This window comes from Cygnus atratus, chromosome 1, assembly GCF_013377495.2.
Source record: "Cygnus atratus isolate AKBS03 ecotype Queensland, Australia chromosome 1, CAtr_DNAZoo_HiC_assembly, whole genome shotgun sequence".
Taxonomy (NCBI): Eukaryota; Metazoa; Chordata; class Aves; order Anseriformes; family Anatidae; genus Cygnus; species Cygnus atratus.
In genome coordinates, this window is record NC_066362.1 from 110,742,206 (window position 1) to 111,030,563 (window position 288,358).

The 288,358-nt window shown below is 41.3% G+C and overlaps 7 protein-coding genes across 15 annotated transcripts; 1 reads left to right on the forward strand and 6 right to left on the reverse strand.

Annotated features, from left to right (window-relative positions):
• Positions 1-5,993: 5,993 nt before the first annotated feature.
• On the reverse strand, positions 5,994-9,324 carry MIS18A (MIS18 kinetochore protein A). The gene is made up of 5 exons (XM_035545796.2): positions 9,040-9,324; positions 8,883-8,949; positions 8,604-8,726; positions 7,217-7,310; positions 5,994-6,466 (listed from the first exon to the last, which is right to left on the reverse strand). The coding sequence occupies exons 1-5, from the start codon at positions 9,284-9,286 to the stop codon at positions 6,386-6,388; spliced, it is 612 nt and encodes a 203-aa protein (XP_035401689.1). The 5' UTR covers positions 9,287-9,324; the 3' UTR covers positions 5,994-6,385.
• An 18,949-nt stretch (positions 9,325-28,273) lies between these two features.
• On the reverse strand, positions 28,274-77,365 carry URB1 (URB1 ribosome biogenesis homolog). The gene is given in 40 exon segments (XM_035545797.2): positions 28,274-29,460; positions 30,087-30,677; positions 31,500-31,741; positions 32,461-32,637; positions 33,742-33,851; positions 34,592-34,735; positions 35,314-35,420; positions 37,089-37,200; positions 37,577-37,737; positions 41,736-41,838; positions 42,435-42,606; positions 44,338-44,401; positions 44,518-44,628; positions 45,846-46,039; positions 46,774-46,832; positions 48,017-48,194; positions 48,287-48,488; positions 49,206-50,061; positions 50,881-51,060; positions 51,595-51,819; positions 52,142-52,338; positions 53,358-53,528; positions 54,591-54,729; positions 55,414-55,530; positions 58,552-58,671; positions 59,888-60,000; positions 61,624-61,746; positions 64,310-64,460; positions 65,089-65,262; positions 65,634-65,771; positions 67,033-67,228; positions 68,419-68,549; positions 69,732-69,815; positions 69,817-69,858; positions 70,208-70,293; positions 71,724-71,820; positions 73,729-73,861; positions 75,277-75,428; positions 76,794-76,933; positions 77,084-77,365. Coding segments are annotated over 40 exon segments (6,840 nt in total). The 5' UTR covers positions 77,226-77,365; the 3' UTR covers positions 28,274-29,254.
• A 10,147-nt stretch (positions 77,366-87,512) lies between these two features.
• EVA1C (eva-1 homolog C) lies at positions 87,513-125,848 on the forward strand. 4 transcript variants are annotated; one of them, XM_035545798.2, is made up of 9 exons: positions 87,519-87,897; positions 90,680-90,733; positions 102,765-102,961; positions 106,442-106,565; positions 109,219-109,371; positions 119,455-119,598; positions 123,173-123,253; positions 124,133-124,222; positions 125,320-125,832. In XM_035545798.2, exons 1-9 carry the CDS (start codon positions 87,771-87,773, stop codon positions 125,703-125,705), a joined length of 1,356 nt encoding a protein of 451 aa, XP_035401691.1. In that variant the 5' UTR covers positions 87,519-87,770; the 3' UTR covers positions 125,706-125,832. The 4 variants fall into 4 exon arrangements, with proteins under 4 accessions (XP_035401692.1, XP_035401691.1, XP_050571947.1 ...); XM_035545799.2 differs by lacking the exon at positions 90,680-90,733 and having other exon boundaries at positions 87,513-87,897; positions 125,320-125,848; XM_050715990.1 differs by lacking the exon at positions 119,455-119,598 and having other exon boundaries at positions 125,320-125,838.
• Positions 125,849-135,206: 9,358 nt separating this feature from the next.
• CFAP298 (cilia and flagella associated protein 298) lies at positions 135,207-144,097 on the reverse strand. The gene is made up of 7 exons (XM_035545808.2): positions 143,834-144,097; positions 142,857-143,024; positions 140,899-140,966; positions 138,554-138,712; positions 137,902-138,033; positions 135,744-135,839; positions 135,207-135,643 (listed from the first exon to the last, which is right to left on the reverse strand). The coding sequence occupies exons 1-7, from the start codon at positions 143,970-143,972 to the stop codon at positions 135,533-135,535; spliced, it is 873 nt and encodes a 290-aa protein (XP_035401701.1). The 5' UTR covers positions 143,973-144,097; the 3' UTR covers positions 135,207-135,532.
• A 174-nt stretch (positions 144,098-144,271) lies between these two features.
• SYNJ1 (synaptojanin 1) lies at positions 144,272-209,175 on the reverse strand. 6 transcript variants are annotated; one of them, XM_050715993.1, is made up of 31 exons: positions 209,070-209,175; positions 207,877-208,022; positions 196,958-197,044; positions 196,292-196,559; positions 193,828-194,053; positions 192,504-192,587; positions 191,682-191,743; positions 190,989-191,085; positions 189,545-189,714; positions 186,935-187,016; positions 184,875-185,027; positions 181,559-181,724; positions 175,410-175,601; positions 175,187-175,271; positions 173,833-173,973; positions 173,214-173,406; positions 171,680-171,838; positions 169,511-169,667; positions 169,056-169,173; positions 168,725-168,940; positions 167,875-167,953; positions 166,708-166,870; positions 163,299-163,505; positions 162,721-162,849; positions 162,061-162,099; positions 156,462-156,509; positions 154,782-154,820; positions 154,617-154,687; positions 152,973-153,081; positions 151,848-152,068; positions 144,272-147,379 (listed from the first exon to the last, which is right to left on the reverse strand). In XM_050715993.1, the coding sequence occupies exons 2-31, from the start codon at positions 207,998-208,000 to the stop codon at positions 146,525-146,527; spliced, it is 4,740 nt and encodes a 1,579-aa protein (XP_050571950.1). In that variant the 5' UTR covers positions 208,001-208,022; positions 209,070-209,175; the 3' UTR covers positions 144,272-146,524. The 6 variants fall into 6 exon arrangements, with proteins under 6 accessions (XP_050571950.1, XP_035401695.1, XP_050571953.1 ...); XM_035545802.2 differs by lacking the exon at positions 162,061-162,099; XM_050715996.1 differs by lacking the exons at positions 156,462-156,509; positions 162,061-162,099.
• Positions 209,176-213,878: 4,703 nt separating this feature from the next.
• Positions 213,879-242,064, reverse strand: PAXBP1 (PAX3 and PAX7 binding protein 1). The gene is made up of 18 exons (XM_035545809.2): positions 241,486-242,064; positions 240,062-240,190; positions 238,273-238,449; positions 236,174-236,395; positions 235,464-235,567; positions 234,503-234,723; positions 233,348-233,537; positions 228,798-228,921; positions 226,405-226,504; positions 225,844-225,959; positions 223,338-223,537; positions 221,198-221,342; positions 220,901-221,022; positions 220,034-220,110; positions 219,702-219,768; positions 217,974-218,120; positions 217,515-217,669; positions 213,879-215,401 (listed from the first exon to the last, which is right to left on the reverse strand). Exons 1-18 carry the CDS (start codon positions 242,039-242,041, stop codon positions 215,284-215,286), a joined length of 2,970 nt encoding a protein of 989 aa, XP_035401702.2. The 5' UTR covers positions 242,042-242,064; the 3' UTR covers positions 213,879-215,283.
• Positions 242,065-250,964: 8,900 nt separating this feature from the next.
• Positions 250,965-251,642, reverse strand: C1H21orf62 (chromosome 1 C21orf62 homolog). The gene has a single exon (XM_035545810.1). The coding sequence runs from the start codon at positions 251,640-251,642 to the stop codon at positions 250,965-250,967; it is 678 nt and encodes a 225-aa protein (XP_035401703.1).
• Between the last annotated feature and the right edge of the window lie 36,716 nt (positions 251,643-288,358).

Sequence of the window (288,358 nt, forward strand, 5' to 3'; positions counted from 1 at the left end):
CAGAGGACCTGAATGGTTCTGAAATGTTTAAAATGCTGAGGCTCTACTAATGGAGTAGATTCATGTGATGTTGTGTAGTAATATAATGTCATTTTGACAGTTTGGCATACAAAAAAAAGTCAGAAAAGCCAAATGCATTTCTTGTTTTTAATCCCTTACTGTTTGAACATTCTACTTGCTGTGCTGAGGTATTTGGGAAGTTTTCTCTCAGCTTACAGAAAATTTGAAACAAATCTTCTGTCATCGTAGTATAAGAACTAGCCCTTGGGGCTTAAGGGGGAAATGTAGCTTTTACACCATCAGAGAGGGAAAACAAGCAGATCTTTCCTGATTTATGGCCTCAGCAGTTTCATCATAGCAGTAAACATAAAGCCTTGTACTATAAAATTACATAGGTTTGGTCTCCTGGGTAACTTGGCTGAGCTTGGAGTTTTTAGTTTAAAAGAAAATATGATTGTGTTTCTGTGCTCGTTTTCAAGCTGATGATGATACTCTGTTCCTCTTGCCACACAGTATGAAGCCAATGGGAGACATATGGAAAGAATCGCCTGGATGGTGTCATGCTATGTAGAAATGAGCCCTCTATTGTAGTCCTGTAGCACAGTAAATACAGCATCTCCATTAGCAGGCCATCATCCTTCTATTCTCATGGCAACAAAAGGCCTAAGGGTTTGAGAAACATTGTTGGCAGTTGTCTGGTCTTGAACTTATTTAGCTTGCTTGTAGCTGTAACAGCACATCGCCAGTAGTCAGTTTACTAGAGTCTAATTTGGTTTAGCTATACTGGTGAAACTGTCTAATAAACAGCTAATTAATGTCTAATTTGTTTTTAATTTTAGATTAGTTTTGTGTAACTAGCTATTACACCAAAGCATTATACTATATATGATCACTAATTTTGCTAGCTTGTTATCATTATATAATTAAATTGTTGACCAGCCAGGAAGATGTTGACAACCAGCTGCCTGGAAAAGTTCAGGAATCAACCTGTCCCAAAAAAAAACACACTATATACACACCAGCACATCACCTGGTGAAGAACCTGGCACTGGCAAACAGCTGCAACATCCCAGCTAAGGAAAAAAGACCCTCCATATATAGAAAGTCTATATATAACAGTTTCACTAGTTTATTAGTAGGAATTAGAAATAACTGGAAAATTTTAACAGCAAGCTCTGTTATTTTAACTGGACTGGTAATAGCTGCTTGCTACTATTTTGCATAGATTGTTAAAGCGCTAATTACAGTAACAATACATTCCAATTTTTGGCTCCATTTAAAAGGAGCCAAGTGTTCATTCTAGGCATAACATTATCAGTTCTTGTTCATCAGACCATATGGATATTGAGTAAAAACCTACTAGGACTTAGCTCATTTTGCTGCTTTCTTTGTTATTCTTTTTTCCACTGAAAATTTTCATTGAATGATTTTCTTTGACTTCCTCTTTTCTTTTCAGTTATGGAATGTACTTTCTGCAACCCTTTCTTGCCCTGAAGACTTGTGAGAAGGGTTTTCAAAGGACTTGCTGCTTTTTATACAGAGAACTTGACACGTACCTACACTTCAGTGCCTGCTCTGGTGTTGTTCCCCATTCAACTGCATTTTGTGAGAATAAGTATTTTATTTCAGAAACAATCTGCTATGTCAGTTTAGTCTCTGTTAACTGTGTCAGACAGTTTGCCCATGTACACAGGACCTAAAGGAATGTGATGTTCAAATCTCTCTGGAACTAAACTGATTCAGGTGCTTTGCTCCTTTTGGAATCCACGCGTCTATTTTTGTCCTGCTCACTCCCACAGTATCAAGCTTTCCTGTCAGGATATTATGTGCCAGTTTTCTCTTTACCTTCTGTTCCTTCTGCTCTGGCACATTTTCTCCAGTTCAGGCTCTCTTTCCAGCTTTTTCTATCTTATCAGTGTTGAAAAGGAAGAGTCACTAAATGGAGGTGGTTTTCCAGCTAGCAGATTCTCAAATTCTAAACATGGATAAACATCGTGCATTAGGGGATTATCGAGGAGTGAATGTTTCCCACTTCACATATTTACATCAGGTCTCTAAACAAGGATACTGCATTAGTCATGAAAGGAGCCCCTTTCCCTGCCTGTGGAGGACAAACTATCCCTAACATCTCAAACCTCAGTCAAGAGGTGCTCTCCTTTTTCCATGAGCATTCAGGGTGCAGCCCCAAAATGCCTACATCTATTTCTTGGTTCCTCTGCCTGCATCAGCCACATTAATTCCCCTCTCCCAAGTGAAATCTCCCCCGGCCTTGAGTAGCATTTTTGTTTTGAACTTGCACTTCACTTTCCTTGTGCCTTTTCAGCTATCTTTCTTGCTGTCTTAGTCTCTTTCCAAAAAGCCCCGGCTGTTTCTGTGGTTCTTTAAGCTTAACAGCAGCAATTATCATTTTCAGCCCACAGCTCGTGCTATCTGCTGGACCTCTGCTCTACTGCATCTCACCATACACTGTGTACCTACCTGTTCGCTACACTTTCTCCCCAAAGCCTGCAAAAGTCACGTCCAAAAGAAGAACATTATTTTCTGCTCATTTCCTATTCATCATCTCTATTGTTTTTGTTACTGAAACAAAAGTTATTCAATAGCCAGAAGAGTTTTTAGACTGTCACCTTTTATGCCTCTCCCAAAACCAAGAGCTACAGCTACCATATGGAATAGCCACAAGCTACCGGAGGCAGTAGAGAACATCTTTGTTGGCCACTCCATTTTCTTGTCAATAAAGGAGTTGCTGTCCTCACATTTGGTCCCTCACGTTTCCTAGGCCTCTACTGACAAATATGGCTGTGCTGCTAAATGCCTTCCAACCCCTTCAACCTTCAACAGTAATTTTACATGGCTAATGACTACCACATTAATGACTGCATTCACCCCAGACTTGAGACAATTAAGGGCCACGGTAGGCTAGATGTCACCCACACAGAAAGTGGAAGCATAGCATATATTTTTCCTCACAGCACATGCAATTCACAGGGCTATTGCCAAAGCTGACAAGTGCTGCTACTTTTCGAGGAACTTATCACCAGTGGAAACTTTGGGCAGTATCCTTTCATATCATAAAAGTGTTTATCTCAAAAATCAGCATACATAAAAAGGAGACAAATCATTGCTTTTTCAACCAGAAATAAATCCCCTTTTTTTCTGCAGCAGTAGCTAGAATGTCTGGAGGTGCTGGATTGGAGAATTCCTATCAGCATTACCTTGGGCTAAAGAAACAGATGGTTACTTTGTTGTTTTAAAATTTGTTTTATTTATTTTTAAGCTAAGTAGTTAGATATAATAGGTACTTCAGGCATTGACAATCTAGCAAAAAGTACTCAACAGGCATAAACAGAATGATAGGACAAGCAAAAGTCTGAGTTATGCTTATTAAAAACTGAAATGAGGCACTCTGAGAGCATTAAGATGAGAAACAATTCAAGACCTGCTCTTCATCTTGAACATAACCTATTCACTAAAATAGAGTTCACCTGTCTATTCCCCCCCCTTCAAATACAGTTTATAGAAGCTCCAATCTCCCATAGAAGCCAATTCCCATTTTCATCTTTCTTAAGCATGTGAAGATCTTTTAGCATACCTGTATCAGCTTTCATGTTTTTGTCATTTTTCTTCAATTGACAATTCCATGATGCATTTACTAATGAGCTGGAAAGAACATATGTAACGTGATCCATTCATAAATATTCATTCTTTATGTACTGGATGTAACATCTTCCCCACTCTCGATCCTTTCCTCCTGGTGGATTCTGTACATGCAAAGTTTTGCTTGTTGTTCTTATCAGCGCTTTGGAAATTGTTTTGAAGTTACAGAAAAATGTTTTAAAGTTTGAATATATCAAAACCTCAATTTTTAATTTTCAGAACACACATTATATCACTTCCCTCTCTAAAGAGCATACAGAGTAAGCTATAAAGTACTGTTGTATTTGAAACAAATCCTGCCGTATTAGCTGCATACAGAGTTCAAGAACTGAAGAAATGAGGTGGTATGTTTTTCCCCTCGCATTGCATTAATGCATAAAGTGCCTGGGACTGGTATCAGGAAGCCTACCATAGAGCATGCAGAACCCCAGCTAAACTTCCTATTTATCCTGTATTCAAGGGTAGAAACTGGGCATAGAAGGAACCACCAACCAGTAATAAATACTGCTTATTAGGCAAGGAGTGATACCTTTTACATGACTGTACACTGTCCATCATGCTGGCTCACTAAAATTTCATTACTAGCTTGAGTTGTTTAAGAAACTACAGCTTTCATTAGTGTTTAAGAATGGTTCACTGGCGGGATTATATTTTTGGGGTTCCTCCATCAGCAGGTATTTTTCCCATTGTAGCTGGAAAAGATAGATAGTTATGAAATGTACATGCAAACAAGCAACTATTTCTTCTTTTGAATGCTTGCTTACATGTATACATTTTACTTTCATTATACATAGTAGATTATTAGCATGTCACCTATATATTACTATCTAAACAAGTCACAGAAGGAACTCAGGTGACAAATCTGTTTGGGAAATAGCTCTCAATCACAGTTAGAGGCCCTCCACATGCTTAATGGAGAAACATGTTTAAACTACAGGTGCTGCGTGAGGATCAGCAAACTTGGCTCTTTCCATCAAGGGTAGAACTAAAATGCGTATATGTATGTATGCTCAATGTCATTTAATATAAGAACACACTTGGAAACCACGCCAAGGTTGGCAACCATTAGTTTATTCAGTCTCTCACCTCTAGCATAGCAGTAATTTGGACATCAAATAATCAGAAAAATATTAAGTTCATCTTTGTCTCTTGCTGCTTCTTGGTTGGAGGACATTAAAAAAAAAGACAGCATACTTCTTTCTCCCAGTCTTTGGCCAAAATCTTGAACGTGTTCATGTCTGAAAAAAGGAAAGTTCCACGGAGATCCTTATGAGCTTAACTTGCATCCCTGCTCTCATAGTACATAGGAACATAGTACATTTGTACTCCCATAGTACAAAGGAAATCCACATATTAGAAAATGGGTTATGTCTGAAAAGTGGGTTATGTCTGAAAAGGCAGGCATATCAAGCCATCAAACACTAGCTCTCCTGACAAAGATGTACTCACTATACAATGAAAAACATCTTTAATTAAAGGGCAGAACAGTTTGTGGTTCTCTTCAGCCATCCAGAAAGAAGTCTGCAAAGTAACTGATCAGCAAAATCATGCTTCAGAAGAAGCTGCCTCAGAATGGACACTAGAGTAATTTGATTGGAAAGATTAGTGCTATTAGTGCTTGTGACTTAACACCTGTCATGAAATTGTTATAGAGTGGTTTAGTTACTTGAACATGAATGGCTAAGACAGATGATCAGAACAGGACAAATAGAATGCTACTTCAAAACAAAACAGAAGAAAGGAGAAGATAGAGGGTGGGGTGTTAGAAAATGAAAAAGCTTTTAGAAGAAACAATACTTACCAGTGGGAAGAAGAATGGGAAATTCACTCTAGGCTTAAATTAACAGTAATAAGATTAGTGTTGGGTAATGGGGAAAAGAAAAACATTCTTCTCTTAGACTATTTCACATGCTTTTCTTTTGTTTTATTGGTGAAAAAAAATCACTGAGAACACAAACACCATATCAGAAACCCTAATGGTTAAATACACAGAAGAACAAAGTAAAAGCCAAAATATCTACACTGAAACAAAGTAATGACAATCATTCTTAATTAACATTGAATTCACTGCTCAAACATACATCAGGCTTTGCTTAAAGGTGTGCTGCTACCAGCCTTGTTTGTTTCCCTTCCCTTGAAGCTGTCACACACGACCTTCAATATTGCACGGAAAGCCATTTAATCAAATGCTTTTAAAGTCTTCTTTACAGTTATTTCATTTTAGCCTTGAGCTAGCAAAATGTTACTGGACCATTTTTGTCTCTGAGCACAGGTCAAGCAAAGGCTTGAGAGACAAGAAAGTGACCTATATTGCTACTTCAACTACAGTCACAGAGTTTTATTTTTTTTATTTTTAATTAGTTTAGGAAGGATACAAACCCAGTTCAGCAGATATAGGTTTGCAGCGAAATTAGGAGATAAATGCTTTGCTTTCAGAGGTAAAAATTTAAATAAATATTTACATATGAAACAAAAGTCTATAGTAACACCATTTAAAAATTCTTCTTGGGGTATTCTCTTTAGAGGAAACTCCTCATCTGTGGTGAAGAACTGTAGCCAGTATTGTTCTACTGCAACATGAGCCACTTTTGTCTTTCATTTCTTTGCTCAGCTTTCACAGTGTTCCCACAGATTCCAAAGTATTAAAAGGACAAGTTTCACACGTATCCTTCTCCAGCAGTTAGTTTAGATGCAGGAAGTTTTCTTTCAAAGATTATTGTGAAGAGAATCAGACATTATTGTGAAGAGAATCAATACTCGATTCAACAGCAGTCAGTCTTGCCTCCAGAGCCTTTAGTATGGTGTCTGCCTGTAATGAAAACATGGAAAGATGATTGGTTAGAAACAAATCAACAATACAAAGAACATGCGTAGATGTCAGCAAGAGCTCAAATTTGATGATGCATCACCAATTCTACTTGATTCTATTCCTGCTACACCCATAGTTTGAAAGTTTACTCAACTTTAACGTTAACTCTCTACGTACTCAAAACTATAGTTCTCTTCAGCCTTCCTTAGCGTCAACTTCACACATTCACCTCTTGCTAGAGGCCTCTCTGCTTTCAGAGCCGATTTGATGATGCTGTGCTCCCAGCTACCCCCAGCTGCAGTCAGGTCTGCTTTGTGGAGCAAAATACCACTCCTTACACAGTATTTCAATACAAAGTAAGAGCAAAAGCACAAAGTCAGTTTAAATGCAAGACAATCCTATAAAAGAGACACGATTCAAGGCTGAATGAAAACGTGAAGGTTGGGCCTGATGATCTTTCAAGGACCTTTCCAACCCAGGCCGATCTACGAACTGCCAAGTCAAGCTGTCTTTCTAATTACGGACAGACAGGAATCTAAAGCTGTATTTGATAAATAGAAAATGCTAATTAATGTGAAAGTTAGAAAGGAAGTTACTGAAAGCCTTAGATAATCAAATAACACGAAGTGATAGCATATGTTAAAACCCACAGAGTTGATCTGTTACAGGTTGCTCTGCAGGAACAATTTAAGGATATTAGTATTTCATAGTGGTGACATACACAAAGAATGATGCGAGATTAAGTCTTACCCTTTCTAGTGCTTCTTCCAAGGCAGCTCGACTTTCGAGAGTTAAAGGTTCTTCATCAGTAACAGCCTGCTTTTCTGAAGATCCTAAAACGTAACTGATATGCTACAGTTTAGATCATGCATTTTTCACTCTGAAGGCAGAAGAATGAGCGTAAGAGTGTAAGATTCATCCACCCTTCTCGATGATTATAAGATTACGATTAATACACTAGCACAGTAGAAGAATGATTCCAGCAACAACAACAACAAAAATGTAGTCATCTTGAAAAGAAACTGTCTGGTGGAATGAAAACAGTTTTAAGTTCAAAACTACCACGACATCATCACTTGGAGAAGCCAGAACTCCAAAAGTTAGGCCGTGCTACAGGACACCATTAAAAGTTACGAAGAAAACAATGAGAACAATGTAGCACTAGCTGTGAGAACTAGCCATTATCATTACTCTCCAAGAAAATGTCACTTTGCAGCCACGTTACAGTCCTCCAGAGACTTTTACTGCCATGGAAAAAGCAAAGTATCATAGTTGTGGAAAGAGGAGAAAATAGTATTCGGAGTAGAAAGCAGAACAGCCACAGAGGTTCAGCAGAACAGTCTGGAACTTAGTAAAAAGCAAACATACCAAAACAAGCCCACACAGGAGAAACAGTAGCTTATTAGTGTTACTATATTAATGCTCTGATAAAAGATAAGAGTGTGGGGACTGAATTCTGGATGTAGTTATGGAGGAACAATTTAAGACCAGTTTCAAGCGCTACAAATCAGATAAAACCAATATAATGGCAGACCTTCATTTTCTAGACGGTTTTTGACTGTAAAACAGTTACATAGGAGTACACATTCGGTCTTAAGATTTGTTTTTACCTGCCTTCTCAAGAAAAGAGAACACCAGCCAACACACCTCAGACCTCTGCCTAAGTTCTGCTTAAACCCCCGTGCCTGTGTTCTCTGCTGATGACACGCACCTCCAATGGTCTGGAGCCAGGCATATTTTGTATTACCTATGACTGCAGGTAGACAGCAGACTGCAGGTATTACCTATGACTGCAAGGTCTTTTTCTGTTTTCTAGAGCAGAGCACATACGTACTCACTTCTGAGAAACTGAGAAGGAACCCTCCTGTGTTGTTCACAGGAATTTTCACAGGAGGCATGCTTTTTCTTATACAGGTGACCCTGCTACTTTCCTTTTCTAGGATTTGTCTAACGTTACACAGATGGTGCAGCTACAACTTCAGCGCCACGATGCTAGCAGCAGCAACACAGAAAACTGCTCTGGAACAAGGTGCAGAAACAGCTCTCCCTATGCGTGCTAAGAACATTAACAGCAGCATTCTTCAATATGACGCCTGCAGAGTGAGGTTTTTCTTAGCGATAAGAGTCCTGCCTTTACCTTTCAATCGAGTCAACGCTGAAACAGAATAAATCCCTCTTGTAGTCAAGATGCTTCGGGGTGCATCTGTAGATGTTGCCGAGCGTCATCGAGCAGCCAGAGCAGAACAATGTTTCAATCATGCTTTAAGGAAAGCACATAACGTTCACACAGGAAGAAAAACAAAGACAGAAAGTCCCCGGTGCCCAGCCTTATTCAAAAAAAGGGGTCACCCACTGTGACTTGGTTTTAGAGCATTCAGGGCTCCTTCGCGCCTGCCCCCCCGGCGCCGCGCCTCACCATCCGCACTCGCCGGGCCGCTTGGACAGCTTCTGCTCCTTGTCCACCGAGACGCTGGCGGAGGCACCTGCGGGGAGGCGAGGGGAGAGGTGACCGACGGCCGCCAACGGTCGCCAACGGCCGCCAACGGTCGCCAAGGGCCGCGCCCGGCACTCACTGCGCAGCAGGACGCAGCCCGTCTCCTCGTCATTGGTCACCCAGCTCAGCGTGTCGCCCACAGGCCGCTTGCAGCCGGCGCACAGGAACACCATGGGCATCAGGTCCTCCTCGTCGCCCTCCGCCTGCCCGGCAGGCGGTGGCTGCGGCTGAGGCTGCGGCCGCCTCCCCGCCGCCGCCGCCGCCGCCGCCGCGTCCCACCCGCCGCCCACCTCCAGCAGCGACAGCGACGAGTCCAGCTCCGCCATGCCGCCCGCCTTCGAACGGCCCGCGCCGGAAACGGCCGTGATGCGCTTCCGCCCGCCCGCCGGAGCCAATAGCGTCCTCGGGGGGGCGGGGACTCTGCTTGTGGATACGCCTCCTTCCCGTAACCACGCCCGCTCTGGCCCGTGACCACGCCCCCTTCGCGGCCACGCCCCATTAGAGCGTCACCAAGTTGTGGCCCCGCCCTCTGGTGCTTAGGCCCCGCCCCCTCCAGCCCCTGCCTTGAGGCAGCCCCAAAATGGCGGCCGGGGCAGGTCGCTGTGAGGTGGCTCTTGTACAGGGTGTGCCCCGTGGCGCCTGGCGCGCTGCCCTCTGTCAGGGGGACCTTAAACTTCCCCTCTAAGCACACTGTGCCCAGAAATTCCCCCAACCAACCTCTTCCCCGTAGCTCCCCAGGGCGCCTTGTTGGTTTCTCAGTCTCCACGACCCCGTTGGCATGCGTCCATCCCATCCCCAGCCCGCTTGGCTGAGCGCTCCCCATGTGCCTGCCAGCCCCAGGCGTGCTAGGAACACCCTAACAGCCCTCCGGGGAGCGAGGGTCATGCCTGAAGGCGGCTGTCCCTCCTCTGTCAGGCGTTGATATCAATTTCTGCCAAGCGCTGTCCGCCACCAAGGCAGTCCTTGAGCTGCAGGGTGATTTACACAGGCATCGCTTACGCAACCTCTTTCTGAGGGCGCTGAAGCACAATGAGGGGAAAAAAAAAAAAAAAAAAGAAGTATTTGGTTGGAGTACTGAGCTGGTTTAAAATGCACTCCCGACATGGCCAACAGAACCAACTCGTCTGAGTACTTTTGGTCCTATGAGTATTACTGGGATTACATAGACCCGATCCCAGTGGATGGAAGGAAGCTGAAGGTTAATAAATGTAAGTACTGCTGAGCGGTAGGTGCTGATCCAGCACAGGAAAAAACAGCGGGCAGAATGTTGCAGAGCTTGTCGCCCTGACTTGATTTTGCTTCTTTGTAAGAAAGAGTTACGTGTACGTGGTCTGTATGGACTGCGTGCCCAACTGCCTTACCTGCGCTGTGCCCCAACAGCACTTACTGCTAGCAGTGCAGCTCTTTGCTTTGCCTCACAGTGCTTCAAACTGTAAGGCTGCTGATATTAACTCTTATTTAGAAGGACAGATTATTTTTAACCATTTGCTAAGTGTAAACCTTACGCCATGCAAACCTGTAGTGTGGGGTGTGAGCTGCCTGCTTGCTGCTCCCAGAAAAGTTGACTGCATGAGCACAGTTTTTTGTAAGACTACCCTGTTTTGTCTTGGGACATATGGCTTACATTGCAACTGATATATATTTAAAACCTTGGTAAAGGAAGACGTTTGTGTTTCCACTAGCCAGGAACAACAAGCTGAAAATATATTCTATTGTTTTTCCTTCTGTGATTTACTGCTACTGAATTGTAAGATGAAGTAGTAATATACATTATCATCAAAACACTTGTTGCCATGAAAGCTGATTCTGCTGGATTTAGGAGTTTATTTTCAAAGTGCCTAATGTGACATAATATTCTCTGAATTCAGCTAGGGACAGCTAATTCAATTTCATACTTGGTTTTGCACAATAGCATAGCGATGTATTTTTGCTATTAAGTCAATTTTTTTCTAATGTAACTGCGTTGGTTTGGGTTTACTAAAATAAAATCAGTTGTGTCATGAGGGATTAACTTAAACAGGTATAGCTGGATGGATTGATGAAGATCGGGAAGAATATATAGGCATGTTTGAGCCGCTAAGGCTGTGGGCAATGCTGTCCTGCGATTCCTATCAAGTCTCTCCCTGTGGTTGTATCCTTGTCTGAGTGATACAGCTGTGGACTTTATTGGTCCCCATTCAGTTAACTGAAGACAACTGCAACTACATGGGTATGGTAGTCACTGCCTCTAGAAAAGCTTTTTTGTCCACTCTGATGAGCCTAGCATTTATTGCCTCCAACTTTTGGTACCAAAAGTAACATACCTTAAATAAGGTGGTGTAAATATCCACAGCCTTCTGTATATAAAATCCTGCCCTAGAATACTGTAGAGCAACATTTGGTGCTGCTGGGAACAGGCAGGTTATGAGCAGCTTTACACCACTTTTCTAATTATCTTAATTTTAAAGTTACGGCAGATAATTGCCCTCAGATTCCTCCGGGAAACCACTGAAATGCCAACTATAGCAGGCTGTAAGTCCCCTGTATGTGGCTGGCTTAGCAGAATTCGGGAATCTCAACTTTTTTTTTTCCTCATTAATAGCATCTTTTTAACATACGGAGTCCCTGATAGATAAGAGACGGGGAGTTTGTGTTGCAGCATTTCCCTCCATGGTCATTTATAGGATATTTCTCTTTACCCAGCTGCCTGTTTTCTTGAAACTTGTAGAAGTTTTGCTTCTGTGAGAAGATGCTCCCCCTCTGTTAAATTTAATTGAAATTCATTGATAGTTTCATAGAGGAAATCACCACATACCTATTTGAGTGCTTATGAGTGATGTCATAAGCCTTATTTCAATTAAAAACAAAACAACAACAACAAAACAGAGTAAACCATTCTCTTACTGATTTTTTTGTATTCGTTCTCTCACCCTGAAGACACAAGGAAGTCTGACACCTGTCAGGCCTTTTTGTATTCTGAGGAGGTGACTTATGTGACCATACTTTGTGTTTACACATCCAATCTGCTCCTTCAGCATCTTCAGCTCATTGATTGAATAACAAAGGAGTGGAGGCCTCCCAGATATAAAATTTCCTACAAGTTCCTACAGCTGATGGTTGAATAATGGAGGAAGAACATTGTGAACGAAGACCTGTACTGACCAAAAAGCTGCAGGCAGACATCGTGCCCTGTTAGGCACCAAGGAAATTGCCCTTAGGCTCAGCATTGAGAAACAAATCTGCAGGAAACCCTGCAAATCTGCAGGCTTCCGTATTTCAGCTGCCCATCTCCCAGGCAAAGAAGAAAAAGAAAGAGGAAATAGTATGGTGTGGGATATACTATTTTTCTTCTCTGCAGGCTAATGTTAAGGCAATTTGTGTCCCCTGGGGCGGATGCTTATGTAAGGTATTTCTAGGCAGCGTGCCAAAAAGGAGCTCTGCTCTGTGATTTGTGTCTTTAAAAAGCCCACGTTGGCTGTATCAATTTCTAAATTACAAATGTTGGGTTTGGTTTCCTGATAGGCAGGGAAGTTAAACTGATGGTTTGGGGGTTTTGTGCTTCCTATAAAAACAGACATTTTTCCGTGTCAGCGGTCCAGGAGGAATGGACACTGCGTCATCTTAGTACGTTTATTCTTCCTTCTCCAAATACCATTGGGACAGCAAGCTATAATAATTTTGCAGCTGGTTAGTTTCTTCCTTGCTTTGAGTAAAAGGGCTAGTCAAGCAATGAAGATACTTCGTAGGTTTTCCCGTCTTTACAAAATCTTTACGTTCATATATTTTCAAAAACTGCTGTTGGATTATTGTCTTCACGTGCTTGGAGCTCTGTATACAAACTAGATTCAGCAAATCCTTGCCCTTTGTGCTGAAGATGAAATGTGATAATTTCTCCTTAGATAGGGCCATAAACATTCCAAGTTTGGCAAAATGTGTGATATCTCTAGTATTAAAATATCCACTGGATTGACGTTCCACAGGGCCTCTGGCGATCGACTGCAATGGGACTTGAGCACTTGTTTAGGTGCATTGCAGAATCAGCCCAAATAAATTACACATTTGTCATAACCCTTGGGATGGAATGATAACTCCCTAATTCTATCTTGCCCTATATTTTTTTTTATTTAATGTAAAACAGAGTCCTGAATCTCTGCACTTTCTTTCCTCTGTTATGTGGCCTGTCCCTGAAGCATGGTGAGAACGTGTTTGTCTCATGAAAATGAGCCTAAATCCAGCTATAAAGACTTGGTCTTGCTTTCTGTTAATAGCATTGTGCACTTCTATCTATTTTGAATAAAAATAATAAAGAGCTTAATTGGCCCATGAACTAATTTGATATTTAAAACGTATACACACCCATACAAAAGGTGACTGTAAAAGTTAGCAGTCGAAGAGCTTTTTATAAATTGTTAAAATATGTTATCCCAGTTCAGAAAAATCCTAATTGCAAGGCTTTAAAAAAAGTCAGGAAGTTTCTGTTTATCCCTCGTGAGTTCAAATTTCCCCTGAGATCTGAAACAAATTCAATTAGCTTCAGTGAATTCCATGGATCATACTAAAACTGCTCTTAAAAGATGAAAATAAAATAGCTTTGGTATGGAGTGCTATAGATTCCAACTCTTCACTTCTGTCCACTTGGCTTTGAGCACTTAAATACTGAGCTTTTCAAAATATTCCTGGATCATGAGCTTTTTGGTTTTGGTTTAGTTTTTTTAAACGGAAGTCAACAATTCTCCCTTGAGGAGCTGGGACTGGCCAGTAGCACCCAGTCACTGCCTCCCCTAATTTTTGGAAGAGTAGGACAGAATATTTGCCCTCACATCCTAACTTACCTTCCTCTGAATTAAAGCTCAGTAAAACTTTGTTTAAAAGAGGAAGCATAAAATAAGCTGATGCTCCAGAAGTCATTTTGCACGTTCTCATTTCTCAGTAGCCCAGCCAAAATTCAGCTCTCTGATAAGACTTCCACTGGGTCAGCTCTAGTTTAAGGTTTAAAGGATCTAGAATAACTCCCCCTAATCTCTTGGTGGCTCTGATGACAACACGTTCTGAACTTTTTCACAAAGAAACACCTAATCAAACATACTGGACCTGTTTCAAAGAACATGAATGTTTTTTGTCCTTAGAGATAGAAGATTTATTTTATCCTGGTCAATATTTGTCTGTGGAGTCAATGACCCTTCTTTTTCACCTCAGTCTAAGTGGGTAGCCAGTGATGAATTCAGGGCATTTCTCGGCTTGTGCCCTGCCCAACACCCAACCTTTCCAAGGCTTTAACTGGGAAGTTCACCACTGCACTGATCCCAGGAAGGAGCATTTTGAACCAGTGACCAAATGTGCTACTGGGGCAGGAACAGATTCATCCCATCTAATAGCAAGCCCATAACTGAGGCAGTAAATTCAGCATTTCCTTAATTCCCTAATCCATTAAATTCATTCATTTCCTTAATTCATTAAGGACCAGCTCCCAAAACTGTGTCTGAGCCCCATTTGCACTATTTTTTTTCTTTCACTAATTTAAAAAACAAACAAAACCCAGTTTTCATCTGAATTGGAGATAACAGCAGCGGCAGGACCTTAGGTTGGTTTAAACCAATTCTGAACACGTACTTCAGTGCTAGGAATCCACTTACCTGTTCCTTAAAGAAATCAGTCCTGGTGAAGTAGGCTTCATTTTGAACAATTTCATGATGATGACAAGTATTACAGCTGGATAGGGGACAATGCACAGTCTCTTCCACTGGGCTGTTGTGTTAGGAGGGTCACGAGTGCTTTTCAACACGCTTTCCTGTGTGAAAGTCCAATATTTCTTAGTAGAAAATATTTTCAAAGCTAGAATTCCCTCCCTAAAAGCATCCTCTTAAGGGTCACGTGTAGTACCTTTTCACCTGAGGGCACGATATGGCTATACACTGAGCAGTAGCAGCTCAGTCTTGAGTGCAGCACTGCTGACAGCACTGTGGTTTTGTAAAAGGAACTGTATTCCCTGCAAACAGCCAGATTGGAAAAACATCCTAAGTACTCAGGATTACCTTTCAAAAATATGCATAGTCCTAGCCACCATCACACTTACTCCATTTTTTCCAGCCTTTCCCCAGCCCTGGCCATATACTCTCACAATAAATTGTTAGGAGGCTCTTAAGACTTTTAGCAAATTGGCACTCGCACTCCCCTCTCTCAGGGGCTTAATTAAGTTGAATTAGTTCCATGACACACGTTTCTTACAGATCATAAACTATATTGCTGCATTTTGCATTTGCTGTGTTACCAGTGACAGAATTACTGTGTTGTGTTCACAGATTCTATTGTCATAGCCTTTTGGGTTGGACTTGCTGCCTTTGTGATGTTTCTTTTCCTTATTTTGCTGTATATGTCCCGCTCTGGATCAAGTCGAGTAAAGTAAGTACAATCAGAAGTGAAGTAAGTATATCTAAGCGTGATAAAACTATCTGCGTGAAACATTCATTCACTGCTTCGAATGATCCAGCAATTACATTCAACGTTTATAATTGCACACCGAGATGACACTTGTTATGTTATTATTTGCTTTGAGTGTCTCTCAACCCACTGCTATTCACTGTTGGTATTAATCACCAGGATAAAAATATGAATTCGTAACTGTTGGGGTTTGCTGATGAGAGAAAGATGGGGGAACAGTAAAGCACAAGGATGGGCAGAGAAGTCCGGTCTGCGTGGTGTGCTGGCAAACAACACACATTTTACTTATGCCAGCTATCAAAGTTGTGTATTATAAAAGTAAGAGTGTCTGCTTTACACACAGAATGAGAGAGTACGCCACGTAAAGCACACCAAGGAAGGAAATGGGAATAATGATGGTAAAGTAGGTGAACATGAGCTCCCAATGCAATCCTGTAAGACTTGATTAAGTTAAGAGAAAACTTACTAGTGAGATCACAAAGGTAATAATACTATGTGTGGCATTGCTTAGACCATTCCAAGAATACTGTACGTATATTAGAATACACTCTTTAAAGGGGAGTTTAAAGAAATTGGGAAAAATTGGGGAAAAAAATTGAGATCCAGAAAATGTATCCTACAGTGAGAGAAATATGCTCAAATCAATTAGTTTCTCAAGGAGCAGCGGCTCAAGGATGCTCGTTATGAACTATCTGTTTCTATCTTTAGAACAGCTTTTAGTGTCCAAGAGCCCCATGATAACAATCAAAGGGTAAAGTATTAAAATGTAATGTCTCGAAGCTGATGCTACTCAAGCTCAGATGTACCGTGTGTTTTATCTGAGGGCAGTGACTCACTGGAACAATTTAGAGTGGTATATTAAGTTGGTTGTGATTAATTCTTTTTTACTTGATGACTTAATATCTAAAAAACACGCAGTTGTATTCATCCCAAAATTACTGTGAGGAGTCAATGGGCTAACGCTCTGTGTCCTCTTGTGCAGAAGCGTCTTTCCTGCCTGAAATAAGTGAGTGGCTCACTCCCTAAATACTTTAAAGTTATTGGAATTTAAATTAACTCTGTGAAAATACTGATGTATAACTCTCTGAAGATCTAGGCTTATTTCCTGTTCTTTTCATGTTTGGCAAATCCTGGCAATAAGTCTGGCAGTACCTTCCTTCCCAAAGGTGGCCCATGTCTGAACTGCTGTCCTTCAGCATAGTAAGCCCTGGGTAAAACTACAAACACACTTAGTCAGAGGCAATATTAATCATTTGGAAGTGTAGTTGTGAAATGACTTGAAGCACCTGCCAACCACGAGCACGTAGCATTCACAATACCAGTCAGCTTAGGAGTGAAACAGCACGGAGCACGGTCCAACTGGGTTTTCTCTTGGGCCAGAATCTCCTGGAATTAGCCTCAGGCCATTTCCCTGCAATTAATGCTTACAGGTGCCATTCTGTTACTCCTACCTTTGTAACTTAATTGAAATTTCAGTAGAAGTACTATTCACCTAATGGTGAGTTAAAACAGAGTTGGTTTTAAGCTAGTGAGTAGCCCCATAAAGCATGATGATAATTTTCAGGCTCAAAGAGTGTGTGCAGTACATGTAGCTCTGTAGAAGGACATCTAGATTTACAGGGAGATCCCAGATGGGCATGTTAGTGTCAGCCAGGCTGTTTTTTACAGCTGGGCTTGACAAAACAAGGAAATATTCACCAGTGGCAGATAGGTGGAATAGCTAACCTGTTTTAGTAGAGTATTTCTACCCGAAGCCTCCATGGCTGAAAAGAGACTGAGAAAACCCCCACTGGACAGGTGTGTCCCCAGTCCTCTAAAGGATTACAGACACTGCCCTGTAAAGAATGGGGTAGGGGCTGCACAGGTACCTGTAGGGGATGTGCCTGATGCAGACGCAGTGCCCACCGATGTGCAGCACCCACGTGCTCAGTGGGAAGGTAGTTCTAACGCCGCCTGTCAACTTGAACTTTGTCTAAGGACAGGTTTCTGTTTGCAGCTTTCTACATTTGGTTTACTTTGTTTGCTGCTGGGTTTTCTGGCAAACACGTTTTATGCAAACAGGGATGCATTTGCCCGCTGCTCCTCGTAATCTGATCAGGACACAGAAAATTCAGCTCAGCAAATTAGGCAGAGGTTCAAGATTAGGTCACAAACAAGCAGAGGGAAGCAAGAGTATAATATGGCAGTAAAAAAAAAAGGAACACTAATAGTCTAATTTATTGGCACCCTAAGGCCTCTGGCATGCTCACAAAAGGTAACAGCAACAATAAAAAAGGCAACTTGCCCAAATAAACCACAAAGCAGGAGGCAAGCTAATAATACAAGAAACACATGGAAATGGACATAAAATTACACGGTAACAGAGGCCTGTTCCCATTAATTTTCTGTTACTGAAAAAAGTGGCAGAAGTCTGTACACATGAATATCTCGGTGTGTTCAGAAGATTTTTTCTAGAAGCATCTTTTTAAAATCACTTTTATATTATGTTACTGAATTAAACGCTGGGCTAACAAATACCCATCTTCATCCCCAGTATGTTCAGTCTTGCCCATTGGAAGAGCTGTTGGAGGTTTTGTGGAAAGCCCAGGAGTCATTAATGGAAAGCAGTATTGGATGAGGTTTGCTTAGGGCTTTAAAGCATCCTGTCTTATCATTTTTCTATGCTTGAAATACACTGAAAAAAAATAATAAAAATTTAGGACTGAAAAAATTATTAAACCCTCCAAGTTTGCCTTTTTTTTGGATTGAATTCTATTTGTTTTCTAACCACCTACTCCAATTACTCTTCTCTCCATTCCAGCAGTAAAACATAGTGAAATGCCTGAAAAAAATAATTCTTCCTGTTAATTTCCACCATCCTCCCCTTTCTTCTTCTTTTTCTATAATCAATTCATTATCCTTGGTGTGAAGAATATCAACTATATTCAGTACAGATACCTCCTTACTTTTTTGCCATGATAATTGTGACACCTTCACCTAACACATGTACGTCACTGGTCAAGGCTGGGGAACTTTTACCTTCACAGTTTCTGTGCTCATCTGTCTCTCTGTCAAACCCAGGGGCATATAGGACGTTATGTTCTGTTTCAGCTTGCTCAATTGCTTGGTGAAACAAGCATGCTTTCACATCTGAACATTTATAGGAGCGTATCTTTTTGCTTTCACTTGTCCTCAGTTGACCGTCAAGCAAACCCCTACTGCCCTAGGTCAACTGTCTTTATTGTCAGCTGGATCTCTGTGGGGTCCCTGAAGATTATATTTTGGCCTTGTACGACACGCAGTGATCATTTCTCTTCTACCACTGTGTACGCCGATGTCTTAATATGTTGGCAAGGCTATGACATCTGCCACAGGATAGTCTGCTGACTTTTAGCTGCATATCCATACACAAAAGAAGTCAAAGTGTCTTCCAAAAGCCATATGCAATGACTAGATCTACTTATTCTACAGCATAATCCTTAGATGCTGAGAGGTCCCGGACCCAAAGCTGTGGTCTGATTGCACCACACTCTTCTCTGCAACACAAAATGGTTTGGTGCCAAGTCAGATGAGCAAGCTCAAGAGAGGGGCGAGGGCTGATCCTTGCAAGACAGCTGCAAGAAAGAATCCATGTCCCAGTCCCTTTTGTCACCGTTATGCCATCCCTACAGAAAGAAAGAAAAAGCGGTTTGGGACCAATTATTTCAGATTCTTTAGCATGCCAAGGCAGTTACCACACTATTGTAATCAAGAGCCAGCACTAACATTTGCATCAGCTATATTTCTTACCATCCAAAAGGTATATCCAAATGACATATATGGTTCTGTTCTTATGAATATTTAGTGATACAGAAAATAAGGTTAGTGGCTGGAGACAGCTCCCACTGGAGGCTAGAACCTGATGCAGTGAAAGAGGGCAGGGAATGCGCCTTCCTAGTCCTCTTGGGGAAAACCTGTGTTCCCATGCCTTTACTGGAGGCCATGCATCCCTGACAGCGCCTGACTGAGGCTGCTGTGGACATCCAAAGTCTTCAGACAACCACTTGCCTCCCAGACAGTATAATGTAGGGGTTAAAAAAGGGAAGATCTGCATATCTCATCCCTTATCAACATTTCTTGCTGTCATGGTAGCCTCAGAAGGGGAATCTACCAAGTGGCTCTGGACTCCTTGGCAGCATGAGCCTTGCTGACTCTTGCAATGAGAAACCTGACTCAGTGTTTAGACATTTTTCCCCCTAACTTCAACCAACTTTTATCCAATATTGCTGGGGCATACGATAACATAGTTTCAGGATCCCTCTTGCCGGACAGAGATGTGTGATTTGGCTTTAAAATGCTTGTTCTGCAGCCAGCTTTTGTCTCAGTTTGCAGGTGAGGGTTTCCTTCACGGACAGACAGATAACCACTGATTTGGTGGACAGACTGTACAATGTCCGTGTGCTCTTTCAATTTTCTGCTCCATCCAGATCAATTGCAACAGCTGCTTCATTCCTGGAACTGGGGAACTAATTTGGATATTTGACAGCTCAGGGGTTTTGATCTGTAGGATTAAAAAAAAAAAAAAATCTGTGGTAATATCCTAGATCTCACATGAGGGCAGATCATTTTTCCTTTTTTTTTTTTTTTTTTAAATATATATCTTAAAGATTGTAATACTCATTAGTGAACAACATACCCACTCTATCTCTCTTACAATAACAAAAAGTACCTATTCCTGTAAACAAAGACAGCCAACCTGATACTCAAGGTGCCAGTTTATATTCCTTCTGGTGACAGTAAGAAGTGTCATAGTTCTACTTGGCCATGGCACCTTGTCTTTGGGGAGAGGGAGTTCTTAATAATACTATAGTAAGAAGATCGTCATGAGAGGTACTTCTCTGATGTAGCAGGTCATGCTCTGCTCCCGTTCTCTGCTTTCTTCAGCCCTCTCTCTCCTATCTTTAGGACAGCTAAATCTTTAAAGCTGGCTTCCCATATGCAGTGTTCCTGGGGATCTATCCCAAATTCTCCCCAGTACAGTTTCTCAAACAGCAGATAATAAACTTTGTTTTCCTCAAGCCTCTGGTTTCAAGGGATAAAGCTGTCTTTCACACCTCCATCATTAGGAGAACTTTCTCTTTTCATGCTGACAGAACCAGATCCTTTTCATGTGAGGAGCTGTCAGACCCGGAGGAGCACAGGCTGTTGAAATGGTTAGTGATGAGCTGTCAAAGCTGGTTACAAGACTTCAGTCTTCAGAACTCAAATTACAGGGTCTTCACAGAACAGCATTCCCGCTCCTGCCATCAAAGGCTGACCACCTGGAGCACGCTCCGTACCTCTTGGCAGGCACCATGGCACCGGAGAGTCCCGTGACAGTCTGATGTGACACTGGTACAGTGGTGCTGATGTTGCTCAGGGGGAACTACTCTCCAAGTGAAAAATAACAGTCTGGGGTCTTGTTTAGCACCAGCCACTGTCTGCATGTGCGTGTGAACTCACAGACAGGAAGAGAGGTTGCTGACCAGTAATCGGTGTCCTTCCAAAGATCTCATGCATAATTGCTGTGGACAGACCAAACTATACTAAATATATGAAAATTTGGAATTATAGTATGGTACTCCAGGCTTTCAAAGATCAAGTCTGTCTCTAGAAGTCCATAAACACAGAATATTAATTCTACTTTGTTTTGTTTTGTTTTGTTTTTCTTAATATCTCTAGCTTTTCTATGCTGTCACAATTTGTCATTTTTAGGGAGAGCAGTTTTTGAAAAATCCGCAATTCTCAATGAAGATTATTGTTGCCAGGAATGAGGCTTTAAAATTAATTTTGTTTGAATAGGTCCATCTTACCTGGCTGCCCAGTCTGTACTATATCATCGTAGAATCATAGAATATATGACTGTTTGCTCTTCCTTGTATCGTTGTATCTTGATCTGCAGCTTTCTTTCAGAGTGATTTTACACGTACTTCCAGATCACTGGTAAAATGCCAAGCTGCATCAGGTGCCTATGGAGCCCGGCCTGAAACATCCACAGTGATCATTCTCCGGTTACTCTTTGAGCAGCCTAACTCACTTAACACCTATTTAATGGGTTTGGGGCATACTTCTTTTTAAAGAAATCAGTACAGAATATTACGTTGAATGCCTTGCTGCAGTTCAAATAGCTCACATACGTGCAACTACCTTTATCTTCCAAATGGTATTCCCCTAAAGAAATGAAATCAGACATGTTTCACTGTACTTATCTTTCTATAAAACCACACTGCTGGGAATTACTTTTTTTTTTGTCCCTTGAAATACTTGTTCAGTTGTACCTTATCTTAGTTTTAATTCAATTATTTTGCCTGGAGCTGAGGTCAGTTGCACTGGCTTGTAGTGACCTGGCTTGACCAGTTCACTCTCTTTGGGTACTGGGACACCAGGGCCCTTCCATCAAATTTCATCTCATCAGATTTCTTCACTGTTCCAAGGATGGTTAAAGATTAACAAGAGCCAGCCAGAGCTCTCCTCAGACAGTTTGCAGGTCTCTGGGATGCAAGTTCTCCCACTGATTTGAGAATATGGATAGCTAGCTGATGATGCTTAGCTGCTTAATGGACTGGAAAGAAAGCATCCCGTTTTGATAAAGAGTATTTTTGTATTGCTTCTGTCAATCAGAGGGAAGAGAGATCTCCCGAATATGCCTGCATCACATCAAAGCAAACTCCAAGTCTGCCTGCCTCCATCCCATGGCGGGCCTGTTGCTGAGGCTTTGGGGTTTTGTTCTATTTATTTTTTTAATTACTGTTAAGCGAAATCCCTGCTGCGTTAGTTTTGTCAGGCACAGATATTTTAAGCTTTTATAAGTAATTAAGATAAATTTGAAGTTACAAAGCTGATATTTTCCTTCCTCCAAATTATTCAAAATAATTATTTCCCTTTTCATCCCATTAACTTTCTTTTGCTTTTTAGATTTTGTTACATTTGTGTAACCACTGAAACAAACATAGCTTTTAGTCAAAGATCCCCTCTTTCTTGTCTGTTAATCTGTAGCACCAGGACACGGATAAGACTTTTCAAAAAATTTCCATTTTCACTGGCACTTCTGGGTTACGTTTTTCTTCTCAATGTAATTTTCCTCCCCACCTTTGAAGCCCTAAGAATATAGTAGTAGTTGGGACCATCTTGTGTTTAGCCATACAGAATGGAATTTACTGCTTTTAGTCCAAAGCTTATCTGCCATTTATTTTTTAAGGGTGAAGTTTGGGAAGCTGCTGGGAAGAGGAGACAGGGTGTGCTCTGCTGTTCTCATATCATCACCCCCTACACCCCACCACTAACTTACATTTTTGGGCAGAACCATACATCTTTGCCCTGTTATTTGCACGCTGAAGTTTTCACACTACCCTTGTCCTACCTTCTCTTTCTTGCTCAGATCCCCATCCCTCCTTAGACTGCCTTTTCCCAATCCTAGTGTCAGGGAACCTCTCCCAGATGTCACACATCCCTCTTGCTCTTGCACTTGATCTACACATCACTCCTAACCCCCTTCCTTTCCAGGACCAGCCGTGAGAGGTCCCTTCATTCTTGCTACAGAACAAGTCATAGCAAAGTTTCTGGTTTCCTCTTTAAAAATCCAGCTAAAGAACTGGGCTTAAGATCAAGGGCTTAAGGGCTGGGCTGAAGGTCCCATGTTGAGTGAGGGAGTTCACCAAATGTGGCTCACAGCTCACAATTTTGCTGTTGGTCATACTCCATTTGCAGGTAAGGACATAATTCTGATAGTGGATAAAGAGGGCCGAAGTCCAGAAGCAACTCTCATGCTGGCTTCAATGTTTTTGAGTTGGAAGAACCATCATCTATATTTTTAAAACATTAATAACGTACTTGCTTATGAAATTGCTGCTATCTATCTTCCAAGCTATGGTTGCTGATAACAGCACCTTTTATCTTTCCACGTTACAGACAGGTGATTGTAGGGAACCACGCAGAAGAAAGCAGTTCCAACAGTGAACAGCCTCATTGCGATGACCTCAGCAGCCCATACACAGACGCAGTTGCTCCTAGAACACCTAACTAATTCCCTTTCAGATGAAACTGGTATTCATGGAAGTATCTCAGCCTGAGCTAAAACTGGAACGGGTTAAACAAAAACAGCTGGACAGTCCTCCTGACTGTAGGGAAGATTAGTTCCTTAGGCTGCAGCTGAATTAGTTCAGGAAAAGAAGGAAAAAAAAAAAAGATGTCTCTCAACAAAGACCCAAACTGAAAAACCCTGGATGCTTAAAAGGAAGCACTAACCACTGTATTGGAGCAATGTTGCTGCAGTTGCCTGATTAGAACATTTTAGATTCTGATGATGCTGACTGCAAAACTTCTCTCTCTTAAGTAAAGATTCAAAATCTTCTTTCAATTACAAGGTGCAAAGGGTGTGCTGTCTGCTGAGTGATTCTCAGTAACACCCATTTGGCTGAGAGCAGATTTGCTCCTCCAGCAGAAAGTGTATAGCAGTTATGCCTCATGTCCTGCAAAGAGTCCTGCTTTGCTTGCCTGAGCGCACACGGAGCCCTCTTATCCTCAGGGGTGTCTCTGCAGAATCAGCCTTCACTTGGTTTTCTTGCTGTGAAAGAAACCACCAGCACATCGATCAGGCAACACAACAAACATTGTTTATAGACACAGTGACAGAAGTCATCTATTTCTGGCTCTGTCCTCAGCTCACAGTCTCATCAATTGCATCTTAGAGACACCTCCACTTGGCCATCCTCTGAAAAATAAGCAATAACGTCAAGTGCAACATCAACAATAAAACTTTGCTTTTGGAAAGGTTACATTTTGCTCCACCGTCTTAAAGCTCAGCAGTTCCCTCAAGGATAGAATATGCTTTGTATTTATTTTCCTATTGCAAAAATATATATGTATTTGAGTTAGTTAAAAATTATTAAAACACTGGTTAGCTATAACAGCCTTTAAAAAGCTAATGGCAGCATTCATTATCTCAAGTGACTGTGTCTTACTGAAAAAAACTCATTAGCTTTACCAATTGCCCAGAAATAGAGTTTTGCTGCTAATAGCCAGTCCCCTTTTGCTTTCTCTTGGAATGGCAGGTGACAAAGAAACTTAAGACTGAACAGTCTCGGAATGGTATCTTAGGGCTACAACAAGCACGGTGCTGCGATTGCGGAGTTGAGCTGTGGAAGGCAGCGAGGGCTGGAGTGGATAAAAGACCCCACAGAGAGCTGCTGGGCTGAGGGCCACACAAAATTCATTTGAAACTTGAGGAAAAACTTAGAAATTTCACCTTGCCAAGCAGGCAGCCAAACCTCCTCCAGTGAAGCACTGCCAGAGCGGCCGTACGCTGCGCTGGGAGCGTGGGCTGCGATGTTACCAGAGAGTGGGGGGGTTGGGCTGTGGTAAAAAAGCCTCAAACGCAAGAGACAGACCAAAACACCAGGCATTTATTTGTGTTGTGTGTTGTTTTTTTTAAATAAACTCCAGTTTTTTAAATCTCTGAGGTAAACACTTCTGCAGTTTGCTTTTTGAGCAAACCGACTACCACTTTGGTTAGGTGTGGAATCCTATCAAGGCTTCAAGTCCACCAAGTCACGGACAGGTGGAAGAAATGAGGGAAGACTGCAGGAACTGAAGACACTACATGGACAGCGATGTGTCAGAGAGCCAAAGGTTTCCATCAGTCAACTCGGATGGCCACAACAGCCTTCCCCACCTCTCAGATACGCTTACCTCTTGCTGCTTCCCACAGGACACACAAATAACATTGGTGGTGAAAGCCAGACTACCTTCTGTTTAGCAACAAAGCTCCCACTGACTTAAAGGAGGGGAGAATTTCTCCCTGGTCAGCACCAGATGTCCCACTGCAAGTTGAAGTCCCTTAGCCCTGCTGGAATCACACCAGGAGCTTAAGAAGACCTCACCATCTCAACCCATTTTCCTCCTCAGGGTTGCCTCAGCCCTGATCTAGAAATCCTCTTCAGCAGCAGGACTGCACGGCCTCGTGGTGCCATCGGCTCCACCCTCCTCCTCGCTGGCTCTTGACAGGCCCCACACCTGCCTCTCAAGAACCTCATTTCCGCAGATGGCTTCCAAGGGGATTTCTGAAGCGTGCTGATGCTCCCATTCATAACGAGGAGCGTGCTTGCAGTAGGTGCACTGGAATATGTATGTGGTATGTAACCACAGAAAAGGGTGTTATTTTTTTTTTCCTATAAAATTATCTGGAAATGTTCACAATGGCTTGGGAATTAAAAGAGATTACGATTACTGCTTTTATTTTATAAATACAAGATAACTTACAGGTGAAACAGATCAGCCATGGAAGGCATGTAGTATAAGGTATATAAATAGTAATAAACAATAAGCAAAATGCAAGCCTCTCTTACAACGTCTAACTTGGGAGGAGGGGAGAGAAATGCATTTCTTGCTGTGACATTTCCATGTACACCCATTTCAAGGCCCTTTCAGTGCTCTGCTGTTCCCAGAAAGTACTTTTGTTTCCCCTTCCCCCAGACTCCTCAGTTAACAGGGGCCTTCCCTCTCTAGCCTTCAGCATCCTCACCCTGTTGAAATGCTGCACCCATCAGCCAACAAGTCATGACCCAAATCATCTCATGCTGCAGGTTCAAATAGTTGATGACCATAAAAATCCTACCCCAAAATGCACTGTGTCCCCCCAAGACATGATATGAGCAACTGAGCCCAGCTGCTCACAGTACGTGAAGTCCTTCCAGCGCATCAGACATATCCTCACCTGCACACCAGCACCGTGGGGCTGAGATCCACTTAAACCCTGAGCCCCACCTACACTCAAACCTGCAGGTACCTTCTGTACACCCCATACCTCAGGAAGCAACATGTCTTTGGGGTTGTTGCCTTCACCAACTTCTTGTTAATTTTGAGAAAAAGGCTTAAAAGGCCTGTCCTTGTGATGACTTCAGTGAGGGCAGACCGCTGGGCCCACTGCAGCGCGCACTCAGCTTTCACCTGCATGGTTCTCATCACAAGGACATCGAAGCAAATAACTTGCACTAAGCTGTATGAACTCCTTGTTTTAAAACACACGCCCATATATGGGGCAAGTTTTCCACTTTTGAATCCTCTCTGCAATTTATTTTATTCAAGCTTAATTCTTTAATATAATGACTCACCGTGTAATTTATTAAAATGAATTTTGAGTATGTTGGCAGTAATTCACACACAAATAATTCAACTGCTACCCATCTGTTTTTTTAAAGATATTTGACCATTATTTCCTGAAGGACTCCATAATAGTCTTTTAATTGCTACATTACTACAATGAAGCTCACAGAAGCCGTGAGAGATTAAGCCATTTCTAAAAGTTCCCACATGCAGAGCTACATTGTCCTTACTGATAAGCAGATATGAGCTATATATTTTTTACATGAGAGGCTGGCAGCTTTAAATTGTCCGCTTATTTACATTATTTTTGCTTCCAAAACAACCATAAAAAAAAAGTGTATGAACAATACTCTTCTCCAACCTTGAATATTTTGATAATAGCAATATTGGAGATACTAACAAAACACTAAAAGCCAGGGAGAAAGTAATCAATCAATACTGTTCTTTCTGAACATTTAAGGCTATCAGAAGACCATCATTTAAATATGCAGCCTTATGGCAGACTCAAATGTAATTACTCTGCATTTACATGCACTACTGTAAAGAAAACATACTGACACGTCTGGCCCTAGGTGCAATCGCGGTCTCCTCATGCTACTTTACACTTCTGTAGTACCTCGCATCTTGTCAGCTAACGCCAAATATAACCCTGACAGTTATCCTTCTTACTTTAGCAGTGACGAAACTGCGTGCAGACCTCACTATGTCCATTCACAGAGGGAAATATTACCGTGTGCAAGTAGCTGTTTAACCAGAAGTAATTCAGCGTGCCTGTTTGCATGTGATGCACCTATTTCCAGAAACAGATCTGAACTCACAAATTACTCTTCCACATGGTTGAGCTTCAACAAATGAATTCTGCTCCTGCCAGTAACACAGTTGCATAATTTTTTGTAAAGCAAACAGGGCGTGGGAAAGGGTAGTACAAAGCACAGAGGTCCACCCTCCAAAACAGGCTGGGCTTGCAACTCATTGAAGACTGTAACAAATGGGTTGTTGCATTTAGGGTTTAGGTTTTGTTCACTTACAAAGTGTTTGGAAGGGTCTCCAAGTACCTCTACAGCTGCTCTGCAATACATTAGATATTGTGATGGCTTGACCTTGGACTACAGGCAGCTCTGACCCAGCTACTCTCTCGCTCCCCCACCTCAAGAGGACAGGGGAGAAAATGAGATGAAAAAGCTCGGGTCAAAATTAAGAAAAGGGAGATTGCTTAACAGTTACCATCAGGGGCAAAACAGACTTGACATTATATTCATTATATTTAGTGCCAATAGATTTGGGCAGTGACTGAATTTCTCTAGTCCCATGTGAAAATACATTTCTGCATTGCAGTCTTTACATTGTTCGAATGGTTCTACCTCATTTCCTAAATTCTCTCAAACAAGTCATACTGTAAACCATTGCTAGGTGCGATCAGTCCCTCCAGACAGCTGAAAAACTCTTTCCCTGCGTGTCATGAGTACCTTCTTTTCCAGTCAGATGAGATGGCAAGACATCTTTCCATTTAGCTCCAGCTCTAGCCACTTATTTCATATTCTGGCACTTGCAAGTCCTTTGGTTTCATTCATCTCTTTGTTTTTTTCAATTAAGTAGAATACATCTTTTCATTGCAGAGAGAATTTCTTGATGTCACACTCTAGGGATTCTGTATCAATATTATGTCACACTTTAGCCTCTAATGGGCTTGCAGCTTTTTCAAGATGTATTTTTCTATTTTTAAACCAAGCCTTCAAAAAGATATTATGGCTTATTTAAGAGAAAATATTTACATGCAGAAGCAATCCTCATTATTTGCATCTCATGTTCTTTTATTCTTAAAAAAAAGCACATTATATAAACATCACAAGGAGTGTGCATTTCTGAATTTTTCTCTCGAGTACAGAATTTGTACAAAGCACCTAGGCACAGCACATATTCGTGAGTCAATTTAATAAATCCTGTTTTACACTTCAAAGGCTCAACTTCAGACTCTATATGTTTACATACCTGGAATGGTTTATTATCTGCCCTCAAGACCACGTTCAAGAAATAGTTATCAGATTTCACAGACAATTTCCAATAAAAAACATATATTATCAATCAGCAGCAAGTCATTGGAGCTTTAGTTCTCTCTCTCCTCTTTTCAGAGTGGAGAGAAGATAGGTCTTTATTGCAAGTTCCAGCAGTGGTGACGGTCAGGACTTTTTTTTTAAATTAAAAAAAAAAAGTATATATTAAAAAAAGGAGAGAATCAAGACAAAAACTGCTTTCAAAAGGAATTTAAAAATTAGAAGAATCCTACACCATCGTGATGTCAGTGTTCAGCATCTTGTCTTTGTACTGTTTTTCTTATCTTGTATCATGAAGGAAGCTGGGTTCTTCAAAAAATAGTCAGTCATCATGGCTAAACTTCTGAATACCTGTTTGCACTTATACTAGACTATGGTGAAGTACTGCAGTCCTTTTCCCCATCTTACATTGGAGAGAGGATGGAGACTGAAATACAGTCGAGAGGCAACACATTCATCAGCGTTTTTTGGTTCTTCAGAAAGTTAAAAATGGTATAAATGACATTCAGTATCCCATACTGTTGAAGAAAAGGAAAATTATGGCTTTACTGTTCCACTGAGAGATGATGAATACAAGTCTTACCCCCTGAGTTTGCGCACAGTAATAAAATATTGATCTTATGACAAAATAAGTTAGATTCGTATGAGGAACAGTTCAGGAGGGTTTCATGGCTCACAGCAATGATGACAGAGCATGTAACATTAAAGACTAAGTGTCAGTTCACTGAATTAATGCCCCAATGTAGCCGAGTAAAGGGTTTTGCAAAGAGGCGTAATAGTTTCTTCTCCTTGTTTATCAGTTTCCATGTCATCATCACTTAATTCATCATCTGTATTACTGCAGATCAATTTGACATGGGTTATTAACATATCTGGCTCCTGTGCTCCAAGCCATATGTCCCCAATGTAAACAGAAGTCAGGAATACACAAACAGCTGTGGAAGAAAAATTAGAGAAAAATCAGAACAGATATGCTTATATTTCCACATAGCAATAACAAAATAACCCGCTTTACCTCCAGAACTACTTTTTACAATAGTTTCCTAACCTAGATGGAAAACGTGTGGGTTTTTTGCTCATACAAAGCCAGTGATCCTTCTCACAGTGAGGAAAGAAAGTGGTTTCTTGTTAGCACACCCTTCTGACAGCTTTAAATAAAAAGCTTTGAAATCTGACCTGTGTCTTTCGCTATCAAATAGGAACACTGAACAGTACATGGATCAGAACCCTCATGGACTTATTTGTTGCAGACTATTTTGTCCCTTGGAGCTGCATATTATACACCTCACCGAACTCCATTATAATCCTAGAAAGGAAAGTTTCTTTCAGGAAGTATGACTATTGTACTATCAGAAATCCCTACAGCACAGCCACATTCTGTGCTACCGACCCACACGGCCACACCACCAGAGATAAAATCTTTGCTTTGTTGAGTGATGAGCACCAACAGACACAAGGCAAACTTCAGTTCTGATGAATAAAAAAACCCCACAGAACTACCAATTTTCTACTATTAGCCCCTCTGCCTTGTAATGCGAGCGAAAAAGAAAAGACAAGGTACCTTTCTTGTTCACATCCTCTTCCGTCATCGCTGACAGGCACAACGTTTTCACGAGCTCATGAAAGCTGTTGTTAGTCAGGCCCTGAGCATCCATGAGGTGAAGCATGATTGAACTGAACAAACAGAGCTCTTCCAAGTGTCCAGCTGTCCCACTGCTGGCCTCACAGATCCGGGTGTAAAACTTGAAGATGTTGTTTCGCAGCACCTCGTCCCCGAGCACCTCCTGCACTACCCCTGGGTGTGGCAGGACGCAGTTCTGTAGCCACCGCAGTGTTAGCAAAACGTTTTGCGTATTGAGACTGTGCTCAACCATGGACTTCACGAGCCATTTAGTTACTATATAAGTGGTCGCACAGTTAAGATTGACTGTTTCATCTGCAAGGTCACCAGATTTGAGGGGCTCCTCTGGATGTTTGGTAGGCATTGCTGGGAAAGCAGGCTCCCAGTGGGCAAATATGGCATTCAGATCATCTCTGCATTTCTCCAGCTCAGAGACTTCTAGCTCTTCAGCAGTGTCATCTTCTCTGTTTGCCTCTTTCTTTTTCCGAGTGTGATGATGTCCGTGAGACAAGGCTTGGGATTTGTTCTTTTCTTTAATATTTTATGTAAGAAGAAAAACAACATCAAAACAGACATCAGGTCCTCCAGCGGACTTTGTACAAAATTATTCGGTACAGATGACATCATGTGTTGTTTCAGTTGCTAAAAGGGTAAGTAGTAGCCTCATTAGCAGCCTAACTGAGCCTGTGCAATTCGGAGCAAATGGGCTACAGGCAGCTCCCACTGACTCCCAGGCTGAAACACCTTTCTGAACTGGATTCCCTAACTTGGACATGGACAATAATGAGGCCCTGGCCCAAAGCAAAGCCATGGCAGTATTTCAGAGCTCCACGCGATGCAGTTTTTCCAGCAAGGCTACATTATTTATACCAGGTCATGAGAAATTCTCAAACAGCTGTTCTTTGTGCTAGCAGTCACAGCACATGCCAGCGCACAGAAGGTGATAGCAGCAGTTACACTGCTTTTTAATAACACAAGCTGAAGGAGCAAAGCCTGCTCTCCTCCAACACAGCTGCATCCCGGCTGAGTGTGGCTGATAAAGCACTGTCAACCACGGGCGTGTAAATTTTTCCCATCCCAAATGTGCTGAATCTGCAACTAAGTTTTATTTTAAAGCTCCTTCCCTTTTTAAAACTGAATTGCTTTAGGGCTTCCAGAATTGTGTTAAAGTTAGAAATCACTAGAATAAAGACCTGAAAATTGGCTTTCCATTCCCATCATTCCTCCTCCCCCGAGCTGTAACTGATTGACAAAAGTTATTAACACTTCTTTCTGTGAAGTATGCCTAACTTTCATGGTTAGCATATAGCAACCCCAACAACATTGCTGTTCTTAAATATTTTTAGTACTTACTAAGCAATTCTTTGATTTGGTATTTCTGAGCGAGAGCCTGCACATCATCCTGGAGTTGCAGGTCTTTCTCAATGACACTCCACTTATGCAACAGCAGCAAAATCTCTTTGTTTGAGAGAACGCTGTCATTCACAGTGAAGCGACTCATCGCTTTGAAGGCCTCAACAATTGTAGCACGATATCGCAGCACGGAACTGAATGTAGTCAAAAACTGAGCCAGTTTGGATAGATCTAAATTAGTCCTATAAAAATAAAAACAAACAAAATTGCCATGTAGTTTTCTGCATGCTAATTAATAAAATGCAATAAGTACGGGTTTTTCTTCCTCACAGTCTCTTCCTACAGTTTTCTCCTGCAGTTCTCCACACACATACTTTTGTTTCTCAGGATGTCAGTAATAATTAATTTCATTCCCACAGAATCTCCACTAGTGTCTGGCACACAAGACTGTGCAACATACCCTTTGCTCTCCTACTTGTAAAAACTAAAGGCATGTGGCACACAAGAAAGAGGCCAGAGGTCTTGGAGCTTCACCTACACTTCTTTATTTTGCACATATTTTCTAAATTTTGAGGAAATAAAAACAAACGTAGATTTCCTAGGCTATGGGAATACTTGTCTGCATGAAGAGCTGCAGGTGTTATTACGAACGCAAACAGAACTGGTCATCTATCCATTTCCTTACAACTCTCCCTGCTGCAGCTGCTGTGCTTTGGCAGCTAAGTTCACTAAATCTGGAGAGAAAAGACTGACCCCTTCTTAACATTGTTGTGTGGAACTTTGCACGATTTCTCCTTGTACAATTTGCAGGCACAGTTCAGAAACTGAAGGGGAGAAAAAGCATTCAACTATCCGGAGATCAAGAAGTTCTTCTAGCCTTAATGAATTTCAAACTGCACAGGGGATGACAAGCAAATTGATTGAAAAACAGAAACAAAACAAAGCAAACAAAAAAACTCACCTAATGTGTTTGACTACTGTTATCAAAACGTACAGAAATTCATTTACAAGCTGAATAGGAAGAAACTTGCTCTTCTCCTGGGATTTTCTCTTGCTTTCCCTATTGCCTCCTACATTTGTGAGCCACAGAGTATGGATTAAGGAAATGATTTTATTTAGCGGCTTGTTTTCCAGAAACCTGAAACGAAGAAAAAAACAAACATCCATTAGGAAGACAGATCCTAACCAGGAACCAGTCCATCTCCTGAAGGGGGCCATGTCCTGGTGCACACGTGGAGCTGTGAATGGCAGTAGCTGCCTCACAGCCAGGACCCCATCAGGGCAGAGAGTGCACCCCTCTGAAGCCCCAGGCAGTTGAAGGCCCAGGTTACTGCCCCTCCTCAGACATGGAAAGCCCCCAGCCCCTCCTCCTGCCACACTGCACATAGGGAAACACAGCCGTATATCACAGCCCCTGCACAAGACTGGTGATTTCTTACTTGCATCTGTCATTACCTAGTTCTGCCAAGCAATCATTAACTTGCAGCCATTGCCACCATTTCTTTAAAGAAATTACTGTTCAAGACAACTCTAAGTAATAACAGCAATGCTTATTGCACAGTACCAGGAGCCACATTTATTAAGGAGGAAAAATAGAAAAAAAGTGATCACATTTTTGTACAGAGGATGCAAGAAGAATACTCTTCCGAAGTACAACCACAAATTAAGCAGTGGGTTCCAAAGAGGCCCCAAATCCAGACTTTTTCACTTCCAAATGTACCAAATTGTACCAAAGAGAGGTGCAAAACAGCAGGACAGGACTCGTCCCCAGCACCAGCTCCTGGGAACTGTATGCACTGTGCTGTTACCGTTGTGGGGTGCTCACTCAGGACTTGGTCAGGCTGATCACAACGCAGATGATCCTGACACCTCGCGTGAACCTGCCAGGAAAATCTATGCAAAAAAAGACCATGTGTGCATGCATGCACATGTGTGCATGTATGTGAGGGAGAGGCAAGTGGAGGAGGAATGTTATAGCAAGCTCAAATTCCCTGTCATGCCAAGTACTTTGTCGGAGGTCCTGCAACAGGACATGAAGTGTGGGTATTAGAAATGAAAGATTCATGTAAACAAAAAATATTTTTTTTCCTAATTTTTTATATAGCCCTAAGTGCCAAATATCACAACCACCATCAGGCCATTTTTGTACCTGTCACCCCTTGCTTTTATACTCAGTTGCATAATTATTTCCTGCGTGTAAACAATGGAATTGTTCTCACTTCACCAATATTTCCCTAGTTACCTTTTCTCTAAGATATGCAGTATCCAGGTTAGGAGGCTGTGGTCTTGTATGAGCTCATAAGCAGCTTTGGTGACATGGGCAGCATTTTGTAGTATCTCCAGAATATGATTCTGAAACAGAAAATATAATTTGTTCTTTTACGAAATCAGAATATAGTCAAGATCTAATTATTATCAATCTCTGAGAAGTATACAATTAGCAATCTGGCTGGTATCCGGGATCTAATCAACTTAAAGTTAAAATGTATTTCCAAAACATCACGTGTTCTTAGCGACCTCAGGGAATAAAAGACATTCTCTTTTTAAGGCTTCATGCCCACAGACATTACTCTTAAAAAAAGGAAGTCTTTAGGAGCAAGACAGCCTTCTCTCTGTCCAAGATTCTCATACCTACCCGAGATACTCTTAACAGACTGGATTTCTCAGGGTGGATGTCTTTGAACATTAGAGCTGCTTTCTTGTGAACTTTCTTCCAGCTAAAGCTAGATAACATGCTAGTTAGGGAATAAGCAGACCTAAATAAGCAAAGACCCTGACCATATGAGCAAAACTGAAGCCGCTGCAGTATTTTTTTTTTTTAATGAAGAAATAGAAGTAAGACTGTACAGCCAATCCATCAGCTGATGAAGGTGACTGAAGTTCCATGATGGCAGGGACCTGTTCTAATTTCAGGGGCCAAGGATGTGACTGATTTAGACAAAAGTAGGCTTTTCCCTCCCCAGCACATACAAAATCAACAAGGAACAGATTTTCAAGAGGGAAAGGGAAGAGTCAGCTGCTCCTTTCTGCTTCGCATTTGGTTAAGACATCTTAACGGTGCAAATTATTTTTTTTAAAATATACATTCTTACCTGGGAGCCTTCATCACACAAGGGACTGTTGAAAAAGGAAAGAATGACATGGAAAATCCTCTGGTAGTCATAAAGCTGGTAGCAATGCTTATCACGCAGCCCTTCTCCAAGAAGTCTGAGAACCCATTCACGTTCTATTTTGTGCTGGAAGCCATAATAAAAATAGTACCATCAGACACTTAAAATATCTGCTCAGAAAGCACAACAAACTGGTCCCCTGGGAATGCCAGCACAGTCTTCACAGCTTCTTATGGACTTCTCAACCTTTATCCCTATCAAATTTAATCAATAACACCATCCATCAACAGCAGTTACTCTACAGCCCAAATTATGTACTGACAGTAGAACTTGAAAAGTTCCTAAAAAGTTCCTAAACTAAAACTGAAAAGTTTCTAAAATACCTCCATTGAATTCAACTATAATAATCTGAACTCAAACATGAATTAAGTTAGCTAGGATAGAACATTCTGCTTGTTCTGCTATACAGTACGCAGCACAATTCATGATTTCATTATCTGCTGTTATTAAAAAACAAAACAAAACAAAAAAACCCAAAGAAACAGAAATAATACTTATTCAAATATAAAACAAAACTAAGAACTCAACAATTACCTTCCTTTAATTAACTGATTATGGAAGAATAAAATTTGTTTGCATTTTTATAGCTTTTTTCTATTATTTTCAGAAGAATTAGTGGACACCCACAATGGGATTTGTATTACCTCAAAATCAAAACTGTAGAAAAGCTGAAAAAACCCTGGTACTTTCCTCAGGTCCAAATACTGGTGTGACAGAAGGAATCTGTTTATCTTTGTATACATGTGCTCCTCTGTGAAGAGAAACAATGGTTACTGAGGAGGAGGACAATGTTCCCAATACACAACCACGCATAAAAATAAATGGAACCTGTATTTGCCAGTTTTTCAGCTAGCTGTCAGAACAGCACGCTAATTACAGCGAGGAGGCCTTGTGCTCTAAGGCTGATTTTATTGTTGGCCATCCTACTTCTTCTCTTCCCCCAAACCTAAGTTCATTCAGAATGTGCACAAAGCAGGTTCTAAGACAAACAGTCAACACAGCTCGGTTTTCAGCAAATCCAGTGTTACTTCAATGACAAAACAGAAGCCTGCTGCAAAGTTAGAGGCAAAGCTCTCCATGTTTCAAGCTTAGGATTTCACATCGGGCAATCACCTTTTTCAATCTACATAAACACACCGGTACAAAAATCCCACACCTTTCTCGTGAAATACCAGAATCCCTCCAACTTCACATATTTGACACAAAGCACTGTCAAGGGCAGGTGGGAGCAACTAGCACTACACTTCTCCCTAGTAAACATCCATCCAAGCAGTGGATAGCAGAAGTGCTTTCTCCTGTGCCGGCCACAAGGTCCCACGAGGGAGCGAGGCATCTGCTCAGCCCAGACCTGGGATGCTGCACTGTGTAGGTTTGGCTCCACGTGCAGACCCCTAGGGCACAACTTGAGCTGGGCAGAGTACTTGGAGGGGAAATTCAAACACAGAACCATTTTTTTCAGAGCTGCTAAGGTTTGGCCATTCCACAGGGCAAAACAGGCACCCCAGCAGAGACTGCCTTATGGGCACGTTCAATCCAGTCTCATTCACAGTCACCTCCCAACTGTGGTATCAGCTCTACTCATGAAATATGAAAATACCATAAGGAAAGTGTTACTGCACAAGTGAGAGTTATAAACACGTGCCACAGCAATGCTTCATAGACAAATGGTGTTTAAAGGCCAGAATTTTAGGTGTGGTTACCCATACAAACCACCCAGAGAGCTTGTTATGTGGCGTATAAGACAAAGCAGGAGGATGAGAAACAATGGCCATATGTTAAAACAAGACAGTTTCAGCCTAGACATCAGGAAAACCTTTTTCCCACGTAAGGACAGAAAGACAGTGGAACAGGTTGCCCAGACGGGCGGTGCAGTCTCCCTCTCACCCTTGCAGGCTGCCTACAATCTGTCTGGAGGACTGGATGTTTTCTAGGATAAAGCCCTGAGCTAAAAGGTCTGTCCTCGAAGTCAGCACTGCTCTTGGCAGTGTCTAGATAAAGACCTTGCAAGGTGCCTTGCAACCCTGATGCTGTGATTCTCCTTTGCAACAGTGGCTTGCACAGTTCCGTGTCTATGGACAGAAGGATACTCGGGCCAGCCTACTCTGATCTGCTGAACTGGGCCCACAGAGTTTCACTCATCTATTCCTCCAACCACCCCCACCCCAAAATTACAAGGAGGTAGAGGCGTCATCCCTAATGGATCAGCCTGCTTCTGTGCACAACAAAACGGCACTTCCCATTTCTCCAGTTAGGCAGTCTACACAAGCACTGAAAGTTTTTCTTTGAAATACAGGAAAGCATACTTTATGGCTGCTGCGACTCTCACAACTACCTCAGTCTCCAGGACGTTATTCCATGCACATCCACTCTCTCCTCTTTAACATGCCCCAAGTTCAACATGCACAGTAGAGTACAGTACCTGGCTTCAGCATCTGCTGTGCCACACGAGCAACGTAGAGGGTTAAAGAGAAGGTAAATCTCAGGTTCTGCTGCCGGATTCCATTTTGCACAGCATCCATGAGATACAGCAACTGCAGCACAAGAACCCAGGGGAGAAAAGCTTGAACCATCATCCAAACAAATACAACAGGTGAGTGTGAATACATAAATAAGCTTCTGGGATATTTCATAGGCCACATTCAAATATCAATTCCATTGGGATTCCCATTCCTACAAGTAAAAGCCATAAGAATTTCTAAGACATTTTTCCCCTTTTTTTTCACCCACTGACTGCAGAAGGAGCAAACACAAAGTGAAAGATGATAAACAGCGAGATAAAGGATAAAATGCTTCTTTTGGCTCTTTTATCATGTGCAGGTAGACAGATGAGCAAGGCAGCACCTCTCCTGTAAGCGGCCATGACATAAAATGTTCAACTGACAAACAATCAACTGAGTTCAGACTCACCTGCCTCTGTTCTCGGAAGCGAGCCCCTTCCAGATGAGAACGAAAAGAAGCCAAAACAAAATATGCTGCTGCTCTCATGTTCGCATCATAGCTGCTAAGTGCAGCCACTGTTAGACCCAGGGCATTGACTTCGACAAACTTGTGACATGCCACTACACACTCTGTGGGAGAAGAGGGGAAAAAAGAGAAACATCCAGCACATCATGCTTACATGTCACAGAGCATATAACAGTACTATGATCCTTAACAAGACTTCTACTCATAAATGCCAATTTCTAGATCTATCCTTACAAACTATTACTTCACCACAGCTGCAGAAGCTGAAGGCACCTTCAGCTAACAAAGGCATTCTGCAAATCACTCAGTAAGATTTCTTTATCCAAGCTGAAATTAAGGTGGTTACTCTCATTTATCTGAGACAGATACAAGTCTGCCTGGAAAAGTTAGGAGTAAATTCTGTGAACACATCACACATCTCACTGTTTCAGGAAAGCTAAGTGCAAGAAAGAACAAGGAAAATTCTCTTCTTCAGCCATTTTCTGGGCATTTGATAAGTCTGTGCCTGAAAGACAGACCAGCACAGTCAATGGAAAACCTACCCGCATTAAAGAGCTTCTGTAATGGAATGGGCAGAAGAATAATACCTAAATAAGCCATTAGCCACAATAAAATTAAGGAACTGTGATCATGCAAGCATGAGCAATTCTGCTGGCAAGGCAGGTTCCTACTAAGGTACTAAGTGGTACCCCTATGTCCTTCTGAGACAGGAAAAATCCAGCAATGAACAGTAAGCAGCCAAACAGAAAACACACCCTTGAATCTAAAATTTATCTTCCATAGAGCTTTCTCATCAGGATACAGAGTTTCTTATTTAAAGGCTGTGTGTTTTGAGGAGCCCGTGCCGCTTCTGCTCACTGATGGCTAGAAATGACTTGGTGTAAAACCTCCAGATTATCTCCTACTACTAGCACTACTAGCTAGCACATGCCATTCACCGGTAATGGAACAGAATGGCACCTCACTTGTATTTTGCCAGCTCAAGTGAAAACATATTGAGGTTCTGAGTTTGTCAATAATATTCATGCATTTTCTTGCAATTCACACTGAAGACCAAGAGGAAGTTTTGGAGAAATAAACATTCCTATTTAAGAGGCTCTAGCCTTACAGACAAGTGACTATATTTGGTCCTCTGATTTCCTTCCGGATCACTACACACGTATGCCTAATACATTTAAAAAATATATATTAAAAATAAAATAAATTAAATTACAGATTATTTATGCCCCCGCACCAGCAGCTGGGCTGTTTCTCTCATCCTTTCCTCTGCTGCCAGAACTCCTACTTCTCCCTCTGCCTGGCAGTTTCACACCCAGCTCCACTAGTTACGGGACAGGTCTCCGCCTCCCTGCACTGCCTCCCACCACCCAGCCCACTTCTACACGGCCAATGCAAAAGCATCACTGAATTGCAGTACCAGATCTTTTCAGTAAGTGGTTTTAACAGTTATTTCAGTACTAGGAATTACTGTTCACTTCCCTACGCCACTCCTCACCATAGCACATCAACTTGAACTGGCGTAGTTCGAAGCACCTCGGCCATTCTCCTAGTGAGCAAAAAGATCCCTGGTTTGTTAGGATGGCACGCTTCTCATCTCACCAGAGCTTGTACAGATAAAGCTCCACCTCCCTCTGCTTTCAGGAACTGGGCAAGGACACCACCTGACCGCCAAAAGGAGTGTGTAACAACATGTAGATGGAAAACGTGAATAATTTTATGCGGTGATATCACAGAGAAATCCAAGGTCCTTACTACAGCAGTAAAGTTCAAGCTGGTCACAGACAGATTTATTTAGAAAAGTTTCTTCCACTGCAAACATGCAGTGGAAATATTTTCCATCCAGCTGACCTTGGAGAGTGTGTTCAAAAACTAACTAAGCTAAAATAACAAGCTATTATTTAAAAAAAAAAAAAGAAGCTAATTCTATGTCTGTTTAAAGTACCTTGAGAATCATGATGGAAAAGCTTTCCACAAGATGCTTATCAGAGCTAAAGTTAGACAGAACTTGCTATCTGCCCAACTCCAGACTTAGTTTTTACTCAGTGAGCATTAAACACTGTGCAGTAAGTCTGTGTTTATAAGTTCAGCAGTTATATAACATCTGTGCAGGACACTGTGCAGCCAGTACAAAGAGCAAATAAATAAAGAATTGGGAATTCCAAAAGCAGCTGACATGGTTTAGGAGCGCCACGGGACTCCAGCTCATAAATCATTTGTGCCCTCTAAAAATGCCCCTCTTAGGGCACAGACTCTCACTGGGCGTGGAGTGATTTAGAGAAATGTTTTTCCCCACCCCAGTCTACCACCCAGCCTACACTGAGGGCTACGGCTAAGGGCTCCACCTGCACGAGCTCCCTCAGCCCTGCCGCTGCTGCTTTGTGGCCGTCCTCGCCGGGTGACTGTACCACCGACAGGTCACCTCATCCCTGCCACCAGTTAGGGTGGTGGCCTCCAGAGGGTGGGTGACAGCGTCATGTGCATTTTCAGCTATTACACCTAGGTCCAAGACAGAGTGGCTTGCTCACGCTCTTCATCACTAACAATCCCAAATCCAGTATTAACTGGATTGCCTAAGATCCACCCTACTGCAAAATACCTCATAGCTTTGGTATTTTTTCCTCACTAAATTAGGACACGAAATTATAAAGAGCAGATTGCAACTATACCTGAGTAAAGGCTAAGAACACACAAAACAGGTACCATGCTATAAGGGTTTAGGTGAACAAAGTAAGACTCAGTGTGATTTTACTGAAAGACGGTTATCAGCCTGCTAATTGCTTGTGATGTTATTGTTGTGGAAAGCAAAATCCAGTTTAACTACACGGTGGTTAACCACAATCAACACAGGGAGGGAGCTGGTTAGGAAATTCCTTATAGTTGCCTCACTTTGATCTTTAAATGCCCTCCAAACAGGCAGCTGCATGTGAACAACAGCAGGGATATCCATATGCACAGCAGTCATGTCAAACAAGGAAAGTGAGGGTAAGCAAGCGGTTTTCAAGCACCATGTAGATTCTATCAGACTTTTTAAAGATAATGAGCACAGGCATATTCATGATACACAGTGGCCCCACACATCTGCCTGACGGAAAATGAATTGGCTGAAGTTTCCCTGTAATATAAGCACAGCTTGTATCAGGTCACATCTCCAGTCATTTCTGTCAGTATCCCTCACAGAAACTGACTCCCTTGCAGAAAGTCTCCCTGGTTAAGGAACAACCTCACCCTTCCTCAGTAAGGGCAGCTTCCACCTTATGCCCAGAGCGCTTCTCTGAATGCTGCAGGGCGTGTTTTCCAACCTGTCTTGTCTCTGCCCAATTCCCATTGAGAAAACAGCTGAAAGTAGGTGATTATTGCTCCTGACAATTCAACCACAAGGCAGCCCCAGATCGGAGCAGTCTTACCAACTGCAGGTGGGGCACCGTGTGTACCTGCAGAAGGTACCAACCCTCCAATGCCTTTTTTGTTCACCGTGTTTCTGTGACACCATAGCTGATGCAGGAAACAGCTCTACACAAGCACCAGAAAATATACAACCTTCCAGAAGAGAATATTCTCTACCAGTCCCTTTTTATGCTATTTTATAATTGTACTGTGCTGTTCTCTGTGCTACACTGAATGATAAGAGAATATAAATCTTTGTCTATTTTTTAACTCTCCTAAGCTGTTTTTAGTTCCAGTTTAAAAATCTCTCATCATATTAAGCAGATCACTCCCTCTGCACAGGGTTAGCCAACTACATTTGAAAGAGTTATGAAGGAACACCTAGTCTTCTGGACAGGGACAGCTTGCTAGGTATGCTGTACCTACCTAAGTCCCACTAGAAAGATAACACTATTTAGAAAGCTGCTTTAAAACAAAAACAAACAAAAGACTTTAACAGTAATTATGTCTAGTTACTTTTTAAGCCATTCTGAAAATCACAATGCAATTCAGTAGGTGGTTAAAGGATGTATATATTTCGTGTCTCCAAATAAAGGCACATGATTTCTTTGAAGTATTATCCCTTAGACTTTGAATAACAGGGCTACAGATGGAACCATACAGCTCCCACAGAGTAAAAATAATTAAATAAAACGTCAAACAGGAGATTTCACTTTACCTGGTCGGGTCAATTCACTGAAGAGCTGAAGTAGAAAACAAGGATCATAGAAGTCATCGAGATTCTTGACACTTTCATCTCTATACAGTGACTCTTCCACCTCCTGCAACCAAATCCAAACCAAGATTGTGTAAGGAATGACACTGATTTCCAGTGCTTGATTTCAAACTGCCCCAAGCACTTCATCCCGTTATACAGCAGCAGATACTAAACCTGGTAAAATCTAATGCAACACAGACCAAGATACACTTCAGTTTATACTTGGCTTTCACCATCAGGGTTCCAAAACCGACAGAAAAGATATAGAAAGGTGTTATCAAACTATGTGAAAGACTAAAAAGACCACTATCAGCAAATCCTTGCACAGTCAAATTTAATGACTGTTTAGAAGTCAAATTCTGATTTCATTTATACACTGCAATCTTTGCAATGCTGCACAATCACACCTACAGACAAGATGTGGCCCATTTACTTATTTTTCAAATGAGTTGCAATATGTGTTTCATTTCAGACAAAAAAAAAAACCACATTCGGCAAAGTGATCCTAACTAATTAATGCCAGCCCTCTTATTAATTTAAACGCCACTCCTGATGCAAACAAATTGCAGTATATTAAATGAATGCAAAAAAGAAAGGACTAACTTAAAGGTTCATTTTCTACAACAAAAGGAGGTAATTCAGCAGACTGAACCACAGCACCTCTGATGGCAGAAGATGGCGATGCTGAGGGAAAGACAGAACTGTCTTCATCATCTTTTCTCGATCGAGCAGACACAGAATCTCCTCCATGGTTGGCTGCTGCCATAGTGACTTTCCCAGACTCTTGCAAGTCTTGTGATGCTCCACAGCGGCTGGACCCCATAGCAGGTTTCTTAAACATTGGTAAAAGTAAAGGCATTAGTCAACAGACTGATAGCAGTGAGCAAAAAGCAATTACAGAGGCTATAAATTAGTATTTAAATTTTCCCTTCACTTGTACTCATTAACATGTGGGAACTTGAAACCAGAACCAGTTTCCCTGGCAACACCTTTTTCATCCATCTCAAAGCTTTTCAAATTCAGTCTGAGGGTGTCTCATTAACTATTTCCTAACCTATTAATCCAAGTCAGAACTTACGTTCTCACAAAAAAGGCTTTTTTACTTACCTGCATTTATAGCTTAAAAATGATAGCAGCTGCATGAAAATACAGTGAAGAAGATCTGGTCAGGGAAGGTTGTCTCAAACACAACTTACATTTCAAACCAGCATGACAGTGCTTCAATCAAACAAAACTCTTTACTCTCCTCCTCTGAATTGCCCCTTAAATCCCACTTATTTCGCTATTGTGATTAAAGTGCTATTGACATTGTCATTTATTACACGGGTACTGCCAACAGCATGCTTCTCTGTCAGCAAGGAAACCAGAGTGATGGATGTTAGGCTTCTTATCACCCAGAACCTGAAGGCTCCCATCTGTAACACAAGTTGGGCTCTGCTGGGTATTCACTTTTCCTGAATGTGCTCTATATTCAAACACTTCAGTGCTGGGATCGGGTCTAGCCAAGTGTCTGGCTACCAATTCACTTCAGGGTACAAGTACAAAATTGCTTCTCCTTTAAAAAGGCTAGAAAAGTTTTGGGCCCTTATTACCTCTGAAAATAGTCTCCTCCTATCTTAACACCCTCCCAGTTGCAAACACTTTCAGTGAAGATTTATGCAGCACGCAGCTATTGCCAAAGTCCTTCTGGAAGCCACGTCAATTCCCTCCTAACGAGAACCTTAATGTACTCATATGCTGCAAGGATCATCTACATTCTCAGCCAAAGCTAAGGAAGGAAATTATGTTTCTAATTCAGAGTCCAGTCCTGCTCCAGCTGCCAGAGTTTGTAGGAGCTCTGCAGCAAAGCAGAGCAAAAACACCAGCATCTGTAAGAACTACCTGCAACTGACTTCCCTGTAGACTGATCATACAGAGGGCCTGAATAGTTTTTTTATACAAGATGTGATCCTCCCTTATGAAACACAAAGGTGTATTCCAAGACTGCACACTAATGAGAGCTACAGTCCAGACTAGTGTTAGACAAGGCATTCATACCATGCTGGTAGCCCAAATCTAACTACAGATGTTAATGTAAGAGCTTACACATCACTCCTCCACTGGCATATTCCTCCCCTCTCCAGCAAAGCACCATAACAGAATGCTGTGCACACAAGAGCAAGAGCATCAAAAAGGGCAATGGTTGTGCTGAGTAGCAAACCCTGTATCCCAAGAGAACAGGGAAGGAGTTCTACATTAACAGCTTCTATTTTGACCTTTGCTTGTGATGAAATCTCCACAGTAGACTCTTGCTATGGTGACAGGGGCACTACTGAAATTCAAATCCCATCACTGGCCCTGCAGACACCCACACACTGATCCCTTTGTCCAGAAGTCTGGGCAACGTAGGTTTTACGTTTTATCTGTCTGTAGGAAAAATGTTGCCAAAAGCAATGTTCACCTCCAGGTGAATTCACCTTGCTCACTGTTTATCTCAGTTAAAAGTAAGACCCTGGAAAAATGCCAATTCTGAGGCTGCTCGTTTGCATATAATTAGTCAAACAAAGGAAGGTGGTCAACTCACCCAGACTTTATGAGACTTTGATTATTCTTCTCATATAACTGAAGCAGTAGCAGTATCTTCTGATCTAAAAAAAAATAATAACAAAATAACAACAAAAAACCAAAAACGATATCCAAAGTCAGTCCCCTATGAAGATGAAAAACAGATTTGGTAGGAAATACCTTTCCCAGGCTGACATACCTACAGTACTCAGCGTAGCCCCGTAGGCACCCAACAACACGGCAAGGTGACTGCTCTCACAGACAGAAGGGCTCAGTTTCACAACTGTCAGCAGTATATCCACCAAGGCCTCTGAAATAAACACACACAGGCTTAGGTTTGTTGCTCCCTCAGTTAGGTGGTTTGCATATAAATACACACACACACATACGCTCTCTAAATATATGTGCACACACAATTATGCATTTCAGATAAAGATCTAGCTCTATAAACAGCAAAAAAAAAAAATCATTTCCATGACTACACCAGAGGATGATTAGGAGGCATTTAATCCAAGGCAAAAAACATATTTTGAAAAAGTTAAAACAGTATTTCCAAGACGAACAAACAAATGCTATTTCCCCCAGTATCTACAGGAACATAAAATAATCAAAACAAAATAGATCATAAAGACAAAGGCCTAAACGAACATGCTCTTGACACCAAGTTTCTTAATCACTGAAGTTAGCCTCAAATAATCCACCTCGTCACTCTACATAAATGCATTCAGATTGTAAAACACATACAGCACGCAGCAAAATCTATTAATTACTTTTAATTTCAACTATATTTGTCACTTCACAAGAGCTTTTTGCTCTCTTCAGGTGATTTAGAACTTTAAAGTTGTTTACCCGTTGCTCGCTGATATACACAAAATTTATCAAGATGCTGCCGTGAGAATTGCCTACCCTTATACAGATCCTTCAATCACTGAATCACAAAGTGCTGTACAGTGGAAGAAACTGAGGTGTATGTAGGTTAAATGCCTGGTCCAAGGTCAGGCAGTACTTCAGTTGGTAGAGACAAAGAAACAAAGCCAATTCTATGCAGGGACTAGGACCCAATTTACATTGCTCGTGGAAAGACAGTGCAAACTTTCATGTGGAACATAAAATATACATGGATTAAATTGACATTTTAGATGTAACTTGCAAAATGAACTTAAAACTTTGTGTTAACCTATTTTAAAATGAGGTCTTCTGTCACACGTTTCTAACGGAACCTGTAAGCACTTTAGTAATCTTACACTAACAGCTTGACAGAAACCAAAAGAATCAATTCAAGATTTCAACAGGATAAAAAAAAACACCTTAGCAGTAGTTTTATAAAATGTAAGTGTTGTACATGTTTAAAACTGGCAGCTACAAAATAGAGGTAGGATTTAAAACTAAACGCTAATATTCTGCAATTGTTTAATAGCTCTGCAAATATATGTAGGTGGATAGGTTACTGGATGGGTAGAATATAATGTGAGAAAGACAAGATTACTAAATATAGTTAAAGGGAAGGAAGAAATAAAAAAAAGATACCTCTTGTCTGGATGTTCGTGCCATCTTCTTCTCTTGACCTTAGCATGGCTGACAAAAATAGAGAGTGCTGCGTGACCATCATGTGAAGTTTGGAGAGCTTGACTAATCTCTGACTAAGTGAGGATTCTTTCTTGTATAATAACTGAATAGCAACGTTCAAGACTTTCAAAAATGCTTCATCTCTGTAGCGGTACCTTTAGAAGCAAAGATCACAGAACAGTCATACCCCAACCAAAAGGAAAGCTGCTTGAAAAAAAAAAGTTTAAGAACTGGTAACTTTGCAAAGAAAGCAAACTTACTAAAACCAAACCAAATTTTTAAAAAATGAAAATATGTACATCTTCCCCTTAGCCATTTTGAATGAATTCTTTTGATGCAACATTGGTATCTTATTTATCAAAAAGAAACAGGATCAGGACACAGTCACACTTGTAGCTGCAATGTAGCTTAACAAGGAATGAAAATTTTTCAGACTAACCCTTCAGACAGCAACCCTTCATATTAACACTTCTACCTACACAGAAGTTAAGATTATCCTTAACTACCCACTTCCTTCTTTTATTTAAATGGTTCACATTTAAAGTGAAAGATCGGATTCTGTTTTCATATGAATTCAATTCAAGAAATACCTCAAACAAAAAGGAGTTATATAGACATAAAGCTTCTTCATGCCAGATGAAAAGAAACCGGTCCAACTATCCAGTTAGCCATGTCAGTTACACAAACCAGAGCACAAAACACAAATCTGCCTGCAGCTGTGCAGGTTCAGGCTCCCACCAGGACAGTGGATGTGGCATAAAAGCTCATCCTGAGAAGCAAGGAGCATCAAATTTGGGTGAATTCAAGGGAGACAGGACGTTTCCAATATAATGCAGGACAAGGCCAAGTGAACAGAACAGCATCTTTGGTGCCTCTCAAAACTACTTACTTGAGTCCCGTCTTCACAAGGTTGTACCAGTCATCTGGGTCCACTTCTTCAACAAAGCGCTGTGCGTGCAGTATGCAAAAAGACGTTTACATTTAGCATACAAAATTTCTACAGAACATCGAGACCAGCAATTTCTGTTCCACAAACACACTAAAAACAGGCAAGCCAAACACTTAGGTGGGACAATCGGAAGGGAAGAAAACCCTTGGACATAACAATCCTACCTCCTGGTTCAAATGAAACTGCAAGTCTTATTTTGTTGGGCCTGGGAGAAAGTAAGCATACTGGCTGTATGTAATTAAAAAGCAAGCTGGTCTCTAGGTACCAAAAACCAAACCACCGGTCTTGAAACTCTTCACACTCTGGAAGTGTGAAAGGAATCAAACATTGTTAAGTCAAAGCAAGAGTCTGCTACTCACACACTAGAAGATTTTCATGTACCTACAGTGTGCTTAACCTACCCAACATCTGCATGTGGCAAACAGATATAATAGCTGGATGAGCTGGGTCTACAATTTGTTCTTTAATAAAATTTGTCTTCCCTAAAATGCTATAGACCACAATAAACAACAATCAGTTTTCAAAAGGCTGACAGCTGCACATGCCAGCAGTCCTGGTAATGCTAAGCGTTAACCTTAGCAGGCCTGCCAACACAATCAAAATTAACACTACAAAACGGCCCCTCAGGTCCTTCAAGACTCCAGTCCTGCATGATCAGGTCCTAAAAGAAAGAGAGTCTCACCAGAAGCCAGAAAGAGGTCAAAGGCTGCCTGGAGAGACCTTCAATTTTTATGTCCTACAAGGATTTGCTTACCCTACCCAATTAAAAAAAAATACAGTAGTACAGAGGGAATGATTTTATGATCAAAGTCAGCTGCATTTCTGCCATTGAGTTCAGAAGGCATGGCAGGTGGATCTTGTCAGAAGCACACCTATCTTGTCACTCTTCATGCTTTTCTTTAAAACATCCATTAGCAACCTTTGGTTTTTAACTCTACAACACCTTGAGCACTGATTTTTCAAGAGCACTGTTAGCAGAAAGCTATCATCCAGCACAATTCAAAACTGGTTCTCATAAAGGTCTGGCAGGACAAAATTAACTCTGTACAAGCTATTAAAAGCCCATAGAAGCCATAATCTCTAAAACAAAAAATAAAACCCAAGACACAAACACAAAAGCACTGTAACATATATCCACACAGTCACAGTTTTGGATGCTGGCAATGGACATAAGAAGCCTCACCAGCAATTCTTCTAGCCTCAGCAGCATTGACCTTTCCACTTCTTGCTTGCTTTCGTCTTTACTGTTGTTGTACACGGCAATTAATCCCTTCATGCAGGCTGCCAACAGGCTTCTCCTCCAGGAATTCAGCTCTTCAGAGTTTTCAAGCACTCTAGATATGGCATCTGCCACTGTCCAACTGTGGAAATACATATCTGCATTCATACATATCTACCACAAAGCTTTATGACACAAATTTAATCATGGAACAGAGCAACCGAATTTGCTTACCTCTCCTTATTTCCTGCTTTCTCCAGAGCAGCAGGAAGCTGGTCCATAAGCTTTCGCAGCCCTTTGCTTTCTGCAGATGGCAACAACTTGGAAAGAACTTGCAATTTCAGAGTGACCTCGTGTGATGTTTCTGTGTCTTGAAATACACTGGAGAGCTCTTTCCACAGAGCTTTTCTCAGGACAGGTATAACAGCTGAGACAACTGGAGGGGACACATTTCACAGAGCGTGTTAAGCAACAACAGACTTATAATTACAAACATTCCAAATCGATTCTCTAATCAAGCCCCGGATTACTTAGTTTCTAACCGTTATACTACAGTATCTGCTAAAGTGCTACAGAGAAGTGCACTCTGTAATAGCATCATTAGAAAGCATTTAGTATATACAGCAGATAACCGCTTGCTACACAGCTGATATAATTAAACATGGGAAAATTACACAGACATTCAAAAGGGGGACAACGTCACAACAAAAAGCCTTGTCCTTGCTTATCAGGAAGGATGAAATCCTTACCAGCTCTCTGACTGTGGACTTGTAGGAATTTTTATCTCACGTCAACAGACAGCTAACAAGTACCTTATAAATCAACTCAGTTTGCTAGCGGTTTCCCATACTTCCTATACTAAACCACGTAGGAAAGCACGAGGAGAGATTTTCACATGTGCTAAGAATTAAGGGTTTCAGAAGAGAAAACCAGGCAACAGCGACCATAATAGCACCTTGCTTCAATCTAACATCCAAGCTTCACTACAGTCCTTTACCTTTTATATTGGGAAAGTGCTTAAAAAAAAAGAATAATTAGAAGTTAATTACTTAACTTCTATGAGCTCTACTTGTTGTGCAGAGGATCCAAGACTTTAAGGCCTACACTGAGAATATGGCCTTCTGAATAAAACAGGGATGAGTTGTGGCTTTACCTGAGGAAGGTCGGGTGAAATCATACTGGTCCCTGCATTGCAAATACACATTAATGAGTGGAAGAAAGCTCTCCATGTTCTTCCTCAGGTACTTTTCAGTGTCACAGCTTAGACACCACAGCTCAAACTGCAGCAGGTGAGTTCTACGGTGTTTTATCAGCGTGCCCACAATGGCAAGGCAGGTTTCTGACCCCTGGTTAAGGCAGTGAACAAGCACCTCTACGCTGACCATGTGTGCAAATACTGGCTCGCTTTGGAGAGCATGAAGGAAAACTTCCTCCAGATCTTTACTGGCTGATGCTGACATCAATATCCCCAAAGCTTTAATGTGCTCTGTGGATAGCAGCAGTTCTCCTCGTTGGGGTTGCCTTTGGTAGCTCTCTGTGAGGAGCTGCACCAAAATTTGTCCATACAAACTCAACTGTTTTCCTTTTTTAGGGGATTTTTCAGATTTCTGAGTAGTCAAGCTCATCTCAGGAAGCCGCAGCATGGTTAAAGTGATCTCTTTCAGCTGAGCTGCAGACATGTATACATGCAATTCCTGAAGAGCCTCCAGCTGGTGAGACCTCTTGGGAGAGACCTGTTTTCCTTCTTTCCCCACAGCCTGTAGCTCTTTCAAGACACTTTTCCTGATTGCTTCAAAATATTTCGATAACACATGTATGTGATCCATGCTCTGCAACATCAGGGCACCTGTCTTCAACAGCTGGAGCACACCAGAATTTACATGAGCTGACAGGAGCTTCACAGTGACAGGGTTTAAACTGTGCTGAGGAAGAGAATGTTGTTCTAAAGCCAGGAACCAACTCTCCAGCGTAGGATGCTTGAAAATCAGCATGAGCATATCTTCTAGGGTCTGTAACAAATGATTGTAACAATATTACTGAATGGATGATTACAGATACAGAAAAAGAAAATTGTATTATCTGCCTATCTTCCAGAACATGTTTAATACAGTAACTGGACATGAAATTGTCTATTAACTGGTCAGAAGATAAAAATATTAATGAAATACAAGCATATTATTACGATTCTTCCAACATCTGTGATGTGGGAGGTATGCCTTCACTGAGCATTTTCCCCATCTAAACACCTTTCCAAGGGAAAACTGTTTATTCTGGGGTTCCTTGATACAATCCCATCCTAATCTCTAAAAATCCATAGAACATATGAAAGGAGAGAAAAATTCACTTTTCCCTACGTCCTTCCCCCAGACCTTAACAGCATCTCTCTGCATTAACCTCTTTCCATTCAATACACCTCTGTGAAATAAAGTGTATGATGTCCTGTTCATTCCCTGCCCTTCTGAAGGCCTGGCAAAAGCTGTAGTAAGCTTCCACAAAGCAGCAAAATCCTATTCAAGCCCTTATACAGAGATCATGTAACAGACACACTTTAATCCTAGCTGAAATCCCAGAAATCCTCATGACTTATCAAGTCACAATGCTCACAAAGCCTGATCCGGACTAGTTTCCCCGTTCTCTGTCACAATTAGTCAATTTTATGCTTTGGTGATTGGTGACAACATATCAACAAAATCTGTGGTAAAAAATCGTTCAAATCTCAGACGATTTGCTTTAATAAACAGTTAAGCAAAACTTACAGATATTTCCCTGGAGAATAAATCAAATCAAAGTTTACTATCAGGTAAGCTTATGGCCCATATATTCTGTACCTTGTCATTTGAAGACTCCTCTGTAATCAGAGATTCCTCATCCATAAAGAGATCTGATGCATTCTGATGCTCTTTTTGTTTCTGCCGATTACCCAGCTCTATCTGATTTCCCCGGCACAACAAGCTGCTCAGCAGGTCCAAAAAGAAGTCAACAAGGCTGGGACCAGAAGTTTTACTAAGCTGTGAAAACACAGACATCTTAGAACTTGAGAAAAGAGGAAGATGGAGACAAAGATAACTATCTAACAAGTAACAGAATAAATTAAGAACTTCCCAGATGACAACCTTTCTGGGGGACGGAATTCCCCATTGTAAAAACTTGATCCTAAGAAAATTCTCGGGGTACCAAACAAATACAGATTTTCATCTACAGTGTGACTTCCAATATAGTACAGGCCAATGAATTTAATCTCCAGAAAGGCTTCTTATGGAGACCCAAGAGCCAGCTTGAAATCCTAAGTTTATTTGCATTACATGCAAATCACCAAAGTAACCCATGCGAAAGAAATCAAAGAGTCCTCAACAATTAAAAGGTTAGATATTTGTAAACAAATTAGGTGCAGGTTTGTCTGATGCTCTACAGCCTCAGTGAGAGCTGAGTATGTGAAAGAGCTGCAGAACTGGATCCTAAAGTTTCAACAGCCAAGTCACTTGTACTTGCTGCATTAAAATAAACCAAACAAACCTGCAATGCCATCACAACATCACTCTTACATTGCCAAAGTCCTCCACCGTGGATTTCAGGTACAGCAACACATGCTTTACTCCTAACAAAAGCTGTTCAGATGGGAGCTGAGAAGCCAAGTCTCTCAATTTTGTCTGGATCTCATCTTCCAGTAAGGTACTGCTTCCTCTTACATAGGCCTTCTTTAGCACAGTTGCAAACACAGAATCTGGGGCCAGAGCAGGTTCTTTGCATGCCTCTTTGCATTTTTTAAACTGTTTAAAATGGAAAAAAAAAAAACATAAGAGAAAATTAAAGGTGAATATTACCTAAAGTTTCTTTAGCTACCTGTTTTGTATCCTGGACTGACAATCCAGGGTAGGACCCTTGTGCTCTGGCTTCACTTCCCAACCACAGCAAAGACCTCTCCTGTTGTTAGAGAAATACCCTTAAGTGCATTTGTGTCCCCTAACGGGATCAAGAAGACAGGATTAGTTGAATGTTAATGCACTTTCCGAAGAAAAGGTAACCTTTATACACTGTGGGCTTTTTTGTAATACTGGCTCAAGCATTCAAGTAACTGCAGGTATTCCATACCACAGGTTCCCGAGCTTGCTGGGGTATCCAGAGATTATAGTACTGGTTAAATTGGTAGAGCTGAGGATATTTAGAAACTTTCAGGGACTGCAGATCTTTATCATACAGCTGGAACATCAAGCAGAGGGCGAGGGCATCTCTCTGAGAGTGCAGAAGGTCAGTGAAAACAGCAACAAGATACTCTACGATGTGTGCTCCTGGAAAGGCAAAACAAAAAAAATAACACCTCTGAAGTAATCTGTGTAAACACACACGCTAAGGCAACCCTCTTTCCTTACGACTTGGGTAACAAGCCTTAAAGCATTATTTTAAAAAGTACCGAATAGGACTAAAAGGTGTTTTTGACAAGCCAGACAAGTGTTCCAACCTCCCTGAGGTATCTGAAAAAATCCTCCATACAGTAGCAGTCCTTGGCAAAGTAAATTATCACCCTACTTCAAAATACATGCTCAGATTGGCCTGTTTCCTTCCAACTTTGCCCTTCCTGCGTTGTGCTAAACTTGCCTGCATTTTGATGAGTAATGACTCCAGCCCAGCACTACGTAAGAGCAGAACTGATTTGTACTGGAGTGAATACACTCAGGTTAAAGCACGCTAGTTAAATTTGGAGGATTTTATTTCAGAACTGTCAAAGTTCCACTTCAGGTGGATTGGACTCAATGAGGAAGGCTAGCAAAGCCTGCTCTCAAGCCAACAGCTCCCCCTGTGACTTCACCAAATCCTTTCTGCCTACAGCCATTGAAACCACCTTCCTGTCAGGATCCACATATCCCATTTTTAAACACTCTGTTACTGAAGCACAACTGTCTAAGGCCAAGATTATCCATGCAGGGACATTCTGCACTGCTCCTCAGTCCCCTCTGTAAAGGGGTTTCTTGTCTGGCCTGAGGTCATTCGATTCCTCCACTTCCCTGCACTTCACTTGGGAAAGTTCAGCTCTCTTGCTCTCACCTAGACAGTTTGCTCTCCCACAGTAAGAGTCCCCTACATTTGAATGGTAGTTTATAAAGTGCCAACATTTCCACCTCTTTTCCTACTCCAGAAACCAAGAGAGAGCTTATCTAGGGTCAGGAGAGAAGGACAGAAGCATCTCATAAGCCTCTCCCGAGCAAGGAAAACCATGAATCTGTACCTCTTTCTGCTGGCAATGGTAATAATAAAAAGTCTTGTGGAGCCCACTCCCATGAATGATACAGAGAAACAAAAAAGTTTGTACCTGTTTCATTTTCAGTCTGAAGCAGCAGTTTATTCCTGGCTTCTAACGCAGCAGGGACAACAGCACTGAATGGAAATGTTTGGATAATGGTATCTTCGTTTAAAGTGAAGCCAATTTCTTCATCTAGGCCATCACTATCCTCAACTAGGACATCCACCATATCAAGGACATCTATTGTGTGCAGAAAAAGTATAAGCTGAGGATTCAGACTAACTAGGTACCAATGGAAGCAGAATCCAACACTTCAGGAATATGAGGCTGCTTCTGAATACCCAAAGCAGAAAAGGGATAAAAGACAGGATAAGAGACATTTGTCTAACAAAAATCACTCTTACGGTGCTCAGTTTCAGGGTTTGCCATTCAACACTGCTGTTCAGCTGACAGAAATGAGGGAAGAGAAGAGGTGCATCGGCTGCTGCTACCATGATTGCATGAGATAACATGGCTTAGATCATCATGGTGACAGGAAACAAGTATGGGAAAGTAGAAAGGGAGCAGCTACTTCCCCATAAAAAGAACAGCCTGGGCAGGCCTTGAAGAGCTTTTCAGCTTGGTATAGACAGAGAACCAAATCTTGGTCATCAAAGAGTTAACCAGAGATTTAACATATGAAGAACAGTGTTACCATGTATTCTGTGGCTGGCAACAGAGCCAACTTAAGGCATCTGATCCATCTGGGACTGAGTGTTAAGGTACCTCAATTATCTTAAATTTATGTACTGCAAAAACCTACGCATGGGCAGTTACAGCAGAATAGCTAGCACATGGTAAGCTGTCTAAGTGTCCACATCTGCAGAATTCTGATTTTGCCTGCAGTAGGACTGTGACTGCTCCCTGACAGCATGGGCAGCAAAATTCCAGCCATGGTAGTTAGAAGGTTCCTTGTGCACCCCAACCCTCTACTTCATGGATGAATGGAGATGAGCAGTCCCAGGGGAGAAAATGTAATAGCTTTCATTTTAGTTAGAAAATGCTGCTGCAGGACCCTAAAGAGAGATTTAAAATACTGCTAAAAAAGCGTAACTGCATCAGAAATTACATTTTGGGGCAAAGAGGTAACTTTGCAATTCAGACTTCTACTTTTGATACTAAATACAGCCAGAAGCCTAATTCCCACAAATCTATACTTAAGCAAGAATTAGATGGTTATCACTCTTTAGTTTGCTTGATTACGGCCAGAAGATTTAGCACAAAGTCCCAAAGCACTCTGTTGTTGAGGGAATCACCACATACCATCAATGTGAGAGATGGGGATGCTGACATTATCAGAGTCTTGCTTAAACATATTAACTTGGAGCATACTGGCCTCCTGGACAAGGTCTGCCGCTTTATCTGTATATGGATAGGGGTTTGTCACAAGTTTCAACAGGATCTGTTAACACAGGTTGAGAGATAAATGTAAATGCATAGGCTATTAAGTGCACAGAAACCATGACTTGTTAAAAAAGACTACGGGCTAAAAGCGCTTGGAAGCTAGGAAGGCTTTAGGAGGACAATTCCCATATGCCTCTGCAGGAATCTGCCTGTGGTTACCACTGTACGTGGAACCTGTGCCTGACGGAAAACGAAAGGTCCACTGCAATTTTGCAACCGAAGTGCTACCACAGACTGAGTCCCTGGGGAAACTGTGATGAAAAGGAAGCACTGGGCATTTAACATCCTGCAAAGTAAACAGGAAACATCAACTTTTCTTGTAAAAGACTACAAGTTTCTTAGGTCTGACAATTTTGGCAGGTATTACTGGGTAAAGAAAAGAGGAGATAAAAGCTATCCCCCCACCCCAAACACTCTACTCTTACATCAACAATGCTGTAATAACGACTTATCATTCTAGATTTAGTTTTCCTCCAAATCACTTCACCCTCCTCCCACCCAAGACAAAGCTGTCAGCTCTGTGTAAAGAATTTTTTCTTTACACAGTAAAGAGAAAGCACTGCCTTTCTCAGAATTCATTCACTGATCTCTGAGAGGTTTCTCAACAAAAGCAACAAGATAATTAGTTTCCATTAATGCTATTCCTGGCATTGTTTATCCAGCTAACTTGAACAGTTGTTACCCTTTCCAAAAATTGAATCACTGCTTCCTTCTTGTCTTCTTTTGTATTATCCAAGTGTTCCAGCCAAATTGAAAGTTCCTTCCACGTGTACTCAAACACTCCGCTGTCATGTAAAACCTGTCCAGAAAAACAGAAGGGTGTAAAAAAATAAATAAAAATATAGATCCTTTTGTATAGCAAATTCATGTTTTCTTCTTGGAAAGAAACGAACAGCAGGTAGATGAAAAGCAGTATCTGTCATTCTCACGCCCCCAGTTCAAGAGGCCTTATTCCCACTTATTAGGGCCACTCTAACTCCGTAACAGTCTCAAAATGAATGCATTTTTTCAAATGAAAGCAAACCTCCCAAGACTTTATCATCTGGCCTCAGTGTAACTACGACCAGGGCCTAGTGTCTTCATCACTGCCGTTTTGCTTACTGCTCTCCCAGCAAGAGCTGAGAGGTGAGGCAAGAGTGGGTTACAGCTGATGAATGAAACCTGCTAAGCTCTGCCAGACACACACAGGCTCCGTAGGAAGTGAGCAAGAAGGAGTCCTAGCAGCCATGGGGCAGAGAATGGAGGTCTTTAAGAATGACCAAAGAGGCAAAACACAGCTTACTCACTACTGGAAAAATCTGCTAACAGCAGCTTCTTTCCGCTCCTGTCTTCTCAGAGCCTGTCATCCTCTCACTTGCTGTGTGCAGCACAAATCCCGCACTACTTCACCTTGTTCCTGTCCTCACACAGATCACGCGTATGGGATGGATCCCGTACGCACAGTATTCAAGTCTGCTGCCAACAGCTGTCCACCTGACAGACAGCAAGCATGTGATGATTTCACTATGAGCTTTCCTTCCTATACGTTTGGAATGCAAGGCTTCGACAAGCACTCAGGACACAGGAACCTACCGCAGCACCACCTTACACTGGAAAGGAGGATCTCCCAAAGGCATAACGAAAGCTAAGAGCCAGAAGGACTTCTGGGTCAACACAGCAAAGTCCTTCTGTTGTCAGCAGTCAGTCAGCACAAACACCACTAAGGTCAAGGTTAACAACACAGAGCATTCATTCCTTTCACCTCAGCAAACCTTACTCTTGCTATGTCAGGGGGGCCAGCTGTGCTGCTTTAAGTGGGTTGTACTTCTTTGTGACCCCAGAGTGTCGTTATGGTAAGACAAAAAAAAAAAGAAAAAAAAGGCCAGAACCATTAAAACAGCCCGTTGAGAGGCTACTGAAAACTACTGATGGACTACAAGAGAAAAAATCATTGCTATTTTAAATCAAAATCAGGCTATTTGTGCAGAAAAGAGTTGGGTGAATGGGTAAACAGAAAGTAAATGAACTGTAGGCCATGACCACTGCTCAGAGAGAAGTCTGGGCATACTTGTAGGTGGCTTGGGTGGGGAGGTAGACAGTTTTACCAGAGTCAAGTCACAAGTGTTAACATACTTAGAAAATTTTGCCCACTTTCATCCGATCTAAATTCAGGCTCTTTTCTGAGACACCCAAATGAGGAACTTGGCGAACCTATGCTCCCTCTGTGAGAGAAAGGAGTGAGTAGGAAGAAGAGGAGGAGGAATGGCTGTCTGAAGGACAATCCAGATGGCAGGCAATTTGAACTACACAATGGTGTATCTGCCTGTCCCTCACTCCCAACAACAGATGAAACCTTGACCAGCTTCCAAACTCCGGCACCTACGCTGAATGCCTGAAATTATGCGGGATGAATCCATGCCTTTGTTTCCCCCCATACCCAAAATACAAAGAAAGCCATCACAGCTCATTTGCTCAATATTTACTCTGTGTACACCCCAGCAGCTATAAAAATAACACTGCTGCTTACAAGAATCTGACAGGATAATTCATTTAATGAGAAAAAAAAAAAAAATAAAAAAAGATCCATTTTTAAATAACTCACTATTTTTGGCAGAGTCTCAAAATAGAAATACACTTGTAGCTCTCATGAAAACAGGCAGGAACAGAATGTGAAATCCAAAAACATGCTTTCCGATTATACGGCACAGTGTTGAAAAATAAGCAAAACACACTCATTAGCACCTATTCTTAGCAGCCTTTCTGCTGACATAACTGCCCTAACTTCACTGCTTCTGTCTTTTCTAAGAGAAAATGAAATGGACTGAAAGTAAAAGAGGAAACAAGAATGAGTCAGGCAGCCCACATCTCCACTCAGCAAAAGAATCCAAATACACGAGAAAAACTGCACTGGGTAGCTTTTGATTGAGATATTCTTCATTACTGCAAGACAAAGTTAACCTGCCTCTAATCCCCTGCAGTGACCAAGGGAACTAAAACCTAATTAAACCACTCTAGCTTTGGTTTAGTGGACTGGACATTACAACTGGACCCTGTAATTGAAGCTAAATGCAGAAATTAAGTGCAAGAAACATAAACTTGTATGCAACTATAGTTACAGGACATTACGGTCAGGGCTCAGAACACCTTTTTAGGTTTGTTCTTAGGGAGAAAGAAAGCTTGTTTGGTTGGGTTTGTTTTTAACGTAGGACTATCCCTACTAAGATAACTAAAAGATGCCCAGTCTTCTTGAGACTTGCAGTTGATGAGCACTTCTGAAAGTCAGATCTTTCCTACTTAAATGCACGGAAGTGGATTTTATTTCATTTTAAGACAAAAGCATTCCTTAAATCATAGCTTGATTCAGACTAACAAAGACGACTTTACAAGGGCAGAATGAACATGGTATGCATAAGACTTCAGCAAGGCAAGAGTGAAAAAGTGCAGATTAAATACATCAAGATAAAAAAAACAAAGAAAAAGAAAGATCAAAATCAATCTTTACTTGATCAAATGTCTAGGCCATTGCAGGCACAAACTACATCAGTTTATTACATCATAACATTTAATTCAGCCTAGGGGATGGACAAACACTGAAGATGTTTTTCTTACTGCTTCATCAACTGTTGCAGCAAATTCAGTTGACAGCATTTGCTTTCATAGAGTACTTGGCTAATAGGTTACAGCAATTTCCCAGAACAGTGACAGTCAATGGAAAGACGACTCCGTTGGCCACACAAGCATGCAGTAAATGTATCTACTTTAAGAAAAAGTTTTTAGAGTCTTGAAATTTCAGACCAATGGAATATTGTGAATATCCTGATATTTCAGATCAAACGCTTACCTTGATAATCAGCTTTTTGGTTGAAATTTTCAGATGAGAGTGGTTACTTGTAACAAACATTTTCATAAGTAAATAAAATACTGATTTTTCACCAGCTATCTTTTCTGTCTCAGAGACATCCTAAAAGACAAATGTAATAAAATTCCTTTGGTACAGCAGCACTGTACAGGATTATTTTGCACTAAAGCAGATATGTAATAAGTATATGATTTTATAGACATGCCCAAAAGTACCAAAGCCAGCACTTAATGGGATGATTGCATTCTGTGAACCAGGAAGATAAGTATAATATGCTTTTTTGGAAAATGGGAGAAGAGAGGAGTAGCAGAAACACCAGCTAATACAAGAGTCCCAGATAAAGCCACCTTCCTCCACAACCATCCATTCTATTTATATTTCTGTTATCCCCAGGAATTCAGATTTCCTACAAGTACTGTCTGAATAAGACAGTACTGTAATCATTTAAGAGATTGAATTTGATCCTCAAAGAAAGGAAAACAGTACAAGTCACAGGGATGCTGAACGCTATCCGAATATCAAATGACGATCCTCCAGCCATTTCCCCTGCTTTTCTCACTGACTTGTATTTGATGTCTACTATTTTGTAACCCTCTGTAATGTTGCCAGATTTGGCTTTTATCTTTTCTGTTAAAACCTCTAGCTTTGCCCTTCTAGTATACAGAAGAAAATACATTAGCTTCTTTGCCCATTTCTTGGATTTTCCTTTGTTTTTCACTCTCCTCACTTCTCCTTTAAGACCAACTGCATAATGACATAAAATCTATAACACAGAATCACAGTCAAACACCCATGGGTCCCTCTGCTTCCCCTCAAAGCTGGGCCCACTCTTTCTCCAGACATCTACAGAAGACTGTCTACACCTCCGTAATTTTACAAGCCTGCGGTAAAGAAGAGAGCAGGGACCCTGAAATTTTCCAGTAATTACAGAGAAGAGGGACAGCCTCATTAAACATCAGAATCTTCACCGGGAATGGGTGGAATGTGAATGAACCTCACTGGTTCATCTCCTTGATCTGAAATCTAAGGCTTTCTAGACAAGTAGAAAACAGAAAATTCTTACTCTTGCAGTTCTCCAAGGACAACAAGAGCTGAAGGAACCTTGTCAGCCCTCTTCAGATAGACAAAAATTTCTGTCCTTGCTTAAAAACTTTTCAGCTCAGAAAGAATTCTTTACTAATGTTAAGTCCGTAATTCCTACTGGTGATACAAAAGGGTTACCCTCTAAAAGAACTAGACTGGGACTAGTTTAAAAGCAGGCAGTTCTGGATTTGAGGACTATGGGCTAAAGAAGCATAAACCTGCCTTGAAGTCTTACCTGTACTCTGAACCAGGCAAATTTATTTGCAGGAAGTTCCAGTGCCACTTTCAGTATATGGTACTGCAGAACAGCGGGGACCTCCTCCCGGAGGCCCTGTTCAGTGACAATACCTGAGGTTTGAAAGCAATAAATAATCAACGTTACTTTGGAATATCTTACTGAGATCATCAGGAACGCTAATAATCATTTAGGGTTTCAAAACACCACTCTGAGATAAACTGGCAATTCGTAAGCTTCCAGACCATAAGACCTACACGCACACAGACAAACCTATTACTGTTGGCTGATCTAAGGCTGGAACCCAGCAGGGAGAGTCTCACACCTGCCCCTGGCACAAGCTATTGCTGAGGAATGGGAATACAAAACCCCTTTCATCGGTCTCAGCCACCCTCAACATCATAACCATTCACCCTACAGGCCATAAAGTTGTGCAGAGACCCTCGAAGTAAGCTCTAAAAATTGACTTCCCCACACTTCGACTGCAGTCTGAGATCAGCTGTATAAAGCTTTGATGGCAGTGTACTCTTCATAGTCTGTATAGTACCTTTGTGGTCCGCATTAGAGAGAGAACAGTAAACTTTAGAAAGACAGCATCACATCAAAAGCCTAATCAACTGCAAGACCAAATAAAGTAGTACCAGCTGTTTAAAGCACATGCTGATAGAAGGCAGAAAAACATGCTGCCTTTGGAGAGTATGTTTCAATCAGGGCAAGGGGAAGGAACAACACAACTCTCGAGCTGGAATCCAAAGGAGGGAAGTTTCATGATTAATTTACCCCACATCTTTGTCTACCTTATCCTCTTTCATCAAAACAAATATCCAAGCTCCCTTCTGAGAATGACACTTTATTTTCCAACTTAATTATTTTATTGTGTAACAAAACATGCCATCAAAGAGATTTCTGCCTCATGAAAAGGTGTCCTGCCTTTTGTCCATTTTGAAAAAAAGCAGACCGGTATACGAAATAATGGGACAAACAGGATGTGCGATTTGGATTTATGTGATAAGACAGCTGATTTGGGGGAAGGAGGCGGGGGTTGTTGTTTGTTTAAATCCCCTTTCTCCCCTGACAGGCTTTAAGCATGGCTTTCACATAACTCTCATTCTTATAAATCCCAGACCTGCCTAGGACTTGGACAATTGTTCTAATTTGGTAGCCTATGAGCTCTGCTGGCCCACAGACAGCAATAATGCCCAAATAACATTTTACTCTCTCCTCCAAATGGAGAGAGTAATGGCTGTCTTTATTGTACCACAAGCAGTACTGGAAGATCTTACCCACAGCCCATGATTAGTGGGTCATCATCCTTGCTGCATTAAGCAGGTACAGAACATCTGTTGACTCCTGCTGTGTGAAGAGGCATACCCCCCAGTGAACACGACACCACAGACAAAAACACAACAATATTGCTAATATGCTTCCTCATATGGATTTTTCACAGCAGGTAATGCCATACAGAATACTGCTCTTCTCCCCATACACTGCATAGCTATAATAAAATCAAAACAATTAACACCACAGCACATGGAAAAAATATATGTATTTGAATGCTAAGATTTTCCAGAGGAGACTGGCGAATTGGTACATGATTCTCCTTCACCCCAAACTTTATATGAACTACTCTTTTAACACTAAATCTGTATCATTGTGGTTAAGAAGAGTGAGGAAATAACTTACTTTGCAAATAGCCAGTGAAAGCAATAAAGGTAAAAGAAATACGCATCACGTACCTTTTAAGAGCTTGCTAAAATCAAAGTTGCTCCGTGCTACCAAGTGGGGCACAACCTTCTGATAAAGGCATATGACCTGAAGCAAGGCAGCTTTCAGAAACAGTGTCTCAGCATCATCTGAACCTAAATCAAGTGTTAGCATAATTAGTTTCTCCTTCCTTCACATCAACAAAAAACAGTGTAGCACCTACATTACCAATCATGAGAATCACTAATAATATTTTCAGTAGAGCTGCCTATGAACTGATCAGTCACCTTCCTCACTAACAACAGGATAAAAAAAACAACACATAATGGAATCCCCAATTCCCTTTTTCCAGTATTCCTGTTTTAATTTTACAAATATTCTGTCAACGTATTCAGTGTTTAAAGTGACAACTGCCATTTTTAATTTGATTCTGAAGTGCTCACAGAGATAAAGATAACCTCAACATTTTAACAACCTCTAGAAGAATCCAGCCAATCCCACTGCTGTTCAATTTAAGGCTGAAACACAGAAAAAAAGTGAAGAAAGAAATGATAGCCAGGCCGCTATTTTTTGGGGATACTATTTTAACCAAATGCCAGGTAGGTTTGACTGGGGAAGGGCATAAGCCAACACACTAATTTATTAGTTCAGTTAAAGGTTTCTTTCTTTCCCTTATTTCTTTTTCCAAGATGTCCTCTTGACAAGAGGATGACAACATGTATCTGTAAGAGAGAAATGCCAACCCCGGCTAAGGCAGCCATCTACTTACGAGAAGCCATTTCAGCAGCTAAATATTCTTTCGGTTTATAACATAAGGATGCATAAAAGCTACTTGTTATCCAGTTACTAATGAGAGGAAGCAAAATAAATGAAAGGCAGCCAGAACTTTTTTTTTAACACTTATCTTCTTCCTGCTAACTAGCTCTCCCTCAGGGAGCCATGAAGAACTGGAGGGATGCCATACACAAATGTTGTCACTGTTTGCCCGAGTCTCAACTTCCATTAGAAGAGAATTTTCTGGTTGCCACAGTGCAAATAAAGCTGCAAAAGGTGAACTAAGAGTAACTAATAGAATATTATCATTCTAGCATGAAGAGAAACTAAAGCTACAGTTCTTTAAAAAAAAAAAATAGCTGCTCCATTGGTTTTAGCAGGCACTCTACCAGTAAATAGCCTTGGAGGGTCAGCACTGAGAACTAATCCGCCGCCTGAAGTCACACACAGAAGGACATTCTCTGAAGAACTCTCTGCTCCAGAAAGTCTCAATGTGGAACACGCCCTGTCAAGGGCATGAAGCTGTCTGTAGATTTATCTTCAGTCTATAAGCAAACCATTGCAGGCTGCTAGCCAAGCTACAGAGGAGTGCTAAAAATTCCAGCTCCCTGCAATGGGATGATGAAAGCAAGTCCTTCAGTAAAGACATCGTTTTTGTGAGAATAAAACTGAAGCCTTTGACAACAACCCTCTGTCCCTCTTCCAGAATTTGCACGTTTCCACTCCTGTGCTTACAGCAACACAAGCATTTGTATAGCCAGAGTAACTAGCTGCTTCACAAAAAATGATCTCATGGTAAAATAACATGACAGACTAAAATCACCCAAAGCTATTTTCCAGCTCCCCTGCCTGTGTTATTGTGTCACAGCAAAATACTTGTACTAGCACAGGAGGATCAAGGACAGAAGGGTTCAGTTTAACACAGGGCAGTACAAAGTCCTGCATCTGGGGAGGAACAACCCCCGGCACCAGTACATCCTGGGGGCAACCTAGCTGGAAAGAACTTCGCAGAAAAGGATCTGGGGATGCTGATGGACACCAAGCTGAACATGAGCCAGCAATGTGCCCTTGCAGCAAAGAAGGCAGATGGTGTCCTGGGCTGCATTATGCAAAGTGTTTGCCATTATGCAAAGGTTATGGAAGGAGATCCTTCCTGTCTATTCAGCACTGGTGAGGCCACAGTTAGAATGCTGTGTCCAGTTCTGGGCTCCCCAGTGCAAGAGAGATATGGAGCTACTGGAGATAGTCCAGGGAAGGGTCACAAAGGTGACTGGGGGACTGGGACATCTCTCTCATGAGAACACGCTGCGAGCGCTGGGAGTGTTTAGCCCAGTGAAAAGGCTCAGGGGTGTTCTCATCAGTGTCTATAAATAAATGAGGGCAGGGTGAAAAACAGATGGAGTCAGGCTCTTTTCTGTGGTGCTCAGTGCCAGGACAAGAGGCACAAGGCACAAACTGAAACACAGCAGGCTCCATCTGAACCTCAGGAAACACTTTTTTTTTTTTTTTTTTTTGAAGGTGACGGAGCACTGGCACAGGTTGCCCAGAGAGGTTGTGGAGTCTCCCTCCATGGAGATCTTCAAAACCCAACTGGACAAAGTTCTGGGCAAGCTGTTTAGGTGGCCCTGTTTGACCAGGGGGGTTGGACCAGGTCGTCACCAGAGGTACCTACCAAACTCAAATATTCTGTGATGCTGCAACAGCTGAAAGTCACACTGCTTAACCTCCCAGTAGCAATGCCAGCCTTTATGTCAAACTGTGTTTTAGGCAATTCTGACAACAGTCAGAATTAAACTGCCTGAAGAAGTGAACAAAGCAAAGCTGAGTAGTAAATGCATGGCTGGTATCTGGACTCTGCTGGTTAACTGCCTTACACGGGGAGAGGATTTTACAACACCCATTTACACACATGTAAGATGTGATGACTTCACCTGCTTTGCCTACCATGTTGTTCTGCAGCTTCTGCTGTCTCAGTCATTTCTTCCACAGTGGAAATAGCAGTTTCCCTTTTTTCCTCTTGCCCATCAGGATGTTCTTTCCCTTGCTTCAGAAGGGACTGCCAAACAGCTACTATATTGTTCATGTCTGGTAAAAGCTAGAAGAAAAAAGAGAAAAATTGTATTAACTCTCCTGTGTGAGACAAAGCCACTCCAATGCAAATATTTACAACCAGCCAACATGAGGAGCTGCTGCTCTTCACAAAGTTTGTAACTGATCTTCTATTGACTCTGAAGAAGATCTGAAATCAAGTAGTTTACCTTCAATTCTGCATAACATAAATACATGAAAGAACATTTTATTGAAAAAGACTCCTGTAAAAAGTTTAGGTTTGTTTTTTTCATCTTAATGGCATACTATCAACTCTAAGGATACCTCGTCTAGTAACTTCTAACTGAATGAACTCTGCTGAGTTCAATTTACTTGAACCAGGGAAATTTGCTTCTGACCCTGCTCTTGAAACTCATTTGCAGCACAATAGCTGCCAACGTTACGAATTTGTCTGACAACAAAGTTTTATTCATAATTTCCATCAGCCAGATTTGTTAGAAAACTAGTCTACTACCACACCAGTTATTAACACCTTTTAAACCACAGCTTCCCCCTGCCAAAGGACACTATTTCCTTGCTCCCAGGCCACAACCACTTAGGGAGAAAGTGCAGAGGAGCAGGTACTTGCCACGTAATGACTCATGTGAGACCTCAACTGCCTTTTTACTTTGTACCTTGCTGATGGCTTCTCTGTACAGCTGTACAAATTCCTGCATCGTTGACAGTGAGTAGATTTCTGACTTTTGCCAAGTTTCTTCATTCAAGCAGTACTCAATATTCTTCAAGGCTCTTTTCAGAATCATTGACACAAGTGACAGTATGCTGTGCTTCACTACTTTGCTGGGCAACTGAAAGAGGGAAATTGAATTCATATTTCAGTAACTCTTCTTACTGCTTTGAACATTCTCTGTACTCTGAATGTATGTTAACATTTGCTAATGAATTAATTACTTTCTAAGCTTAGGAGAGAATCTGTAGGTTTTCAGATTCCCAGCCCAAACTGCTAAGGAGCATTGGCAGCATTGGTGCTTGAGAATACCTGCTGGAAGCAGTACCAATAGGTTTTAGCTCATGTTCCAGGGCTTCCCCATGCCAGCTTTATGCTGCAATTGACCATATAAAACTTATAACCAACTTAAACTTCTTGGATGATCCCACACTTAAGTCAAACAGTATTAATTAGGACATAAAAATTGACTGAAATATAAACTGCTCTTACATTTAGTCCTTGGGTGAACATTATTTTATTGCACACTGCAGGGACTGTCGTTACCATCACCATAGAAAGCAGCCTGGGAAGAGGAATAAACTCTGAAGTCTTAAAAGAGTTGGAAATGTCTGGTTGAACCTCATAGATCTGAAATAAAAACAGATTAATCAAAATTAACATAGTCACAGAGATAACAGCTTCTTCTGAGGAATGATTTACAAAAGAGCTTTGACTTTTCAAACACAATGACAGCACTAAATATCAACTTTTACACAGGAATGCTAAAGAGCATCTCCCCAGGCTGTTCCATGAAATGAAACATCTGCATCCAACCTGCACCCCTCCTAAAAGCCAACACCTTTCAACAGATTACAGGTCGCATTTGCTCACTTCAAGCTAAAGCAAAGAGGCAGAGGAAGACTCAGAAAGGACAGAAGTTTTTTCTAGCTGGGCTTCTATGTTGCCACATCTCTAAAACGGTACCAGCAACATGAGGTTTCCCGCTATTTCTTATGCCCATCTCTTCCTTCCTGGTTTAATTTAATGTTTATACAGCCTCCTGCTCTAAACGTGGCTCTTTAGCAAGTGACCTTCCAGCTCACTCTGTCTACACTTTTTAAAGCAACTGTGGCTCTGAGCCACAGCTCATTTTCCTTAGCACCCACAGAAAACAGGATGCCATTTCCCCCCCCTCCATTTACTAACTTTGACATTTAACAGCATCCTGCTGCTTTGTTCCTGACATGTCCACAGTAATTGATGGTGTTATTTCAGAGCCATTAAGTCCTTCCCTTTTAACTCACTTAAAACTCCATCACCTAACTTCCTCACTGCTGGTTTATTTTAAAACCATTATTTATGAAATTCTGTGCCTGTCTGCCTTTTTAGTGATTTCAATAAGCTCTCTTAAAATACTGTTCACTTACAGCTGTGAACACAATATATCTTCAAACCTGAGCTTCTTCCAAAACAGAACAGCCGTTTCTAACACGAAAATAAAAAACTCCACTCCCTGATCTTCGACTTATTTCATTTCAATGAAACTCTTCGCTAGGAGGACCTCGTCTAAGTTAAAAACAATTCTGTTAGTTTATACCTAACATGGCCACACCACAGGCTGACTGGGTCCTGAATGACAACAGTATCCAAACTATAATAATTTTTACACAGCAATGGCAGCACTTGTAATGCATTATAATATCTGTCTGTAAGAACTGCAAAGGCAGGCTTCCTAACCAAAGGTCCTTTGCTGGGTAACTTTTTTTTTTTTTACCATCTTTCCTATTATGATTTTGGATAATTCTGCAGTATTGCTTAGCCAACACTATTCCGGTTTTCGGAGGAAAAGAAAGAGTATTGGAATTGCATATTTCTATGTAGAAGTGGTATGCATCATTCATACTCTTACCTTTTTGAGTAACTTCATATTGTCCATCCAAGCTGACTTCACTCTAGGAACAAAGGAATACTGGGTCTCCTTAAAGTACCTATTCAATAGGTCTGGACATACTTTTAGAATATTCACCACGAGATCAGCAACCATTTCATCTTCTGTTGCAGTTTTTAAACCAAGCAGAAAGCGCAGGAGCACCACATTTCCTCCCCTATTGAAGATAATAAATACTTTAAGAAAGAAATCCCCACTTCGATACTACATGCAATTCTAACTCTTCAACTCCAAGCTAATACTGTAATGCAAAAAGCTGAATTTCCTCTGTCACTATGACAAATCCAAGGCAAGATCTCTCAAACTGTTCACATAATCTCTGAGTTTATATTGAGAAAAGTAAGAACTAAATTTACCTCCAATTTTTTTCATGACAAACAGTAATTACTTTTAACTAAAACCACAATGTTTCAGAAACACTCTAACCAAACTTCACAAAGCTGAAAATGTACTATTACAGCTTTAATATTAAACTTGAAAGCATTCCATGTTCTTTCAGTTCTCCTCCCCTCCCCTCTTTTTTTCTTCTGTATGTCCCTAAACAAAGAGAATATCAGACTAATATTTTTTGTTTTCTTCTGTATGTCCCTAAACAAAGAGAATATCAGATTAATACCAGCTAAAATCTTGCTCTAGCACCACTCAGTATTAGTGCCTGCTACTACAATCTACTACCTTCATTGCCTAGATAACATGAGGAAGCAGAGGCATCCTATGGTAGTCCCTCCATAGAATTACAAGAGTCTAAACTGTTTTCCCCATTAATCACAGTATCAGTGTACATATATTTTAACCAGTTACCCAATGGAAACAGTACAGTAAACCAGTATTTCCAGGTTACGTGTTGCAGACCAAACTCTGGCGTTACTGAAATCAACAGTGTCATTTTGCCAAGTTCTAGAATAAACCACATCTGGTTTTACAATATGTAAATTAGACTAGATATTTTACCACCATCTGGTTTACACTGCAGCTTTGGTATTTTATTTTCACGCCACAAACCTGTGGTCCAAAATCACATCTTATAGTAACAGACTTGGTATCTACTCATTCATTGAAATGGCTCAGAGAAACACAACCATTGCCTCCAAAACCCTGTGAATATAGCTGAGCACTCTCTACTCCAGTAGGCAGACGTATAAGGAGATACGGTAGTTTCATCTTGGGAAGTTAAAAACAAAAGCAAAACAAAAACCAGCAATATATTTCTTTCTTCTGCCACAAGTTGCTGAGATAGAAGTAATATTAAGCAAAGTTAACTTGCAAAGGGCAGACAAGAAAACTACTGAGGTCTTTCCTGTTCCTAGCACAAAGCACACATACAATCTCAGCTCACTGGTGACTTACCTTCCAGAAGTTCCAAGACTTGGATCATAGAAGGTTATGCCATGTTTCAGAGAGCAGCAGAGGTCCATCAAAAAATTATGAACAAGTTCTCGTACCATCCTCTTTCCCACGTCTTCAGAACCTTTAGTTACCTATAAAAATCAAAAAGAAGTAAAAAAAGACATGATTTTCAGTATCACAGAAGAAAATCTTGCCTCAATTTCTCTCTTCTGTAAGTCTTATGGAGCTCCTTTTATACAGAAATGCTAAAAGAAATTTCAATTTAGGTTCAGATTAACAAGCTAAGTTTCAGTATTAAACACATTAAATATTACAGTATTTGTTGTTTCACGGAAAGCAAACCTCACGCTTAGGTAAATATGTGCTATCTGCAGGGCATTACTGACCTAGGACTTCTGTTAAGAAGACAGACGAGACAGAGAAAAGGGAAGCTACAGAAAAGTAGTGATATATAACTTATGTAAATTCGGGAAAGGCCACACTGGGATTTTGAAGACTCAGATGTAAAATTACAAACTTACAACCTTACAGGCAGGTTCAGTATGACAAAGTTCAGAAATACAAAAAAAAAGTCACTGAAGCCTTCAGTGTAAAGCAGTGTAGGCCAATTTGGCAGAAGATGGAACAACTTTAATATAGGACAAGAAAGATGGATAGCTAACAATGCACTGAATTTGCCAGTGTTTCAGGGAAAGAAGGTAGGGCATGAATGCCTTTACAGTCACTGTACAAAAATGGAAGAAGTAACCAAATACCCATACCTATAAAAAAGCAGAAAAAAAAACCTGAACCCAGATTCCATTAATCTCTTACATTACTTTAGGAATGTGATTTTGTGGACTAGCAGAATCAACTACAGCTCAACCCTTAGAAACCCTGCCAGCCTCTCAAACTGTGCAAGCTGAAAAGGCTGGCAACCATCTTGGAAGTTTACCTCTCATATCAGATCGGTCTGTAGGATGGAAATGAGGCACATCGTAAGAACACTGCTTCTAGCATATTATCCTATAGAGACATCGACGTGTCCAGGCAATGAAATACAATATTCATACCGAAAAGCCCCATTTCACCCTGGTCAACAGATCTGCATGGCAGTTCCGGCAATCAGGGAGGGGAAACAAACCCTCCTCCTTGAGCAGTGAGAAACAGCAGAAAATCAGGGTTTCTTTTTCAGTAGCCCCAGCAGATCTCTCCTCTTGAACTCCCAGTTACCTAAACACAGTTAGCTATTTGAAAAAACATGGCTTAAACAAAGAAGAAGAAGAAAAAAGCAAGATAAGGAATACAACTGACAAAGAAACAAGCTACCAGACCTTGAAATCCCCAGAGCTGACATCAGTAATCCCATTCCATCGGTAAAGTGAAGCTATGTGATTCAACACTTCTGCAGTAAAAAAAACGCACCTTCTGTGTTTTGGTGATATTTTTATTTTGAACCACCTGAAAAGAATTAGAAAAAAAAAAGAACTTTGTTATAAGTTATCGCAAAATAATGGCAAATTAGCTACACACTTCACAAAATCCTTAACTAGCTGCGCAATGACTCACTTTCAAAGAGGACATCAGAAAGACATAACAAGCTTCAGTCCTCAAACAGTATTATGGCCAAGCTATCAACCTCCAACAAGTAGCATCAGCAATGGACACAGACAAACTTTCAGCAGTTTGCAGCAGCATGGTGCAAACATAGTGAAGAGCTGTGTATTTTACAAGAAATTACTGCAAATTGTTTCCAGCAGCAAAGAAAACAGAAAACAAAAAGCAAAGATGTTTCAAGTACATATCATACCTTAGTTTTCAGTGTGGAGAGTAGAAGATTGACAGTAGAAACTTTGTCTTCCTTTATTCCAGAACGAAGAATATCTGGAATGAAATCTAAGACGACATTTCAAACGTTAAGTGAAGATGTGAAAGCTATTTTCATACAAAAATGCTTCAGGGAATTCATACCCATTTCTCTTCAATGTCATACTATTTACTTTGCCGTTATTTTAAGAATGAAAACCAAAAGGCTGCAGTAAGAGTTCAGAATGATGATGCACCTATAACTACAGTGACAAATGTGTAATGCTGCCCAACCTACTTTCAGCGTAACTAGCTAATTTCCCAACTCAGTTATTAATGCCTTTCGCAACAGCACCTGCCAACTTCAAATATATTTCAGGTCCCAATCTGCTGTGCAGTATTTAAACTTGAGTTAATGATGGGCTTCCTTTCCACTGATGGGCTCACAATTGTTTCACTGGGTGAGTCTCAAAGGTTTGCAGGTTACATCTAGAACTACATCAACTTCCAGCTCACCTGTGCGTTCCAAGTTTAGAGAACTTGAATGTCCCAGACAGGGTAATGAAAGCCAGATGGGCTGACTGGGTCAGCACACTGTAAACTGCCATCCCCTAATCTCAAAGAACTGAACGACTGCAAGCAACTGAAGGAAATCAGCAGCTCACAGCGTAGCATGCACAATAAAAGTCAATAATTATGACCTGGTTTTACTCCCTCACCATGGAAGAAATGAATTCCAGCTAACAGATTTTTTTTTATTTATATACATGTATTCTTAAGTATTTCCAGGTCCTGTTTGAATTCCTTCATAACCACACCAAAGGCAGCAATTTAGTGCTTGAGAAACTTCAGCAGTAGTTTTCAAACCACTGAAGTCAACATAAGTTTTACATTCAACTTCAGCACATAAGGGATCAAGTTTTCATTAAGTGTATGTAGGATTTGACTTTCTGGATCCTTGTCAGGTCAGTTTGGCCCTCTTCTCCAAGAGGCATGGACTGGGCTCCCATGTAATGCTTCCATAAAGGATGCAAAGGATGTTACAAAGGTCTCATGAAACACTGAGAAAAAACAGTCTAAGAGTACGCAAGTGTTGGCCTGCATGAGGGCAGAAAGGAAACTAAAGTACGTGCAGACTTCATCTTTAATGCTTTTCAAAAAAAAGTTAATAATAAAACACATCCAGTATTACTGTGTTATGAGCAAGTCTAGAGGCCATGTAGCTTTTTTCTGCTTGTTGACTCTCTGGCCTCAAAAGTTGTATTACATTTACTTTTTTTAGATGCGTCATCAAGGGCTTTCTATTTTTGCACTGCTTTTTCAGATACAAAATGTTATTCTCAAGTAAAAGAGGCACTTACTAAATACTGAAGAAGTTTGAAGTTTTTCAGATAACAAAAATAAAAATGTTTTGTATCTTATTAGTGCTGTTTAACCGGTTCACATTTTGAATTAGCTCATATTTATTATAATTTTTAAAAGACTCTACCTTAAAATAAATGCAAGCAATTGTGAAATACCTTTTAATTCCAGCACTTGTATCAAGATTGCATTGTCACCAGCAATTAAAAACGAGAGCGCAAACTGAATGTAGGCCATACGGACATCAGGTCTTCCCTTAAAGGAAGAAAAAAGGTACTGTTGGTATGCAGTATTAATTTTGCAGTTGTGTACAATCTGTAACAATTGATTATCGTAAGTACTATAAAAAGATAAATTAAACAACTTTCACAGATAGGTTATGTACAGCCATGCAGTATTTTTTGAACACAAAAATACTCAAGAATGGTAATCACAGCAGTACTGCTCCATTTTTTTTACTATATAAGCTTCCAAAGCAGTGCTAATCTTGGGGGACTCATGCCACCCACTGCCATCTTTGGGAGGTAGAGCATTACACATGCTTCCCAGCTATCACAGTTGCTAGCTCGGTCATGCAACTGAGACAGACTGAAAAAAAAAAAAAACACAAAACAACCAACCTACAAATTCAGGCACACTGGAACTAATGAAAGCTTTTCCTGGAATATGAGCATATTACTTGATTTTATACAGAAAGTTCCAAAAAATCTAAGTTGCATGTAAAAAATGCCTGAAACAAGATACTGGCCAGGTTAAACACAAGGCAGAAGTGACTCAAGAAAGGGTTGAAAGAAGAAATAAAGAGAAAGAAATTATATTTTGCTGTAAGTTTTGGGCCTGGTATTTTTGTATTAAAAATTCAGCTCTGATAGTCAGTTGTGATGTAGTCATTTCAATGAAAGTTGTGCAAGAATAAAATCTTCAATTTTGAAATTTTTTTCCTTGTATCTTACTCATGTATCTAACAAGGACATGGTCAAAAGACTATATCCATGCATTTCAATTTAAGGGGTGGTGATACACCCAAAGCCAACTTCTGCAGTAAGGTCAAAAGCCATGAAATCTGCCATTCCCAAATTGTTTATATGTAAAGCAATCAAGTAGAAGACCAACTCCCTCATCTCCTCCCCCCCAAAAGAAAACAAACCACCCCCCCCTTTCTCCCAGAAGCCACCTTTACCTCCTTTGTCACCAGACTGCACAAACCAAACACAAACATATACATTTATTCTGCAAGGGATCTTTAAAAACTAGAAACAAGGTATCAGTGCTGAAAATAAAACTGGATTTAACACAGACATATTTGGAATGAAATATAAATGTTTTTGTTCTAAAGCACTGGTTCAGGTCAACCTGTCTATTTTTAGCAAAACAGAGAGGAAACAAAAAATAAAGTTCCTTTTGGAAAAAGAGGAGTGACTGCTTCTACTCACTCGTGTATCCTCCTTTGGGATTTCAACCAACAGACTGTTTTAAACTCCTGGTTATATTTTGAAATGCAATTACTCTGACAGTAGAAGTGCTGGGCAAAATCCTCTCCCCATTAAAACAACTGGAGACCTCCATTTATTTCAGTGGGACCAAACTGCAATCCTTGCATTGAAAAAAAGACTTAACTCTTCACATAAACCAATCACTGAATAGTTTTCAGAAGTTTACCATTACTTTCACTCTATTTTAGCCATGAAAAGGGTAGCCCACAGAAACGATACCTTTTATATTTCATCAGAGCTTACTAGAGACAGACAAGGCAATTTGATGTTAAGCAGTAAACACTACAAAGCAGTGTTAAGAAGGTTATCCTGAAGAGCTCTGCACCCTGACAAGATGAAAACGATCAGCACGGGATGAAAAATGAAGGAAGCTATACCTTGGGGTGCAAGCCAGCTCTCCCACAACTGCAAAGACTCAGAAACATGCCCTGGGTTTTTCCTACAAAAGCAGATGGGAAGCTTCTGCCCCATAGATTAGTTCTGCTGCCAATTAGAAACAATCAAGAAGCATTTCAGCCTGACACAGGACAGGAAGGAAGAGGCATGTTCTTGCAGATGAAAATATGGCAAAAGAGTCTTTGGCAACAGTTTAGTTTTAAATACTTGGTAGAAGAAAACTAACGGAGCCAAGGCATAGCATGGCACACCCACAGGCAGATGCTTAATTTACCTTCTTATCTCTTTTCTTCACTAATCCAGGCAGAAATTTGTTATTGAAATCAAAGTGGCTGTACACGTCCCTTGCTGAATCCGGCCCCTGAGCCACCATTGCTGACAACAGGGTAAGGCACACTCGGCTCATCCTAAAACGAAACAGAGGACAACCTGCAAGTTATTTCCAGGATGACAGTTATGCAAACCACCAATCCAAGATATTAAAATGTAAAAAAAGATGATTTTGAATCAAAATAAATTATCCCATTCCTCCTCTGACATCCACCCAAGCCTTCAGAAGTTTCAAGCATGAAGCAGGCATGAAGACTGAGACCTCTGTCCAAAAATGCTTATGTGCTTTACTGCTACAAACAGGTCCACAGGAGCTACAACTGATACTAAAGATAATGACATGTATTGCATAGGCCAAAGAAAGACTATAGGTTTTTTTTTCTGTTCTTGTGCTAGTTAAATGATGGCAGTTTTCTTGCACTTAAGTATGCAGCACAGGAGCCATGTTCTTGACATTGATCTAACTCCCAAGATTTACTCTCAGTTTGGATTCTTGCTCACTGACCACTGGGAAAATTTGCCTGACAAATTAGAAGGGAAGTTAAAATAATCAAAACCATTGTTTAGGCCGTGATAATAGCAACTGGAAAGGAGGGGAGAGGGAAGAAGGGAAAAATGAATGCCTATTTATATTCCTCCCAAAAATTAAGCTGTAGTGAGAGGACATTCATCTCATAAAGTAAGATAAAAGGAAGGAAGTGCCAAAAATTAAGGACTCCCAGATTCCGTGGGAATCTGCAATTTATCTCAATGGGAACATTGACACGGTCATCAATACAAGCGTGTAGACCTCCATCACCTGAATAGCCAATACCCAGTAAGAGTTTTGGAGTCTGTCCATATTTTTCGCTCATGGCCTATCTGTAAGAAAACAACATGATGAAAGCAGAGATCCTATCTAGACATATTACCAGTATAAAAACCCCTTTGCACATCCACGAGGTAGCACAGAAAAAGCAGAGCATATTCTTTTACGGTGCTCATATTCCAAGTAATTTTATGGTGAAGAACATTATGAAAAAGCAACTGACACAACATCAAAAACTTTTCGGTATGGGCAGTTTTGTTACTGAAAAAAGGATACCATCACAAATCTGCAGTCTCCGCTTTGCAGGTTCTAGACAGATTTCTCCAGAATTTGTAATCTTTAATTTATTAATAAGTGCAAATCTTGCACAGTTTCAAAATCTATTTTACAATATACCTATCCACAAGCATTTGGAATTGTATGTGCAGTTAAGTTGTTGCAGTGAGATCAGCTCAGTGGTCTAGGAAGTATGGTCATGTCCATGAACTGGAAACCTTGCAAAGACTTCCATGTGCAATAATTTTACAAAATGTGGAACAGAATCATTAAATAACGGTGGATCATTAGCAATAAGTCAGGCTGAGTTTTGCAGTTTCTTGTATTTATGTGCAAGACCCGGATAGCCCTTTGGGATCAATACAGAGCAACTGAGAGATTCTCCTCAACAATATGGAGAAGACTTACCTGTGATTTTCAGAATACAATGCAGCATAGATCAATCTCATGTAGGTATGAATCAACTTTTTGACTATGTTCATTCCCACAACAGAAAAATGGGAGAGGTCACTGGCTGTCCTCAGCAAAATGGCTTCCAGAGCTTGAAAGATTAATATCATCTGTAAAATACATAAATATAATAATACCTGTCAATATCAGATAGGGCTTGAAACTGTTAGCTGAGCAAACAGCAAAAAATGCCTTTAAAAAGAAGAGCAATCCTACCACAAGAGGAAAACTTCCAAATATGAAGGTGAAGTTAACTTCTGAGTTCTCTCCCAAACGCTTCCTTTTCTAAAGGATCAATTCTGAGAGTGCGTATCTTCAAGGAAGCCCATTTACAGGCACTATATGAAAGACTAGAGAGTAACAGAGGGGCAGACAACTCCTCTTATTTTTACAGCTGCTAAACTAATGAAATTCAAAGGACAACCTCAGTTGGAAGGCCATGCCATATATGCTGACTGAAGGCCTGGACAACGCTGGACAAACAAACTGAATGCAAAAAAAAGGGTCCTTCCTCACATACAAATGGAGACCTATGTGCACATGCATGATTTATCTGTATGCACAACAGCAGCTTCTGGGAAGGCAAAAGCTGACTGCAGCGTAAATCTTAGCACGGGCTGGATGGATCTATTTAAGCTGGAGGCCAAGACCTAGGGCTGATGAACCTAAGCTGTAAGAGGAAACTGTTACTAAGTGCACAATAAAATCTGCTGGAGGAAACCATGTGAACTGCTCTAGCCTCGCAATCAACTCCTGGCTGAAACTAGAGCCCACTCTGCACGGGGAACGTATTCATTACAAGTATTAGCCTCCATTAGTAAAAGGATCTTGAAGAAAGCATTTAATTGGCAATGGTTCTCATTACACAAATTGTCATTACACAGACAGAAATGACAAACTAATGCAAAGACCGACGCGTGGAGATTAAAGTGAAGAGCATCAAATTTTATGTTGTAAGCAGTCTTAAGTTAATAATGCTGCCACAGTACTCACTGCGAAAAGAGCTTTTTAATTCTTTAGTTTATTCATCATATTCTGAGGAAGAAAACCTGTGTCAAACTCAGATGAGAAAAATGATGTCAAATTTATCAGCGGCTTCTTGGACATATTGGTGTGTCAGGGAAATGTCTAGTTATGGTAACAACTGTTTATCAGACAATTTTTAATTATTGAGTAATTGTTTCTGTTAACCCCCTAATTTTATTTATGGTCTCTTGCTGACGTTTAAAGAACTGTAAGAGGTTAATTTTGGCTGGACTACTGGCTGTGCTGCACATTAAATACAGGGATGTCTTTGCACTGGAAAGGCCATCTCCCACTTGACCAATGCTTCTGCCACTGTGACTTCCAGTGAAAAAATACAGGAACCACACACCTAAGTGTTATCAGGGTTATTCATGCTGCAGAGCATTTCTTCAGCAGTTCTGCTCCCAGTTTGGTCAGTCATTAGCACACAAACCCCACGGCCGACTTACTTCGCTTTCCGGCTTCCTCTCCCCATCCAGCAGCTTGAAAATTTCGGCGCATTCCACGGAAATCTTGACGTACCCCTCCACCACATCGTAGTGCTGGGCAGCCGGCAGCTCCTTCGCCACGGACACGAAGGTTTCCAGGCCTGCAAGAGAGCGGCGAGCTCCGCATGAGGGGCGCCCCCCGCGGCTTCCAGCCAGTCGCAGCCGGGGACGGCGGCTCCATCCAGCCCCCGCCTGCACCTCGCGGTCCCCCCCCCGGCCCCACAGCGGGGTCCCCCCGGCCGGCCCCTCACCCTTCCCGGCGGTGCTGGGGTCCCGCAGCAGCGCCTTGAAGCGGACACCGGTGAACTCGCCCTCCTCGCCCCGGGCTCGCTTGGCCGCCGGCGGGCCGGCCCCGGCCCCGGCCCCGGGCACGCCGCGCCGCTTGGCCGCCATGTCGCTGCCTCCGCCCCGGATGCGCCCCGGCAGGAAGAAGCGGCCTCCTCCGGCCGGAGCAGGGCTCCAGGGCTGAGGGGAGAGGGTTAGCCCGGGCTGCTCGATGTCTGAAATGGCTTTTTTGGGGTGTGCTGCGCTGATGGGGTGAATGGAGGTTTTGCCCTCACTGGGATGTGCCCGGAGAAGCGGGGTGGCGGTGAGAAAATCCTTGCTCCCCGAACTGCTGGGTGCGCAGTGCCATCAGGTGGAACGGCAACGGCACCTAAAACACATTGCTACATCACTGAGACAAAATGAACACCAAGTTAGGATGCTGTCCAGAATAACCCCCTGCTCCTACTGACAACTAACGAATAAAAGCAACGTGACTTACTTAATGCTGTCCGTGAGATCAGGTTTTTTTGGTCAAAACTGCTTTTTAACTGCTTTCCGTGTGGAAAAGAAGTGGTCCAGAAGAGGGCAACATTAACAGCCGTTCTAGCATTTAGCATTGGGCAAACGCTTTAATGTGAATCGAAGGTGCTGCAGTATTTTGAGAACAGACAGTAGAGTAAAATAAGAGATAGCAAGCAAAGTTAGAAAGCACAAAGTGATAAAAGGAATCCTTATATTAGATATAATATGGGACTCAAAAAAAAAGGGATGGGGGGCATAAAAGAAAATGTGAGTTGCTAGATACTAGTTACAGGGGCTTTTTTAGAATGACTGAGTAAAACAAGGCTGAGAAGCATCTTAGTGCTGCTAGTTATGGCATGCCCCATTCAAATTATGTTAATCATTTACAATATTTCCAGAACTATTGAAATATTAACTCAAAAGATTTCAACTATTTCTCTGCTTGTTTTGATAGTAATTTCATTTGGAATTCACTGCAGTATAGCAAATCATGCATTCGATTAATCCTTAAAATATCATCAATGGGTTGTTCTGAATGGTGGGAATCCTTTATTTCACCTTACATTTTTCTTGAAAATCATAGAATCAGAATGGTTTGGGTTGGAAGGGACCTGAAAGACCATCCAGTTCCAACCCCACTGCCATGGACAGGGACACCTCCCACTAGACCAGGTTGCCCAAAGCCCCATCCAGCCTGGCCTTGAACGCTTCCAGGGATGGGGCATCCACAGCTTCTCTGGGCAACCTGGTCCAGTGCCTCACCACCCTCATGGTAAATAATTTCCTCCATATATCTAATATAAGGTCTCCCCAGAGCCTTTTCTTCTCCAGGCTGAACAACCCCAACTCCCTCAGCCTGTCTTCACAGGAGAGGTGCTCCAGCCCTTTGATCATCCTTGTGGTCCTCCTCTGGACTTGTTCTAACAGGTCCACGTCCTTCTTGTGCTGGGGGCCCCAGAGCTGAAGGCAGTGCTCCAGGTGGGATCTCACGAGAACAGAGCGGAGGGGACAATCACCTCCCTCGCCCTGCTGGCAATGCTGCTTTTGATGCAGCCCAGAATATGGTTGGCTTTCTGGGCTGCAAATGCACACTGCTGGCCCATGTCGACCTTCTCATCAACCAACACCCCCAGGTCCTTCTCAGGGCTGCTCTCAATCCATTCTTCACCCAGCCTGTATTTTTACTTGGGATTGCTCTGACCCAGGTGCAAGACCTTGCACTTGGCCTTGTTGAACCTCATGAGGTTCACACGGGCCAACCTCTCATGCCTGCCCAAGTCCCTCTGGATGGCATCTCTTCCCTCCAGCTTGTTGATTGCACTTCCCAGCCTGGTGGCATCGGCAAACTTGCTAAGGGTGCACTCGATCCCACTGTCCATGTCACCAACAAAGATGTTAAACAGCTCTGGTCCCAACACTACTCATTACTGATCTCAGCCTGGACATTGAGCCGTTGACTGCAACCCTTTGAGTGCAACCATCCAGCCAATTCCTTACCTACCCAGTGGTCCATCTGTCAAATCCATGTCTCTCCAATTTAAAGACAAGGATATAACGGAGGACAGTGTCAAATGCTTTGTACAAGTGTAGGTGGATGATGTCAGTTGCTCTTCCTCTACTCATCAATGCTGGAGCTGAAGGTATGCAGATATAAAAATACATTTGAAATTCCAGAAATTGGAGGGGGTACATATAATGTGGGAAATAAATAACATTGTCAAGAGGGGTTTGCTTTGTTTTTGAGGGGTTGGAAGCAAAGGCTAGAACTAATATGACCAAAGGAAAAAAAAAAAAAAAAGATTTAACATGGTTTTTAAAGGGTTCAAAGCACCCACACTGCTAATAGCTTCCAAGTAACTCATAGTTTTTGGACTTTCAAGTCTGATCATTATAATCACACCATATTTCATAGAACATTAGTACAAAAATACTACCACAAAATACTAGCAAAAATTATTTTAATTTCAACTTTATATTCAATCATTCTCTCCCCTCACTGCCAGAGTAGCCATGAGCTATTTTACGGTTTTAATGAGGATGGTGAGGAAGACTGTTAGTTTCACTTCAAACCAGATTACTTCCATGATGTTGTTGTTGTGTACTTTGAGCCTGCGCCCCCTCCTTTCTCTGTCATATTTATGACAATTTTCCTCCCTGGAGTCTGTTTTTTGGCAAACACCATTCAAGGAGGCCTGCTCATAGAATGAGACATCAAGCTCAGACAACGTTGCTCTGCCCTGTTGTGCCTGCATGCCTGCATGTTTAACAGATGTAAGCAGCGAATGACTCAAGTATTAATTTCTGAGCTGCCCAATTTTCAGTAAATTGAAATGTACTCCTGTGATTCTTGCCAGATGAAGAAGTAATCATATCCAAGATACACATTGCCCCTTTGGCATTTGCTTGTCTGAAAAATAATTCCCAATGCCTCACAAGAACGTTAGCTTTAGCCCAAGTTCACTGAACAGTTCCAGGTACAGAATTTATCAAGCCAAGTAACCCTTTCCTGCATCAGCCCTAATCCAGCTTCTGAAGCCTGTGCTGGCTTGAACAGCATCTCATGTAACAAGCCCTAGCCCTACAGTCCTGCCTAATTTGCCTTTGCTTCCCAAGTTGAACTTTATTCCTAACTCTAGGAACTGCATTCTGGCAATTTTGAAGACCAAATTCATTTTGTTAGGTTCTCACCACTAGCTTCATGATGGTCTATCATCTGGTTTCAGCACTAACTCTCCTGTCCTGCTCACCCACCCATCATCTGTAGCCTTTAGTCATAGCTCAGCAATATGCCAGACCTCAAGCTTAAGTTTGTTGTTTTGAACTTACATCATTTCTTAACTGCGCCCTGGTGGACCTTCACTAAACTTAGCCTGATCTCCTGGCCTTCAGCCACACACTACAAATGAGTGACTATCTCTATGGATAGAGCAGGACTGCCGATAGACCCATACCTAAATAGAGCTATATAGCCCATGCTAATCCCAGACCAGATTTTACCTTTAAAGCCACTGATGTCCTGCTTAGCAGAGCCAGGAACTGCCCCTGCCAGTTACAGTACCACTGCACCACTACTGCTCTCAGTGCAGGTATCACTTAATGACCTGATCCACTACTCCACACTAACTTTGGTACAGATCGTGTAGGAAATGCAGCAGTTTCTTAACATGATTTTTCCAATAAACAGACTTCAGCTGACACGCAAATTAATCATAGAAATAACTCTGAGGAACTGAATCTCAGCAAATACCACATATTTAAAACTGCTATTCTCAATGTTCTTTCATGGCTTACAGAATTATTTCATAGAAATGTTTCTTTCTTTTATTTTTTTCTCCCCAAAATTCATGTTCCTGCAAACTTGACATGTGAGGTACAGCTGTTTATCAGATCTCCTTGCTTTCCAGCTTGTGAGATCTGAGATGTTGGTTCACAGAGGGAGAGATGATGGATGCTGACAGGAGGTTGGGTGTCAGGACCCTTTCCTCAATGCAGCCTCTCAAGAAGGGAACATTCCCAGCACAGTCCAACACCGTCACTTCTTCCCCATCTCACGCCCAAATGCACTGTGCCCCACACTCCCACCACCCTCGCGCCGATCAGCTCAGGGCCAGCTCATGATCTTGGAGACAGAGAGGTTGCAGAGCTGGAATTACAGAAGTTTAGAAACAAGGGGTCTGAGTGGTGCACCACAATCTGGTACGGACTCAGGAGCCACATGGATAGGCTGGGCTGAGGTAATAACTCTCGTGAAACCGCTTTGCAATGCCAATGCCTCTCTGGCATAAGTAGTTACAGCAATTTAGTAAAACCACAACTTCTTCTGCTCTTGAAGAAGAAAACTGCTCTTGAAAAACAAAACGACCCCTCCTTCTCCGGTCTCTTAGTTATTTCAACCACAGCAGCACTTTTCTGAATAGCTTAATGAGTGCATTTTAAAACCTGACTAATGACAGTTTATCTTCCCTGCCATTACACTAGAGCCCCATCAATATCAAAGGACCCAACTCGCCTGCGGCGTCAGCAGCACGAACATGCATTAGCACCAGACTTTTGAGCCAGGGCACGGGATGAGTTGGGAATCAGGCTGCTTGCCCAGATGCTGAGGATAGATGGAAAGACTGGGCAAGAAAGGACAGAAGAGGGGGAAGGACAGTGGGCAGGATGGGATTAGCTAGTGGAGGTATAGGCTGAAAGCAGCTGCAGGTATCTACTGGTGATGAAGTGAATAAAGCCTTTAGTTCAAGGTACAGAACAGGACCTTGGCTCTACAGGACAGCTACATCCAGAGCCACAAAAAGGATAGCTTCCATGAATACTGAAACCTCTACCACCTTCTACTCATGGAATAATATTCAACTACCAGTAGCCTGAGTTAGTTTAACCACAGACACTGAGCATCTCTTCAGAATTTACCATTGAACCCTTATGGTTCTGTGAGGAAAAGCAAGTACTCATGCAATGCTATTTTCAAATTTCTGTTATGTGCTTCTAATTTTTGTGTGTTCAGTTTGAATTGCTGTGAGGTCTGGATCTCAAAATTATTAACCCTCACTGATTAGATATTGATAAGGGCTTGTATTTTCTGAAACGCTCCCAATTTAGCATGCCTTGGCATACCTAACTTGAGAGACCTTGAGAACAGATTTTCCAAGGCTTTTGGAAAACCCACCAATTTTTCAGTGCTTTGACATTGATTTTGTGGCTGTAAAAAGCTGCTGTCTTGAATTTCAAGCGCACAAAATCATTAGTCATTTTGGAAAATCTTAGCCTAAATACATATTAAAGGAAAAACAGTGACAACAACCAGCTGAAAGGCAGGCTCATAAACCCATAATAAGGCACTTTCGCAAGTAAACAGGCTGATTTCCAAGAATATGGTCCACCCAGCAGCTCTGTCCTAATGTCCTTCCTAAACTGAGAGGCAAGGCATGCAGCGTCCTCCAGTCCACCTTTTAGGGTCCTTTTCGGGATGTGACCAAGGATGACTTATGTGCTTTAAGACGGCATGGAAAGCAAAGCCAGAACCTTTTCCTTGGTGTACTTACTCCTCCTCCAGCTTAGGTATTTTTTTGTTGTTTCCAGCAGTAAGCTTTGTGGGATGGGACAAGCCTCTTATTTCTTGTCTGTACAAGTGCCCAGCATGCTGGGTGTACTGCTAGAAAAAATAATCTGTGTACAGGAGAGGTGCCAACAAGACTGGCAGCATGAAGGAGGATGAGGAGCAGTGACCTTTCTGCTGTGTGCGGTAAGGAAGTTGAGATGGAGTTCAGATGGAATGAAACACGAGAAGATTGGTTTTACAAACTTCGTGTGTTTCATCTTACTGCTCTTCTGTGAAGTGGCCAGGGTCTCTATGGTGCTGTGAAAAGTCAGGCCAAGAGCTGACTACGTAGGATGCAGCTTATGACCACAAAACTCATAACTTGTTAGTTCATAACTCCAAGGTGACTCAAAAGAAGAAGAAGAAAAAAAAAAGTCAGAAAATAGCAAATACTTCCCATACTTTGAAATCTGCTGGGTGAAATACTGTACTCTGTGTTCATTCAGATTTCTATTTGCATCCATGAAAAAGTTTTTTAACTGCAACACGCAGAACTGATCCTCTCAAGATCAAATTACTGCACACTTGGAGATCTTGTTAGAACTCAAAATCTGTGGCACCCTGTGAGAACTTACGGCATCCGAAACACGCTTACGGTTGAACTATACAAAAAGCTTCTCCATCACTATTTTCATTCTTGTATCCATAGAAATAGAGGTTGAATCAGGAAAAATGTGCTATATTATTTTAAATAATCACCATATAGTGATTACAGTAAAGCATGTGCTTTGTTTTAACGGGTCGGACATTCATTTCCATAGAAACAGAGAGAGGAGAGCAGCCCACTTGTTTGAACTGTCTTGTAGATTTCATCTCTGTCAGAATGCAAGAATATAAAGCATTTAAAAATGTGGGAAAATCCTGGGGTTTTGTACTTAGATTTTTTCCCCCCCCAAAAAAAAGCCAAAGAGAACATAAGTGAACTTTTTTGGAAACTTTATTCAGGGAGGAAAAAAAAATCAGCTCCCAATAGGTTTACTGGGGAGGAAAGAGGAAGAAAAAGGGGTAGAAAGTATGGTGGGGAAAGGTTATATATGTGAATTTTTTTCCTGAGTTAAAAGCATTTCCAACCCAACAAGTGCTATAATTTTGGTATTGTTCTATAAATCTGTGATTTTTTATTTTTTATTTTAATTATCTTTTGCTAAAAGGAAATTTTAGGCCATATAACTCAACTTTCTTCTATTATTTCACATTGAAGTTTATTTGCTAAGCCATGATACAAGTTTCAAATTGACAGTTTGGCTGAAGTTCAGAGAAAAATGAATACTATGGAGAAAAATGAAGAGCTTAGATTTTTGTTTTGCTCTTGCAAAACTTCCCTGCAACAACAAGGTTCCTGCATTTTTGATGCTGTAGAATGATTTCTTTTCTCCCTGAGTTCAAAAGAGAGAAACTGTTTGAAGCAAGCATGCTATCTAGCCTGGATATAACTTATAATCTTTCATTTTGTCTTTTGGGAAAAAATGGATCTCACTCCAGTTTTTCACAAGGAAAGGCCAAGGCTGGGAGATTCTGTAGTTCTATGTGCTGAACGTGTCTGGATTAGTTATATTGTCTTCCGACTACTGAGCATTGCCAGCTTGCAAAAAGTGCTTTCATGGCTATGGCATAGAAACACATTCCGCACATCAGGATAAATAACACCTCCTGCCTCCCTACCTTAGTGTTTCACGCTGTTGTCTCTAACCTGACCAGTTAAGTACTACCCATAGAATGGAAAAGTGAGGATTGCAAGAAACGCTACAGATGAAAGAGAAGGGAGGAAGGAAGAAAGGAAGGGAGGGAGGGAGGGAAGGAGGGAGGGAAAGAGAAAGAGAAAGAGAAAGAGAAAGAGAAAGAGAAAGAGAAAGAGAAAGAGAAAGAGAAAGAGAAAGAGAAAGAGAAAGAAAGAGAGAAAGAGAAAGAGAAAGAGAAAGAGAAAGAGAAAGAGAAAGAGAAAGAGAAAGAGAAAGAGAAAGAGAAAGAGAAAGAGAAAGAGAAAGAGAAAGAGAAAGAAAAAAAAGAAAGAAAGAGAGAGAGAAAGACAATGCCATTTTACTGGCAGCACACCTTCAATTCCTGTTTGCTGCAATGTCTGTAAGGTGCTTTCCCCCATAAGAAGGCTTCCCTAAAAGGCAGGCATCTACACGAAGGAGCACCTGGCTGCATCTTTCATTGTTATTCAGCCCTCACTGCTTCACCTCCCTGGAGGTTACCTACAACATTCTGAGCCTCTCCCAGCTCAGTCATTCCACATGAACACTGACTTTGTGTTTGGGTTATACCTGCACAGTGCCAAAGCATACCAGGCTCATTCCTGCACCACTAGATGGTCTTTTTCTTACAGCACCACAGGGCTGGAAAAGGCAATATTATCTCATTGGAAAGAGAAGATTCATTGGCAAACAACCCTGCAGGATCTTTACTCAGGCAGATAATGATAGGATAAAGGGGACTGATTTTAAACTAAAAAGGGGGAGATTTAGATTAGCTATAAGGAAGAAGTTATTTACTCAGAGGGTGGTGAGGCACTGGCACAGGCTGCCCAGAGAAGCTGTGGATGCCCCATTGCTGGAGGTGTTCAAGGCCAGGTTGGATGGGGCTTTGGGCAGCCTGGTCTGGTGGGAGGTGTCCCTGCCCATGGCAGGGGGCGTGGAACTGGATGGGCTTTAAGGTCCCTTTCAACCCAACCCATTCTGTGATTCTATGATCTTATGATTCAAAGCCTTTCAAGCATGAGTACAGGATGACATTTCTCAGTGATTTTTGATGTTTTATATATTTTTCTGCATTGGTTGTGCTTGTCACAGATCCTCTGTCTACTCAGAGACACGCACAGCAGATTGAGTTGTCGTTATTGACAGCTACGTCCCATAAATTAGTGAGCAATTCAGAGAAAGGGAGGTAAAACACTTCTGATAGAGCTGTAGCAGGTGGCCCGAATATGAGGTATCTGTATCTCTGTGTTGACTGTATAAGGAGTGAGGGTCTGGCATCCTACAGCCATAGGTCATCTAACTTCACTGGGTTGAAGTTATAGGAGATATGTAGCTATGGTAGACATGGCAGAGGCAAGGTTAGGGTAGATAAGTCCACCACAGTCATCTAGGCAGCTTTTTAGAAGATCTGAGCATGGTCCCCAAGTACTTTCTTTTATAGAGGGGTAAAAATAGATGCTATTTTTGACATTTCCCTGGCATTCACTTCTGCCTTCAGTGGAACTGACCTGTGGTAGAAGGTGCAAGAAGCATCAGATTAAATGCCCTGGTATAGCACAATCAAGGAAAAATAAACTGAGAGAAGTAGACAGGAGACTCCTGCAGTTTTCTTTCTGATATCATGATTAGAAGGCACAGGGTAGCTTGTTCAGTTCAGAGGCAAACACAGTCCTCACCTGAAGCAGCTGGAAGGAAGAGCATCACAATCCTGATGAAGCTAATGTCCTCTCTTCCATCTGCGTTTGCAGTTGCAGATGTTTCAGAGCCATTCCATTTTGTCCTGGTTTTCAGCATCTTCTATGCCACTTATTTGAGTTTAGTAAAACGTGAAGGAATGTCCCTGACCCCGGGCAGGTTTGTCTGAAACCTGGTTTGCTCTTATCTGACTAAGACTACAGAAGGGTGAATATACTGTGCATGTAATCCAGTTGTTTTTCTGTGTGTGAAGAGGGGGAGGTTGAAGAAAATGAATTCAGATGCAAACATGAAGTTCCACTTGGTCAAAGTTCAGTGCAACTTCTAGGAAGAGGTGCCAAAGTTAAGAAATTGAAATCTGGATGTGATCCAACTTCAGTTGGAGCAGGAGGAGAGGAATGGTTTTAACAGCATCCCTTTGGTCCCATCATCTCTTACCTCCTCACTCGTGTCATTTCTGGAGAAAGCAAATGAGTGTGAATGTGCGTGCCAGGCTGACAGCAGCTAGGTGTTCCTGCCTACCCACTTTACACCCGAGCACAACCCCAGGGTAGAAAATGTTTTCATGCCCGTTTCCAGTGTTGCTTCTAGGGTCTCTTGCCCTTTAGCCTCCCATACCTTAATAGGAGCTGCAAATTACGTTTGAACGTGGCTTAGCAGGTCGTAAAGAGAGTGTTTGAACTTCCCGCTGGTTTACTTTCCAGTCTTACAAAACAGATTCCAGGGAACAACCTGAACCTTCTCAAAGTAACTTCAAGATGTTTTCTCCCTTTGCAATGAAAGCCTTAAGCAATACTACGCACTTCAAACTCACCTGCACTGAACTACGTGGGTCTTAAGGGCTTGGGTAAGGTGTTCTCAGACCGTGAGGAGAGGACACAGAGAAGGGGAGAGGACACAGAGAAGGGGAAAGTTTATTTTACAACATGCAAGTTTATTTTACAACATGCAAGAGTCGGGGCCGTTTCTTAACACTGCTGTTTGCCCACTGAAATCCCTCGTCCAGGCAGTTTATTCTGCCAGCTGGGTTTCCCCCAGAGACTTGCGAGCCGACATAAGGCCAGCAGCCCAGCAGGGGCTGGCATGCGGGCCGAGGTGGTCTGAGGGAGGGAAGGTCGCGCTGTGGGGATCAGGGAGCGGTGGGGAGCACCTTGCGGCCACCTGGGGAAGAAAGCTGGGAACGTGGACAGCGGGGGACTGTTGGCACAAGAGTCAGTCCTGCAGCCGCTGCCAAGCAGAAACGAGAGGATAAAACCGAGTTAAAAGCGAAGCGCACGGGGCGTGAAGGCGGAACGCCGCCCGTCAGCCAAGAGGGTGGCGCCGGGCCCGAGAACTGCCCGGAGAGGGGTGGGGAGAGCCGGGGGAGGGCGGGCGAGGTGCCGCCGGCCCTGAGTCAGCCCGGCCCGCGCGATGCGCGTTGAGGGCAGTGCCGGGCGCGGCGCCGCCGAGGAGCCTTTCCCCTTCCCTCCCTTCCCTTCCCCGCCGCCCTCGGGGGCTCTCCCGCGGCGGGGGGGCGGCTGCGTGGCCGGGCAGGGCTGCTCCGCCCTCCTCCTCCTCCTGATCCTGCTCCCGCTCCCGGGGGCAGCCCCAGGTGGTGGCCGCGCCGGCTCCACCATGTGAGGCGGCGGGGCTGCCGCCGCGCCTCCCGCTGCCATGAGGGGAGGGGACGCGGGGCTGCGCCCACGCCGCCCACAGGTACGGCCCGGCCGGCTGCTGCGCTTGCTCTGCTGCGCCGCCCTCCTGTGCGGCGCCGGGGTGGCGGCGCTCGGAGACTTCGCAGGTAACGGGGCGGGACCCGCCGGCACCGCGGCGGGAGGGAGGGAGGGAGGGAGAGGCGGGAAGGTGGGGCGGGAGCGCCCAACGGTCGCCCACCCCCGGCTAACGGTCGCCCACCCCCGGCTAACGGTCGCCCACCCCCCGCTAACGGTCCCCTACCCCCCCGCTAACGGTCGCCCACCCCCGGCTAACGGTCCCCTACCCCCCGCTAACGGTCCCCTACCCCCCGCTAACGGTCCCCTGAGGGGGACAAAAGGGGTTAAGGGATCCCCGAGGGGTGGGGCGGGAGGGTTTTCGCTGCTCGCCGCCGTCGGTGTCCTCGCTGCGCGGTGAGGAGGGCGTGAGGGAGTCGGCGAGTATCCGGCTGGCAGTGCGTGGAAGTCCCTGGAAGGCTTCCCACTTTCTTCTGCTGGAGGCTTGGAGCCGGGCCCCGAGTGCCCAGTGGTTGGTGCTGGTTGTAGTGCATCTCTGGGCTGTGGCACAGAGGTGGTGGTCCTCGCTCCAAAAGCATCTGTGTCAGATAACAGCAGGGTGCCGTGTTAGTGCAAAGCGAATAACCGTGGAAACTGGAAGGCAGAAAGTCTCCTTGGTACCGGCAGGAGGGAGAAACAACCTCTGTTCTGTGCTCCTGTCACTTTCCTCGTGTTCCATGACATCTCGCTGCTGGGACACAGTTATTTATAGGAGCGGTTCCTTTCCTTTCTGTACCCCACAGTAAGCACGGCGTATTCCTGGCAAGCTTAAGGAACTGCCTCCAGGGCAAAAAGCTATCCTCGCCCTTAATGAACAGAGCAGAACTTTCCGAAAGCCAGCCGAGTGCACCGGAACAAAGTTAGTATGGGATTAATAATCCAAATGTGCTATTACACATGTTAATGGAGTTCATGTTCCTGCAGTTCAAAAGGCCAGTGATGGTTCTGCAGAAACTAGATGTATTTTCTCAGCAGTAGGAAAATACAGCCTGTGATTTTGTTACTGTGTCAAGCTACGTAAGTCTGAACATTCCTAAGAAAGCAATCACCAAATGTAAAAACCAGAATTACATGCTGAGATAAACTACATTCTCCTGTTAGATTCCTTTCACAAATAAAAGCCTTTTAGGTCTTTTAAATGCTTGCTTTATTTTATTTTCCCCTACCTGCTGGGTTTTAGATGTTAGTTTTGGAGTTGCATATAGTTCTCAAAACAAAAGTTCAGATTTTCTCTTCCAGATAGCCACGGAGTTAAAAAATGTCCCTCTAGTTTATCTAGGAAAGTTCCTCTCACAAAAGTCCATTCACATTGAAAATGAAGTTATTCAGATAAGGTTATCCAAGATACATTTCAGAAGTACAGCTGTATTCAGTATTTCATTGTGCACTGAACTTTCCCAATAAGTAGAATGACCAAAGATAATTCTCCAACTCACCCTAGACATCAGCATTAAAAATGTCATGCAGACAATTCGGTAAATAAAATGTAGAAAAGATTAGATTCCAAAATGCTTGCCAATCCAGACTGGGGACACTTCCAGGCCTGAACAAACGCCTCTCACATTTGCTTTTTACTTTTAACAGAGATGTAATCCAGAATGACAGAAAACACAGAAACGGTGCTGGACACTTTTTTTTTTAAAAAAAAAAAGGCATCCAGAACACACGAGGAAGTTTTTAGCTACTTCAAAAGCAGGGAAACGCGCAGCAGGTGCTGCAGGCCGGGAGCTGTCAGATGTAAGATGACACCCTGCAATGCCATCCCGAGGCTGCTTAATACCTGTTAAAGGATTGCAGCAAGCTCTGCAACAGCAGCTTCGAGTCAAGCCTCTGAAGTTGCTGAATTTCCTTATTTGTTCCCCCCACCGTTCCCCCCCCCCCCCCGTAGCAGGAACAGCGACTTGATTTTCATAAGCTCTGCTGAACGTGCGGGAAAACAAATCTGCCCCGTTTAAAGGGACAGCACCTCCTCGGGGATTGTCCCGAGGGGTGACAAGAGGGACCTGGTCTCCCTAGCTTTACCATAGTCCCACATGGTCACAGTGCTGGGAGGGGGCAGGTCTAACCCCCTGCTTTACACTTTCTGAAGGTAAAGCTCCCAGGTGGCAGCCTGCACGTTTCCACGTCAGGATCGTGTCGTGGCAAAAGCAACAGAGATCAGGACCGTGAATGTGTTCGGCACCTTTTGATCTCTTACGGGGAATTTAGGAGTGTGCAGAGAACTGGAGGGAAGGTCACTTAAACTCTTCCTTCTCTTCACAGATTTCAGGCTTTTATACTCAGATTATCAGGTGCACACTTTCTTGGGTCATTGCCTTTTCTGCTCTGTGTGTTTCCAGCATCAGATCTCTACCTCTACAGCCCAAACTCTGTTTCTTTCTCCTTCTCTTTCTCTTCCCCTCACTCTTTCTCCTCATTCTCTCACTCTGGCAGCTTTCTGTAATCCTTCCCAGCCTGCTGTCAGATTGCAGCAACTGTACATGTAATCCTTGTTGTTCTCTTTATGTATGCATTAAATTACACTGGCAATTCTAACCTGCCCAGAGTCCATCTGTTAATCGCAAGACCTACCTGCTGCTGGTAACAACTCAAAGATGACCCCTCTTTGGATTTGTCTGATGTTTTGGAAAGCAAGAGCAGGGAATAGTGTATGTGGATAGTGAAGGGTTATTATGAGGTTGTTTTTTTTTTTTTTTTCCGTATGTGACTTGTATTTATTTCCCCATTTAGTAAACTGTCGACATTTTTTATGGATCACTTCACAGAACAGAAGCAGTCAAACTTTTACAGTATTTGTCCCTCTCTTTTCATAAGAGACAGGCTGGGAGTGCTGGCTGGGAGTAGAATCTCTTCATTTGGCTGTTGCAGGTCAGTTGCTGTGATGGTCTTGTTATTGCACTTGCTCTCCTAGGACATGGAGCTGGGGGTTCTTGTATGTTTGTCAGTCTAGCTTTTAACTATGGAAAGGTGTTTTGTTTTGTTTTGTTTTGTTTTCTTGGCAACATTTCTCCACTGTGTGGTAATGTTTTATGAATTGGTATGTGAATTGGTATTTCCTAGGGAGAAAAATGTTCTGAAACAGGACTCCAGCAACAGAGTTCTCAATCTAACTGTGTGAGGAGGACTCTGTGAGTAAGCAAAGTTAGTTTCTCCTTGGTAACAGGAGGTATCTGAGGTAAACTAATGTTGGTAGACACAGAACTTAAAGATCCACGTAATCCATTCTTCTCTAGCAACATGGTGGCAACAAAGGATGTATGGATATTGTATTAGTTGTTGAAAGTGGAGGTTTGCCCTCAGGTGAGCAGTCCTCTAAACGATTCATTTTTTAAAGCACGTATGCCAAAGTTTGTAACTGGTAGCTAAAGGTTTGGAGGGGGAGGAAAGGTTGGGGGGTGGAGAGAGGGAGAAATCCCAATTCTTTCCTCAGACCTTCATGCACACTGATTTGAGCTGCAGAATTTTCTGCCTCTCATGACTCCTCTTCAAAGGACATCTAAAATCATTTTTCACCGAAATATTTAGTCATGTCCACAGTTTCGTTCCTCATTGACAAATCTCTGTCCTCTCATTGCTTTTCTCAGTGATCACTTGCACCTTTCACAGCTCAGATCAGGTCCCAGACCGGGAGATGGCAGACTGCTGTGAATTTCGCTAATTCTCCAGTCTCAGCGAGACAAAATCCCGAATAGTCTGGACTCCAGGAGCCCGACAGAAGTGAATAGGGGCAAATACCTCTGCCGGCTCCACAGTAAGCCCAACTGCCCCCTCCAAGTGCTGCTGTGGGAGGGCGGGTATGCAGAGGTGGTGGCAGTGGTTGAGGGGTGCAGGACTCATCGCTCCCTCACCTCCATCCCTGCCCTCGCTGCCAGCCGCAAGAAGGCACTGGGCTCTGCCCTGGGCTCTCTGCCCTTCCTCTGCTCCTTCTCCTACCTGCTCCATGTCTGTGGCAAAAGCAAACCGGCCTCTTACCCTTCCAGGAACAAATTCCTTCTCTCCAGCAACACTGAGGAACAAGTATATGTGGAAAAGCAGGTGAACAGCTGTTTTACCTCCTTGCCTTCTCCTCTGCCTCTTCTCTCCATGCTACCTTGGGCTTAGGCCTTCTGCTTGAACTGCCCTCCTTCGCTCGGATCACCACTCAGTCTCCCCTTCTGTACCTCAGTCCCAGCCAGGTTTTCTGGGCAGCTTTCAAGAAACGTGTCTGTAACCGAAGATCAGAAATGAAGTAACCGTGTGATTGCGCGGCTGGGCTGAAGAATGACTTTTGGGAGGTGAACAGAAAAAGTGGCCCGCTGTTTAGGTAGAACCTTTTAACCTCTGTGCACCGGTGTCAACTTTTCTTTCATTTTCCAGAAAGTTCAGACAGAACTAGGCATTACTTTAACTTCATAGACTTGATCTTCTGACCCAATAATAGAGAACAAATGGATCTAATGAAAAAGCAAACCAGTTCACCCAAGAAACATAATCTGGTCTTGTGGCCTTTCTGCATTAAAAGTTTCCATTAAGTTCCGTGGCATTTACCCATCACAGATTCCCCCAGGCAAAAGGAAAGCAAACAAATGCTTTGAGCAAATGCTTTGTTTGTAATAACGTGGCAGGATCAATCAAGACCAACCACAATGATGCAGAGAGGTTTTTTTGTTGGTTTTGTGTTGGTCAGATAAAGTCCTGTACAAATTTTCTGGAGTCAGTTCTGTTGACTCATTGTGGCAAGTGGAACTCCTCTTTCCACCAGGATATTTAATGAGGTGCTAAAAGGAGCGATGTCGATGATGCATCTTCTTGATACCGGCTTGTAAGTGCCAAACGCAAATTTTGGTTGCTTTTTTTTAACGGGAGTATTTCGTTTTAGAAACACGTTTCATCTCAGTAACGTGGGAGTTAAATCTCTAAGTCTGGTTTAAGGTTTCTCAGCGTGGAGTGGATTTGGATCTGTGAAACAGGTCTGTGTCAGAAATGAGAACCAAGGTTTTGTTCTAGGCTCATCTCTGCAGTTCTAGATGCTTTCCTGAGGAAGTGTAGCTTATGAAATCCTATTTTATATGTGGCCTAGTGTTTAGTTTTTGTTGAGTCCGCTGGTTTTGATCATCCTTGTTGAAGCTTTGGCCCTGTTAAATTCCTACACAGTATGTGAGTGTAAGCAGCTGGGCCCTGCTGGCTTCCCCAAGAAAGGATGCTGCTCCAAAAGCTCTCTGATAGTGAGTTAAAGCTTAGTTTGATGCTCTCCGCCTCCCTCACCACCGCTCCCAACAGACTTTGGGAAATCCAGGTATGAGACATAAACCTATAGGAAACCTGACTTCCTGAGCTCCACTGCTCAGAGATGGACATGTTGGAGTCTGTCTTTCAGATTCTTTCAGCTCTGGGGCAGGAACTGTCTTCATTCATCACTGTGCAGATTTCTGGCGCTTGACACATCATGTGTTCTTTTATTCAAAATAAATAGCAGGGATTAGCTCCTCCTGACTTCCTATTCTATCTGCTACTGATACCCTTCTCAGCAGGACAGAGCTTCCAGGCAATCTCGGCTTTATTAGAGAAAGTGGTTACAGACCTATTCCAAACAAATGCTCTTATTTTGATGGAAGTGTCCCCAGACAGAGAAGTCACTGTCTGACCAGTCACCAGTTATCAGAAGTTTGCTGTCTTCCAACTATACTCTGCAACTAAAACTGAAATATTTTGGTATATAACCAAACACAGAGAAAATAGTGTCTTAAAGGGAGCCGAAGAGCAGAAGGAAGTGTGGTTGTGCCTTATTTGTTCAGCATTGGTGAGTCATTTCATCTGAATTTCTGTGCATTTTAAGAGTTTTGTTTCAAAGGTCTATTGTGTGGCTTCTGGCAGCAAATTAAATACCAGTACTGTTTGGGTCTTAATTTAGAATTAATTTAAAAACATCACTCATAATATAAGACCTGACTGAAAGCCTATGGAGGTCACTGGAAGGATTCCCAAGAATTTCACTGGGCTTTGGATGAGGGTCGTAACCCACAAATATCTGTTTATTTTTCCTCATTGTATTTATTCTTGGATGGGAAGACAAGCATTCATTTTTCAGAATCATGGTACAGTTTTGGACTTTTCATTTTTTTAGGCTAAAACTGGGTTGGGGAAAAAGAAATGTTGTAAAGAAAATCACCAAGCTATGAGGATAGAGGGTTGTAGGGTTTTGTGTTTTTTTTTTTGTTTTCATTTCTGTTTTTTGATTTTTCTGGCTTGGATCTGATAAACTATAAGCTTTCCTAACACTGAAGATGCAAGCTGCCAGAGGATGGACTTAGTGATTCAATACACAAATTCCCTGGTCTCTAATTTATCCTATCCCTTGTAATCTGATTTTTCGAGTGTCAAATATAAATGGGAATGCATTAAATGGGAGTTTGACTCAGGGTTCAGTTTGCAAAATGAAACTTTTTTTTTTTTTTTTTTTATGAGGGGCTGGCAATGAACAAACTCGCCCACCTCCCAGGTTTGCATGGAAATTCACGTTCATAAATTCAAGTTTTCAAAGGCATATTTTCCCCTAGTCCCTAGGGTACTTTTACTTCTAGTCTTTGGGATCATAACTTTTCTGTCTCGTGAGCATGGGGATTGACTCATTCTGTCTCCAGGATAAAGTTGCCACCTGCTGAGCCTTTCTCTTGTTACTTCTTGTTAATGGCACTAGAAGAAGCTACTCTGTCTCCAATGAAAAGGAGTTTTTTTTGTTGGTGGAGTTGGTGAGTTTTGTTGTTGTTCCTTCCTTCCTTCCTTCTTTCCTTCTTTCCTTCTTTCTTCAGAAAAGAACCTCACAGTCTCCCTTAGAAGTCTTTTATCTCTTGTCAGCATCACTGGATGGGAGGGAGAAAATCTTCCCTTTCTACTGTAATAGTTCCATACTAAGTCACAGGACAAGTATTTGTCCCTGTGGCTTTGTGGAATAGCTGGGAGAAGTACAGCTGACTATAGCATGCAGTTTAATACAGACCCAAATCTTCAGAGACTGGTAACAGTTTACCCCTTCCTGGCACCTACCTTGCTTGCTAAGGAACTCCTGGACACTTTTACCGAGGCCTGCCAAGTGTTTTATGCTGCCCTTAGTATTCATTTGGCGTACAGCCATAGGAGTGTGTATGAATGTAAGGAGAGAGAAGGAGGGGAAGAAACTAGGGAAAAAAAAAGAGCTAGTGGGGGGGGAAGGAAATGAGTAGGAATCTCTGATTTCCTCAGAGAGCCATTTGGATATAAAGAAAGTAAGCATCACTCCTAGATGACAACACAAGGGAATATGAAATTGTCCATCTGAAGGAAACAGAGAACAGCTGTGGGAGGACATGAGAGAGAGAACAGTCAGCTGGCTTGTGAGTGCAAGAGTCATGGATTTTCCCACTCTGCAAAAATTTCTTACACGTAATTGCAAGTCCAAGCTGAGTGGCCTGGATACAAAGAGGTTATGGGGGGCCTGCAGAAACAATGCCCATTTGGCGTAACCAAAATGTTGCAGGAGGTCTGTGCTTCCTTCATGATATCTTGGTTTTGGTTTTGTAAAAAGAGCTCATGGCTTAGATTTTTATGTGTGCTGTTACTCACTGAATAAACCCTGTTCACATACGTGAGTTTAAATGAGTTCTTAGGCAGAATTGCCTTCTTGTTACCTGAATCCCTTCTTTGGCCTAAGTGGAACCAAACCCTTGCTTAATTTGACCCTCAGATTTAGCAGACAGAGGGAGTTATGATCAATAAGATGGTTTATGATCCATGAGTTCTGATTACGGGGGAGAAAAATTAAACAAAATAATTTCCTTAGTAAAGCACACACATGTTTTTGAAACAGTTCATGGAAAACATGACCGAGCTCTCCATCACTAATGCCTGCTTTGATTGCCATGCTATCCCAAAAGCATTTTCACTTTTAACTGAAGGCTTTTCTTACTGAAGTCTTAATCCCCCATCTGTCATTAAGGCCAGTGAAAACAAGTTGCCCCATTAGCAGCAGGCTGATTAGCTCTCCAGTATGCTTGCGCTGTCTCTTCAGCAGCCAGTTTACTTTTAGCATGAGTAAGGGATTGAATTGAAAGTGAGAGCTCTTACTTTGGCCTGTTAGCTCAGGCTTCAATTTTCATGAAACTTGTGGCAACTTTATTTCTGTGATTCCTCTACCTCCCTAGGTTTGAATCTGGCCACTGAGCTCAACAGTTGTTAAGGGAATGGCAGATGGACAGAGCAAGATCTCCTAAGTTTTATCTCCTGGGGAATGGTTAATCGAAAACTCCCAGGGTCTGATTCTAAGAAAAGAAAGAGCTTTGGAAGCTCTGAAACCAAACTAGACATTTGGAAATGGAAAGCTTTTTAATAGTCACTAGCTTATCACAGAAATGAGATTACCACTAGTTTTTCCAAGTGAGCATCTGTCCCCCACATCAAAAAGGTTTCAATAACATCAAAAATAAAATTATGGAAGAATGATTTTTCTAGCCTGGCAGACCAGTTTCTCATGTCATCGCCCACGGTGCAAGCAAAAGGATGAAGATTTTGGGATAGCAGTCACTGACAAGGAATGTGAGTGTCGAGAGGAGGAGTGGAAAAAGGCTCACTGAAAAAAACAAGTGAGGGAAATTGAGTCAAATAGTGACTCTGCAAGAAAGCATGCATTAAGCAAGTGTGGATTTTTATGTGTATCTCTTGAGTGAAGCTGTTATGCTCATTTCAGAACAGTAAGTAGAATAATCAATACTTCTGCCCGAGGATATTTCTAATTGATAAAAGACTGTAAGACCACACCTTTCTGGAGTGACTCTAAACAGTACGCTTACATGGCACCTGATGTATAAAAAAGAATAAAGTGATGTGGCAAGAAACACAGTGGTTTAATTTTAGAAATAGTGTCTTTCCTGCATAACATTTTGCATTCTGTCATGACTGCTAGCTCCCAAGTAGAGCTACCGCAGAAAGAACTTGCAGACAGCCAAGGTAAGAGTCGAAAGGGAATTACAAGAAGCAGATCGCTGCCCTGCTTCTGTGAACAGAGCCAGCCAGGCACTGTCAGATCCACACACAGAGCAGGGCTCTGAAAGCAGTGATTATGCAGTAACCCTGAAGAGCATTGTCTGTGGTGTAGTTAGTTGCCTCTAAAGACCAACAGAGAATGTGGCAGAGGGGAGGGGGCTTTAGGGGGTTAATTTTCCTTCAACACTTCCTTCACAGACCAATGGAGAACATACTTCTGGAGAAATACTGCAGCTGGATCATAAATACCAATAAATGTCAGATTGATGCTTCTGATGGGGTTTGTAGTAGAGTTTATCAGCAATTCTGTTATCGCTGCATGAAATCTCTTCCCTCAAACTCGTTAGTCTTGCTTGTGTATTTTTTATGCCTGTTGGCACAATTCTTCAGAAAGCGGCGGGAGATGATGTAGATGTGCTGAATGGATTAGCCTTCTGGGACTCCCACAGCAATGTGTGTGCTGTTTCAATCTATTTTGATCCAAAATGGACTTAAATGTCTTTAAAACAAGCTAGCAAATCATTGTGCTAATTAAGCTAGATAGCACTGTGCACAGTAACCAATATTTCTTACTCTGTATGTAAAGGCCTGATTCTGAGAATCCTTGTAGGCTGTGTGATACCCAGCTTCAGCCTCCAAAAATATTACAAAGCAAAGCTGCTCTCTTGCCAAAAAGACATTACATCAGTCAACGCTGAGATTGCATTTAATATACTCTAAGCAATAAGACTCGTAGCTCAAAACGTTGTTGTTCTTGATGCTTCACGTGGTGAGATTCATGCCGGTACAAGGGGGCTGGGCAGAATAAACACATTGATATAGCCGAATGCTGAAAAAGGGCCTTAAGGACTTGTGTTAATGACCCCCACCATACGGGATGAATTCCATATAACAGTACCCCATGCTGTTTGGTGCCACTCACTGGAGACATAAAGCATCTCTTGGCTGGCCATTTGCAGGCTTTTTGGTAGTCATAGTTCCTTCAACTGAGATGTTTTAAGTTTCCATTTTTACAATGGTCTGAGGTGGAGGGAAAAAATCTTTCTGGGTTTTCTTACCTTCAGGTTCATGATAGTTACTACCATTACTGTTATTATCCAAAGCAAGAAGAGCAGGAGCAAATGTTGAATATAAAACTACAACATTTCAAGAGCTGAGTTTTACACAAAGAGGTATCTATTTACGACGTTAACTCTCCCAGGCCAGTTAATTTTGTCTGTCAGTGTCATTACAGTTTATCAGTTCTCCTTTGCAACCAGAAGTCATCAATAAGGCTTAAAGCTTTGTTCAGCTGCTCAGTCTCAGTGTTTTGTGTGTTTTCCTTGGGCTATGTTTTTTAGTTGAAGTTCTTTGTCAACACAGTTGCTGCTGTGACTAATTTGGCTAATTCTGCAAGAAAGGATTACGCTTGGATCTTGCATTGGTATTTTGAGTCTCAGTAAGAAGTTACAATGAATGAGGAGTCTGGGTTAGGCAGACGGTTGAGTGGGATGATACCTTTTGGCCTTCAAATCAATAGGACGTATGATTCAGGCTTAACTTCTGAGCCAGTCTGTAATGTCTTTGAGATGATTTTGTATGCAGAGCACCCCGTACAACGCTTATGAATGTGCCTTGGGTAAATGGGAAAGCTCCTAGCGAGGCTTTCACACAGAGGCATAGAGATGCTATTGGGACACTGCTGCATTGCCAAGTTATTCTAATTTAGCCAAATCTCACAACAGCTGACATTTTCTCAGAAGTATCATATTGTTTTAAAGAAGTCACATTTATTATGTTTTGAAAAACAAAAACAAAACAAAGAAAAGAGGAAATCTGTAGTCTTCCTTGCTGCAGAATGAAGTTTGAAAAAGTGATTCCAATAGCTACCTCCCAGCCCCCATATTACCCAGTAAGCAAAGAGAAAGGACCCAGCAGTATGTTTAAAACCTTGAGTCATGTAAGGATTTTATAAGGTCTCTTTAAGATTCTGTATGCTCAGGGTAAGAAACCCCGTAACTCTCAAGTCTTCTGCCTTCCCAGTCCCAGTGCACGCCCAGCGGTGACCTGACTGCACTGGGGTGAGTCGTGGTTGTGCTTCAGCCCCCTCTGTGCCCAGCTGCCCACAAGAAGGGGAAAAATGTTTTCCTTAGAATCCACAACTAACAGATTTTGATTAATTAAATACAACATGGGAGATTCTGAACAAGAAATAGTGCCCTGAAGTGTCTGCAGCTCAGACAATGTGCTGGGCTGGTGCCTGAAAGTGACACAGACCTGCTGTCGGGTTTGGACAGTGACAGAACCCTGCTGTCTATTTTGGATGACCTGATTTGATTGCACCAGCTGAAAGAAATGCAGGGAAGGAAGCATGCTGCAGAGTGACAGACCCATTTGATGGTTACAATGCCCTCTCTCCTGATAATCACAGCTGTTATTAATTGTAGAGATAAGAACATATTTTTCCGCTAACCTTACATTGTCGCTCGGCTAACTTCGCTACCTTGAGGGAAGCGAGTTTCTGTCCAGCATTTGGTAAACAATATAGGGATACTTGTGGTCCCAAGAAGATGAAGCTTTGTGCTGGGGTGACTTCGAGGCCACACTGCCCAGCAGAGTGTGGGAAAGCGACTGGCAACTCCTTTCAGCCCAGGCAGCCGCCTCCGAGAGAGCATCGTTCACTCGCCTAGCCCAGTCCTCCAGGTGGGCTCAGGGCAGGCAGGGCCCCGGGACGCGGGAGAGGGCCGGCCGGCATCAGGAGAGGAAAAAGGCTGGGGGTGTTCAGGGAAGAAGCAAGAGGAAGCTGTGATTTGGGTCAGAGCCCTTGCCCTGCGTGGGCTGCCTGGTCTGCACTACTCTTCACAGAGGGCTAACTGCTCAACCTGTGCCTATGCAGTCTGTGTGTATAGTAATAAAAAATGCAGGTTTACACGGTCTGCCGTGTGAGACAAGCAGTTCAGATACTAGTACGTCACCACTTCTCTTATCAGAGGTTAGCAGCCAATTTCCACTACTATTTTTATCTTTTATTGTGTGCAAATACGTAAGGATTTTAGTATCAGCTTTAAATGCATCACTTTAAATGCCACTCGGAAGGCCAGGGAGCACGATGTCTTATTTTCACCAGTCCATCTAACACTACTTTTACAAGTGAACCATATTGCTTATCCAGAATCAGAGCAAGTTTTTTAGGACGGCTTTTTTTTTTTTTTTTTTTTTTTAAGAATTGAATAGTTGCAATTGTTGGAGAAAGGTGCTTAGATGCTTAGATACTGCGTTAGGAATTTGCAGGATCAAAGTAGCAGTTAAGATGCCAGGGAACTCATCCAAATCACAACATAGCTGATATTCTTTAGGGAATACTGGGCTGTTTTGTATACAGCGCTCTTGGTTCCACGTAACTTAAAACCCGAAGAATTGAAATGATTACAAGTATCAGGGTAAATCTTTCAAGGTGTTGAGTGCCCACAACTCGCGTTGGGCTGAACACTCTTTTACACTGTGGCTCTTTATGCCATGAAGGTAATGCAAAAAGCACTCAGTGGCAGCAAATGCCACTGGAAGCCCCCGTTCAGCATCAGACCTAAGCAAAGGAGCTTGGGTGCAATCGGGCATTTGGCCCATTCTCCCGGCAATAGGTAGCACCTCTCAGGAGCCGGCTGGCAGAGGAGTGGCTCTGGCAGGAAAGCTTAGTGAGCTGTGAGCTCAGTTACACAAAAAATGTAGGGGGTGGATTCTGCTTTTTTCTTTTTTCTTTCCTTTTTTTTTTTTAACCTGTGAGAAGCTGCAGGGATATCTGCAGGGCTTGAGATATGAGCTGCAAGTACAGGGTATGAAATTCTCTCCATCCTGCAGGCAGTGCCAGCGCTCAGATCGAATTCAGTGAGGTGAGGAACTCACCCACGTCCTTGCTGCACTGGCAGATGCATCCAGTGACTCCTGTCCTCTCTTTGGCTAGAGGTGAGGAACGTCAGACTCAGTAGTGGCGCAGGCTTATCCTTTCCCCAAACTTCACAACTGGTAGTGAGCTGAATTTTCCTATCCAGCTGCTGCAATTGGAAAAAATACCAGAGAACTAGATTATTTTATTTTTAAATCATTTACATGGAATTCTTAGATTTCTATTCAAAGCATTTTTTAATTGTCTTCTTTTTTGAAGGCTTAAAAAGGGCAACAAGTGTGAAAATGAAATGGCATGAACAAACTCCTATTTTCTCTTAGAAAACTAATTTTTTAGGTACAAAATATATTATATTCTGTTCTATGTCATTCTATTTATGATTCAGCCACAAAAAAAAGGGGGTTATTTTTTTCCTACTTAATAGTAATAATATTGTCACAACAGTGGAATATGCCAGGCTTCTGAGGAGATGATACTTGTTTTGCCTTTAAGTAGACCAATTACATGTTTGGAAAAGAGGTGAAGATAGGGAAAACATTATTCATAATTTTGAAAATTAAGAAGGTCCTTATGTAATCAGTTGCCTCAGTTTTAAAACTTCTACAAATCTTTCTTTTATAACAAATAAATCAACAGATGCTTTTAGTACTTTTTCATTACTTAATAGTTTGGGTTTGGGTGATTCTGTTTGTTGGTTGGTTTGTGTTTTTTTTGTTTGTTGTTTTTTTTTTCTTCCCCTGAATCTGGGTGAACTTGGTGTTATAGAAGTTGGCTATTGATTTTAGACAGAATTATACAGAATTTAAAGCATGTATAAGAATAAAGAAACCATTCTACTATAGTTATTATCTGCATGTTAATGAAAGGTTTGGCTAATAGTGAAAGAGTTAGATAAAAGATTTGCTTTGATTGTAGTGTATTGGGTTTGGGTCTAATTTCCTTGTGTTTATGGATGAAGGATGGGGAAGGATGATGCTTCATTTGTAGACTGGTATTTTGTGTCCTGTCCCTCACTGCTCCTCTTCCCCTTCAGCCACAAACATTCTCTGCTTAAAGACAGTTTTCAATCAAGTGTGACTGAGTGGTAAAAATATCAAAGCTTCAAAGTATAGGTGAGGAAAGCCTTTGAATTAAATTTCCCCTAGTAGTTTCACATCACAATGGCTAATTTGTAATGGTCAGAGGTAGAAGCCTGCATGTTTCCCTGGAAGTTTTCTGTGGGAGAACAGAGAAAAGGGCAGCAGGACATGAATTTTATAAATATTTCTGGTGATAATAGAAATCTTGGCTTAAGAGGCAGTACACGATGAAATACAAATCAGAAACCCAGCTTTCATTAGCTGTTTCATTAGCTGCTGCTGATACTACTTATTAGAAGATGCAAACGGATGGTACAGGTGGACAGCTGCATACAGGCTCTCCTTCTCCTGTTAATACTGACAGACTCACTAGTAAATACAAAATTCTGCATACGGTACTGTCGCGTGTCTGTCCAGCAGCTCCACATCCAGCATTTATGGACCACCTTTCCTCTCAGTTGCCCTGGCACCTGATTCAGTAGCCCGTGCAGTGTCACTTCCATTGCCACTTGTGCACAACACAACTGCCGGGGAGCACAGAAATGTGAAATGTCAGTTTAAGCCAAGATGTAAGGAGAACCTTAGCTTGCTCAAATGAAGAGTCTAGGCCGCAAAACCAAGCCATAGTCCTTCCTCCTTCTGCAAACACACCCTGAGATTGTTAGTAACCACGACTGCCAAGGGCCTGAGCCCATTTCTTGTCTGTGAAGTGGCATCTCTAACACCGTGCGGCTCTGGGTCACTGCCACCTGACCTGCTGTACTCCAGACCAGAGCATTACTGGCACTTAAAGGCTGAACCATTCACAGCCCCGTGTGCTGTGGCAGTGGGCCATACATTTAACCTTGACTACAATGCCCTTTCCAGAGACTGATCGTGGTTTTCTTATTATCTAATGAGTTTGTCATTTCCTGTGCTAGTTGTAACACAGCTGAATATTTTCTAGGTTACCTAACCAAACTTCTGCAAAATCATACCGCCTATGCCTGCGACGGGGAACATTTGAGTCTGCACTGTCCTCGGCATTCAACAATAAGCATTCAGTCAGCATTTTACGGGCAAGACTACCAAATGTGTGGCACACAGCAGCCTGAAGCCAGGATGACAGAACCTATAAACTGTGTGGCACCCACCTCCCTGCAGGTATCTTGTAAAGGTTCCTCGTGCGCAGCACACTTGTAGGCTTCCATGCGGTGGGCTACGTGTATGAAAACTGCAAGTGTTCACCATGTTGAATGAAATGGCATCGCGTTTGTGGCAGTGTGTCATGAAAAGTGTTGCAAGGATTCATCTGGTCAGCAGCATATCACCATGGGATTGTGACAGCTGTGTAGATTTCCTTCTAAGCCTTGGTTTGAAAGTCCCATTCTCAATGTTCCCTAAAATAACCAATTCCCTTCTAGTCAAGGACTTGTCATGACTCAGCAGGCCAGCCTTAATCCATCACACAGGCCCTCCTTTTCCCCAGCAGAGGATACAAACATTTCACACATCGGGGTTACAAACCCACTGAATGAGATAGGCATGGAACAAGCCAAACTCCTACCATGAGGCTACCTTCACTTACTGAAAAGGCCCCATGACAGTTAAGCAGCAGGTCCTAAGCACTTCTACGGCTATCTACATTTCCATAAATACATAATTTGTATCAGGAATACCCTATAGCTTGTTTCCTGAGCCCACTTAAGTATAAATGTAAAAAGTATAAAATGACTTAGGTTTCATAAATTATTACTTTCTGCCATGGAGACTTTTTAAACAATGCTTAGAAGGCCTGGCTTCCACTGCTGTCAAAGGCTTGTTTCATCACAGTGAAAATTACAGTGTTAGGCCCAATTCAGTAAGTCATTGGAAAATGGGTTGTCAGTGGAATCTAAATATGTTCTGTCAGTGAAGCTGTTGTAAATGCTTTACAGAAGCTTTGATGAAGCTGGCAACATTAGTGCTTGTAGCTGACACATGGCTTTTTGTCAACAGGGAATGTCTGTTTCCCCCACTAGTGAGCTGAAGAGTTTTACAGAGTGGTTTGGCAGTAATATCCTCTCTCTAGAAACAATATTAGGCCACAATTTTTAAGTGTGACTTGCCCATGCTGTACTGCAACTTCTAAAGACATTCCAGCCATGACCTATAGGCCATGTGAAAGTACAGCTCTCCACTAAAATCAGTAGACCAGATGCATCCTTGAGGTCATTTTACTGACTATAGTGAAGAGATACCAAGGATTATTCGGGGTTTGTGAGTCTTGAGCGCCTTTGTGAGGTCTCCTTGGGCAGTTTTTTTTTCCCTTGAGTATAATAAACAGCATGGAATAACAGTTGTATAAACCATCATCATCATTCAGGCACTGTCACTGATCAAAGACACGAAAGCAATTTGACAAGACCACAAACGTGAGAGATACAAATGCTCTGCATCTCAGGGAGTTCCGGCTCTGTCAAGGAGAAGAGACACATCCTGTAAACTGATTTCTTAGAAAAGAGTACCAGTGATCTCATCCTTCCTCCCCTTCCCTCTGGAAACACATCTGCAGTCTGCATCATCAGGCATGATGCTGCCCTGCAGCCAAGAGGAAGCATAACAGGCGTTTTATACAGTGACCTCCTATTAAAAGGATCACTGCAAAGTTTGATCTGTCCTAAGATATTAATAGCCCCAGGCTGTCTCGTTACAAGTATCATTGTTTGCTTTCATGGTTGTGTGTTTTTGCACAGCAACGTGATAGAAAATATGACTGCTCTTTGCATTAAGAGAAAACACAAACAGATGCACAGGAGATGATTCAGCTCAGGTGCAAACAGAAGGTGACTCAGTAGGGGACATCCATCTCCACTTACTGGAGTTGTAACTCTATTTCATGGGCCTGTTCTAGAGCATTCCCAATTAAGGATGAGTTATTTGCATGACTTGCAACTTTTTAAAAGAAGAATTGAGTAATAAAATTGTCCACTGTGCTTTTCCTTTCCTTTTAAACTTTTTAGTGTGCACTTAATGCTCAAAAAGTGTTGGATGAAAGTCTTCTTCTTCTACCCAGGGGAACAAAAAGACAAGAGTGTTATGGGATCACTGCGATGTGCTGCCAATGTGTATCATTTCTGCTTGGGAAGGATGGCTTCCAGGGATGACAGGAGAGATTCAGCCACTGCCAACTATCTGAGCCTGGAAACAAGAGTGCAGCTTGTGCTAATCGCAGTGGTAAATTTGTGATTAGGCCTCTTGATATGACTCAGACCCCTTCCAATGAGAAACAAGACAAAAAATTCCATAGATTTTATGGAAGTACCTAAAACTATCAGAGAATAATATATTGCAGTTAACACCTGCTAAGAGCTGTGTGACCTAGAGATGATGCCCTCCTTATTGCAATCCGCTGGGATTTTAAACATCAAGAATCATGGGTACAACAACCCAGGCTGTACAAAAACAGTATATAGACAGCCTGCTCTGAACGAGGCTCTGAAGGTGGATAAGAATTTCTTAAATACACTGATGAATTTAAAGTGTTTTTCTCGATGCTTTGCTGTGTGACTGGGTTAAAGCTGGACATAGGGTCATTTGGGGCAATGTCTTCATATTTTCTAACTATCACAATCGTTGCTACAGCTCCAAAAGCACTGGTGAAGTGGGAACATTAATGCAAGCATTAGGAGTACTCTGTATTTTAGCTGGACTTGGAGAAGGTCCACGTGACCCTGTGTGTGTAATGCTGGTGACCTTCCTATTGTCCTTCGGCTGCTACTCCCAGTAAAGCAGAACAGTAAGAACCATGGTATATTTCTGGGAAAAAAATAAATAAATGTGGTGTAGGTATGGCCTTAAAACAGCATTAAAAAAACAAACAAACAAAAAAACACCACACACAGAAAACACACACACATACAAAAAAACCCCACCAACTAACAGGTTTAGGATAGACAGGTGTATCTGTCCTATTCTTCCAAATCAATTCTGAAATTGAATCAAGAGGCAAGTCACGTAAATAGGCAATCGTGTGTGTAACTGAAAGCAAGAGAAATCCTCTGGTAGGTGCCCCTTAAGCAGGAGGTCCTACATATGGCTTAAAGCTAGGGGCATGCCTGAGTATCACTAAGCCACTCGTTTGACCTCTTTCAAATAAAGGTACTGCAGAGCATGCTCAGGTAAACTTAAGGAGATTGAGATGAAATGGTTAAAAAGGCATCTTTTTGAGTTACTGTGCTTTGGTTGGACATCACATTCCCATAAATGCTATCGGGAAGATGTGTCGAAATGCTGGAGGCTGAGCACATGCTCAGGCCTCTGTGCGGGGTCCCAGGCATTGCTGAGGCCATGGTGGCATGCAGCAAGGTCTGGCTGACTGGCAGGGGGCAGAGGAAAAAGTAACAAGTGACAGTGAATCGGTAACATCCTAAATAGCCACAGACATCGCTGCTATGAGTGTGTTACCAAAAACTTGGCCGTGGCTCAAAGGCCAGCAGAGAGGCGGCCTAAATCCAGTGATCCAGATGTTTTATGTGTTTATGGCCAGAAAGTTGTGAAGGGATGGTTTGTCTCCTGTATAGAACAAAGTACAGCTAAGTGTTGTCGTTGCTTTGTAGCTTCATATCTTGTTTTCAAGACTATCCTTTTTGCCCGTTGTTCTAGAAAGTACTGGATGAATGCCAAAACCTGAGATCCTGCCAACTCCTTGTCAATAGTCGGGTTTTCGGACCTGATCTATGTCCAGGGACCACTAAATTCCTCCTTGTCTCCTTTAAATGCAAACCTAGTAAGTAATCCACACCAGGAAAACATGTTTTTGTGTGTTTCATTGTTTGTTTTGCTTAGAATGCCACTGCACAAGGCTTTGCATAAATCCATGTTAAGTTTTAAGTCTCTTAGATTAATAACAAGTTGTTTTTTCTACTTTACTTTAGCCTTCCATTGTGCTTACAACTTCACTGTGCTTTCTGCCAATGTAATGACCAGTATAATTTGTCAGAATCAGATGTCACACACCAGGCTCAAAAGGAAAAATGTCTTGGAAATTATTTTTAAAGCCATGTCTTATTAGAAATACAGAGCTGAAAAGCAATAACAGATGTTTGGGTTAAGGATCCAAATGATGAAGAAGATATCATAACAAGTAGTATTAAAAATGCTTCAGAAGTAGGACCAAGGCTTTCAAAGATCCTTGGTTTACTACCTACCATTTATAAACTAATGACTGGAGGATACACTTGCATGGTTAATTTTATAGCAGAATTACCTGTGTCCTAAACAGGTAATTGACATTTGTATGGAAAAGAGACAAATCCTGCCTCAAAGAGAATGACCTTTGCAAACATGATATCAGAAAAATTAAGACAGTCACAATGAGGTTTCATTTATTTTATTCTTTTTTCAATTGTTTTTCTTGTTGCTATTATGTATGAGAAAAAGCCCCAGCTGCCCAGGGGCTCAGCTTTTGCTGGCAGTTCATCTCCAGTCTGGCTGAAATGGGTCCCAAAGAAAATACTTGAAAGAATCTTAGTGTTTACATTTTTAGTATATTACAATACTGCATTATTCACAGTAGATAGATTTGAATATTGTAGCTGTACCTGTTCTCATTAGAAACTTCCTTTTACTAATTGAAAATGGACTGGGTTCCTCTTTGCTACTTTTAAAATATTTTTTCCACTGGAAGTGAGGTAAAATGAATGCATAATATTCTCTGTGACCCAAATATTACAAAAGCTAGTCAAAAGTGTATTTAACAGTGAGTGCTGCCTTCAGAATTGAGGAAGAGTCCAGGTCCAGTGTAAATTGCATGATTTATTTGACAGAAAATTTATCTTTGTAGGTAAGATACCAATATTGTTACACTTGGCTATGGGAAGCATCCTCACTCAGGAAATCACTTGAGTATAATTTTAAGCTTATGATACAATCTGCTTGCCTTCAGGTGTGCACCTAAGTAATTGCCCAAATCCCTCAGTTTTTCATCTATTGAAAAATGTTGCATTTCCCTCTGTTGCTGAGGTCTCTGTTGTGTTCCTGCCCTTGCTGTGTCCTGTGCCACTCGCAGGTTTGTTCTGTAGCCTCCCCAGCAAGCCCGAAGCACAGCTGAACAGAGGCAGAGCCCAGCTTTAGGCTGTCAGCCCTTGGGTCAGAGCTCTTGTATTCTTGGCCTGATCCCCATGGGTGTACACTATGGCAGGTGTTTCTGCAGAAGTAACAACCTGCAGCAGGTTTAGTATTCTTAAAAAATACTCTTTTTTGACTTAAATTTGTGAGTGATTAAGAGTTCAAATGGAATAAACTGGATTATTACCAAGAAAATTAACCCTTTTTCAAAAATCTGTTCTGTTCTAAACAAAACAATGTTTCCTTTGTTGAATAGATAGGAGTTTTTCCCTGCCTGGTTCCCCTAGCACTGACACTCACACTCTGCTCCAGCAACACCTCTCAGTAACAATAAGATTTCCCTTTGCTCCTGCTTAGCTCAGGAACCTCCTTTCCTGTTTTCACATTTCTGAAAGACAACAAAATGGAGCAGAACCAACCCTTCTCCCCGGCCTCATCAGCACGAAAAGATGGTTGGCCATGACCGTACCCAGGCCAGGGAGACCTGAGTGGTGAAATGCCACAAGCAGAGTGGCTGCTCGGGCCAGCAGGGGACCTCTTGGGCCAGATGGCAGACTCCAACCAGATCCCAAGGTGGGATCAGCTGCGCTGCCCAAAAGGCCATCTCACTGGCTTCCTTACTGCAGGAACATGTGGGGAGCGCCACCAGCCTGCCTGTGCCCCCTGAGAAAGGGAGGGGGTTGTTTTTTTCAGGCTCCTGGTCCATGCTGCTTTGTCAGCCAGGCTTTCAAAGCAGCCCTTGCCAGGTCGGGGAAACCCACCAACTATGGTGGAGCGATGAAAATGCAGCCGAGGCCTGGCTTGGCACACACAGGCCGTGCCCCATTCTTCAGTGCTCGCCCAGGGGCTGTGCTGTGGCACCAGGTGATGCCAGCCATCCCCATGACTGGTGAGTAGCCTGAGGCCCTCAGCACTCCAGCAGGCATTGGGGTAGGCACAGAAAGTGACATTGTCCTTCAGGGGCATGAAAGGAAGGGATGAGGTTTCTCCTACTGAACAGTAGTGGAAAGCAGGCCAGGAAATCAGGCAGGAATGGGGGTGGCTGTTCCACTGGGAGAGGAGGTTGGCAAAAGTTAATATTTTCATTCATTTTTAAAAGGAGCTGGAGGCTTTAGATACTCATAAGGGAACAATTTAGTTGGAGGAAACACTCTGCTTTGCTATTGGCTTTGCCTCTGGTTGTAATCGTGCCACATATCACTGAGAGCACAACTTGCAGAAAAGCTGTTTTCTGTCATGCTGCTATTTGCTGCAAACAGTCTGGCTGAGAAAGTTGCCTCACGCTACCATATTGTTATTTGCTTCTATTTTAGCTGAATACAAAACCAAATCAGCCTGTGAAAACCAGGAACTGAAGCTCCACTGTCAGGAGTCCAAGTTCCTCATGATCTACTCTGCCACCTACGGCAGGCGGGCACACGAAGAGAGCATCTGCTCGACCGAGGCGGAGCGCGTCCCCCCGTTCGGTATGTTATTATGCTCTTAACAGACCCTCCAAGAGGCTGCACAGGGAAGTGGGGGCACGGGTGGGGAGAAAACTGCAGGCACAAGAGCATTGGCATCTTGGAAGTGCCTGTGACTGAAACATGAGAGATTATTTCTGGAACTCAAACAAATTGCCTAGCACAAGGGAGAAATGAGTAAGAAATGTAAGCAAAGTAATAACCCTTGATGTAGTTAATCAGTTCTTAATATGATTAACATCAAAAATTATTTCTGTTGGCTCTCTTGAACTTAAGTGACTGTATTAAATACCAGCTGCTGGCCTCTCATCTTCCTCCAACTTCTGATAATGATCAGGCAACCCGAGTGGCCCAACACCTTATCTCACAGCTACCTTCCACTTTGGTCTCTGCTTCCACTGTCTTTACTTTCCCTTAAATGCAGCCGGTCAGGAGGAGGTCCATAGATCAGGGACCATTGCTTTAGATGCTGTTGTTTGACCAGACTCCAGGACTGTAGTAGCGTGCTAATAAATCAGATGTGCCTGGGACTTCTCTCTGGCACCAAGTCCAGCAGGCAGGAAATGTCCTGTGTATGTAGCACTGAGCTCTTATCCCCCCAAGCAGGACGAATGCATGCAGGCTGCCTCCTGGGGCTGCTCTCTGCCCAGAATTGTGATGTGGAGCTGGTGAAAGGATGCTGTTGAACAGGCCATAAAAGTGCAGGTCTCATACATACCACCGCAGAGCGCTGCATTACAGTGTCAGAAATGTTCCCTGCCACTGCTGATTTGCTAGTACAGGTGCATCCCAAAGAAGAGAATATTAATGTTGCTCTATTAATAATTAATGTATAGCCAATATAGTAATGTTGATATAATTTTAATATCACTTTGGTCATGGTCTATGAACACTGTCAGACTCACACCGTTCCCTTTCAAAAATGTAAAAGAACCCAAAACATCACAAGTAGTTTATGGTCATCATCAGTAACCAGTCATCGACTTCAATGTGTAGTCTCAACTGGTGTATGACTAAAGACTCAATTTTTATCATTAAGTATCTAAATTTATAGTAACACATGGTTGTGAGGGTGCTTAAATAATGAATATATGAATAATGCATTCAGTGGTTGACACCGAAAGCGTGAAGGTAAATTTGCACTCTGTGGAGAAGGCCAGCACAAGATTTGTGTGTTGTTCACATCCCTTCATACCACACAAGGAAGGGCTTACATGACTGACACCAGCCCTGTCTGTGCAAAACCTGAACTTTACTTACTTCTGAGAACATGCTACAAGTGAAATCTATAAGAAGCATTTCTGAACATCAAGAAGAGATCAATAATTAGTCTTAAAAGCCATTTGTCTGCAAGCCAATGTTTCAATTTAGTTTTATAGGTATTAAAAATGTATTGGCTGAAAATTGTATTCTGTTCTTTTACAAGAATTTACTTAAAATTGCCAAATCTGTTTCACACTGGCTACCCTGTCTGATCCTTCACTGGGGCCTTAGCTCTGGATATCTGTTCTACAAAGGAAATATTTTAGCAGGCTTCTGAAAGACCCATACATCCTCCATGATGATGGCCTTAGTGTATGACTCAAAGCAGAGAAGAGAGAGCTCAGTGGATTGAGAAAGGCTGCTACCATACTTATTTCTTGCACTTCATTCACCTCTGGGAATTGTTCCCTTGTGTATAGTGTCAGTCCTTACAGTTCACAGATCATAATACTACAAATCCTTTCTATATAAAGTTTCCCCATGTAAGTAGATCAAGAATTTGCAACAATGACAAATTCTGTGCTGTGGCTGCCTGCATATAAGCAACTCCTGTTGCTGTTCTTGTGCTACGCAAAGAAACCTATAACTGTGATAACAGGAAAGAGCATAAAAGCTGAGACAAACACAGGGTAGATCTGTAGAAGGTAGATCCTTATGTGGGTTTCCCATTACTTAATGAAAGTAGCTGGCCTCTTTCTCTATGCTGCCAGTAACCCCTTGCAGTGAGCATAATTTTCAAAAGCACTTATGTGGCTTGGGGAGATACATTCAGTTATCACAAGGGACTGAGCAATTAGGAGCCAAATCCAATTGACTCCAGTTCTCTCCATCTGGAGCTTAAATCTTATTTATGTGGTATTTGAAGCACGATACAGATGTCAGTGGGTGCATAATAAGACTTTTTAAGTGCCTGGATACCCTTCTCTCAGAGAAAGCAATAATAATATGAGTGTCAGCATGATTTTAATGATTTGAGACAATTTAGAAAACTTAGTTCTATTGCTCTTCATTCCAGAGTCAGTGCCCATGTACGTGTATATGTTTGCACCAAACACCAAATCTGCTCCATCTCACATCCATGTTGTTTCTACCCATGTTTGTTCGTCTTGGCCTAAAGACTGTGCTCAATCCTTTCCATTTCTTCTGTTGCATCACAGGGAAGCTGTGAGGCTCTTTTTTTTTTTTTAATACTGTCCAGAATAGAAGTTGTTTGTAGGTTCTAATGACATGTATAGGAAGTCTCTACTGAGTTCAGTTTTGCATCTACACGTACTGGATGTGGTCCTGCTAGGAGGACTGGATATCAAATTAATTAGATACTCACATGCAATATAGCTGATAAACAATTACTGACAAGCAGCAGCTTTGAACTGAGACAGATGTATTTTGAATTATCACTTTTCTTTGAACAATATATCAAACCAGCTGACAGATCTCCAGAGCTATGCTTCAAAGGCAACACAGGAAGATGTAAAATGTCTTTAGCATAAAGGCATTTCTCCATGTAGTAAATAGAGTATATAAATCCGTCACTGTTATTGATGACATCTGTGTAGCCTCAGAGCAGTTGTGGGACTGTGAGCCTCAGCTCAGCATTCAGCATGACTGCCTCCCCCTGGGACACGTTTTCTGAGCTAGTTCAATAATCTAACTTAGGTGCCAGTGTTGGTACAGAGGAGGAAGACAAGCAATGGGGACACAGTGCCTCCCCTGCTAGGTAAAGCCCTGGCAGTAGAGTTTTCCTCTGGTCAGTTTGGGTTTTGCTTACCCTAGACAGTGCAACAGCTTTAGCATGAGACTATGCCAACAGAAAAACCTACACAGGATGGGATGTGGGAGACAGACACAAGTCCCTGTTCTCATTCAGACAAAGAGAGCACTTGAAATACTGAGTACAAGAAACTCTCTAACGTGCACTGCAGCCAATACAACAGCACCACTTCAGTCCCAGGACTGATACCTAATTACATGTGTAACTTCCACCTTTTGTTTCCAAATGTCTTTTACTTTTGTTAAAAATGTCCAGAAACAAAAAGCTTCACTTAGAATGACTCATCTTGCTCCATGCAGGTTTGTGGAGGGGGAGATTTGTCAAAAAACGTGGTATTTCCATGTAGGATCAGTAAAAAACGTTTTTCCTGTTTTATCTTCTTCACCATCAAACTGGAGGAGGACTTTTTTACATATTTTACATGTTCTCCAACTTGTCATCAGGACCATTCATTCCTATGAGTGGACACAGTTGCCCCCTTCAAAGGACAGCACATAAAGTCTGGTCTCCAAGCACTGTAGTTTTTTTTGCCTTCAGGAAAAGTTTCTTCTGCAAAGTAAGCTCTTGCCAAAAGTGGGAGATTTCATTGAAGCACGGGCGTTTATTTCCATTATAAGCTCTCTGGATCTTTGCAGGAAAATCAAGAACTTCAAGCAGTGTTCTGCTTCTGCAGCTGTTCAGTGACTGGCACTGTTAGGACTCCACAGGATTTAGAGAAAGTAACTTCCGCGTTATGCTAAGATTATCAAAAAGCTCACAAGAAAACTAAGATTTGTTTTGGTTACAGTTCTGCTTAGCAGGATCTATTGTGCTCAGCAGGTCTCCAGCAAAGTAGGAGCCTGTAGCAGTTGGTTCCTCTTCTGATATTCTCTCTTTTACATTTGTGCTAACATGTGTATGAGGAAAGAGAAAATTTATTGGCCAAATGAAGCTAAAGAGTTGTGCCAAAACAGGTTGCCATAGAGAATATGAAGAAGGTTCAGGCCAACAAACAATTCCCAAATCATAAATTACTCTTGTTAATACACGAAAGTACTTGAAAGGAGGCTTGGTAGTAGGTAACCTCCAGCTGCAACTTGCAAGCTAGAACACCAAAACGTAATTCCCAGAAATTTTACCTGGATCTGCATTGGCTGGTCAGATATGTGCTTCCACAAGTGGTAATGACCAGCAGAGCCCAAGACTGCCCCTCTGCATTGCTGGAAGGTAGGGTCCTTTCCAGCACAACCCTCTCTTTAGCCCGTTTCCATTCTAGGGAGATTGAAGAGGTGCGTGTGACTGCGTGTGTGTGTGTGTGTGTGAAGAATTCAGGCACTCCCATCACAGCTGTCACCATGGCACGACTTACCCTGGGGCTGGATTTTGTCTAATCCTCTCTTCCCGCTGAAATGATATTCAGGTAATAAGAAAGAGAGACTTCCAAATTCCTGTAGATGCCTTCCAGCCCAGCATGGTATCACAAATTCATTATATAACAATGTTTTGTGATATTGTGATTCCTTTTTTTATTTTTATTTTATTTTTTGTATCAATGTTTTAGACAATTCAGTGGGACTGCATCTGTTATTCACCAACAGTGATTGAAAAGCTTTTGGCTCCATCTCATACCAGGAGATGTATATTCCTCCCAGTGTGAGCCAGTCCCTCGTGTAAGTCTCTTGAGAGCAGCTGTAAGTGAAGTAAGGGTACAGACAACTGTAGTCAGATCTGGAAGCACTTATGCACTGATGGTGTGGGTGGGGTAGATGCAGAGGCATGATTCTGTAGCAATGCCAGGGCTCAGGGACATGGAGAAGGTTTACATCTTCCCTTGCAGCTTCTGCCACTGCTGCCTCGTCACTTTGGGTGTGGGAGACAACAGCCGGCTGAACCTTATGGGTGCAAAAGTGGGGACAAAATTGCTCGATTTTGCTTCCACCACAAAATGCCTTCTGTCTGTGTGCAGACATCAGATATGAGAAGATCCTTGTTGTCCTGGTTTCAGGTAGGACAGAGTTAATCTTCCTCCTAGTAGCTGGTAGGGTGCTATGTTTTGGATTAGGATGAGAAGAGCGCTGATAACATGCTGATGTTTTAATTGTTGTAGAGCAATGCTTACACCAAGCCAAGGACTTTTCAGCTTCTCGCTCTGTCCTGCCAGCGGGCAGGCTGGGGGTGCAGCAGGAGCTGGGAGGGGACAGACCCAGGACAGCTGACCCAAACTGGCCAAAGGGGTATTCCATACCATCTGACGTCATGCTGAACAATATATAGGGGTGGCTAGCCGGGGTGGAGGGGGGGCCGGCTGCTCGGGGATAGGCTGGGCATCGGTCAACGGGTGGTGAGCAATTGCATTGTGCATCACTTTGTACACATTATTACTATTATTATTATTATTATTATTATTGTTATTATTTTCCCTGTCTTAATAAACTGTCCTTATCTCAACTCACAGGCTTCACTTTCCCGTTTCTCTCCCCCATCCCGGAGAGGGAGGGGGGAGGGTGAGCGAACGGCTGTGTGGTGTTTGGCTGCCAGCCGGGCTAAACCACAACACTTGTCCTTGTCAACCTTAGTAAACTGGGCAACTTAGTAAACTGTCAACCTTAAACTGATCAACCTTAGTAAACTGGGCAACTGGGCAGTGTTTTGGCCCCCAGAGGAGCCATTCCTCCCCTTGACCCCAAAAATCTCGTCAAGACAAAGCTCCCTTAGAAAGAAACCCTGTTCAAAGCAGAGGCAGGAGAAGAAACAATAGTTGGAGTGAAGAAAAAAAAGCAGTCACCATTTTTAGACTCCAGGTAACTTTCTGCTGAGGTGAATGGGGAAGGTCACATTTTGCTGAGCAGCTGTTTGGAGGCGTTTAAAGCATGCTCAGACACACATCACTTCATCCATTAATGTTTTCCTTACTAGCAGTTGAGGGGTTTTCTTGCGTATAGGTTTTTCTAGCTTAGATTTTTGAGCTGTTGGGAAAAGTATACTTGGCATTCAAGTTCAGAATAAGATAAGGAGGTGAATTGCACATAACCAGACCTATGAGCTTTTGAGCAGTAGGAGTTTGGTTCCTGCTGCCACCCAAGGAGTGTGGAGCTCCACTTGTGCCTTCTCCTCAGTATTTGTGCTGGCAGATAGATCCCTCGCTCCGAGCCTACGCGTGTGTGATGAGGAGAGGACGACTGTGGGGTTTTTGCACCAAATGCTCACAGACTGAATTCCAAACTCCAAGCCACTCATAAGGAAATGCAGGAGCATCACAGAAGGCACAGGAGCTGGTGCTGTGAAGTACAGGAGAGAGAGGGTACAGCTGTGCAGAAAGCCCTGGAGTGGTACTCACTGGTAAGGAATGGCCTGTTCTGACAATAAGTGGTATTTTTAGCATATCGTACCGCCTTGGTTACTGGCAGGACTTGGACCTGGAATATAAAGGTATCAGCAACACTTTTCATAAGTGTTTTTGCTAGAATCGGCAGTGCAAATGGCCCTTTTCTGATGCACAGGCAGGACCCTGTACGCCATGCTCTTGCATAAATTACCATGTTATTATGGTAACTTTCTTTAGGAGTTTGCAGCCATAGCTTGCTCCGGAACTCCATAGTTTCCCCTTGTCAGTTCTTATCCCCGGAGCTGATATTTGGGCTCCACAAAGCACAAGCCATGCTGATGTAGTAGTGTGAAATCTTTGCTTTCAATTGATTTTAAAAGCAAGCTCCTTATTCTTTTGCGGGTAGGCGTAGCCCAGAAAACATAAAGCCCTGTAGGCCAGCAGTTTGGGATGAAAGCAACAAGCAGCTGCGCTCTAGTATCGAAGTGAAAAACTGTGTTGGGGCTCCTCTTTTGGGTTCCCCAGCCCTTCAGCAGCACATTACTTTGTATGTAATGTGGATCTACGTTTGAGACACATCCCTCACCCACAGGGTCTTGTGCTCTGGGAATGGTGATGTGGGAGAAGACGGCCGTCAGTAGTGTTTGGAGCGGGTGTGCCAGGATGTCGCTGCCAGCGCTTGGCACAAAACGCTCGGGCCAGCCCTGGCTATTCCATCACCTGCAGCTCTTGTGTGGCAGGATGCAAAGAAAGGGAGGGAAAGCTCTTACGGTCTGAATTGAGAGAAGCTTTAAGGAACCAGAAGACAAATTGCTACTCATTAAAGCCTGCGTGATTTATGGCATGTCATTTGCATGCCAAAACTTTCCTAAACAAAGCTAATTAGGGAGCTGAAAGAGCCTTTCCTCTGGAAACAAGGCTTTCTGCTCCAACTGTTAAATAGCTGCAGTCAGATTTGATAGTGTACTACTGTGTAAAGACCCTCTTCTTGATGCCCGCATCTCCATGCCATCCATATAAGCATGCATTTCAAAGGATCCACCAACAGTGGTGGTATGTAACGGGCAGCTCCAGCGGCAAGGCATGAAGAATTGAGTGTTTTCCCAGCCATCCATTGCTGCTTTTTCTGTCACTGCTGGTGGATGTCACCAGCCTTCTAGCATGCTGGGAAAGTGCTTTTCAAGAGTCAGTTTATTTTAAACATATGGTACCAATTTAGCAAGGCCCATAAATGTAAGCTTAGTTCAAACATTTCTTAGATGTTCAGGAAGAAGACAGAAGACATGTTTATGTTCATCTCCTGATTTGTGATTTCTTCAGGACTGCTCAGTAGGGCTGCTCACTCATGTACTCAAAATTAAGCATGGAGTGAATCTCCTCCTCTCTCAGACACTGCAGTAAGGTGTTTGACCAGAAGGAGGGTAAGTTATCCCCAGCATGAGCTCCGTGTTTCTGCAGCTGCATTGTTACTAGACTAGCAGGGAGGTAGCAAGGGCACACACAAATCAGACAGAAAGAAACTGAACAATTTTTGACCGCATCACTAAAGGCCCAAATCTTCCTGGACCACAGATAGCTGTTAAATAATGTTACAATTTTAAATTGTTGTTGTTGTTATGGTTCTTTCCAGTTAATATTTGTGCTGTTCTATAGAAGCAAGCCAGCCTCGGTCTCCATTCACACACCTGTGACTCCAGCCAAGCCTTGGAAAGTTCTCCAAAACCTGGCCTGCCAGGGGCCTGTAGGCACATGACGGCTGGCTCCTCAGGTGGAGGAGCCAAATCCAACATGAATATAGGTGATAAGGAGCTATTAACTCCCAGAGCAACAAGAGCAAACATCTACCAAAGGCAAAATGAAACATGTACTCACTGTATCACTGAATTTGTAGAAAACCATCAGCATAACAGCTGGCTGTGAGTAGCTCGAAGGGCAGCGAAGTTTGTAGAAAACATAATTCAGCTTGCCAGACTGCTGTTGTGCTTCCAATCCGTTCAACAGTTGGACTTGGTGATCCTGAGGCTCTTTTCTAACCTGGATGACTCTATGATTTATGAATCATCTGATAGTTCCTCCTGATATTCTTTGGTTGTTTTTGTACTTGCCAAAATACGCTACTTAGCTGTCTAAAATGTCCACCTGAATATATCCTTAGTTAGCTGAGATCTCCAGAGAGACTAAAACAGCAGTTATTTAAGCAGAGATATCCAGTGTTTTAAATCAGACTTCCCCACCTGCCCAGCAGCCTCCCAGGACACACAGGCCTTAGGTTTTTAGGTCTCTGGAAAGAGAAAGCTGCTCTCCCCAAAATCTGTCTTGAAAGGTAACCCCTGGGCCCTTCACCAAACATACAAATCAGTCCAGCATATCCCAGAGGCTCCACTCAAGGACGTGCCACTCAGTGCTGTTGTCAGGGGATTAACTCTAAAAATCACAAATTTACCCTATTTTCACCTGTTGGAGGTGAATCTTCTTTGCCAAGAACTCCAGTCTCAGATCTCTTCTTTCTTTTCAAACAAGAGTGATTTGGGAAAGCTCTGTGAACACCGTTTTCTTCTTCCTCTGCAGAGGCACATATGAGATTAAGCTGTTGGAAGGAGAAGGTGCCATCCTTGTCTGAGGTTTATTATAGGAAAGACAGCTTTAATGAGCAGAGAAAGAGATGTTTTCACACCTCTAGAATGTCCCTGCCTAGGAAGACTTAGAAGGAGAAATACCTACCATCCATAGAGGTTGACCAGATGGGTGAGGTAACGCTGACTGGAAGCGGACAGCTTCAGAAAATTATTACTTACCCCAGGCCTGTGATTTCTGCACACTTTCTGTTTTGAAACTGAAACTAACAGGTATTTTTGCTTGGTGTATTGGGGTCTAACACATGTGGATACTGAGAATTCAGTCGCATTTATAGACATTCTTTTTCTTTAAAGCAAATTTTTAAAACTTTGCCCCGTCCACGGCTCTCCATCCGCAGGGAGAAGTGGGGCAGCCGGGGCCCTCTGCGCGCACACAACGTGTCATTAGGCACGAGTACCGTGCGGCGGAGGTGCCTTTGAAGTTGATTTAGGCATGCAGACTTGGCTTGTGGTAGCAGCCTGACTGGAACAGCGTGGCGTTTGGTATGGCAGGAAGAAGTCAGGTGTCTGCCCAGTTAAACGTTGAGCCTAGCCTGACCTCTTGGCCGTGGCGGAATGGCTCCCAGCAGCACCAGGCTGAGCAGACCGTAAGCTACCTTTAATACACTGAACTTCGCTGTAGCCCTAGCTGTTGTGGTGCACAAAAATTGATCTCACTTAGCTTGAATTGAAACTGGGCATCTGGTCAAACCATCGTGATAACCCAGGGAGACGGAGAGAGAGACCTGCAAACAGTATTGCATCTGCCTTTATTTCCAAGCTCTTCTTAAGATGAACAAGGTGGAGGTGCTTGGTTCTTCCAGGCCATCATGAAGGGAACACAGATGACGTCCAACGCAGCATCTCATTTGTCGGTTGACATGGATCTTACTGCAACCTTAGCATGCACCTGGAAGTCAGCATGAGGGAGTTAGCTTGCTGCAAGTTCACATTTTCTTTGCGTGCTGAATTCATTGCATTCACAAATCCTGATACCTAATTCTGAAATCCTGTTTAGGCAAACATAGCTTTCTGAAACTGAGAGCAGATTTGTGTGTCTTGTTGTGCACGTAGCAGCTATTATTTCTGATAACACTGCTGTTGTGTATTTATTCCATGTATTTTTCTTTCAGACTGTTTGTCTTACACAGCGTTAGAAGTTTTATCGAAAAGGTGTTACGGGAAACAGAGATGCAAAATTATTGTCACTAGCCAGGATTTTGGAAGTCCGTGCCTACCTGGAGTGACAAAATACCTTAACGTCAGCTATGCATGTGGTAAGAGCACAATCATTTTAAAGCCCTTATTCTGCTTGCAAAGCAAAACAATGCCAAACAATGCGCACATATGGAGACACACACACACAGAGAGGTTTCCGAAATCTACCCCTCCTTAACATGGGAATTTTGTGACATGGCTATACCCAAAATATGTGAACAATCCCATGGGTAGAGCTGCACCCAATGTATACCTTGACATTAAGTTGTTTGTTGTTTTTTTTTTCCCCTGTAAAAATGCATTTTATAATAAAATATTAAGTATGTATTATTCTATCTCAAGAAATACTATCAAAATAAGATTCTGTTCTGCAGAATTCACCTGCAACAGAGCTAGGAAAAATAATCTGCTCTTGCCTGCCATGGGTCCAGGTACAGCAGTGCTGCATAATTGTGGCACTGTGTACAGAGCCTCGTCCTGAAACCAGAGTCACACGAGCACACCTACAGACTCCAGCCTTGCAGAGGGATTTCCTTTCTCATGGGCAAGGTCTCACTAAAATAAAGGTTTGAGGTTATAGATCCCTTGCAGGACTGAAGCCTACTTCAGCTCAGACAAGAAGGAAGAGTTTTTCATTTTCTTTATTGTAGGCTGATATATTTACATCACGTAGAAGCAGAGTTCCCTATAGTTCTTTTGCTTAAAACCAAAGGCCATGGGACAGCGAAGTGTAATACGAATGAAAGTGAGAAAAAAAGACTGCAGGACTTCAGTGCAGTGCCTTATGTAGGTGTTGCATACTTTTAGGAATGTCTTTCTTTAACTGAGGACTTGAACAGATTTCCTCAGACTCTGCCTTCTGCTGCCAGCTAGTCGTGAGTCGAATTGTGACCCTCAGTGGTGGCTGTCTCTCACATGCCCCTGCACTAACTGAGGGAAGTGCAAAATCTTTTTCACTGAGTTATTGCTCTGCTTCTGGGACGTGCTTTTTGGAACAGCAGCACAGGACTGATTGCCAGATCGCTGTGTACCTGAGGATCAGAGGAAAGGGAGCCCCAGCCATTTCCTTGCTGGCATGAGAGAACTTCTTTTGTGGTCTCCTAATGTAGCTGTGAGGTGAGGGTCATCACAGTGACTCTCCTCTTTATGTTGTTGAGGAGAGCTGGAGACCTGCCTTCGTGCTAGCACGTAACATTGTTGTGCAGTTGTCTTCGTGCTGTAGTAACTTTATGAATGAGTTAATGGGATCCTCTTTAATTAAAGATAGTTGTAACAGATTGTTCTCTCTTACGCATCCGTATGCTGGAAGACAAGTGTATGTTTGTTTGCAGTGAGGATATGCGCTCTGGTTTTTAGTGAGGTGGTTTTGCAATAACACATGGATAACAAATAGCGCTCGTGTGTGTTGCTGGCACATGTCGAAGACTTTTTCTTCTGCCAGATCCTACGGAGCTGTGCAGTCTGAAGCATTAGCCAATGGTTTGCAGGTCTAATTGTTTATAGATCATCTAGGCAACATGGGAAGAGGCTGGCTGTAGTCCAGAATGACATTTTACACTTTCCCCTCACTAGAAGATCCCTGCTAACCTGGTGCTTCCCAAGCTGAGATAAATGGGCTTTCCTCTGAAGCGACAGGGACACAGCTGAGCAGAGCACATTTTCTGAGGGCTGTACCACACTTGAAAGTATCGCCAGCATGGTCAGGAATGTGAAAAAATCTCACTCCCTACCTCAGAGGTCAGCAGCCGTTCAGGGCTAGCGTGTCTGCCTGCATTTCTATTTTCACAGTTAACTCCCACTGGTAAAAGGAGAGGCTAGTCTCTCACAGTCCTGGTGCCTCAGTGACCCCCCCAGCATCGCCTCCTGTCTGCACGGGGCAGCATCTGACAACAGCTCCTGCCGAGGCTGGCATTTGGGAGCCTGCCTCAGGAAATGCAGCTGCTGACTCCGGCACCATGCCCGTGTGTCCTGGATGCTGCTCTCACCCCTCCATGGGCCGCCCTCGGCAGCTTGCGGCAGCTTACTGGGCCTGCCCTGCCTGCTGGCACAGCACCAGGATTGGCTGTGGTTATCCTGATAAAGAATTCCTTCGGCTGGTGTCACATAGTCTGTCCAGCGACCTGGTGCAGGTCTTAAAGCCCTTCTGTGTAGTGTGTGTCTGAAATGAAACCCCAGCTAAAATTAATGGTGCGAGAGCTGTTGTTGCCCATGATGTCTTGAATTAAACGCCCCCCCCCCCCCCCCCCCCCAAATATTCGGATGCCATATCGAACATCCATCCAAACCCAGTGGGAAAGGGTTCAGCCCTGCCACAAACGATGTGTTGGGAAGGAGGGGAGCAGGAGGAACATCAGCTCAGGTGGAGGAGGCCCGGCCCAGGCACCAGGCCACGCAGCAGGAGCAGGGGGGCGTGCTGGGGACAGCATGGCCTCCCGGGAGGGATGTGTGAGGACAGGGGAGGGAGGCACTCGCCCAGCATCGGCCACGTGGAGGCTAAGAGAAAGAGGCTACAGCGTGGGGATGCCACAAAGTGTAGGCAGGGGATGCCTACATCTCGTTTACTGCCTTCCAGTTACTTCCAGGTCAAACTCTGCTCCTAACAGCCAGGCCTGCGAACGCAGCGCGCAGGCTGAAAGAAAGCAAACCAACCTCATCCACTGACAAAAATACTCTGCTGTTGGAAAACAGTTACAAATTACGATGGTATACAAGCCAAAATAGAAATTAGCTCATTCTCCCCTATCTCTGTTGGCTTTCTGTTGCAAACAGGAGCAAAGAGTCCCAAAAAATTCCCTCATCAGGAAAGGAAACAGATATGACTTGGAGCCCACACACAGAAGAGTACTGCTCAGAAAGAAGTGCTATTTTTAGTTGTTTTTGCAAATGAAAACTATGCTAAGCCCCAAGCCTCGGTCTCCTCTGTTCCATTTAACTCTCTTTAACACTGTTTATTGGCAAATCTTTGTGTATAGGATAGAGGTGAGCTTCATACTTGAAATTTCTTTCTATTTTTTTTCTCCTTCACATAAGTCTGCAAATCAGTCATTCTGCCTTCATACAATACAGGGAGCATGTGCCAAGATCTGGGTACCTGAAGGGCCCATTCATCTCACACACAATACATGAACTCTCAACGTCTACACGGTGTGCCTTCTTTTAGCAATTTTACTTAAATAAGAATGTGAAAACTTCTCAAGGGAAAAAAAATAAATGCCATGAGAAATGCCATACCCAGAGCCTGCCAGCCCATCCTGAGCACCTTCCTTCTCTGGGACCACTTTGCAGAGTACTTCACACGAGACTTTAAACAGGCAGAACCTGAGGTGCCGCCAACAGAAAACAAATTAATATGTTCAACATAAACACTCCTTCCTGAGCAGGTGACCGAGCGCTGGCACAGGCTGCCCAGAGAGGTTGTGGAGTCTTCATCCTTACGGGTCTTCAAAAGCCACCTGGGCATGGTCCTGGGCATCCTGCTGTAGAAGGCCCTGCTTGAGCAGGGGTTGGACCAGGTGACCTCCAGAGGTCCCTTCCACTCCCAGCCATGCTGTGATGCTGTGATGGGGATTAGTAATTAACTGGAGATCTGTTTTCCAAAACTGACAGTGCACCATTTGCCTTTCTTCTTTCCAGTTCCTAAATTTATCCTCACAGCTGTCAACCCCCTGGTCACTGACAACAAGTCTTCCGTGAAGCTGAACGACGGTGAGCATGGTAATTAAAAAACAATAATTTACTCCTCTCCTTTGTCTTTGACTGCAGTAGGACGTTTCAGCACAGCAGAGGCGGGTGTGAGGGGGGGACAGGGGGAGCGCTGCTGGGACAGCATCTGCCCTCCTGGCTGGGACAGGATGGGGCCAGCACGGCCACGGCTCGGCTGTCACAGCAATACAGAAGGAATGCTCTGCTGTCCCCTGTATGTTTCTTACACTATTTCCAAGGAACTGTGAAACTTTGCTTAAGTCAGCCTATGTGTCATGCCAAACAGGGGCTGAGACATGCTGAATTTTGACTGACAGGGACATGAATACCCGGCAGGCCATAACCAGTGCACTATGTTCTAACTTTGACTGAAAGATGGGAAGAGTAAAAGTGAAAGTGTAGTTGGTTCATGGTGAAGGGTCTTTCAAAAATTACACCAACACCTGCTTCTCCTAAATGCAAATGAAATGAACCATGTGACTAGTGTATATTCGCTACCATCACTAACTGCAGTGCCCTGCAGCAATTGGGCTAGGAAGTCCACTGGATAGGTGTGAAGCTTAATGAAGTAAATTGTTTCAGAAAGCTTAATGGGAACAGGCAAGGGGTTTTACTTGGTAATAGTTGTTTTTTTTTTAATAATTTTGCCATTTTCTGTATACTCAATATTTTCAATACCTGAATTATTTGCTGTTTATATTTGATTTCAATATTTATTTTATTTAATCTACCATCATTTGGTCTAACGTTCTGCAAGGTTCCTTTGGCACAATGCTGTTCTGCCTATGTTTTAGTCAGACTCATTGGTTCAAAAGCCGTAAGAAGAAGATCACCTTAGCAGCTTCGTCATTTACGATGTGACTGAGTTTGCTTTACCTCCTCTTGTTGCAGGTATCGACATTGACCCAAAGGAATCAAGACTTCCAAAGAAAGATGGCACTATTGTTAGCAACTCCTTGGCTACATTTGCATACATTAGAGGTAGGAAAATGAGGCAGGTTGGTTCATTAGATTGTGGCATTTTGGAAGGAGTAGGGAAGGGGAGGATCACCTCAGAAGGTCGCTGCTGGAAATCCCATATTTATAGTAACAGTATTATTACAATGTACTTGCAGTCTTGTGGATGGGACAATCACAGTGCAATCGACATTTATAGAATATTTTCCATCTTGAAGGATCCAAACTCTTTTAGGGACTGCAGCCAAGATTGTTTTTTAATGAACATTTTCAATGGGGGCTGTTGGTTGTTCAGTATTTTTGAAAACCTGGTCCCCGATCTGGGAGCAGCGCTGGAGACATCCATTTTTGGAAATGTTGGTTTACATACATATAAGGATCATTGAGGAGCAACAAATAAATAAATAAATCGGCCCAGCCATCGCCATTATGAGCCATGACAGGTTTTGTGACTTTGCAACACTAAGGGAAATTGTGTTGAGGCCAATAGATCTGCGATCACCAGATCTCTAACACCACAGGAAAAGTCTCATGAATTTTGGAAGTGAGCAAGGGGCTGGCATTAAGAAGCAACTTTAAGACTTCGGCTAAGGTTTCGGCTCTTCTAGAAAACAGCAGGAGCCATGCAGCGGTCGAGTTGCTGCCTCCCTTGTTGCTATACTGGGACGTGATCTCAGCATGTACCGGGAATCACAATGCTCCCTACCAGCCCGGGCTGGAGATGCTGCTGTGGCTCCTCGGAGCAGGGAGTTGCTCTTCCCATGCCCCCTGTTAGTGAGAGTAAGACCCATTTTGGCAGGATGGATGGAAAAAAATGGTATGCTTCTGGTAGGTGGTTAAGACTGCTAATAAAGCAGTAGGATAATGTTGTTATTTTATGTTTTTAAGAGTCTGGGATTTTTGCATAGTAATCTGAAGAAGCAGAGACAGCACCATTCAGTTCCCAAGTGCAGGGCGTTTTGGGTGCAGGGCACAGCAAGCCCCCTCCCACCCCCTGCCCACAAACACCCCCTACCACCGTGGCCACGTAATGCAGGATTTTGGAAATGACAGCTGGCTTTTTTGTAGATAGACTTTGGCAGAGTTTGTGAAGTGTTTAAGCACTGGATTTCTAATTTCAGATCACCCAGAAAGAGCTGCTCTACTGTTTGTGTCCAGTGTTTGTGTGGGATTAATCCTCACGCTATGTGCCTTGGTGATCCGCGTGTCCTGCTCTAAAGACTTCAAGAAATTGCAAGGAAAGAGGGAGCACCTAGTGCCAGAAAGTGATGGAGCAGATGAGAACAGTGAGAACGAGGAGGAGGAAGACTCCTCCGAGTCAGAGGTTCAGGATGAACTGGCAGAACTTTACAGACCTCCTTACTCAGGTTATAATTCAGCAGAAGCAGCAGACCTGGCTGAACGGATCGAGCGCAGGGAACAGATCATGCAGGAAATTTGGATGAACAGTGGTTTGGATATGACACCACCTAGGAATATGAATACGTTTTATATTAATGAACAATAAATGGCTTATTTCGGATGACACCCTAGCCTTTTTTTTTTTTTTTTTGAAAAAGAAATGTACCTTCTGTGAAGGAACATTTGTATCAGTACATATAATTATTTGTAAAGTAAGAAGAAATATATGCAATAAAAAGAGAGCTTCAAACCCTTGACTGTCTATAAATCATTCTGTGGAAAAACACTTTTATAAAGTCTCATAGTTTTGAATTATATTATAGATTGCTTTTCACTGTATATTTGGGCTCAATTGCCATATGCGGGTTATGGAATATTAAAAAAGGAGAACAATATTTGAGAAGCATAAGATGGAGAAAAGCCGTCTGCTTTAGGACATAGCACTTGTACCCAGTTAGTGTGTTGCAGCCCATAAATTACATGAGGATGTGTTCTGTTGATGAGAAATGTATTATTAACGGAGGGAGCAGGATGGAGCAAAATTAAACACAGATGCTTGAAGCTTGAACCAGCAGATTCATTATAACATACGGGCGGGGGGGGGATAAGCATACCCTCCCCAACATCTGTTCAATCACCCTAATGATCTCCCATACCCAACACATTTTCTTCTCAAGTAAAATTTTGGTGAAACCAAAACAGTACCACGAAATGCTGCAACTGTGGTAGGTGCATGTGCTTGAATGACCATCCACTGATGGTTTTTTCTCACCTCATTGGTCTCTACAGGGTCCGAGAAATAGTTTAGTTAGTAGCAGTCCTCTAGATGGTAATGCAACAGTGCCTGCCTCAGGCACACTCCAGCGTACCCAGAGATTTCACAATGCCTCTCAGTCTACAGCTGCTTTTTGTAAAGCATAGAGCCACCAGGTGAGCCCAACCCTATCAGTAAAAGAACTGCTGAAGAAGGGGCGTAAGGGGAACATCAATCTGCATTCAAGGCCCTCGGGACCCTGCTGCTAAGGAGAAGTTCACCATCCAACCATCAGAAGAGACTTGCCTGAGATGTAATCTCTTCTCACATCTGCTGTTACCAGTGCTGGCAAATTGGTGAAGCACAGGCAATGAGTGCTTCATTGGAAAAAAAAAAAAAAAAAAGGTTGGCATATATTAAGGCCATACTTTGTAAGTGGAACACTGAGTTAATAGTGCTAATATTAAGGCATGTTTTATAACCTTGATTTAAGATTATATTCACAGGATTTTTTTTTTTAAGCTCACTTGCAAGTCATTCAGACTGATCAGGTTTGGTTTAGTGCAGTCAGACAGAAAATAAAATCAGAAATTTATCTAAGTTGAAAGCATAACCTTCCTGCCTTTAAATAAAATGTCTCCAATATTTTAACTGCACTCCATAGGGAATTTCGTGAACAATAGAAGGAAAAATGTCACTTCCTATTGGTAATACTTCATGAGTTCATTGTGCTTTCCCGCTCAGACACTGTGCTTCTGGGTAGCGCGAGGTAGCATGAAACGCTTGGAAAGAAAGAAGTGACAGGGCTTGTCATTTCCTACTGATACCAAGTCACATCTAAGCATGGGAAAACTTAAAAAGGAGGAAGGGACCTACTCAGATGAGTAAGGCACAGTTGTGTGCTCAACTGGAAAAATCTCAACACCGACTGGCATCCTATTAGCGGAAGGAAGAGGGATTGAAGAGAGACACGAAGAGCTGAGCTCATCTGCGGGGCTGGGACACTTCCCCTCATGCTTACGGGGCTGCATGAAAGGCTGCGCTCCCACGGGGGCTTGGCTCTCCCCCTCACAGATAGAGAGGTGTTGCCGTCCACGTCCCTGCGCAACGGTCCTGAATAGATTTGAGTCTGAAAAGAATTGGCTTTTGTCCTATGGGTGGAGGAACCGGGGTTTTACTTCTGGTCGGCCCCGTGAGTAGGTGTGAGACAGCTCCACCAGGAGGTGACGCCGTCCTCCCAACCCATGAGGCAGGTTGGTTGCCTGTTCAGGTTGGTTGTTAGGAAAATTTCTTCACTGGAGGAGCTGTGAGGCATTGGAGCAGGCTGCCCAGGGAAGTGGCTGAGTCACCATCCCTGGAGGTCTTCAAAAGACATGTAGATGTGCTTATGGACATGGTCTCGTGGTAGACTTGGCAGCGCTAGGTTACTGGTTGGTCCCCGCTGTCCCATTCTCGTCACCCAGACACATCCTCCAAGTGATGGTGCTGCTGTGGGGGTCCCTGCAGCCCAGCTGAAAGCAGAGGCGACCCTTCCTGGTGATGAACAGTTCAGGTGGCAGCAGGTTGGTAGAAGCCAGTCTCTAGCTTAAAGCCTGGTCCCTTACTTGGGGCAAAGCTGCAAAACGCCTTGCTTTTCCAAGCTCCCAGTTCTCTGACCTCCTTTCACAACCCTGGAGGAAATAGGTTCATTATATTAAACTAAGATAAGTCACTTATTTTTTCTGTTACCTTTGTGCATTTGCCTGTTAATGACAGTGAGCCATGCAGGAGCATCCTCCACCATCCTGGATGTGCCCTGACCAGAGTGAAGCTGAGCCAAGTGTCCTCACTGGCCATGTCACACCCTGTCCTTCCCTGCCCACTGCCCCAGCCTCTACCAAGCACCCTCTGGTATCTCCCCTGGCTTCCAGACCACCTCCACCAAAGGCTCCCTGCTCCTGCCACCTTCCCACCAGCCGCCTGCATCCCATGTGTGTCATGTCCCACACCTCCCACCATGGCACCTCAGGAGCCCCAAAACCCGGAGAGCATTCTCCATGCAAGGCCATGACTCAGAGGCCTAGGGTGGTTAGCTGGCTCCTCTTGAAGTGGCCATGGGGCAGCAAGGCAGGGCTGGGGCTGCACCACCCTGCTCCCCACTGTGGAAATAAGGAAAAGAGCCAGGGAAGAGGCTGCTTCTCAGTGTAGAGCCCATCACAGCTGCTGGAGATCTGTGGGGAGGAAAAAAATGTGCTTAGCAATGTGTGCCTGCTTGGATGTATTCCTGTCGTACCACATCTTCAAGCCTGGTGACAAAGTCCTGTCGTGGGAGAGCACCAGGAGCACCTCGGCAGGGCCAGGGAAGCAGCTTTTGCTCCAGCGCAGTAGGGTGAGATTCACTCAGGGTTCGTTCCCTTGACTAAATTGTTTATACTCTGAGCCCGGGTTGCTGTTTCATTCTTTCTGTGGAAAACTTTCCAAGTCTAATTGAGGAAAGCTATCAATTAGTGCTTCATCTCGTTCCCAAATGTTCACTGCTCACAGCGGTATGGAAGTCAGAGTGAAAACAAACATGAACAAAACTCAGGAACAGGCACTAAATTATTTCAATCTCTCTGAAACGACACCTTCTGCAGAAAAAAACATCCAGCATGGAAAACAGAGAACTAAAGGGCAACCTATTTACCTGACCTGACCACACAAATTTTATTTTATGGGAAAGCACGGGGTATGCCAATTAAAGACAAGCAGTGCATACAGTGATCCATGTTGTTTTCAGTGCTGGGTCTGTTTTACTGCAGTGGCATCAGTGGTAAGAAGCAATTGGATTTTGCCAGCTATTAGTGGGATGCACAAATGGGAAGGAAAAAAAAAAAAAAAAAAAAAAAGCAGCAGAAATACCATAGCCAGCATCTATTTCATTTCCAGGCTAAGGATAGAAATATAACTGAACGAGGTGCCACAGGTCAGCAACAACACCTTGGGGAGGGCATTTCACAGCTAGCAAAAAGATGACCTCTCAGCCACAAAATCCTTGTGAGTGCCCAGAAAAGCAGCCTAGGGATATTACAGGGGAGATTTTGCAGGCTGTGTGGCTGGCTCGGCATGAAAGTAGCTATTAGACTTAGGCTACAGACATGGCTGTGGGAATGACGTGCATTCGAAAATGATATGAGCCAGCATCAGCACCGAATAACCCAGGCAAGGGATCTCACATCGCTTCTGAAATCATCCACGGTGGGGTTCCTCAGGTTCACAGAGGAAACCTGTCCATCCAGACCTTGCTGAAGTAAGCACAAGTCCTGCCAGTGAGTGCTGGAGACAGCCCTGCAGAGAGCCACTGGGGCAACAGCGGTGTTCTCCTCAGAGAGCTGAACTCCAGCTGGGAGCAGAAGAGCAACGTGAAGACCCTGCCAAGGTACGTGGCACAATCCTGTTGTACTGCTTGGGTCTGTGCTCACAACTTCCCCTGTGGTGCACATCCCCCTGCGGTCTCTGCGGTGCTGGGGATGGGTTTGTGAGCACCCAGGAGCAATTCCTCAGCAGGATCACCCACACTCCTGTAAGGGGGAGCCCTGCCCCAGCCTTATAAAACTCCCCATCCATTTCTGCACCCGGCATTTCCCCTTGTTAAGGAGGCAGCGCTCCTAAGGAAGGGGCCCTGATGACATGAGGGTGATACCCGGTTGCTCTGTTCCTGGGGGAGCGAGAGGTCTGGAAGGCCTCAGTCAGAGCTCAGGCCTTCAATATGCAGACAGGTCAATCAGCCATGAGAACCTTCGTTAGGCTCAGAGACAACAGAGCTGCCTGGTTTGGGTTTGTTTTTAAATTCTTGAAACATCTGGACACAGCAACATGGTCGGGTTTCGGAGCTGGGCCTTGTTCAGAGCCGGGCCCTTCTCCAGGTAGGTGGTGGGACCAGCAGGCCTCAGGAGGTCCTCCCAGCCTACATTATTTTGTGAGCCACTGACCAGCTCTAACCCCAACATTTGGAGTCGCGATGACAGCAGTGTCAAGTCTTTTGGTTGTCTGGCTTGTCCACTACTGTTCCTGTCCACCCTAAGCAAAAATTTAAAATGGAATAGCTAAAAATATCCCTCGTCAGGAAAGAGGCAAAATGTCCTTTTCTGAACGAGCCCGCAGGGTGCTGTTGAGGGAGAGGCAGGAAGAAGCAGAGCTCCAAAACTGTGACCAGCCTCTGCACTGTGGAAAATTATGGGTTGGAGCCTAAATCTGCACAAACTGTTGCTTTGGTATGAAAAAAAGAGGTGGCGGTATGAAGCAGCACACCATGTGCACAGCCGTGCCCACAGCCCCCTGAGTGGCAATGTGAGTCGCAGCTGTGTGCTGGTTCCTGGAAAAAATATCCCTACACAAGAGTTTTTAACCACAGCATTATAAATATTTAATCTTGCTTGGCTGCATTACTCAGCCTTTATTAAGAGCTGCTCTCACAGCCATAATCTTTGGAATAAAATAATAATTCCTTTTTTTTTTTCTTTTTCTTCCTTAAGGAAGTGCCAAATTTCCTATTTTTGCTATAAACTTCCTCGTTCAGAAGGCAGCCCTGCCACGGCCGCTGCACAGGACGTACTCCCTGAGGCACAATGTGGGACGGGCGCCGTCCTTGACACCGTGGGCAGGTGGCTTTGGCGTGGGGCCTGCTGTCCTGATGGCCTGACGGGGCTGTCCCCATCACGTGGCGTGCCCAGAGCATGGTGAGGGGGGGCGAGGACGGAGGACAGGTTGTACTGAGTAGGAGCTGTGGGGTGCAGGAGGGGGAATATGGAGGGAAAACAGATCAATTTCAAAATGCACCATGTGTGTGAGGCTCACCCTGCTCTAAGGCTTTCCAGTGCAGCAGCCAAACCCCTGCTCCCTGGTGATTTTCGTCCATGACCCTCCTGCAGTAAAACGAAGCAAGGAAGACGTGCTTGCAGGAGTCCCAGCATCCCGCTGGAGGAGTGAAAAATGGATGACTGTGAGGACCTGCCGCGTCTTCCGAGGCACAGAGGGCTCTGCAGAGCAGCACCCACCCCACGCCCAGGGGCTGACCATGCATGGGGAAGCCGTGGAAGAGCAATGCCCCTGCCCCGAGGCAGATAAATGCTTTCACAAACTTGCAAACCTAAGTGCAACTTTCACATCTCATAATTCTCAAATTCCTAAGAGCAGATATTTAAATATCTATAGTCCTGTGCTTTGTTCTAGCACGCTTTCAGCTTTTTCCAGTAACTTTATTCTATTTCAGTCATAACGAATGAGTCCAGCAGCTCTGTGGATGCTAGCACGAGTTCTCAGAAGAGCATTGATCCTATGGACTTTCTTCTCAGCTGAAGAAGGGAGCAGTGCCAACTACAACAGCGTTGTGCAAGAGCACTAACAAGGGAGAACAGTCATCAAAGGTATTTAGAATAAAATGTAGTTTCTTCCATGTTAATTATTTCCTGTGCCTAGTTTTTCCTCTCCTAGGAAGGAAGTGACAACATTGTAAGCGACATGATCAAAGGTCCTGTTCAAATGTCACCCCTCAGAGATCAGATTCTCCATCTAATGGCAGCTGAAAAGGGTCTTTTTCACTGAAACAATGACTCGCAACAAGTCTTGGAAATATAACAAGAGTCCTCAGGCTCCTTTGATACGTATGCCAGTCGCACAGAGAGCTCTGCTGGGAGGAAGGCGCTGGCAACGTCCTGTAACTTTGCCATGGACAACCACTTACTTGCAGTTGTGGATGTGCACTGTGGTTTAACAAGTGAAATCCATGGAATATAGATACTTAACTATGTTTCTTTCATGTTGCCTCCTCTGCTATTGAACACTTTCCTGGTATCAAGGGCATTGAAATGCCCTTGGTGGCCAACAGCCAGCAGTGACTTCAGTTATTTACAGGACTGGGAGCGCGCAGAACAAGCTCCTCAGAATAATACTAATCTAAGATGAAAGCTCTGTTTGCAAGAGGGATTCGGTTGGGTATTTTCAACTGATTATAACTGATCCAAAACATCTGGGAAGCTTCCTGCCAAGGACACTAATCTCAGCACAGTTAGGACAAAGTAACTAAAAAAAGCTGTTTTTTAACGAGGAGGAGCAGGAAAGTAAAGAGTGCTGGGGTGTGTAGACACCGATAAATAATTGCCACCAGGTACGGTCACGTCACAAGCCCAGATCCCAGGCAGCCACTGCAGCAATCTGTCCGTCTTACGGAAATCTACCCTTCAGGTCGGCACTGCAGCACCCTGCAGCAGGGCCTTGGCACGGCACCGCTGGCTCTGCTCAGCCTGCTTATTAAGCAGAAAAGATTAGATTTTGGGGAAGTGTTGTCACAAGCTGCGCAAGAAACAAAGTGATCCTTAGAGGAATGAAGACTGGGAGCCTCCAGACTGTAACTCTACTGGATGCAACGTGTGCCAGGCCACTAACCAACTTGCTTTAAAAAGTTATAAAAAGGGCTACTTTTTATATTTGCAACAACTCGGAGTCATTAGCCTATAAATAGCCATTTGTTTATTTTAAGCATATATAAAAAACTGCCCAAACAAAATAATCACTTTCAAGGCAAAACCTGCTTTCCTCGGACAACATTCACACAGCTCTGCGTGAAACCCACGAAGGACAGCATTGCAGGAGAGAGGGGAGAAGAGGGAGAGGGTTTGTGTCTGTGTAAGCTCCCTTAGAAGTCACAGTGGTCCCACTGGCCACCAGGACCTCCTGCAACCAGTAGGAGTGATCAGGAGTTGGAGCTAGGTGCCTATCAACTTTTGTAATAAATCAATCATTTTCATAATTTTATAAGGACGTCACTGAGTGCTGCCAATCCTAGTTATGGATCAAGAACACTCATCATACCACTGTGGGTTGCAATGCCTATGATATTAATAAATGAAGTATTTTCAGGTTTTCTTCACTCGACCCTTTGATAACAGCAAAGGAGCACATTAGGAAGAAAGCCTTGAGCTGTGTGAGTAGTTAAACGCCTCCAAAGAATTGCACAGGACTCTGATTTTCATCTGAGGAAGCGGTAGAAACAGGGATTCTTTTAAAACCTGCTCTATTTCCTTGCCACATGGAAATGAATTCCAAGTAGCTTTAAAACGCAAAGATAAAATATTGACATACTGACTTTTTTCTTGAAAACATGTTACTGCAAAACTGATTCTCAAGAAAAACCACCAGACAGCAACTTTCTTAAAATAATCAGATTGAAGAAAAAAAATCAAGTTTATTAAGTGACATTATTTATCTTTTCTATATTCAATCTTCCAGCTACAAGTTCAACTAAGCGCTTCAATTTAGCTTGATCGATCTCTCTTCAACCATACCAATACGTAAAGAAAATTACGATTGCTTTGCAGTAATGGAAAAACAGTTAGCAACACACCTTCTCTTTGTTGTTCTACAATGACTCAAACAAGCAGAGAGACAAGCCAGCAGCACTGAGATTTGAAAGTCTGGAGAGCCACATGCAGGCATTTTTACTGGACAGACAGCGACCACAGAATTTATTTCCATCTTGTTGCCCTGGCAGGTTTGGCACAGCCGGAAGTTTCTAGTTAATATCTCAGACATTTGTGTTTTCCAGTGTATCTATGACTAAGCCCTTGTGACAAGAGGATTAGGGCATGAATAAGACTTAAAATATATATATATATATATAAAATCTACCAGTGAAAAATGTCAAATGCAGGTGTAAGTTCAGACAGCAAATAACCAGATTGTTAGAGCTGCTGAGTCACCCTAGCACTACACTACCAAAACGTGGCACCTGCATAAAGATGTTTCACATTAAAATTTAATGTAAATTATGTGCCAATGAGCAACTGCCTGTTCTTGAGACTGGGGTAGTTTGTGAACATGATCTCGTTTGGCTGAGGTGGAGAGCAATGTGCAGGGGCAACTTGTTACCTGGAGCGTGCTGCAAACTACACTACCAACTTGCTTCCTTCATTGGCTTGCCTTTCGGCACTGCAGAATGGAAAAGGAGAACTGCTTTGGGGTGTGAATGCAGACATCGTTCTAGTTGCTGGCTGTGAGTGACCACAGCGAAGTATGAGTCCACCTCCCTTTAAAAGACCAAGTCGATCCTCATGCAGAATTTTCACAGCCCGGCTCTGCACTGCGCAACTGACCAGGAGACATACCCACCTCTGTAGGAAAGGATCTCCTCTGAGCACACAGAAGCCTACACACATAAAACTTGAGCAATGTTTTTTTAGAGACTTCTTATTCACTTGGATAATTCTAGAGATTTAATTTTCCATTAGTAGCACAGAATCCCAACTCAAAATCCTCCCTTCAAACACAAACACAACATTCAAGTCTACTGTATTTCCTTTGTTAGTCCTGAACCCAGAACTGAAACACTCTCCAATAAATTTCATTTCTCATTTTAAAATGTTGATGTTATAAACAAAATACTTCTAAAGTCATAATCTTAAAGTTATTTCTGTGGTAAAGATCTTACCCTATCAAGCTTGTTTTTATTGTATCCAATCCATCTGCAAGTGATGCTTATTTCAGTAAATAGATTTCTGTCAGTCTCTGTCTGAAAGCATGACAACTAACAGCTTGTTACACTGAGTGAGCTCAGTCGAGTGCCTTCCAATGCCAAAGAAAAATAAAAGATGAAAATCTTTCTAGAATGCTTCATTTTCAATGTTATTGGTGTTTATACAAAAAAAAATAACTTCCTTAAATAATTTTTAAGAGGTCAATTCCTTTAAAAATAAGCTTAAGATCAGCTATGTCAAAATGCAAACAGGCATATAGAGATCACTGAACTTTTACTGGATTAGCCTGGGAAATTTTATTTATTTTTATAAAAAATTAACTTATACAGACTGTACTAGCTAAAAGAAGTGCAGGAATCAAGAATTATAAAGAGCACTCAAACAAAATCCAAGTGCACATTTATTAGATATATTCTCTCTGAAATAGGTTAATATTTCAATATTCAAATTACAAGTTTCTAATAGAACAATCAACACGAACAGGATTGATTCCAATCTTCGCAGAGACAAGTGCTGCTACCGTTGCATAGAAATGTAAACATTTATCAAAAACCTAAGGCTGAAAGAGGCATCTGCTATGGAAGAGACAACTTCAGCTTTTCTCAGAAGAATCTAACACGCAACACCCCTCTTAGCAAACAAGTGTATCAACCAAACAGCAGAAAGAGGCAAAAAGGTGTTTGTAGAGCTTCATCTTGGCCCCCACTTGATGTCTTTTACACCATGGAATTGCCTTTTCAAAGCATGGCTGTCTGCCCACTCAGCATTTAGAAATGAGTCGTCGTCGTCCTCTTCTAGTTTCTGTGAAGAGAACGGAGAGGTGAAGGCAGCAGCAGTGAATGCAACCCGCGCTCGGTGTCTACTGCAGCGTAGCTCACGCAGAGCTAAAAGACACCGCTACCTTAAGCTCCTCCTGCTTTTTGTAGTAATACAGCATCATCTGTTTTTGCTCTTCATGACTAATCAGAGGTTCACGCCCTGGAGCTCCTTGTCCTTTCTGAAAGGGAAACCACAAATTTTGTTCACAATGGCATTTGTGATACAAAAAAGAACAGGAGAAACTGCTATGCAAAGATAGCAGAATCTTTCTTCAGACAGTAAGATTTCTCATGTTCAACAAGGTCCTCAGGGCCGGAAAATAAACATTGAGGAACTCCTGCTGCGTTCAGGTGAGACTTATTCTTTCATCTTGGCATCTTAATCACACTGTCAATTTTATGAACATCAATGGAAGCTGCAAACAAGATTACTGAGTCTGTTTTACTTAAACTTCTGCCCTAAAAAACATGAGAAATCTCTCAGCTTTCAGGCCATTCCAAATGTCTCAGGAGGGGCCCATCCACCTTTAGTTTCCCTGCTAACACAGACTCAAGATGGCTTATGACTTGGTAAAGCAGGGAAGGAAGATACTTACAAAACACTACAAATAAAATAAATTCTACTTGTTACTACAAATATTTTTTTCCAGGCAACTGTCCTCATGGAAGAAGTGATGCACGCAGCAGAAAATAGCTGATGACAGCTATCGTCAACAATAGCAAACAGAAGAGTTTAAATGGAGATGGCGAATCCTTACTGGAACAAAAAGGGTCTGGCATGGTTTAAATTAGCTCTCCAACCCAAGAATGCGGGCATCCACTGTCAGATAAGAAAACCACCGTACTACTTTGCATTCTCTGAAGAGGTCCAGCAACTAATTAAACAGTAAGACAACTTTCCCAGGAGCCTGTCCTTCAATGGCTGTTGAGTCGTCGCACCGTTTTTCAGCCACCCTGACAGAAAAGAGAAAGCAGTTCTGGGCTTCTAAATTACAAACATGTAAGTCACTTATCTTCGAAGAGTTCTATTACAGACACCTGCAGACGATAAGATCTGCCGTAGCCATTTTGCTTTTCAAGGCAGAGAAGCTCTGACTGCCAGGGAAGTGAAAAGCAGCACCAGAATCATTCTGACCTATGGATTAGTACCCTCTCCGAGGCATTTGACATTCACAAATGCATCCTCTGAATGTGGTGCTATACACACAAACAGGCTGAGCATGCTCTGACAAAGTTCTGAAAGTGCACTGAAAGCACAAACGTTCTTCCCTTAAGTATGGCCTTCTCACCTGAGGCGAACAGAACTGCACAGGTAGTTGGTCACTTTGTCCAGAAAATAACGACCAGCCCCAATAACTCGGTACTTAATTCTCACACTGTAAGAACAGTGCAACAGATGCCAGTACACACTTAACCACGGGCTTTTACTAAAGCATCAGGTCTATAAACTGCGGAGCAGCAGGAGACCTTTGCCTCTTTTTTGCTCACTGCTCCAGAGCAGAGCTATGTTCACAAGCCTCATGTGCTTTCGCCACACCTGACCGGAAAGTCTCATTTCTTTTAAGAAGTTCAGCCGCGAGCTTTAGGTGAGCTGCAGCTGACAGCACAGCTGGGTGGTGCAGGCACAACAGCTCGTCTTTCCTTCTAGCACTCAGCAAGTTGAAATTGAAGACTTCAGGAGAGCTCAAATTTGGGCTCTTTCACAACCTGCGTCCTCAAAAGAGACATAAGTCCACATTCCCAAGGCAACTGAGGCAGTTTGAAGACCTGCCATCAAGAAACTGAGGGCCCCCAGAGTCAGGAAGTTACGGAGTTGCAGAAACCTTCTTTCAAAGAAAGACTTAGAAGGCGATGAGGGGTATCCACACCACATATAACTGTGTGTACTGAATGAATGGGTCTGCCCAGTGCTCCACACAGAGATGGAACTGAGAGCGAGTTGGTTTTCTGTGTGTGATTTCCAGCTTTTCAGGTTACGTTTAATCTAGTTTTAAGTAGCTCTTTGGTGTATTCTTATAAAGCAGGTAATAGCAACTACAGTAATTCCTTTGCCTATCAGCTAAATACTAAGAAGTACTTAGGATAAAATAAACTAAAAGCTCAAAATAGATTGAGTAGTTTTAAGACACTTAAACTGGACCTAATCTAATCCATTTTATATGCCTAATACCATTTATCTTCGACAAAGAATTAGACTGCCAAGGATAAACAACATGTAAAAAATCTTCCCGTGAGACTTACTTTCTGTATCTTTACAATGATGGTTGTTTTCTCATTTTTGCCTACATAGTCAGAAAGCAACTTGGTTTCTTTCAACTCTTTTCCTGCCCACCATAATTGTGCTTCAGATTCTTCTATAACTTCAAGTCCAGCCTGTGACAAATAAACAAACAAGGTGAAGAGCATGTGGGAGAATTTACTGGGGTGCTGTTTTTATTTTTTTGCCCTTTTTTTTTTTTTTTTTTTTTTGTCAAAAATGAATTATTTTTTCCCCCCCGGAAAATCTTTTTGGAATTAAGTGCAATTCAGCTGATTTTACACTACACACCTGTTTCACTGCTCTCTTCACAGTAATGTGCAGCATCTTGGTCTATATTCCATTCAGTTTTGATCTAACAGCAACACTTTCGGCATTAAATTCTCAATACTGACCACAAGCTATTTAAATTGGGTCTCACACTTACCTGAACTCAGCTTTGTACGTAACATTTTAAATATACTTCATTCATTTTATTTCTAGGTAAGCTATTGGTGTGCTTTTTGTAAAGTGTCAGACAAAAATATTAAACAAAATATCTCAGGTACATGAAAACAAGCAACCTTCACTGATAAAATGGAAACCAGCACAATTTAGCCCAGACACTACATATAATACAAAAACATTACTGCATACGTGAGTCCCCGCCAAGTCTTCTTTATCTTCCAGCTCCATCCTCACTGGATCATGTGGAGGCAATCCCATTGGATATACAATCATCACAGCCCCTCGGAGCTGGTCCAGTGCATCTTTCACCATCTCCATATTAACACACACGTTGGCCTGAACTTGTTTCTGAAATGCAGGCAGGGATCATTAATAAGTTACATTCTATAGAGAACTGTAAAATAGCTACATATATATATATATATATATATATGGAGATTTTACGTATACATGTGTGTGTGTGCATGAAAAATACTTTGTTTTGTAGTCACTTTAAAGGTTCATTGCTGGGATGTTTGAGCAAACCTAACCGTCTGCACAAAAATAAGAGGAGTGCAAGTTTTCTCATTGGAGTATTGATTTCCATGCGCATCCCTAGCACCCTCTCTGCTTACCTTGCTTACAATGGCAAAAAATAAGAGATCTCAAACATCCACTGAACTGTGCAGGAGGCATTTAGTAACAAACGTCTGTGGAATATAGGCATTCAGATAATACATATCACTGCAGAAACTCGATGTGAAGGCTAAGCACTTGTGATTCACCAACAAGATTAAAACAGTAGAATTAAAGCGTGGGCTAGAGAAAGGGTCTAAAACCTGAGGCTTGAGTAAAAAACAGAGCACAGGAGCAAAGGAGTAAAGTTTGGCATGGTTCAGGCAGAGATCTGTAAGATCAAATACCTGAGATCATTCCAAACCCAACTGCAACAGACAGAGGGAAAAACAAACAGAAAACAAAATAAGATGCATCTGGAAGAGAAGAACTGAATTTTTTGCTTAAGGATTTAAATGTTCCAGGTTTATTAAAAAAATAGAGTAAGAGAATGCTGCCTCCTTGTGGATATTATTAAACTAGTTAACTGGCAAGTACAATTGGTTTCTCAGCCTCAGATTATTAACTTTTTCTCCTTTTTTGTTTTTTGAATATACAAACATATTTATTTTCATCACTATGAAGTGATGAACCTGCCAAAATACTTCACAAACTATCTTTTAACTTAATTCACCAGTGAATGACAGTAATTCCTGGAGTAAGAAAGTATTCAGTGCAGTAATTTTGCAATTTCTTATTGTAAATGATGACAAGGTAGATAGTTGGAAGTTCCACCCAGGAAGAATTGCAGAGTGGAGATGAGATCTGCAGATTTTTTTTTCCTCTCAAGACGTAAAGCCAAATATTATTGGTTTCCTAGACATTTGAAAATAGAGCTGATCAGTTGTAATCCAAGAGAAAGTGTCCACCCAGAGGAAATCTTTAAAGTAAAGCAAAGGCTTTAACTTAAACATCTCTCATTTCGTATGGATTTTGTTATGACTTGAAACAGTTTGGCTGAAACCCTCCCTAAATTCAGGACAGGTTTGCTGCAACTCAGCACACTAGAGGCACTGTCAAGCAACACAGTAGCTCCTCTGCTTGCCTCCAACAGATCCACGAGGCCGTTGGGAACACTGAGCTGCTCACTCCAGGTGACTGATATGACACCATTATCAGCAGCGGGACTGTCAAGAAGGCCAATTTAAGTGCACAGGCAACGTTAAAGAATTATTAACTTTATCTATATGTGTAACTGGTTTAAAGCTGTTTTCAAGTGCCACACCTGCTAATTCCCAGATTATGGGGGTGGGGAGAAGAAAATGGCCTGCAAACATTCACAAAAAACAATCTGATAATAAATATGATTTAATTAGTGCTTCAAAGTCATATGAAAGCTCAGACACTATACAGAATATCTCAGTATTTGGTAAAGGGAAGGTGAATAACTGAGTCTGTAGTCCCATCGGGGCATACCCTCTCGCTTATCTTTACGCACACAAACTCATTGAGACCTAGCTTGCATCCAAGTACTTGTAAAACCAGGGCCTAATCTAAGAGATTAAAACATATTTTTCAATTAATTATATGTAGAGCCAAATGACTACGTTAATGAGCAAAAGGTATTTTATTCCAGAAACATCACAGAATGAAGTTAATTTTTCACCAGAAAACATGACAAGCATCCACCTAAAGAATGCATCAATAGCAAATTAAGAGCATGTGGATAAAATTAAATGCAATTTAATCATTCATGTGGTCTAGGCTGCCAGCATTCACTTGGTGTTTAATATCTGATTCCTTAACTTGTTGAACCAGCTTGCCAAAAGCCATTAGGAAAATCATTAACAGAAATGTCCGTTTCTGTCAGATTATTCACATCACCGCAGGATATTATTCAAAAATCGTTAGCCCTTGCACTGAAAAAGGCCCATTTTTAATTAAGCCGTGCAACAACACAGCACCTATTAAGACAGTTCACCCTACTTCAGAAAACTTACCTTAGAGATTAATGCCTTGGCTTCCTCTATTGTCTTTTTTATTACTTGCTGCATTTTTTCATTTGGAGCTAAAAATAAGAGATACGTACTTAATAATTTATATTTACCATATACAACCAAACTGAACGAGCAAAACAAGAAACACAACCAACCACCACCACCAACAGCCCACAACAAGAAAAGGACCTGCCCTAGTTATTTTCTACTGTAAGCAAATGAGACATTGTTAAAGCACAAAGCAAGATATATATATATACACTACTAAATTGTAGTCTATTTACCACGTAGATAGGTCATTGTCACACTTCTTAGTAACTTGAAAAACAAACCAGCATCTCTCACGGGAGAGTCAAACTTACATTTCCATAACGACATTTGGCTGGTACAGGAAACTTCACTTGAGACAAAAATACTGAGTAAAAAGCAACAGCCATAATCTCATACTCACCCCAACCTAAAGCATGACTCTTTCCCATGCTGTACCTATAACTGTTGTGGGCTCTACAAGCAGATGTGCTTTAATCAGCAACAACAGCTTGGAGTTTTCTGATTTTTTTTTTTTTCTAATTAAAACTTCATCCTAATAGTAAATGCAGTTTTGCAAATACAATGTATGTTTCATACCATAATTATGTATTTTAACTGTTACAAAACCCCTCTCCTCAAAGCAAAACACAATTAAATCATGCTCATTTCCAGCTGAGTATAAATGCATCATTTAGTTGTATCTAATTTGGCCCACATTTGCACACTGTTCAGTATTATAGCTTTGTTCATATAAAAAAGCTGTCTACCTGCTAACACATAAATGCCCAACTATGACTACAAGTAAGAGCGGTACTACCCTTATGCTAAATTTGCTTGTAAATTTTTAGTATAAGGCCTGACACTGCTCACAACCATGCCAAACTCTGAAGCAAAATGCCCCAAGGTGTGCAAGAGAGACTTGACCACTTGTGAGAACACAGGCAGGAGGGAAAACATTTAGGTATATTGTAAGCTCTTAATGAAGCTCAGCACGAGCTTAAGCTTGATTGGACAGTGTGTTGCATTAGAAGAATTATTTTCCCCAAAACAAAACATTTAGAATAAGCTGCTTGTGTATGCCACGTTAAGGCTAAATTATTCCAAGATTCCTCCGTAATTGAACTGCCTGTAATCAGCATCTAAAGGGCTGCCGGCCTGGCAGGGGCTGTTGTGGCGTCGGGGTAACAATAAAGCAGCCAGCTCGAAGATGGTCACAGCCAGCCATCGTGCCCCTGGCCCTGAGGTGGCAAGAGAGCAGTGCTCGATGCTTGTACCAGGTGCGAAGGCAACAGCACAATTTGCAGAAAGAAAAAGAGATGAGTGAGTTCAGTAAGCCTGAGTCGCAGTGAATACGAGAACTGAGAGATACTAGAAGAACAACCTAACCTATTAACTCAAAGCACCTTGGAGACTCTGGAGAAAAACAATACACAAGTATGCATTTATAAACAGGGAGAATAAATTGAAACAAAATAGTTACTCCCCGTTCTGGCAACTACTTGCTTATTTTTGGAGTTTAACTTTGCAACTGTAATGCTTGGAAGTAAATAGCACCTGTGCCAAAGAGATACAACACCATTTAGGCTTTTAAATCAACGTTACACTAGGTCCTAATCCAGGATTTATGTAAGTAACTGATCGTGTAGCTGATTTATTGTGAAAAAAGGCTCTAAATAGCTACTTACATAACAAATCTACAACTGCCTTTAATATAGTCTGTTCATAGGATGATCATTGTAATTAGCAAAGAAACATTAGATGGCTAACAGGCTGCCTGATATCAAATGCATACTAAGTATTGACTTAGTTTTCTCTTCTTCCAGGACAGTGAGGTGAAAATTAAGCTCAGAATCATGTTTTTCATGTTCTTCATGATATCACAGATTATTTATGCTTACAGGGAAAGAAGCAAACATCTGGGCTCTATTTACCATGTCCATTTCTTCGTCCAATTTCATCCTTCTTGAAGACACTCCCACCACTTGGTATGCACTTTTCTGCCCACTCATCCTTTAACTTCAGTTCTTCAATTTGCTCTTCCGTCAGTCCTTGCATATTAAGCGGCAAGTAAACACCATGCTCTGCCAGCTCCTCCATCTCTTTAAAGCATTTAGAGCACAAGGTTAGAAATGTGTGTTACTGAGAATACAGCATTTAGAAACACCCTTTTGGATTATGTACATGCAGAAAACCTTACTGCTAGGCTTCAGTTTTTAAAGAACTAAGTATACGAAAATAATAATACGTATATATTTATATAAATACATTGTATATATATATAAATACGTGTTAAATATAGATATATATTATAAATATGTATACACACACAGTAATTACATTAAAATTCACGTTCTTCACATATACATGAAACAGTAACAAGTGAAACAAGGCTAGGTATGCAAACCTAGATGATACCAGATGATCTTGAAGGTCTTTTCCAACCTTAATGATTCTGTGATTCTCTACTTGCTGGCCATGAACTTTTTCTTACAGGTATTTCACGAGTCAGCCTTAGCTGACTGCATATTCCTTTTTCCAAATACTTTTGGGAAAGCAACTTCTTTCAGAAGGGGAAAACGTTTTACTGTTACACAGCAGTGAATCTCTTCACACTTGGGAAAATAAGCCGCCTCTGTCTTTGGTACTGGACCAGAACCATGGGGTCTGACTGTCTCCCGGTGTGAACCAAGAAACAAACACAAGTCTCTGCAATCGTTTCTGCCCGATCTAGAGACGCCAGCTCGCAGCAGGCCAAGGTGTTTACCCAGCGGGGTAACCACTGGTTACCGCCGCCTCCTAGCTGCAGCTCCCTCACCTTCCGCCCTGCCCTCCCCTGCGGCCCCCGACCCGCAGCCGACAGCCGCCGCTCCCCCTCACGGCGGCAGGAAGGCGGGATAGCGGCCGGTACCTGAGCACAGCCGCTGCACCTTCAGCCTCCCGTTGTAGATGCGGGCGACGAGGGGCGCCAGCTCGGCCAGGCGGGCGCCGCAGGCCGCCTCCAGCAGGAACTGGCTCTCGTCGCCGCGCTTAACGTGCAGCCGCACCATGGCGGCACCCGGCGGCCCCTCACGGCCGCGGCCCCTCACGGCCGGACCGGCGGCGGCCCCTCACGGAGACGGCCCCGGCGCCGCTCTGCGCATGGCCGTCGCCGTTGGCTGTGGCCGTTATGGCGGTCGGGGCGGGGGGAGACAAAATGGCGCCGCCCCCGAGCCGCCTCCTCAGCCGCGTTTCCCCTCAGCCTGGTCCCCGCCGCCCTCCCAAGGAGGGCGAGGGCGATCCCCGCCTCAGGGCAGGGGCTGCACCTGTAAGTGGCTATGTTACAAAGAGAGAGAAGGGTAAGTTGGTAAGGGCAGGTATGTTTATTTCGTTAATGCAACACCGCCTTCCACAGGGTATATACGGCATGGTGTACGCCACTGAGTTTCAATACTGCGGTTCTGTAAAGTATACAGCCATAAATATCGTGTGTCACAAGCAAGAAAACTGTTACATTTAACAGAGCAATTTACCACAGGGAACACAGGAGTCATGAGAAGGTGTTGAGCATCTCTATGCTGAACCCTTAGTCGTCTCACATCTTCTGCTAGTAATTCGTTTCGTTAATACACGTTACGGTGGTTAGCTATATTTACACACACACTCTAGTTTTGGAGCAGTTCTTGTGATCTCTGCAGTATGTTGCTGTCAGTCTCCGTAATCCTGTATAGTGCAGAGGTGCTGTATACCAGGTACAGTTTAGTTTTTAATCACTGTAATTAAATATTCAACAAAGAACATATTTATCACGTAACTCCCACTAGGAAAAAGTTTCCCCCCAAAGTTGTTTTGCTAATGTAAGAATATACCAAAACACCAATCACACAGATGTTTATAGCAACAGTGTAAAACAAGGTAATCCACATACTGAAGCACAAAGATTAGAGTACCACGGCTGTTTAAAATGTGCAAGTACTGTTTAATGAGCTGAACAGAAAAAAGCACAATATAAAACTCACGATAGTCACTTCTCTACCCAGCTGCAGCTCATGGCCAACCAGACAGTGTGAAAAGGAAGAGTGGATTATTTTATAAATAATGTTTTGATAGCGTTTGAGAATTTTAAAAAAGTATTGTCGTTCTGTATTTTACTACTATAACGCTAGTATGTTGAGTTTCAGTCAGTGGTTCTGCAGAACCAGTACAGTTTGTTTGCAAGTAAGCCAATGAGCGTAGGCAGGCAGTTGCAGTCCCCCAAGAGATGACAACATCGTGACACGTTCAGCTTTTGGTGAAAGCACACATCTGCATATGGAAGTTATGTCCCAGGACACTGCAAATTGTAAGGAAATCAGTAATTTTAAATTTCCTCAAGATAATAAAATACTACATTTTATGTAATTTCATGTGAGCTTTAGAAAACATAAAAGCACGGAGTTGTATTTTTATAGAATAATATGTAAAACTGCCTTTTGCTAGCCTCAAAGCAGCACCACACACAGGATGGTCACCGTCTCTGGGGAACAAAGGGTCACATATTTAGTATAACTGCAAAAGCGACTGTATGATAACATTCATCTCAGAGAACTGCTGTTCTCTTTTCTTTGAAGGCGAGATTTTTGACAAATGCAGCAGTAAGTATAGTAGACAGGAAGGATGGTGGGAGGACAGCCCAAACATGTAAGGTGACTTTCTCCTCTGATGTTGCACTATGACCGCTGACTCTTTCACCCGGGGCCTTCTATAGGACAAGAAAGCCCTTCCAACATGTGAAAGAAGACGGTGGGACAAGCTAATGGTAATATGTTGTCTGTAACTGGTAAAAGACTGCTTTATATATATCAAGATTCAAGGGGATTTTTTTCCAGAGGTTGAGGGAAAACTTATGTCAATTGTTTCCAATTTGTGGGGGGGGAAAAAAGTATATTTAAAATAGTAATGAATAAGTGGATGATATGGAACAATTACTCTGAACTAATGCTAGTCAATATATGTGACAATAATATTTAACAGCTGAAATGTACTGACACAGAAAATTGAAGTCAAGTAGTGAATATATTAATACACAAAACATTGTTTGTATTTTGAAATTAAACTATTTCTGTTGTGCCTCAAATTCAAATATAAGCCTTACAAATCTCCATAGCCTCTGTTATAAATTAAACAACTTCTAAACAATACTTGTCAACATTCAAATCTCAATAAACTTTGGCAGCTCTTTGGTAAATACTTATAAATATCAATTAACAAAACAGTAAAAAGGGAGTGGGAAGGCTACCAGCAGGGAGCCTCTTTTGAAATTCCACAAAGGGGAACAGAAATGAGAGCTCCCTAAGCAAAAACTATTTCCAAGGTTGGTATATTTTATTGAGATTAGTAGCTCATCCTTCTTTTTCTGTCTATTCAAATACTATTACATTGGGATTTTAATAAGTTTCAGACAATTTTTTGTGCTCTACCATATATACATATTCAAAATTTATACACAAATAATAGTGGCTGCTTATGAGTAAAGTTTCAGTGCATTTGACAATTAATTATTGCACACAGAATAATCTCAAATGCCCAATTATTCTACTGGATAAATCTAGCAACAAATATATCCTCTTATATTTTTGAACACCTATCTTTCTGTAAAATCTTGCGTTGGTGACACCTTAGGTGCCGAAGAAGAAGTGAAAGGATCTGCAGGGGATCTGTTGCTGGTTATTCTTGATGGTATAGGAGGTGCAGGTGGTCTTCTTGCTGGCATTGTATAGAAGCAATCAGTAGAACTTTTATTCCAGTCAATATCAAAGTTAAAGTCTGAACCAATAAAAGTATTTTGTTCAGTGCCCAGCAAATCTGGAGATCCAGCTGACTTCCTGGAACCGATTCGCTTAAAATCTGGAACACTTTTAGATGGCTTTAGCTTTACACTGAAATTCTCCTCCTCCTCAAACGTTACCCATCCTTTTGGCTGTACATTTTTTACCATGAGAGAGTTACTTCGCAAGCAAAAACTGTTTTCAGATGCATCAACAGAAAATACAGGCTTGCTCGTATTACGACTGGGGGGATTTAGGGAAGGGAAAGGATTGCAAGCAGCACGTCCTTCCAGTAAATGTGAAGTTAATTCAGATTCTTGGGTTTCTGTTCTAAATGGGTTTCCAGCATTAACGGTTCTTTCAGTGAATGGATTTGTGCAGTTCAGTCCAGTAACAAATGGATTTGGAGAGCTGCGCATATGTTCCTGGGATGCGTTAAAGGTTGGAGTAGGAGGCATTGCTGGCATGCAATTTACAGTATTCAAAATATCATAATTTCTTTGTGTTGCAGAAGGTAACTGCATCAACTCCTTTTGGTTTGAAGTTGGAACAGCTGATGTTCGAACAGATGTCTGCATCTTTGATACAAGCAGCTTAAATGACAGATCTTCAAAAGGGTCACTATTTAACTGTGTTTCGAGTTGAGTGCCGTAGGTTCCATTTGTTTTAATCTGGAAAGAAAACAAAGTGCTTAGTAAGTCACGTGGCTGTCTGTTTTTAATATTACTAACTCCTCATTTCTCAGTTCTATTAGAACAAAAGAAGCTCTTGGTATTAAATGAAAACTTCAATACAATTTGGTTACAGTTATTTTACAACAAGTCCATCATGCAAGTTGCTTCTTTTCTGGAAGACAATAACCCTCAGCCCCTTCTCTGAAGTAAAGCTTACTGGCTGTTAAACACAAGTCCCCTCTCGTCCCCGCCCCACCCATGCCATCAGTTCATGCAACTCAGAATCCTGGCCAAAAGCACTAAAACACAAAAGGCATTGTATCAGAAAATCTTTGAGAAGCTTGGGCAATTACGCTATATTCTAAACAAGTGATAACCCAGCACAGACGTGAAATGAAAAGCTCTAGGTCTCACTGTTGGAAAGGTTCTAACACTGATGTTACAAGCAATATTTAAGCATCACAATGAAAGGGAAAATTAGTGTTATTAGTATATGCACATTAGGCATTTCTGTAGGCTTCTCTGGTGTTTCTTGATATGTGAACCTAAAATCAACAGCTTTGTAGGGAGGAGGAAGGACTTTCTTTTAAAAGACACATTATTTTAGAAAGGCAAGTTATCATCATTTAGAATAAGACTAAATGGAAAAGCCAGTTTTGTCCGTGCAACTTCTTAAAACCAAAATATTCCTGGTTTTATAAATTTCTTCAAACAACAATGTAACTTTTATACCTTGTTACAACTGTCCAGAAAAGGTAGAATATTATCTACAGTTTGTTCAAGTCATGACACTGACAGAACAAAGTTTGGAGTTCCACCTTACTAAGCAAAAGCAAAGCAATTAAGCTTCTGAGAATTCAAATTTCACAAACAACTTTGTCATTTTAACACATTGTTTTAAAATACTCAAACATTTATACCTTTAGCATGAAAATTGCTAACTAATGTTTTGTTGAAGTAGGATGCTAGCTAAAATTATCAACTAAAATACAATATTATAATAGCCTAACCTCAGCCTTGCTGTTTTTATTGCATTTATTGTCCATACTCTGAAGCATGTCTCCACACATCCACTTACCAAGGAGCTATGTGAAAATAGCATACTTTAGAGACTCTCAGGACTAATAAAAATATTATAAGTTTTTTCCAATATATCCACCACAGCATTTTTATTTTGTTGTTCAAATTGCAGTTGCATCTTTAATTGGTTGACAGGAGAAACGAAGTACTCTGGCGACACTGCATTTGCTCTGGTGTTTTTATCAGAACAATGCTAGTTACATGCACCCTGATACTCCTAAGTCAGGGTTGCTAAAATAGATGAAGCCTATCATTACCAAACCATAAATAGAATAGTTCATCTTCTAAGTATATAGTAAGTGTTTCAGAAACACTTCGGAAATACTATTAAAACAAAGATATCAAGGAACCAAGGGGAGAAATGTAAATATTTGAACTGTAGACTGAACGTAAAACAAATGCAGCTTGGCACAAGTTGATTAAGTCCTATGCTTATTAACCAAGTAATCAAAAAGTACAAAATCCCAAAGAAACTACGAATCCCAATTGCTCTTTATCGTAAGCAAATTTTGGTCTGAATAATTCTGGAAACAAGTGCTTTTAAATTGTCCAAAATATGATGACTTTTTAATTGTAACAAACAGTATATTTTACTTTGGGTAATAGTTCTCTGCTCTTTGAGAAATGTAAAATGTGTTTTATTTTGAAAAAAACGTCAAGACTGCAATTGCATCAGGATTCATTTGTATTAAAGAGGAATGCTAAGTCCAACACCTACTTGTTTTTTCCAAGCAGACTGAGACCAGCAGATTCAGTGGTGACTAAACAATATACATAAGGTTTCTAATTGTTCCATAAACGATGGTAAAGCAAAATATTTGCTATGGCACTAGTAAATACAGTTAACACTATCAATTTTTATTGCATTATGAAAGGGAAAAGCAAACTATGGTATGACAATCAATCCATTAACATGGGCAGGTGATTTTAATGTGGATGAGACTGTAGATGTATGAAAACAAGATTCATACATCTTTTCTGCTTGAATAGATGGAGACCACATACAAGATCGGTAAATAGATACCTGTTACCCTGATGGTTGCTCCTGCTTGTGAAAGAGAAACAGACATCAAAGGAAAGAAAATTAGGAAGAAAATCCAAGTAACAAACCAACCTTATGTTAAAAATACTTTGTTTTTAACAAAAAAAAAACATTTTTGGAGATACAAACATGAAATAAAAATATTTATTACACAACACTATAGTAAGTTTTAAATTCCTGTTGTATTTTGTTGTAAAATTTATAAGCTTTATCGTTAAGAGTCAAAAAACACAACTCTAGCCAGTTCTAATGTTATATTCATTGTGCATCCGACTTGTGCTTGTTTGTGAAAACTGTTTGTAAGTATTTGCCTATGGGTGGTCTAACTATCCTTTAATATTCCATCTGGGAACTGTGTTGATATGATCTCACCCATCTATAATAATAGTTTAACCTGAAAAATTATGACTTTCCATTCTATCAAAAGCCAAAAACTCTTTAATTTGCGATGAATAAATTCTATTTATAATAACTACTTTGCTTTTTTAATATGTTGTGTGGTAATCTATGAAGTCCCAAATATTCACTCTATAAAAATAATTGCTTGTATACAAAGAGAAACTTATGTTCTTAAATATCACAGTCAAGCTTTGAATCAAAGGATGGGAATGGAATCCCACTACCTCTCGAAAGCCTTTGTGTTTAAATTCCTTTTCTCAGAAAACTTCGTATTTACAAATGGTAATCAAGAAATGAAAGAAACATCATTTAACTAAACTCTTAAAAAATGTGAAAAAGAAAATTTTAAAAAATAAGCTGGAGACAATAAATTAAACGCAAGGTGGGCCCTCCTTATGATCGCACAGCCAGTGTTAATCAAAGAAATGTGATTGCAGAGAAAATTACAGCTACTTGAACTAGTTTTAAACTATCTGCTTTCACTGTAACAACAGTATAGCCACAGCATTAGCCAGCTCAAAAACCCGTTTATAGTGTTTCTGAGCATACTTTTGATTGCTGTGTATACACACAGATAAATATAATTTTCATAATAATTTTGACAGAACAGCTTGCTTTCACAAAGCCATCAGTGGTAGAACTACATTTAGAAGGTGTGAGGGCTTTCAAAAGCAACAAAATGCAATCCATTTCTATTCAGAAAATCGGCACGTTCTTAAGTACCTTCTGCCTAGATATATATTTTCTATTGGCAAAACTTTATACTTTCTAACAAACTCTAAAGTCTTGATATTCCACCTGTATATTCAACAATATCCTCCTTTTTTTTTTGGTTGAAGTTTCCAAAATGAAAAGAGTTAACAGGCAGAGAGAGGTTTAGCAGAAAAAAAAGTATTTAAAAATTTCCCATTAGAATTCAAAATCATCAACTCACTGAGGCTGCTTCACTGTTGTACAAAAGAGATATTACCTACCAGCTTTTTGAAAGTGAACTTCAGATACAGTGATAAGGTAAAATCTAAGATACTGGTGTAAATAAAGCTTACATAGTCATCAATGTCCACAGCTGAGTATGTTAAAAAACAAACAACAACAACACACCACCAAAGAAAACAACAAGTTCACTCTTGGAATTAAGAAAGCACAAATCTATCCACTTCAAGGAATATGCACCTTTATTCATGTAGTGAATAATATGGGCTAGCACCTGGGACTGTAGAGATTAACGCCACTGGCCTCTAGTGAAGAAGTTTAGCCTTATGCATATGTAATCAACACTGGAAAACCTACTTCTGCATTTTTTAATTTTATTTTTAAAGTGGTAAGAAACCATGACTCTTCTTAGAAAAAGGTTTTGGTTTTTGAAAGTAACGCTCTCAATGGTCCTACAGAACACAATACCAAAGTTACTGTACTGAATTTTCAAATTATTTTGGTATTTTAATTGAGAATGGGGAACGGGGAAGATAAGTGTATTCTATTATCTATCAATATCATCATCCTGCAATGAATTATCATCTACATAAAGCACCATATCATGAGATCAATAAAGCTTACACTTTAATAAACAGGAAACAGCATTATGCATGTGTCCTTATAAACTTACATTTTAGATTGTGTATTTTTCCATATAAAACTGCTAAATGACAACATAACTGTAAGGACAAGTTGTTCATACATCTGTCATAAGAAATCTTAAGTTAAATGTTTAGTATGCAAGATATTAGTTATTCACAGACAATACAAAATCAGTTAAGAATATCCAATCAGAACTTGATGATCTTTGGATCCGATCTTTTGACCTTTATTTTTGTTTGCTTGTTTGCTTTAGGAGTTTCTCACAAATCTACAACATGCAGCACAAGCTGTGTTAATATACATAATGAAAGACATATATACAAGGTTGTTGATTTTTTTTTTGGCTGTGTTTTGTTTTAAACTTACTTGCTGCTGTGAAGGAGCAGATTCAGAAGGCAAACTGTGAGATGATCGGCTACGAGGAGGCGGTTGTGGGGGTGGTTCCAGACTTTGTGGGGCACTTGTCTGAGATGGGTGTGATGCCACTGGTATCAGCGGCCCCTGCATCCTTAGCACAGGCGGTGGCTGAGGGACGGGCTGGGCAGGAGCAGCCTGAGGCTTGAGTGGTTCAGGAAGCAACGGTGAGCCTGCAAGTAGATTTGCAGCATTGTTCACTGTTAAGAATTATTTTAGAAATCTTAAGAATGGCATGAATGAGAATGCAGGGATGTGAAAGCACCAGAGAGAACTGCAGAAGAGCTGCAAGAGCAAGCGTTCATGGCAAGTAGACTGGAAGTCATCAAGAACCCAGCATATCTCCAGTAAAAAAAAATATTACTATAGATAGAAAACAGAGCCAGAAACCACACCATTCTTAAACATACTTCAGTTGAATTTAGATATACTTTTGGATATCACCATTATAAAATTAATATTTTGATGTTAATACATAGGGAAAAAAAACTTTATATTTCAATTTAGGAAATGGCTTTTTAGAGTCAAATATAAATCCTATTCCAAATAATAAGATTATGGAGCAATCACTGCAGAGAATGATCCAGTGATCAACACATCTAATGGAAGAGACTGATAAGCCTAGACCAGAACACAGCAATCTGATAAAAGAGTTTCTCTTAATGGAATTAAATCTGTGGGCCTACATTTCCTCTGACTGCTGCCTATTATCTGTAAGGGTTTACAGTAGTGGTTGACCATCAGCACTAACAGAAGCTGTCGGATGTTATTATGCCTGAGAATCTTCATTTGTAGTGAAAAATGAAGACATATGCTGTTAATAGCAATGCATTTGAACCAGAGACAGTACCACAATAGTGACACTTGGATTTAGCTTTTTTAATATATATGTGTGTGTATAAATATATATATATATAATAAATATATATATATAATATATATATATATATATTATATATATATATATATATATATATATTTATATATATATTATATATATAAATATATATATATATATATATATATATAAAGTACATAGTACATATATAAACGTACTACAGAAGAAATAAAACTTACCCCTTGGTGGTTCAGCTGGTTTGGTTTGAGGTTCAGGTGCTGGTCTTCCACCAGAGGGACGGACATGGCTTTGTGGTACACTAATAACTCCAGCTCGAGGTGGAACAGTCTGACGTGATAATGGGTAGAAAGAAATTATTTTAAATTCTATTTCAGATTTGTAGTCATCTACTGCTAATTGACTCAGGATAATTATGACTCTGAAAAGTAACTTCTATGATAATAGTTGTAGAGCAAATTTTTTATGCATATATACAAGCAAAGAATATATTCTCAAAATACTATGAGTGCTCAAGTCAAAGCAAAGGATTTTTACAACAATATTCCTCTTTACACAACATTTACCAGTGCAACAACATTTACAATATTTACTATTTTGCCAGAATTAGTAACTCAACTTTATTTAAGTCTGTAAAATGTTTTAAGCAACAAAACAAAAGTATTTTATTTTGGGACCTAATAAGTATATACTGATAACCCACTGTCAACGCAGACCATAGATACTGTCTACTTTCTGGGCTATAATTGGCAGCCTGCCATTTGCAAACAGAAGCTACAGCCAATTTTATATACCAAAAGTATGTAAAGGTGCATAAGAGACTATGGTTAGATCTTTAATCTGAAACTGTTTGCTAATTGTAAAGAAGGTACTTCTGCTCCCCAGCAAACAGGATTACTGAAACATACATTCTGCACCAACTCAAGGCTGGAGTCTTCCCAAACTTTTTGGAATATGGGCTTATATGCTGGGAATTGAATTGCTCTCTTAAAACAAAAGGACCTTCATCAGTATTTAAAGAGAAATCAGAAACTAATGCAGATTATAATTGACACTGAATGAATTATGAACACTTGAAATCTGAGTGTAAAGTGTTACAATAAAACCCACTAGATTTCAGAAAAAAATTATCATGAGACAAAATAACTTAAGATTTGTTTCCTCTAGAATTGTGCACATGGTATATTCCCACAAAAAGCAGATAACAATGCATGTTCTTGAAATGGTTTTCAGAGCAAATCTCATCAGACAATTCTCTATGTAAATATGATTTTAAAATATGCAAACAAACTTCACCTCTTAAAAACAAATATCATCCTTGTTGTTACTTTTATTAGATGTACGTACAGTACTTGGAAGGCTTTGTATAATATCTGATTCATTATGCTTGGCTGAATCCATTTAACAACTATCTCATGTTTTAAACCACATAACCTCTGAAATATCTGACTTCCCTTTCATTGCCAAGATGCATGTCACTGGGCTTTCTATGTATACTTAGAAAGTAGGCAGAAGGACTGTTGGATTAAATTCCAAAATGCAAACTAAAGATTATACATCAAAACCAAACCAACAGAAACAAAGCCTAAAATATTCCCCAGGACCACTTTGGGGGAAGCAGAGCACATGGTGGTTACTGTCCCTGGTGCTGAAAGCTAAGAAAGGAAATGCTACCCAAAAAACAACCCGAGAGAAAGAAACAATGTCGCGTCAGCTTGAAAATCCAAGAGGGTCAAGCTAAGGCTTGAAAGCATATCTTATGAGATCTTCCTCAGACCTTACATCTGTTATAACTTAAAAAAACACACCAGCATAATAAACTGTAGAAATTTAGAAGGAAAATTATTTTAAGATAGAATGCCTACCGGTCGAGTAGCAGCGTATCCAGCAGCTCCTGCACTTGAAAATCCAGTTGAAGGTGGAGGCTGGCTACGAACTGAAACAGATAGTAGAGATTGCTTACTTAGAATACGCTTCAAATTCAACTTATTTCTGTATTCTAATTAGTACAAAACACGTGTCTGTATTACCTAAGTTATCTTTTCTTTGTGTTCCAGGACTTTTTTGTGCTTTGAAGCATGGAAAAAAATAGATTATCTTTGTTAGGTAAGTTATAAACAGGTATTGTACAGTAATGGTACATTATCACTAATGGAAATGGGAGTAAGAGACATTAGTGAATTTTTTATTTTTCAAGTTGTTACAGATTAGAGTCTATTCATCAGCTAAACTGTTACACTAGTACTCTTACCCCACAGCACATGAGAAGTAATTCAACCCTTCTAATTACAATTTAAGTCAAATCACCTCCTATTTGTTGCAAGCTAAAGATGCCCACTTGCACAGGTACCCTGTGTTCTGAACCTTGCTAGAGAAAGTTGTTTCCTTTGTCGTATATTCTGTAGATGTTTTAACAGCAGTCTTTAAAACAAAGAAAATTTATGTAACATGCTGATTCAACAAATCATGCGATCAGAAGAGTACATCCATAATTATACATGACTCAGCAATCTACAGGTTCTATACCAAGTTCCTGAACTTATTCTCTTTGTTTATGAGATAAATATATTACAGCACCAACCTCAACATTTTCATGCTGATGCTCATGACAACTTTGTATGCGACATTCAAGTTTTGAAGTGCAAGATATGAAAAAGTTACCTTTACCTCAGGCAAATGCACAATTTCTAACAGGCAAAGAGGTTTAGGATTCTGGCTTGTGTTTCTGTTGCCTATTTCCCAGGAAGGTAAAATCACCATGTCAGTTACAGTAACTGGAAGGAATACTCTGTGGTACATAAGACACTTAGTTTATCAAATCAGCTTCCAGTTGGGAGACAATGCTGCTTTCTTAGAACCAGTTAGAACGGGTTTCTGGATCCAGTTCTCAGTAGATGCAACTTGTACCCAGAAGAACCTGGCTCTAGCTTACCCTACCTACTTTGAGCAGGGGATTGGACTAGATGACCACTAGAGGTCCCCTCCAACCTGAACTATGCTATACACAGAGATTTTGCCGATACAGCAAAAGGAACCAGCAACATAGCCAAAATGAATTATAGCATACAGGAGTACATTCTGATTGTGACTACATTTGGACTTTCATTGCCATACCTATTTTTGCTGCAAAGGGAAGAAAAACAAAACTCTCCTGGCAAAGCTGAAACAGGACCCATTCAGAACCATACATACATAGTCCAACTAGAATAGTGCAAGAAAGATGCTTCCCATAAATGTATGTCACATGCATTTAGGCACTAGAATCAAAATACATACTTTATGCTCTTTAAAAAGAGATAAAATATTAAATTATAGGGTAAATTATTTGAATATAAATTTCTCCCCTCAGAACATGAGTATGTAGCTTTTCATGAAAAATTAGGCTATCTAGATTCCTGATTTAGCTACAGGTATAGCATTTACTCTAGCAATCAGTCAGTTACATCTTCCTCTGAGAGTCAGCCTTGAAAGTATTCTTCTTGATTACTCCAGTCTATGTCTCTACATCATTTTTTGTAAATGAAGTATGCCTTCTATAATAATTCACACCATCAGAAAGCACCTCGCCTTTCTGAAAACTATGTTAAATAATAAAAGAAGATCCTATACAATAAATTCCTTAATGAAACTGCCTTCAGTGTCACAACGACAATATCACTCAGGTATTAACATAGAAATCTATTTCTAGAATACAAGAATTGTTATGTTACCTTCTACTTCTCTCTTAGCTACCCCAGGACTGGGAGGAGCTCCAAGACCTTTTCAGAGAAAGAAGAGAAGCTGTACATTGCATAAGAAAAGCAGTAGATTAAGAAAGCAAAAACAGAAAGGACACTGCCACAAGACAGGTCTACGTAACTTAAAAATGGCCTAGCTAGATTGTAGGTACTTATAGGAGATAACTGTTTGGAGCAGCATGGGGAAACCAGACCGACAGGAATTATAGATCAACAAGATCATGATTGGAAACATTTTGCATTACAGCTGAAAGATCATTTAATTTCTTAAGTATACACTCTCCACAAACTTTTGTAAATTCAGAATGATATTAAACGTCAGCCTTGAAATTCTTTTAAGTCAGAGCATGTACCTATACTCCAGCACTTGAAAATATACGTACATCACTTATACCCTACAACATTAGGTCTGCTTCCTGTAATTCAGGAGAATACTATATAGTATGTTTCTGACAAGAGTACATTTGAATAAGCAAGTTTATGGAATAAGTTTCTAATTTTACATAATGCATTGTATCCTACAGAATTGTATCAAGTTATCTACAAGCAGCACTCTACTTGGGAAACCTGTATCGACTGGTGCAGAGAATATCTGCAATAGATGTTACAGTTCAGACTGAGAGAAAGAAGATTTTCAATCATGCATAAGCATGCTGAATTATTTTGATTCTGTAATACGATCAAGCATATACAGGGTCCATAAACCTGTATGGTAAAAACATGGCAGGACATAGATAACACCAGATGGTATGCAAGGAGGAATCCTTAAGGCGTGCGTATAGGAGTAGGTAACAGTAACATCTGGCAACTCTGGAATGGCTTTAGTATAGGTGACGGGAAGGAGCTAGTGTTCAAGAAGCCTACCTTAAAAGCAACTTTTGCCTTAGCAATGACACAGCCCCATGCTTTCTCATCACGTGCCAATGTGTGGTATCTGCTCAGGAGCTCTCTATGATCTGGAAAGAGTGCTGTGAGTTTTGGCAGTTATGGGTGGAGGTGTTAGAGTGGGAAGAGTAGAGGCTGGTATGTGACATGTCAAATCTCTGGTTTTGCTGAACATCTGGTTTCAAGATGTTCAACAGTGGTATATGTTAGGTATTCTGGGTGAGTTCCAGGCTCTGCCAATTAACCTTAGATTTCCACTGACAGTGGAGTTCTGAGAGAAACAGCACTGAGGAGGGATGAACAGAGAACATAAGCAGGGGACACAGAAGGAGACCACTGTCAGAACATGTCATTTTCAGGTATTAGCTCTGCCCTCCTCCCATGCAACCCAGAGGAGCACTGGGGAAGAAGAAAAAGTAGTAACCCACAGGCTGTTAGAAGCCTACCTGCTAACTGGAGAAATAAAAAGGAGGTAGAGAGCATTCTCAGAGGATGCCCTTCTGAACCTAACTGTTCATCTCATTACATGGAAATGGACACAGTAAAACCTCTCTAAGAGCAGGGAACTAGCCTGTTCATTTCACAGACCTTCTGCACTTTCCCCTCCCAAAGCTCACCTCGGCCCGTACTTTGAATACATATTTTCAGGGTGATTTTTTAAAGCAAATCGTGTTTTCTGCAAGACGATTAATCAAGTCAACTCCTTTCGAGGAAGGGAATGGAGAGAGTACCTTTGACCATAAGCACATAGACATGTTCTCATGTTGATGCACCATACAAAAGAAGACTTCTGTGCATGAGGATTTTAAAAGGGTTAGCAAAATTTTAAAATATTCATTATATGGGTGAGAAAGGGTATATGGGTCAAATACTCCAAATTTCACTCACTAATAATGCTCTTCAATGGTGACAAAGCAAAGTTATCAAGTTGTGATAATGCTATCACAATTGGCATTGTAAGAAGCTTTTCATGTTAAGGACAGGGAAAAAATGTACACCTCAACCTGAAACAAATTTTTGGATATAATTTTTTACTGTTACCATAGTCTGTATATAGCTTAAAATTTCTAACTGCAGTTTGAAACAGTTTTGCAGGCACAGACACCACATACTTGTTTTACAATAATGTTTTAAGGAAAGGGGTTGGATTTACGTGGAAACAAATCTGTAACTTATGCCCTGACATCTTTTAGACAGAACTGCATGTTTTGCAAAGGTTACATTTACACATTAGCTTAATGGAAGGTAAACTCCAACCTCTCTTGAATTTAAGTGTCTGTGTGTGTGCACGTGTATATACATACATAATATGCACACAGGCCCTGTGCCTGGATCAGGGCAGTCCCAAGCACAAATACAGGCTGGGCGGAGAATGGATTCAGAGCAGCCCAGAGGAGAAAGACTTCGGGGTGCTGGTTGATGAAAAACATTGTGAGCCAGAAACTTGTGTTTGCAGCCCAGAAAGCCAATCGCACCCTGGCCTGCATCAGAAGCAGCGTGGCCAGCAGGGTGAGGGAGGTGATTGTCCCCTCTGCTCTGCTCTTCTGAGACCCCACCTGAAGCTCTGCATTCAGTTCTGGGACCCCAGCACAAGAAGGACACTGACGAACGAGAACGAGTCCAGAGGAGAACCCCAAGGATGGATCAAGGGGCTGGAGCACCTCTCCTGTGAAGACAGGCTGAGGGAGTTGGGGTTGTTCAGAAGAGAAGGCTCCAGGGCCTGCCATTACCCGAAGGGGGCCTATAGGAAAGCTGGGGAGGGACTCTTTGTCAGGGAGTGCACTGACAGGACAAGGAGTAATGGCTTTAAACTAAAAAGGGCAGATTTAGATTAGATATAAAGAAGAAGTTCCTCATGGTGAGGGTGGTGAGGCACTGGCACAGGCTGCCCAGAGAAGCTGTGGATGCCCCATCCCTGGAGGTGTTCAAGGCCAGGCTGGATGGGGCTTTGGGCAGCCTGGTCTGGTGGGAGGTGTCCCTGCCCATGGCAGGGGGTTGGAACTGGATGGTCTTTCAGGTCCCTTCTAACCCAAACCACTCTATGATTCTATATGTATGTGTGTGCATATGTATATATGAGAGAAATCTAGGCCATTTCCTAATGTTTGAACAATGCATTAACTGTTTTAGCATTAAGGCCTTTTGTTTCCTTTGTTACTGAATATTCATTCTTCAGCACAAGAGGAAGAATTGTTTCACCATATTTTTCTTTTTAAACAATAAAAATTAGCTTTTTCAAAATGACTGCCATGTTCTAATGTACTCAACTTTAATTCTGATCTAAATTTCAGTGTAACTATCAACGTACACTAACAAGTACTTGCTGCTTGGGTGCATTTATTTTCGTAGCTTGGCAACCTTGCATTTCTTTTAATATCAATTTTACTACTGCATTTTCTAGGTTTAAAATATTTATCTAGAGGATAATCACAGTGAAAATTAACACTTTACCCAAATTGTTGCATATACTGAAAATACTGTGCATTCTCTCAGTCTTAACCTCATTTTCAGAATTTAAACCAATGATAAAGACAACTATCAGCCTTTCCTACATGAAACAGGAAAAGTGTGAATACTATTGTTAAAGGGAAAAAAGCAAAACAAATTAAAAAAAAAGAAAACTTTGGGTAATTGACAATTGCCTTTATCATTTCTTAATATTCTGTAAGAATTTACTCTATGATGCAGTATAACATCTTAATTTTGAACTATAATCTGTGCTATAATAAGTGTACTGAACTATAATAAGTGTATAAGATCCTCAAAAGAAATCTTACACATTAGCAGGCAAAATATTTTGCACACCACTAAAATTAGCACATAGCCTTGTTTCCATTATTCCTTGAATTCTGAATTGATTAAATGTAAAATACCACCAATCTCTAAAAAAAACCACTTAGATGCCCAAATCTTACTCACTTATTGAAATAATATTGAGCCATGAGAAGAAATACTATGGGCACTGAAGGGAGTGAAGCTCTCAGAATAAAACGTTAGAACACATGGTTGGGGGAGAGGGAATAACATTTAAAATGTACTACATTTCAAAGATACGATCATTGTCATTTTGCTTGTACTACAGAAGTCTAAAACAAATGTTTCATATACATGCACAGTACACAGGGTTATTTTTCATAGTACTTTCATAGTACAAGAGCTGGTATTCTAGATAAGAGAAACAATGTCATTTACCCAGACATTATGACATTTACACTGCTTCGAGTCTTGTGCTAATTTGCTCAGAGCTGAGCTCAGGTACTGCTGAAAAGCAAAGCATTATGCCTTATAAGTATACTCCATAAGTGGAAAATGAAGCAAAAGCAAATGAAGTAGGATGAGCTTTAGGTCAGAATTATGAAAAAATATACTACACTTAAAAAATTGCATAAAAAACAAGTTTTATGCACGTTATATCTCTTTATTCAAAGCTATGTTGGGAAAGAGCAAAAAAGAAAGGCTAGTGTTTATACAATTGAGACTGAAACTAGGCAAACAGGATTGTGTCAATGTGCAGAAAACTATACAGGACTGAAGTAGTATAATAAATCTCACATGTCATGCATTATCTATACACTGACTATATTCTAAAGCTTAAGCATTTTAACTAATTTGAAGCATCACACCTTTGGCATAATGACCTCCTCCACTCAATTGTACCTGAGAGCTATGCACATCTCTGGCCCCACATCAGAGTAAGCTGCATTTATATACTCTGTAAAATAGATTACGTATTTTTCTGGGATTGCTGAAAAGTTTAGAATTGTTTTCTCAAATAAATGTTTCTACTGAGTGCCAATGTCTGACAAGCCATTAAGAAAGTATTCGAGACTCACTCCATCTTATGTATTAATGAGCTGATATAAGTCCAAGCAGGACAGCTCAACTGTGAATCACGTGACAAAAAGGGACAAAATTAGTTTCAAGAAGCACTTCTGAGAATGGGTGAATTGTTATAACATGCAAAACCAGATCAAGTTAGAAAAAAATAAAGCTAGCCCAAAGAGTTTAAGGCCCTCAGCATTATCAAATAAATAATAAAAAAAGAATTAGGGGAGAATTATTTAAGGATTTTGTTATTTTGTAAAGCCTTGTAGCTCTCAAGTGCCTTTAAACTAACCGCATAAATTCCTTTACTAAATTTGTGTTGCTAAATTACATTCTAGTTCCAAGAACTATAAAGCATATTTCATATCTCTAGGACGGGCTTCGGAGCACATTTCAGAGACTTGAAAATAGAAAATAAACTATCTAGATGTCAGCGCACAGCTCAGTGATTTGCAGCTTTTTGCTAACTGGTGATCATCCAGGGGAAATTAGGCCAGACTTCAGCAGTAGTTTCAACGTGAAGAATAAATGGATAATCACTCCAAGTAGCTACAATCACAATCCATTTCACAGTGCTCCGTATCATGAACAGTGAGGAAAAAAGTCTATGCTTTTCACAACTGAAAATAAGACAGCTTTCACGGAAAAGTTAGTTACAATATAGGGTATATCGTGACCAGGACAAAGTAATAAAAACCTGGAACAATCTTAATGTATAGCGTATCAACTTCTGGAGAAATATTTATTCATAAATATCAACATAATTTCTGTCTTTGGACATCATTAAATTGAGTATCATCACAAGAGACCACCACAGAATTTTTGCTACATAGTCATATCCGAAAACAATTAAAATCATTACCTCCAACTTCTTTTCTAGCAGGTGCAGGACTCCTACCGCCTTACAGTATTTAAGAAATGAATGCAGCAATAATGAAAAATATCAGTACAGTAAGAGGGAAGAAAAAGAATGAGAAAGTTAAAAATGACAAGGGTCAGTTTGTTAGCTGCTATGCTGCCCATATGCTTCTGAACATCCAGTTTCTCTTAACACTCAATTGTTTATATTTTCAGATGATCCAGATGAACTCTGCATTAAAAACCTCAGACATGATAACATGCGTATATACTAATGTCAAAACTAAAGGAATAGAAATCAATGAATGCACAAGATTATTTATCTTTTACATAAAAAATGAAGATGCTATACAAAAGCAAAAGTGTTGATAAACACTGCTGTGGGAAGCCCACATTTTTACGCTGTGAAAATAAGTTTATAAACATTATAAAACTTATTCATTAGGCAAAGAAAATAATATTTGAATGGTACTGAAAAACGATGTTATTTCAACATCATAATTTTGCTACTAAGTGGTTTCAACTAAACATTTTAGTGAAAAACTGTAGTAGGTTGCATTGAACCCCAAATCAACAATATGCAGTTTGGGTCTGGGACTTCAAAGCTTATCTCACAGAGCTGAAACAAATGTTCCTGACCTCCTGATATGTGTCACCGCATTACCTGATGGTGGAGGTGGCCTCTGCGGCGGAGCAGGACGTGCGGGAGGAGCAACAGGGCGAGGTGGTGGAGGACGCTTAGGCTCTAAGGTCTGAGAAGACTCTTTCTGCTGGGTACCAAGCTGACTTTCACCTGGAGAACATGACAAAAAACAAAGCAAAAATTAATCACTTGCACAGTCTAATCACAGTAAAGATTTTCTAATAGCAAATTATTTTCACAGACGGGCTGGGCTGGTCAGTCCCCAACACTGGAAACACGATGGTGCAGAAGTAGAATCAAGGTTTTCAGAGAAGGAGAATGAGGAATAAACTAATGGTGAAAACAAGCTGATTTTCTAAACGAAGATTTTTTTCTCATATGCTTAGAAAGTATATACTGATGAAAGAATGAGAGTTGATTTACCCAAGGCAGCCTTGGTAAAGTTCTGTGTAAAATGCATAACGACAAAAATATTTATTCCTTCTTTTATTAATCTAAAAGCACTATTAAAAATACTCTATAAGCTAGTATTCTGCCAGTGGGCCATTCCACTGCCAGGCCGTACAGTAATAGAGGAAGTCAAGCAAGGTAATACACACTGTGTGTGGAAATGGGTGGTCCTGGAGTTTTTGTAGGTGCTCGGCTTGGTCTCACTGGAAGTGCAGGTCCATCTGACAGTGTAGGGGACTGACAGGGACTGGAACGTGGTGAAGAGCTTGGGGAGGTTCCAAGACCAGAGCTTGACGTTGGCTGCAGATGCTGAGGAAGGATTTCTTCTACTTCAGCGCTATAGTCATCGATGTCACCTAGATAACAACCACCCCCGAAAAAGAAAAAGCATGTGAAATAAAGGGAGCTATAGTTATTTTAAAAAGTGTGGAAATTACAAACTGATTCTGGGTATGGGATTTTCTGCAAAAAGTCCTTAAATTCAAGGAATTTTCTCAATAACCCAAGTATGATTCTTACATCATAAATTTACACACAAGGAATGTAGATGTATTCAAATCAGCTGAAACACTCCAAATGCACAAGATTTCAGAGTCTTGTAGGATTTGAGGTCATATTTTAAAAGAATCATACTGTTTCCCACGGGATTATTAATAAAAATTTAACCAATAATACAGGCCTCTGAACCTTCAAAGTTCTACTTTCTACAGGAATTAGAAAGAGATGAAGTGTCACGTGACAATGAAAAGCAAATGTTACATTTCATATAGGTTTCCCATACCTGTACCCTTATCAAAACATACCTTCCTTTATGAAATACCCATTCAAAAAAACTTAGTCTACTCTTTCCAGTTATCCTAGAAAAAAGGAAGAGTTGCCACCTCTTTTCTTGAAACTTTTGCAGTGTGTTTGCTACTCTTAGAAGCTTGGATAGAAATCCAGAGCAAATGAGCTACTCAATCCTAAGACAACAATAGAAATCAACATGGACATAATGACTACATCTAGCAAGTACATCTGTTCAAGAAAATAATAACAGAAGAAAAACCCAGCACCCTATAAAATACAAAAGAAAATGGAATACACAGAAGAAGTGTCACCGGTTAAGGTGTGGAAGATTTGTTGTTGTTTTGGTTTATATTTGTTTTTAAGCTATTGTTAGAAAAATAGATGTTTTATTTGCTAAGGATGTAAGAAGAATACATTGTAACATAGCAAATAGAATGAATCAGACCTCCTGGAGAAATTTATTTTGTGAACACAGAGGCCAAGCCACAGGACTTGAGCAATACTCAAGAAGATTAAAAAAACCTACCCACAAATAAACAACAAAACACAAAAAGACAACGAAAATATATGCACAACTTAAGTTTTGCAGGTCTGCCTACAAATCCTCCTGCTTTCTTCCCCCAGATATTCTTGAAATGAGACACTAATGAACAAATGAAACAAAGCTGCATATAAATCCAATTCCATTACTCAAAATTCATATTCAATTGCTGTGATAAAACACATAGGCTTACTCCCACACAGTGATTTAAAAATTCTTTGGTAAACTACAGTCAGTACAATACATCAGGAGATGTCTATTGATGTTATTGATTCATGATATCTCTTCAGATCCCATGAAATGAAGGCATAACAGTACCTAGAAACCTTGCGTACATTTAAAAATTTCCCTTGACCTTGTGTCTAGAACAGTATCTCAGTCTATCAGGGTTTTTGAAGACATCCTCTTTAGTAGACTTTTAGCCATGGCAAAACATTTCTTGAAATACAAGTGTGGCATACAGCCACATGATGAATATCCGGAGAGGCTGTTCCATCAGAAGATGTTGCTGTATTTTTTCCTTAACTGTTCCACTCAAATGAAAAAAAAAATTATACTCCCAGGATGTTTGCAGATCCCTGTGATAACGAATAATTACATATCAAGGAAATAAATTCATTTTAGGACTACCTTGAGAGGCTTAGCATTTTCTTTATCTTCACTCAAGTTGAAAACTGTCTTTACTATACAACTTGATCCACTTTTCAAATATATCTGACAAGAAGCTTAAGGGCCTTCTAAGAATTAGAATTGTGTTTTCAATTGTGTTTACCAATTGTGTTTTCAATAGATGCTGGGAGTCTGCTTTCATTATTAGCTCTTATTTCTATCCTCTAGAACTACCTTTGAGCAATATTGAACAAAGTCCCTCAAGATAGGGGGTTGACTTTCTGTGATCAAGGGCCTAGTTTTGACGTAGCACAGCTGTGTGTCCTTGGCATACATTTGCTGCAAGAACTGTGACAAAGTACATAGACTAGAAACATGAAGAAAAGCAGAGGTGCAATTGCTGCAATGGTGACACTTAGCAGCTCAAGGAATCAATTAAAAAAGCAGTGACAAACACAAAACAGGAAAATGGAAAAAAAAGCAACTGAATGCTGAAGATCACCCTGTTGCAAGGAGCTACAGAGGATGAAGCCTTCTTCATCCAACTGACATTTTCCTGCCCCTCAAAGGTTCATCAGGTGTTTTTTTGGGGATAGGACTAATAAGCTTCCATGGTATTACATGTATTGGCCAAAAAAGTAACTGTTTTGTACTCCGAAACTTGTGTATAGAATCACACAATGGTTTGGGTTGGAAAAGACCTTAAAGGTCACTGAGTTCCAACCCCCCCCCCCCGCCATGGGCAGGGCACCTCCCACCAGACCAGGTTGCCCAAGGCCCCATCCAGCCTGGCTGTGAACACCTCCAGGGACGGGGCATCCACAGCTTCTCTGGGCAACCTGTGCCAGTGCCTCGCCGCCCTCTGAGTGAAGAATTTCCTCTTAATATCTAATCTTACTCTACCTTTTTTAGTTTAAAACCATTACTCCTTGTCCTATCCCTGCACTCCCTGACAAAGAGTCCCTCCCCAGTGTTCCTGCAGGCCCCCTTTAGGTACTGGAAGGCCGCTGTAAGGTCTCCCTGGAGCCTTCTCTTCTGAACAACCCCAACTCCCTCAGCCTGTCTTCACAGGAGAGGTGCTCCAGCCCTTTGGTCATCCCCGTGGCACTCCTATGGATTCATTCTAACAGGTCCATGTCCTTCTTGTGCTGGGGGTCCCAGAGCAGAACATGGTGCTCCAGCTGTGGTCTCATAAGAGCAGAGCAGAGGGGGGGAATCACCTCCCCCGATGCTTCTTTTGATGCAGCCCAGGATACTGTTGGCTTTCTGGGCTGCAGATATCCTGCTTATAGTGTCTCCATAAATAGTAAAAGCTGCCTGAACGAAGCAACCTTTGAGACATCACAGAACGAGATGAAAATGATGAGCAAATTAGTAAAACGTGCAATTAGCAAAATGTGAGCAAATTAGTAAAGCCTAGGCATACAGTGCAAACTGACAACAAAGCTGACACAGCTCAAAAAGTTGTCAAGATATTGTTGCAAATTACCAGATTTTCAATTTACCTGTTTCAGCAAGGCACATGCTTTTTAAATTGTACTATCAGTATATATATTAACTAGATTAATTAGAACTATAAGCACTTCAAAAACATCACTAACATTTTTTTTCCAACAAACCTTCCATATCATAGTCTGCAGTAACCTCAGCATCTTCACAAAGCAAAGTGGAGCTTGTTGATGAAGGCAGCCCAACATTCATCTTCTCTAGATTCATTTCATCTTCCAAACTTCTGATCCAGTCTGGATTTTTCAAGCTTATGTTTATAATCCTTCCTAGTAGCTGAACAGTCAAAAAGGGATGCACAAAAATTGTTAAAAATAGCAAAATTGTAATTCAGTATTCTAGATTAATAAAGCAAAAAATTAAAATTACTGAAAATATCACAAGTAAGGTTATTAGAATTTATGGAACCAAACAATGACAGTGACTCGTCACAGAAAATAATATGGTCACTTCATTTTGGTAATTAGGTATATTTAAGTAGTTTAAACCATTAACTGCAACTACTTTATAACTTTCTACAAAAAAACAGACGTGTCTAACAAGATTTTTCTTTCCAGTTAATAAAGTTTCTGGTTTCTTTGTTCTGACACAGATGCTACTCTTTGTAAAGGAAAACAGACTTGCCTATGAACTACATTAATAAGTCATTATTAGAAACTGATAAAACAGCAGGCCTTCATTCTGCAGGCTAACGCATGACACTGAGCCCCTATCATGCATGGACTGTCAGTGAAACTCTCAACAGGTATGAGGATCCACCTGCAAATATCACCTTACAGAATCTAAGTCTTAACAGGTCTATAGCTCAAGTAAAAAGTTGAGTATGAAAACTGATTTTTTTTTTTTAACAGATGAAATACTGGCCCTACAGAAATCAATGACAGAGTTGCAATCACTTAGAAACGTGAAAATTTCAATACGGGAATGATGAACTCTTAATAGTATCAGGCTATAAAAGTGATGAACTAGTTCATACTACAAACTCAAGTTAAAAACTATGCCATATAATTAAAATAATCCTTTATTTGATGAAGATCCCCCTCAACTTGGAATCTTCATTTCTCTTACCAGTCTCTCTCCTAAAAAGAAATTTATTTTGGTACTTCCTTCAGCTGGTTTTTGAAAGAGAACATAAAGGCTATGAGGCTATCAAAAGCAGAAAAAAAGACTAAATGCAGTCTAGTATGGAACACAGAAACCTTGTAAAAATCAAAACAAAGTATTGCTTAAAAATTTGGATCTTCCCTTGCTATTCAGAAGTTCAGTAATTTTTACATTACCTCAGTACCATTCAAATTCAGGACATTCAAAGCAGAGCTTCCTTCCAAAAAGGTTACCCACATCTTGTCTGCCACAAACCTGTAAAGTCCATTGATAAGTAGTTTGCAAATGATAATTAAAATACTTTATCCTACCTCCTATCCTTTGAAATCTTCTTATCTTAAAAGATTTTCAATGATTCGCTTGATGGAAAGGCTTTTTAAGTTCATTAGCATACATAAAAAATAGCTAATAAGCTTTAGCTGAATGCATCCTTGGGAAAAAAAAAAGGCAAAAGAACTAGGCAAACAGCACACAGAAATCACTGTCCTCTCAAAAATTTTGCAGCTACAGTTACACATTCGATATTAATTGAGTAGCTACAAGTTATATATCAGTATTAGGTGTTCCACATTAGATGTAACTATGTGCTTTGGACTACGCTCTTAGCTTTCTGAAAACAACAACAACAAAAAGCACACACCACTTTTTATTCCATTAACAGCTTTGTGAAAACACAACATTCACAGGGATCCTCTTGACTTCAGATCATTTAAAACTACTGAACTAACTTTAGAATACAAATCTGTACAAAAATCATACAACTAATAGATTTAAGTCTGATTTCTGACAAAGTATAATAATCTCTCAAAAATAAAGAAAACATGGGAAAAGTCTGAAAACTGAAACATGTAGGTATATAAAACGCATCTTCAACTGTAATTGTTCAACATTAAAATTAGACTTGAAAACAATGTTAAAAATAAAGCAGAGCAGAACTGAAACACCCACTAAAAAGTAATTTCAATTAAGAAATAGATGGGAACAATTAAGAGGAATAGAGATTAATAATAAGAAGTCTTTTTTAACCTTATAAGTATAACTTCACCGTAGCTTGCAAATTTTTGAAGAAGATCATCAATCAAGTTATCATCAAAATAGCTTTCTTCTCCTGAAGAACTTCTGATGGAGACCATTACTGTGCCATCAGGTGGTCCTTGCATTGCGATCACCGCCTTATAAACTTTCTGTCTCTCTTCTGCTTCAATTTCAAATATGTCAATGTCAATCAATGCCACCACAGGCCTTGAAAAACAAATTAAGAAAAACCTGTAAGCAAGAATATCTGAGGAACAAAATATAAAAAGCATTAATATTAAATCCTCAATGATGAGGAAGGACTGTATAAAAAAATTGAAACCTATGATCAGACGTTTTCAGCTCCGCTCTTCCGTAGTGCAACAATGTACCAGGATTCCACGTATAAGGGACCTTACTGTCATCGTGAAAACTAGCATTCAGAAGATCCAGGTCTTCAGCTACATTCAGTATCAGAGAAAACAAAATGGGAAAGACACAATGATTGTAGGAACATGTTAAAAGAAAAAATCATTTGTAAAAAGAGAAAAAAAAAAGAAAGTAAGCCAAAACCAAGCATTGTACAGAAAAGAAGGTTTCTTTTGAACTAGTGAAACGTCAGTAACTGCTGTCTGATTCTTGAACCTCCTGTTCAGTGTTGCTTCTATTTATCAAAGACTGTTATAAGCTTTCTGTCTGGGACAGAAGCTCAGAATCACTGGCACTGTGAATGTCACTAAATAGACCCCATAAGCCAGTTAAAAGAATCTTTAAAACAGCTTAAGGAAGCACTCAAACCTGATCGGTCAAAAGGCCATTTCCTTCTTCTCCAAAGAATACGATCTGTCCATGCTGGTGTGCGACATTTTTCACTGGTGTCATAATCATCCGAAAACAGATCATATTTGTACGTAGGAGCAAAATTAATTTTCCCCTCTAAAAATCCCCTAAAAATCTGTAAGAAATAAAGCAATTATATGTCATGCCAGAAGACAGAAACAGATGGGAAACAGCTTGAAACTAATCAGAACTCTCTTTTAACTGTGATAATTGTATACACATCTCCAAAAAAGAGTCATTTGATAGTATGAATCCTTTTCCAAATTTTATCTGCTGGAAGCATTCTACATTTGCCACTATGACTAAACAACAACCCAGACAGATCATCATTAAATAGAAATATGTCAACATTTATGTCTTTAAACCCAGACTCCTGAGCAACCTATTGTTCTTCCAACGTTATGCAGAACTTGAGGCCATCAAGAAGACAGATGCTGTCCACAACACTTTAATTAGTTGATTAGCTGCTCATTTGTCAGCAAAAGCTAGGAACTGAGGTTTATATTTTATGTACCTGTCTGAACACACATAGCATTCCCAGAAAGGCAAGGTGCCCCACAAGTAAATTAATAGGAGTTAAGAGGAAGAAAAATTTTTTAAAAAAAGTCCTTAAAATCAATACATTTGACATGATCTTCAAGATTAAAGAAATACTATCACTCTTTCTTCTCAAGAGGAAAGGAAAACAGAATAAAAAACGGATGTGAAATTATCTGTCAAGAGTACATAGGGAATTTAGAGCAACAGAATCAATTGCAAGTAATCGAAAACTCTGAAGCCCTGTTCGATATTTCCCAGTGTAACAGATACAGCCGGCTGACACAACGCCCTAGAAGGCCAGGAGATTTGCTCGCTCCTGATGTGTTTAAATTAAACATAAGCTAAAATCCTTTAGCTAGCTGAATCAGCTCCAGTCTATAGCTTAATCTTGCACAGGCAGTTTTACTTGGTCAGAAATCTATAAAGTACCAATCTAACTTAGATCTTATAGCCAAGTCCATATCAAACACCAGGTTAGAGTTCTTTTCCAGTTGAAAACATAAATCAAAATCCAGTCAATTTAAACATCACTGTCAAATCGCCCACAACTTCTGAGACAATTTATGAATTCCTTTGCCTTGGGTAATTATTTCACTTCCTACAGTTATTAAGAGAGGTGCTGTGTATACGCCTTTCCTGAACAACAGATACATGGTTGGGTGTGGATGTGGGTCTGTGCGGGTGTTAAGAGTCACACGCAGCAGCAGCAGCAGCACTCCTCTTGCCAGCCAGCTGCATCACCCTGCTGCCCAGCCAGCCACCTCCCAGTAATGGGGTATCAGCCTGAGAGTGCAGTAACAACCCTCCTTTTTCTCCCCAACCAGGAGATGATTTTGAGTCTTTTTCATATCCTGTTATTTTCCATAGTTCTTTCCAGCTTTATATGTGTCTTAAGTGCCCCTGCAACCTCTCCCATTTGGATCAAATGAACAGGCAATCATGCTGTCTGTCTGAACCTACGTATTTTTTTCTCTAGGAACCAGGCTATAAAAACAATTTTATCAAAGTTTTCCCTCCTCTTCTGTTGCACAGGACATGAACATGAATCGAAGAGAATTCTACTTCAGAATAACACTGCTTATGATCAAAGTGCTGGCAAGCAGACAAAACAAGCACGGGACTGCCTCTCATTTTACCATCTACAGCATTCCCACATAAAGCTTGAAAAATAGATTATATACTTTCGCACAAAATTTGACTCATTACAAATATTCCTTTAACTGCTACATACTGCCTCCCCAAGAAGCCCTAAAAATCTAAATCTGAAGCTTTCTTCAGACTTCATTATTCCACAGTCTTTTTCTTTGTAAGTAAAAAGCTATCATTTGGACTACATGTTGTAGTCAAACTACTAGTTGTCATTCCTACAACTAGTCATTGTACTGGTATCGCTACCTCTTTCAGGGCAGTTACAAGTACGTTACGAAATGTTGCTGTGACCCACCCACCCTTCCACACTACTGCCCTGACAGAAGTGATAAAACATTCTGAGGATCATAGATTTACAGAAGCACCACAGAAACTTGTTTCTCTAAAGCCAAAAAGAAAAACCAAGTATTCTTAAATGCAGTAGCACTTTTAAGATACCTGTCCAGAATTTTTCTGATTGATAAGCTGGTCTCCTGCTATAAGGGAATCCCAGTTTTGTTGTCGTATTAGTTCCTTAACCTCTTCATTAGGAATGTCTATTCGATAATTAAAGTCACCACACCAAAAGATATAGTCATGGGAAAAAAGCATCCTTCCCTGTAAAAGACAAGCACACACTGAAGTTAAAAACAATCAAACGACAGAAATTTACTAGTTACAGGTGCAGTTCAGTTTAGTTTTTTTGTTTGATTTTTTTTTTTTGGTTTGTTTTGTATTTTAATTATAAAATATTCATCATTTCTAGCTGATGAGGACAACTGAAGTATGTGTTAGTATTTAGCATTCATATGATTAGAACCACATAGCCAAGGGTATGGTATTCACACATCCACGACATGAAAGAAGAAATAACATTTATGTTGTTTGCATTTCTAAAGAAACATGAATCATCTGAACTGGATTCCAAAAATTCCTCTTCCTTCTGCACCAGTTTTAGAAGTTTGCTCCAAGACGATGACTGCTACCTGTATCACAAATAAGTTACAAAGGAGAATAACAAAACACTATCCTGTGTTTCTCTAGCACAATACCCTGACAAACTGCAAATTAAAGGCTTTATTATTCAGATTTAATTGAAGACTACAGCTACATAAAATTTTCAGTTCATTCAGTTACATAAAATTTTCAAGGCTGGGAAGAGACAGAAGGGCTCTTTTAGTTCAAAGAAAACCTAGGGTTTAAGGTGAGAACTTTTACTTTGTTTTGATTTTTCCATTGTCCTTAAGTAGATCTGCCCAGAGCAGATACACTGACAGATTAAAACAACAGCACTTAGGAAACAGTTTCTGGAAACCCTAAAAATAAAACACTTTCAAGAAAAGCTGAAACAGGACCATGGTGAAAAATTTAGAAAAAAGAAACCTTATAAAATCAGATATCCTGTACAGCGCCACAGGGCTAAGAAAGTACATTTTGACTGTGCAATTTAAGACAGCTTCAAGTCTCAAGCAAGCATTTTGTTGCAGTGTTAAGATCACCAAATATTTATTTGGTTTTTGAAAACCCCTTATGAGAATAAACTACAGAACTGTATGATCTAATTTGACGAAAATGAATTAATGAGAACTTAAGATGAGTTAACAAAAAAAAAAAAATCATTCTTATGTACTGAAAGCAGTGCTGTTTCCTATGGTTATTTTTTCCCCCTCATATTTGATTAGTATCTACAGAAGTTCTACCATTTGTCGGGAACCTAGAAAGTCTCTTTCCTATGCTAAATCCTTGATGCAAGTGAATTTATGTTTCATCTCTTCTATCAGTCACTGCAATGGAAAGGTCAGTTCTTTTTCCAGTCATCTACTTTAATAAAAATTATGGGAACTTAATTATCTCTGAGACCTCTAACCCAAGGAAATTTAATTTCTGCAGGCATCTGGAAAGGGGAGAAAAATAAATAAAACTTTTGGATGACACTGCTGGAGCTGAAAGGATTTAATCTCTCATTTTTTAAGGAATTTGAACACTTGCTTACCATCGGAAAACTGAGCTTGCGAGCTATTTCTGCAAAGTCTTCATTTCTCTCTTTAACTTGTGATTGTCCTGCAGCAAAATGGCTGCAGACAAAGCAAAGACTGGATGTATGAAACAACATCCGAATTGCTACTGCACCTTTATTACCAGTGGCTCCTCCCATACCAGTCTTTACAGTATCAACAGCGACGTCCCTAAAAGAGTTAAACAACTATTAAACCTTCAAATACATCGGCACAGAAGTCAACAGCTTTAAGTCTGCCTGAGAAGTGCTGTATCACTGAGTGCTTTGTAAAGCAACCATAGGATAACAATATGGCATTATCTTGGGAATATGACATTTTCACATTGTTCATTCAGCAGGAAGGCCACTGAACCATTTTAAAAAGATGCTAACATTTATCAAGCAGGTAACGATATAACACCTCAGCTTTTCAAGCCTTCTAGGCAACTGATACAGCATTTAAAAACTATGATAAAAGAATTTAAGCAACTAGTTCCCCAGAAGACAGAACAGCTGTTTTGGACCCAACCTCCTTCTTAGTACACTTGGATATTATTTTGCAATACCCAGTAATCTGCAGGTGACCCAGCCTGGGCACAACTGTGCATTCACTGACCTGATAAAAGGAGCGTGCTGGGGTCTGATGAACACAAACAGGCAGACGCCCACTAACTGCTCGGAAGCCAGCAGCACGTACTTGTAATCCCTTGATATAGTCTTCTGCAGTTCAGCAGCCCAGAGCTTCTGATTCGTTGTGCTAGCCGTGGGATTAAAAATGCCAGTTTTAAAACGTAAGAAATTAAGCAGGTATCGAAAAGTGTTGATCTACTTGAATAATCTTCATACAATAATCTTAACCAAACACTGGGGATGTAAGTCAAAGCCGAGCTACGAATGACGTACTTCCAAGGCTAAAATAGAGGAGCAAAACCGAAGAAATTTTCTCAGGAGTTACCTCCTGGCCTAGAGCTCAGATAATTTCGGAAAACAGATGTTTGTGGTCTTAGATCAAGAAGAAACTTCCTTGAAGACATAATAGAGTATGGTTTTCAGAACTAGCATTGGATATACATGAAAAATAACAGATCTAGAAGCAGTGCTAACTAGACAGTGTGAAATTAGGGGATGACACAAACTGCCACTTTATCCTCACGACAAAAGCCTGTGCAAAGGCTAAGAGTACAAAAGGCTTTAGATGCTTTTTCCAGTGAGTTAAAGCTTGAGAAACGCCACAAAACATGCAGAACAGGCAGATAAAACAACCGACAAAGTGAATACAATCCCAGGATTACGCACAGACTTCATCATTGGTATTACCCAGCACTGGTAAAAGTGTATTTTCATACCCCACAGAGGGGAAAAAAAATAATATATTACCACTCCGTGGTAATATATACATGTAATGTATGGAATGATTGAGCTAAATACAAACTAAAAATAGATCAAATTATGATCAAATTTTACTTCTGCTCTTAATGACAGTGAAAACTGATGGTATGGAAGGATATACTTGTTTTATAAAGATCAGAATCTGATGGAAGACATTACATAAAGGCACACTGACAAAACATGCTTTTGGAAGGAATTTCACAGGACTCACTGTTCTCAGCAGTAGGAAGGCTCAGAGACTGCAGAACACTACCATCAGAGAGAAATTCCTTCCAAGTGTTAAGTGAGTGAAAAAGTTGAGGAGCTACTGAAGGTGCAATCCAAAACATAGCCAAGTACTGACTGTTTGGATGCTGGAGATTACATTATAAGTAATGTGAGTGGTCACAGCTTTGCTATGGAAAGCTGAGAAAATGTCTGCAGTCCTGGCAGAGAAACTGGCAGAGAGAACTGGAATACAGTCAAAAAATAATATAGAATAATCCCAACAATTACAATTAAAGAGAGAACAAATAAATAACATTTCACTCAAAAAATGTGGTTACCAGCGGAACTAATTTTGTAGCAATTTTATCACCTACCTTGCATTCACAATGTTTCCTGCATTTAACTCCACCATTTCTTCAAATCCAATGGCAAATATGTCTACAGGCTTGCTTCTTCGATCTGCATTTAAATATTGAAAAAGCTATTTGTTGTTTACAATTAACTTCAGAACCAAGACCTCGTATATATTTTAATGTTCATGACCTAATTAAGAAAATCAAAGTTTTCAAGAAAAAAATGACAGAATACAAATCCTACCTTGGAATTCGTGAATACCAGCTATGTTTGGTGCGTCTAGAAGCCAGTCAGTGAGGGTCTGATTTTTAAAGGCAATACTTCGAAACTGCTTCCCCCCGTTGACGTTCCATGTCCCAACGCAGACTCTAACTTTTTTCGGTTTTGCATACTTATAAAAGTTTTCACACATACTCTTTAGCACTTTTACAGATGCTGCAAAAACATTTGAAGATATGTTATTTTTTTTTATAGGATTCTTTTTTTTTTCCAGAAAATCTGGCAATGACATCTTCCCTTAAAAAAAAAGGCAATAAATCCATGCATAGACATACAGAAAGTTAAACTGTGAAAGCAAGATGGATGCAGCATTTTGCCAGGGAAAGTACGGTTGCAGATGTATTATTTGCCTAAGTAGGATATTGACTGAATGAAAGATGGTAGTAATTTGTTCAAAATATATATATATTTACACACAGTAATATAAATATAGTAATATATATTTTATATATAGTAATATATATAGATATACACATATAAAATTAAAACAAACAGTTTCTGTTTTATAAATATCTACCATTCTCTCACATATCTGTGATTCTCTATGGAGACTGTTATTTTTAATATACGCCAGCACAGATTTCTATCTCATTTTCACAGATTGCATTTATGAAATTCAATCTCCATTAAAAAAGCATAACAATTTACAGATATTTTAATTTTTAGAAATGTAAAAAAGACTGTAGTAAATACAGTAAATGTAGTAAATGTAGTAAATACATTTACTAAAATAGATAAGGTAAATTACCATATCAGAGTATGTTCTTTTTAAACCACAAATCTGATTTTTTTTTTTTAACTCAGTTGAATTCCTGAAGCTCTACACTAATGAAGGAAGTAAGCTAGGATTCAAACCAATTAAACTAATTTCTGTTACACCGGCCTTTCTGTGCCTTGTTTTTATCTGCCAGATGGGAAAAAGGATAATGACCTATCTGTAAATATCTGGGCATTATGAGAAGGAGAAAAAAAAAAGATTATTCAATGCTCAGACACTAGAGTTACAAAGATTTTTAAAGACCCTTCACAGATCAGCTGCATAATATTGATATTGGATATTGATATTTCCTCAAGCAAAGAGATCTGAACTTTAATTACACTTTTTTCTTTCATCTCAGTGGGAAAAAAAATCAATCAGGTGTAAACACTATCATTTGCATTGTCCTTTATCCAGGTAATAGCAATTTACCTACTTTTAAGTCTCCCATGGTTATAATTCTATTAGAATCAGGGAAACTCTATTAGATGTAATTCTTCCCTCCACTGCATGGTGCCTTGCAAATGATTGCAAAATGATTTTCATTCAAATCCCCAAAATAGGATAATTATGAATCTGGGTTTTCATCATCTTCTTAGTTATTCTTTTTATATTTACCACCTTTAAACTTGCTCCAGAATCTTGGCTACCCAAATAAAACAAAAATCAGGTATTCTCTAGCCCTAATGGTTTTAAAACAAACTAGAACCAATCGAAGAAAATACAGTGTATTTGTTGTTTGTGAACAATTTCTCTGGTGAACTAATCGTACACCTGTATACCTATATGTGGCAACTGCATATAAAAGCCAATGAATTGACTGGTGTCTTCTTGGGGTACCAAGAAGAATGCTTGGATCACTCCATTAATTTTGTTATCATAATCCAGGCAAATGAAGTCAACAGAGCAGTAAGGATCCAACAGAATACCTTATGCCTGAAGAAGAGAGCCACATACTGAGTATACTACTGGATGTATCTACACACTAAGCAACAGTCAAGTCAACAAGGCTATAAAATGCCAGAAAAAACCTCCAAGAGTCAAAGACAGAAACCACCCCAGCACCTGACCACTGAAGAGAAGCCAATCCAAGAAATGTAGCCAGGATGCATGCAAGTACCCAAATCATCCAAAGGATGAGCCGAACCTGAGGAATCCACAATACTATCACAGGCATATTTTAAAGACCTGCACAGATTAGTCTTTGCAGTACTCTCAGGAAATTTAAAAGCAGAGTATTGTACTTTGATTCTGTTCACTTCAGCCCCTCCTCCTTCTGGTAGTAACCTTCAGCTTAAATAGTTGCTCCTAATAATTCATATTTCCTTTCAAGAAGGAATGAATTATTGCTTACTTAACTTCTGTCACTGTAATGAGCCCCTAATGTGAAAAATCTTACCAGAATAGAATCTAACTTCATAAATGACTGGACAACATGCTAATTACAAACATTAAGTTGATACCTTGAAACTACAAAGATTTTCCGAAAACACTCATTTTCCAAAATACTGATTGAGCCAATAGTTTTTAAGAGCTCTTGAACTTCCCACATACGTTATTTTACTACACACTTCTACCAATTCATCTATTTGACAAAAAATTGTCTCACTCTACAACATTACAACCCCAATCAATTGAATTTTGTGTTATTTTGAAACAAATATATTTTAACTGCTGTTCATACTAGGCAGGCAGATATTTGAAAATCATTTCTACAAAGGGAGGTTTAATTTAAAATTCTTGGTGGGAAATTCTATAACACTGAACTTGACTGAACTCTGGCTACAAAATCCAAAATACTGTAGGTAATTTTCAGCATATACAATCTGTATCTGGATGAAGTCCAATGTGAAACGTTACCTCAGTAAGTTAAAAAAAAAAAAAAAAGACGTTTGTGACTTAATGAGTTATAAACTAGGTTGATACAGTCTAGATGGTAACACCAAAAATAACAATGTCACTATGTATTTCAACGATCAGCTTTTCATACTGACAAAATGCAAATGAATCAGTTAATTTCAGGTGTTACCTGTGACTTTGATTTCATTATTTAATTACTCAATAGAAGTAGATATAAAAAAAGAGAGAGAAAGAGCAAAGCTGAGATAAATCTAAAGGGAATAAACATTTAATGTTCAAAAATACAGATTGCAGCTGAGTTGGTTCTACCAGAAAAAAAAAAGCTTCAAACACTTCAGATGTATCTGAACAAAAATCTAGTCAACAACAAATCTTAAGAGTTTCTTCCAAGGATCCTCCCCAATCAATCTGCAGTATCTGAGCATACAAGTACAGGGGATACTGTGCAGAACCCCACAATTCCCTTAAAATGGGAGAACAGTCTGAACAACTATTAATAGCTTCCTTTTTTCTTTTTCTCCTCCTCTCCCTTTACGTTCCCAGATATTACGTATGTAGTTAAGTATGTAGTTTTTTCCCCTCACCTAGAAACTAAGCATCTGATCTGGTTTCACTAAAACTACTTCTAAAATGCAGTAAAAATGAACCCTATTAAGACGATAGCTCAGAAACCTCTGTTTAAATTTTCTCAACACATAGTAAAATCTGAACATACAAGCATCAGGTATATTTTGTTTTAACTAATAGTTTCTGGGAGCAAGGAGATGAAGTGCTGAACGCTGACAAGTACTCACAGTCTTCCCTAAAAACGTGTAATATGTACAAATCTCCTCAAATAGAGCAACTTCATGTAAACAGCTTAAGTTGCAACAAAAAGGAGAACTTCCACTAAGAATCAGAAACTTCTGAAAACAAAGTTCAAAGGCATAGCATGAGCTAGGAGTCTTCAAACGCTTTTTAAGATGCATAGATCTTTCACGTCATTTTCCTCTATATCTAACTCATCCCTGTGCATTCTTATCATCACTTCTTCATGGTTATGGTATTGCTGAATACCAGCGTCTCATTTTAAGCCCAACGTCTGTCTCATTTTGAGCCCATCAAACAGCAGTCAAGACATAACCACGTCTCAAAAGATTATAGTTCCCTTCTCCAGGCCCCCTCTTCAGTGAGAATTTTACCTAAATGGATGCTCTAGTACTTCCACGTTGCATGCAGAAGTAACTGTATCTTTGTAGTTTTGACTGTACTTTTGCTCCACCAGAAAACAAGTGTCAGCATATTATTTTATATCATTCCTGTAAAATTATTACAAAATCAGCCAGTCTCATGCAAGAACAAACGTAAAGCCTTCTAATGGCCAAGTCAATGAAGTTACAAATTGTACTAAAGAAATTTCACCTGATATCCTAAATTAAACATTTTGACGGAACAAAAATACAGAAGCTCCCAAACCAGATTAAAAAAGCAAATTCCTCTACAGCGAGAATAAAGCATTTGCAAAAATAAAAACAAAAACTACAAGAAAGAAAACACAAAGTATTGGCTGTCTCTTCATAATTCACCAAGCATAACTGCAATCTTTTTCACTTGTATTTTCACTTCTCTTGTATTAAAGAACCTGTCTCAGATTAAGGAATTTTGTGGCAGATGAATGCCAGGCCCAAACAGTAACAGGAAAATGCAAGCCTGCAACCAAATATTATGCAAATAGGCACAAGAAAAAAGACAGAGAAGAAGAGCTACTCAGATATTTACAGCTTAATTTTCTATACTATACCTGATTGTAATGATTGCTCTGAAACTACGGATGCAGTAAGAAGGAAACAAGGAAAAGATTAGTCAAATAAGCAATTAAAAAAAAAATCTGAGAGAACATGCTACAATATACAATTTACTACACGTAACTGTTCAGATCAGTTAAAACACATCATCTATGCTGCAAAATCTAAACAGTTTCACAACAGTGTTAACAAAGTCCCCTTTCCTGCTCAACTAGTAGTAGATTTAGGTGTGTTGAAGTATTTCTCTGGTTAGTTCCCACCTAGTAGACAACACAAAGACACTACATTCAGTGAAGAGAAACTCATGGTCCTCAGCTGACAAGTGCTGCAAATATGGAAAGGATAGCTTGCGTTCACAGAGAAAGTGAGAATAAACAAGAATGACTTTCAACTAGTTTTGAGGCAAGGTGGATTTAACAGGTTTCAGATACAGGAATAGTTACAATAACACGAAACCTTGTGGTAAAGTGAGAGGAAAACAATCTTCCTGACTCCATGTAGTAATAAATTCATTCCCGCAAGATGAATGCTACAATTGGGCAAGATCTTTTTCTCCTTATGCCACAGATTTGCACTGAAGCTCTAACACATTTTTACCACTCCAGGTTACAAAGTGTCTAGGAAAAAGGTTAAAAAACTGGAAAAGTCAAGAATGTTATTCATCCCTAAAAACTGCAATAACCCAGCGCTTTGGACATTCTTACCTGGGATCCTGGGAGGAAGATTCAAGCTTAAGCTTCTTCCTTGCTCAAGAACTAGCTCCTTTCTCTCTTACACCCCAGGAGAATAGTCTAAACACAGCCCTACACTTGGATTAGTTGCTGCTTTCCTGCCTGTCACAGCTCCAGAAGGATGAGACACAACTAGGCACTCCTGGGGACTGTGTAGGCTACATCTCTGTTTGGAAACACAGGTTTCTGTGGCTCACTGCCCCATTCTGATCAGGTGCGCTAGACCGAGGTAGTCAGACCCTCCAAATCCCACAAGACTGTGCCTAAGCAGAACTCCATATTGAAACCTCTCTCCAATTTAGATGCAGAATTTCACCCACAGCCTGACAAACTTTGGTGGTGCACACATTCCTGGGAAAGGCTTCTTACACAAAAATTAATTTTGTGATGGAAACTCATTTACCAGGAATTTTCTCATAGCTCCTGTTATCTGAAATTTTCTTCCATTAGCTCCTTGGTAGAAGAAACCAGAATGATGACAAACACTAGCCCTCTTGAGCTTGTGAAAAGAATAAATGCTTTGCATCTAGTTTAACACCACAATGAGAAGTTCTTCACTGACATAACAGATCAAGTTAAGGAAAACCTTTATCAAAAAAGACATTTTTAAAATAAACCAGGATATTTTTCCCCCAAAATTCAGCACGTAATTGTTGTGGTTAACACTTGCTATAAACAGATTTGAAGAACTGAACAAACCATAGCTCACATGCATCTAACATAAAGTTCAGACAAATACGCTCCACAAATATTTACCTATTACACCACCAGGTATGAACAAAATACAAACAGTAAAGAAATGACTTGCAGCATGTTAGTTTGGTAGTATTAGTAAAGCAGAAGTATCTTTTTATCTTTTAATAAGCCAACAGAATATAAAATAGCATTTACACTTTCCAATACTGCTTTGAAAACAGACTCCATACAGCTTTCTTATATTAAATAGTTATGAGACAGATTAAAATCCTGAAAGACACATACCGCGTAAACTGCTGGTGGTTAAGAGAGCCCGTGCTTTATCTGCTAAATCACTATTTAGGGTATTTCCCAATAACAAAACATCAATGGCCTCCTGCTTGGAGCTATCAAAAAAGTTATTTTGAATCGTTCTGGTCACAGAACGAGCACCATCCTTCAGCTTTCCAGCCTGTTAGGGAGGAATACGTATAAAATATTTTATGTTGGACATTGCTCACAGAAACATTGGCAATATTCATTAACATTTTTGTAAACTGCAATAATGATTTTAATATCTAAGGCAATTTCCTTCCTTTGGTGTTAAATAAGTCTCCTGAGCTTACTGTACTACATCTGCTTTTTTTCTCAAATGCTAAACAACATGCTAATACCTTCAAGACATATCTAAGAACCAGATTGTTCCAGTTTAAATTATTTAAATTAAACAAAATACTGCAGGAAGGGGAATAACAGTTTTTCCTAAACCCTTAGTCTTCAAAAATTAAATTGATATAATGCCATGTTTAGACCATGATACAGGATTTTGGGCATTTCCCCAAATAGTGAGATGAAGAAGCACTTGAGTCCAAACGTCATGGTACATGAATATGTAGGCATATATGCACATACGAGCATATTAGTTCAGAATTCACGTTCTGAAATACCCGTGTTACAAAAGGGACAGCTTCAATTTATTAAGACTCCTTAACTTTTTAAAATAACATGCAAGTCTCATGCAGTATCCCAGAAGGAACATATTCACTAATCTATAGCTACATATGTACCAAGGCACTGTCATTGCACACACTGCACACCAGCGGCACAACAGAACAGTGCTCTGAAAGAGCAGTGTCTTACAACAGTAGCTCAGCAAGAATCTCCAAGAGATGCCCTGGTACTACAGATAGTCTTGTGGGTCAGACAGCTAGAGAATAACGTAATCAACATGCCATGCAGTCTCCTAACTGATTCAAAAACCTGCAGCGTTAACCTGTGTACAGAGCACTGACAATGACTTCCCAGGCACAAAGACATTTTCTTGATTACATGGCTTAGTGTGTCTTATGCACACAAGGGTATTTTGCCTGCAAAGCATACATAAACACATGCTATGGCATGTGCATGAAATGCAGACCATAATCTATCAGGGATGCTGCATGGTATTATATTATTATTAAAAATGCTCTAAGTTTACAGCTTGCATCGTTCATGAAGGTCTCTTAAATGCACATAGGAAAAAAGACAAGCTTAAAAAAACTACAAACCCAAGCCAATTAATTGTACTATATAACAAGAAGAGAAACTACTCTTTTGTCAAGGATAAGTAGTAGCAAATTTGCAGCATGATTTTGTAAGATAATGTGAATGAAGCGTTGGGGAGCATACTATTGCAATAGAATTTTAATAGGATGCTGCTCGCTTTCTGTCAGACAATTTATAACTTAAGACATGATCCAAAAACACACTCACCATTCACATATCAGGCAATTAATTGAAAGGAACCCAGAGAAAGCAAAAGAAAGAGTAGGTAAGCAGTTAGATGTAATTAGTATAATAATTCTTAAAGGACTGTTTTTCAGTATAGAAACGTACATTAACACATTTAAGGTTAAAATATTTTTTCTCCTCTCCTAAATTTCCATATTTTTACTTCTAAGTACTCTTGGACTTTAAAGAATCAAACTGACAAGCAAGAAATGGAAGAACTTCAAACATCAAACTTTGTATTTGAGAAATGAGAATAACAACTTAAAAACCACATTTTAAAATATATTAGGAGAATGCTCTTGAAGATACGAACTAGTGACCTGGTCAAGTTGCACTGGAAGAATACAAGTAATGTATGGCTTTGCAAGTATTAAAGATCCTTTTTGGACACAAAGACTTTTATCAGGGACACTGTGTTTGCATTATGAGATTTGGTACTCATTAACAGTTGTACCAGGGCAAGGATCCCTAGCACAGCAATTGACTATTCTGCATTATTATAAAAACAGCAGAGTAAATATACTCTGCATTTTACACATTAAAAATTTAAGTGTAAATACAATAAATGCAATTTATAAAGTAACAATTTAAAGTAGTCTAATGAATGTCAGGAACGTATTAATTCAGGAGAAGAAACAAGTGAGGTTGAATGAGAAAGTCAGGAGAAGAGGAAACACCCCAAAAAATACTTACTGTAGTTTTCTTGAGGGTCTGGGTGACATTTTTGTAAGAAAATAAAACTAAACACTTTTAACTAAATTCCACTCTATACTAAAATAGAAGCAATTACTAAGTGAGAAGGTCTTGTATGCACCAAGTAAGGGCAGAATCAGCAACAAGCTTATTTACTTGTTTTCTTTTTAATGTAGCTTACTGTGATGCCTTGTACTTAGGCAGAGAAGGACCCTGATATGGTTTGAATGAACAAGTGATGAGAAAAAAAAATAGTCAACTATGAGTACATAGTATATATACAAATGAAACAGAGATCATGGAATGAGCATTGTATTCTTGAATACAAACAACTGTATGAAAAAAATTCTTGAAGGAACTAAGGGCAAAAATTACTATGGCTCAACATTTGTTTGTCTTGACAGGTATAACCTGATGAGAGAGAGTTATGGAAACAAGAAAAGGGACACTGTTAAAAAGGAAAGTAAGAGGCAGCATTAGGAAATCTGAACCACTCAAGCATCAACATAGACAAAACAAATTGATGAGAAACAGAGCATTACATTTGCAGTATAGTACAGAATTGTTATTGTAATATTAAAAAGGAAGGTAGAAACAGAATTTGGTTGTTTTTCCTCAGCAATTGCAGAACTAAAAAGAAATAGCTGAATGAGCATGCAAAGGAAAAACACCTAACTATAAGTTGTTAAATTTTAGCACTATTAATAAACACTAGAAGCATGATCAACAATGTCCAGGGGAATACATTTTAAAAGAATGGAGATATACTGAATGAAACCAAAACAACAGAAGGCAGAAAAATGAAACTTTTCAAAGAAACTAAAGCTGATTTGAATATACTTTTTTTTTTTTAAAAAAAATATATAGATATGATCTAAAGAAATAAAAGCTTTGAGCCTCATCATTTCCTGCAGAATAGTATTATCTGGGAAGCATTAGTCTGACTAATAAAGGATGTACTGAAACAAGATCTGGTTATCAACATAATCAAACTTTTCTCATTAAACGTTTGTTTTTTTCCCATTAGTTTGTTTTTTATTACAACAAAAGCACACACACAAAAAAAGAAAATCTCATCCCTCTTAAATTCATGACAGAATTAAAAAATAACACGCACACATTGAATATTGCTCAAGTTCTAAAATAAAATGTACTCTACCTTAGCTTTTCCTTCAAGGGCTCCAGTTCCAGCATAAATTTTACTGACAGAATCACCATTGACAGACCACATGGATCGGAAAACTTCCTGAAAGCGAGTAACCAGTTGAGGCTTCTCTGCTAATCCTAATACCTCCAGCTGTTTTGTTAGCATCTGCAATAATTGAAAGCAACATTTGCAAGAAGATCTTCGAAATCTTTAAATACTTATTCAAAGATATATCATATCTTTTCAGCGTATACACACCCCCCCAAAAATCTTTGTTTTATATATATAATTCTGAACAAACTGATACCTTGTCATGTTTATAGAGCTGAATTGTACCTGTAACCTTAGCTTCAGCATTTCATTTTCTTTTAAAGATAAGTAGCAGTATAGGAGAAGAATTATGTAGTTGACTTGTAAATATTTTCTTCTAAAAAATCACTAGTTATAAAATGAGCTGGTTTTGGTTCTCAAGTCTTTCGACTTAAATAATTTAGAACTAGAACATTTCTTGTTCCCCCCCCCAAAAAAGAGTAATAGAGGTCAACGTGTTTGTTATTATCAAAACACATCAGGAATGGAGCTCAGTGATGAGTGAAATCGCAACGGCTGCTGTCATTCATTCTGTTTTCGTGCATAAGTTTTTCTCACAAACCGCAGTCTTCACACTTGCGGTCAATATACCTGAATTAATTTTCCACTATCTGTTCTACATTAAATACATTTATATATAGAAACACGTTATTCGACATTTAAGTTGCATTATTTAAATACAGTATTACTTTCAGGGACGTAGAAATAGGATATTGTACCTTTCTTGAAATCCTGGTTTATGGAATCAAGTTTACTTGCAAAAAAAAAATCAGGTCAGTCTATTGTTTATGGCTACCACCGTTAATACTGAAAATAAATACCAAAGACTAAAGCTAATAAAATAAGCTATTTTCAAGAGCTTTTAAAAATCTTTAAAACCTTGAGGTATCCTCTGGCAAGGAGGAGGAGTCTAAAATGATGAAGGATAAGATTTTGCATAGATAGTTTTCTGAAGGTTGGGGAGAAATCAACAAAAGTTACAAAAGGAATCTTGTAGAGAAAATTAAGTAGAAATAAGTGAGAAAAACTTCAGAAATTGCGTACTTCATCTTGTAATTTTAGCTGGTGATCCACAGCTCAGTAATTTATAAATGAAGAGAATAGTGTTTAAAAAAAATTTAGGTTGTAGAATTTTAAAATTAAGTAAGCAGCTGGTAAGGACTTACAGTTTTCCTTCTTATTAATTAGATTTTACAATTTTAGCTCATATATTTTAGCTGAAATTATAATTTAGCCCTAAAAAAGGAAAAGTTAGACACATCTGGCCTAAAAAGAAAAATCACTCTCAGTCCTTAAAAGGCATAACAAAGCAAGATTTAGAGATGTGAATCTATGTTTGCCACACAAGCATTATACTATACTTTCTGTTAAGCCATAAAAACTACTCTAATATCATTAAAATACAAGAGGTAATGTTTCACAATGTTTCGAGAGCAAGACAACTTGCTGAAGCACAGCCCTGCAAGAGGACTGAATCCTACGGTTCATGTCCAACTCCACATTGACCTGCGTGTGGCCAAAGCCTCAACCACAACTTTCTCCCATGAAAAATTCACTGCACAGTGCTGTGAAAATAAGATGACACAGCACTGGCAGATGCTAACCGTAATCTTACATGCTGAAGAACTTCACCTAACAGAGTAATTGGGAATGTTTTTGTGTACAACACTACCACCAATTCTGGAACTGCATGCCGGAACCTTAAAAGCCAAACAGATACCTAAAAAAAAAAGAGTGAAACATTTTTCATAATGCTGCATGACTGCTGTGTAATTACCACTACTACACAACCACGGCTTCTGCAAACTACTAAGAGCTGGCTGCCCACAGAATAAGAAGAGTATCATGCTATAAATTGAACGGCAACCGATGTTACGTTTTAATTCAGCTATCATACAGAACACACAGCTACTTTTACAATCTGATTCCCACAGAAGCGCCGGGAGCAACTCTATCTCGAAATCCATGTTATTTTTTCCTACCTCTAAGCCAAAGAAAGCCTGCACGCTGTTTGTTCTATCCAGACAGTCCAAGCAGTTTGTTCTGACAGTACCACTTTGAGATCTGTGCCAAGGACAACGAGAGACAGAGAGAAAACAACTGAAATAACTCATTTAACACACATATCATCAGCAAAAGACAGGGACATCAAGATCTGAACCAGAATAGTAAATCAGGGTATTGTCGCTGCATTGTTACTGTCATCTCAAGTACGTTTATAAATGCATCAGCAATAGAGGGTTAGCTAAAATAACAACAGGGAATTTTGCAACGGTGTTCATTACGCAAAAGTAATTTATTTTCTGCAAATAAAATAAGACTGACTTTATTTTTTCTGCCTTTCTCCTTGCTTTCTTGGTTAAGGTATTATGCAAGATGAAGTTCTATTTTCAAAGAATCTAACTAACACATTTCACAAGAATTTCAGAGGAAAAAGATAATAAATATGAAAACAAAACTAAGAACGTATTAGGACAATTGCTTGATTTCCTTAATTAAACTGAGAGTAACAGGAATTTCAACCTCTCTTTACTTTCTCTTTCCTCCCCAAATAAACACGAAAAAATAAACCTCTTCCCTTCAGCTCAACAGATGCTTGAGGCCTTCAGGGTCCCTGAAGTGCTGTCTTTCTTTGAAAGAAGCCCATCAATCCATGTTAAAAAGCTCTCAGAAGGATCACAATAGGCAATGTCCATGTTCTTCTTGGCTGGCTATGAGGACGAACTTCTGATGGTTCTCCCAGTGATTTACACTTTTTGTCTTTCAACATTCCCACTACATGCTTTGTCCAATTAAGTGAGTAAAGCTTCATCACACTTTACTTGGACACCTACTTTTTTTTTTTAAACTCTACTTGAACATCTAATCAGAAAAGTGTTGAAAATTTTGAAAAACCTTCTACAAGATTATTTCATTTCATTACTATCTGTTCGATTTGAAATAGAAACCAGCTTAAGACCAGTATTAGAAGAAAAACTTACATTCTCCAAAGGTCCATGAACTCCATGCAATTCTTAAAGTTATTGTAAGTCACAGCCTATTCTGCTTTCATTTTGTTATCGGATGATATCAGTTGACACTCCAGCAAGACCAAGTAGTACACTCCACAAAGGGATGGGAGTATACCATTTTTATGGTATAAAAAAAAGTTTATAACGCTTTTGGAGAAGCGTTTTGAGGTGGCTATGGGACCTAACTGCCCTCCCACTAAATCTAATCTCACACAGGTCTACTAAACACTGCCCCTGGGGTTTTTAATCCCACAGCCAGGTCAGAACAGAGTGGCATTGTAACCCTCTTCTCCCCTCCCACAGCACTAGAAGATGGAAGCCAGGACACTGCAGCATCCCCTTGCTCAACAATTCTCCTTTCATGGAAAACCCTGCACAGCAGCTCTGCTCTGGTGTTAATTAAAAGGAGGAAGGGTGTGAAACGGAGAAGAACAGGAATGTTGCCTATTTCTAACCCTGCCTCTCTTTTCCTGCTGAGATAAGCACAGCCTTTGCTCGAGGAAAAGGGATAGGGAAATAAGGACAGAAGTACACGTACAGCAGGACTGGGCAGCACAGAGCAGGGGATAAAATGTACATCCCTGCTACCACAGAGGTACAGACCCCCAGAGCTCTGCTAACAACTACAATTACAGTTACTGCCATGGTAACAGTTTACATTGCAATCCTCAACACTTCCACAAGTACTACAAAGAATTTCTCTATCAGAAGTTAGAGCTAAAAAGAATTTGGTAAAATTGGAAATGCGTGACTTAAAGCAAACATAAGCTGCTAAAAATGTCTCTCTAGACTACCTTTGACTCCTCTTCCTCAACTAGCTGTATTAGAATAAGTTGTTACTTTGATGATGTATTTTTATATGAACTGCAAAAAGCACAGGCTGCTGATCAAAATTAAGTAATACATCTTGTCTTCAAGGTTACTGAACAGCTGCTTGTACATTTTTAAACAAGGACGTTTCAATGTATATTTTTTGCACACACCTTGATAAGATACTTTTGTAATTATAATTCTCCCAAGTGGCAAAAACTTTATTTTAAAGCCTCTATAAAGATCTTACAATAAGAAGGTATTATGACTCATTACATTTTAAACTTCTGTGGCTATTGTGAGTTACTCATTTTGTGGAAAATTGAATCTGTCAATAGGTAAAATCCAGACAAACAAATTTTGAGGAAGACTGTACTGAACATCAACATTCACAACAAACAGAAAGCGGTATGCTCTGTTGCTGAAGAAATTATGAATAACGTTATACAGGGAAAAACATTCATTCTTTAATCCTCTATGGGTACACCCAAGAAAAGGGACAATTCCCCATTCTCACCAAAATGATGAAAATTAAGTCGTACACCATCAATGTCTCATTTTCCATCAAGACTTTCAGAGCATATTCAGAACGAGACAAAATTTGAATAAAATAAGCAATTCATACTTTAGCTGTTGAACATCATCTTGTATACAATAAAAATACAACAACATAAATAACTAGAAATATTTTTCCTCTTATCCTCTTGCTATAGGGTAACAAGTACCCTAAAAACATAATTTAATTTGAGTAAAGTTACAAAAAACACAAACCTTTTAACTTCTTTTCCATCAAAATAAAAAAATCCACACTCTAAGAATTTCTGGACTTGAGGTTTAAGCACACTGTGTAGTTTTTCTGCTTTCCCACCTTTAACCATTTGATGATAGTCAAAGTTCACCATATTGATATCAGCTGAATGTTCAGATGCTTTCAAGTGGCTCTGATATTTTAAACAGAAGAAAAACATAAATATACCAATAAATGAACATAGAACAGCTTAAGCTAAATATGAGGTTAACTAATAGAACTGCCTTAAAAATGTTTATCTATTACATGCTTTCTGTAATGAAAAGAAGAAAACATTATTATTATTATAGTTCAATAAGTCCCTCAGAATTGATTAATATTTTGCCTGTGTTTTTTCTTGCCACAATCAAAGTCAGGTTTTTTGCTTACAATACTAGGGGTCACCAAGACATTATGCATATGAAAGCTGTTTCTTCTGCTAAAATGCTTCAGCTTGCAAAGAGCTGTTTCAGTTGAAGCCCTTTTAGACATGGCTGCCAGCAATGATGACTGACTAAATACTCCATAAACTACAGGGAAAAAAAAAAAAATCAGATTGCTGTGGAGGGTGGTTTGAGCAAAACTTCCCCAATTATTCCCTGAAAAATCCTAAAAGTGCTCACAAAATCTTTGTTGGTAGAGCTATAAGCAGTTTTAGGCATTGATACACATATGGGAGCAATAATGTCTCCTGCCAGGATAGCTTGGATACATAAAAGGTGCTAGTAAATTACCTAAAATATTCACCGATTGTAATACAAAGAGAAAAGGAAAAAGGGGAAGGGAAACAACACATGGCTGCTGACATGTTCTCTGGCTTCAAACAGAGCTTCTCAAATTGTCAGCATTTGCAGACTACAGCGTGACAGTTATTTTTAACATACCTAGCAGGAATTCATAGAAGTAGCCAGTTACAGTCAATACCCTCTGAACAAATACTCCTATTTAATCAAAAAGCAGCTTTTAAGTTCAAATTGCAAAACTAATTAGTGATTTTTTTTTTAAATATTAAAGAAATATACCCAGAAATGCCGAGATTTTAAAAAGAAATGCCACAGTATGAAATGCCATGAAGTATCAATTGCCAGCATTACTGTGCAAAAAAGATTTCCTTTATAAATAGGCCACTTATAAGCATAAAATATGAAAATAATTGAACATCTTTCAATGTTGTCTGTTTCTGTTACAATTTTTCAGTAACAAATCTGAAGAGAATCAAAAAATAACTGTAAATCTAGCTTTTAAAAAAAATCATTTCATGTTACTTATATTAAGCGGTACTTTTATGATAAATGCAATTTTAATTCCAAGCAGTAGATGCTGCTGGTGATAGCACACCTATTTCATTTTTTCAAAGGTTATATAAAAGCTTCATAACAAGCACGCAAATTTTAAGGATATGCACAGTGCGAGAATGGTAGTACTTACCTGAAAAGCTTTGCTGAGCATGTGCTCCCCTTCTTTTGCCCCAAGTAAATTTACAATAATTTGCTTGCCATATAAATTTTTAAGAGTTCGGAAATGCCTGTTAACAGAAGAAAAATTCCACATATTTTTTGGCATGCTGAAAATTAACATGAACAGGTGGAACCCTGACTGAGACACTACACAAATGTACTGGCTACTCTAATAATTCCTGCAGGCCTTTTATTACATCATGGCCGAACAAGCCAATATCACTGAATGATAGCATCTATCAACTGACTGATGTTTAATTAGGATAACAGCACCAAAAATGTTGTTTAACAAAATACATTTAGTTCAAACCATAAGGTTGTGAAACAGAACTATCATGACGGGAATAAAATTGAAATACAGATTTCACTTTTATAAAGCAGCTGACAAATATAGATTATTCAATGTAAGCCTATTACAATTTTTGTTCTCAATTTAATAAAGTATTCATACACTTAAATTTTCTTCAAACTTTTCAACAAAGCACTCAGAGGTGCAAACAAACCTGTAGCAGTTTGAAAAAGCTACCCAGGCAGTTCACTGCTTTGCTGAATCACAGTATTGTATAAGCAAAGCCTCCTGTTTGAAATAATATATCCATCACACTGATGCATCACTTAGTAATAGCTTGTAGAACATTAACAAAAAGCCAAGACATCACTTTACCTGTCAAAAGCTGGTGCATTCGCCTCAAAACCCCTTGACATTCTGACACGATGGGATCCCACCTATGACATGAAGATTACATTAAATTATTTGTCTTTACACATTTGACTAACTCTTCAAAGACCTCTTAATCCTAAATGTGACCTAAAAATTCATTTCACTACCTAAATTAAATCCCCCAAATTTATTCTACATGCTACACTGTGCATTCTTTTTATTGATTTTTAAGTTCCTCTTATTTTTCTAAAAATAACTTTTTTGATTGAATATATTTAGTCACATCATCTAATTACTTCTTGTTCTGAATAAAAGGTATGTACATATTTTAGTGGTTCTACTTACCATATGTCTAGCTCAAGGAACCTACAGTAACTATGAAGAATGAACTTTTCAGAATCTTCCCTATAAAAATATATCACAACAGTAGTTGCTGATACAATCCCTCTTTCAAGAAAACTGGGATGTAATTATATTGCAGTTACTCTTGATCCATATGACTTCTTGAAAAGGCTCATACTCGAGAACAATTCAAAAGAAACGAGTCTCTTTGTATGCCCTTAGATAACCTATTTTGAAACAGCAATTTAGATTAAAATAGAAAAACTCAATTTCAGAAACAAAACATCTCAAAGCACTGGATGTTTGTTACATCCAACGGATGCAAAACAGCATTCAAAGACCTGAGAGTAGCAGGCTTCGTGTATTAAACAATAGCACCTACTTGCTCCCAAAGGACAACCTCATCCTGATCAGAAGAGCCTAAACACTACTCTAAGATGCCTAAAAAGACATGAATAATAATTAGAGCCATCTCCTGCTTACCTGCAGGCCTGGCTGCTCCCAAAATAATGGAACAGATCCTCGAATCTGTATGAAAGACGACACAGAATCATCTAAAAATATCACCTGTTGAGAAAAAAAATCATAGTATTAATAGGCATTAGGGAGTATAAGAAAGTTTTAGTTTTCTTAGCCTTAGCTACACACACAGAAAATATATTTACACATTTGCCTATTCCACGGTGTAAGCTAAAATACCAGTTGTCTTCCCCACACTTTTTCCTCTCCCCACTCTGAACAATTCATATAGGAAGTTCTGGCAATTCTATACTTCCTGCCAAACCATGATTCAGAAAGTCTAAGCAAATACGTCAAGATTTTATTAATATCGCCTGAATGACTTTTGTACTATGACATTTAAAAAACTGGTAAGAATTTCCTGTATGTTTTCTGCTTCTTACATCACAAGACCCATAACAGTTGGGATGTAAACCTATGCATAGAAAATAACAATGCACCCTACTCAGAACACCTGCACAGATTTCGTGCATTAGAATCCAAAATACAGCGGTGTGTTGTGTGTAAAGGAAAGAAAACTAAGTAGGATGATATGCCACAGTCATCTAGTGACATTATCTGCCAGGAAACTTGGATGTAGAAACTGTAACGACAGCGTTCTGACAGCTCCTAAAATCGGATGTGTATGGACAGAGCCCTATCTAGATAAAATCCTGCTGAAGTCACCCAGGCTTTGCAGGAGTCAGTCAGTCAAAGATACCTACTCACATGAATACAGTTGCAGGAACAACACCTTGATAACTAGGTTATCATAAGAAATAAGCAAAGAAAGTCCAGCAAAGAATGATTCAATAGCTTTGTATATTTCTCTATAATAAGGGCAATCAAATGCAGTGGAATTACAGTGGCTTTAAAGACTACCTTTAGCTGAGCCATATTATGTAACCATAGGAATGCTTTTATCTTTGCCCAACCACCATATAACACGAATTTGCCCAAATCTCTTTTGCTGATGTTTACAATTAGCTCAAGCTAAAAGTAGTACACGCTCACTCACAGCTCAGGTTAAGAGCAAATATGGCCACCTACAGCAGTTCAGCTGATGTGTAGCAACTTCTTAGGCTACTAAAACTCAGACCCATGCATGCCCTGACCTCAAGCTACACTAAAAACCAAGATCATCGAATTATGTAAGCTACTTAGTTTCCTTATTCAGCAGCAAAGGAGCTATTCCTGTATCTTTGGTTATAGATGACTCACAATCTGTTGAGTTAGGGCAAAAAACTATCCACATGCTTGTTTATATTGAGCTCATCAGGCAAGTGAATGTGCACTGTAACTAACATACCTGCTCTGTTTCAACAAAATTTGCAACGTGACCATCATCATTAGTTCCCCGAACATTAAACCTGGTCCCAGCTCGTTCACAGCTTAGTCGTGAAATGAGACAAGCCTTTGCCTGCTTGTGAGCTGCATAAATTGTCCTTATCTCCACTCCTCCACACATGAGCCGTAACAACCAGTCATCACAATTCACACCATAGTGCTTCAGATGTAGATGAAGTGATTGGTTCCTATCAGGAAAAAAAAAAAATGGGAAGGAAATAAAACACAGCTCAATTTGTTAAGCCAGCTGCTAACTTCTTAGATTTTATGCCCACTACTACAGATAAGAGAAGAACATCATGTATGACAATTTCATGATATAATTATTATTTAAATATACTTGAAATAGCAAAGGTCCCAAGAGAATTGCTTTGATCACGGCACTGGAAGAGTATGGGGTGTAGCCATGAATTGTAATGATCTCAAAAAAAAAACAAAAACCAACACTTACAGCCTCTGCTCTTCACCTAGCAAAAAAACCACAACAGTTCAAGGTTTGTTTTGTTTTTTTTTTTTTTTTTTTTTTTATATTCCCAAGAATACATTCATAACCAATTGATTCTCAAATTTCTGAAAATACCAGTTTCAGGGTTAAGTGCTGGTACATTATGTATTACATATACCCAACTCTAATACCAATTACTGCCCAAATGAAAGAAAGATCCACAATCTGGATATACCTGCACATTAAGTAGTGACACTGAAGAAAATAAATAAGACTGAAGGTTGGGTTTTGTGAGGGTTTTTGTTTGTTTGTTTAACCTCACTGTACTGGGACTTGGCTTTTGATCTTCTTCAATTGTATAAAAAGGAAGTAAAGTTTTCTGTATAGCAAAGAAAAGCAAACTCTAGTAAGGGAATTGTTTCATCACTGCCCAGAAAATTCTATCATAATTTCAAATAACGTTTGGCTTAATAGTTGAAGCTATTTACTTTAATGTTAGCCTTTTTGTTCTAAGTTTCTAATTAAAAAATATATATACTTGCAATTCATCAAACACCTTGGCTGCTTTAAAAATACTCATTAATGAAGATTCAAATCAGATGAATGCATTCATTTCACAGAACGGTACGCAAATGCATTACAATAGAAGACTGAGAAAGTAAACAACATTCTTCCCTAGAAAATGTGAGACTGGAACTTTTGAATAGAAGAAGTCCAAGACAGCTTACTGAAATGCATAAGCAGAACACTGTCTATTATTCACTTTTAGTGTTTACATTTCTAGATCTTGGAATCTGGGACACTACATCTTCCTCCTGTTGAGGCCAATTCTTACTGAAAAAAAGGCCAGGTAACTTAAGAAGTTTTGCAACAGGGGACAAAATGCAAGGCCAATCTGATTTGGATAGGATCAGCAGGTATCGTCACTTCAAGCCTTGAAATACTGACCTATTAAGATGGAGCTCAGTCTTCTTCCAGACATAAATAACTAGGTTCCCATAATTCCTGTATATCTACATTAAGATATAAGTCTCTGAAAACTACAGCTTATTTTCTGTCCTAATACACATATTTGGTCTTACGTAGTAATCAGATCATACTCCTCTATCTGACCAAAACAGTGGCAATGGTGTGCCAGAGGTGTTTTGGTGTCCTGCATAATGAACAAAAGAGGGGGAAGAGGTAGCTTTTCACCTGTTCAACCTACTGCTGAAACTTCAGGACCTTTCCAATGGTTATGGAAACATATTCCATTCTTAACAAAGGCTGAAAATAAGGGATTAGAATTTGTTCTCCTTCCCTAAATGTCAGAATGCATCTCTGGTGTTATTTAAGATACTTATTGGCAGAAACAGGAGTATTCTTTTCCTCAAGAATTTTGTGTCAAAAACTTGGCTTTATTGAAAGATATTCTGTAAAAAGATAGTAAGTTCAGCAGCCAAGCAACGTGCACTGTAGCGTAATGTACCTACTCTGTTTCAACAAAATTAGCGACAACGCTATTATCCGTGTAATAAAATTTTTAAATCCTTTCGATTTGTGGAAACCCATTTGGGAACTACATATAAACTGCACACCATTTTAGAAGCCAGAATACTCAAAAGACGAAAAATTTCTTTAAAGTTCCATGCCCACACTCACTTAAAGAAACTGACAGATTTGATGAAGAATTAAGAGACACCGAAGCTGAAATGTAACACATCACGACCAACTGTTCAGATCAAAGTATAGTATCACAAGCAGTAAAAAGTCTGTCTCTTCCAATTAAGAAATTCCAGGTGGCCATGGAAACATTGCATCATTAAGATAAAAGTTATGTCCTTACAATTAAAATAATGCTGTTCTAGCTCATCAACATTTGTGAGACAAGGGCATACATTTAAGAGCTGATAAAGACAAGGTTAAAAAACTTGGCACAGGTTAGTCTGAACAGGCATGTGTTATTTTACATAATGTCTGATAAAACACACTATGAACTCACCAGAAAAACCTGTTGTCAGTGGTGTGCTCTTGCATGCTGCGGTGAGCATTAAGACTAAGATCTAAACTGACACCAGTTGCAGACCATGCAAAATAAAAGTTTCCTGAATTCAAAACTTTGCGCACTTCTGAAATACGATCTTCATCTGATGAATCAATTCGTAATGATACAAATTCAGTGGAAGTAACTCGAAAGACTTCAGAATCTTGAATCTTTCCCACAGACATGCATCCTGTTACTAGAACCAAATAATGTAGCAACGTGTCTCCTGTGAAACCAGAAAAGGCAAAGGTAAGAGAATGAATCTTAGTAGACTGTGATGCTGACGTATTTATATTCTTAAATGCGCATAATCTTAACCTGATTTGGCTGAAAAAAATGAAAGCATAACCAACATCAAGAAGCCATTTTCAAGTTCAACAGAATAAAAGGAAACACAAACAGGAGAAACAATGCTGAAAATAACAAGGATTGCAAAAACGGAAGTTATTTTTGTCTACTCCCTCATTTCTGGGAATGCTCCAAACTTGCAAGTTACTCTACAAAGTCGAAAAATAAAAAAAAAGCACAGTTCCTGTTCTGGAGATCCTGTGCCGTGCAGTTTTACAGAAGCAGCACAATTTTCTTTCCCAAACGAAAAATTAAGGTTCTAGATAGTTTACTCACCAAGGTTTAATCTTAAAACGCCTAGAAGCCCATATGCATCCATTACCTTGGAGTAAGTATTCTTGATTGTATCTTTTTCTGCAGATGCTGAAGAGAGAAAACACAAGATGTTATGATGGTAAAGACTGTATACAATGATAGGGAGAATGAGTCCACTCTGAACTGAAAATCCAGGAGTACAGCTATAGCGCTTACATGAACTTGCCAGAAAGAAATCAGAACGTACAAGCATATGGCTTTTTATAATGGAAAATGAGTATTTGATTTTATTACAGCGTATGGTCACGCTATGTTTTTAGGCAACAAAAAAGGGAAAATCTTGCAAAATCTCCAAGTGATAATAAAGGAGAATGCTTACACTTTTAATATCACCTCCTAATATGAAAAGCATCTAAAACATGTGAATTATTTCCATGAGAGTGCTGTTCTGTAATTAGTTAAAATTAGAGTAGTGCTAAATGATCTCTAAATAAATAAATTTGTCTCCAAGGATAAAACCATGAAGTGACAGTATTATTTTCAGATAACTAAACTACAGTATCACAAGTGCAGTTTATCTAGTTATAGCTATATTCCAGGGCAATCTAAACTCTTGCAGGGCCACATAACAGTATTTAAAATTCACGTCATACATTAGGAAAACAATTTTTAATAGAAATTTGTGAAAGAATATCAGTTTGTATTATTTTAGAAGAAATTAAAGTATATCTACCACTGTTTACCAGGGAGTTAATTTTAGTGTACACTTTAGAACTCTGATTTGGTCTTGAAAAACCAGGCAAACAAGCTTGATGGCAGATCCAGGTGACAGCAATGCCACAGAGCAGAAAGAGGATCCTGTCAGTCCTGAGCTTCTGCTCTTGACTGAGATTGTACCTGAAGCACAGGGACCAACAATTCCAGCTGTGCCACTGGTCCATGAAGATAGAGATTTCTGGGTCAACAATGATTAGTGCTTTTTCCCTCCTCAGAAATAGTTGATTTTCACTTTGATGCTGGACTAACAGTTTGACATATACTGTAAATCAAAACACCTACTGCTTTGGCACTCTGCAGCGTTCTGCATCACATTAGCTATACTTCCTTCAGAATGGCTATTGTAAGTCTTTCTAGTGAGAATTCCCTAAGCTTAGCCCAGTGCTGTCCATGTACAAGTCTATCCCTTCTGTTCAAACGTCTGCCAGGTCTATTCTTAAAGTGGACCAGATCTCCAATATAGATGAAACCATTACTTAACACCAGCCTGAAATCTAAGCTCACTCAAGATGTTATTAAATGCACTTAAAAAAACCAACAAACTTAAAAAATATATATTTATCTGATACGCTGTATTCCTGTAATCTCAAACCTAAGAAAGAGAGAATTATAACAGCATAATTCTTTCCAAAGTCATCATTCATAACAAGTGTTAAAACTCCCAGCTAATCTAAACACATTGCTTACATATAGCGATTTTGTCAGCATCACCAAAATGTATTTTGCTTAACTAGATAACCAACAGGGTGGAAAGAACACCTTCTAAACCTCAAAGTGTGGTTCTTCCAATCTGTTTTTCCAATACACATTTAATGATATTAATACACTCATCTAAACTCAACTTTTGGTAAGCAGAAAACTGCCGTGTTGCTCTTCCACATTTTGAATTATTAATGAAAGATGAGGTTTTGTTTCCATCTAATAGCTTTTTGCAGGGTTTTTCTTGAGGGTGCCCGACAACATTTAATGACATCTTAAAACAACAGCTTTTCTGTCTTCTGCGGATTTATTCTGCTTTTCCCATTGCACACAACACCTTTATCCTTCCTAAGCCTTAGTAAATAAATGCCTGAAGTGAATTAAGTAATGTGGGCTTTGCAAATTCAGATCTACAAAGAAAAAAAAAAAAAGGCCACTAATAAAGCAGAATAACATGGCAAAACCAAACAGAAAACAGAAATAGAAAAACTTACTGTAGCCAGTCAATTATTACTCTTTCAACCAAGCTCCCAAGCACCAACCAAAAGCATCTAGGTTTCATTTCATGGTTTTCAGATACAGTATGTATAACACAGTGTGAACCTTCCCACAGTCTGAGCATCCATGAAATCTGAAATAATTTTGAATTGGGGATGACTGATACTAGCCAACAGAGCAAACCAACAAATGGTTTTTAAGTAAGTCTCCTTTCCTGAAGAAATTGAGCTAAAAAGAAGGCAGCCATAAGAAGTACTGACAGCAGAAAAGGGAACAATTAACACTCGTTCAGGGTTAGCTCCACAGCACTGCATCACTTCCCCACCACAGAAGCACCAGGCCCAGGCTACGCAGGGATGTTTTGGATTAGCACTTGCATTTTGCAAAAGCCAAGATGAAATCAGGAAGAAGACACAGCTAAGCCATGCTCCCTCCTGTTTTCTTCCACTCGAGCTGCAGGACCAGCAGCATCCTGGTGGCCGGAAGCCAGCCCCAGGCTCCTGGTGGGACAGGCCATGATGTCAGGCTGCTGCAAGGAGTCAGGATCGGGCCTGGTGAGAGCAACTGTGGTCAGACACAGCTCCGGGATGTCCAGGGACACGGGGACAGGGATTTGGCAAGGTTGGGCTGGGACATCAGTCTGTCTTGGTGGGCCCAGGGCCGGGCAGGGCTGTGGGGAGCTGGAGCCTGGCCCTGCTGAGGCTGATGTGAGGGCCTGGGCCTGTGGGGAGGCCCCAGGGGTGGGCAGGGACAGGCAGGGCCGGTGGGGGCACGAACAAGCTGCAATGTTAACAGAAAAGTGTTTGTACTGGTGGTTTAGACCAGAAATCCACTCAGCCTCCAAACATTTACAGGAAATGTATTTCCCAAACCAGCCTCTCCATCAGTACTAGCCACAGGGATGCCTTTCATTCACGGATGTAAGTAGAAACTCCCAGGCCAGAGCAGATCCAGACAGGAATTATTATTGACTGCCATTGCACGTGGCATTTCCCATTTCTGATAATACCAAAGAAATTTGTGGATTTTCCTATCACTCAGCACCAACAGGGTGAGGAACAACGTAAGTGCTCTGGAACCATTCGGATTCTCCCCGTATCTATTATATTTAATGGATCCTTCCTTGCCAGAGCAGGAAGTTTCATCAAGATCTGCCACCTCTCACTTCATTCAGGATGCACACGGCGTCTTCAGATAAAGGTGGATATGCAAAAGCAGCTGAAATTACAAAAACATGTGGCTAAGACCTCATCTCTATAATACCTTATACCTAGCACACGCAAAGCCAACTTTCAGTTTCCTCCGTGAACAGCTGAAATTACCAGCTGGGTGAACTGCAGCTTAGAAGTTAAACCACAGCAAGGCTAAGGTAATCCTGACAGGAGGAGAGGGCATTTCCAAGAGCATTTCCTCATTTCCTCTGTAACATTCTTTACGAATGTGAACATCTCTTCATGGAATGGTGGGCTGGCCTGCAGACGGGAGAGCCCTTTTGATTTATGAGCTCTATACCTTGAAAAAAAGCACGGCTATTATAAATATCCATTCAAAAAAGCATAAACTCATACAAATTAATGAACCTACTTCTCCTTCAAAATTTGACTTTTCTATTTATTTATTTTTAAATAATTGGAGGCAAGCAAATACAATTGAGGCTATTTGAAAAAAAAAAAAGCTAAACATTTGCTATGAAGTAGGAGTTAAAACACACAACTTGTAAAGACAGAAATTAGCAACTAGAATGACAACTTTCATCCATAACACCGGAGTTAACAGATTGAAATTACAATGTATCGGGCACTAAACAGGAGACTTAATGCAAGCATACACGTGTCTATGTATAAAGATGGACAGAAAATATTATGAGGCCACAATCCTCCATTACTTTGCATGAGTTCAGACAGTAAGTAGAAAAGAAATGAAAAGCACCTTCAACTTAATCCATTACGTTAATTAGATTCAAGTTGATTCATTTCTAAAACAAAGATAACGATTTGCTATTTGGCAGTCCAAATAATAAAAATAAATAAATAAAACACCAACACATTTTTAATGTGCTTTTCAGGTCAAGTTGTAATGTGTTCCGGTTGAAAGCCAGCAAGCCTCATGTGCAGTGTCCAGCAAAAAAGAATAAAATAATTTTAAGTCAACGTTGATTAAAAATTAATAGGCCATAGTATTTTTAAATGGTAATGTTGCACTTGTTCCAAGTTAAATCACAAGCGTGTATCTGTAATATCACACCTTATCAGTCACTGACTCACTTAAGAAAGGTGACTGATTAAATTATTTTAGAGGGATTATGTCAGCCCTCTTACTGTTATACAAAGGGAACCCCATTAAAAATCCTGTCTTCGCAACAGCTTGGTTCAAAATGTAATCTGTTTAATTCCCAGCTAAAAACGAGTGTTACAATTTTTACATGAATTATAAAGCTATAATCACATTAGAAGTTATCATTTTGGCTTTCTACAGTTGTTTTCTTCTTGGTGGGTTCACAAGGTGGCATCATGACTCAGTACGAGCTGGTAGCAATTCCCAGGTAGAACACGGGACACATCCCAAAATTATGTATAGCTCCTTCAGAGACAAGACTACTCTCATCTAAGTTAGAAGAGAGAAAAAATCATGCTACTGCCACTTCCAAATGTTTAAAATCTGAAAAGTTTTTTGTTTTGTTGTGTTTTACAATTTCTTGAGCTTTTAAGATTGAGGTTTTGAACCTTTTTCTCAAATTAGAACAGTTAAAATTTCGGTATTTAAATGAAAGCTAACACTTGAATATCGCCACATAGGAGAGACAGTAAAGTCAGAGCAAACACTTTCATTTATAAGTTAACCAACTGAAGAACCATTTTGTTACTTTCGATACTTCGTTGACATAAAATAGATGCAAAGAAAACTGGAAGAACTCTGATATTTAAAGCTGCCATACTTCATACAATTATTGTTTGGAATTAGTAGGATTTTTTTTTTCATTTTATTGGCTAGTTCAAATTATTAAGTATATTTATTCACTTCAAATACATGTTTAAACGTTACTGTAATCTACACATATCTTAAGACTGAGGGGAGGAACCACCAAATAACAATTCACCTCTACTCGGCAATAAGAAAAAAAAAGACATTTCTAGATGTTAGCAACCCTACTTTAAATACAACACACCAAATTAAACACTGTTTGGAACAAAACAAAAAAGTAAAAGATGAGCAGGTAAAATGAATGGTTGCTTTAAAAATCTGTCTCAACACTATGCAAACATACTATTGGTTACTTCAGAAAACATATCTTTTTAACTAACAATACTGATGAGGGGAAAAAACAAAAACAAATTAAAGCTGCCCTACATAACAGCCTACAAGCACATTTTTATTGCTTTCTGACCCAAGTACACGTTTTTCACTGAAAACAAAAATCTACAGTATTAATAATATACAAAGTTTTTTTCCTAATACCATTTTAAGTTATTTTACCATATGAATTATGAGTACCAACTTTTTGCCTGTACAAGTTCTATGCAGATTAATTTGTAATATAATTTACAATCACAAAAATTTCAATTTAAATACATGCTAGCATACAGAAAGGCTACCAAATTATCTCATATATAGAGATGTTAATTGGTTTTTCTAAACAATGTCTGAGTAATTCCAGTATGCAAACTAACCTTCTTAACAGACATTTAATTAGCAAGAGCTATGATTCAATGGGTGCCTAGTAGGGAAAACGCCAAGCCTTTTACTATCACTCCTGTGCTAACATAAAAATGAAAATCTACTGAACTGAGAAGGGAATATTCAGACAGATAGTTATTTGTTCACAGTAAAATCCCTTCGTAAAATCATGCACAGGGCTGTGGTACAGCTACAGAATGGTCTTCACAATTGCCGTAAAGCTAGCCTACCTGAAAAGCAAAGAGCTTTCAGACTCTATTGCAAGCAACCTTCTTCCTAATATTTCCAGAGCTGTGGACCAAATTTTCATAGCTCCATTATGCCATTCAAACAGGTCATAGTCCTCTCAGGCAAAAGTTACTGCCTCCAAAAATCTCCCAGGAAAATTCTTACGGTAACGGCTTCTTGAACTTTTCACAGGGTGCTAGGCTAACACATGTTGTCTTTGTTAAATGACGTGATTTTGCTGGAAATGCCTGGAAAGCAACGAGCTGAGCACCTTCCCAGCAGGTTTGAAAGGACAGTAAATTCAGAAGGAATTCCGTAAATGGCAGCTGATGACAGGAGGACAGATGACAACCTCCTCCACCAGCATAGTTACACTCGGCATCCACCGTAGCTGGTGCTTCCCTGAGGCTTCCAAAATGTTTTAAGATACTGTTTAATGGGTAGGTGTAGCCCAGAAGATGACACCTAGTCAAAATAGTAATGACCACGGTAGGGTGAATTCACTATTTGCTCTATTCATCCAAGCCCCTTTACATTGGTATATAAGACTGGCTTCATACGAACACAATATTGTATCACAGCACGTTCAAAAACTGTTCCTACCACAGCCCGTATTTAACCTTTTTCTGTAATACAGACGCTCCTTTCAGAGGATAAATTACTGCTTGAAGAATTTTAATTCTTATTATTACTATATATATATATATATATATATATACACACACACATACATTTATGTGTACACTAATATAAAACAGGGAAATATCAATATTTTGCTTATTTTGTAGGATCCCGTTATGAAAAACGGCATGTAGAAATTTCTTTTGAAATATTCTCCTTCCCTAATTAAAGGGATGTGAGTCCACTCAAAATGCTGCATACACATTATTTTGGGAAAAAAAAATAAAAGAGGAGAAAAATAGCACAGTAGCAGGTTGTGAGTATACAGAATGTTACCCTCCTTCAAGATTATGCACATATATGTGGTGCTCATATGCTTGTTTTCTGGGTGTCTAAGTTTGCTAAAGCACCGTATCGGCTCCAAGCCTCTTGCAAAATGATTATATGCTATATCTGTCCACACTAGCAGATGGGGTATCTGTTATTTCCTCCACCCCAGCGATGCAGTATCAAGATTTTCTTTTTAAAAGAATGTATTTACTTAGAAATGGAGCGTGAATGGGTGATGGCGTTGCTAAACAAGACTATGAATACTGGGATGTCTGCTGCACACGTAGGTTATTACAGCTCTTAATTTATCCAGCTCTACAGAAAGCTCAGGGTGGGCACAGTGCCTCTTCCTGTTCACACCTGCTCTCTTGTCAGCTTTGCATATGGCTGAAGTCCAAGGATGCGCACGAAGCTCCAGCTCTGTCTCCACTCGGGGCGCAGTATTTTCCCAAATGACAGAACATTCTCCTTTACTCATCACAGGCGACAGGAGTAAAAACAGCTTCCCACTCGTTTCGTTATGACTCACCAGAGAGGCACAGGGAGAGAGAACATCTTCCCGCTCGGTCAATGAAATCTTTGAAGGTAAGATAGCTCAGTAAAGGCCCCTATTTCAGAGAATAAATATACCGCCTATTTCATATGTCAAATAATAATAATAAAAAAAATCCATGACATCCTCCAACTAAATTCTAAACAAAGAAGCAGTCAAGCTGCTGACATTTAAAACCAAATGTCTTACGAGGCCTTGAGAAGCAAGTTGGCAGGATCCCTTCAGACTTCAATACCCTGTGCTAACCCAATACTCGGAACGAGCTGATAAAAGAGGGATTTCATAATTTTATGTAAGGCAAGTGAAGCATTTCTCAGATGTTTTGGTCACAGTAACACTAACTAATCCATGTCACAAGCAGTGCACAGAACACTTCCAGCAGAAGCACGGCTTGGACAGCTTCCACGTTAAGACCGAATGATTACGCAACAACAACCCCCTGCGAACCGCCCTTTCCACACTCTTCTTTCTTCCGTCCTACTCTGTTGACTTGAATAACACATTCAGCACAAATAAAACACGCACTGAAAAAACACAAAACATACGAATTGTACAGCATTTCATACAGGAGCCTAATGAAACCCTCTGAATTATCTTGCAATGCTTCACTGAATGTAGAGAGGACGAAGGTTAATACCATTATCCTTTCCTCAGCAAAATGACAGATGGACTTCCTTTAAGATGACATTTAAAGGATCAGTAAGCTTTTGTTCCTTTCTCTCAGTCCAGTTCAAACACAGACCCTCTCTGTGAGTGCATACTGCACAAGATGTGGTTCACCAAGCCTCTCAGAAGCGAGCCGCATGATTCACCTCCAGTTCTAATGTATTTCACTAGGTTGTACGTACGTCACATGTTCTACATACAGACAGGAACTATGATCAGGCATAAGGCTAAACAACATATCTTTAATATTTATTAAAATCTTTTGAAAAATGTCTAACAGCTTAAGATTGGTCTCATTAGTTTTTAGACCTTAAGAACTTACCACCACCAACAAAAAGTTTTTAACAGTTTGCAGTGATGCTGCTCTGCATTTACACATACTTGATCTGACCATTTTTCTACCTATTTATGCAGAATGCAAAAAACATCTTGGGGAACTTCCCAAAGGACCAGTCTTTCATTAACTTTGGCTTTGAAATTAGGTTTCACAGAATCATTAGAAACATTAAGGGTGGAAAAGACCTCCAAGATCATCTGGCCAACCATCCCCCTACCACCATGTTTGTACCAACACCCAGAAGTTTGTGGGGCTACAGACTAGGTTCTTCTGACTAGATTCGGTGGCATGACTAAAGCAATGGAGTAGTACTTTACAAACCATAACCAAGCACCAATAATTGTATTCCTTGAAATATGTACTGAAAAGAATACGTACCAAAAAGAATACGTACCATAAGCAAACAGCAAGCAAAATAAAAAGGGGAAAAAAAAATCTCAAAAATGAAATTCTAGCCCCTTTCTGCTATCTAGCACACAATTGTGACCTTTCAACCATTAGAAAAAATCATTATTCAGTAAAGAGTTTAAGTGAAAAAAAAAAAAAAAGGAACTAAAACTACCACAGTATTGGAAAAATAAGCCCATTTACCAGATAGAAAGAGTAAGCAGTTTACACGCTGAGGTTACTGAAAACAGTATTCAGAGCAACTACTTATAGCTAGGCATAAATAATTACCATGTTGCAACCTACCAATCAGAATACCAAGGACAAACCAGAACCCAAGAGGAGAGAGGCTTTTGAAATTCCTTTGGGTTTTAATTTCTCCATCCGATAACAATGCAAGGCACAGGAGAGGGCAGGAACTTCAGTATGGTTACAGATTTTGAAATTTTAGAGAGGAAAGTCTACCCACCTACCTGCAGTGTCTCACAGCACAAGAAATGATTAACTCTCTATACTTTTTGAGCATAACTTTCATGAATAAATTTTTAATACATTCCTCCTTAGGTAGCTTAAACATGTGCAGTGATTACTAAATATGTGCTAAAATAAACGTTTTCCACAAATCTTCAAAAACATTTTTCCCTTGTTTTACTGACTTCACTAAACCTGTTCACTAGCTTTGTGATTGGACACTTATTTCCAACCCAATCCACACCACGAAGTGCCATTCAAATACTGCTGCCAAATCCAAATTCAATACTAAGAAGGAACCGTATCAGACAAAAACAGTTCTCACAAGATGGGAGAAAAGCACGTACTGTTTTTCACCTGGATAATACAAGTTAATTTCAGCTGTAACGTCCACCACCCTAGCACATCCCGTTGCTAGGGCTCTAACAGTTAGTGGCAGCTTGTTCAAATCACACAGTAACTAAGATGCTGATGAAGACGCATGCCTGAGAGCACTTGCTCGTTCGGCCTGTCCAGCACAGATGACTATGGCCCGACTTCTAAGCACCTAACAGGACACAGGGACAGTCAGGTGCCTCAGAGAGAGACAATGCCACAGACAAGGAGCACACACAGTTACAGGAGTACCAATTGCAGAAACCAAAGAAAAGAAACACATCTCAAACCCCACTCATCTTTGGGGCTCTCACTTCTAACCTTGAGTCTTGTTGCAGTAGGGAACGTGCCCCTCTCAGCCCACTCCATCCTCTCGGAGACAGAGCACCCTCCTGAGCAGCACCGCTCTTTGAGCCCTCTCATGCTGCAGGCAACAAATCAAGGCTCCCATTTTCTGCCAAGCGGCTGCTCAGAATAGCTAGGTTACAAAACCATAAGCAGGCATCAGGGTTAACTCATCAAAAACTTATTGATTCAAAAGAAGTACATCCACAGTATGCAAGCTTTCTGTAAAAATCAAAAACAAGCCTAGAAACCCTCTGCAACCAGGTGCTCAGATTTACGTACTGAAGAATACAAACCGAACTACATTTTTAAGCCATATCTATAGACTTCAAGGATCTCTCCTGCACTTCTCGTTTTAGTGTCCTTGCTGAACTATGACTTTAAAACAAAAAGGATTTAATAGAAACATTCTATATATCACTGAAAATATGTAAAAATGACTTTGCAAGACACCTTGCTCCCACTATTTACTTATTTTATTACAAGATCAACTAACACGCAGTATGGCGATAGGTTGAAAATACAAGGACAAAATAAAGCTAAAAGTCAAAAAGCCATCAAAAAGTCATGACACAAACTGAGATAAACAAATTAAGATGATGTATCACTTAAGAATATAGAACTTTTTATTATGAAATAAAACATATAGATTTAGCTTCTTAATGAGTCATCGTGTATTCAAAAGCAGAAGATTGCTCAGAACCGAAGGTAAGCAGATGTTGTTGAACGTTATTAGAAGAAAATTTAGAATACATGAGAATACATATTCACAATGAAACCTTTTTAAACTTGTAAAATTCCCTCTCAGCAGTTAAAGATATGAAGCGTTTTTTTCATTTACATCAGAAGATTCTCCATCAGCAAATAAAAACAGAATAACTGTTTCTTCTGTATATTTCATAAATAAAAGCAAAGAGCTTACACAACGTAAAGTCTGCCAACTTTTTACATTGTAGTTATCAAAACATATCGACTTACAGAGGACAGCCACAGCTCCAGATTCAAACATGAGACATTCTTCTCTGTTTCTGGCTTCCACTATCACACTGAATGGAAGGGGATCCAGCTTGTGATAGACACGATATCCTTTACTGAAAGCCATTTTGCCTTTATCGGTGGCGGTCCTGTCCAACACAAGATGATGTTAGTGAAAGCTTCTTGTGCTTCCAGATACCTTCTGCAAAGCAGGTCTGACTTCCATGCTTTCCTAAGACTTCTACAGGTTTAACAAAAGGGGGAGGGGGGGGGAAGAGAGAGAAAAAAAGACATGCTCACTCTTTCTATGTCATGAGACTTATTTTATCTCTTGTTTCAAAACAAATATAGGGACTATCTAAAGATAACATACAGATGCTTCAAAAATGTAATTACCAAGAGCAGCACAAAGGATTTATTTAAGATCTATTCCATGACAACCAGAATTTGTTTCACAGTACTTAAACAAATGAGATTTCTTCTTAGGAAAACTGAAAATAAGGTTCACCTTTAGTCACCACAAACATGTAAGAGCAGCAGCTACCTTAATCAGAAACCAATGCCAAATGCAGAGGACGAGAAGCCTGGGCCAGCTTCAATTTATGGATGTATTTTAGTAATTTTGACATTATATGAAAAGATAGGACGTTTTAAACGGTAGAAGTGTTAAGAGGTTTTAGTATGTCATAGAAAAACGTTAACCTACTAGGGGAGAGGGCTGTTTTTATAAACGAAAGCAGGGTTTTGTCTGGACCGAAGCCCTCCCCTGCAGCAGCTGACGACTGAAACCTTGCAGCCCTGTCCTAGCGAAACCACCGACAGGCCACAAAGGTAAGGTCCTCCTTTAGAGCAACGCGAAATCAAGCACCGAGAGACCAGCGAGGGCTTCAGCTAAGGAAACACACGGCGGCGTGAGAAGCTGCTGGGAAGCCTGCCCCATCCCTTCCCTCCAGCTCCCCGCCGGTAACCTCCCGGGCTGAGGGCGACACGGACCCCCCCTGCCTTCCATCCCATCCCACCCCCTCCGGGGCAGGGGCAGGAGCCGCAGCCCGGCACCCGCGGCGCCCACAGCGCCTCCATCTTGTGTGCCGCCCGCCGCCCTCAGCAGCCCCGCGCCGCCGGGCGCGGGCTCCCCGCTGCCGCCGCCCGCCCAGCCCGGCCCGGCCCCGAGCCGCCGCCACCGGCGCCCCCCTCACCGGCCCTGCCGCCGCCTCCGGCCGCCCTTCCCGGCTCGGCTCGGCTCCCCGGCAGCCGCCGGGACCTCCCTTCCGCCACGGCCCCGCCGTCCCTTCCGCACTGCGCCTCCCGCCGCCGGAAACCGGTGTGTGTGAGTGTGTGAGTGTGTGAGTGTGTGTGTGTGTGTGTGCGTGTGTGTGTGTGAATGTGAATAGCGAGGCGCCCAGGCAGAGCTCACGGCACGGCGTGGGGCACTGGTGCGTGGCCGCAGCCTGCCTCGTCCTCACGGGCCGCCAGAGTTTTAGCCGCAGACCCCAGGCTTCTCCGTGGAAATTTCCACGCAGCCTGTGCGGGCTGCGAGCGGAGGAGGAGCAGCGCTGCTCGGCAGGGGCTTTGCTGTGCCGTGCTGCTGGTGCATGGCAAGCTGCAGGGACTACGGACGGCTCGAGAACTGCGTGATAAAATCAAGAGAGACGTGGCATTCACCAAGTCCTTAATTTCCTTTTATGACAAGGTCACCCGTCTAGCTGACCAGGGAAGCCAGTATATGTGATCTCTTCAGATTTCTGCAGAGCTTTCCATGCTGCTTCTCACAGTATCCTCCTGGACAAAATGTCCAGCCTGCAGCTAGATAAATACATAATACAGTGGGTGAGCAGTTGACAGACTGTTTGAGCTCAAAGTGTTACATTAGGGTTCAGGCTGGTGGCCAGTCACTAGTGAGGTTCCCCAGGGCTCCGTTTTAGGGCCAGTTCTTTTCAATGTTTTCATAAACGACCTGGATGTGCACAGGTCACCTTGAAGGTGTACTGAGTACGTTTGCAGATGACACTAAATTGGGAGGAGCTGTTGACTCCCTCGAGGGCAGAGTCCTTGCAGAGAGATCTTGACAAATCGGGGGTTCTGGTCGATGGCAATTTGAGCATGAGTCAGCAGTGTGCCCTGGCAGCCAGGAGGGCCGCCTGTATCCTGGGGGGCATCAGGCACGGCACTGCCAGCTGGGCGAGGGGAGGGATTGTCCTGCTCTGTGCTGCTGTGGCCTCACCTGGAACACTGTGTGCAGTTCGGGGCACCACAGTATATGAAGGACATAAAACTATCAGTGTGTCCAAAGGAGGGCTACAAAGATGGTGAAGGGTCTGGAGGGCAAGATGTATGAAGAGCAGCTGAGGTCCCTCGGTTTGCTCAGCCCAGAGCAGAGCAGGCTGAGGGGAGGCCTCATGGCAGCCTGCAGCTCCCTCACGAGGGGAGCGGAGGGGCAGGCGCTGAGCTCTGCTCTCTGGGGACAGCGACAGGACCCGAGGGCACGGCATGGAGCTGGGACAGGGGAGGGTCAGGCTGGGTGTCAGGGAAAGGTTCTGCACCCAGAGGGTGGTCGGGCACTGGGACAGGCTCCCCAGGGCAGTGGGCACAGCACTGAGCCTGAAGGAGTTCAAGAAGCATTTGGGCAATGCTCTCAGACACGGTCTGATTTTGAGGTGGTCCTGCAGGCAGCCAGGAGTTGGACCTGACAATCCTTGTGGGTCCCTTACAAGTTAGGATATTGTATGATTACATCTTTTACAAGAGATAAAAGAAATTCAAATGAAGTGTTTTTGTTTTCTTTTCCTTCCTTCCTTCCTTCCTTCCTTCCTTCCTTCCTTCCTTCCTTCCTTCCTTTCCTTCCTTCTTTCTCTTACGGACACATGTTTTGCTTCAGGGTAATATATGTATATTTTTTTTTTCTGATAGCTGAACAGTAAGGCACAGTTGAAAATGTAATACTCCGCTATTTGCTGAAAGACTTCAAAACATCAAAGAGCATCAGTTGAAAATGCAATCCAGCTGAGAATGTAAAAAAAAAAAAAAAAAAAAAAAGTATTATCCACTAGTGGGAATTTTGATAGAGCTATCAATTTCCAAAACTACCACTTACAATTTATGGAAAATGAGAATGAATATTTGATTCTAATTGCCAATATATTTTGTAACATAGCAAAGCATCTTACAAACAAAGTTTAATTTATTCCTAACTTTTGAATAATAAAAGGTTTTGGTAGTTTTTCTTCACCTGCCAACTGAATTTCAGAATCTCACAAACCTTTAATACATGGAAATAGTGAGGCATGCCTCTGTGATTTGGTATTAAATGTGCTCTAAAAATTTCCTCATCTCACATCCTTCTTTCTCCCAATTGCAATGTCTTCATGCCACATCTCCTCAACAATTAAGCTGAACAGGTGTAATAGAAAAAGTTTTCAAAGAGACCACGGGACCAGGGTGTAAAGAGAATTTCACAGATATGGAATGTACTGAATGTGCTCCTTGTTACTTTAGCATGCTGTGTTTTATAGCTTTCTAGCAACTTTTAGCTGTTTCATGCTGTAGGCAAGAGAGAATGTGTCTTTCCTTTGCGTCATTTACAGTTAACCTGATAGACTAATTTCTTTTACTGTAAGGGCTAGTAAATGTTATAAATTATATGTAACTGGATTATTATCTATACTTTAAGCAAAGAAGGAAACAAATCAAACTGAGATAAGGAATTAGAGAGCCATGAAAATGCCCTTGTGCTGGTCTTTCACTTTATGCACACAGAACAGCAAGGAGACTGTATAAGAATACCACAACAAATCTTGGAGATACGTCAGTGCTTTACTCCAGGTCTCTGTGCTACGAAAACATTCAAATATGCACATAAAGCACAAAAGTAATGTAAGTGGAGTCAATGGGACCATTCACATATACGAACAAAAGTATATGCTTAAGTCATTGTCTGGAGAAGAGCCATAAATTGTAGGCCCTTGTATTACTAAGTAAGTTTGTCTCCATTTAATATTTTTTTTATCCCTCTTCATTTATTTTCTGAATATTTAGGTCAAGAGCTTTAGTTACATACAAAAATTAAGTATTCTTGGGCAAAAAAATTGTACATTATTTCATGGTTCAGACAGACTAACCCAACTAATAATTGCATTCCAAGCCTATCAAAAATTTTGTCTGGAGCACCACATGCAGGGTAAAATCACTCGACTTTGCTCCATTCTGATGGCTGAGTACGAGTTTCTCAGAAAACCACATCCATCCTCCTTTCAGCAATCATTTCTGAAGCCTCTCTCTCTCAGAGCTCTGTTTTCTGTACGTACCACATGAACTCCTGCAGGAATGGTTTCCTTGTGACTTTACAGGGAAAGCCTAATGGTCAGATCACAGGCTATTTAATTTTTACTGTGGCAACTTACAAACGTAAGTTACAAACGTACACCACATAAAAATTGCAGGTGCATATCCCTTCCCCCAGCATATATACTATATATACATATAAATATATATTTAGAATTCATTCTAAAAAGCGTGGGGTTTGTACACTAACCTAGGGAGAACTGAAAGCAGAACCACAGACAACAAACTTTTGCAGAAAATGTAGCTGAAAGGAGGAGAAAGAGGAATCACATGGCTCCATATATCTGCACAAATCTTCCTCGAACTTCTCCATTTCAAATTTTAGCTTTCATTTTTTCTTCCGTTATAGCAAAGGACAAGGTTTTTCCTTTGCTACCGATGAGCTTTAGGGTAATTTTGTAATACCTGCGATTGTAGAAAAAACACACCTGTATAACAAAATAGTTATTAATAAAGTAACTATAACCATTCTGTAACATATTATGCTGTTCATTAAAATTTCCAGTGACCAACAATTTTACATGCAGTGTTTTCATGTAGTGTTATACATCTTTCCTGTTTCTAGACAATGCCAGAAATTACTAGCTGCTAAAGAAGTTACTAGACCTTCTCAACAGTCCCTGTAGAGTTCTGAGCAGAAAAGATTGCCATGTCACATAACTAATTAGTTACTAATATATTAGTAACTTCTCCTGTGGGATTTCATCATCATCTAGGACATCAGCCTCTTACTATATTTGTTAATTTTGATACTGAACAATAAGATACACATGGTCAACCATGGGAGAAATCATTTTAAAGCACCTGTTCTTGCATCATACTCTAACCAAGCAGCAGTTGTGTAACACTGTTTAAAGATTATTGCATAAAGTGGAACTGCTTTGGTACTCACATTTAATTTGGGTCAATAAATGAGATTATGAGTGAAGTGTAGAAGTGGTTGTTTGTAAATAAAATTGGGTAAAAGTATTTGCATAAAGCCTTGAAGTACCAATACAATTCTAACCATTTATACATAGGAAAGGTTGCTCGAAATGAGAAGCTACTTTGCTTATCACTCATAAGTAAACTTTGCAAGATTCTGTGTGTTGTTCTCCAAATGTGACATATTGTGTAAGGATAAGAAGGAGAAATTCCTCTAACATGCAACACCAGCCACAGGGCATGATTCTATGAGAGGGAGGATGGGCTAAGTATAATATAACTGGTCTTCCAGGCAGTTAATTAAGAAAATGACTATAAACTACCTTGAAAAATATTTCTCTGCAGCTATAATTTATAATGAGGTTAGAAGGAAGATATTCTCTTTACCCCTTCCTTAGTGTCCTAGTCATAACCCAAATGAGAGCAAAATGCCTGTTTTTAATAACAGTAGTTACAAAGTTGTCTCGAACATTGGAGCTCCATTAGTAGTGCACTCTGTTTAATACATTTGGTCACTGAAAATCCAAACACTGACAGCTCCTGGTTAAATACTTTCCTAATCTTCAAGATCTGAATTCCAGCGTGTAATCTTTGTCTCATTGCTTTTTCAAAGTGAAGATGCTTTGGCTCACTCCAAATATCTGCTGTCCATGGACTGTTCTCTTCCAGATATATTGGAACAGTCAGCCAGCTTGCATATTCTTTTCTTTACAAGTTTCCCAAAGGAATAAAGCTACAACAGCTCCTTGACAGACAAGTTTATTGAAACATTTTTTAAAAGCAGATACTCTGAATGTACTCCATCAATCCCAACAGTTCAGAAAAACAATTGTTCAGTGTCCAAATGAAGTGTGCATGTTACAAATTGTACGTTTTTAATATACTCATTTATACCACATGACATAAGCTTAAAATACAGTGATTCTTACGTTGTTCAGGATGCCAATTTATTGCTACAATTCCCCCAAAAGGTAGGGCACACTGGGAAATAGCTCCTAATCCAAGGCTAGTACAGCTCTTAGCATGCCTTGGACCCCAACATCAAATCACTGGTGTTCCAACGTAGATCATCATATATTTAAGGGGTTTTATTTTTAATTTACAGCTCAATTAAATGCTTTGTTTTCCAGGACTGTATTCTTAGAGGGTATTTAGCAGGAAATGAAACATTTGACTATTTATTACAATACAAACACTTCAAATCCTCAGATATAAATTTTTCTTCACTTTCATTTAGCTTTACATCTTTAGCCATACCAATCAGAAGAAAGAGGTTCCCAGTATGAAGTTATTAAAAAAAAAGAATGCAAACAGTGAACTTAACCACCTTGCACAAGGAATGAGGGTCCAGAGTTCACAAGGGAACTAGTTTTCTTAGAAAATATAAGGTGTTTGGGGATTAGGAAACACTGTCACGTAAACTTGCACCATAATCTCGAGTTTACATTGTTTGTTTGAATTAAGGAAATAGTTAAGCATTGATTTGGGTTTTCATTTCTACTTTGTTTCTAAGAACAGTCTTTAGAGTTCCATATTTGAATGCAAATACTTTTTTGTTATTCCAATCTGAGTGAACCACAGTGGCTTTTTAAGGGTCAGGTTCCATCTGAAAGTCTTTCTACTATTTAGGCCGAGTGACTTTCACATATTTTAATATTTTGCCAGACCTTTTGACCAATAATACGATTGTTTTATTTTCAAAACAAGTGATTTTTAGCAAATGAAAAACTTTTTTCAACAGTAAAAGATCTCCATATCCAGTGTGAAGGTAAGATGGTGGTATAAATATATGTATAATATTGCATTACACTTAATATATTATACACATTCCAGTTAGCCATGGAACAATTAACGGAGGAGTAGATGACTACTAATCATGGGTATAAAGTGTTTTTTGTAAACAAGATTTTGAGAAACTTTAAGCAAAGTCTGATTTCTGGAAGAATCACAATCTTGGGATTTCATTTTTGCTTCTAAAGAAGTCAACTTTAGAATTACTTTTTTTTTTTTTTTTAAGGATGCTGTATATAAGAATGCACTTTGTATTAAAACAAAGATCAATACTTTACAGTTTAAGAAACTTTACATATGTACATAAATTACACATCAGGAATGGTTTTAAAGCTCATAACGAGATGTCGGAAAAGTCTATTTTCCTTCTATTAAAATTTTTAACTCTTTTACATTGTGATCATTTGCAACTGTCATAGCATGATCCAGCGCTCGTATACTTGCCAGAAGCTTTATGATCTGCTTTATTTGCTCCCTAAAAAAAAAAAGCAGAAGAGGAAGGGGAAGTCAATGCAGGAATGGAATGATCACGTTAGAAGCGTTAATATTTCAACAGACAACCATGTTATAACTCTGTACAGCAAATCAGTTTCAGATGGCTTCACGTCATCTCCACTTGCTTAGTCTGATAAAAAATAGGTTGGTTATCAACCTTGTAGTAAAATTGAAAATCTTGTGTTGGATTAGAGAGGAAGAGAGAGTAGGAATTAGTCATATATATGGTTTAATACTAGATGCAGTATTTCTCAAGAAAAACTCTTGGATTACTTATGGTACTGTGCAGTGAGTCACAGCTCTCTTGACGAAAAATGTTTGAGCAGAAAAAAACCAGTATGTTTTAATGCATGCCTTAAAAAATATGAAGCTTGCCACCAACAAATTGCACAATAGATTGATCCCAGTCCTGAGAAAACTGTACTTCTTCAGCTGTCAAAAGCAATCCTAGCATCATGCAAGGAACACGGACATGAAGTTTAAGCAAGTCCCACAGAAAACACAAGATGTCCAAAATTCATCTTAAAAATTAAAGCATCTGGTTGGCAAAAAAGCACCCAACATCTGGCAAACTACCATTGACAGACATAGATAAAAGATACACTTTGCTCCCAGGAGAAATTAATGATTTTTTCTTTCTAACAGTTGTACTAGGTTTTACATGAACAGACATCACATCCTTAGGTTACAGAAAGTAACCTATCTGCAACAGACTTATTTTATGTGCTTAACAGAGAAAATGTGAACAGTTTTAGAAGTTGAAAAAAAGCAGAATTCCAGACAAAAATTAAATTAGAATTTACTATGGGGAAAAAAAAAAAAGGATTAGTTAGGTGTTTCTCTTCCAATGTTCCAATACAAATTTTTACCAAATTATTTCAGCTGGTAAAAAAAAAAAAAAAAGTTGTTTCAAATTTAAACTCTCTTTCGCTAGCCTGTTTCTAATCTCTACTGGATTCTCTATCAACTCTTTTGTTTCATTTACAATATCATGCTAGGCTAGACATTTTCATTTCAGTAAATTTCATTGAGTAAAGAGTTTGTTTTGAATCTGAATCACGAGAAAATTTAAATTGGTACGTGTCATTGCTATCATACTTCAGACACAAAGCTCTAAGGCATCATTTGGGAGAGGATAAGGAGTAGATTAAGTACAACCCAGTGTGGCACAAAGCTCAGTGTTCTCTGAAAATGAGATGATTCATATGTCACAGACAGAAGCAAATCTGAAGACAGAAAAGTGGCAATAACCAATATGGCAATTGGAAAAAAAAAAAAAAGCCAACACACGAAAAAGCTCCTAACCAGAATTCGTGTTCTACACTTAAAGGGAAATTCCTACATTTCAGTGCCATGCGTAAATTATATAAAAAAAAAAGTAACTTGAGCAATGGCTCAGGCAATTCCAGGTATCAAGAATGACTAATGAAGGTAGCAGCAAGGATTCCAAGTTTCAGTTTAAGCAGGTTTCCTGGAACAACTGAACTATTGACCCTGCAACCTCTCCCCATGCAACAGCACACGAATAAATACTCTTCCAGTCTTGTTATGTTCCTGTTTATCAGTGCAACAACTTGATTTTTAAATTTATCATTAAAACAACCCACCCAATACGTGGGTTACTTGGCTAGCAGTAGCATTCATGCATCTAATCCAAACTTTTAATTATGCTGGTTATCAGATACAAGTAAAGTGACTCTTTGATCAAGGCGAAAACAGGTTCATCCAGTTGGTTGTGTAAACCAGAACTTTTGCAACATATAGAAAAGCAGGATTTGTAATTTAGAAGCCATTATGTAGGAATCTGCAACAGGTTTACGAGGTGGAGCCCTCCAAATCTAGTAACTACAAAATCTGCCAGAGTGAAGGACACGAAGGAGCAGTGCGAAACATTTTGAGTGTTTAACTGAAACAGCAGCTGCTGTTTTCAACCACCTTTAAAATCTCCTCATTTACTATCCCACTACAAAAAAAAAGTTTGAATTCAAAGAAGTTTCGTGAGACTTTTCAGGAGAATCGAGATATTTACCTACATTTGCAAGCAAATAACACAAAGCACAAGAATTGCAACTGATTAACTCAAAATAAGTTACCTTGCATTTCTTTTCTCTACATCAGAGCAACCAATGCTGTTTCTATAAATTGTATCAGCCAGATGAACAAGGTATCTACAGAAGTTTTCTAGCTGAGAAATAGTCTTTTCTCCTTTTAGATTAGCAAACCACTGTTTAGGAAAGCAAGCAATTACCTAAATAAAACAGGAAAAAGAAAGTTAAAAAACAAAGCAACAAAAATGTAAAAGTTATCCAACATGAGTTATTAAGTCTGCCAGGTAAGACTGCAGTTACAAGACTCAACTGAGTCAAACAGCAAGAAACCTACAAAAAAAAAATCCAAAAGCACGGAAACCTACACTATACCTGAACTATCTACAGGCATAAGCCAGAGAATGTTCTTTCTTTGGTTCACTGACATTATGACATGAAGATATCAAAGTCAAGATTTCATAGGTAACCTCAAGTTCATTTATTTATTTTTTGGATATTACTCACACTTTGAGCCTTCTTTATGCTGTCATCTCCATACTCAGAGTTTTGAAAAGCCATAAGAATATATCTATTTAGCAGACCATCTATTGACAGCTCCTGGAGAGTTTTGTTTGAAAGAATTCCATACCACTGGAGAAAGTTTCCTAATAACTGAAAACACAATATAGGCAAGGTAGTTATTTAAAGTGACACGAAACTGAAAAGTTAGTCAAATACTCTAAAGACTCTTCAAATGCAGCAATATAGCTGAGGTAAAGCAAGGGAAATATGCCTTCTGATTGCTCCAAAAGTATCCAGAATCCATTAAAACATTAGCTTAGGTGTTGCAAATTCCCATACAACAACAATCATCATCTCTGTTTGCTTTTGTTTTCCCAGAGGGATCAGTGAAAAAAATAAGTTTCAAGACACCTTGTTCTCAAAATTTGATGTCGATGTCAAGTGAGGTCTAGCATACGCCATATAGGGGCAAATTCACAGCCTCTTCTCAATGAAATCTGCAGGCATGCTATCAGCATACCCTTATTTCCAAGGCATGCTGAAACAAAAGACGCAGAAAATGCTTGATGGGAAGTGCTGGCTAAGCCAACTGTACAGCTGTTATTCCCCGTGGCATATGGCCTGTGGAGAACTGCTGCCAGCCTTGTACAAATGAATGCAGCCAGCAGTTTACTGTTGAGGCAGATCATCAAGAAATAGTAAATGAGCACTTGCCTCCCAGCTTCTATTTCTGCTCTTCTGTGATGCTATAACTGCCTTGCTAGTGCAAGAGAGCTGTATTTTTATTGCTTCTCTAAAACAGAGCAGTGATAAGAGCATGCATAGTTCTAAACTGCCCAGGCTCCAACAAATATTGCCAGAAGCAAGCAACTTCAGTCGTATGAGACACAAGCCGTAAGTGAATTTTCAGTGTCGCTCTTAAGAACTGCATTTTAATAAATGAGCTTTATGTACTTTTTGCTCTAGACAGCATTTAAGAAGTTGACTTTACTTCAAAGTGAAAGAATTCAGTGTCAAATACTTTAAGTAAACGATGCAATTGCAAACCCATTCAGAATAAGGCCTCCCTCACTGCTACAATTTATACCAAAAACTCCAGACAAAAGATCTGTTTGCATGACCACAGAACACAACAGTTCAATCACCATGTCTCATACTTTCCTCTTTAGCTGGGAGTTAATATTTCTAATAAAAGGATGCGAAGAAAAAACCTACAACAGCTACAGCTTCTTGCAGACCTCTGAAAACACTGTATTGCACATTCCACATAGACATTCCTTTCACATTCTTTATCATTGCAAGTAAACTAAGTTTACAATAGTTCTCATATTTTACAAATAGCAGCAGGTTTTCCAAAAGGGGTTAGAAAACTGTTTATCCAAGTTATTTTCATGAAAATTCTGACGCTACAAAAAAAGAGACAAACCAAACGCTCTCATTACCACATAAGTAAAATAAAATAATCATATGGTTTGACAAACAAAAAGGCATTAAAAAACACACAGTTGTTGAGCATGCCAAGTAAACCCACAATGCATAAGTAAAAACGCTTTCACACTTGGCAATCTTTTGAAGAGGGCAGTGTACTATCAAAGGCTAAGATTACTACTCTAGAGTTCTTTCAACTAAAGAAAAGGCAATTTTATATCTACCATTTTCCACAAAAATGAAGGGGATTTCATTGCTACATTGACTACAGCAAAGATTTATCAGATGTATTTACTGACTTACCTTAACAGAGGACCAAAACTGACGTTGGAAAAACAAATATGGACCAGAGTTCTTGTTTTCTAAGATGCTGGAAAGTAAGAGATTTCTTTAATGAGTAACCAAGACCACCTCTATCTGGAGTTTGCTGACTTCCTCCTTCCCACACACAGTTCATTTCTATAAATATTCTTTTATTCCAATTCTGCTTTGTTTTTGACAATTCCTCACAGCATAGTAATTCGTTTGCTCTTGTATCTAGCCAGTGAACCATACAGAGGTATAAACCCTATCAACCACAGACAGAAGACACTGACTTGCCAACAGAGAGGTCTAATAGTTGAAAGCAAACTTACTTTTTTGGATATAAGGGCATGAATACATCGTCATCTAGTGTTCTCCTCATTCTTAGCAACAATGCCTTTAAAAGCATCTGAAACAGATTAATTTTTCTTAGCAAGTTGTCAAAGCACTGCTTATTCATTAACCACTCAGAAATTGATTTTAAGAACAACAAAGACCACATGTGACCCTAACAGTAAAAGGCACGCACACTTAAGCACTCATGCAGAGTCTTAGAGAGTCTATAATAAAGGTTAGAGGTAAAACTTGACGTTTTCAAAAAAAAAAAACAAAATTGAAAGCAATGGAATTCCTTTATTGTTAAGCTTCACTATACAATGAGCTACAGTGAAGCCTGGGCTTTTGTCAATTTTAACCTTCTGCTGTCTTCCCTATACATGCGCACTTTGGCTGATCTCCCGCCATTCTAAAGGCAGCATGGACACTGCATTACACGTGGAATCTGTACTCCTGACATTAGTTCTCACATCATAGAGGGCAAGCAAAACAATGAAACTATGAAGCAATACATTTGGAAAGGTTACAAAAGTCTAAATAAAGAAAAGTAACTATTTTTAGCTGATCCTTAAATCAAAAACTGCAGACCAAGTATGTCTGTGTCACAGTACATTTGGTATCTCTTTTTGTCTCTACCATTAATTTTGGGGAGACTTCATCGAATTCCTTCTCCTCATTTATTATCATACTTGACTCTCCCTAACTAGCTAGCAGAGCATCAAAGAATTGAAAAAAATCTTCTTGTTTCTCATTAAACATGCTGTGGTTTCCAATATAGTGTATTAAAAATATAACCTTATATAATAACCTTATAAAATATAATTCCTTAACCCATCCCAGATACTTATGAATAAACAACTTACTTGTGTATTTTTGTTTTCTGCATTCACCACTGAAGGATATCCATCTACTAGTTTTTGTACAATCGCTACCATTCTAGATGTTTGTGTTGTAGAAAAAGGATCCCATATATTTTCAGAAATCACTGTAAGAGATAAAAGAATTACTCCACTTTGCAAATACTCAAATACAGGTACTAAGACACTCAGACACATAGGACACATTTACAAAACAGTAACATCTAAAAGCCCGAACAACTACCAGCTAGCTGCTCCACCCCCATCCATGCTCCCCCTCCTTCATTTTTTCTAAGACTATACCTGTTAATTTCGGAAGAACAACTCTCTCTACAATGGTAGGTAATAGTGAAATATCAGCATCATCTTTTTCTTGCTCCTGTTCTTCACAGCCATAAAACAGCAATGATTCAAACCACAACATAGTCTCAAAATCACGACACTTGCCCTAATAAAATGAAAAGAGAAGAGGTCAGATTCCTAAACAGAGATCTGCAGTCAACACATTATAAAAAAAAATACATCTGCAAGTATAATACACGTGAAAACTATAACAAAATTGCTTTAAAATAGGTTACTAAGTTTTCTAAGCAAGCAGGGTAAGCAGCATTTGAGCATAGTAAAAACATGAAAATGTAGTCCTTTTTTCCTCTACATGTCGGGTACCCCTCTCTACTGGAAGAAAAAAATATATATATGGTGCCTCATGACCAAGTAGTAACTTGATTTGGCGTAAGGACAGGCAAATTATTTCACCTCCTGCTTCGGCTAACCTACTCCTGAAGCAGTGATACTAGTTCCTTCAGAAACAAAGGCAAACCTGATTCCCGAGAAGTGAAGAAAACTTTCTTCCTCTTTGCCTGGACACCACTAATCATGGCATTACGAGACAAATTAGTGTATATGGATAACCCAACCCAACCAAAACCTGAAAGAGGATGGAGAGCATGGTCAGTTTACCATAAATCAGCCAAATGAACTAATCCATTGTACAACCACACAATCACTAGATCAAATGAAAGTGAAAATGGTGGAAGAAAGACTGCTTTTTTTGGGCAGCAGCTGCCCTACAGATTAAAAATTTCTAATTACACCTGAGGAGTGAAAAAAAAAACAAACAGCAAATGTGAGAAGTATAGTTCATTTGTGCTGCTTTACAAAATGATGTTTTCTGGATTAAGAAAATCTCTTTTCATGAATGCCTTGTAATTTTTCAAACTTAGCAAGATGCCTAATATAACAGGAACAGTAAGGCATAATAGTAAAAATGAAGAGATTTGAGAATTCTACACCTTGTCTCCAACTAACTTAAGCTTCATTTTGCCAGCCTGGGAACTCACACAAAACTAGCATAGAGGAAGGGAGAATTCACAAAAACAATTTTAAATTTAATGAAGGCAGCTTTCATAGATTCTCCCACTTATTCAAAGTAAATACTCTGAATGCTCTCAGAAGAAGAATCTCTCTGCAATCAGAGCAGAGGAGACAGAAGATCACCTTCTGCAAATATCCTCTTAGTAGTTAAAAAAAAAAATTTTCTGAAGAAAGGAGAGATGCAGTCATTTGAGGGAGAGGCTGACATCTGCAGAAGGTGCTGTAGATGAACTACATTTTGAAAGATGAGAGGATGATTTTCTTTCTTAGCCTAGTTTCCTAACAAAACAAGCTTATGCAATTGCATTGTGTGCCTTGACTCGCCTCCCATTCCCCAGTAAAAGCCAACATGGCAGAAAAGAGCAAGCTCCTACCAGTACTGTGAAAACAAGCACTTGACTGCTGCAGAAATACCTTACAAGAGCTTTCACTGCCAGGAAGAACAATGGGAGTCGAAAGTTACCTGAACTGTTTGTCCTGATGGCTACTTGTGTCAGCACACACACACACAGCCTGGACAATGAATGTGTGCCAGGGCCACTACGCTGCAATTGTGCTGTCCTGCTTTTCCCATGCTCCCTACCTAATTACTGTGCAATGAGTACTATGTGGAAGACAATTGCCAGCCAGAGTTCTATGGGGTATGAAGGGACAGGTGAGAGAAAGAAAGATATATAATGTAGGGACTTAGATCACAAGTCCACTGAAAAACACACTTCTTGGTTCCACTTCTCTTGAAGAATCACCTTCTCTAGAATCACAATTTTCTCTGAAATATTTTAAAACCCACATGCATTATTTAACACACTGCTTGACTTTCTGGTCCCTGAGAAGACATCGGCATGTGCTCAATTCATCTCTGACCTGCTGGGAACACAGAAGACAGTAGTCCTGGAACTTCCTAGGAAAGCACTCCACCCCAAGAGAGGTGCCCATTTTAAACTGCATGCCTAGAACACGCTTTTATGAGAAGCACACATCAAAGGTTCAATTTACTTTGTTCTACAGATGTGTGAAAGAACCACACTATACAGAAGCTTACACGGAAATTGCCTGCACAGGACCTTACCTCCAAAGGAGTCCAGATAAGCAGCTGAAGTCTGATTAAAGGGTTGAACAGCTTTGGTAAACAGAGGCCAATATAGGCATCCTTGTAAGAAGCAAAGTACTTTGAACGCCAAGCTTCAAACTGTGACTTAATACAATCAATTGAGTAAAAGCTTTCCAAAACATCTTCAAAAACTTTGCTGGATTCTTTCAGTATACGATCTGGTGGGGAGGAAAAATACAGCAGTACATTAATCACTATTCCCTGTAATACCTCTTTCAAGAGGAACTTCAGTGTTGACTGTCATAAGCCAACTCCTACCAACATAACCAAAAAAACTTAGCCTTAAAAGTTATACTACTTTTGCCTCAAATATACAAAGTTTAAAAACAAAACAAACAAACAAAAAAAACACCGTAAGCACTCTGGCATACCATCTAATCCTTACTTCAAGAATATCATACAACGATTTTCAGTCTACCAGCTACTGGACTAGCGATAATTTGAGCTGTTTTCACAAAGGTAAGAGAAGAGTGTGGACCTAACTTCAAAGCTGGCCTTGTTTTGCACCAAAGTTTGGAACAGCAGATCTCCAGGCACCTTCCAACTCAAATTATTCTACAACTTTCTTCATCCAAGCGTAAGTACAGGGCATCTCTGAAATAAGCCAACTGAATTAGCACTTCAGACAGAGTGGGACCTGGCTGACAACACAACTGCTGGATATAACATGGCTGTTGGCACTGAACAACCACTACAATCTCTCAGAACATTCCTTGTATTTTTTGCATTTACAGCACTAGTATTCTGAACAGCCCAAACCTTTTTCTCAATATATTATTTTCTTCTAATTTCTTCTAAAATGTAACTAAACCCTGGAAATAATCAGCTATTTCTGCTACAGCCACACTTTTAAATGTTTTGTTACAGTAGTTATCTGCACACAACTAATAACAAGTACATGCAGCAGGTAGAGGGAGGGCCAACAGAAAGTTAGATTATGTCATACAAATACTTTTCACACGGGGATACTGAAAAAAATGCTACAAATAAAGCTAGCAGGTCCAAAGTGCATCCTCTGTTCCATATCGCCCACTGATCATTCTGGACTATCATGAGAGTGATATGAATGAAGAAAAAGCTTTAGAAATCCTATGCATGTTCAGAAACGGATGCAACTTCTACAAAAGACTTTTGTACACTTAGGAGTGCTGAGTTACAAAAGACAATTCAACAACACTGAATTATTAATCTTGATCATTTAACTTAGTAAAGTGAATTACAGCACCTAACAACCTTTGTTCAATCAGAGCTCTCTGCCTGTATCCTCAATTTTGGTGAACTGGCCAGCAACTGAAGGTGTGGAGATTGTTTGCACTTCTGATGGACCCAACTGCTAGACAGTTTAATTGTTTTTTAAACTGTTTATACTTTGGGTCTCCACAACCACGCACGGTAACGACTTCAGCATTTTTATTACACGTTCTGTGAAAAGTGGTTTGTTTACTTTAAACCTATTCGATCACTTCATGTCCCTCTAATGACATAAAAAGTCAACGTCATTCTCCTGGCTGCTTCGTCCCTTCTCATATGCATATAAACTATTCTATGTATGTGGTCCCTACTGCTTTGTTTCTCCACATTTCTTCTATTTTGATTAAATTCTCTTTCATAAGAGTGATAATTGTACTCAGTTTCAAGGTGAGAAGGTAACAGGATTATTACAGTAATGTTCTACCTTGCTACTGGTTTCATAGTAACCTCTAGTATTCTGTTTACCTTTTAACTGCTGCTGTAAAAGCTGACTGTTCCACCAAACTCTCTCTTATTTCAAGCTTCTTACAGTTCTCCTAGTGCTTAATAGGCATTAGCTTAACTTACAACCCCATTCATTGTATGATTAGGGTTATGCATAACTGCATAATAAGATTTACTTGGAGCAAACCAATTATAAAATTACAGAGGAATTTCAAATCAGTCAGGACCATAGAAACTTTCTGTAATGTTTGCAGTCAACATTGTTCTTTGTCACCTGCAAAGTTTGCCAGGCAGTAATAAAAGCCTACAAAAGCTTTGTCCTTGTGTTTCTAGACACTTATGCAAAACTTGGGAAAATACTTCTTATCAGCAAAAGTAGTTCTGAAAGCACTGAGGTCTTCAGAATTCTACACACAAAACAAAATAATGCTTTAACATAAAATCAGTTCTCAACAGATTTTGGAGAATGATAAATCACGTTCCAGACTGGAAGGAAGGCTTAGTACTGCTCACTAACAAGACAATACCTGAATTAAATAAAAAGCATCTCTCTAAGGATGTGGCTATTTATTTAGCTGCAAACTGCAAAACCGATGGGCATAAGAGACCTTGTTGGTCATATTCATAATCTAGTAAGGAACAGTTCTCAAACTTTCTCCAAAATATGCTGAAATATATGTACAGGGCTGCATTGGTGTCAAGCTTTTTTTTTTTTTTTTGGTCAAATTTTCTATATTTGGTTGCACAAGGCTTCAGTAGCTTTTCTAACCTCGCTCCATATTGAAGTTTGTAATATCCGTTGAAGTTTCCTCATCATCACTGGAAAGGCCTTCAAGGTGATCTGCCATCTTCCCAGTTTGCTCTCTTGCTTGTCTACGACGAGCTCTGGAAAGGATCATCAGCATAATAAAGCAATTATACTTCTCCCCCTACACAATGAGCATAGTGGCCTAAGCCTGTCACAATTTTTAATGCGAGGAAATTCAGGTTGAAAAGAACTTCCACAATGTCATTACCTCAAACATCCCACTGGGTTGCTTCCTCAAGCAGTGGAAGAGAAACCAGCAGAACACACATATATATTGAACAGGCTTATACTCTCTTAGCACTTTTAAATCTACATCATCTAATGGTCACTTGTTTTGTATGCTTGCATGCTAAGTTGGGATATTTAGGAACATCTCTCCACAGCGTACTAGCTTACGTGTTTTCTTCCCTTAACAGGAAAGGAAGAAACACTGCTATTTATGTTAGTGAGTATGTCACACTGGGTAACAGTATTCTGTGAGTAGGAAATACTCCTAATGGCCAAGAAATCTCAGTACTCTACCTTCTAGCTTCTCTTTCCGCAGTCCGACGCTTTACTTGTTCTTGATAGAGCACTCTGTCTCGTCCAAAAGAATCAAGATTTGGTGCCATCAGTGCTTTATCTGTAAAATTACATTGATGAAAATTAAAACGTTTAACTATGATTATATAATGTGTTATAGGTTGTCTCACAAGAGCCCTGTGCCTACTTTAAACTACGTGTAATTTGAAGTAGAAAGTGTAAGATACACCCAGAGGTCTTGAATCCGCAAGTGTAGAGGTTAAAAGAGGAAGTAATGGAGTTCGGAAAAATCTCCACTTAAATGTCAAACAGAAGACTGTTTTCACCATACTTCACTCTTGTCCCTCTCACACAGAGCACAGCTATATAAAAGTCAATGGTTTTAACAGGTATTTCTTAAACTGAATATTCCAAGGCATACAGTTCTCCTTATATAAACATGTGACCGTGTATCTTTTGAAAGTAAAATGAACAAAACAGAAGGCAGAGAAGAGTGACCTGAGTCCAAATATATGTTACGCCAGAGTTCTAGTCAGAGTCTCTATGCATATATTCTTGACATCACCTCAAGTTTCAAATGCATCAAAATCAGCAGGAAAATAAATCCTCCCCCCCAGCTCCTTATAAGCCACAATTCATTAAAGATGTTCCCAATGATGGAAAACAGCACAGCTAAGCAGTGAAACTGATCAGCAACCAGCAGACAGATCCAAGAATGCTTCCAGATCATTCTTTTCAGATAAATCTTTAGAAATGAATTGAGTGTTAGCCAGTGCTCACCTACCCACTAAAATACAAACATTGAAATCTAAACAAAAGCCTACCCAAATTTCAGAAGTAAATTTACATATTCTAACTAAATCCATTTACTTATCCATCGTTTAAAATACCAATGATGATCTATGTCCATATTACAATTCCATACCAGAATTAAGAGCCTTAAAATACAGATGAAATCATCATTTATTCATTTTTTTGGATGTTTTTCAAATCTGAGCTATTTGTCTTTACAATGAAGTAAAACAAAACTGGGCAGACAAATTTAAGGTCACTTAAATCCCGTTAGTGTTCTGACACTGTATGAAGGAATGCAAATTGTCCACGTCCGCAACACACATCAAATCAAAGGCTGGCATCAGTTCACTGTGTCTTGAAATAGTTCAGTTCCGTCCCTCACATTATCACAGAACCCAGGGAAGATGATTCTCAAAACTCCCCGATACTAAATAAGATCTCCCTTTAAAACCCAACCTTGACAATGACCACTATTACCTGCTCACCATCTAAAACCAGTCCAAAATAGTCCATTCTAGGTTTATTTTAGGAAATTCATTTACAGTACACTAGATTTCTAGTTCTCACCACAGCACTTTTATGGTAAAACTGCAAGGCCTACATGTGATACCTGCGGCTCCAAATAAAGTCCTAAAAGGAATACAAGCACTGACTGCTCCGTAAAGACATGACCAACTCTGATGCCCTAATGCTTTATCATACTCAGTGAGTTCTAATGGTACCAACATTTCTTCTCTGGGCACGCTGTGACAGAATTGGAAGTGGCTTGTACTATAGGATTTTAGGCCAGCAATAGGACAGACAAGAAAGACATTTTAAAAAATGGGGCACTCTTCAAAGTGGAAAGATGACTACTATTAATGTATTTTAATAATCATTTAACATGCAGATTAAAACCTCCTCCAAGGAATGTGTGTTTTCATGCAGGTTAACATTTGGACCTTTGTAGAGTTTTACATGCTGAAGTGATCACCACAAGAAAACTGCTCAGTGAGGACCCCCATCTCAACACGCACACTAAACTGGTATTTTAACTGGCTAATTTTAAGCTGTAATCCACATAGAGTCATTTTGTATTAGTCTGATTTTTAACAATGGCAATAATCTCCTCCAGTTTCTTAGCTTTAGCAGTTAAGTGTCTGAATAGAAATACTTATGCCACCTACAAAATAGAGCATGATAGAAAAGTCAGCTCTAGCCCAACGCTTCATGGCTTTGTACAGAGTTAACTGTAGATGCTGCAGGAAATTTCCAGATTCAAGGATGTTTAAAAAAAAAAAAAAGTCCTGACAAAAGAGGAAAATCTGGAGTCACATGCTACCACTACTGTCACTGCCACCATGCATACATTTAAAGTGCTAGGAAAGAGAAAATACAGTTAAGAGCAACAGAAAGGAGAAATGAAGTCAGTTAGAGTGGCTTTGAGTTTAAACCAAAACAGATTAGAGAACTTTTAATCTAAATTTGCTTCTACCTATCTGAAAAGTAAGGATAAACTTCAAGACAGTTTCATACTTTTAAACATTTACATTTAAATTAGCCATAATAAGTAAACAAGGTTGTTTAATGAATAATAAAAACCTTCAAGATGGACTGACTTGAATGGCTTGAAAACTCCGAAGATTCATCTTTAATATCATCTTGTCGTCTTTGGACAAGGCGGGAAGCTCGCTGTTTGTACAGCTGGTGCATTGCAGATTCAAGTTCGTTAATCAGAGGCACCTGTAAAAATACAACACACTACGTAATATCAAATTCTTCAGGTGCTTAGTTTTCTGGGGTGCCATACTATTCCAAAGTATAATGCTGTCACTGCACTTCTAGCAGCACAAGCCACTTTCTTTTAACCATTCGTATCATTTAGACCAGTAAACATTTCAACTTGAAGAAAACACATGCATTCAACAATGTTGTCAGCTTTCAACCATAGCAAGTGTTCTGAAAGTCATTTCTGTTGACTGAATGAGACTACACAGTAAGACAGTAATTCCAGTGTGTGAAATGTTATTTACTCTTATTTTCTCTACTAAGTGCACTTGAATATTGCTACAATGCTTACAATTCACCGATCTCCCTGTTTCCACTTTATCTTTAAACAACAATGTAGTAGTATTCTATAGTTAGATGAGAACCTGACTCTACACAATGAAAGAAAAAAACAAAAAAATAACAAAGCATCAATCTAACTAAATCTCCTAAAGCCAGCAGCTACTGTTTAGCTATAACTTTCACTAGCATATATGGAAGTATCACTGAAATGCAGTAAAACTATGCTTAAACATATTACGCCAACAGGTAACTCAAATCATTAAAAATTTTATTCTAGTCTATCATTAGAATCAAAACCACACAAAGCGTGTGAGTTCTGCATTAAGTATAATCTTTGAAAGATACAGACTTAAGTTGGATCAGACCTGCCACAAAAAAAAAAAGTGGACTGAATTTCAGTAGCAACAAAAATAGATAACAGCTAGGAATTTCCTGACATTAAATAGCAGATCACTGCCTACTTCTGCGGAACTTCATTTCCTGGGACTAGTTAAAATTAGACCATCATAAATATTCAAATATAAAACAGAATTTTTAACCATCTCCTAATTTGGAAAGGCAACTCCCATGAATCAGTTGCTTTTGGTATGAACACTTATGCTGTATCCTCCTTACCTCCAAGACATATGTTTAGTCCATAGTCTTCCAGCCTTTTAGCTCAGATATTTCATTGCTGCCTACCATCCAGGATTACTTTTTTTTTTTTCAAAACAGATAAAATCAGAAATTGTTTCCTGATGTAATTTAGAATGTGACTCAGCAGCTATTAAAAAAAAACAACCTTCTCCTGTAAAATTTAGAACTATGAGATTATAGCTGCAGGGCCATTTCAGCTGAGAATGACACACACATCAGAGGACACATTACAATGAAAGAAATTTTAGCTCTTTACAACAAACTGGTCTACAGGGATCAAAATCAAAGGAACTCAACATACATATAACTCTCTTTTAGGGAAAACAAAGCAGACGGAATGAGAAGGGGAAGGAATAACCCAGTGTTGGAAGTCTAAATTCTGAATTCAAGACAGTTTTGAAAACCCACGTAATAATTTAAAAATAAAACAACAACAAAAAACTAGTTTTATTGCAGTTTGCCATTGAAAACAGAGCTTCTTGCCTTAAGTGTGTCAAGGGAATTCTAAAACTGAAAAGTTAAATGAAAGGTTTTGGAAGCATCCCTACAGGTTCTTTCTATAATTGCCTCGGGATAAAAAAAAAACAACAAACAGTTATGTATGTGTATATGTGAATCCACTCAAATTATTTCCCATTTAAAATGCAAGAAACTTAAAAGCCATTATTCCTCTATAATCAATGCTGTGGTTGATGAGTGACTGACAGATTCGCTGACTGCTACAAAGTTAGAGCTCTCATTCATTCACTGCTTCGTTTAGTCATTACCTTAAATTCAATTATTTATTTTACCATTTTCCCCCCATATTTTCACTGTGAACAGCGTGAGAAGAAAACTGGAAAGCTCTCTGAACATTCAGAAGACAAGGATAATTTTAATCTACAATCCCCCTTTTCCTGATACACACAGTGTGTTTCGATAAATTGCTTTTGCATGTAAAATAACAGCTTATCTAATCATGCTGTCACAGGTAGGCTGGTAAGAATTTGATTTTTCTGTGCCCCTTGTATTTTCTCAGGTTCAAAAAGTAAAGACACCTTCCCACTTTCTAGCCTTCTCAGTAAGCATGATTTTGACAATCAGTACTTGTGAAGGAACTACTAGTCATGCAAGCATCTTCCGTTTCACTGATTTTTATCATTTAAGGGAAAAAACATATAGGATTTGACACTTCTGTTGCTTGTTTCTAAGTTTCTCATAGAAGTTGCCTCATTGTACTCTCCATTGCACCTTACCAATCAGCAAAGCATTTCTAACATTCAGTATCTCTTCAAAACCAGAATACAGGCAAAATGGTCTTGTTTGCATGGGGGTCACGAGGGACTGAGCATGGTGTATAGGTGCAGAAATAAGGTGGTAGGAGGACGAAGGTCTACCTTATGACATTATTTTTTGTTCTCCAAAACTAAGTCAATGGACATACATAGGAATTCTAGGGCACTGGACAAGAACACTGTGCACTCATTTGTGATTGTTCAGCAACCAACTTTTTCATTCAGACAAATAACAATGTGAATTAGACTAATAACCCTGACTAGTCCTGACAGAATAAAGAGAAAGCATCAGCGCATCAGATTTGGAAGGATAGGGAGCCCTGGTTTTATACAAATTTTGGATATGTCCTTATATATATGTATATACACACACACACACGTGTGTATATATTTGTATGCATATATACAGACACACATCCACAGTATTACATATAGACACACTTACTTTGCTTTTATATGTTATAATCATAATAACTATATTCATTATATATTAAAAACACGCATACATGCACTTGTTTTAAATATGAAGTAGCCAGGGCCACAGCTCCTACAAAAAAGCTGAAGGCAATTTATCTCTACGCTCAAAAAATTGGAATCTATCTTCCTGCTGCATTTCATTATTTCACTGAAATGAAAACTGACAATAATTTTACTACTTTATTTTGTTCCCTCCTCCCACCCCTTTAAAAAAAACAATTGCAATTTGATAGTAATTTTGTCATGCTGAAAGCACTGAATTCTGAAACAGATTATTTGGCCAAAGAACAGAGAAATACATAGGACATCATAATTAATGTCATATGCCTCTGTTAAACCGACCATGTCACATCCTAATTTTGCAACTCACTGTACATACAGAAACCTCTAACTGAAAACAGAAACTGACTTAAGAAGCATGAGATGGAAAGTAACACCTTAAAAGTTCAAGGGACTGGCATGTGGGGTATTTTGGGAAAGTCGGGTGTCCAGGTGTAGAATCTTTAGAAGACCAGGAAAACAAAGATATATCATAAGAAAGCAACTTTAACAAGCCTGTTTGATAAACTATCAGCAGCTAGTTTGCTTTATCACAGCTGGAATTAATTTATTTCCTAGTATAGCTAGATAGGTCAATTCCCTTCAGACAAACTCAACTGAAATTGTTACACTATTAGTTAACAGTACACTTTCCTGGTTTTTCCTCTTCTTCAGTGAACAACACTTTACAAAACTGATCAGTTAGCTAGGTGAATTAACTGGTCCGCACTTCCCTGGGCTTGTTCATAATTGATAGTTATTCTCCAGCTTACAGGACTGAAGATGGGAATCTCTGAAGACAACTAAATGCCGAACAATTACTGTCCAACTGATTAGCAACCAGAATGCTTCTATATTCCTCTCTCACGCCTAACAAGATAGCTAAGCAGCAGCTTTAACCACTCGGGTAATAAGAAGATACCATGCTATTGTATTAAAGTCAGAAGGCAACAAAGAAATAGCCTATGCACTGCTAAGTGAATTTTACAGCTCCTGTATGTGTGCATACGCATGTATAAACACACACGTACGTATTGAGGAGCTTCTCTTAGTTTACAAAAAAAACTAAGTAAATATAGCATGAATAAAACAGGGTAAAAGAATTAAATTCTCAAGTTAGAAATATACGAGAGTATTATACTATATAAGGTTTTTTTTGGTAGTTTTTTTTTTTTTAATAAAGATTGGGTGTTTTCAGACTGCTACACTAATTTTAACTCCTTCAGACACTAGAACACTACCAAACATGTGACACTGCCTGACAGGAGGAAGTTTGTAATAGCACAAAATACAATTTTCATATTGTGTTGATAAAGCATTTAAAGAGCTAGCAATGTTGTAATTCCGTCATTATTTCTGCATGTGTTGAGTATCAGGTTAACAAAAAATGGCATCTGAGTAACCTTGAAAAGCCATAAATCTAAAAAGACAGAGAATCTAAAAATGTTTTTAGCTTATCTGAAGTCACTAATCTGTTATACTGTGAAATAATGGTCTTTGATAACCTTCGCTTTTCATCATGCTCTCTCTTCAACATTTGAATAACCAAACCTTTAGGAGAGTATGTTCTCAGGGGACTTTTTGAAAAAACAGAGATGTGTTTGGCATGTACTAAGAGTCCTTTTTTTTTTTTTTTTTTTTTTGAAAAAAGATGAATGTTTTTGCATCCTTACCTTTTCACTGAAACACTCAAGCAAGTCTTGGACATACCCTCGCATTTCTTGCAAAAACTTATACTGTTCACCAATACCCCCAGAAGACCCTTCTAATCTTTCAATTGCCTTGGTAGAGTCCTCTCGGCTTTGCTGATGTTTCTCATATTGCTGCCGATTAGCTTTGTGCAATTCTTTCATAGAGTCCAACCTGAGGGGCAACGGATAAATAACAAATTTACATCCAAAAGTCTATATATTTCAGACTGTTGTGATATTAGACAGTGCAAGTACCAAGTATATATATGGAAATATTGTAAAGAGACAACCTCTAACTTTCACTTGTCCCTTTCTCCCCTCTACATAAACAGCAAGACTAATGATCTAAATTAATTTTCTAGTCTATGCTGAGCGCATTGTACTACCAGCTCAATTGTAATTCTTACAAGGAGATGTAGCACTCAGAATACTGCAAGGCTGGCCCTACAGGAAAACTGGGAGGAAAAGGTATTTACGGAACAACAAAGAAAAAAAAAGTATACGTAGGAACTATAGTTCCTACAAGGCAGTTGCCTTCGTCTACTAACTTAATTTACTATCAGAGTTTGTAACGCTGCACTGGGCATACAAACTAATACTGTAGACGTGTAGAGTGCCAAGTTGTTCATAACTAATGATTTCTGACTGCAATTGGGTTGTTCATTCAGTAGGACATTTTGTGTACCTGACAAGCAGATCACAATGTTTAAACCAGAAAAAAATATCTATGTTTACATTAAAAATTTAAATTCTTTATCTACTGAAGGGTAAAAATTTGATTTACTGTTTAAAAGACTGCAACTTGACAAGCTAAACACCTCACTAGCCTGTCAATTCTTGACTATAAGACTGTGTAGTGTCCAGAAGATGAAACTCAGACCTGTCTTCAACAAGATCAATGGTCACATATTTAAAGCTTCACTTCCAGAGAAGCAATCCAAGGAGTTTTTCGAACAAAGTGTCAATGTCATCTTCACTTTGAGCTTTTTTTTGTTTGCCTTTTTTTTTTTAATGGATGTGCCAGTCAGTACTTTTCCAGCGATGAAACTCTGTGTTTGCTCACCAAGACTAAAAGGCGCCTGAGGAACAGAAAGCTAGGGGACAGGTCTTTAAGTCTAAAAAGATGGTCTGTCCTACCTGTCTTTAAGCTGTTTCTTTACCAAATCAATAGTAATAGGAGTCATCTCATTACTGGGTGTTTTGAAAGGAACTGTATTATCTGTTTTTTGAGACTTGGTTTCTGATGATCCATACGTAGCGTAAGTGTATGGAATGCCGTATGACGAACCATAAGACAATGTCTGGTAAGTGTTCTGGTAGTACAGATTATTCACTTCAGCAGGCTGACTTGGTTGAACCTAGAGGAAGAGGACATGATTGTACTGTGTTAAAGAAGGGAGAAACTTTGTTTCACATCTCAAAGCTTACAAAGTGCAAGATGTAGACAGAAACATACGAACGTAATTCTCAGAAACACCTTTTTAAATGGACAGTCTTAGTATCATTATTCTCCTAAATATTTATACTTACAGCAAGTTACTAAATGACACTTTTAACCAGCCTACAACAACCAAGTATTTGGGACTGCACTAATTTTGCTAAGAGCATCTATTAGAATCAGTGTTTGATTTTGATTTTGCTGAAATGTTTTTATAAAAAACACTATTATCTTCAACTGAGTGACAATTCACTATGACTGTACAGACAACATATGGCACAACCTGCTACCAATTCCAACTCCGTTTATGTCACAACAGAAGACACGTAAACAGCAATGAAGCACATACTGTTTACACAGACTAAAAAAAACACTGGTAAGTAAGAACAGAGGTCTCTTCAAAGCATCATTATTCTCGCTCTTTTTGAGGCCGCAAATAAATGCTGTTTACATGATCAGTATCTACCAAGAACAAAGAGACTAAAGAAATGGATACCACCAGATATTTGAAATCTGACCTTTCACTTCTTTTTAAAGAGTATCAGAAGTTACATACTAGTATTCTCAGACAAAACAGCCTTTCGTAAACTCCCCAAGTTTGTAATGAATTTATCCAGCATAGCAGAAACAAACCAAAAAGAGCTCAAATGAAATACATGCCTGAGGTATGTTGATTCCTTTCCGTATCTGTTCTTGCTCCCATCTACTGAGTTCTTCATCTTGTTCCCCTGCCACCAGTGCTTCATCATCACTTCCCTCAATACCTGAAGAAGAATAAAACAGACAGGTAACAAAAAGATCACGTATTCATAGTAAGGGCCATGAGTTCCAAAACCTAAAAGACCACACTTTGGTGGGAATATCTCAGTGCATTCTCCCTTTTCTTCGCAAGGAATTAAGAATGCTAATCTGTAAATCATTATGACAGAGGTTCCATTTCAAAAATCCAATGGCTAAGTTTGCAATTAACTGCTGATAAAGCCCTCTAATAATATGAACCTATTACCTTACTATTTCTCCTCCTCCTCCAGAAGATTATTTCACCTGTTTGCCAGGAAGCAGAATCCTACATTGAAGGACTAATGTTTTTCTTTTGACAACTATATACTTCCTAAGAAGTACAGGAACAACATTAATTGCTCCTTAGTTTCTACCAGATTAAATAGAGTTGTGTGCTTCCAACCAAAAGAAGATAGCCTATGCACAAAATTGTATACGCAGATTCCATTATGCAGTACTTTTTCTTAAAAGAGAAATGTAACTCCAGATTTATGCCTGTTTAAAAACACGTTGTTTAAAATTGTTAAAAGGGAGCACTTGCAGTAAAAACAGTGCAAATAATACCAGCTGTCTCTCTAAAAAGGTTTTACCTATTTCCTCAGCAATCTTTTGCCTTTGGGATTTTTCCTTCACTGTAAAAACTATCCTCCTCTTCTCGTCATCATCTTCATCATCACTGGCATCATTTTCATCTTCTCGAACAAGGCGGCCTTTACCTGGTTCACTGTCAACGGGGGTAAAGTCTCCAAGTTCACGAGCCATTTGACGTTTTTTTCTAGCGGCATGAATAAAAGCAGCATCTGGAATTTCTCCTAGAGATAGACGTTTACACTGTTAAAACAACTGCTGCAATAAAACAGGTATTGCGACTCCTTATTACTTATCTCTGCCACCCTATCAAAACATCTTTGCAAACCGCAAAAAAAGTGAGAGGAAAAAAATCCGTACTCACAGAAACATTTGCAAGAAACTTAGAAGGTCCATATGCAAACTTTATTACTCAGACCAGTAACTCTTAAAGATGGGATCTTTCCCAAAAGATCTGGCTCTGCTTCCATTAGCTAACATGCCATAAGGGCAGACGCCTCATGTCCCTCTGGGATATATTCCTAGAATCACAGAATGGTTTGGGTTGGAAAGGACCTTAAAGGCCATGTAATTCCTTCCCCACTGCCATTGGCAGGGACGCCTCCCACCAGACGAGGTTGCTCAAATCCCATCCAATCTGGCCTTAAACACTTGCTTCTCTGGGCAACCTGTTCCAGTGCCTCACCACCCTCATAGAAAATAATTTCTTCCTTATATTTAATCTAAATTTGCCCTCTTTTAGTTTAAAGCCATTACCTCTTGTCCTATCACTGCACTCCCTGACACAGAGTCCTTCCCCAGCTTTCCTGTAGGACCCTTTAGGTACTGGCAGGCCGCTGTAAGGTCTCCCTGGAGCCTTCTCTTCTCCAGGCTGAACAACCCCAGCTCCCTCAGCCTGTCTTCACAGGGGAGGTGCTCCAGCCCCTCGATCATCCTCGTGGCCCCCCTCTGGACTCATTCTAATAGGCCCATGTCCTTCTTGTGCTGGGTCCCCAGAGCTGAACGCAGTGCTCCAGATAGGATCTCAGAAGAGCAGAGCAGAGGGGGAGAATCACCTCCCTCGCCCTGCTGGCCATGCTTCTTTAGAGAAGAGGAAGCCTTTTACAAAACCTGACTGCTGCACCAGGAGGAAAATGAGGCTCCTGATTATGTCATATCTTGTCCTGATATTGCCCCTAACTCTTCGTACTTCTGGAGAACAAAAATCCTCAACCATTTCAACAGATGATGGTAGCTCTGAGATCAAAGGACATCAAATAGGAGTAACAAAGCTAGTAAGAAAAGATTGTACAACTGAAAGGAAAGAAAAAAAAACACATGTAAGAAGAAAAAAACTAACTTCACTAGCACTAAATGAATGCAACTTACTTATACATTATAAAGAATGGCCCCCACAAATCAATCTTTGTAACATCAATAACTTTTTAACATTACTTTGCCTAGTCATGCACAAAATGTTGAAGTTCAGATTCTCTTTACACTTGAAATAAGATATTTTTTTCAAGCTAGCAGTACCTTTACAGATGCAATAGTGAACATATCGTACCCTTTTGCAACTGCCCCTAAAGGAAAAGTCATTTGAGAATCAACTAGGACCCCAAGCGTGCAGATGGAGCTTCTATTTGGGGAGATGGCCACCACATTAATCAGCTACCGATTAGCAAACTGCTTTCAAAAACACTTTCTCAAATGGATTTCTTTGGCCTCAAGGCCTGATAAGACTTCATTAGACAGAAAAAGATAGGAAACCATTTGAGACACCTTGCAGACCTGTAACCAAGACATTCAGATTAAATACAGTATTTTAACTGAAATCAGTTAAAATTCATGTTGTCACCTACTCCAATCTAGATTTTTCTCATAGTTTGTCAACACTTTGAGAAATTCCTGGTTTTGACATCAAGATTAAGCATTCTGTAGTAAAACATCTTCTCCAATAGGGCTTGTAAAATTGAACATCCTTGGAAAACTGCATTCTCTTGAATCCTCAGATGCTGGATATACTGCTGAAAAACATTCCCTAATCTCTCAAATATTTTAGTCTGCTGCAAATGCTGGCTAAAGCATCTGTTAATATATCAGATGTATTACAATAACCAACCTGGGCGGAGAACATTCAGTGAAGATAGAGCACTTGAAAAAGCCCCACCGGCTTTTGGTTTTTCTTCTTCCTTCTCACTTTCAACTTCCATTTCTTCTTCACCTTGTTCACTGTTTGCAGTCCCATCTTCTTGACCTATATCCTTAATCTGTCCTGTCTTTTCTAGTTGTGGTTCGACTGTTAAGACAACAAAGCCCACATTTTACTCTTTTGTAAAGGTCACTTGGAGGCATTTTTTTAAGGTCTAACAATCTAAAATAAAAAACAAATGAAGATGCTAAATGATAATTTTACTACTTGGAATCTAGCAAAATATGCCTTTTTATTTGTGATTTAGTCACTGACATCCTCTAAAAATGAAATGTTACAAAGCAGAAACCACAACCACGTTCCACATATTGCCAAGTATTAAAAAAGTGAGGGAACTCGATAATTAAATTCATACGTACAACCTTCACACAGTCTCTTGTGTGACTAATTAGAAAGCATTGCCCTTGTTGTGCCAAATCTTTCTACAAGAATAGATTATTTCAAAAGAACTGTTTCACTTTCCTCTTGTGCTGAGGTGCAACATTAACCTGCGTTAGGTGGGCAATACACAGATACAGGCAGCATAAAAACACAAATTAAATCCAACTATCCAGTCTACACTGTATACATCTGAATTTTTAGACTTCAGCATTTGTTTAGAGAATCCAGACAGCTGATTCAGTATCAGCCCCTGCACTATAATGAAGCCAACTACAGATACAAAACAAACAGAAAATAAGCACACACTAGCCATGTGCAAAATGCAAATCTTTACAGAGCCTTAGTGACAGAAGCGAGAATGAAGATCTGGATTTTCACAGGTGACCTGAACATTAGCCACAGAAATCATAATTTCTGTTTCTGCTCACACCCCATACCATTACACAGGCAACTTGAAGATTTCAATAACAAAGAATTTGTGGGTTTTTAAAACGCAGAAAAAGTCTTTTTAAGATTTTTAAAGGACTCACTAAAAGTTAAAGAGCTTTGTGATTGGAAGAAGGGAAATTTCTCCATCGTACGACGTTCAACTCTCATAAGTTTCAGCTCTATCAATGACATTTTTTGATCATAAGCCTATCACTTCTAGACACAGGGCTGCAGGTTATTAGTCTACACAAACCAACCAGCAGAGGAAAAAGAATCAATACACTTTACCAATGAGCTTCCCAATAACCAACAGCAGACGTACAATGAAACTGAAATCCCAGGCTCTATTCCGAGCTCTGGAGGACTGTGCATTGTTAAAAGATCCTTCTGCTCCAACACTTTCATCCTATCATCCTGATCACCAACTCTGCTCTAAGGTCCAAACTGCGTGAAACACGCAGCTGTTGGATAATTTACTTAATAACAAAAAACACCACTCTGCTCACCCCATGATTTTCCTTCTTGAGAAACTGCATTACAAGGACATCTTGTCAGATAAGCACCAGATGCAGGAAGAAAATAAACTAATCTGACATAAATAGAGCTGAAATACAGAAACTACTGAGGTCTACTGACAACTGCATAAGTAGCTATCTGAGAAGCTTCATCCTTTGGCGTTCATTTCCACATGACAGAGATTCAGAGAACTCTACCAGCTTCAGACCAGCATTTGCGAGGTTCAAATGGACACAATTTAATGCATGCTCTACTTCAGTTCTAAATGCTAAATTCTCTGAAAAGACAGAGGATTCATCATGAAAACAAGCCATTTATATTTACAATTCTTAAACCTTTGCCATTACAGAGTTACTGTTAGTTTTGCAATTACCATCTGTCGGAGAATTGACCTCTGTTCTAACTTTTGATTTTTCAAGATCTTCCTTGTATTCTTTCTTCAATTGTTTTACAATCTTTTTGCTGTAACTTGATTTCTTCACTTTGAAAACTTCTTCAGTTTCTTTAAAAGAGAAGTTGGAAAACACTACGTTAGACCTGCCAAGAAGTTTACTTACTGTTAGATTTCTTAATTTTGTGCCTAGAACTTAGGTGCCACTAGAACGTAATTTCACCCAACTATACAGTTGCACTGTCGTAACACAGAGTTGCACATCCTTTCACAGGTACTTTCTTCCTTGTTTTTTGGGAGGTCATTTTCAGGTACATCCTGCTCACAGAACAATCAGAGACATGCAAGGCAGAAGTTACACAAAAGTGTACAAGCATGACCTGCATTTATCTGACCGTATTAATCTTTGGTTTTGTTTTTTATTTGTTTTTAAACAACTGATCCTTCACTGTGACCACAAATTTGGAAGAAAACAAGAAATCCCAACATTTTAGGTTATCACTCTTTTCATAGACTCACACATACGCGTGCCAATATGACTAATGGGTAAGGGAACAACTGTGTTTTGTTGTTCTACCAGTTTAAAGGCCTGCAGAACTACAACCTACCACAAGGTATGCAGCAAGCTGAAGAACTAAATTGCATCAAAAAAACCCACGCCACAGATTAACGTAGGAAATCCACAGTTTTCAGAATTTCTATCAGGATTTTTGTCACAGTCTTACAACCCAAGTTCCAGTGATCACTGGAAATTCCTTCAAAGAGGACTCAAAACGCATACTAACTGTCCTGCTGACAAAAGGTGTCACAAGAATGCTCCTATTCATCCAGAACTTCTGGGATGCAATAAACTCGGGAGTTTGAGGAGTACTTTCGATTATTTTTAACATACAATAACTACTACCCATAATCAGATCATCTGAGTGTGAACAGACCAACTCACGAGTACAATACCTGGTGGAATCTAGCAGAATTATTAGCCAAAACACTGCACAAACACAGCTAAGCTATTTTACTAAGAGCTGAAGCCCAGAAACCATTCAGCCACTTTTCTGACTATTCACGACGGTTAATCTAACAATCCTCGTGGACTCCTAGATGAAGCAACTCTGCCACAAAACCCTCACAGGGGGTTTGTCGGATCCAGCCTTTAACACCGGCCACACCGGGGGAAGATAAACCCGACAGAGAAGCTCAGCAAAGACACCCCTCCCTCAGCACCACAGGCGCGGGGCGGCAGGGGCTGATGAGGCCGGGCCTAGCTCCCGGTGCCTCGCACCCCCTGCTCCCCCTGCCTCACACGGGGTGCCGCAGCCCCCCGCCAGCCCCCACACCGGGCGGCACGGCCATGAAACAAAACGTGTCGGAGGCGCGGGGCCGGGGCGGGCAGCCCCCCGCCGCCTCACCCTCCTCCTCGTCCTGGAAGCTGAGCAGGCTGGCCCGCGGCACCTCCTTGCTCTCCCGCGGCCGCTTCTTCTCCTTGTGGCGCCCGGCGGCCGGCAGCCCGTTGCCCTGCTGAGGAGCCGCCGGCGGCGGCGGGGGCAGCGGGGAGGGCGGCGGGGGCACCCCCAGGCCCGCCCGGTCGGCCGCCATCAAGCCCAGCCCCAAGCCGAGGGCCGCGCCGTAGCCCGCGGCGCAGGCGAAGGCGGCGGGGCTGCCGGGCAGGGCGAGGGGCACGCAGCCGGGCGGCAGCGGCAGCAGACCGGGGCCGCCGGGACCGCCGCCGCCTCCTCCCCCGGCCGCCGCCGCCACGGTGGAGGCCTCGGCCGGCCCTTCCGCGGCGGGTCCCGGCGGCGGCTCGTGGGGCGGCTCCTCGTCGCGCTCCTCGTCCTCCTCCTCCGAGTCGTTGCGCTTCCTCACGTTCACCCGCCGCGCCTTGCGGAACATGCCGCCGGGCGCCGAGCCCCCCGCGCCGCGCCGCCCCGCCACCGCGCCGCGGCCCAGGCCCGGCTCGCCGAGCATGATGGCGGCCGCCGCAGCGCCACGCCGCCGCAGCGCCCCCTGCCGGCCGCCCGCCGCCACCGCCGGGGCGCCCGGGCACGGAGAGTCCGCCCGCCCGCCCCGGGGACGGCCGCCATCTTGTGCCGGGGAGCGGCGCGGGCTGTTTGAAACTGCGGGGCGGCGCGGAGAGTCCTGTCAGGCCCCGTTGTCGCCTCCGCCGGTCCCAGCGCTTCTCCAGGCTCGCCCCGGGGCTCTACACGGCCCTGAGGGTGTTTACTCCCTCCAGGCTGGGGAGGGAAGGTGCTCTGGTGGCCCTCCATGTGCTAAATGGCGGCGTGTTTTGGGGCAGGGGTCTGTCAGGGCTGTGGGCACCCTAAGGAGAAGGCAGTGCAGCTGGCAGTTGACTAAAAGAAAAAGCATAGAATCATTAGGGTTGGAAAAGGCCTTCAAGATCATCTGGTCCAACCATCACCCTACTACCAATGTCACCCACTAAATCATGTCCCTAAGCACCACGTCCAACCTTTCCTGATGAATGATGAATTTGGTGGCAAATGCTAACAGACCATTTGACCTTTTTAAAAACAGGTCTTTCAAGTACAGGTGTTGGAAATTGGAGGGGTTTCATCCTTCCCACACTATCAAGAGCATACCCAGCAACCACTCTTTGCCAAGCACTGCTGGAGTCCACGCAGGATGAGATGTGACAGGCCTGGCTGCCATCCTGCAGCCTCTCCCTGCTGTGGAAAGCGCTGTACTGCTTTTGTGCTGCTATCAGTCCGCGTTGGTTTCCTAAAGTTACACTGGAATTACTAGTTGGAAGGAAACCTACAGCCTCTATGTCAATTTTTTTTCCTGTTATGAAAAAATTGCCTCAGTTTCCATTCATTGGGATATCCAATAATTATACATCAAGACTAAAGACTGGCACATATATACAGGTTGAACCTGATATATGGAGGACAAAAGCATTGTGTATATAAATAGGAAGACAAAAGCATTGTGTATATAAATATTAGTCACTGTAGATATATGATGAAACACCACAGGTTGTTGGTTCTTGACCTAATGCTAAGTTTTAGAGGGTGGCTGAATGCAAGTATCTTATGCTGACATTTAAAAACAGATTGACTAAATCACATAATTGTTTCTGATGCGTGATACTTAATGTACTGCTGCAGGTAGTTCATGTTCAGACAAAAGAAACCACCAACTGAACTAATAAAGCACGCCGTGTATGCATTATATACTTTGTTTTGTATTTTGTGCTTTCCATTGCTCTGAGAAAATTCTGTAAGCCTCTGAATGGCAAAACCATATAAAATTTAGATTGGGAGAATCAGGTTTTTAGTATCTGTTGGAGAAGAATGGGTGAACTGCAAAGATCAGTGCAATATTTGTGCCTCAAATTTCTGCTGGTCATGTAACTGAGAGGATGTTTTTTTCCTGATTCCAGGAAAATCTCTGCAGTGGTTACTTGTGCACAAGAGTAAGATGTCTTTTACATGATCCTTACTCAGAACACTGCTGTGGCAAAATTAAATGAAACTTTAATTTGCACCTTTAGAAAGCATATGAATTTATTAATGTAGTGATTTCTTCCCAACAAGGCCAGAATACACATATCCTCAGTTACAGCTGCATGTGTGGATTTCAAAAAGTAACCTCAGCAAAGCATTGCTGTCATGGCAAAGTACTGTGTTACTGTGCTATTCAGTACATTATTTACTAGAGGGCAGCAAAGCATCAGTTAGTGAATTCACGGGAGGTGATTTAGGCTTGATTTTAACAAATTTTTAACAGAGGGTTGAGAACATTTAGAAAACAATATAATTATATGTGCCACACTTTTTTTTTTTTTATAACAATATCCTGTGCAGGATTACTGATTAGCCTTTGTGAGGGCAATGTTAGTACTCTTGCTCAGACTGTTAAAGGATGAGATTCCTGGACAGCCAGTAAGACTTACTTGTCTCTGTTTGTAATACACACCAAACATGTACATGCTCAGAATGACACCCCTGTTCCCAACATCTGTCAGTTCAGCGTCAGCTCCTAAACATGTTTTAACTTGTGACAAAATTGTGACAGGGATCACTAGAAACATTTTTGATTTGGGGAGAAGGCTTACAGTTTATTTCTAAGGTGCTGACAAATGAAAACCATCTTTACAATATCTGATTTAATAGCTCTCTGAGTTAAATCGAGTTCAGTCCCCAGCCTTCAAACATCCATGTGCTTAAATCTGTTAATTTGCAATTGCAAAAGACCAGATTACTTCACTAGTTAATACATGGTTGATTTCGATGAGCAAGCTCGCAGTAATGAAGTTATACGTGTATTTAAGTAGTCTGAAAGATTAAGTTGTGTTACCTATCAAAACCACTCCATCATTGATTACAGTTATAGGAAAGACTTAGTTTAAAGTTGCTGAAGCAAACTCATAGGTTCCTCAGAATCTTACTAACTGTTCCCCTCAGCACATGTATTTTATCCTAGGTCAAGAGAAAAAAATATTATTTAAATCCTTTGCTGGCAATGCAAGACTTAGGAGTTGCTATTCCAAATCCTTTATTATATTATATGCATTGATCCCAGCCTTAATCGTATCTCATAGAACATGAATCCTGCAGACATGGGCAAGGAGTGGTCTTCTGACTATCTATGCTGCCCTGACATTTGTTTTTCAGGGGATGGCAATCTTTCTCCCACAATGCCACTGCAAATTGTTTGCTACTTGTCTGCCTGAAGCCTTGTCTCTCTTATCAGATGAGAGTTGCAGAAGGGGTGGTTCTCCTTTTTTTTCAGAGGGGAGAGTTTACCATTACCATAAAAGATGAGGTCAAGTTCCCCGCATTTGGGGAAATTGCAGGAGCCAGCACACCCAAAGATACAGGCTTTTTTTTCTTTTCTTTATTATTATTATTTGTTTCTGGAAAAATCATCTTTGTGGTCATGGTGTCCCCCCTGTCTCTTGCCCAGCTCTTTCCTATGATGTGCAGAGGGTGAGAATACCCTGCTACGTGTACCCTCCATCACCTACTGAAAATCCAGCCCACCGTACCCCCAGCAAACACAGGTTGCTGTCCATCTCACACATGCAGCACCGGTTGTGCTCTGAGGTGGGATGCAGACTGTGTACTCCATCCCTGCTGTCGTAAGAGGCTTTGGTTAGGCACGAGTAGGTCTTGGGTGATGCGCTGGAAGCCCGGGGCGGTGCCCACTTGTGGTGATGTTGGTGACATCCTTGCCAGGTGTGGTGGTTTTACCCAGCTGGGCAGCTGAGCTCTGCCACAACTGCTCTCTCACTTCCCCTCCTCAAAGGGAAAGGGGGAGAAAATTCAATGAAAAGTGCTCAAGGGTTGAGATAAACACAGAGAGATCACTCAACAATGATAGTCATGGGCAAAACAGTCTCAGCATAGGGAGATTAATAAAATGTATTACCTATTACTAACAAGCTAGAGCAGTGAGAAAGAAACAAAGCACAAACTAAAGACACCTACCCACATACACCCTATTCCACCTCCTCCCCCTGAGTGGCATAGAGGAATGGCAATGGGGGCTGTGGTCAGTCCCTGACGCTTGTCTCCGCCTCTCCCTCACGGTCACTCTGCCCCTGCTCCACGTGGGGTCCCTCCCACGGGATGCCGTCCTTCCCGAACTGAGCCTGCGGGGGCTGCCCACAGGCAGCAGCTCTTCAAGAACTGCTCCCACATGGCTCCGTACCACGGGGTCCATCCCCCAGGAGCAAACTGCCCCAGCACGGGTCCCCCACGAGTGGCAGCTCCCCCCAGACCCCCTGCTCCTGCGTGGGCTTCTCTCCATGGGCTGCAGCTCCGGCGCGGGGCCTGCTCCTGCAGGGGCTCTCCATGGGCCGCAGCCTCTTCTCCCCTACATTTGTACAGGGTCAAATGGGAATCATCATAGAATCATAGAGTGGCTTACCTTGGAAGGGACTTTAAGGATCATCTAACCCCAACCCCCTGCCATAAGCAGGGATGTCACCCACCAGATCACGTTGGCCAAGGCCCCATCCAGCCTGGCCTTGAACACCTCCAGGGATGGGGTAATCACAACTTCTCTTGGCAACCTCTTCCAGTGCCTCACCACCCCCACAGCAAAGAATTTCCTCCTAATGTCTAGTCTAAATTTATCCTCTTTTAGTTGAAGACCATTCCCCCTTGTCTTCTCATTATCTACCTGAGTAAAGAGTCCTTCTCCGTCTTTTTTAGAAGACCCCTTTAAGTATTGAAAGGTCTCAAGGAAGTCCCCCAGAGCCTTCTCTTCTCCAGGTTGAACATCCCCAGCTCTCTGAGGCTTTCTTCACAGGAGAGGTGCTCTAGCCTCTGACCATCTCTGGAGCTTTCCACTGGACTCACTCTAACAGGTACACATCATCTTGTGCTGGGGGCCCTAAACCTGGAGGCAGTACTCCAGGTGGGGCCTCATGAAGGCAGAGTAGCAGTGGACAATCACCTCCCTCAACCTGCTGGTCACCCCTCTGTTGGTGCAGCACAGGATGCAGTTGGCCTTCTGGGCTGCAGGCGTGCACTGCTGGGTCCTGTTGAGCTTTTCATCCACCAGAACCCCCAAGTCCTTCTCTGCAGGGCTGCTCTCAATGAGTTCTTCTCCCAGTCTGTACTCCTGTCTGGGATTGCCCCGACCCAGGTGCAGCACCTTACACTTGGACTTGTTGAACCTCATGCAGTGCACATGGGCCTGCTTCTCCAGCCCATCCAGGTCCCTTTGAATGAAGAGCATTGGGTGAAGAAAGGAGGAGTGTCAGGCTGGCATGCATTAGAACTTTATTGAGGAAGACTCATGAAAAGGAAGGAGCACAAACAGAAGGGCCCTGGTCAGAGGTGCAAGCATAGTGACCATCAGCAGCTATGCATTTTGTGCAGAAGATATTCCCAGAGCACAGAGATCAGAGCATCCTCAGTCCATGAAGTGGCTTGCAGGGCATTGTTAGCTGCTGTCAAAGGTGTTGGCGTGGGTCCTTAGCAGGGGTAGCAGGCTCTTCTGCCGGAGAAGCTGCCCAGTACTCCGAAGACAGAAGTTAAAATTCAAAACACCAAAGAGGATGAGGTTACCAGCTCAACTGATTGCTCTACCAGCAAGGAAGAAGTACCCTGTCCATCAGCTGATGAGGTGACAGCGTATGTGCAGTCAGCTGCTAGCAGTGAAGAACCAGATTCCACCACAGACCCTGTTCACGTGTTGCAGACTTTATCACTAGCTGATGACAAACCTGTAGACTTGTCAACTAAAAACGAAGGTGATTCAGAGTGTTCAGAGTCAACACAAGAAAACAAAATCATCTCATTTGGTTTTGGCAATACTTCAGACTTGTCATTTGCAGATCTGGCTTCCAAAAACTCTGGAGACTTTGCTTTTGGCTCAAAAGATAAAGACTTCAAATGGGTAAATACTGGAGCAACTGTGTTTGGAGCACAGAAAACCAGTAAAGCAGATTAAGACGAAGGTAGCAGCAATGATGAAGTGGTACATAGTGATGATATCCATTTTGAGCCAACTGTGTCCTTACCAGATGTGGAGGTAAAATCTGGAGAAGAAGATGAAGAAATTCTTTTCAAAGAGAGGGCAAAACTTTACAGATGGGACAGAGATCACAGAATCACAGAATCACAGAATCATCCAGGTTGGAAGAGGCCTCCAAGATCACCAAGTCCAACCTCTGACCTAACACTAACAAGTCCTCCACTAAACCATATCACTAAGCTCTACATCTAAACGTCTCTTAAAGACCTCCAGGGATGGTGACTCAACCACTTCCCTGGGCAGCCCATTCCAATGCCTAACAACCCTTTCAGTAAAGAAGTTCTTCCTAATATCCAACCTAAACCTCCCCTGGCGCAACTTTAACCCATTCCCCCTCGTCCTGTCACCAGGCACGTGGGAGAATAGACCAACCCCCACCTCACTACAGCCTCCTTTAAGGTACCTGTAGAGAGCGATAAGGTCGCCCCTGAGCCTCCTCTTTTCCAGGCTGAACAACCCCAGCTCCCTCAGCCGCTCCTCGTAAGACTTGTTCTCCAGACCCCTCAGCAGCTTCGTTGCACTTGTCTGGACTCTCTCGAGCACCTCCATGTCCTTCTTGTAGCGAGGGGCCCAAAACCCAGTACTTGAGGTGCGGCCTCACCAGAGCCGAGTAAATGGGGACAATCACTTCCCTAGACCTGCTGGCCACACGGCTTCTTATACAAGCCAGGATGCTGTTGGCCTTCTTGGCCACCTGAGCACACTTCTGGCTCAGTGGAAGGAACGTGGTGTTGGAGAATAAAGATCCTCTTCCATACACAGAAGAAATATGATAGAGTCCTAATGAGAAGGGACCAAGTTCTTAAAGTGTGTGCAAGCCACGTTATCACCAAAGAAATTAGCTTAGTACCGTCTGATACATCAAACAATGCTTTAATTTGGACGGCCACAGATTATGCTGATGGTGAAGTAAAAGTAGAATATATTGCAGTCAGATTTAAAAGTCAAGAAACAGCTAATTCTTTCAAGAAGAGGTTTGAAGAATGCCAGCAAAGCTTGTCAGAACTGCAGAAGGGACAACAGTCTCTGCCAGCAGGACTGTCAAAGGACACCAACCCCGTTGTGTATTTTGAAGTTTCTGCTGATGACAAACCTTCAGGACATGTAACCATGGAGCTGTTTTCAAACATTGTCCCTCGAACAGCTGAAAATTTCAGGGCCCTGTGCACAGGATAGAAAGGATTTGGATTCAAGAACACCAAATTTCACAGAATAGTTACTGACTTTGTGTGTCAGGGAGGTGACATAACTGACCATAATGGAACAGGTGGACGGTCAATTTATGGAGATGCATTCGAAGATGAGAACTTTGAGGTGTTGGAGGCTTCTGTCAGGGGTGTTGGCGTGGGTCCTTAGCAGGGGTAGCAGGCTCTTCCGCCATTGAAGCAGCCCAGGCCTCCGAAGCCAAAGTCTCCAAAGCCTCCAGAGGAGATGGGCACTGTCTGGGAGCTGAGGTTGCTGCCCATGGCAGCTGATGCGGAGGATCCAACGGCGGTGTTCTGGGGGAAGGAGCTGAGGATGGGTCCTGGCAGGGTGACCACCACGTTGGGGGCTGGATGGTGACGTGGGAGTCCTTGCACTGCCTGACACAGGGCTCGTTGCAGCTGTTAGCCAGCGGGGTGGGTCTGCAGGGGCGGACATGTCGTAGCAGAACAAGTCTGTAGTGCAGAGGGTCCCTGGAAGAGAGGGTGTTGGGAAGGTGGAGGGTGTTGGGGGCGTGAGGAGCGGTGCTCGGGGAGGCCAAGGGAGTGGGGAGGCCTAGGGTGGGTCTGTGGGGAGCATGGCGATGGGGAGGCGGAAGGGCTGCTGAGGCTGGGGGCAGAGGGCGTGTGGAGAGATAGGCCTGGTGGGGCGGTTGAAGGAGGGGAGCGGCGTTCAGGCTCACCTTGTTGGGTGCAGGGGAGAAAGCGTTGGGAGGAGTGTGTAAGGGTGCGAGGCACAGGGCCGGCTTTTACACTGGTCCCCAAGTGCCCGTGGGGCAGGAGAGCCTTTGCGCATGACAGCATTTGGTGTGAGCTGCTCTTACATGCCAAAGCTGATCAAGTAATCTGGTGGGGTGTGTTGTCCCCACAATGCTCCATCTTCATTTCCTCCTGTTGAGGATGTTGGAAGTGGCAGAACATTTCAAGTGAGAGTATTAAAGACCAAGGTATAGTTCCTGAAGGTTCATTAAATGGCTGGTAGAAGATGCATCCAAAGCATGGGAGAGGTGCGTTGTCATCAGTGAGGTCATGGTTTGGCACTCATGAGGTGTAGTCAGTGGCTTTGTTGCGAGGAGGGGGCCCCCTTGTTGGCATCCCCAGCAGGTTGGTCAGGGCTTCTCAGGTATGCTGGGCGTGATGCGCTACCGCTTGCATCACGAGCACGAGCAGGGGGTTCCCAGTTCTGACCATGTAGCAGAGGGCAAGGACAACTCAGCTCTCTCAGTTTGTCTCTGAGTAGCTTGTAACCCCTTCAGATGCCTCAAACTTCACAGCATTGGGATATGTCAACAGGACAAGGCCAGTAAACGTAGGGAAGGGATTATTCCCCTTACTATACTGCATACAGAGTACTACATGCAGTTTTGTCCACCCCCTGTGCAAGAAAACTGTTGGTCGACTGGAGTGAGCCCAGTGGAGAGCCACCAAGATAGTCAGGGGCTGGAGCATGTGGCTGTGAGAAAAGTGTGAGGGAACGGGGCTTGCTCGGCCTGGAGAGGGGAAGGCTGAGGGGGCCGTAGTAGCAGCCTCTCTATGTGGAGGAAGAGCTCTCTGAGAAGATGGAGCCAGCCTCTTTGTTGAGGTACAAGCTGGGAGAACAACCAGTGGTTACAAACTGAAACAGTGGAGGTACTGACTTAAAATGTGAAAAAAAAAATCCCCGTGAGGACAGGCAGACAGAGAAGCCTTTGCCCAGAGAGGCTACGCAGGCTCCCTCCTCAGGGTTTTTCAGGACCTGCCCGGAAAAAGCCCCAAGAACCTGGTCTGGTCGCAGAGCTGGCCCTGATTTGGGCAGGTGGGCTGGCTGGAGACCTCCTGAGCTGCTGTCCAACCTGAGTGATTCTCTGGGAAGCTCAGGCTGATCTACAGCTGGAGGTATGTGGCTATGTTTTCTTCCGAGACACTACCCTAAAGTAAAATTTATCAGGAGATTTCAGTTCGTAGCTTACAACATATAAGAAGAATTAGTAGTGATGTTTTCCCATTGTTTCATGTTTTCTTCTTTAAGGAAGCATTTACTGAATTAGTCTGATGAGTCTGTATTACTTTAAATGTCTCCTTGTAGAGAACACAGTCAAAACTCTCCATCCCGTAATGGCTTCTTCTGACCAAACCAAAGAAAAGTCCCATCTCTTAGTGTTTTGCCATACCTGTGGCTACTGACTCTGTTAAAGAACTCAGTAAATGAACGTTACAACATAGCTCTTGTTGTCTGAGGTTGAGAAAACATCAGAGTACAGAAGGCTGGGAAAATACTCCGTGATACTAGAGACATTTTCCACACTGTACGACTTCAGCAAAGAGTATCCATTGAAAAGAGAGGTATCCAGAAAAGAAATGTATACTAACATTTGCCTGTCTTTGTTGTGCATTGCAAGGTAGTCCTCTTTTTCATTGTTGCTGCTACTGGAGATGGTTACGCTCTGCTCTGGAAATTGTCCCTTGACCTTGTTTTTCACCCGGAGCTTTCGCAGTCCCCAGATGGTCAAGTATTCTGTCGGGAGAGGAGCGGTGCCACAGAAGGAGAGCTTCAAATCACACACCCTTGTGAAATTGAGGAGCATCTCCAGCACGGAGGTGTCTGTGAACCAAATGGTCAGGTCACTGTTGTAGTTAGTTTTTTCCATGGTAGAAGGCAGCACCGTTCTGCAGTTGCACATCAAGTTTGCCAGGTTGTAATCACAGTCACGGATATCCGCCAAGCAGCTGCAGTTCCGAATTATGCTTTCCTTGGTGAAAATTAGCGTATGGTTCTTCTGACTTCTCACGAAACTGTCAGCAATGTGTAAGCCAAGGAAACCAGCCAAAAAGAGAGATGGCCAAAAAGAGAAAGTGGAGAAGGTTATCGGCTTCATTAGTCCTGGTGCCAAGCTGCCAAGCGTCTTCTCCCTTTACACAGTGAATTATATCACTTGTCTTTACCTACTGAGGAAAAACAATTTCTTTATTATTCTGAAGACCACTCAACAGTTAACATTACTTTTGCTTTACTTTTGTGCTTTCTTTCTCTGCTTCCCAACAGATAGGGGTGACAAACGACCCAGTTCTGCACTCACTGCGTGAGGCAGTCTGAGAAAGGCTTAAGACAGAAGCTGGAAGCAGTTTGTTTTACACCTGAATTGCTAAGCAAGGCTTGTGATAACCTCTTTAAACTGAGTGTGGGATATACTGGGCAAGGGGAAAGAAAGACAGAAAGGGTGGCTATGGGCAGAAGCACTGCTGGATGCAGCACATATCCGTCTGAGCTATGTGGTATGGTAATAACTTGTTGCCATAAAACCTGCTTTTCACTCATATGAAGCTACATCTGCTCCAGCCTTAGCCTGTATGTTCGGGGGTGCAAGGATCATCTCTCACTGTGTCTCTCCACAGTAACCAACATAGGATAGATCCTGGCTTTGCTGGATCCCCGTTCATTTAACCCAGCAAAGCAAAGTAGCACCTACAGGAATGGTCATGGACAATGGAGCAAGTTTCCATCCCAGAAACGCTCCACCTCAGATGGCTGGAGCAGGTTTGGTGGGGACTCCTGGATTCTCAGCTACCAGCTTTTCAGAGCAGGGTCAGATCTTGGGTTCTCCTGGCATGTTATTAAGTGATGGGGCAAGCAATGATGAAGAACACCATTTCTCAACAAAAATCATTAGATGTTGGAAAGTTTGTCTGATTTGACTGCAATTATTTTGAAGCACAAAGGGACATTAGAGGCACATTTTGACCACAGGCAGCAGGTCCTAGTGAAGGCAACAGTAGGGCATGTACTGGGCAGAATTTCATCCTTGGAATGTGAGAAGAAGGTTGATGGTTGATCTATGTCCAGAATGTGTGTCCAGCACCTCAGAAAACATGCCAATGCAACTACAGTTTGGCAAAACATAATGGATAAACAGGAAAACAATACTATTTATAATGAAAATGTGAATTGGTTTGGTATATTATATAATCTACCATCATTAGACAATGAAATCTTCTGCTATAAACTTAATCATAATTTAATAGAAAATTAAGGGAAAATGTATGATTTAGATCTAAATGTTTTAAGCTCAGTCCTTCCTGAAAATTCAAGTGAGAATGTTCTTTGACTAATATAAATTAAATATTAATGTATTTTCATCAAATAGTGTGTGTCCTACTTTCCCACATTTCTCACTTACAGAGGACATAGTCCTTTAGTTGACCTTTTCCTTCAATTTCAGCCTCCTGACAGTGAATCTACAGAAACAGTGATGGTTTGCAAATAGATAGAAGTTTGACATCTGTGGGAAAAGGTAGAAAAGGGAAAGTTACGTGCACATGGCGGGGGAAATAGTCACATAAGAAGTGGTGGGCTCTGGGCTGGATTCATTTCCAAGAATGAGACCTTTAGTTTATGATATACAGGTCTGTGAAGACATCAGCTCAGTGTTTAACAGCAGTGGAAAAGTAATTGAATTGTTAAGAAGTTGGATGAAATGAATGGAGAAAAGGAGGCACTGTTGCTGAGCTACTGCATAAATCCTTTGCTCATACTTGCCTGCTGTGTGCAGTTTGGATCCAACTGTCTCAGAAAGGGTATCACAGACCTAGAGTTTGGAGAAGAGCAAGAGCAATGAGATATGGAAGGGCTTCCCTTTAAGTAAAGTGGAACTAATGAGGTAGGACTCTAGACAGGAAAAGGGATGGTTGAGGGAGGATATGGTGGTGATCTGTAACAGCACAAATAGCATGGAGACAGTGTGTAAAGATCAGTTGTTCAGTGATTTTTTGAAGTACAAGAGCGAGACATCTCAAATAAACCCAGTAAGGTCACACCTGGTGTGTTAATCCTTGGCAAAGGATGCTGGTGGTACTAAAAGTTTACACAAACTCGAGGCAGGACTGGATAAGTTCAGAGAAGAGAAGACCACGGAGGTTGTCATGTACACAGACAACACACCTATCACAGATTGTGAAAGGCCCTGCATGTAAAACAGTTGGAGGCTAAGAAGTTATAGCAATAGGTATCACATGTTTTCTTCCCATTTGAAATCTCACCTGCAGGACTTCTTACAGCTGCACTTGGAGATGGCTACTTGACTAGACGGATCTTTGGTCTGACAGATTATGCCCATTCTTATACAAGGCTTCTATATTGTAAAAGTAAGCAAACTAACTCAAACATGATTTAATTTTGTATGTACTCTCTGAATTTGGCATGTTGTTTTCTTAAACAGAGGATACAGACATTTTAATGTTTAAATCAAATATTTAACCCATGTTCCACAGACTTATTGTGGAACATACCAGAAATACCAATCCAACTGTTGGATAATGTTTAACTTCAAAGGTCAGGCACACACAAGCTGTGACTGTTCTGGTATCCTTAATGCTAGATGAATTTGGTCTTTGGTATCTAAGCATTTAATCATGCATCACATTGAAAATCCTGTCTACTAGAACTTCAACAACAACATTGTGTTTATTTGCTCAGCTCTTCAGCTTTGGTTAACAGTTGTGATAAAATAAATAACAAATCTGTAATATCACCACTGTTTCACAAGTGAATTTGGATTATTATTATTTGGATTTGCCTGTTTTGGAGACAGTATTTGCAAGAATTCCTAACCAATGTTAGCAGTATGAGTATGAACTAAGTAAAAGGGATTTTAACTGAAGATTCATCAGTTTTACATTTCAAATTCCCACCTATGTCAAAAGGGGTGACGTTTTTTCCACTAAAATACGAGAATTTAACAGTGATAAAATATTAGAAATAAAATAATTTGCTGCGTCCTCATTAGTTCTAGCTCTTGATTCCTTTTAATTGTTGTTGTTGTTGTTGTTGTTGTTGCTTGTCTCCACTAACTGAAGAGTAGAGAAAATTCTTTACTGTCTTGCAGCCAACAAAAGAAAATTCTCTTAAAAGTTTAGCTGAGCTGATAGAATTTGGTCTATGTCCCTCAAAATCCAAACAAAATTCTAAATCTTGGCATTGCGGGAAATGCTATCTCCAGAAACACTTGCTATCTTCTTCTGGTCCCTCCAACACAGAAACACTCCTATCAATTCATTTTTCTGTATTTGGTTTCTGTGCGACTTTGGTGAGTGATACACAAGCAATGAAATATATGGTGCAGGTTGTCTGTCTGTGAAATTTCAAAAGCACCTGGAATGCACCTTTACCAAAGCTACAAATTATCTACAGGAAAAAAAAAGGGTGCCAAAAAAAGTGCTCTTACCCAAATTACTTTATTTTCTGAACTGGTTAAGGCTTGGGAAAGGCTTGGCTTTACTTTTTGGTGGGAGGTGGCAGCCCTTTAAGGAACTAGTATCTTAAAATATAGATGAAATTTAAATGCACTAACATGATGGTTCTAACTCTGAGTGGTTCTTATTCCGAGTAGTATCTTGTTGAACTTTCACCATTGTCACAGTGCTGCTAGGAAGGAGGGGCCACAGCTTACCAAGAGGTTCTTTTCATTGAAGGCCTGGGGGACAAGTCTATAACTTGTCTTTGTAGAGAGAGGCTCAGAAGAGCCTGAATTTCGGTAAGGAGAATGCGAAGCAAAAACCACAGACTTTTAGGAGAGGTGTGGGAGCTGAGGGACAGGAACTTGTCATGACATGATGTGGGGAAAAGAAAGAGGATCAAAGAAGAACAGGGGTAATTTTGGCAAGGCATCTCCTTCCTCCAGGTAGTCAACAGCACCTCCCAGTTCAGTATCATCAACAGACTTGCTGAGGGTGCACTCCACTTCTGCAGACCACTGATAAAAATGTTAAACAGGACTGGTCCTAGAACTGAGTCCTGGGGGACACCACTGGTGACTGTCCACCAGCCAGATGCAGCCCCATTTACTACAACCCTTTGAGCTCTACCAGTAAACCAGTTCATCATCCAGCATAGCATGAACCTGTTCAACTCACAGCTGGACAATTTGTCCAGAAGGATGATGTGAGGAACGGTATCAAAGGTCCTACTCAAATTCAGAAAGATCACATCCGCCGCCTTCCCTTTATCCAGCAAGTGGGTGACCTTATCGTAGAAGAAGATCAAATCACTAAGGCAGGAAACTTTCCCGTGATTAACCCATGTTGACTGTGTCTGATAATAGCTTTGTTCTTTAAGTACTTTTTAATATCCTCCAGGACAAGCTTCTCTATAACATTTCCAAGGACTGAGTCTAGACCTATTAGTCAAGGACTAATAGGTCTGTAGTTTCCTGGGTCTTCTCCTATGCCCTTCTAGTCAGCCAGGACCTCCTCGGACTCCCGGTAATTTGGTAAATTGTTGAGAGGTGTTGAGCTGTAACATCCACTAATTCCTTCAGCACTCTGGGGTGAATTGTTCCCCATCAACTTGTGAACATTAAGCTGATACAGCTGTTCCCTTACAATTTTGGTGACCACAGACAGAAAATTGTTGCTCCCCCAGTCATGCATGGTCCTCCAACTCTGAGGTCTGGGCAGCCCAACATCTGTTGCTACTGTTAAATACTGAGGAAAATGGCATTAAATGCCTCTGCCTTTTCCTCCTCCTTACGTGTTAGGTGACCATTCTCTCCAAGTATCAGTCCAATATTTTCCTTTGACCTCCTCTTGCTGTTGGCATACTTGAAAAAGCCTTTATTGTTTTCTGACTGCACTGGCCATTGTCAACTCAAATTGGGCTTTGTCTTTTCTTGTTTTCTCCCTGCAGATGTGAACTGCAGCTCTGTACTTTCCCTGTAAAACCAGACCTTTCTTCCAGAGTTCATATAATTTATTTTTCTGCCGTAGTTCCAGATGTAGTTCTCCATTCAGCCAGGGCAAATCTTGCCAGGTTACTAGCCAAGAAACATTTCCCCCTTCAAGACAGGTGGGTCCCATCAGGCCACAGCAGATCTCTCATCTCAAAGACTCTTCCATGATTATAAAACCCAAAATTCTGGTGGAGGCAGCAGTCTTGGAGCCAGGCACTGATGACCCAGGCTCACCTGTTTTGTTCCCTGTCTCTCCCGATTACTGGGAGGATTGGGGAAAACACTGTCTGTGCTCCTGAGTCCTTCCGTTGTCTCCCCCAGGGCCCTGAAACCCCTTTTTACAGACCTCGGGCTACCTGTAGCCATGTTGCCGGTACCCACTTGAAAGAGTAGGAGTGGGCACTAGTCCGAGGGCTGTATTATGCCCCTGATCCGAGCCCTGGGGAGGCAGCAAACTTCTCTGTGGAGAGGGCCTGGAGTGCAGATGGAGCTCTGTTCCCTGAGGAGGGAGCCACCTCTGACTTCAGCTTGCCGCCATTTCTCCACGGTGTGGGTCCTGGTGCTGTGTGTGCTACAAGGCCATGGTTCTGACCTTGGAGGCAGAACTTGCTTCCACTCCTTGGTGCCCCTCACGCTGCTGCCTTTATCCTGATGCCGATCAGGTGCCAGGCCTGCTTCAGTACTGGCCATGCCAGGTTGGCACGTGCATGCCTGAGAGGGCAGAGCATGGCCCCACTCATCCACCACCTCCATATACACAGGGTGCACAGCCTTGGGGTGCTGGGGCTCAGGGACCCCCTCAGACACCTCGTGAGCCTCATGCTCTGCTCAGCACTTGGCATCTGCTGTTGCCGATGCTGCTGCTGCCATTAAGAGTGAAGTAAAATCATGTAAGCGTTTTTTAGCTTTTCATTTTATACTAGCAGACTGCTGAACTCAAGAAAACAGAATGATATTTCAAATCTAAACTCAGCAAATGATCTGAATGCTCTTCCCTCACAAGTCAGCGAAAAAAATCTACCTGCTTTTACATGCCTGTTCTGGTGTCAAGCCTAACTCCTTTGTCTACAGAAGCTTGAGTTAAGAAGGAGCTGGGCTGCATTTTATTTACAAGTAACTGTTCAATTCAGCTGTTTTAGACAGCTGTTCTTGTCCAACCTCATACCTGATTTTCATCAGTCTTTGAAAGTGGCTGGAACAATTAAAATGGTGACACATTTTCAAATAAGAAATGATTGAACTTGTTCATTAAGCAGTTGCAGTGAGCTGACTGATAAATTCATTCTGATTAAGACAGACTGGCTCTGTAGCCTAAACATGGCATATGCTGTAGGACTTCTGTGCTACTGCTGGAGGTTTGGTTTTGACTTTCAAGTAACAGAGTCTAGAGCTCCACCGGGCTTCTAGATGACCTCCAGCAACAGCAGTACCACCATGGGTTCATCTGTTTGTCCAATGCAGCAAAAAGACAGTCTGTCCAGACTGTTGGTGTTTTATTGAACACCATCCATTTGAACAACATGGTTTATGCATGGCAGCATTAATTGTAACATCCCAAACGACCATGTTTCAAATGAGAGATAGGTGGGATGTATAGGCCTTCACCCAACTTCACAGATACTTCTTCTAAGTTAGTCTCACAGTCAGCTGACAAATAGTGTTTTGAAATGATGTGCTGTAATTGCAATGTTTCTTTTTTATCAATGACCGATCATCTTCTGTTCCAGCTGCCACCTCCAACAAATCCACCTCCTACTGAGGTGAATTGGATGAAATAAAGCCTGCTTTCCTTCCCTTCACAACTTCGCATAGTCTTGTTTTAGAAATGTATTTAGAAATAGAAAAAAACACTAGCAGGTAAATAGCTGCTGACTTATACCACCCACACTGCCTTGCAGTCTGGAGTGACACAGTGGTAAGCCTTTAGCATTTAAGAATGAAGTGAAAAATTAAATCAGCATAGAAGAATAAGCCACTGCCTCAACTAGCAATTAGAGTGCATTGCCCCAGAGGTCTTTATACCTGTTTTTTCTCTTACAGAGTCACCCAACTCTGTAGTAGGTAGAGTACCACTACGCCATGGGAATTACTGGTGGTTGGTCCAGTTCTCCTCTAAACAGCTGGCTGTTTCCCTGTGGTTATCTGCCAATCCCAGCATTAAAATATCTCAAAAAGGTTTTGAAGTGCAGATTTTGGTTTCAATGTATTGAAGAGATGCCTCAAGTTAGGTATCAGAAGAGAAAGACTCAGCAATTACAAAAAAAGTACTGGTCAAAACTTTGCCACCTCAGGTGCTTCCTGGGAAATGGAGAGGTGGAAGTAGGGTATATTCAAGATCAAGATATTCTTAATCAATCTGAAGAAGTTAATCATCAAGAAGGCTTGGTGATTGGAATCATCTTCTTGAGTTTCATCTGGTATTTGAGTTTCCTGAAGCCCACAGTCAGCTACCATACTCTGCTTTAGATAAGTCCTCCTTGACATCGAGGGGAAACTCCTTCACCAGCCCAGATTTTAGGGCTTTTTGTGATAACCAAATCTGTAGAGTTGACTACTTGGAGAACAGGGAAGAAAGCTCAGCGCTAAGTGCCAACAACTAAATAAATCCATAGAAAAACATGCCCAGGAGTACCTGGACACAGTACCTAACTCACAGAGCACAGCCAGGGAAATAACGCATGGTGCCCCGACCCCAGAGCATGGACTCAGCTGACACAGGTGGATAGCACAGCAGCCTATATGTTCAGTAATGAGTTCTTCTTTCCATGCAAAAACTGGAGGACAACTAGAGCCTGGCTGGATCCTGGCCACAGTGGGGAAGGCAGGGCTGCCCTCAAGCTGGGGTCTGTGCTCTGGGGAGGGGGTCAGAGGGGCTGCATGCTCTGCTCACAGTGTCCTGCTTAGTGGCAGCCACAGGCTGTGATGGTTTTAGGGAAGTTTCACATGCTGAAGATAGCACTAACCTGCTTCTAGAAAGAAAAAGAAAAAAAAAAAAGAAAAATAAAGCCCAATTTTTGAACAATCTAAATCCAGCTACTCATTTGTTCATTTTTACCCTGAGTGGGGGGCCTTTTAAGTGAAAATCGGATTAGACATAGATACCAGCAGAAAATGGTTCTGGTGTGACTGCTTGAGCCGTGAATATTTTACTTGTGCATCCTCTTTCCAGCATTGAAACCCCTATTTTATAGCATGTTATTCCAAAAGTTTTCTGGCAAAAGTTTCCAACCCCCCTCCTTTTTCCTCACAGGTTTTGATAGCTCAGGGAGATTTCCAATGGTTATTTAGTAATAGTGTCATTACAGGTTTCTGAATTTGCTTTGATCATTCCGGTAATTTTTTATTTTTATTTTTTTGCTAATTGCAGATCTGTGTATGAAGAAAACTGCAAAAAAGCAATAAAAAGCCTTTGACTGTTATGTGAGAATGCTACTGTCTCAAGAAAAGTTAATCCTATTCAATGGAAGTCCCGAGCCTATACAATTAATTTCTTCACAGGGTGCTTTCTTCCATTCTCTATTCAGAAAAAAAAACTAATTAAAACCCCTCATTGATCACTTGTGTTAACATGTGCCTATGTGAAAGTGCTGTATTAAGCAACTTATTTAAGAGCTTAAATCCATATAATCTTGTGCAGCTTGGGTAACGTACACAGGATGAATACCAAAACCACCCAATTTAAACCAAAATAACATGAAAGGCTGGACAAAGCCAAAAGCATTTAGAAGGAGAGCAACGAGAGCTGCCTCTTTCTTTTCCTGTGCACATGCAGGTATGGGAGAGACATGGAAAAATACATTGCACTTCACAGCAGAGGTGGTAGCAAGGAGGTGGGCAGAGCGGCGCAGATGGGATGACAGCTTCTCCAGGGAGGATGCTGCATTCACCTGCCACACAGGAGCTTTGGAGAAGACCACGGACATGATCCCATTACACTAAGGAGCAAAGTGTGCTCTGGGCTTTCGTCCGTCTTTTTCTGTGCTATTTAACACTGACCTAACCTGCAAAATGTTTTTGGAAAAAAAAGGTGGCTCTAAAGAATGCCCAGGGCTGCCATTTGATGACTGTGTTCTCCTCCTGTTGTGATGAAACACTGGGATTTTCTGAAGTGCAATTTTCACTTTGAAATAATAAATTGAACACTTCTATTATTATTATTATTATTATTATTATTATTATTATTATTATTATTAAAAGATAGTACTAGCAATTTGCTTGGCAGTCTATCAGATGTTCTGGAAATAACTTTTATTGTTAAATTGTAACTGAACAAAATCGGAGCTCTGGTTTGCAGAGAGGAAGGGTGAGGTCAGCTCGTAAAATCTACTGAATCAAGCAGGTGTTACGATAGGAGGGACATTACTGGAAAATGGAAATGACTATGCAAAATGTAAAGAGTCAGACTCCTAGTAAGTCTAGTCGGAGTCTTCACTTCTGAGAAGCCACATTATCTGACCAGAAGGCCCTAGGGAGGCTCAGGCCTTGAGGGAAACAAAATGCCTTTTGACTCAGTGGGAGTTTCAGGAGTTCCCCAAGCGTGCTGCTGGCACAGGGAGGTATTTTTTTGTTTAAACAATTACTGTATTTAGTTACGCCGCAGATAAATGTAGGAAAATAAGTTGGTGATAAAAGCTGGCATTCTACACACTTCCAGACTGCAGCATGAGCCGTGCTTGTTGCTGATAACTTGAAAATTGTTTCCTCATTTGCCCATACAGCAAAAGCCTGAGCCGTTGTCCTTAGGCTGAGCAGCCAGTGCTGCTGCAATGGTGCTGTCATGTGTAGTGGAACAAATTCCTAACCAGCAATGATAAAAATGCAAGATAAGACCAGCCATTCTACTGTACGGAATGTGAACAACACACCGACCCTTGGAAATCCTGGGCAACCAGCTCTAGGTGGCCCTGCTTGGACCAGAGGACCTCCAGAGAATTATAGAAATTTCTTTCTGTTGCTATCTAACCATGCAGCTAACTGCTTCAGTCTGTTGGCTGCCTGATACTTCTCAGCAGTGACTCCTACAGCTTTCCACTAGTCAGACTGCCAGCAGCTTGAACGCTTGTCCTGGTGCTTGTGAGAGACCCCTCTAAGAAAGAGGGGCAAGGAAACAAGACCAAGCTCTGGCTTTGCACTAAAGAGAAAGCATAGAGTAAGTGGATATATGTTACACTGTGAAAAGAGCTCACTTCTACTTTAAATCAAATATTAACATTTCCCAGCATCTTCCTGGCTCACTTCTTGGATGACCTAGTCATTTTCCTTCCAATAGGCTCATTTTAATGATTTTTATTAAAGAGAAGCCTTAACAAAAACAATTTCCTTCAGTACTGGTGCTGACTCTGAATGCACTAAATACACATAAGCTACAATGTCAGGGCTTTTGTGCTTATTGTGATCGAAAGACTGATTTTTCAAAAAGAAGTGTATACACATACTTAAAGAATAAATTTGCATGCTCATGAATGTAACTTTCATCAAACTGGTAATTTTGTAATTATAAGATATGAACCATCAAATTCCCCTTTATTCATCTGTCCACAGGAGGGGACACCTCCTGGGAAATCAGGTATCCCAGGGGTGGGCAATCAGCACTGTCTGAACACCAGAGTCGTCATCGGTGAATCAAGCTGAGTACTTCAGCACTGAAGTATACGAACATTAATTTCAAAACCACTTTTTAAAATTCTCTGGGTTTTGTGTCAAGTCAACTACTTTCTGGAGCAAAGGTGTGTGAACATTAGGAAAGAGATCTTGAGTGCAGCTTTTTGGCTGTACTATGTTCACGTGCTTTTTCTAACCTAACCTGCACAAAAGTTCAAGTTAAGCATTACACTAAATTAAAGATTTACGAAGCCCAAAAAGTTTAGCTTAATTCATTACTGGAAATGGTGAACAAAGTGTTTATTAATACTTCATTTTCTTTTGTTCAAATCTCAAACTAGAGGAAAAAAAAGATGTGAGAAAAGAAAAGCAGCATGTTAGAAAGCTTTTAAGAAATACTAATTGTCATTAAGCAGATGGAGACTGAAATCCTAGAGCAGGATTACCTGGTGCCAGGTGTCTCGGTTCCCCTTCACGCTTTTGGATAGTGCACGGTGTCACTGCCAGGAGACTCCAGAGCCATGTAGTGACAACGCGATTATTTTGCTTTGTGCTTACTGCGCTGCTGGCCTGATTTATAAATTAAATTGTAGAATAAAGCACAGATCCTAGATACTTCTTCCCTGATCCTCCTCTCTTGCTGTTTTTCTCAAGGCAGTTTTAACAGAAGGCAATGAGACAACTCTTCTCCACTGGAATAATTCACAGCAATACCTCTGCTGCCTTTAGCTGAACGACTTGCGTAAAGAAGTGTTTGCAAGACGGAGTAAAACCTTTCCACAGATCTTTCAGGTTATTATTCATAGAGCTATTAATTATTACCTTGAGCATACGGGTACAGCGTATAAACAATTGCAACACGTCCAAGACAAACTTTGCCTAATCTGTTATTTCCCTATGATTACAAAACAACAAATCTGAAACAAAATACCTGCCAGGAGGAAAGAGTCAGTGGCGAAGAAATAATTGTGTTACAAGAGAAATGGCCTCAGTCATTAATACACAAGCTATGAAGTATGCCCCTGTTGTTTACCACCCCCTTTTTAAGACAAAAGAGAGGCAGCGACTCACCCTTTCTCTGTGTGCCAGTGGAGTGTCCATCAGTGTGCTGCAGCCCTCCTGGAGGCAGCGATGCTTGGAGCTGGGGTTAATCTGCAGGGCAGGCGGGGACACCACCGGCTCTCCCACTCGCTGCTTTTTCAGGTTCCCCGTGGGGCCGGCAGCCCCCACGCCATTCCCCTGACAGCCCAGAGAGCAGTTCAAGGCCAGCTGGTTTCGTGCCACCACGACGGGGCCCTACCTGTCTTTGTTACCTCTGCTCCCACGCTGCTCCCACACCACCATGACTGGCCCTGAGGGATGTGCCCTCCATTGCCCGCTTTCCACTGTACTGAGGCTTTGGGTGCAGGTTTAAAACAGGAAAATGCCTGTCCTCCACAGCCTCATGTCATGCTCGAAAGGCTGTCTGCCCAACTTGAAGGACATTTCCCATCGCAACTCTGCTGTCAGCCACTGCTCAAACTCCGTGGATGCTCCTCCATCACCCAGCATGAAGAAAATCAAATTCGTCACCTAAAGCTAAAGTCTTTACAGTTAGCAGGTAATACCCAGCCTGAACAATCAGCAGCACTGTTTGTAAGGATGGTGCAGTTGTAAGCAGCTTCACGAGGAAATGCAGTAGGAGGATCCTAAAAAAGTCATGAGGCAACATGCTGCAGGGTGAAAGTGCTCTGGAAGGGCACTAGTAGGAAGCAAAGAGTGAGAATCTTTAGGAGGTATTTGTTGGTTTGGTTTGGTTTGGTTTGGTTTTGGTTGTGTTTTTTTTTTTTGTTGTTGTTTTGTTTTGTTTTGTTTTTCTGTAAACACAGCCAGACCTTTGCATGCCCGAGATCCTCCTGGGAAGTGCTGATGTTGTTACCTGAGTCAGGTAGCTTGGTCAGAATTATTAAGAATTTTGGAAGCAGTGTTTCAGTTTCTGCCCTTCAGATTTTCATGCAGGCACCTGGATTCAAAAAATAGCCTTGCTCCGGACCATCCTAACTTAGCTTTGTGTTTTTCTGTAGGGCTAACACAAAGCGCCTTCAGGCCTCCCTCAGTCCACTGGATGGAGTCAAGCAATTTAACACTGGGTCTGGCTGGCAGCCACTTCAACATCCTAGCCACAGAAACTGAGCAGACCTGGGGGCTGACGGCTGTATGTGCTTCCACTCCAAGGGCCTGTTACCAACATGTTTGGAGCAGCTCTGAGTGACCTTCCTCAAAAGAAAGCATTAGTCACTTTACAGCACTGAATGTGAGAAAAGGTTAAAACCAATAAAGAGTCATCTGCTAACCTGACTGTTTTTTTTTTTCTTTCAAGGTATCATCTGGAACAATCAATATGTCACAAGTGAATGATTCTTTTAGAAGAATCAGAATCACAGAATGGTTTGGGTTGGAAGGGACCTTGAAGACCATCCAGTTCCAACCCCCTGCCATGGGCAGGGACACCTCCCACCAGACCAGGCTGCCCAAAGCCCCATCCAGCCTGGCCTTGGACACCTCCAGGGACGGGGCATCCACAGCTTCTCTGGGCAGCCTGTGCCAGTGCCTCACCGCCCTCATGGTAAAGAATTTCTTCCTTATATCTAATCTAAACCTACCCTCTTTCAGTTTAAAGCCATTAATCATTGTTCTGTCACTACACTCCCTGACAAAGAGTCTCTCCAAGAAAATGATAGGTTGTTAAGGCTGGCTTATCCTTCCTTTTAGCAGGGATAAATGCATCCCATGCTCTGCCACCATTACTGCTCAGGAGGGTACCACCAAGCAGGTAGATTCACAGAATCCCAAAGTTGCTCAGCTGGGAAGGGACCTCAGGAGGTCTCTGGTCCAATCTCCTGCCCAAACCAGTGCCAGCTCTCCTCAGGGCTTTCTCTAGTTAGCTTTTGAAAACCTCTAAAGATGGAGCCTGCACAACCCCTCTGGAGAGTCTGTTCCAGTGTTTGATCACTCTCATAGGGAGTTTTTTTCCCCTTATATAAAGTCATATCCTTTCCTATTTCCCACTGTCTCTTGTTCTCCCATTGTGCACCTCCATAACAAGCCTAACCTTTTTCTGATGACTTCCCCATAGATCTTCCATCACCCTGTCCTAAGCCAAGTTTCTAGACTTTACTTAGTCAATATGCTGGCTGAAATCCCCCCCAGCTTTTAGCCTTTGTTAAGCCATTGACCTCTATCTCCCTGCATCTAGTAGGGTCTCTGCAGCAGAAACATGCCATCTTTTCCACCCACGAGTAGCTCTCAGCTCAGCCACGGTGCTACCACAAGCAAACAACAATCTCCATAGTACCATAGTCCTTTAGACAGCAAGTTCTTCTTTTAGTTGGTAAGACTGCAGTATGCTTGGCACTCCCACCATGACATTTTGTCCCTCACAGCACTGCAGGATTGGACTCTAAACCTGTAATTGGTTCAGAGCCAGGCTGAGGGATGGATTTCAGCCTCGCCTGGGTTCAGCACTCTTTCACGGACTCACAAGTGAGCCAAATGGCTTTTGTCCAAAAACGTTCCTACTCCTGTCCAGCAACTCTCAGTACGTCATCACGGGTGATGGTAACATGTTCCCAGCTGTGTGCAAAGCAGGCTGCCACAGAAGCACTTGCATAAGATAACCAATAATTTTTGCTGTTTGTCTTTGAAGGAAAGTAAATATGCCTTTTATCTATTCTGTGTATGTGTATACACATACATAACTTCTTGAATCAGGAAACTATTCTGAGTTTCACGATTCCTCAGGGAGAATGCGAAGGCCTGATGTTGGGGTGCTCTCTCCCCTAATCCTGTCCATTCTTCTTCAGTGAATGTAAAGAGAAATCCTATAATGCATCATAAATGCTGTAGCCTCAGGTCATTAAAAATAAGCAGCAATTCTGTAAGAGGTTAAGTAGCACAGCAGGTTTATGGAAGAGTGCATACATTCCTCAGTATGGACTAGCATCATATTGCATATTATGACATAGAGTAATAATAAACAGGTACATTATGTGTATGTGTTACAACGGTATTAAAATTATAAGAAAACATGAACTAAATAATGATTCAGAGTGATAAATTAATGTTTGCGTTAACCATTAAGGTTGGTACTCACTGTTCAGTGCCAACCATAGAGTGAACAGGATATTTTGTCCTGCTGTCAATGGATAAACACTTCTAAACAAACAAACACCCAAACCCCACTTCCACACTTGGCGGCTACCAGTGCTCTTCTGAACCTGCTGGCAAGGACTGTGTACACAGAAGCGAGGTCATCTCCCCATCTAAGGCTCAAGAAACCTGATGATAAACAGGAAAAGAAGCTAGCTACTTGGTCACTTCCAACAGTCCACAGAGGAGTGTGTTGTCAGGTATGGCTGTAGTTTTTGTTGTGGAGACGGTTGTGCACTGACTGCTGGACTAAAACCTCTGGCTGATGGCACCATTCAGGCACTTGGTGGTTATGCCTAAACTACAGTTGACGTGCAGCTCTACTATCATCGCTTTGTGAACGTCATTGCACCTGAGCAGTGGGGTACAGCCTCCCCATAAAGCTCAGTTCTCTGCAGTTCCCCCTGAATGCAGCCCCTTAAAGATCATTAAGAAAATTAGGCTGGTGATGTTCAGTATTGTGCCAGGCCAACTCTGCCATTTGTTCATGTCCTTTGACAGCGGGAAGCTTGTTTCTACCACCTGCAGTCACAGCTCCCTGACGGGAGAAGGCCTGGACCCCATAGGCTCTGAATCAGCTCTACAACTACCTATACTGCTAATAACAAGCCCTGCCTAGGAATAATGCCCTCAATAGCATGCTTTAACTTTTGGTTAGCCCTGAGGTGGTCGGGTGGCTGGGCTTGAAGGTCTTTGAAGGTCCCTTCCAACTGAGCTCTCCTCTCCTCTCCTCTCCTCTCCTCTCCTCTCCTCTCCTCTCCTCTCCTCTCCTCTCCTCTCCTCTCCTCTCCTCTCCTCTCCTCATGTTCATCTCGTCTTTTCTAATCTCATCCTGTACTGTCCTGTCCTGTCCTGTCCACCTGTCTGATCCTTCAGGAAGCTGTAGTGGGTTTACGTGGCAAGGTTTTGGTAGCAGGGGGCCATAGGGGTGGCTTCTGTGAGAAGAATCTAGAAGCTGCCCCATGTTAGGTAAGGGCCCTGCCGCTGACCAGAGTCAAGCCAATAAGTGATGTTGTTTACACCTCTGTGAGAGCATATTTTAAGACAGGGAAAAAAAAATGTTGTGCCACACAGCGGCTGGGAGTGTAAGAGGAGTGAGAAACAGCCTTGCAGGTGTCAAGGTCAGTGAAGAAGGAGGGGGGGAGGTGCTCCAGGCGCCCGAGCAGAAGTCTTCTGCGGCCTGTGGAGAGGCCCCTGGTGGAGCAGGCTGTCCCCCTGCAGCCCAGGGGTCCCACATGGAGCAGATCTCCACGCTGCAGCCCGTGGAGGAGCCCCCGCTGGAGCAGGTGGATGTGGCCTGGAGGAGGCAGAGGCCCATGGAGAGCCCCCACAGAAGCAGGCTCTGGGCCAGAGCTGCAGCCCGTGGAGAGGAGCCCACGCAGGAGCAGGGGGTCTGGGGGGAGCTGCCGCCCGTGGGGGACCTGTGCTGGAGCAGTTTGCTCCTGAGGGATGGACCCCGTGGTACGGACCCATACCTGGAGCAGTTCTTGAAGAGCTGCTGCCTGTGGGCAGCCCACGCCGGATCAGTTCAGCAAGGACTGCATCCCGTGGGGGGACCCCACAGCACAGGGGACGAGAGTGACCGAGAAGGAGCGGCGGAGAAGCAGCGCTATAGACTGACCATAACCCCCATTCCCCTGTTCCCCTGTGCCGCTTGGGGGGAGGAGGTGGAAGAGGGTGGAAGAGGGGAAAGGTGCTTTTGGTTTCTTTCCTTTGTTTCTCGCTTCTCTAGCTTCTTAGTAATAGGCAATAAATCTTACTGTCTCCCTATGCTGAGTCTGTTTTGCCCGTCACGATAATTACTGTGCGATCGCCCGGTCCTTATCTCAATCCTTGAGCACTTTTCATCGTATTTTCTCCCCGTTCCTCTTTGAGGAGGGGGAGTGAGAGAGTGGTTGTGGTGGAGCTTGGCCACTCATCCGAGTAAAACCACCACAGAAGACTGCCAGCTTTCCTTACTGTGCAAAAGCAACAGAGAGGCAGGAGAAGCTCCTATGCTGCAGACACGTCCCTGTGGTCTTCCTCAGGCACAGAGAGGTGGCCCTGCCACCGTGCCAAGCTGCACTGGGGGTGCAGCAGAAAGGAAAGGGACAGAGGGCAGAAAACATGCCAAATTTCATTTTGTAGTGAGCTTTTGCTTAGCTGGTGCAGGGTGAGGGCAGTGTGAGCTTGGCTTCGCCTGCAAAACGCCATGCAGACATAGACTTGGTTTGAAAAACCTGCTAAATCAACAGGACAGACATCGTAAAGATCTAAGCAGCAAATTAAGGAATTAGTGTAAATAGAGGGATTTCCAGTACTGTGGGATGAATTTATCTTTTAAGTAAATAACACACAGATGGGAGTGCAAATTTGAGGGGGAAAGCAATCAAAACTTCCAGTCAGCAGAAAGCTCCTAGCTAGGCTACTGGTTCCAAAGTTGATTTCTGCTCCCATCTGTGTGCCTTCAAGGATAACGAGTTACAGCAGCTAAAAACACCCTGTCCTGAGTACACCTGTCCTTTCAACATTGGAGGCCGGTAGTTGGAGGCCGGTTACTAGTGGAGTCCCCCAGGACTCAGTACTGGGGCCAGTCCTCTTCAATATCTTTATCGATGATCTGAATGAGGGGATTGAGTGCACCCTCAGTAAGTTTGCAGACGACACCAAGTTAGGTGCGTGTGTCGATCTGCTCGAGGGTAGGAAGGCTCTGCAGGAGGGTCTGGATAGGCTGGACCGATGGGCTGGGGTCAACTGTATGAAGTTCAACAAGGCCAAGTGCTGGGTCCTGCACCTGGGGCGTAACAACCCCAAGCAGCGCTACAGGCTGGGAGATGAGTGGTTGGAAAGCTGCCTGGCAGAGAAGGACCTGGGAGTACTGGTTGATAGTCGGCTGAATATGAGCCAGCAGTGTGCTCAGGTGGCCAAGAAGGCCAACAGCATCCTGGCTTGTATAAGAAGCAGCGTGGCCAGCAGGTCTAGGGAAGTGATTGTCCCCCTGTACTCGGCTCTGGTGAGGCCGCACCTTGAGTACTGGGTTTTGGGCCCCTTGCCTCAAGAAGGACGTTGAGGTGCTCGAGAGAGTCCAGAGAAGGGCGATGAGGCTGGTGAGGGGTCTGGAGAACAAGTCTTACGAGGAGCGGCTGAGGGAGCTGGGCTTGTTCAGCCTGGAAAAGAGGAGGCTCAGGGGTGACCTTATCGCTCTCTACAGGTACCTTAAAGGAGGCTGTAGCGAGGTGGGGGTTGGTCTATTCTCCCACGTGCCTGGTGACAGAGCGAGGGGGAATGGGTTAAAGTTGCGCCAGGGGAGGTTTAGGTTGGATATTAGGAAGAACTTCTTTACTGAAAGGGTTGTTAGGCATTGGAATGGGCTGCCCAGGGAAGTGGTTGAGTCACCATCCCTGGAGGTCTTTAAGAGACGTTTAGATGTAGAGCTTAGTGATATGGTTTAGTGGAGGACTTGTTAGTGTTAGGTCAGAGGTTGGACTCGGTAATCTTGGAGGTCTCTTCCAACCTAGATGATTCTGTGATTCTGTGAACATTACGGTGCAGGGCAGGCAGCGAAATAAGTGTGTGTGCATTGAGGTATGTGTGCACCTGTAACACATCCGAAGAGCCAGCATGCCACACTTTTCCCTTAAAACTCGTTTCCGAAGCCTTTAAGCAGGGATGTGCGTGTAGCCAGAAGGGGAATGCGGCAGAGGGCACTCGTGGCCTGGCTGCTGGCTCCGCGCCGTGGCCATGCGTGCTCTGGCAGGGCTGGAAATGCGTGGCATGGTGGGCACGGCCTGTGCCCTCCGAAATAAATGCAGGCCTGGAGAGAGGGCCTGCTGGGAGTGACAGCCTCTTTTCCGACAAAGGAAAGGTCAGATCCCTGGCTGGTATCAGTCAGGGTGTGTTACAGTTTTCATCTGTGCTATTTAATGAGCGATTGGATGCAGCAAACCTTGCACAGCAGTGATGCCAGATCATTTGCGGTGCAGTAACTTCCCTCTTGCACGTGAATCGCTGGCACCAGTGCACAGCAGCTCCCCAGCACCCAGGGGAGATGTTTCTGGTGGTTGAAGCCCCCCAGCAGCACAGGGCAGGCCAAACGGCTCCCCTCAGCCTGGTCCCCCAGCCAGGACAGGACACAGATGGCTGGGGAGGAACTGGAGATGTCTTGAGTTTTCCTCATTCTGGCCACCCTTCACTCTGTCATCACAGACCTGGAGGCTCTGGAGGGGCACACATCAAGCAGCCACTGCTGAGAAGAGATGCTCGGGGAGTCTCCCCTGCTCCCTGGAGCATCTTGCTGGTGGAGTGGGACAGGGGGTAATCTCTGCTGCTGCATTTCTGGGAGCTTTGGATCAGGGCTGCCAAGCTGCTGGTGCCCGTAGCTGCCCCAGCTCTGTTAGGGCTGCCTCGTCTGGCACTGTATGTGCCTGGCTGGAGCTACGCGCTGCCTGGGGCTCCTGAGCACTGCCCCTCTCCAGGGTGTTACTGCAGCCAAGGCCAGAGCAGGTGGTGGGACCTCGGTACCCCGAGCTGATCCTCCCAGGCTTGGTTTTGCACAGCCTGAGTTGTGAGGCACATTGACCATTAGGCTGCACTGCTGATCACGTATCTTTTCCTTCCCTTCCCTGTCCCTGTTTTGTGTTTTTTTTTTTTTTAAATTATTTTATTTTATTATTATTATTATTATTATTATTATTATTATTGTTATTATTATTATTTATTAAGGAACAGGGAGGTGTGGGCTTGGGTATTTTTCCAGGGGGAACACTGAGGGAATGCTGTTACCTGTGCCCCTCTGTCTCTCCCTGAATCTTTGGAATTGCCCTCCTAAATTCCTGGTTCAGGGGAGATGCTGTGTCGATCTGCGTGCTTGAAAGTGACAAGAAATTAAAATAAAAGCAAGGCTTATAGCAAAGGGGCAGCGGAAGGGCCTTGTGGCTTGGTCAGGAAGACAAAGCAGCAGGTGCTTAAGACTCAGTGGTTTCAGTGGGAGTTAAGAAGTTGGCTGAAGCAAGAGGCATTCCTGACAGCATTTTGACCATATGCTCATGGGAAAATTCGTGGCCTTTCAGAGGCAGTGATACTAGTAGGAAGCAAATAATTTTCATTGCCATTAAAATCTCCTGAAAAAAAGAAAGAATAAAAAGAGAAAAAGAAATCAAAACCAAACCAAAAGTGTGTCACTCATACAAGCATTATGTTCCAATTTTGGGGACTATGCTCATTGTTTCTTTCTGTGTTTTACTAAAGCTCTAAAAGTTCACCTCTGGGTTAATAAATCTCATTACTGGTGCACTGAGTATCGTTTTAATACATTTCTATGTTTGAAGTGGAATGCTGGAAATGATCACATTTTTCCTGATGAGCAGTCTCTAATAATTTTTACATGTTGATGTAGTACACTTGAACCAAATATCATGCAGGATTTCTATAATATGTCGTTTCCTTTGTGTCACACCTTCATCTCTTTATTCAAGGCAAGAATGGCATTTAAATAGTGCACATTTATTTTTCACTGAGGAGAAATGCTTCTTGCTTCCTATTTAAATCATTCCTAGTTAGGACTCTTCAGATTAATTAATTTTAGACCCAGATCTATTTTTATTTATAGGATCCCAAACACACGTCCAGCACTGACACCCAACTAGATAACAAATCCTGTCAGCAGGCTGACTTTCCACTCAGCACTCCTAGTAACTTTCGTTCCTACCAGGCTGCTGTTACAAATCCATCCAGGACAGAAAATTAGGAGCAGGTGGATCATCAGAAAGTAGGAAGTTATTCTAGCTAAAGGGACCTCACTAATACACTTTATTCCCAGAAGACAGAGGGCATCAGCTAGCTGACTATTGAGAACAGTTCATTTTCTGGAAGTCAGAAACCCCAGTGAATACAAACATTTTACAAACTTGGAGGTTTTATTAACCAATTATTATTTGTGTGAAATCACAAAAAATCCCTTTAAAAATCTCAAAATTGAACATCATGCTAACTTTGCTACAGATACAGGAGTCAAGTACGGAGGCACACCTGACTTACAGGGTTGTTGCTACTCCAGTATGTTGCCAGTTCTTTGAAATACCCCTTCATATAGTCTTCATCAGCTCAGTTATTAATACCAAAACATCTTTTTCATTTCATTCCTTCAGATTAATTTAATGTTTTTGAGGACCTTCCTTCCTTTTTAGGATGAAATCCCATCTTTTTCGTTTGTACTTGGCAGGGACAGATATCAACACAATAAGAGGTATTGTCTCAAAAACAGTGAGTTGTGAGCATTTGGGAAGAAATTTGAGAAATTTTAGGTAGGATGGTATTCAAATTTGTTAATTCTTTCAAATTTATTTCCTAGGAAATAATTAAGTTAATTCTTTCTAATTATTTCATAGGAAGTATATGCATTACTTTATAGATATAAATCTTTTTAGGTTGGCTTGTATTATCTTGGATTGCCATCTTTCAGGATGAGGCAACAGCCCCTTACACTTCTACTTGGCAAGCTGTCTATTTATAGACAAGATGACTCCATTAGTTTAAGTTTGTTGCCCAGATAATTATTTTGCTGTGAGAGAGTACACTGGCCCTAAGCACATCTGAAGTTATTTCTCCGAAATCACAAGAAATCTATTTAACTTTATATTTTAATGCCTGCAGACTGTGGGAGTCTTTATGGTTTGAGAACATCATTGGCAACATTTTTCGTTGTCTTTTCCTTTACTAGTTGAATCTTTCTGAGTGTCTCCCATGTCTAGGCTCCCTTGGGAGCTCTGCACTTGGATTTCCCCTTGCCAGCTCTTCTGGCCTGTTCAGCAAGATGATGCCTGGGCATTGGGGCACCAACGGAGAAATTTCACAGGGACATCTGGGGTGTTGGAGAAGATGAGAGAAGAGCTTCGGGAATGGGTCCCATCATCTTATGGTAAACAGCTACTTTCCTCTTATGATGTATTGTATCTTATAGTCTAGTCTTCAGGCTAGTGAGGCATCCTAGGCATTGCAGCTCATGAACAACAAAGAAAAAGGAGAAAGGGGAGATGAAGAAACAGCTGAGGGGCCCGCAGACAACATTTAATCCTCTGCAGACAGCAGGTACAAAAGACCATGAAGAGAGCCCCTTCTTTCACAACAAGGGCACTGTCTGCCCAACAGCAGCTGTGTCCTTGGTCAGTCGGATCAGGATGGAGCTGAAGGAGTCAGTGTGGTTGGGTGCCCTTACACAGACAATACTGAGCAAAGAAAAATGGGAGTAGTGGGGCTCAGGATTACTTGATACGAGTAAGTTGGCCAATATTCAAATGCCAGGTAAGCCTGTTTTGGCATAGAGCTAACACATATAGGATTGTTCAAGTGAAGTGCTTGAAGCTTGTTTCAAACACAACTTTTCAGCACATTACTGGCTGACATAGGCAGATTGGTTGCTTGAATTGTGTCCCATCCCCAAACCAAAACTCTTTCAGCATACAGGAAGCTTGGGTGCCTAGCTGAGCAGTGGAGATTTCATGTCAGAACCCAGGCACCTAGGGGCTAGGTATTGAGTTAATGGGCATGGAAGCTCTGAAGCACTTGGCCTCCAGCACCTAGGTGGGTGATGCTTCTGCATTTGCTTGGACAGAAAATAGTTGCTAGAATAACTGTTTAACATGAGCACTGTGATTACAAGCTGTACTTGTGCAGCTGACAGCATGTACCATACAATATTTCTCTTCTCCACTGGAATAAGGCTTAATAACTCTCAATAATGCATACCCATTTGTGTGGCTTTTAATAACACCACTTTAAAGGGAACATTTTTACCACTGGATATACTTACAAGTGATAAAGTCATGGAATGAAATTCTGCCTTGCTTGAGTTGGTGAGGACTTAAAACCACAAAGAGATTTTAAGGCCTGTCCAGTAGGAGAACATAAGGTATATCAGACCACAGGATAGTGTGTCAGTGCTTCCAGCTAGTCATATAATTGATAGTTACCGTGAAACTCGACAATTATCTAAAATGCTGCCCTTAAAAATGAACATTTGGAAATGTGCCAGATTGCAAACTTCAATGTTTATGATCAGACAACGCAGGCGATGCTTTCTTTTAGAAAGTGGGTACAATGAGAAACAAATGACAAAAGCATTTGATTTCATGTGTGTGGTCTTCAACAAATTAGCAAAAAATCCTCTGAGGGCAGGATGAGAGTTTGCAGGCATCATGAAAGAAATTTATTTTTAAAAGGACCTTGAAAGAGGGCTGTATGAATAGCTTGTGAAAAAAAAAAAATCTGATTGGATGGTATGCAGACAAATTAGACGAGATATTACTAATTTTTATCTTCATCTTTGGTAGCCAGGCCTGTTTTCTGGAAAGAAAATTTCCTTGAAAAACTTGTTACTATGAAAACAAGGTCTGTTATAGAGTCCTAAGCATACCACCCAAAAGCAGAGTCCGTACACATGTATGTTTTCACATGAAAATTTTGGCCAGCACTAGACAAGTGACTTCGTAGTGTTTTTCTTATTTTATGTGAAAAGTAGATTGGATCAGTATATGCTATAATTCAAATTTGTCTTCTTTTCCTGCGGTAGGAACACTCTGACATCAAGGCTGGTCATTCCTTGTTTCTGTGTTGCTAGTTAAATGTGTTGTGGGTTTTGTGTTGTGTTTTGTTGTTTTGGTTTTGGTTTTGGTTTTGGTTTTGGTTTGGTTTGTTTTTTAGTAAGCGAAGATAAATACTGATGGACAAGAAAATAAAGATGCTAACAGGTGTTCTTTGTACCATGTGCTGCTCAGCATTTTACACTTAGCCAAATATGTGTGTGCTGAGACTTTTTTTTTTCAAAACTAAACCTAATTAGTCCACTTATTCTACATGCAGCAAGCATTTGAAGAAATATCTAACGAACATTCGATCAGCTCCAATGCTGTAAATACAAATAGCTGGCGGACCGGCTTCTGCTTGTGAAGTCTCCTGATTTAAAATGTAGATCCCAGGCTGATGATCATGCTGATCTTTTACTCAACCTTTTGGATGGCAAAAGCCTGCCCAAAACAGAGACAGGCATGCAGATATAGCCATTTTTGGGGTGAAGTTTCAAATCTCACAACTCAAACAAATAAAATAAAATAGATTTTTTTTGTTTTTTTCCACATTCTCCAGAAAAAAAAAAAAAACAACACTATTTTTGAAGAAAAATAGCTCTTTAGATAACTATGACAGAGGATGATTTTTCTAGTTTCAAAGTATATGAAAAAATTGTAATGTTATATGCTTTTGTCATCTAATTATCAGAAATTAAGGCTTCCACCTTTTCCAGTTTTGCATTTGCATTCGTAATAGCATGTTGCCATGGCAAAATCTTATAATCCTTGACTTCCTTGATGAAAACACATCCTTACAGGAGTATAGGAAAAAATAAAAATAGTAGGGCGTTATCTGGGTTTTCTTGCTCCGATCCCACACGCAGACAGCTACGGGGGCAGCGAGGCAGCCAGCAGCCTGGGCCTGGAGGCTGAAGCCTCCGGAGGCTGAGGCTGTCGGAGGCTGTTTCATCTCGGTGACACTCATCCCGTGCGGAGCACGCAGAGGTGGCGTGTCCTCGCCGGGGGGACAAAAGATGGCTGGATGTGTCAAAGGGAATCAAGCCACAAAAAGCTGGAGAAGCTGCCTATTGTCCCCAGCTCGTGCTATTAAACGTGGGATTAAGGAGGAAACAGTCCCCCGGCTCATTGGGCCCATTCAAGAGGAGCTTGTTCCAAAATTTTTTGACAGGGGTGGCTTCTATTCAGAGCCCTGGCTGATATCACCGGCCACACAAAGGGGCTTTAGGGGGTTAATTAAAACCAGGTAATGGAAAGAATCGAGTCCTGACACTTCACAAATGCCAGCGTGGATCTAAAGCAAGAGAAAAGACATATGGTAGGAAGAGCAACCTCCCTGCTGCCACCCGCTCGCTTATCCTCAGCCAGTGATTGACACTTGATTATTTTTAGGGTGAAACTGAACATTAGCAGTTAGTTCCTATTCTTCTGCTGTGAAACATGAGCAGGATTGGCTCGCCGTCAGCCCCGCAGAGATCAGCAGCCCCTGCAAGCCTCAGACATTCCCAGATGGTCCCTGAAATGCACCTGTACGAGCAGACGGATGAATCATGACGCACCCTTCCCATGTTCTCCTCCAGTTTATGTAATGCTGCCGCCACTGTTTCTCCCCTTGGCGCTCCAGAATGAGAGCAGGCAGGATGCCCAAGGATGCGCTGGGTCCATCTCCACAGCCTCTTTTCCTCTGCACAACCTGGCAGCCTGAGCGCAGGCAGTAAATGTGGTACATGGTTATCCAGTTCCACAGCTTCCCAAAACTGAGTGACTAAATGGAAAAATCTTGGGATACACACTTGGGGCACACACAAAATGTCATAAGCTTATGCCAGGTTTACTCAGATATGAACTCTCTGGGAAAAGAAGTGTTTATTATTTATACTGGGAGATTTCAAATGGGTATTACCTAGGCACTTCTTTTACTACACTTTCTCTAAAGTTAAATTACCTAAAAATGGAACAAAACACTTCTATCTAGATCAAAGCAAAAGGTTTGTTTGTCATTTTCTTTCTTCCTTTCTTTCTTTCTTTCTTTCTTTCTTTCTTTCTTTCTTTTTTTCTGCTGATTTTTTCAAACTTTTGTGGAAATCCCATTTTTGATCCTCTGTGGGGAACTCGGCTCTAGCTAGAACTAACTCAGCAGTCCCAAACTTTTCTGATAATGCCACTATTTACAGAGTGAGCACTTTTTGTGATTTAACTGCTGGATGACATTGTGTTTCAAGTGTGGTCTCAGCTCCTAAATTCAGAAGAGCTGCACTAACTAGACATGAATATTACTGCCTGGAAAGAGGCTCTCTTCTGGAGATATTGACAGACAGACAATTTGCGTAAATCAACCCGGGCCACTAACGTGCAGCACAACAGCTACTTCATGGCAATTTGTTTGCAAGTGGGCTCTTACTCAGCAGTAAATGTGAAACAAATGTCCCTTCTTTGTGGGAGCAGCAAGGGTCACTCTTCCTGACAGGGTTACCAGGTTAAGAACACGGTTGCAAGCACTTCATGCAAAATAACTGATGTGCAGCAAAGTCAGACCACATCACCTAGCTTGTTGGTCCTTGCTTGTAAGCACCAGGTGAGGCAAAGTTTGCTTGGAAGAAGCTGACCTTATTGCAGCAAACAGGTAGCACATACAGCTATGGCTGCAGTGTTTTCACCACAGAGGGGTGGCTTCCTATGGATGTAAGTACAAGCACCTTCTGCCAGCAATGGACTAACTGGAGATATTGACTGTCTGACCCTTGTGGGCTCCAGAGGTACCACACATAGGATGAAGCTGACTTCGGTGGATTCCCAAGTGTGCCACACACGCCTGGGCCACTGTGCAGTAAATGTAATCCTCACGCATCTGTTGTTCCTGACCTTCAGAACGGGTTTACAGCATTGCCCCCTGTTGTTGGTGTGTTGCAAAGGTAAGTCTGTTCATGTCTGGAAACAACTCAAATGCTGGGGGGTGAAGAAGAGGAAAGAGAAGGAATGTATCATTGTTACGGGAAAATCTTCTTCCACATAGACATTCTCTGTGCTTTATTTTTTACTTTTAAGGAATTGTAATTAAATCCTAAATGTAACAAATTTAACAAATATTGACCTATCCTTTGCAAAATGGTGGTGAGCAAATGTTACACACGCCTGGAGGCAGAAACCTATTATAAAAGCCTGCCTGCTACTGAACACACCCACCAAGCAGCAACTGGCAATCCTTAAGCAGTCTGAGCAGCAAACTGCTCTCAGCTTCAGGCAGAGGGCTCCTTTCCTCACCACAGGAAACACCCCTATCCATCCCTGGGACTTTATACTGTAGATCCCTTGCACTGGTCCCCCCATCCCTCTTGTGAAAGAGGCTGAACTGTGGAGATCTGAGCACTGCAAGTGTTTGCCTCCTCTCCACCCTTGCTTTCTCCCACCTTTTAAGAAAAGCAGAAGGAAAAGAAATGCCTTAAGCCAGGACAAGGGTGCATGGGCGCTGGCTGTAACCACGCAGGTGTGTATATCTGGTGCAGCCGGATAAAACAGAGGCCAAACATCACACAGCAAATCAGAGATACAGAACCAATTTTGCCATGGCCCACTAAGTGCAACCACCATGGGCACCCTACGGAAGCCGGCCCTGGTCATGGCTGCAGCACCTCTGTCCTTGACTCACAAAACTAACTCGATAAACTTATGCCTGTTTATCACAGAATCCAGTCTCCTCCAGTACACCCACGGCCCAGGTGGGACCCCCGGCACCAGGCCTGGGGGCTCAGTCTGCCTGGGGAAGGAGCTGCTGTCATGTGGGAGCTGGGGCCGTGGCAGGGCAAGGAGTCTGCTGAGCAGAAAGCCTGGGAACAGGCCAAGCAGCCTGAGGGGAGAAAGGGGCTGTGTAAAGAACTGTAGGGGTAATACCCGGAGGAAATGTCCATGTCTACACTGACTGCTTTTTTTCATGCCTATATTACTCAAATTAATTCTGTGATATTTCATGGCTTGGTAACTGTAATGTTTAGTGTGTTGTGTGACCATTTGTAATACAGGGAGGCCTGCACTTACTTCATGGCATGATGCAGCTTGGATTTCATTTTAAAATATTCAAGTTCTGTTTCTACTAAGCTGTACCTGCTTGTTTGTTTTAAAGGCCAAGAGCTGACTGTGCCTCTGAGATCTGTACTCCTCTGTACCTTGGGCATGGCTGCATTACAGCGTCACTTGTGATAACATGTTCACTTGCTGCTTTTTCATGGCTTCCTCCTGCTTCATTTAGTTTCATGAGGTTTAGCACTAACTCAAGTGTCTCTGCATCAGTGGTATGCCTTATCCCCAAACTAGGAGTAAACCCATTATTGTACAAGAGGCATTTGGCATCTTTACTCGAAATATCAAAAAGTTATGTTTCATCACCTGGCATGGTTTCCCAATCTGTTGCCATTTGATTTTAAAAGTAGTCAAGCAAACAATATATTCCTACCATCAGCAGGCTCAGCATTTTACCAAAAGCATCAACTTTACATGTAAGCCCTGCAGTGATGTTCATCACAGACCAAAAACCTTGTCTCTGTTTCACCAGTGACTGAGATAATTCCTTGCCCAATGGTGCATGGGTGTGGACATGAAAAGCCACACAGGAATGTGCAGAGCCCAACAAACTGCTCATGTGCTGTACCTGGGAAGGCCTGAGCTTTGTCTGCAGCAGGGCACTTTGCACACCTAACGAAGGTGTAGAAGGTCCTGAGGTGAGTGAGAATTAGGTCCAAAAATGAACAAAAAAGGGGAGTGAGCCAGGGTGCTGCCCTGTTGCCTGTCTATCACAGGCACCAGCACAGAAGGAAGGTGATGGAGCAATGCCAAGGAAATTGTCAAGGAAATTCCTTCGTACCAAAACATCCTTTTTGACCCTGGATGCAAGAAGCCATTTGTGTAAAATTTAAGGAAAGTCTGCTGCCTATTTTCTGAGTTATGCAAACAAGGGGAAAGCGCTCCTTTACTTTTGGATAGCAATGCTGTATACACATTCACAGCTATGATAAGTCTGGCTTGTTTTTATTTCTGTACTTGTGAAGTAATACAAGTTTAAGGAAAAATTATTTCATACGACCAAGTTTCATACTATTTAACCAGAATGGAGAAATATGCATAGCTCACAGGGGTGTGTATGTGTTGAGAATTAGCTTCAAAACTTCTGTAACAGTTCAACAACATAAAGGCTGGAAGATATACCAAGATACACCAAAAACATGCAGTTTATTTTCCTCCCTCACCTTTCTCCTATTTCTTTTAATCAATACAATGAAAACGTGGGAATGAGGCAAAAATATTATTAATGACAAGGTTACAAAATCAAGCCATAAAAGCGGCGAAATGCAAATGGTTAGGGGTTCTCCCATCAGAGCGGGTTGGCCATGTTATATTTAAAACTCCTTACATTGTTGCTGCTGGAGCGTCCAAATTTCCTAGGAGCATACAATTTCCTACAGTCAGAGCAGACAGTGACAGTGGCACCTCGTGCTGCAGGCAGCGATAGTACCAGTGAATGATGGCTACAACGTGTCTCAAGCTGTTCCCGTTTGCCATGCGTGGTCTTCAGGAGGTCCTTGCTGGTGGTAGGGCTGCAATATGCTGCGTTGTGTAGATATGTAGTTGCTGTCCCAAACTTGCTGTTTTTTTTCTTTATTTGCTGTGGCAATTTCCACAGTGCTCACATATGAGGGGAAAATATTAATGCCCTTCCCTGCACTGACCAGAATGGTCTGGTTGATCTACGGTTTAGCAACAGCTCACAATTAGCAGGTGCCCCTTTACCAGGCCAGCTGCAGGAGAAATTAATTAAATTTAATGGATGCTGTTTTTGATTTGAAACCATCTTTTATTTAAAGCTTCAGGAGGAAGCAATTAATTGTAGCATATACCATGGATTCAAAAAGAAATGAAAATCACATAGGAAAATGTGATCCAGTCTGATTTGAAGAACCAATATAAATATGTATTTTGCTTTAACAGGAGGAAAATACTTGCTTAGTGGTTAATCACTCTGATTCCCATTCTGTCTATGGAAATCCTATTAAAAACATTTCCAACACAGATAAATTCTTGGCCGCCTGACATGTCTTCATTCTTACAAAAAAAAAAAAGAGAGAGAGAGAAAACAACCAGAGAATCTGCACTGGTTTATGTTCTGTAGTTACAGAACAGCAACACAACTTAAAGTTAAGGTAAAGCTACATGTGTTCCTGTTCACCCAAACCTCAAGAATTGCTATGAGTTTAAATAATCTCCCAGTTCTGAACAAGAACAGAAATTTGAAAAGCTTCTGTGAAAAGTCCAAACAAATATCAGATCAAGTCACTGTAATGTGTTTCAAAAATTGCAAATTTATTTTGAAAGTGAGGCTTTTTACAAGTTTGTGTATGACAATAAATGAACTTGACACGGAACGCCATTTTCGGTCTGTACTGCCTTTACCTAGTCCTGGGCTCCAAACCGCCTGGCAATGCACACTACACAACTGCAGCAAGAGGAGGAAAATGCCTGCAGACATGTGGACTTCCCACTGTTTGATTCAGCTGGGGAGAAACAAATAAGAAATGAAGTCTCTGTCCTGAAAACTGACGGTCAGAGTGACTCTCCTCCTTTATTTAGATGGTTCCTTGGGAAGAACAACAGGTGGTAATTTTACCCAAAACAGCAAACTATTGCAAAAAGAGGCACAATGTTATGATTTATAATTTGAAAGCCACCTCTCACCCTAATAGTCTGGGATAAGCAGGCTGGGTAGGAGTCTCCTCTCTCATGTTTTGGCATTCCCGCTTGGCTCTGCTGGTGATGAAGGGCCTGAGCCAGCACCCAGTGAACCCAAGCCAGTGTGAATCTCTTCTTTGACTCGAGCTGGCTACAAGCAGCATCCCCCAGCCCACAGACTGCAGGAAGGAAGCTCTGGGCTCTCCTGCGTGAATCCAGTGATGTATTTTGAAACCATTGCTGGGTGCACCTCCTATCCCACCCCAGGAGCCAGTCTTGCCACGCAGTCCCTTGCACAGCAGTGGTGTGGTGGTGGTGGCACCTCTGCACAGCCCTGCCTGTCCCCCAGGGGAAGCGGCACAGCCGGACCCCTGTGCTGTGATTAACTTCCACCTTGCTCCGCTGGGTACAGAGAAAGGAAATTCAAGGGTTTGCCTTCAGCCCAGGGGGAGAAGTCATCCGCCCCGGCCTTTTTTTTCCAGCCAGTGATGCAGAGAGGGAGGAGGAAAAGGGTCTTTTGGAGGCTCTCTTTTTCATCAGCGAGCGAGTCAGCAATTAAAGCTGACTCCGCTGATTCATTAGATCGCATTAAAAAAAAAACACAACAACACACAGCACGAGCGGAGGGGGAACTCTCTAAATAAATTTGGTGCACTCTTCCCTCATTCATCAATAGTTATGACTAGTCAATGTGCTCAATTTGTAAGCTAACTGCTTCTGAAGTAGAACCATATGGTTGCTTTAAAACATCTTTTTCGTGCTTAATTTGAGGCAATGATGCACCCTAATCAGCCGTGTGCGGATGAGACCCGTAATTGATGAATAATGAATCACGTGCTCTCGCTCTGATTGCAGCATCACCAAATTAATCCTTTTAATCACTTGAAGTTGAATTGTTTTGCAGGATAAGGTTTGTTTTAATGGCCAGACCGTGGCACTGCAGGTGGATGGGATAAGTTGCGAGACGCTGCTTTCGAGTCGCTCTGGCAGCAAGGGCCGCTCCTCTCCAGCTTTCCCAAGATGCAGAAGACACCTGGAGGAGGCCACGGCACGACCTGCAGCATCAGGCTGCAACCATAAGGACTGAAAGCTCTTGGTGGCTCAAAGATGTTTCATTTTCCTCTGCGGTGAGCATTGAGCATCTTTTGACTTTTAAATGAATTTTGATACACCTGAGTATGGATGCCCACTAACATGAGGAGAGCTCGGATGACCCCCCTCATCAGAACAGGATAGGACATCATTGCTGACCATTTTCATGGCAGCTACCTATGCACTGAAACTGCAAAGAGAAGACTTTACCACATTTCTAAATTAACATCCTTGCTTAGATCAGGACAGAGACTGAACTTATGGCAATATTCTAAAGTTACATTTAATCAAAGAAGATACTTGTGCGCTGGCACTTAAAATAAGTAAAAAAAAAAAAAAATTCAATAATGATTTGTCTGGTGTTCATTATAACCCTGAAACATTTGTGCTGTATTATTTTTCCATTGCTACCTCTGAGCCTTTCATACAGAGGCTGAATTGATTATCCCTATCTGTCAGAAGCATCCAGCTCTGGCATTATTGACCTCATACAGTTAATTGCACAATTATCTTTCAACTCTGCAATGAAGTGCTGCTTATTCTTATGTTTTGAATTTTAAAAATCTTACTGTTGAACTTCTGTGCATGGACCTTTAGCTGCAGCTGAATAAAAAAATCCTATTTTCCCTTCTTCCTCACACTAATAAACATAAAATAGCGACACTGGGCTGTATTGTCTTTCCATTTTTAATGGCAGCACAGTTCACAACTGTTTTAATAGCACAGTGCATAAACAGTACATATGCTGCTAGTGATGTCTAGTGATCTCAGGAAGCCTACAAATAAGAAGGTAATTTACATCAAGAGGATGTGAATGCTTTAAATTAAATGATGAAAGGCTCAACAACACTGGCATGGAAAATAGTTACAAAACGTTTCAGTGACTCAGTGTTACCAGGGTGCTTTGGTGCGCTGCTCGTCTTCATATACAAAGAAAACTCAGTCTTCTCTCATTAATGTGATACTAGGCAAAAAAAAAAAAAAATACACAATACTATTTACCCTTCAGTGTCTCTACAAAAGCTGGGATACATTTGACTTTTAGCCTCTGCAGCGTTTTGAAGGATGACCAGGTGTCCAAAGGCTTTCAGCTGGCAAGTCTCTCAGTCCTGTGTTTTCTGAAGGGTCTGCAAATTGGGGAAGGGAAGGCTTATTGTTAGGGCGGACAATTTTAAATGCTGGGCTCTGATTTTCAGAAATTCTGGGTAACCACAGCTACCACTGAAGAGTTTAAAAAGTGGGGGAAAAGAATTTGTTGACAAGGCTTTAACAAAGTGCATTCCTCTTTATTTTTCTGTAGATTGTCAGCTGTCAGTAACACTATCATTTTATTAAAATACTTCCCTCTAAAACCATACTACAACACCATTAAATCTGTCATTCCCCTGCCAGACATCCATAGGGACACAGCCTTCTGTCCTTTCCAAAATGCAATAGCATCTTTGCTACCCCACTGCAAGCTCCAGCAAACTCACACACTTCCAGTTTTTCACCATCATTCAACTTTTTCCCAGTCTTTTCTCTTTCTGCTTTATTTATTTCATTCACTCCCATTCCCACCCCTTCTCCCCTTCCATCTAGGTTCTTGTAGATGGGAAAGGACAAAGAGGGACAGCAACTTTTCCATCCAGGGAAGACCTTGCCCTGTCACAGACTACAGAGACGCCAGGTTAGGTGCTGTGCGACCAAGCACGGCTTACGAGCTTGGGCTTCAGCTCCAAGACAGGGGCAGCCCCATGGCTTCAGGCTGGCTGTGAGCCTCTGCAGGGTAAGCTGGCAGCAACCTACTGCAGACAGCATGGAGACACCACTTGGGCTCAGACCCAGCCTGATGGAGGCCTGGCGTTACCTGTACCACTGCCACTGTGTCCTCAAACTGGCTTGGAAAAAAAAAAAAAAAAAAAGTATTTTGGCTGATCCAGGGGCACATGGGCTCGCAGAAGCATCCATCACTGCCCTGATCCAAAGGCAGCTGCTCACCCCCCCAATGCATCACCAGAAACCTTGCTTCAAGTTTATCTGCATCCATTTTCCATAGGATAAGAAGGTGGCAGGGAGTTCAAGCGTAGCCCCCCGTGAGGAGCATGCTGCTGCTGCACGGATGCTCAGCCAGTGGCAGGGAACGGGGCTCAGCTGATGCCCAGAGAGAGGGTTTTAAACACAGGCACTTGGGAGTGAAATGCCTGTTGGATGAGGCTCACAAGTTATTTCAAACACGTCCTGAGATTATCCTTGTTTGTTACTTTAAAAACATATTTGGCTGGCTATTTTGGGGCTTTGCGGAATGACGGTCATTATGTGATATCGCAGGCAGCTATTATTCCTGCTCCGGCTTTAATAAATGCGTGGCAGATTTAATAAAATTGAGCCAGATTTAAAGTGTCCCTCTGGTGATAAATCACCTGGTGAAAATTTTCCACAATGCACTCTCACTCTGGGATTTCTGCTTGGTTCAATTTATTAGTCAAAATAAGTCACCCTACGTTATGAAAATCAAACTGTTTTTATCCAGTTCACGCATAGTTTCTGAACAAACGAATTCATAAATCTAAACAGTGACAGTTAATGATCAGTGCAATTAAAAATGTAAAAAATATTGCAAAAAAATTTCAATCAGCAGGCATTAAAATAATTTAAATGCATTCTGCAAACCCACAGATCTGGGAATTAATTTGGTCAGACTTTCTGCTGCTTTGAAAAGAAGCAGGGGGAAGCAGCTCAGGGGGCCTGGCAAAACCAGGTTGCCCTTCGCCAAGCGTCGAAGCGGATGCTTCCCCGTCCACCTTTTTTTTTCTTCTTTTTCCTTTTTTTTTTTTTCTTTTGGTGGCGGGGAGGGGAGGAAGCACTCCTAAAACAAACTAATTTTTGGTCATTTCATTCCTTTGGCAAACAGTTTGAACACTGGGCAAGGCAATTTGTACTGACAAATCTGGGCCATTAAGAGACGGGGGACCCTAAATCCACATGCACACAAGCAGTAACTGTTTGTATGCCAAGCTGTTTGTAAGCCTGATTTGACAGCGCTGGCTATTCATTCCTTTGTCCCCCGCCGGTCTCACAGCGCTAACCTGCATGGGTCTTGGGGTATGGGAGCGCTAAACCTTCCTTCCACCCCCGTATAATGAACGGGCCGTTTCATTAGGAGGACAATTCCCCCGGCAAACCCAGCCCAAACAACTTATTTCACGATCTGTGAGTAGAATTAAGCTTGGGGGGAGTGGGGCGGGGGCGGTAGAAGGTGAGAGGCGCACAATGTGCGGCGGGGGGACGGGGCCCCGGCTCATCCAGTGGCCACCGCGGGCCAGGCCCCGCCAGGCTCCCGCATGCAGATCAGCGGATTAGGGGGTCCCCGGCACCGGGTCAAGTGTCTGGAGGGGAGCTGATAAACACCCCAAACCTGGCAGCAGATTTTCCTTTCTTCCCGCCCCACTTGTGAAGTGTCGGAGCAAATCTCCTGAATGGTGGCGGAGTTTACTTAGGGGCCTTTTCTTCCAGAAGACACTCCATCCATTTTCTGAAGCCTGTTCCGGGCAGTCTCTAGCATAAATTTGCTACGCATCCTGCACAAAAACCTCTCCCCGGCCCCCCTCCCTGCCTCAGCCCTGGCCTTTGTCTCAAGGTGTGTGAGCGGGGGGGAATCCGCACCGAGAAAAGCAGCACCAGGCCCCGCGGATTAAGTCGAGCACTTTGAAGGTTGTCTGAACAACTGACTTTTCATCTTTAAAAATCTTGTTGGTTTTTTCTTTTTCCTTAAAGATGGCTCTAGTTTCCAAAAAAAATGTAAAAAATGTGTATATTTTCTCAATATTTTAATGAAAAGTGGCAGTTGCGGGGCTGGGAATCTGGCCATGGGACAGCTGAAGTGCTGCTGTGCCGTGCTGTCCCTCCCTTCCCAGTGGCTGCTGAAGGAGAGCGAGTTGTTTGTCACCGTCACCCAGCACTCACAGCTCCCACTAAGGAGAAAGGAGAGGGGACTCCACTGAGAAGTCATGAAAGTATTAAAAAATCAGGCCAAGGCCAGCTCCTGTACCACAAGCTTGAAGGAGGCCTCCTCAGGCTGATGAAGATGGACGCCTCTTCAGGCTGCAGCCTTGCGCTCCACCACACGCCGCAAAGCCACAGCGCTTCACCAATGCCTCCAGGGCTGGGGCTGACATATGGCACACACTAACAAGGTGAATGGCTGCAAAGAGAGCTCCATTGGTGTTGTTCTCCTCTTGGCCATGGCCAAGAGCAGTGGAGACATCAGATGACAGCAGACTTTGCACCCAAAAGTGCAGCCAGCTTTCCTCCAGCCCCTCGGCTGCCCTTGTGGCCTACATGATGGCTCAGGTGTGGGAAGGTCCCAGCTTTTGGGAGCACACAACAGGTTATTCCCCATCCTATAAGGGAGCCCTGAGGCAGGCGACTTTACAAAAACAAACAAACAAACAAAAGGTTGGAAGATGGGAATACACCTGACCCAAGAGAAGAGACCCTGTGCCACCTGTGTGGCTTCCTCCACTCTCCTGCCCTGCTTCAGAGTGCTATAGGCGCTCCTGAAATCTACATTCACCCTCCTTATGTCTACATATGGCAACTCTGTGCCGTCCCATTCCTCTCCTTCGCTGGTCCTAGTTCCTTGCTGCAAGCTCTTGTGTCTGCAAAGAGACTCCAAAGGAGCGCACAAAGACCTGAGTTTGCAGGAAGCTTTTGTGATCGACTTCCACCCTTCACAGGTACCCACAGATCTAAGGGAGGCCAAACCTCCTTTTTCCACTCTCTGTCAACCAAGAGTCACCACAAGAATGACCAGACTTTGTTGTTGTTGTTATTTGAACCCTACTCCCCACCCCAAACAACGGCAGGGAAGCACAGAGTAAACTACCCCCTAACAAATGCACCCTGACGTTGCCCCATGTCCAGTGGAGTGAAATTTTCCACAATGGCTGTGGGACTTTTTCAGCACCTGGGGACCTAGCAAGAAGCTGGTGGTGCTGACTGTAGCATTCACAGGCTGAAGAATAGCCCTTTCCTTCACACTCGCCTGCGTTTGACTTGGAACCACATCCATTCTCTCCAGTGAACATGTCACCCGATCTGACTGCACTTGCTATTCTCATGTTCAACAACATCCTCATTTTGAGATGGCTCCTTTCATACTAGCTGAGATGCACTTTGGGTGGAGGAATGGTAGGATAAGGTGCTAAGTGTGTCTGACATGTTTGGCAAGTAAACCTTCTGTGCCATCTACAACTTTCTTCCGTCCTTGCATAGATTTTGCTGCCTACTGTGCCAATGATACCTCCCAGCCATGCCTAAAACCATGAGCATGCAGCTTCCCCTGATTACCAAAGTATTTCTATTACGGGCAACAGTCTAAGGGAATGCCACCTATTGCCTTCTTCTCAGAGGTACAGGCTCTGGGATTGCTTTGATGCTGGAGGATCAGTGGTGACAGTACCTGTGACTTCAGGGTGCCAGTGCAAGACTAATTGCCACTGCTGCAACAATTCATTCAGTGATCAAATTTAACAGCAAGACTGGAACTTGGATTCTTGCAGGGGCATTGGAGAGGAAAAGCAGCCAGTGTGCAACAGCTGCACAGGACCTTGTCCAGAATGAGCATGGGTGTATTGCACAGCTGGGCCTGCCAAAATCCCTTGGACAGAAAATCAGGGTGGCCTTGACCCCAGTGCTCCAGATGGAAAGGCAGTAATTACCCAGAGGAGAGCCCGG

Bases quoted from the DNA above. Each gene is read 5' to 3' on its own strand.
- MIS18A (XM_035545796.2), bottom strand. From the start codon at position 9,286: ATGGCGGAGCTGGACTCGTCGCTGTCGCTGCTGGAGGTGGGCGGCGGG. The intron at 8,950-9,039 runs GTGAGTGCCGGG...GCCTCCCCGCAG, and splicing joins GGGCTGCGTCCTGCTGCGCA to GTGCCTCCGCCAGCGTCTCG. The intron at 6,467-7,216 runs GTAAGACTTAAT...TTTTCATTACAG, and splicing joins TGGAAGAAGCACTAGAAAGG to GCAGACACCATACTAAAGGC.
- SYNJ1 (XM_050715993.1), bottom strand. From the start codon at position 208,000: ATGGCTTTCAGTAAAGGATATCGTGTCTATCACAAGCTGGATCCCCTT. The intron at 189,715-190,988 runs GTAAGTACTACC...TTAAAATATCAG, and splicing joins TGCTCAGCAAAGCTTTTCAG to AGCCACTTGAAAGCATCTGA. The intron at 173,974-175,186 runs GTAGGTGATAAA...TCCCACGGCTAG, and splicing joins GGAAACATTGTGAATGCAAG to CACAACGAATCAGAAGCTCT.
- C1H21orf62 (XM_035545810.1), bottom strand. From the start codon at position 251,642: ATGAAGCCGATAACCTTCTCCACTTTCTCTTTTTGGCCATCTCTCTTT.
- CFAP298 (XM_035545808.2), bottom strand. From the start codon at position 143,972: ATGGTGCGGCTGCACGTTAAGCGCGGCGACGAGAGCCAGTTCCTGCTG. The intron at 138,713-140,898 runs GTAAGTTTTCTG...CCTGCATTTCAG, and splicing joins CCAAGGCATTAATCTCTAAG to AAACAAGTTCAGGCCAACGT. The intron at 135,840-137,901 runs GTAAGTCTCACG...TTTCCCTTTCAG, and splicing joins TCATTGTAAAGATACAGAAA to AAAGGACAAGGAGCTCCAGG.
- EVA1C (XM_035545798.2), top strand. From the start codon at position 87,771: ATGAGGGGAGGGGACGCGGGGCTGCGCCCACGCCGCCCACAGGTACGG. The intron at 106,566-109,218 runs GTAAGTAATCCA...CTTCTATTTTAG, and splicing joins CTCCTTTAAATGCAAACCTA to CTGAATACAAAACCAAATCA. The intron at 109,372-119,454 runs GTATGTTATTAT...TTTTTCTTTCAG, and splicing joins GGAGCGCGTCCCCCCGTTCG to ACTGTTTGTCTTACACAGCG.
- PAXBP1 (XM_035545809.2), bottom strand. From the start codon at position 242,041: ATGCTCGGCGAGCCGGGCCTGGGCCGCGGCGCGGTGGCGGGGCGGCGC. The intron at 226,505-228,797 runs GTCAGTCCATCT...GTAATTTTACAG, and splicing joins GGAGTTTTCAAGCCATTCAA to ATAAAGCACTGATGGCACCA. The intron at 218,121-219,701 runs GTAAGTCAGTAA...TTGTGTTTTCAG, and splicing joins AGTTTTGGTCCTCTGTTAAG to TTATTAGGAAACTTTCTCCA.